This window comes from Oryctolagus cuniculus, chromosome 2 (genome assembly GCF_964237555.1).
Source record: "Oryctolagus cuniculus chromosome 2, mOryCun1.1, whole genome shotgun sequence".
Lineage (NCBI taxonomy): Eukaryota > Metazoa > Chordata > Mammalia > Lagomorpha > Leporidae > Oryctolagus > Oryctolagus cuniculus.
The window spans coordinates 21,496,482-21,784,839 of NC_091433.1; the positions used below are offsets into that span (position 1 = coordinate 21,496,482).

Consider the following 288,358-nt stretch of genomic DNA (forward strand, 5'->3'; position numbering starts at 1 on the left):
GATCTCTCTCTCTCTCCTTCTCTCTAAAGAACATGAGGTTTTCATTCAGAATAGGGCACTAGTCTTTGTTTTTTATCAAGTTTTGAAGATGATTCTAATTTCCACCACAATTTAAGAAGCTTTAAATACTTACTGAGGCCTGCTAGGAGCCACAGACAACTCTTAGCCCTTAATACTCAGTGTCTCCTTTAATTCATGTAATAATCGTGTAAGGTAGGAAGTATTATTATCCTCATTATTAAGATGAGGAAGCTGGGATGCACAGAGCCTTAGAAAGTGCCTAATATCACACAGCTAGTAAGTGGTTGGGCTTGGTCTCCACCTGTGTTTATCTGAGCACAGCTTCTAAGCTAGTGACCAGTATACTTCTCTGCTTGAGAGATCTCCCCTCTTTACAGAGCCCAAAAATGAATCTCATTTTAGTTTAAATCAAATTCCTTCAAGTATTTTTTTTAACTTAACTTCCCAGCCACTCTGACCACATCATTTAGTTACTAAAGAAAAAAATTAGACTCATATCTGTCTTCCCAGGGAAGCAGGAGTCTCTTGGGTAAATGCTAACATACTTCAAAGCCTAATAAAACTTATTTAAATCAAGGAATAGCCTGAAGAAATAATTGCTTTCAGATACAAAACTAATAATTCCCTGAATTGCATTATTAGCTTTGAAGTGAGAAATAGCAAAACTGACCCTTAGGTCTATGCATTTATTATAGAAAACCTTATACATTTTCAAGAAGAATAGATCAAAATAGTCGTATTCTGCTGCAGAATCCCACATTATTTTTTCCTACTAATCATACTTCTCACATTTTTAAGATTGCATCTGTAGGATTTAATAAAATCATATTATTCTTCTAATATCCAGAAATTAATAATGTAGAGGAAGATATTAGATGTCCAGAGGAACTTCTTCCAGAGATGTGCAGAAATGTGCAATGAAACAAAGGAAATGGTCTCCCCTTTCATTCTTTGTAAGCTTTTTAGTCCACAGCCATCCCCAAGTTTAAATATCATTATCAGAGGGAGGAATTTTGAAAACTTATGGAGTTGCCATTTTTAATATTAGTTGGCTTGTTGAAGAAAAGTAGAACCTGAACTTTTTCAATATTTTAAACATCTTCAATTAAGACATAGTTGGTTGTTGCCATTTTTCTTTTCTTCTTTAGCTACAGTGCTGCAGAGATTCAATCAATATTATCTGTGTGACCCTTGAAACACCTCACAAAGTACGGGTTATTTTGTGTAACTTTCATAGACCAGAAAACTAATATGGAAGTTGGATTACTGACAAAAGTCACAATAAAGTTCAGAAAAGAGCTGAAATTTGAATCCACTTTGTTTTTGTGAGGCACAACATATTTTAATACATGCATACAATGTGTATAATTCGATCAGCGTGGATAGCAAGTCTCTCTGGTGAAATGCTTATTATTGCCCTGTATTGGGAACACTCAAGGTCCTATCTATAGGATACCCTGAAATATACAATGTAAAGCTGTCAATCAGCCGTCGCCATGGCTCAATAGGCTAATCCTCCGCCTGCGGCACTGGCACCCTGGGGTTCTAGTCCTGGTCGGTCGAGGTGCCGGATTCTGTCCCAGTTGCCCCTCTTCCAGGCCAGCTCTCTGCTGTGGCCAGGGAGTGCAGTGGAGGATGGCCCAAGTGCTTGGGCCCTGCACCCCACGGGAGACCAGGAGAAGCACCTGGCTCCTGGCTTCGGATCAGCACGGTGCGCTGGCGCAGCGTCCATTGGAGGGTGAACCAATGGTAAAGGAAGACCTTTCTCCCTGTCTCTCTCTCTCTCACTGTCCACTCTGCCTGTCCAAAAACAGAAAACCGTCAATCATTGTTACCCTGCTGTGCTACATAATATTAGAAGTTACTTCTACCCTGCAGCTGTACCCCTGCGCATGCTCTTTTTCTTCTCCCATCCCAGACCGTGACATGTGTGAGGCACAATTCACTTTTATTTTTCCCACAGGGGAAACGGGAACAAAGTGGATTCAAATTTCAGCTCTTTTCTGAACTTTATTGTGACTTTTGTCAGTAATCCAACTTCGATATTAGTTTTCTAGTCTATGAAAGATACAGAAAATAACCCGTACTTTGTGAGGTGTTTCAAGGGTCACACAAGATAATATTGGTTGAATCTCTGCAGCACTGTAGCTAAAGAAGAAAAGAAAAATGGCAACAACCAGGCACACACACTAAACAATCAGCCTGCAAGAGTGGAACATCCTGGGACAATCCTGCTCCTACCCTGTGTGACTCCAAGCAAAGCTCTTGGTAAGAACATGTTTCACTTTTGTCAGAATAAAATGAAGCCTTTGGTTTGCCAAATTTGTGCTCATTCTGGTGGTTCATGTTTCAGGAGTAGAAAGATAATTCCTCAAATTTATTTAAAAAATTTACACTTTTACTCATATCCTGAAAAATCATAAAATGTACTTTTTAAACAACCACATTCGCTTTACTTGTATTGCCAAGTTGTCCTGGGAGATGAGTCAGTGGAAATGGAAATGTCTACGTATCTGATGTCATTTGTCACTGATGTCCTTTGAGGGTGTTTTTAGTAGTCCTTGACACTGAGTAACATCACCAAAAATGTTCTAGAATACCAGGAGTAAATCACAGCTACTCCTCCCTCCCTACTGGAGCTGAGGTTTCATTTTTCTACATTCCTTTTCTGCTATTTGACATCTGCTTCCTCTTAATTCCATGAATTAAACTTTGTTTTTGTTCTGTCAGTTTGGAGAGAAACTCCCACCTCACTTGAGATCCATCACAATGGACCACTGGACCAAGAAGCTCACGGAGTAAGGACTGGAAGGGTCCAGGACCCAGCCCAAGAGGTCAGTTTCTGACAATGAAGTTCAATTCAGCAGAAAAAGCATGTACAAATGGCAATGCAACAGGTGAAGGACCTCCAAGGACCTCATAAAGCAGAAATGAAAGAGTTGTGGAGAGAATGCGCATGTCAGGGAGGTGGAGTGGCGGGTTCTAAGTCCAGTGAGACTCTGTAAGGAAGGTGTGGCTAACCCAAGGCCAGCTAAGGGACTAGGAGGCGAGCAAATAGACCTGCTGTGATGGTTAATATGTGTCAGCTTGACTAGGCTCTGGTGCACAGTTAGTTAGCCAAACACCAATCCAGGTGTTGCTATGAAAATATTTTATAGATGTGATGACATTTACAATCAGTAGACTTTAAGTAAAGCAAATCACCTTCCGTCACGTGGGTGGGCTCCACCCAATCAGTTGAGGGCTATAACAGCAAGAACAATATTCCTAGAGAAGATGGGATTCTGCCTTTGGAAGGCAGCATGGAAATTCTGCTTGAGTTTCCAGTCTACTTCTCTGTCTTATGGATTTCAGACTAAAGACTGCAACGTCAACTCTTTCCTGACTGTGTTAGTTTCTCTCCTCTCCCCTTCCTCTTCTATCCTTCTCCTCCTTCCTGTTTCTCTCTCTCTCTCTCTCTCTCTCTCTCTCTCTCTCTCTCCTTCCCTCTTGTCCCACCCCTAGGTCTACAGTTTCTTGTTCTGCTCTCTTGGCATTCCTCTTATCCAGTGCCAGTTTGGAAGGCACTTCCTGGCTGGAAATTTCTGCTTGAAACTGCATGAATGCAACCAAGCTGTGCCTCTTGGAGAAAATGGGAAATGGCTGTTTATGCCTCCATCCAGCACTTCTTCAGTGCCTACTACTTCCGGGCATTCCAGTATTACGTACTAGACATAGGCTGGATTTCCCCAGAAGCAGATGCTGAAATAAGAGTTTGAGCATATGAAGAATGTATTGGAGGTTATTCCAGGAAACAGTTGTAGGAGGGTGAATAAGAGACAGAAAAGGGGTGGAAGATAAAACAGGGCATGTTAATGAGTAGTGTGTGGTGTTTGGCCACTGAGTTCAATGTTGCTGGGACTTCCGTATGCCACAGGAGATATAGTTGTGTGTCAGAGAGTGTACTGAAAACCAAAGATCGTGACATTACATCAATTTTGGATGTTTCACATTTAAAATGTTTTATTATAATAAACAAGTATATTTTAGAATCATACATAGTCTCATGAATTTTTAGACAAAGCATGAGAACTCAAAAACAATTTTGAGCCAAAAACCATTGTTTTAATGCAATTATTTGTCCCCCTATCTCACTTCCTTTTTCTCCAACATTCAATTCAATGTTTGAGAGACTTTTCCTTCCTAGACACATACTTTGTTCCAGGTCCCTTTTCCCCTTCCAATGCCCAGACCTGTTCCAGAATTAAGTACTGGTAACAGACACATAGCTCTTACCCCGGGACTCTGTCCTGTTGATGGCATCTACAGGGGATCTACTGGTTTTCAATAGAATTCCATGCTCTGTCTACACACTGGGTCTGCTCCCAGATTACTTGGCCTCTGATTCTTCCAGGTCTGTAATTTGATCCCTATTCCCCATAAATTGTTAACTCACATAATGGGTAGGGATAGACCCAAAAGCAGTCTTAATTTGATCTCTAGTGCTGCTATTGTAGCAGTCCCTGTCTCATAAATATTCTTGTCCTGTACATGTTTCTGCACCTTTGACAAACTGGAAGGAAAGAAAAGATGGCAAATAGTATACAAGTTTTCCAGGAGGCAGTGGAAGAAGCTCATAGAAAATAAGAAGGAGTCATAAAAAGGAAATTTCCTAGAGTGGAAATGTGTGTGTTGGGGGTAGGGGGAGAAGAGTGAGGGGAAGAGATAGGGAGAGAATGTATTTGTGTGTGTATGTTGGATACAGTTTGGAAAAGGTGGGAAAGCAGAGCTATATAAGAATACTTCAAAAAGCTCATGAAAGTGAAAAGATAAGTTTATTTTGGTGCAAAAATTTTGATCCTTTTTTTTCAGAACATACATCTTCACAGACTTTTTGAAGACTCCACATATGTATGGGCTTCAAAAATTTTTTGCACCAAGAAAAGCTTATTATTTAAATCCATTTCCATGACCTTCTTGAAATACCCATATGTTATGATCAGAGAATTAAGGAGACATTAAGGCCAATAGATCCTGCTCTTCTGTCTTACCTGAGGCCTACAAGAAGGATCTGGAAGGTAGGATGTCGCTTTTTACCAGTAAACATCTTTCCCCTAAATCAGTACACATTATATTAAAGAATGGATTGTTTCCAGTGTTCATTTCTCTTGGTGCAACCAGAGAGAATAACCTAGAATTCCAATAGCCTGGCCTCCAGATACAGTAAAAACCAATTTATAAACAAGCTGCTCCTTCCTCGAGTCACCAATTTTTGTCTTTCTTTTTTTACAATAATATCTGCAAATGTTCTGTGCTTGTCGTATAATCTTAAACTCACAAAAGTTATTTTGTAATGGGCCAACATTATTTGTTTTTAGCTTTTAAAATGTCACCATGATATTGAGAAAATGTTGCATAGATAAGTAATATAATTTATATTCTGAGCCTGAACTGCACACAATCAAGTCTGTGTGAATGCTAAGTAACCTGGGTATTGCCCAAGTAGTTTAATTTATTTGTGGTTTGATTGGCCCAAATACGCATCAGAGATGCTCATTCACATGTGTCCCTCTCGCGGCATCACTCTTACACAGAGGTCGTTTGAACAATATAACATAATCAAGCAGCCATTCTTCTCCTCCTGTGCTTTTCTGCCAGGAGTGAGGGTGAAATTTCAGTTCATTTCTTTCCAGCTAGGGTGGTCATGTGATACAGCTTCAGGCACTAAGATGTATGGCCAAGTCTTTTTGGGAGCTTCTTGCAAAGATATTACTTCCTCAGGAAAGATAGATGCACAATCATTGAAAATGCCTTTGTTTTGCCCCCCTCCTCTCTGGCTTTCAAGGCAGCAGTAGGAGGTCACTGGGTTCGCAACTGAAGCAGCCATTTTGAGACTGTGGCAATAAGCTGGAGGAGGGGAGCCAACACGCTGAGGACAGCAAGATGGAGCGGAAGGATAGAGCTTGTACTCTTGATGATGTTGTTTGTAATTTTATATGTATCATATGAGTTAAACCATCATTAGCTGGTGTATCAGTTTATTTTCCATTACTATAATCAAGCACCTGAGGCAGGCTAACTTTACAAAGAAAATAGTTTTATTTAGCTCACAGTTCCTGAGGGTCAAGGTCATTGGTCTAATATCGGTTTAGCTATGGGGATGACCTAATGGCAGATGGTCTGTGTGAGAATGTGTGTGAGAAGCAAACAGCCTATTGCAAGACAGGAAGCCAGAGAACATTTCAGAGGTTGGTTCCTAGAAACACCCACTCTCAGGAGAACAAATGTAGGGTCCCATGAGAACCGCTTCAATCCCTTCCAAGGGTAGAGTCCCCAATGACCTAAGGACTTCCGACTTGGCATCACCCAACATCTCCACATTAGGGACCAAGTTTCCAACACATGTGCCCCTGAGAAACACATCTGACCCATAGCACTGGGGTTTCCTCCTGTAAGTTCTGTGTTGTGCACGGAGGCAACACAGTCCCTGGGATTACTCGTGGATCCCTCATTCACATCCAATTGCCTGGAGTTAGAGGCATGAAAGATGGGAGCTAGCATGGTCTGATAGTCAACGTAGCTCAGAAATGAGATGTGATCCCTTTTACGAGGAGAAACAGCAAAATAGGAAGAGGTTTTTGCCAAGAGGGCTTTCGAGAATCTTGGAGTTTGGCACATCTGGGATTGTGTTGCTTTGGTAATACCAAGAAACAAAACTCTGGATGATAGCTTTAGGGCATCCAGTATCACTGCCTCAGGCAGAGTAGAAGATTATGAACAGCCTTTTTCCTGGGCACACACATACCACCTCCTGAGGATTCCTAGAGCTAGAGGAAGAGACTTGGAAGCGGGGCCGAGTTCCTATGCCAGCTTGTGGGGTGTAGCTAACCAGTGACCAGTCATTGACATCAGTAGGAGCTCATTTGTTCTCAAAGACAGTGCCACCTGTGACATTTGTGATACATGTAACACACATAAAACTTTTTCTTTATCCTGTATACATTCCTGTCAACATATAGTTCGACTTATTCTGCAGACACAGCATACCAAAAATCAGTGGTGTTAAGACGATAGCAGAGAATAGTTTTCATTGTAGGTGGCAGGGGTTGTGAAAGTCACACTCAAGTGCATAAAGCAGAACTATGTTCTCGTGTCCTCTTGGAGTGGGCCTCAGTTTCATGCTAGGCAGATAGAGTGTTTTTGCTATGGTCCTCATTTCTGTCATAGGTGCTACTAGTCACTGGTTTTCTAATGCATCCCTAACCCTAACCCTCTCCAATGAAGGCCAATCCAACATTATATGTGTGATAGATGGAAGTAGAGCAGGTCTGAGGAAGGCTGTGTTGGCCCCGGAGCCCATATACACGCTGGCCTAAAAGTATGTCTGTTCTAAATTTGAGAACATTTTGGAGAGACTCCCTTTGCATTTACTTTGATCTCCATCCACATAATTGCAACCATTCAGATGAGGCTAGACTGCTCTCACCATGCATCTGTTAGCAGAGTTTATGGTTTATACTGAAATGTCAGAGATGGAGGGCTTTCCCAATCTCTGCCCACTCTGGGTACCATATGGATTTCCAAGACAAAATTCCTCTCCCCCGACCCCATGGGATTGAGATGAGATTCTGCACGTTCATTCTTTTTCTTTATTTTATTTTAATTTTTTTTTTATTTTTTGACAGGCAGAGTGGACAGTGAGAGAGAGAGACAGAGAGAAAGGTCTTCCTTTGCCGTTGGTTCACCCTCCAATGGCCGCCGCGGCCAGCGCACCGCACTGATCCGATGGCAGGAGCCAGGTACTTCTCCTGGTCTCCCATGGAGTGCAGGGCCCAAGTACTTGGGCCATCCTCCACTGCACTCCCTGGCCACAGCAGAGAGCTGGCCTGGAAGAGGGGCAACTGGGACAGAATCCAGCGCCCTGACCGGAACTAGAACCCGGTGTGCTGGCACTGCAAGGCGGAGGATTAGCCTAGTGAGCCGCGGCGCTGGCCTTCTTTTTTTTTTTTTTTTTTGATAGGCGGAGTAGACAGTGAGAGAGAGAGAGACAGAGAGAAAGGTCTTCCTTTTCCGTTGGTTCACCCCCACAGTGTCCGCTGTGCCAGTGCACCACGCTGATCCGAAGCCAGGAGCCAGGTGCTTCTCCTGGTCTCCCATGCGGGTGCAGGGTCCAAGCACTTGGGCCATCCTCCACTGCACTCCTGGGCCACAGCAGAGAGCTGGACTGGAAGAGGAGCAGCCGGGACAGAATCCAGCGCCCCAACTGGGACTAGAACCCAGAGTGCTGGTGCCGCAAGTGGAGGATTAGCCTAGTGAGCTGCGGTGCCAGCCCCATTCTGTTTCTTATCAGACAATGACTTCAAAGTAATCAAATTTGCAGATACTCAGGTGGGAGACTGAAGAAGATAGCCTAGTGTCCAGCTTGTTGTGTACTGGTCTCATCATCCCTTTAGGACCGGGAAGTCACTGAGAGAAAGGCAAAGGTCTTACTCATCTTATTCAACCTGAATTGAGTTCCTTGCCACTCCTAGCCTGGAGCACATGTTTTGAAAAGTCTTGCTAAAAAGAAATGGGAAAAGAGAGCAGAGGGCATTCTAGAATTTAATTATACTTCAACAGTCCTGTTCTATGTAAGAAACAACTTTTAATATTCATCTGTGCAAATAATTGTGCTGAGCAGTTCCACACAAGAAGGAGCTTCAAAAAGTTCGTGGGGGGCAGAGTTTAGTTTAGTGATTAAGATGCCAGTTACGATTTCTGTGGCCAACAGTGGAGTACCTAGGTCTGATTCTAAGCTCTGGCTCCCAATTCCAACTTCCATCCAGTGCAGAATAGTTCTGCAGTAATTTTCGGCTTTCATGGAATGCTAGTTTCGTTTTGCTTAAAATATACATATATACACATTTGCAATTAATTCTTGATCATTCTTATGAGATTATTCTAACATGTGTATTATTGGTTATGCCTCTTTTCTAGCTGACACTGGCCTCTGGAGACATCATTTAATTAGTTAAATCGGTTACTACTAGTTCTCCTAAAAACTTTTTACATATTTCCTTGAAGGCAAGAATTCAATTTTATTAAGTATTTCTGATCACACAGTTCCTAGTATGTGATTGCCCAAAACGTTGAAAGTTGAATGAATCAATGTTTGGAAGAGGAGGAATCTAGTGGGTACAAGCCTCAAAGACTAGGGCAATGTCTTTCTCATCCTTGAATTTTCTGTGCACCCCAGGAAACCTATCAACAATGTTTCTTGGTTAAATTGTGGCTGTCTATTCCTGGCAGAAGAGGCCTCAGAATAGAAATGCGAGAAGATGAAATACAAGGAGCACTGAGTGTAGTCTTGGGTACCTTCAGGATTGTTACCTCAGCTAATCACCACAGCATCCTGTGAGCTAGGTATCATTTAACGGAGGTGGGAACTGAGTGCTGAAGTCTAAGCACCTCGCCCAAGTTCACACAGCCCCTGTCAGACTTTGACCCTTCTTGGGAGTAATTTGCCATAGCACTTTGCGCACAGACTTGTTTCTGCAGACATTGAGAAGCGCATGAGGCACGATCCTTCCCACGGTAAAACGCAAAAACACCGTCTCTGGGTTTTCCCGGTGCAACAGAGGCGCCATAGCTTTGGAGGAGATTCTGTTCTCGCCTTTCAACCGCGGGTTAAGCAGGAACAATGGAATGAAAAACGACCTCCCCGCCCCGGTCTTTTTGCCCCGGCGGAACGCAAGTGCTGGGGCCTTGGAGTGCCGAGGGGACCGGAGAAGGACGCACACACGGCCGGCAGTTGCCTGGTAACGCCCGCCGGAGGAGTCCCGGCGTAGTAAGGTCCCGGAGAAGTGTCACTGGGCTCCCAGCGGGCCCGGCAGCCGGTTCTCTCCGCGCCCCCGCGGCTCGGCGGGCTAGGGCCGGGGACATGTTGCAGGAGGAGTCGGACCTGTCTCTCATCATTGCCCAGATAGTCCAGAAGCTTAAGGGCTCCAATTTGTACGCTCAGCTGGAACGGCAGGCCTGGGTGAGTGCGGCGGGCGGCGAGGGATGGAGACGGGCGGGGCCGCGGGGATGTCCCGCGTCTTTCTTCACCGCCCTGACCCCAGCCCGGGCTCGCCCGAGCTCTCTGCAGCTTCACTCTGAGGCACAAAAAACGCCCCCTGACTGGCCTCGGGCGCGGGGTGATGGATTTTTAAGGAAGGGTGGGGCCGCCACGCCTTTTTTTTTTTCAGGCCAGAGAAGCGCTGAGGTTGCTCATTCGTGCTTCTAATTTGCAGGCATTTACAGGGTCTGGTTTTTTAAGCTGCCGAACTCCATGAAGGTAGCTTGGAGCACGCCTTCCCTCACTTTTTGCTCTTGGGGTGGATTTGGGCCCCCAGGGGCGTTTGGCTTTCGCATCAGTGCATCGCCTTCTTTCCTTTACCCTCCCTGCAATGACTCCCTTTCTGCCCTTCTACCACCTAGCATTCACTGAGTACTTTCTGGTGTGTTCTCAGTACTTGCCAGCGTTTGCCGAATACTTCTAAAGGGCCAGGCACGACCGATGATTGGGAGATCACTGCCTTCTTTGTGAATGTCATAGAAATAGAATCCTACAATATATTAACATTTTGTGCCTGCTTTCTGTCACTGATCATAATGCCTTTGACATTCTTCTGTGCTGTGGGTATTTCAGTAATTCTGTTCCTTTTTATTGCTGAATAGTATTTCATTGTTGGGATGCACCACCATTTGTTTATGCATTCCTTGGTTAATGGACACTCGAGTTGTTTACAGATTATCAGTAAAGCTGATACAGTCTGGTATCGGCTTTTGCTTGTTTGCATGTTTTTCTTTTTCTTGGACCAAGGAGTAATTGCTGTGTTGTGTGGTAAGTGTATGTTTAATTATATAAGAAACTGCCAAACTTTTCCAACGTGGCTCTACCATTTTGTATTCCTGCCAGCAATTTATGAGAGTTCCAGTAATTATTCTGCATCCTTAATAGGACTTGTGTTGTCATTATTTAATTTATTAATTTTATTAACTAATTTTACCCCTAATAAGAGCATAATAGTATCTCATTGTAGCTTTAATTGCAAATTTTGCTGACTAATGATAGTAAGCATTTTCTGTTGTGCTTGGTGAAGTAGTCTATTCAAATCTTTTGACCATTTAAAAAATTGTGCTGTTTACCTTATAGTTAAGATGTAAGAGTTCTTTGTATATGACACAAGCCCTTTGTTGGATACGTGTCTTACAAACATTTTCTTCTAGCTTGTTTTTTTCATTTTCCTGAGTCTTTCAAAGAATATGTTTTTGTTATTTGTGGAATCAAATTTTATTGACGGAAAGGATTTAGAGATATTCTAGCTTAGCTTTATTTCAATTGGGAGGGAGTTGAGGCCTTGAGGGGTGAACAGACTTGTCCAAAGACCTAGTGAATAGCAAGCCAAGGAGGAAAGCCCTGATCTCTTGACAGAGACCAGACTTTGCACACTACATTGTGTCCCAAATTTAATTTTGGTAACATATAGTTCTGTCAGTTTACTATGATTTATACTTTTTTCTTACTCTACCTAAAAATCTGTCTTATTCAAAGTCTCAAAAATGTTAATGTTTGTTCTAGAAGTTTTATACTTTTAGTTTTGTGATCCACTTTGAGTTAGCTTTTGTATATGGTACAGGTAATCCATGTGGATGGTCCAGTGTTTTCAGTATCTATTTAGTGAAAAAAACCTGTCCTCTCTGTACCAATTTCTTTGGCATCTTTGTTGAAAATCATATATATATGAAAATCATATATATATATATATACACACACACAGTGATTGTGTGTGCATGGGTACACACACAATTTCTGGCACTGTATTACATATGATAGTGTCTTGGTTTTTGTAATTTTATAATAAGCCTTGAAATTTCATAGTTAGTTCAGCAAATTTGTTCCTCTTTTTCAAAATTGTTTTGTAAGCTAGATCCTTTAGTTTACCATATAAATTTTAGCCTCAACTTGTAAATTACTATAAAACTTACTGGAATTTGGATTGAGATTATGTAAACATAATTAAAATATATAGATCAATTTTGGTAGAATTGACATAATAACAATATTGAATTTTCTGGTCCAAGAACATAGTTTACATCTTTGCTTATTTATGTCTGTTATTTTCTCTTGTGAGTGTTTTATAGTTTCAGTGTACAGATATTGCACAGTTTCTATTAAAATTTTTCTTTATTTCCTGTCTTTTAATGCTTTTGTCATAGGAAATAAACAAGTTTTATTCAAGGAAGAATATGACTGACCTACAGTTGGGAGACAAAAGCCCAACTACTTTTTTTTTTTTTTTTAAGATTTATGTATTTACCTGAAAGTCAGGGTTACAGAGTTACAGAGAGAGAGAGGAGAGAGGGAGAGAGAGAGAGAGCGTGATCTTCCATCTACTGGTTCACTTCTCAGATGGACACAATGGCCAGTGCTGGACAAGGCTGAAGCCAGGAGCCAGTAGCTTCATCTGGATCTCATGTGGGTAGCAAGGGCTCAACTACTTGGGCCATTCTCTGCTGCTTTTTCCAGACCTTTAGCAGGGAGCTGGATTGGGAAGTAGAGCAGCCAGGACTTGAACCAGTGCCCGTGTGGAATGTCAGTGTCACATGCAATGACTTTACCCACTATACCACAATGCAACCCCTCCCAGCTACTTTTAATGAGCCTTGGGAAGTGTTTCAAAGCGGTCAGATTTTAGTCATGGCCATACTTAACATTTATTTATTTAAAAGATTTATTTATTTATTTGAAAGGCAGAGTCACAGAGAGGCACAGGCAGAGACAGAGAGAAAGAGGTCTTCCATCACTGATTCACTCCCCAGATGGCCACAATGGCTGGAGCTACGCTGATCCGAAGGCAGGAACAGGAGCTTCTTCTGGGTCTCCCATATGGGTGCAGGGACCCAAGGGCTTGGGCCATCTTCTACCGCTTTCCCAGACCATAGCAGAGAGCTGGATCAGAATTGGAGCAGCCGGGACTAGAACCAGTGCCCATATGGGATGTCAGCACTGCAGGTGTAGGCTCTACCTGCTGCCCCACAGTGCCAGCCCCCATACTTAAATTTATTAATACAAAGTGAACATGCAGTGACTTTGACTGGAAGACAGGGTTTGGGTAAACAAGGGTGAATTTCTCATAAGTTGGAGATTATTTTATTTTTTAATAGTTATATATTTTATTTAAGTTATACAAGTTTTATATATTTCCTTTATACCATTTTAGGAACATAGAGGCATTCCCCCCCACGCCCCACCCATGCTCCAACCCTTCCTGCCCCTCCCCCTCAGATTACCACTCTTTTTTTTACAATGCTCTTTTTTTAGTACACATAATGATTGTATTGTTAACACTACCCTACGTGAAAAATTTCAATAAATAGTATGAAAACAAAACAAAACAAATCACTGTTCCTCAATGAGAGAGACAAGGACTGTAAAACATCATTGATTCTCAAAATGTCTATTTCACTTGAATACATTATATTTCAGGTACTCTATTTGTTACCTGGGACCGGGGAAAACATATGGTATCTGTCTTTTTGAGATTGCCTTATTTCACTAACTATAATAGTTTCCGGTTGCAACCATCTTGTTGCAAAAGGCAGGATTTCATTTTTTTGTTTGTTTTACAGCTGAGTAGTACTCCATGGTGTATATATATCATAATTTCTTTATCCAGTCATCAGTTGATGGACATCTGGGTTGATTTCCATATCTAGATATTCTGAATTGTGCTGCTGTGAACATGGGGTACAGCTAACTCTTTCATATACTGACTTTTTTTTGCTTGGATCAATTCCTAGGAGTGGGATGGCTGGGTCATATGGTAGGTGTATATTCAGATTTCTGATATATCACCATACTGTCTTCCACAGTAGTTGCACTGGTTTACATTCCCACCAACAGTGTACCAGGGTACCTTTTCCCCACATCCTTGTCTGCATTTGTCATTTGTTGATTTCTGTAAGTGGGCCATTCTGACTGGACTGAGGTGAAACTTCACCATGGTTTTGATTTGCATTTCCCTGATGGCTAGTGATCCTGAGCATTTTCTCAAGTGTCTGTTGAATATTTGAAATTACTCTCTTGAAAAATGCCTGTTCAAGTCCTTTACCCATTTCTTAATTGGATTGTTTGTTTTGTTGTTGTTGAGTTTCTTGATGTCTTTATCAGTTAACCTTTATCAGTTGCATAGTTTGCAGATATTTTCTTCCATTCTGTCAGTTGCCTCTTCACTTTGCTGAGTGTTTCTTTTCTTTTAAGAAAGCTTTTATTTAATGAATACAAATTTCATAGGTATAGCTTTAGGAATATATCAGTTCTTCCCCCCATACTCACCCTCCCACCTTTGCTCCTGTCCCACCTACTCCATCTCCGATTTCATCCTTCATTAAAATTCGTTTTTAATTAACTTTATATACAGATGACCAACTCTAAGTAAAAATTTCCACAATTTGCACCCACACAGACACACAAAGTGTAAAGTACTGTTTGAAAACAAGCTTTTAATTCTCATAGTACAACTCATTAAGGACAGAGGTCCTAAACGGGGAGTAAGTGCACAGTGACTCCTCTTGTTGATTTAACAATTGACATTGTTATTCATGACATCAGTGATCACCTGAGGCTCTTGCCATGAGCTGCCAAGGCTATGGAAGCCTTTTGAATCCACAAACTACATCAGTATTTAGACAGGGCCATAAGCATAAGTGGAAGTTCTCTCTTCAGAGAAAAGTACATCCTTCTTTGATGGCCCCTTCTTTCCACTGGGGTCTTACTCACAGAGATCTTTCATGTAGATCATTTTTTGCCACAATGTATTGGCTTTCCATGGCTGTTTTTTTTTTTGGACAGAGTGGACAGTGAAAGAGAGACAGAGAGAGAAAGGTCTTTCTTTTTCCATTGGTTCGCCCCCCAATGGCCCCTGCGACCGGTGCACTGTGGTAAGGCACTGTGCTGATCTGAAGCCAGGAGCCAGGTGCTTCCTCCTGGTCTCCAATGCAGATGCAGGGCCCAAGCACTTGGGCCATCCTCCACTGCACTCCCGGGCCACAGAAGAGAGCTGGAATGGAAGAGGAGCAACCGGGACAGAATCTGGCACCCCGACTGGGACTAGAACCTGGTGTGCCGGCACCACAGGCAGAGGATTAGCTGAACACCTTAAGGGCTGATTCTGAGGTCAGAGTGCTGTTCAGGGCATTTGTCATTCTATGAGTCTGCTGTGTAGACTGCTTCTCATGTTGGAACATATTCTCCTTTTTAATCCTATCATTGTTATTACCAGACACTTGGTCATATTTATGTGATCTCTTTGACACTTAATCCTATCTATATGATCAATTACACACTTAATATGATCGCTTTAACACATAAGATGGCTTTATTACCACCTAGCTGAATGGGATTTGGAATTCTATGGCAAATTTTTAGCTTTACCCTTAGGCATAAATCCATGGGAATATGTGCCAAACCGTACAACTCCTCCCTCTTTATTCCCACTCTTATTTTTTACTGGGACCCATTTTCTTTTTCTTTTCTTTCTTTTTTTTTTTTGACAGGCAGAGTTAGACAGTGAGAGAGAGAGAGAGAGAGAGAGAGAGAGAAAGGTCTTCCTTCCGTTGGTTCACCTCCCAAATGGCTGCTACGGGTGGCGTGCTGCACTGATCCAAAGCCAGGAGCCAGGTGCTTCCTCCTGGTCTCCCATGCAGATGCAGGGCCCTAGCACTTGGGTCATCCTCCACTGCCTTCCCGGGCCACAGCAGAGAGCTGGACTTTTAAGAGGAGCAACCGGGACAGAACCGATGTCCCGAATGGGATTAGAACCCAGAGTGCCGGAGCCACAGGTGGAAGATTAGCCTAGTGAGCCATGGCGCTGGCCAAGGGATCCATTTTCAATTGGATTTATACACCTATGAATAATTCTATGTCTGAGTAAAGAGTTCAACCAATGGTATTCGTGACTCAATTTTGGTAGATTGTATGTATGTATGTGTCTAGGAATCTGTCCATTTCCTCTAGATTTCCCATTTCGTTGGCACACAGCTGTTTGTAGTAAGTAATTCCTGATGATTCTTTTTATTTCTGTGGTATCTGACGTTCCATTACCTTTTTCATCTCTGATTTTATTGATTTGAGTCTTTCCCCCCTTTTTTTTTGGTTAGTTGAGCAAATGGTGTATCTATATTTTTATCTTTTCAGAAAACTAGCTCTTTAATACAGTGATCTTCTGTATTTTTTTTGGTTTAATTTCACTTATTTCTTACCTAATTTTAATTATTTTTTTCCTCCCATTAGTTTTGGGTTTGGTTTGTTATTGTTTTTCTTTTTCTTTTTTTTTTTTTAAAGATCTATTTATTTCCTTGAAAGAGTTACACAGAGAGAGAAGGAGAGGCAGAGAGAAAGAGAGGTCTTCCATCTGCTGGTTCACTTCCCAATTGGTTGCAACAGCTGAAGCTGCGCCAATCTGGAGCCAGGAGACAGGAGTTTCTTCTGGGTCTCCCACAGAGGTACAGGGGCCCAAGGACTTGAGCCATCTTCTGCTACTTTCCCACGCCATAATAGAGAGCTGGACTGGAAGTAGAGCAGCCGGGACTCGAACTGGTGCCCATAGGGGATGCCAGCAGTGAAGGCGGTGGCTTTATACTCTGTGCCACAGTGCTGGCTCCTGTAATTGTTTTTCTAAGTCCTTGAGGAACATTGATAGCTCACTTATTTGGTACCTTTACAATTTATTCATGTATGCACTGATTGCTATAAACTTCCCTGTTAATACTGCTTTTGCTGTATCCCATGTTTTGATATGATGTATTGTCATCTTCATTTGTTTTTAGAAATTTTTCGATTTCTTGTTTGATTTCTTCTATGACTCACTGTTCGTTCAGGAGCATGTTGTTCAGTCTCTATGTGTTTTCATATGATTTAGAGATTCTTGTTATAGATTTCCAGTTTTATTCTGTTGTGGTCTGAGAAGATGCAGGATATTATCTTGGTATTTTTTAATTTTCTGAGACTTGCTTTAAGGCCTATCATATGGTCTATACTAGAGAAAGGTTTATGCACGAATGAGAAGAATGTGTATTCTGCCGCCATGGGATGAAAGGTTCTGTAGGTGTCTATTAGGTGCGCTTGGTCTATAGTGTTGGTTAACTCTGTTGTTTCCTTGCTGATTTTCTGTCTGGTTGATGTGTCCATTTCTAAAAGTGAGGTATTGAAGTTCCCTGTTACTATTGTATGGGAGTCTATATTTCCCTTTAGATCTGTTAACATTCCTTTTAAATAGCCAGGCTCCCTGAAATTGGGTGTATACACATTTGTTACAGTCACATCCTCTTGAATTGACCCCTCAATCCTTACATAGTGCCCTTCTTTATCTCTTTTAACAGTTTTTACATTAAAGTCTATTTTGTATGATATTAGGGTGGCAACACTGGCTCTTTTTATGGTTTCTGTTATTATGGAATATCTTTTTCCATCCTTTCACTTTCAGTCTGCTTGTATCTTTGTTGGTGAGGTGTGTTTATTGTAGGCAGCAAATAGATGGGTCTTGTTTTTTAATCCATTAAGCCAGTCTGTGTCTTTTAACTGGAGAGTTGAGGCCATTTACATTCAAGCTGACTGTTGATAAGTAATGACTTGGCCCTGCCATTTTCCCATAAATATTCCTATTGTTTACTTTAGATTTGTTTTGTACTTTTACTGGAGGATTCTCTGCCTTCTCATTCTGTTTTAATGATGGCTACTCTGTGTAGCACATCCTTAAGCATCTTTTGTAAGGCTGGAGGAGTGGTGACAAATTCTTTCAATTTCTGTTTGTTATGGAAGATTTTTATTTCACCTTCATTCATAAATGAGAGTTTTGCAGGGTATAAAATTCTGGGATGACAGTTTTTTCTTTTAAGACTTGGTCTATATCTCCCCATTCTCTCCTATACCGTAGGGTTTCTGATGAGAGTTATGCTGTGAGTCTAATTGGAGATCCTCTGAAAATAATCTGGTGTTTCTCTTGTGCACATTTTAGAATCCTTTCTTTATGTTTTACTGTGGAGAGTTTGACTGCAGTGTGTTGTGGTGAAGATCTTTCCTGGTCATGTCTATTAAGAGTTCTGTTTGCTTCCTCTATTTGGATGTTCCATTCTTTCTCCATGTTGGGGAAGTTTTTGGTGATTATTTCACTAAATAGGCCTTTTAATCCATTCTCTCTTTCCACACCTTCAGGAACTCCTATGACCCATATGTTGGGCTGTTTGATAGTATTCCATAAATCTTCTTTTTTTTTTTTTTTTTTTTTTTTTTTTTTTTTTTTTTTTTGTGACTGTAGGACTTCCAAAGATTTATCTTCTGGCTTGGATATTCTTTCTTTTGGCTTGCCAATTCTGTTGTTAAGGCTTTCCACCATAGTGTTTTTTTTTTTTTTTTTTTTTTAAAGATTTTATTTGGCGGGCGCTGTGGCTCAATAGGCTAATCCTCTGCCTGTGGCGCCAGCACAGCGGGTTCTAGTCCCGGTCGGGGCGCCAGATTCTGTCCCGGTTGCCCCTCTTCCAGGCCAGCTCTCTGCTGTGGCCGGGGAGTGCAGTGGAGGATGGCCCAAGTGCTTGGGCCGTGCACCCACATGGGAGACCAGGAGAAGCACCTGGCTCCTGCCTTCGGATCAGCACAGTGCGCTGGCTGCAGCACGCCAGCTGCAACGGCCATTGGAGGGTGAACCAACGGTAAAGGAAGACCTTTCTCTCTGTCTCTCTCACTGTCCACTCTGCCTGTAAAAAAAAAAAAAAAAAGATTTTATTTATTTGAGAATTTGAGAGATAGAGTTCCAGACAGTGAGAGGGGAGGAGAGAGAAAGGTCTTCCTTCTGTTGGTTCACTCTCCAAATGGCCACAACGGCCGGAGCTATGCCAATCCAAAGCCAGGAGCCAGGAGCTTCTTCCAGGTCTCCCATGCAGGGGCAGGGGCCCAAGGACTTGGGCCATCTTCTACTGCTTTCTCAGGCCATAGCAGTGAGCTGGATTGGAAGAGGAGCAGCGGGACTCAAACTGGCGCCCATATGGGATGTCGGTGCCGCAGGCGGAGGATTAACCTACTGCGCCATGGCACCGGCCCCTCCACCGTAGTATTTATTTGATCTATTGAGTCTTTCATGTCTAATATTTCATTTTAATTTCCTTTAAAATCTCATTTTCATGGGAAAAATTTTCATTCATGTCACATATGGTTCTCTTTAGTTCATGGATTTGCTTTTGATTGTCTTTGTGTAATCCTATGATTAGTTTTTTGAATTCCGTTTCCAGCTTTTCATCAATCTCCTCATCTTCACATTCTACTATTGAAATGTTGTTTTGTTCATTTTGGGGGGCGGGTCATAGTGTCTTCTTTATTCCTGTCTTGAATTTCTGCATTTATATTTAGGCATTCATGAGTTAATTTTTTCCCCCTCTGATGGTTTTTTATCATCGAGCTGTGCCATGTGGCTGAGTGGAATTCTGTGCTTTTAGAGAATACTGAGATGTGTGGTGGGGTGTGCCCAGGGAGCTCTGGTTAGTGCTCCAGGGTGGAATGAGTATCCAGGGTAACACCCAAGTTGGGGGTGGTAGCTCCAGTCTTGTTAACAGAGAGAGCTGTGGTCATGTCTTTTGGTGTGATCACTCCCTCACCTCCTCTCCTTAGCTGAGCAATGCCCTGGTGTTAGTCTCCAGTGAGTTCAACACTCATCTGCGTGAGTGGTCTGTGCAGTCCTCCCTGTGTGCACGGTTCCAGCTGCAATGAGCTGCCCTGTCGACCAAGGAGTTCCAAGAGTGCGGCTCTGCACCCAGAGCTTGCTCAGAGCCCCAGCTACAACCACCCCCTCTCACACAGTCACAGTGTTTTCACGGTCTCAGCACGTAGGGCCTCCATAGTCAAGGAGAGCAAGAGTCCACTCTGCCCCGTTACTCGGTTCTGTTCACAGAGATTCTGAGTGTTTCCCAGAGCCCCTGCCCGTGTGTTTCACTCAGGCAGATGGAGTCTGATTCCCTCAGCCAGACTTAAAGTCTGAGGGAAATTCGGATTTTTCCCTCTGGTAAAATCCCTGAATCACAAGCATGTACAGTACCTGCCGGCTGCAGCCCTACTGCTTTCACAGTTGTGCGGGGTGGGTACAAGAGTCCCTCTGGGCAGCACTTCCCTTCCATGGGATGGCTCCCCCCACCTGCCTGTTGCCGGGTGAGTGCAACAGAACTTGGATTGTTGCCCTGGTGACAATGGGGGAACAGACCCCATCAGTTGACTCCAACTACTGTGGTTGCCCCTAGCGGCAGTCTCCTCTAGCTGTGTGTGTGTGTTCCCCCTCTTCCTGGTGAGCAGGGCCTGGCTCCCCTGAGCTGGACTCAGAGCGCAGGCCACTAGACTCTGCCTCCTCTCCCTGTTGTGTCAACAGCAGGCTGGTGCAGTCTGACCACAGCTTGCTATCCAGAGCGGGTTGCTGGGTCTTTTCCTCTGCTTGTGCTCGGTGCTCCATGTTTGTTGCTGTGTGTCTTTGCCTTCCACTCAGGTCCAGACCATTTCCACTGCTCTCACAAGCCCTCCCACTGCAATTTTCCCTGACAGTGTAACTTCTCCACCGTTTTTGCTGCAAAGTTCATAAAGCCTAGAGCAGACCTTCCTGTTGCTATTCCACCATCTTGCCTGGAGATTATTTTCTTTGAAACATAATTAGCTACACTATCTGCAGAGGTAGGGTAGGGTCTCTGAATGAGACTACTGAAAAGAAGGCCAATGATTGGCTTTGGATTGGCGCAGCTCTGGCCGTTGCGGCCAGTTGGGGAGTGAACCAGCGGATGGAAAACCTCACTCGCTCTTTCTCTGCCTCTCCTCTCTCTGTGTAACTCCGACTTTCAAATAAATAAGTAAATCTTACAAAAAATGAGTTAGGAAATTTTCCCTTCTGTCCTATTTTCTGTAAGAATTTTGGTAGAATTAATATTATTTCCTCAAATATTTTGTGTAATTCCCAATAAAGTCAAAAGGTCTAGAGGGGGTGTAGGAACATTTTTAATTAAAAAAATCCAATTTTTAAAATATATGCATTCAGGTTATCTATTCTTGTGCAAGATTTGTAGTTGTTATGTTTCAAAAAGTTTTTTATAGAAATAGAGTAGAATGATGGTTAGCAGAGTCTGGGAAGGATGGAGAAACAGGAAGATGAAGAAAGGGTTGGTGAGTGGCTACAGAAACACAATTAGATGTAGGAAATATCCTCACTCATTCACGCAAGAGATGGACTCAGACTCAGGATGTGCAGTGAAAGTGAGGCTTGATTATTGATCTTGCAAGATCGGGTGTTGGATGAGCAGGCACACTCAGAGCAGTTACAGCAAGCAGCTTATGTCCTAGCACGCGGCTTCTTCCCCGGGGATTGCTCAGTGGCTGAGTACGATAGGGTGTATAGTCTTCCTGGGTGTCGCCTGTGTTACAGAGTTACCTTCTTCCTTCCTTCTCTGTACTTTAATTTCCTCTTGTGAGTTGGCACTTTAATTTGCTCTTGTGACTTGGCTATGCATAGCATTCTGTTTGTCTCCTGAGTTTTACTACATCTGTAAGTCAGCTAACAGTAATTTTCCATTCCACAGAATGGAAATTTCTCTTTTTATTTTTTTTTACACTTTTTGAACTCATTTTTAAAAAAGAATTATTTATGCATTTGAAAGTCAGAGTTACAAAGAGAGAGAAGGAGAGGCAGAGAGAGAGGTCCTCCATCTGCTGGTTCTGGTTCACGCCTCAGTTGGCTGCAGTGGCCGGAGCTGCGCCGATCCGAAGGCAGGAGCCAGGAGCTTCTTCCAGGTTTCCTACGTGGGTACAGGGGCCCAAGGACTTGGGTCATCCTCCACTGCTTTTCCAGGCTACAGCAGAGAGCTGGATGGGAAGTGGAGCAGCTGGGACTTGAACTGGCACCCATATGAGATGCTGGCACTGCAGGCGGTGGCCCCACCCACTACACCACAGCACTGGCCCGATCTCATTTTCTTTTTAAAGTTTTTACTAATATAAAGATAACAGATTTCATATGTTTCATAGATGGAATTCTAAGATAATTATACTTGCTTTCCTTCCTCCCTCCCCCTACTCCCCTCCTTTTTTCCTTTAATTTTTGCGATTACTTTTTTTGTATTTCATATATGCAGTTCTTTTTTAGATTTATTTTATTTATTTCAAAGAGTTACACAGAGAGGTAGAGACACAGAGAGAGGTCGTCCATCTGCTGGTTCACTCTCCAGATGGCCACAATGGCTGGAGCTGTGCTGATCTGATTTGATTGTTTATAGCCCTTGTCTATACCCTTAAGGAACAGTGGTTTTTCTACTTACTACTTGTTGAATTATTTATTTAGTAGAGGGTTAAGCCAGGAGCTTCTTCCTGGTCTCCCATGTGGGTACAGGGGCCCAAGGACCTGGGCCATCTCCTACTGCCTTCTCAGGCCACAGCAGACAGCTTGATCGGAAGAGGAGCAGCTGGGACTAGAACCGGTGCCCATATGGGATGCCGGCGCTCTTCAGGCCAGGGCTTTAACCCGCTGCACCACAGTGCCGGCCCCCATATAGGCAGTTTTAAGAGCATTATATTTCCTACCATACCCTTCCTTCCTCCCTTCCTCCCTCCTTTTCTTATTTTTAATTTTTACAATGATGTACTTTCAATTTTCTTTAAAATCACAAGATTAATCCTCTACTAAATAAAGAATTCAACAAGTAGAAAGTAGAAATACCACTGTTCCTTAAAGGTATAGACAAGGGCTATAAACAATCAAATCTCAAATTCATGGTATACATACACATGATGGAATACTGCTCACTGTGAAAAAGAATAAAATCCTGTCTTTTTTTTTTTTGACAGGCAGAGTAGACAGTGAGAGAGAGAGAGAGAGAAAGGTGTTCCTTTTGCCGTTGGTTCACCCTCCAATGGCCGCCACGGCCAGCGCGCTGCGGCCGGCACACCGCGCTGATCTGAAGCCGGGAGCCAGGTGCTTCTCCTGGTCTCCCATGGGGTGCAGGGCCCAAGCACTTGGGCCATCCTCCACTGCACTCCCGGGCCACAGCAGAGAGCTGGCCTGGAAGAGGGGCAACCGGGACAGAATCCGGCGCCCCGACTGGGACTAGAACCCAGTGTGCTGGCGCCGCAGGCGGAGGATTAGCCTATTGTGCTGGCTAAAATCCTGTCTTTTGTAACCAAATCAGTGCAACTTGGGAGACCATTGTGCTTAGTGAAATAAGACAAATATCATGTTTCTCCTGAATTGTGATCCCATTTTCACTCTTATATTTGTTTTCAAATCGTTACGCTCCTCTCTTTTGGTTCAGGATTCAGGTTAGAATTATGAGAGAGGTCAGGATCCACACTAACATGCCACTCCATTTTCCAGAGTATCCTTCTAGCCAATATGGAAAGGGATCATCAATTCCAACATTCTAAAATTGTATCTAGTTCAAATCTGTTTTCCCTGACCATTTGACTAGTAGTATCCGGCTGACCAGCCTTCCTCTAGAGGGCATCCTGAGTATATCAGATACCCATATTCAGGTGTCTCTTTTCAGCTTCCTCCTCTGTCAGCCCATCCGTCTACACCAGCCAATTCCGTGGCCTCTGTCAGGATTTGTCCCAGAGTTTCTTTTGCCACTCCTTTAACCTGAGTGTAGTGAGTCCACCCTTTCCATGGTGTTAGTAAGGCTGTCTCAGTGGTCGGGGGCGCTTGGTGTGGGCCCTTTCTGGTGCACTTGGAGCTTGTCTTCCTTAATCAGCTCCAAGTCGCAGAGTTCAACAGGATGAACTGACAACTTGAGTGGCTGAGTCTGGGCAAACAGTCCTTTTAGCCTTAGGGATGATAAAGTAGAGGATAAGTTCAGTGCATAGTTCCTTAGAAACTTACCTGTGGTATCCATGGCAGGAAAGTCTGTAGTCCTACGTAAGTAAGGAAGCCCATGTAACAGTCCACAGGGGGACATTCCCACCTTCCTTCTCAGAGCTGTTCTAATCCTAAAGAGCGTTCTTGGAAGATATTTGGTTCAAGGTGGTCCAGCTTCCATGATTAGTTTAGCAATCTGCTTTTTAAGAGTTTCTACAAACTGTAGTTCACTTTTGGAGACTTATTAGCCTTTCCCAAAAGTTAAGCAAGTTTATTGTGGTCTCTGATACTTCATCCCCCTTCTTTCCTGAGATTAGGTCATCTACATATTGTAATAAATGAGTCTCCGTGGAAGGTTAGAACTCTTCCAAGCCTTTTTCTAACACTAGGCCACATAAATTTGGGGCTTCTGTAAAGCCTTGTGGTAACACAGTCTAGCAATATTGTTTCCTTTCATTTTCAGGATTTTCTCACCCAAAGCAAGCAGATTTCTGCTTCCCTATACTAAGGGACAAGCCCCAAATATATATTTTAATTCTGACATCCTGGCCCATGTTGTGGTGTAGTGGGTAAGTCACTACCTGCAGTACTGAAATCCCATATGTGTGCTGGTTCATGTCCTGGCTGCTCCACTTTCAATCCAGCTCCCTGTTAATGGCCTGAGAAAAGCAGCAGAAGATGGCCCAAGTGCTTGGGCCCCTGCCACCCAATGGAAGACCTAGAAAAATCTCCTGGCCTCTGGCTTTGGCCTGGCCCAGCCCTGCCAATGTGGCCATCTGGGGAGTGAACCAGTGGATGGAGTCAATCAATCAGTCTCTCTCTTTCTCTTTCTCTCCCTCCGTGTGTGTGTATGTGTGTGTGTGTGTGTGTGTATACGTGTGTGTATGTGTCTCCCTCTCTGTAACTCTTTCAAATAAATAAATATTTAAATAAATAAACAAATCCTTCACACTAAATCCTTTGTGTTCACATGGGTGTTACGAAGGAGTATGTAAGGATTTGGCACTATGGGGTGGCAGTCTTGGACAATTTGATTTATAGCTCTAAAGTCCTGTACTAATCTATAGGACCCATCAGAAGAAACCCATAACCCCCCTAATCTTCATCAAAAGTCATGAGGGAGATTACCCTGACTTCTTTCTTCCATTCTGGACATTCTCTCTTGATATGCCCTATCTTCCCACACCTGGAACATCCACTTACAGTTTTAGGAGCTCCCTTCTGTAGTTCCTTCCTAGCTGTTCATGGAAATTTGGGATTTCCTCAACTTTTGCAAGGGGGATTCTTACGCAATCTCTTTTTTTTTTTTTTAACTTTCATTTAATGAATATAAATTTCCAAAGTACGGCTTATGGATTACAATGGCTTCCCCCCCATAACGTCCCTCCCACCTGCAACCCTCCCCTTTCCCACTCCCTCTCCCCTTCCATTCACATGAGGATTCATTTTCGATTCTCTTTATATACAGAAGATCAGTTTAGCATACATTAAGTAAAGATTTCAACAGTTTGCTCCCGCACAGAAACATAAAGTGAAAAATAATAGATGTTTTTTTAAATGATGATGAAATTAGATCAGACCTATTGTCATGTTTAATCCCAGTGAGAGTCAAGTTGGGAATTGATAATTTCTTCTTCTTTTTTTTTACCAAGACTTTTGCTTTTTGCTTTTGTTTTTTCTTTTCTTTTCTTGAGAAAACTTTCTGTGCTTCCCTTAATAGTTCCTCAGTTGATTCTCATTCTGCTCATAAATCGTTTGTAATTTCTTTATGATATCAGGCCAGCTGTTAATTACAAAATTAACTTTTACGAGTCCTTGTCCCACTGGGTCCTCTGGATCCAGTCCAGAGTATTTCCTCATTTGATCTTTACGTTTCTGTAGAAAAGCAGAGTTTCCTCTTTTTCCTGTTGAATGTCAAATGCCTTAGAGACATTTTGTGACCTGGGAGCGGACTCCTTTGTTCCTTTATTAGCTCTCTGAGATCTTGCATTTGTGCTTAATCTCTGGGTTCGTTATTATTCCACTCAGGATCAGCATTCAGAAACTTTTGTTAAATCCATAAGACCCTTTGCAAATGAGGATGCTCTTTTTCCCAAATGACCATGGCTGCCCTCCTAATCGCTCCCGCTGCTTCCCTGTAAACAGTTTCTTCGTCATAGACATCCAGTTGTTTTGCTAGTCCCATAGGATCCTCTCAGAATGGTTTTATTTCTCTTGAAATTTCTGACCTCAGTACTGGTGAGGGGTGCATTCACAAATCCGATTTCCTCTGGTCCTGCAGGAACTTCCTGAAGGGGGAACATACTAGATACTTGTTGTTTGGGGGGTTAGGGAATTTTCTAAGTCCTTTTTACATTGTTCCCTGGGTCCCACTTCCCCTGATTCTTCTGCCACTCCTTGATTTTCCTCCCTGCTGAGGGACATGGGTGGGGGCAGACATGACAAGGGGTCCCAAGGCTTTACCCTCCTCCTCCCTTTTGAGCGGGGACGTAGGGATCAACTCCTAAATCCAGCAGTGAGCATGTTTCTTGTTGTAAGAATGAGCTTTCGTTGTTCACAAAGAAAATTAGACCTGGCACATCTGATCTTCCTCTGAGCCAAATTTGGGCCAAAAGACTGAGGACTCATGAATTGGGTCTTTAGGCCAAATGGAACAGCAATACTCAATCATTTTTTGCTCTTCTTGGTTCCCCCCAGGACCCCAACATTCTCCTCAGTGGATTATCTGGGGGAATGTCAGAGGGAGCCTCTTCAGCTCCCCCCCCACCTTTCCCTGGGCTGAGAATTTGTATTTTCCGTTTTTGCCTGGTCGCTGTGAGCTCACCTGCAACGGAGATTTGTTGCACACAACCCCAAGCCCTCCTGTGAGCTCAGTTCCCTTAGTGGAGGTTTCTTCCATACCCTGGGAACACTTTGTCTCTGGACATCTCCCTTGCAGGGGAATGAGACTGTACTGGGACTCCGCAACTCCCTACTCACTTCTTATCTCAGTCACACAACTTGACTTCTAAAAATACCTGACTACCAAGGCAGTACATAGTCCGGTTTTTACTACCTTGGCTCATGCATGAAGTTGCCTGGTTGCCTCATGAGGTGCCTGCTTTTTCTTTCCTGTGTTGCCTCCACGGTCTTCTGAACAATAGTGTAGGGCTTTTCTCTGGCTTCTTTGGGGAGATGGGCATCAGGACAGAGGAGACCGTCTGAAATCAGGTGGTACATGTTTCCCCCCTCTGTGGGAATCCCACTCCTTGCAGGCACAGAGATCCTGGATGAGCCTCCAGGTTTGTGGGAGATGTCCTCACCTGTCCACTCAAGAGATGGACTCAGACTCAGGAAGTGCAGTGAAAGGAAGCCTGGATTATCAGTCTTGCAAGATCTGGTGTCTGATGAGCAGGCACACCTGGAGCAGTTACAGTAAACAGTTTCTATCCAAGCACACAGGTCCCTCCTCCAGTTCCTCCTTGGCCAAGTACTCTGGAGTGTACAGTCTTCCCAGATGTCACCTTAGTACAAAGTAACCTTCCTCCTTCCTTCTCTGTTCTTTAATTTCCTCTTGTAAGTTGACTACTCTATAGTGTGTTTGTCTAATGAGTTTTGCTACATCTGCAAGTTAGCTAACAGTTATTTTCCATTCTGTGTTGAAAATGGACCACCAGAGATTTTCTTACAGATAGGAGGATCAAATTCTAGTGTTGCACAGCACAGTAAAGTGACTATAGCTAACAATAATTTATTGAGTATTTCAAAGTGGCTGGAAGAGAGGATTTGGATGTTTCCAACACAAAGCAATGGTAAATGTTTGAGGTGATATGCTAATTATCCAGATTTGATTGTTGGACATTATATACAATGTGTCAAAATATCACTGTACCCCATAAATATGTATAGTTAAATACATAAAACAAGCTACATTAATCTACATTATCAAATTTATTAGCATAAAGTTGTTTATGTAATTCCCTTATTTTCTTTTCAGTGTCTATAGGCTTTGTAGTGATAGTTCCTCTTTTATTCCCAATATTCTACTAAGTGTTTTATCTTTTTTTGTTGATTAGTCTGGCTTGAGAGCTACCAATTTTACTACTCATTTCAAAGAAATAGTTCTTGTTTTCATCACTTTCCTGTTATTAATCTCTGTTTTTTCTCATTTTTTCTGCTTCCTTTGAATTTAATTTTCATTTTTCTAATAATTTCTGTGGAAATTTAGATTACTGACTTGAACCTTTATTCTCCTTTAATATAATGCTATAGCTTTTCATATTTGTACTGTTCTAGCTGATACTCATGAATTATGATATACAGGGGTACTTCAGAAATTCATGGTAAATAGAATTAAAAACAAATTTATTTTGGTGCAAAAATTTGAAATCCTGCATAATTTTTCATAATATACATTTCTTTGAACTTTTTGAAGACCTCTTGTATCTTATTGTTGTTTTCACTCAAAAAAATTTTTCCATGACTTGTTTAGAAATGTGTTATTTAGTTTTCAAATTTTGGAAATTATTCTGATTAATTTCTAGTTTAATTATATTGAGGTCAAGAACCTGATATACATTATTTTAGTTCTTTTAAAGTTTTTGAGTTCCTTTTATGACCCAGAATATTCTGTCTTATTGAATGTTCCATGTGCACTTGAAAAGCAAGCTCACTCTCCTCTGCTGTTCTGTAAGTGACAGTTAGGTCAAGGAGGCTGATGATTTTGTTTAACATTCTTTGTCATTACTGAGTGTGAGTGCAGTCAACATTGTCAAGGGCCGGGCGAGGTGTGGGTCTTGTTATTGGGCTCATTACCTTGAGGCTTCAAATTCCTCCAGTGGTGGTTTGCTCTGATTTTGGGCTTATCATAGGGCAAGTTTTTCTCAGCAGTTCTGTTCTAAGCCTTTGGCAGTCTCTGCTTACTTGCGCCTCTGAGGGAAATCTCTTCATGCCTTCGTCCCTTTTGTAGCAGTAGTATGTTGTTTGTTAGTTGGTCTTGGGTTCATGATAGATGCATGAGTTCTGTATTCTTCCACCTCAGGTCATGAGCATTTTCTTGAGGGTTCCTCCCCCTTCTCCATTTGGTATCCGAATTCTGTCTGCATCTCTGCCAGATAGTGGTAAGAGAGACACACTTGCCCTTCCCCTAGTGTTAGCTTACCCTCTGCTAGGTATTGGTGCAGAGTCCTGGGCCCCAGATGATCTTCTTATCTTTTTTGTCAGTCAGCTTTTGCATCTACCTCACCCCCAGAAACAATGGATTACTTCCTTATGTTCAGAATGGGAGGTTTTCTGAATCCTCCCACAGTGGTTAAGACCTTTACCTCGCGTGGGAAGACTTTGGACATGATATCATGCTGTTATATTTTCCTGCAGTGGTAGCCGATCCCTTCTTGCACACCTGTGTCACGAAAGGGCTGTCTCAGCAGTTTCCTGTCCTCCCCCATTCTTTTGTGTGGGCACCTGATGGAGACCTACGGGAATGACTGCACAGACGAATGTGAACTCCCCTTGTGTTTTGTGCTTGCCGCTATTCCAGGTGAACTTGCTGGCCTACGCCTAGTCTCTAACAGTCAACATTTTAGTTGTTTTTCTTCTTATTCCTTTCTATGGTAGCCTTATTTTCCTCATCTGCTGTGCCAAAGGGGAAGAATTTTGGAGTCCCATCTGCCCTTGGAGATACCTGTTACTCTTTGGAACTTAATTTAGTTTTCTGATGAGTTCAAAAGTTAGTTTTGTAGAATGTTCTGTTTGTTGTTTTCCTCATTGTTAGGTGGAAGTGATATTTTCTTGTAGTGACTTTCTACAGTGGAGTTATCAGAGCTCCAGTACTACATGTTTATAGATTACAGCTATGTTGTGAGGAAGGCCGGTATGTAATTTTCCTTTCTTACAGTATCTGTGTCAGGTTTATATCAAAGTTATGCTGGCCTCCTGAAGCAAGTAGGGAAGTGTTATTTCACTTTCCATTTGCTGCAAAGGTGTTATAAGGTTTGTTAGTTTAACTATTTGGAGGAATTCTTCAATGAAAATGTTGTCTAGGGTTTTCTATTTAGAAATTTTGTTTAAATTAATAGATTTCACTTCTGCCATTTCCAACCACAAACTAACTGGCTCATCTCTAGGAGTGGAAGGACCAAAATATAAGAAATATATTTGAATAAGAATGAATAGCATTAAAGAATTCACACAAGAAGAAATCTGAGCCTGTTTGCATTTATAGTTTATGATATATTGAGTACAAATAGAAAGAGATGCAATTAGTAATGTTAACAGTCACATTACATCCTCTTGCCTTACTGCTCAAATATTATGAAAGAATACATATTTCAGCAGTGATTCTCAGTGTTAAAAAACTTGTATAAATCAGTATTAATGAATATCCATTATACATTATGTTTAAATAAAGGTAAAGCCTTCCATTGTGAAAAAAATTAATAGGTTTCATGTTTTTAGAACAGTTTTCAATTTACAGAATAATGAAGCAGAAAATATCCTTGGACCCTTGCATATAGTATCTACTGTTATTGACATCTTGCATTTGTTACATATGAAATGATAATGATACATTATTTTTCACTGGTGTCCATAGTTCACATTAGAGTTTACTCTTGGTGTTGTAGTTCTATGAGTTTGAACAAATATATAATGTCATGTATTTCAGTATTATGCAGGGTAGTTTCACTGTCCTAAAGATCCTGTATGGCCTATCTAGTCATCATCCTCATCATCCTCATCTCCATCCCTTATACCTTTAACTCCTTAGACTCTGTTATCCACTAATTTTTTTTATTTGACAGGTAGAGTTATATATATAGAGAGAGAGACAGACAGAAAGGTCTTCCTTCCATTGGTTCACTCCCCAAATGGCCACTATGGCTGGTGCTGTGCCGATCCGCAGCTAGGAGCCAGGTGCTTCCTCCTGGTCTCCCATGAGGGTGCAGGGGCCCAAGTACTTGGGCCATCCTCCACTGCCCTCCCAGGCCACAGTAGAAAGCTGGACTGGAAGAGGAGCAGCCAGGACTAGAACCCGGTGCCCATATGGGATGCCAGTGCTGCAGGCAGAGGATTAACCAAGTGAACCACGCCGCTGGCCCATCCACTAATTTTTTCAACTGTGTTTATGGTTTTGCCTTTAAGGAGTTAGCACACTAATGCAAATGAGGTGCATTTGTTACATAGGAAATAATATTGCAACATTATTATTCACTGGAATCCATAGTTTACATTACAGTTTGCTTTCTGTTATACAGTTCTATGAGTTTTAACAAATATGCAAATCATTTGGTATGCAGTATTTTCACTTTATCTCTCATGGCTTTATCTCTCATCTTTTCATGGCTTGATAAGCTAATTTTTTTCACTGAATGGTGTTTTATTGTGTGGGTTTACTGCAATTTGTTGATCTATTCACGTCATGAAAGGCATCCTGGTTGCTTCCAAGTTTTGGCAGTTATGATATGATGATATCAAAGAGCTTGATTATTAGATTATATGGTAAGACTATGCTTAACTATAAGAAACTGACAACCTGTGTTTCAATTGGCTGTACGATTTTGCACTCTTGCCATTAATGAGTGAGAGTTCCTGTTTCCTTCTCAGCATCCTCTCCAGCACGTAGCGTTCTAATTAGTCTGGGTTTTAGCCCTCCTAATGTTTGTTATGATTTCTCATTTTTTAATTTGCAGTTCTCTAATGATATAGGATACTGCCTTTTCATGTTTATTTGCATCTGTAGCTCCTCCTTGCCGATTTTAAAATTGGCTTGTTTTCTTTTGGTGAATTTTAAGTATTTGTTGTAAATTTTGGGTGCAAGTCTTTTATCAGATATATATTTTTATAATATTTTCTCCTAATCTGTTGCTATTGTTTTCATTCTCTTAAGTATGCTTTTTAGAGAAGTTTTAAATTTTATTGAATTCCAACTTAACAATTTTTTCTTTTATGGATTGTACATTTGCTATTTTTTAAAGATTTATTTTATTTATGTGAAAGGTCGAGATGCAGAGAGGCATAGGCAGGGAGAGAGAGAGCCAGGTCTTCCATCCACTGGTTCACTCCCCAAATGGCCACAGCAGCTGGAGCTGTCCTGATCCACAGCCAGGAGCCAGGAGCTTCTTCCAGGTCTCCCACGAGAGTGCAGGGACCCAAGGACTTGGGCCATTTTCTACTGCTTTCCCAGGCCACAGCAGAGAGCTGGATGAGAAGTAGAGCAGCCAGGACTCAAACTGGCACCCATATGGGATGCTGGCACTGCAGGAGGTGGCTTTACTTGCTATGGCATAGCTCTGGCCCCTGTACATTAGCTTTTATATCTAAAAATTAATCACCAGACCCAAGGTCACGTAGAATCTCTCCAATGTTTTCTTCCGGAAGCCTTAAGTATTTCATATTTAAAACTATGATTTATTTGGAGATTTTTTTTGGTGAAAGATTTAAAGTCTATGTCTAGATTTCTTTCTTTTTTTCTCCCCCTACCTTTCTCTTTGCATATGAATGTCTAGTTATTCCAGTGTCATTTATTGAAAGAGGATCTCTATTGGCTTTACTCCTTTGTCAAAGATAAATACACTACTTGTGTTGACCTATTTCTGGATGTCTGTTGTTTTCCTTTGGTCTATTTGTTCTTTCACCAATACCAAGCCATCTAGATAGTATTACAGATAAGTAAATTCAAGTCCCTCATCTTTATTTAAAACCTGGGGGCCATGTATATTTTAGAATTCGTATTTTTTTCAGATTTTAGAAAGGTAATTCCCACCAATTCTATACATTATTTAAATCTGTGTCAGGGCTTGGCTGCACTTTGCAATTATGTGTATTAACATTTCTGCAGCAAAATGTGTGTTTTTTCACAATAATAAATGAGAACTATAAATGGTCTCATGCCAATTTAGGTAGATCAGGTTTTGCTATCAAGTTTAAGTTCAAGTCAAGGCAGATTTTTGTCACCAAGTCACGTAAGAAAAATTATGATTTTTGAAGTTTCAAGTTTGAAAATTTCAAATAAAGAATTATGGAGCTGTGTTTATAACATCAGAAGGTTCACTGTTTTGAAGAAATAGAAAGTTGGGCAAAGGAATAGAGAAAATAATAAAGCAAGGTGAGGGTATGATTATATGAGAAGCTCAAAAACATTCATTTGGCCAGATCTAAGACAAATAAAAATCTATAATAGTATAGATTCATGCTTTAAAATAATATAATTACAGATCTTTATAAAATAGTTCTACTCTGGACTTGAAAAACATATTTGAAACAAGCTTTGTCTTAGTTATTTTTATTAGCACAGACATTTAATAGAAATCAGATAACTCTTAAAAGAAAAGTTTACATGAGCTTTGATAAAATACTTTTTCCCCCAGGAACCATTTATTTAAGGAATACAAACTTCATACATTTCATAATTACAACTTTAATAACATGGTGATTCTTCCCACTGCACACCCTCCCATCTACACTCCCACTCATCTTCCGCCTCCTTCTCCTATTTCTTATTTTTTTTACTAAAATCTGTTTTCAATTAACTTTATAAATGTCTGATTATATATTATTTATTATATAATACTCTGTGTTAAGTAACGACTTCAACAAATAGAATGAAAGAAAAAAAAAAACCGTTCCCCAACAGTCAAGACCAGGGCTGTTCAAAGTCATTGTTCTCAAAGGGTCAATTTCACTTCTATTGATTGCCTTTTAAGTGCTCTATTAGTTATCACAGGTCAGGGAGAAAATATGGCATTTGTCCTTTTGGGACTGGCTTATTTCACTAAATATGATGTTTTCCAGTTTCATCCATTTTGTTTCAAATGACTGGATTTTTTTTTAACTGCTATGTAGTATACCATAGTGTACATATCCCATAATTTCTTTTTCCAGCCTAAAGTTGATGGGCATTTGGGTTGATCCCATATCTTACCTATTGTGAATCAAGCTGCAATAATCAGGGGGGTACAGATAACTCTTTCATATGCTGATTTCATTTCCCTTGGATAAATTACCAGGAGTGGGATAGCTGGGTCTTATGGTAGGTCTATATTCAGATTTATGAGGTGTCTCCATACTGTCTTCCATACTGGCTTTACCAGTTTACATTCCCACCAACAGTGTTAGTTCCCTCTACCAAAGTAAGGAGTCTCCACTTGGCTGGTTGCTGGGCATAGAAATGAGCTGATGCAACTGGTGCCACAGAAATGAGCTGGTGCAACTGGTACCAAAATGGCACTCACTCTATAGGCTTTTTACAGGATGCCATTGTAAAGTAATTGCAGAGAGAGAAACAGGTCCCTCCTTTTGTTTTTCTCCTCTAGTTTGGTAGCTACACTATCCCTCATGGGGCTCCAAGCTGGGTTCCCTCTAGGATCTTCCTGCAGCTTTTTTTTTTTTTTGCCAGTGGCTTGGGCTGCTGTGATTTGGTCTCACCTCACTTTCCAATGCTGGTGGGTAGGCTCTCAGCCGCTGAAGTCCTGAGTTTTGGGCATCCACGCCTTCCATGTAGGTCCACCTTGTCCCTCTAATATGTGTAGAGTTTCCTCTACTGTTTTCTCCCTAACTCCTCCCTGAGACTGCACTCTCTCCACTTTTTAAAAACTATCTTTTCCTGGACTCGAGTGGTAAGCTAGAGCTCCCTCCCTACTCTGCCATCTTGGTACGCCCCCCTTCCCATAAGTTTTGATATATTGTATTGTCATCTTCATTTGTTTCCAGAAATTTTTTGATTTCTCTTTTGATTTGGTCAGTGACCCACTGTTCATTCAGCAGCATGTTTTTCAGTCTCCATGTGTTTGCGTATGCTCTAGGGATTCCTGGGTTGTTGATTTCCAGCTTCATTCCATAGTGGTCAGAGAAGATGCATGGTATGATTTTGATTTTTTTTTGAATTTTCTGAGACTTGCTTTATGGTCTAGCATGTGGGCAATCGTAGAGAAAGTTCCATGCACTGCTGAGAAGAATGTGTATTCTGCAACTGTAGGGTAGAAAGTTCTATAGATATCTGTTAGTTCTATTTGGTCTATAGTGTTGATTAACTCTTGTTTCCTTGCTGATTTTTTGTCTGGTTGATCTGTCCATTGCTAAAAGTGGAGTATTGAAGTCCTCCATTACTATTGTATGGCAGTCTATGTCTCCCTTTAGATCCATTAACATTTCTTTTAAATAGCCAAGTGAACTGTTATTAGGTGCATATCCATTTACAATAGCACACATTCCTGTTGATTGATCCCTTAATCTTTGTCTCTCTGAACAGTTTTTGTGTTATTAATGTATTTTATCTGATATTAGGATAAACCAGCTCTTTTTTGCTTTCCTTTAGCATGGAATATCTTTTTCCATCCTTTCACTTTCAGTCTGCATGCTTCTTTGTTGGTGAGATGTGTTTCTTATAGGCAGCAAATAAATGGGTTTTGTTTTTTAATCCATTTAGCCAGTCTGTATCTTTTAACTGGAGACTTGAGGCCATTTGCATTCAGTGTTACTATTAATAAGTAATGACTTTGCTCTCCCATTTTCCCATAAATATTCCTATTGTTTAATTTGGATTTCTTTATACTTTTATTGGGAGATTTTCCATATTCACTTTCTTATATAATGATGACTGTCTTTCTGGTTTCTGTGTGTAGCACATCCTTAAGCATCATTGATAAGGTTAGACAGGTGGTGACAAATTCTTTCAATTTCCATTTGTTATGGAAGGTCTTTATTTCACCTTCATTCATTAATGAGAGCTTTGCAGGGTACAGTATTCTGGTTTGACAGTTTTTTTCTCTTAAACTTGGAATATTTTTGTCATTCTCTCCTAGCCTCTAGGGTTTCTGGTGAGAAGTCAGCTATGACTCTAATTGGAGATCCTCTGAAAGTAATCTGGCATTTTTCTCATATACATCTTAGAATTTTTTCTTTATGCTTTACTGTATAGAGTTTGACTACAATATGTCATGGTGAAGCTCTTTTCTGGTCATGTCTATTGGGAGTTCTTTGTGCTTCTTAGGCTTGGATGTCCCTTTCTCCAAATTGGGAAAGTTTTCTGTAGTTATTTAACTGAATAGGACAATAGGACTTTTAATCCATTCTCTCTTTCCACATCTTCAGGAAATCCTAAGAACCTTATGTTAGATTTGTGTCCTAAGACCCTTGTGTTAGGTCATTTGATAGTATCCCATAAATCTTCAATACTGTTTTTAAGTTTTCTAATTTGTTCTTTTTGGTTTTTTTGGTCTGATTGAAAGATTTCCAAAGATTTGTCTTCTAGCTCAGATATTCCTCCTTTTGTCTCACCAAGTCTGTTGACAATGTTTTCTACTGTATTTTTTATTTGATGTATTGAATTCTTCATTTCTAATGATTTATTTTGAAATCTCTTCAGAATGCAAATTTCTTGGTAAAATTTTTCATTAATGTCATGTATAGATTTCTTTAACTCTTGAATTTGCTTCTTGGTAATCCTGTTATCATTCTTTTGAATTCCATTTCTGGCATTTTAACAATCTCTTCATCTTCACATTCTAATATTGAGGTGTTGTTTTGTTCTTTGGGAGAGTCATATTGTGTCCCTTATTCTTGTTTCTTGAATTTCTGCTTTTATTTTTAGGCATTTTTTGTGGTACTTGGTTTTTACCTCTGATGGCTTTTATCTTTGAACTATGCATCTGTGGCTTAGTGGAGTGTCTGCTCTTTTAGGGAATACCCAGAGGTGTGTTCTGGGACTGGCCAGGGAACTCTGGTCCATACTCCAAGATGGAGCAAGAATCCAGGTTGATACCCAAGTTGGGTGTGGTCAATCTTCTCTTGTAAACAGAAAGGAGAATATGCTCACCTCTGTTGGTGTAATTACACCCTTACCTTCTCTCTTCCAAGCTGGTCAGTGTCCAGATGTTATACCCCAGTGGGTGCAATACTCATACAGACTGCCACACAAAGATGATCCACACAAAGATCTGTGCAGTACTCAGTGTGAGCTTGGATTCTGCTACAGCAACCCCCCCGCCCACAGGCAGTCAGGGAGCTCTGAGTGTGTGGGGCTGTACACCGTGATTACCCAGAGATGCAGCTACACTCTGAGCCCTCTCATGTAGTCAGAGTTCCTACAGTCTCAGCACACAGGGCTCCCACAGTCACAGGGTATAGAGGAAGCACTCTGCCCCACTAGCTTGTTCAATCCACTGAGAGGCTGAGACGTTCCAGAGACAGCTGCCTGTGGGTTTTATGCCTAGGTGATTTGAGCCCCCAGAGCCTGTGATATGTTAAAAAGCTGGTCGCACTTCACAGTCCCATGCCTCTATCAATCCTCCTAGGCAGACTCAATGTCAGTGAGGAATGTAGATTTTTCCCTCTGGTGAAATATCTGAATCAGACGCATGCACAAGAGTACTCATGCAGCCCCTCCTCATTTCACAATTGTGCATTTTTTATAAAAATATTTTATTTTGTTATTTGTTTCAGAGGTAGTTACAGACAGAGAGAGGGAGACAGAGAGGGAGACACTGAGAGAAAAATTTTCCATCTGCTGGTTCACTCCCCAAATGTCCACAATGTCCAGAGTTGGGCCAATCCAAAGCCAGGAGCCAGGAGCTTCTTTTTGGTCTCCCACATGGGTACAGGGTCCAAGCACTTGGGCCATCTTCCACTGCTTTCCCAGGCCATTTGCAGATTTTATGGGAGCGGCCAGGACATGCACACCTGTGGGATGCTTGTAATACAGGTGGAGTCTTAGCCTACTGTGCCACAGTGCCAGTCCCCACAGTGGTGCCTTTCCTCACTGGTTGTGGGGCATGCACAAGGGCTTCTGCAGCTGGTACTGATGTCAGAATGGCTCCTTCTCCCTGCCCATTGCTGGGTGCATGCACCTGAGCTGCTACTGCTGCTACTGCTGTCAAGATGACGTACTATTCCCACTAGTTGCTCAGTGTGTGCCATAATTGCTACGGTTGTTACTTATGTCAAAAATGGGCCAGCTCTCTGCTGTGGCCCGGGAGTGCAGTGGAGGATGGCCCAAGTCCTTGGGCCCTGCACCCCATGGGAGACCAGGATAAGTACCTGGCTCCTGCCATCGGATCAGCGCAGTGCGCCGGCTGCAGCACGCCAGCCGCAGCGGCCATTGGAGGGTGAACCAATGGCAAAGGAAGACCTTTCTCTCTGTCTCTCTCTCTCTCACTGTCCACTCTGCCTGTCAAAAAAAAAAAAATGGTGCCTTCCCTCTCACAGCTGGTTGCCAAGAACCATTGTGGGGGGATGGAGAGAGAGAAATGTGCTGCTATTTTTTGCTAGGTTAGAGGGTACCCTGTCCCCCTCAGGGCTCCAAGCCAGACTGTAAGGTAGTGTAGTCCACCAGGCTCTCCCTCTGGCTGTGTCACCAGTGGCATGGGCCACTAGAGGCTGTTCTCACCCCACTCTCCAAAGCTGGTGCTCTCTCTGGCTCCCAAATACTGAAGTCATGTGTTGTGTCCATACTCATCACTGCATATCTGCACCTACCACATGGATCCACGGCATTCTTCCTTCCATAGAATCTCCATTACAGTTTTCTAAGTCCCCTCTGAGAATGTACTTTCTTCACTTTTTTCCTTTTTACTGTTTTCCCTATCCTGCAGCTGTATGCCCTTTCCATTTTCTGCCATCTTGGAATCAGAATGTGGGACTTTAATATTTTATCACCACTGTGCCATTTATGAAACATGTAACTTCAGGAAAGGCACATAACCTATCTGGGTACCAGATTTCAAGGCTTACTATAGGGCAGATATAATCATAACAGCCTGGTAATGGCACAAAAATAGACATGTAATCCAGTGGAACAGAATAGAAACTCCAGAACTCCATGTATCTGTAATCAGTGTGTCTTTGACAAATGAGCTAAAATCAATGCCTGGAGAAAGGACAGTCTCTTCAACAAATGGTGCTGGTAAAATTGAGTTTCCGTATGTAGAAATGTGACACATGATCCCTACCTTACAGCTTTTACAAAAGCCAACTCAAAAGGGATCAAGGATCTAAATCTACAACCTGAAACCGTCAAAATACTAGAAGAGAACATTGGGGAAACTTTGTAAGACATTGGTATAGTCAAAGACTTATTGGAAAAGATTCCAGAAGCATAGGCAATCAAAAATCCAAAAAAGACAGATGGGTTTACATCAAGCTAAGAAGCTTCGACGCTGTAAAAGAAACACTCAGAAAAGTGAAAAGGCAACCTACAGAATTGGAAAAAATATAGCAAACTATTCAATTGATAAAGGATTAATATCCAGAAACCTTAAAGAGCTCAAGATACTCAACAATAAAACAAACAGTTCAGTTAAGAAATGGGCAAAAGATTTGAACAAGAATTTTTAAATAGAGGAAATTCAAGTGACCAACAGACACTTGAAAAAATGCTCAGGATCACTAGCCTTCAGGGAAATGCAAATCAAAACCACAATGAGGTTTCACAACACTTCAGTTAGAATGGCTCTCATATAGAAATCAACAAATAATAAATGCTCGCAAGGATGTGGGGAAAAGGTACCTTCATCCACTGTTGGTGGGAATATAAACTGGTTCAGCTATTGTGGAAGACAGTGTGGAGATACCTCAGAAATCTGAAAATAGATCTACCATTTGACCCAGCCATCCCACCTCTGTGAATTTATCCAAATGAAATGAAATCAGCATATGAAAGTGTGATCTGTTCACCTATGTTTGTTGTAGCTCAATTCACAATAGCTAAGATATGAATCAGCCTAGATTCTACCAATTGATGACTGTATAAAAAATTGTGGTATATATAGAGTATGGAATACTACTCAGCCATAAAAAAGAATGAAATCTTGTCTTATGCAATAAAATAGATGCAACTGGAAATTGTTATACTTAGTGAAATAAGCCAGTCTCAAAAAGACAAATACCATATGTCCCTTATCTGTGGTAACTAACAGAGTACCAAAGAATGTAATGTTTATGAATGAAATTTACATTGTGAGGTTAGATGATTGTTTACTTCCTTGTCTTGACTGTTGAGGAATAGTGTTTTTTTTTCTTATTATTATTTGTTGAATTATTTACTTAGTGTAGGGTTACTCTTATGAGTATAAAATAGACTGAGAGTAGATCATTGTAAAAATTAAAGGAAGGAATTGTAAATTGAGGAGGAGGGAGTGTTGGAGCACTGGCAGGCAGGAAGGTAGGGTGGGACATATAATTAAGTTTCTAAATCTTTTTTTATAAATCTTTATATATGAAATACATGAAAACTGTTCACCTTAAAAATTAAAAAATTGGGGCTGGCGCCATGGCTCACTAGGTTAATCCTCAGCCTGCAGTGCCAGCATCCCATATGGGTGCCAGGTTTTAGTCCCAGTTGCTCCTCTTCCAGTCCAGCTCTCTACTGTGGCCTGGGAGGGAAGTGGAGGATGGCCCAAGTGCTTGGGCCCCTGCACCCGCATGGGAGACCAGGAGGAAGCACCTGGATCCTGACTCTGGATAGGCACAGCGCCAGCTGTAGCGGCCATTTGAGGAGTGAACCAACGGAAGGAAGACCTTTCTCTCTGTCTCTATCTCTCACTGTCTGTAACGCTACATGTCAAATAAAAAAATTAAAAAATAAAAAAGAGCTACAGATGAATCTCAAAAAAGAGGAAGCTGGAATCAGAAGAGCTGGGACTTGACCCCAGGCGCTGAAATGTGGGATTCTGGTGTCCCAGCTGGAGTCATAGCTGCTGGACCAAACATCCAACCCCTGAGGTATTCTGAAGAAGGTGAAGGCATGGGTGTATTTTTTAGCATTAATCTGACATTGGTGAACAGGATAGATAGGAACAGTAGAGAATGCTTTGGCTTTATCTTTCATTTTTCCCCCTTCATATATCAATGGAATCCTTTGCTATTTCACAAAATGATGATGCATAGACTGTTTCTAAGCCCTTGTTCAATCTGTGCACTTAGCCTATATTGCTTTGCTCTCCTTTTTTGGTTTCTTCAATTAGAATTAATTATTCCTTTTTCTATGAATGGTACCTACAAAAATTTCATGGAAAATGCATATTATGACATGTGTAATACACATGGTGTCTCTGCCTAAATGTGCACAGTAATAAGTGCTCAATGACTATCAGAGTGGCACCTTCCATCCTTGCCATCAGGTTAGCAATCCTTTTATTTTTATGCTCCAAACTAAACTAAACTTTTAGTTCTATTTTCCACAAACATTTTGAAGTACCCTTATATAGTGGCTTTTAAAAAATTATCTGTCTTCTTTACTGGACTAGAAGTCCCAGAGAACGAAGACTATTCTTGTTCTTCTTGTGTTTCTTATGGGATTTTGCAGGTTGTAGGACACTCTAAGAAATCTCGAAATCTAAGGTTAAGCTGTTGCCTGTGATGTCAGCATCCCTTATGAACTCGAGTTCAAGTCCCAGCTGTTCCACTTCCCATCCAGCTCCCTACTAATGCACCAAAGAAGGCAGTGGAAGATGGCCCAAGTGGCCCTGGTCACACATATGGCAGACATGGGTGGAATTCCAGGCTCCTGGCTTTAGCTTGGTCCAGCCCCAGCAAATGCATCCATTTGGGGAATGAACCAGTAGATGAAGCTCTCTTTGTGTCTCTCCCTCTCTCTGTAACTCTGATTTTCAAACCAATCACTCAATCAATCTGTTTTAAAGAAATCTGTACTGCTAAGAGAATGAACAAATGCTTTAATTAGAGGTAATTTTTGTGGAGAAGCTGCTGTACAAGATCTTGGAGTATAGAGGTGAAGAGCAATTTTCCTCAAGTTCATAATCTATGTAGTGCAGTGATTCTGAAAGTATAGTGTTTGAGCCTTTGCTGGTCTCTAAGATCATCTCAGTCAAAACTGTTTTGTAGTAGTACTAGGAATTTTATTTAACCTTATTTGTTGTACATTTATACTGATGGTATAAAAGTAATGGAGATACATTTAGCTGCTAGTGTCTTGGTACAAATCTCTACTAGTAGTCATTGTATTCTTCACCACCATGTATTCAAGTGAAAATGTAAAAGCTGTTTTACTTCTGTGTCTTTGATGAAGCAATAAATAATTATTCGGCCGGCGCCGCGGCTCACTAGGCTAATCCTCCGCCTAGCGGCGCCGGCACACCGGGTTCTAGTCCTGGTCGGGGTGCCGGATTCTGTCCCGGTTGCCCCTCTTCCAGGCCAGCTCTCTGCTGTGGCCAGGGAGTGCAGTGGAGGATGGCCCAAGTACTTGGGCCCTGCACCCCATGGGAGACCAGGAAAAGCACCTGGCTCCTGGCTCCTGCCATCGGATCAGCGCGGTGCGCCTGCCGCAGCGCGCCAGCCGCGGCGGCCATTGGAGGGTGAACCAACGGCAAAGGAAGACCTTTCTCTCTGTCTCTTTCTCTCACTGTCTACTCTGCCTGTCAAAAAAATAAATAAATAAATAATTATTGATCTTGTTAAATCTCATCCCTTGAGCACACATTTTTATAATCTGTTTGACAAATGGAAAGTATACATAAGGCACTTCTGCTGCATAGTGAAGTAAAATGAGTATCTAGAAGAAATGTACTTAGGCCATTATTTGAATTAAAGCTGAGCTGCCTTTTTTTGTTTAATGAAATAGTTGAAAGAGTGACTGATGAAACTTTTATTATTCTCAGTTGGATATTTGGCAGGCATTTTATCAAAAATGAGTGGAGTAATCCTGTCATTTCAAGGAAAGCCATTATGTTTTGTCAATGATAAAAATTAAAACTTTTAATAAAAAATAGAATTTGGAAAACTTGTATCTGTGAACTTGATGTCTTCCTGATACTTAAGTTCTTTTCTAATGATACTGGTATTGATGTTAACAAATACTACTTTTTGATATTTTTAATAAAATGTTTCAACTATATAACTTAGTTAACTAATATATTGGAAAATAAGTAATTGTAAAAGATAAAGTGTTATAAAACCATGTTTAGGTAAAAGATCAATTCAAAAGGTAGGAAGATGGCCGCATTTTTATGTTATAGAATAAAAACAATTTATTATGTTCAGATTCCACATTGCAACTAATCCTTAGGAAGCTATGACTTGTCCAATTTTGGTATGCTATCAAAGGATAATACTCCCAAATATCTGAAAAGGGTATTAAAATAGTTTCCAGTTGCATATATGTGTGAAGCTGGATTTTTCTTATATAAATCAATCAAAACAACATGGTGCCACAGATTGAATACATGGCAGATTTATGAATACCATGGCAGATTTAAGAATCCAGCTATCTTTCATTAAGACTGTCATCAGATAGATTTGTAAAAATGACACCTCTTTTCCCACTAATTTTTATAAATATTTTATTATTTTAAATAGAAATATTTAGGCTAATATATAATGGGTTTATTGTTACTTTAAAATATGTCAAACAATATTTTATTGTGGCAACATATGCATAATTCAAATATAATGATTTTAACCATTAACTGTATAATTCTGAATTAGCGTTAAGTACACTTACATGTCCTGCACCAATCACCATCATAATCTCTAGAATTTTTCATTATCCTAAACTGAAACTCTGTACCCATTAAACAATAGCATAACATGCTTCCCTTGCTCCCATTCCCTGGAAATCACCATTATGCGTCCTCTCTTTATGAATTTGACTACTCTGGGTACCTAATATAAGTGACATCATGCATTTTATACCTTTTGTTACTGGTATATTTTACTAAAGATGATACCTTAAGCATTCATCCATGTTGTAGCATGTGGCAAGTTTTCCTGCCTTTTTAAAGGCTGAATAATATTTCTTTGTATGTATGTGTGCCAGTAACTTTTGTTTATTCATTCATCCATCTATAGATATTTTGGATTGTTTCCACCTTTTGGATATTGTGAATAATGTAACTGTTAACATTGTTGTACAAGTATCTCTGTGAGTCCTTACTTTCAAGACCTTGCATATGTACCCAAAAGTGGATTTACTGAATCATATGTTAATTTTATGTATAATTTTGGAGGGACAACCATACTAAATAGTTTTAATTGTTTTAACTTTCAGTGCTTCAAATATAAGTAGATATAATACATACCAAAAAAAGCACTTTGGATTAGGAACCCAAGATAGCAATATAGCAACAGGACGATCCTAGTCACCCTGGGCAAAATAGATAATTAAAAAGGAGAGAGGATACATGCAGAGAAAGAGCAGTGGGAAATTTGCTACAGGAAGCCCAGGAGTCCAACACAGACTGGGCAGGTCCATGCTGAAGGAGCAAATAAGAAAGGGAAGTGGTGGAGGTATGGTGGAGATGCGGAATGGGGAGGCTGTCGCCAGCCCCCAGTGGACCTGGTTAGACAGGAAATCACAGGTCCACAGAGTGACAGATAGCAGCCGGAAGGGGAGCTTGGCGAACTGTGTTTGAAGTTCCATGTGGGGAAGAAAGAGAAGGCATAGAGGAATAAACAGAGGTAGAGGAACCCGCCTGCCCATCTACGTCCCCCACCCCAGCTGGACCTGCAGCCGGCCAGGAGATTTACATTTTTGAATGTAAGCAGGGCGATATTGCCTTTGCCTGACGGGCACACGCCCATCAATTGTGGGGACCACCTCAGCACACCTCCCACCCAGGAATGAGGCCACATTTCAGAGTAATTTCTTCCCCACCATGCAAATTGTACAACAAGGGAAAGTCCTGAATATCGAAAACTCGAGTTTGTTCCATGAAGCAGTGAGAAGCAAGCCAGGCCCTAGTAGGCGGGGCTCAGTGCACCAGAGCTCGTACCTGCAATCACATGATTGAGAAGAGAGCTGGGCCCTAGTAGGCGGGGCTCAGTGCACCAGAGCTCCTACCTACAACCGCTTGATTGAGAAGAGAGCCGGGCCCCAGTAGGCGGGGCTCAGTGCACCAGAGCTCCTACCTGCAACCACCATGATTGGGAAGAGAGCCAGGCCCCATGAGGTGGGGCTCAGTGCACCAGAGCTTGTACCTGCAACCACATGATTGAAAAATGAGCTGCGCTCCATGAGGCGGGCTGCCTGCTTCCACTTGCAACACACAGACACGTAGCAGCTCATATCAGAGGGAAACCTCACCACAAGCACAGATGCACAAATTAAAGAGAAGAGCAACCTGACAAAGAAAGAAGAAATACACAAATGCCAACGAACCAAGGAAAAACCCTAAATAAGAATAAGACACTACGAGCCCCTCAAAGGGACACTACAACGCTTCAATAATAGAAGTTAAAGATGAAGAGACCAAGGGTATGCCAGAAACAGAATTCAGAAAGTTAATCATCAGATTATTTAGAAGCATTCAGAAGCAAATTCATGATCTAAATGAGAAGCACTCCCTAGAAATTGAGAAAATAAAGAGAAGTCAGAATGAAATACTAGAAATGAAGAATTCAATAGGTTAGATAAAAAATGCAGTGCAAAGTCTTATCAACAGACTAGGTGAGACAGAAGAAAGAATGTCAGAACTAGAAGACAAATTTCTAGAAATATTATAGTCAGACCAAATGAAAGAAGAAATTAGAAAACTGAAAACAACGGTTGGAGATCTATAGGATTTTATTAAACGACCCAACAGACAGATCCTAGGAGTTCTGAAAGATGTGGAAAGAGAAAAGATTACAAGGCCTTCTTAATGAAGTAGTAACAGAAAACTTTCCCAATCTGGAGAAAGAGGCATCCACAACAAAAAGATACAAAAGATACTCAAGGATGTGCTACACACAGAAACACAGAAGCAGGAACGTCACTGTCAAAGAAGATGAACACAGAAAATGACCCAGCAAAAGTACAAAGGAAATACAAAATACAAAAACAGGACTATTTACAGAAACATGGCAGGGTAAAGTTGGTACTTAACAATAGTTACCCTGAATGTAAATGGTCTCAAGTCCCCCGTTTAAAGACACAGACTGGCTGAATGGATTAAAAAAGAAAATCTATTTGCTGCCTATAAGAAACACATCTTACCAACAAAGATGCACACAGACTGAAAGCAAAAGGATGGAAAAAGAAAATCCATGCTAACAGAAACCAAAAAAGAGCTGGTGTGGCCATCCTAATTTTAGACAACATAGACTTTACAAAAGCTATTAAGAGAGACAAAGAAGGACATTATATAATGATTAAAGTATCAATTCAACAGGAAAATGTGACTATTATAATAAATGTACATGCAACTAAGTACAGGGCATCTGACTATTTAAAAGAAATGTTAATGGATTTAGGGGAAGATACAGACACAAATACAATAGTAATGGGGGACTTCAATACTCCACTTTCAGCAATGGACAGTTCAACCAGACAAATAATCAACAAGGAAACAGAGTTAATTAATACCATACACCAAATAGACCTAACAGATACCTACAGAGCCTTCCACCCTAAAGCCACAGAATACACATTTTTCTCACCAGTGCATGGAACTTTCTTTAGGATTGACCACATGCTATGCCATAAAGCAAGTCTCATAAAATTAAAAAAAAAAAAGCAAAATCATACCAAACACTTCTTGGACCACAATACAATGAACAAAATCAGCAACTCAGGAATCTCCAGATAATATGCAAACACATGGAGACTGAACAACATACTCCTGAATGAACAGTGAGTCATAGAAGAAATCAAAAGAAATAAAAAAATTTCTGGAGACAAATGAAGAAGACAGTACAATGTCTTATAGGATACCACAAAAGCAGTGTTAACAGGAAAGTTTATAGCAATTGGAACCTACATCAACAAATAGGAAAGATACCAAATGCATGAGCTATCAATGCACCTCAAGGATCTAGAAAAATAACAGCAAAACAAAAATTAGTAGGAGAAAAGAAATAAATTAACAAAACAAACAAAAATATAAAAAAATCAGCAAAACAAAGAGCTGGTTTTTTGAAAAATAAACAAAATTGACACACTATTGGCCCAACTAACCAAAAAAAGGAGAGAGAAGACCCAAATCAATAAAATTAGAGATGAAAAAGGAAATGTAACAACAATCACCACAGAAATAAAAGGAGTCATCAGAAATTACTACAAAGAGCTGTATGAAAACAGACTGGGAAACCTAGAAGAATGGATAGATTCCTGGACACATACAACCTGCCTAAATTGAGCCATGAAGACACAGAAAACCTAAACAGATCCATAATCAAACAGAAATTGAATCAGTAATAAAGACCCTCCAAAAAAAGAAAAGCCCAGGACCAGATGGTTTCACTGCTGAATTCTACCAGACATTTAAATAAAACTAATTCCAATTCTTCTCAAGTTACTTAAAAAAGTTGAAAAGGAGGTATCCTCCCAAATTCTTTCAATGAAGCCAGCACCACCTTAATTCCTAAACCTGGAAAAGATGCAACAGAGAAAGAAAACTATAGACTGATTTCCCTGATGAACATAGACACAAAAATCATCAATAAAATGCTGGCCAGTCAAATCCAACAACACATCAGAAATATCATTCACCTGGACCAAGTGAGATTTCTCCCAGATATGCAAGGATGGTTCAGTATTCGCAAATCAATCAATGTGATTCATACATTATCAAACTGATCTGTGATAACTAACAGAGTACCCAAAAGGAAACCTGTAGAAGTGAAATTGACACTATAAGAAGCAATGACTTGAACAGCCCTTGTTTTGTCTGTCTAGGAACAGTTTCTTTATATTTCCTTCTTAATACCATTGGTTGAACTCTTTACTTAACATAAAATTAATCGTATGTGTATAAAGTTGAAAATTTTATCAATTGAAAAAAGATCCCAATAAAAAATAAGAATGGTAATAAGAGAGTAAGGAGCTGTAAAGATCTGCATACATTCCTACAGATGTACTTCTAAGGGTAAAGCTAAAAACTTGCCATGGAATTCCAAATCCCATTCAGCTGGTAATAATGCCATCTTAAGTGTTAAAGTAATCATGTTAAATGTTTAATTGATCATATAGACAGGATTTAATGTTACAGATATCATATAAATAAGATCAAGTGTCTGGTAATAACTATATATAGAATTAAAAAGGAGAGAATGTTATCCAACATGGGAAGCAGTCTACACAGTAGACTCATAGAATGACAAATACCCTTAACAGCACTCTGACCTCAGAATCGGCCCTTAAGACATTCTGGTCTGGCTGAAAACCCCATGAGAGCATTTCAGGCATGGAAAGCCAAGATACTGTGGCAAAAAAAATGCCCTACATGAAGGATCTCTGTGAGTGAGACCCCAGTGGAAAGAAGGGGCCATCAAAGAAGGATGTACTTTTCTCTGAAGGGATGAGAGAACTTCCACTTGGCTTATGGACTTTTCTAAATACTGATGAAAATCATGGATGCAAAAGTCTTCCATAGCCTTGGCAGCTCATGTCAAGAGCCTTGGGTGATCACTGACATCATACATAAGTGTGTTAATTGTTAAATTAAAACAGGGGTCACCGTGCATTTACTTCCCATGCAGGACCTCTATCTTTAATGAGTTGTGTTATGAGAATTAACTGTAAAACTTATTCTCAGTTTTTTATATTTTGGGTGTGTTTGGGGGGTAGAAATTGTTTGAAATCTTTACTTAGTATGGAGTTGATCATCTGCATATAAAGTTAGTTAAATATGAATCTTAATGGAGAATGGGACTGGAAATGGGAGAGGGAGGATGAGGGGGGATGGGAGTGGGGTGGCAGGATGGGTATGGGGGGAAGAACCTCTCTATTCCTAAAGTTGTACTTATGATTTTTGTACTCATTAAATAAAAGGTTTCTTTGGGGGAAAAAAGCACTTTCAGGGCCTCAAAATTTTTTAAGTGGGTGAATATCATGAGACTGAAAAGTTTGAGTCAGTTGTCTAGTGGAATAAGTGAAATAGGTCCATTAGGAAGCTATAACAGTAGAGGACAAATGGCCATGGTGGTAAAAACACTCTATTACATAAAGGGAATTCGAAGAACCTGATAATGAATGTGGCCTTGAGTAGAGGAGCTTCAGGAATGACACAATAGCTTGCCTTCAAATATTTGAAAGTCTCTGGCAGAAAGTGATTAACCTATTTTCTTTTTTTGGAGGGGTGGATAAAATTTCCATTATTTTTTCTTTTTTAAAAAGTATATTTAAGGTGGGGCCAGCGGTGTGGCATAGGGGGAGAAGCCACCATCTGCAGTGCTGGCATCCCATATGGGCACCAGTTCTAGTCCTGGTTGCTCCACCTTCCATCCAGCTCTCTGTGATGGCCTGGGACAGCAGTGGAAGGTGGCCCAAGGCCTTGGGTCCCTGCACTCATGTGGGAGACCCAGAAGAAGCTTCTGGCTCCTGGGTTTGGATTGGTGCAGCTCTGGCCGTTGTGGCCATCTGGGGGAGTGAACCAGTGATGGAAGACCTCTCTCGCTCTCTCTCTGCCTCTGCCTCTCTGTAACTCTGCCTTGAAATAAACACATACACACAGACATAGATATATGTATATATATACATATATACACACACACACACATATATTTGGTGTATATATGTCATGTATTTAATATATACAGATTTAGGAAGACAGTGATACTTTCCGCTCTACCCTCACTCCTACCCATGTTTCCACCCTTCTTCCTCCTACCTCACCTATTTCCATTATTATTTTTTACAAAAGTTTATTTTTAGTTAACTTTATAATCATAAGATTAATTCTAAAACTAAGTAAAGATTTCAACAAATAGTATGAAGGATAAAAAAACACTGTTCCTCAACAGTCAAGACAAGGGCTGTTCAAAATGATTGCATCTTAATGTCGAATTCACTCCCGTAGATTACTTTTTAGGTACTGTATTAGGTACCACAGATCAGAGAAAACATATGGTATTTGTTTTTTGGGGACTGGCTTATTTCACTAAGTATAATAGTTTACAGTTGCATCATTTTTTGCAAATGACAGGATTTCATTTTTTTATGCTGTGTGGTATTCCACAGTGTATATTGCCATAATTTTTTAAATCCATTTATCAGTTGGTGGACATCTAGGTTGGTTCCATATCTTAGCTATTGTGAATTTCTTCTCTTGAAAAATGCCTGTTCAAGTCCTTTGCCCATTTCTTAACTGGATTTTTTTGTTGTTGTTTCTTGAGCTCTTTAAGGATTCTGGATATTAATCCTTTACCAGTTGAATAGTTTGCAAATATTTTATCCAATTCTATTGGTTGCCTCTTTGCTGAGTGTTCCTTTTGCAGTGCAGAAGCTTCTCAGCTTGATGTAATCCCATTTGTCAATTTCGGTTTTGATTACCTATGCTTCTGGAATCTTTTCCAAGAAGTGTTTGACTATGTCAATGTCTTGCCGAGTTTTCCCAATGTTCTCCTGTAATATTTTGATAGAATCAAGTCATATATTTAGGTCCTTGATCGATTTTGAATGGATTTTTGTGTAAGGTGTAAGGGAAGGGTCTTGTTTCATACTTCTTCATGTGGAGACCTAATTTTTCCCAGCACCATTTGTTGAAGAGATCGTCCTTGCTCCAGGAATTGATTTTTTTAAACTTTTATTAAATGAATATAAATTTCCAAAGTACAGCTTATGGATTACAATGGCTTTTTCCTCCCCATAACTTCCCTCCCATCCACAACCCTTCCCTCTCCCGCTCCCTCTCCCTTTCCATTCACATCAAGATTCATTTTTAATTCTCTTATATATAGAAGATCAATTTAGCATATATTAAGTAAAGATTTAACAGTTTGCACCCACACAGAAACACAAAGTATAAAATACTGTTTGAGTACTACTTATAGCATTAATTCACAATGTACAACACATTAAGGACAGAGATCCTACATGAGGAGTAAGTGCACAGTGACTCCTGTTTTTGACTTAACAAATTGACACTCTTGTTTATGGCGTCAGTAATCTCCCTAGGCTCTTGTCATGAGTTGCCAAGGCTATGGAAGCCTTTTGAGTTTGCCGACTCTGATCTTACTTAGACAAGGTCATAGTGAGAGTGGAAGTTCTCTCCTCCCTTCAGAGAAAGGTACCTCTTTCTTTGATGGCCTGTTCTTTCTACTGGGATCTCACTCACAGAGATCTTTCATTTAGGTCCTCGTTTTTTTTTTTCAAGAGTATCTTGGCTTTCCATGCCTAAAATACTCTCATGGGCTCTTCAGCCAAACCAGAATGCCTTAAGGGCTGATTCTGAGGCCAGAGTGCTGTTTAGGGCATCTGTCATTCTATGAGTCTGCTGTGTATCCCACTTCCCATGCAGGAATTGATTTTAATTCCTTTGTCAAAGATCAGTTGTGGGGCTGGCATTGTGGCAAGGCAAGTCAAAGCCCCAGCCTGCAGCACCTGTGTCCCATATGGGCACTGGTTCAAATCCCGGCTACTTCACTTCTGATCCAGCTCCCTGCTAATGCACCTAGGAAAGCAGTGGAAAACAGCGGAAAGCAGCAGAAGATGGCCCCAGCCCTTAGGCTCCTGCAACCATGTGGGAGACTCAGAAGAAGCTCCTGGCTCCTGCCTTCGGATTGGCCCAGCTCTGTCCATTGCAGCCATTTGGGGAATGAACCAGTGGATGGAAGACCTCTCTCTCTCTCTCTCTCTCTCTCTCTCTCTCTCTGTCTCTACCTCTCTTTGTAACTCTATCTTTCAAATAAATAAAAAAAATCTTAATAAAAAAAGACCAGTGGTTGGTAGTTTCATGGATTGATTTCTTGAGTTTCTTTTCTGTTCCATTGGACTACACGTCTGTTTTTGTGCCAAGACCAGGCTGTTTTGATTGTAACTGTTCTGTTGTACATCTTGAAATCTGGTATTGTGATGCCTCTGGTTTTGTTTTTGTTGTATAAAATTGGTTTAGCTATTCAGGATCTCTTGTGTTTCCATATGAATTTAGCATCATGTTTTTCTAGATCTGGCCATTTCAGCCTTGTGGAATGAAGTAGTGGATCGAAGACCACTATCTCTGCCTCTGCCTTTGCCTCACCCTTTATGTAACTCTTTCAAATAAATAAATAAATGTTTAAAAAAAGGAAAACTGGGTTAGAGTTCCTAAGTTAGAGTTTCTAAACCACTTGGGGAGTGGAATCAGACTTTAAATGTTTACTTGACAATTGAAAAACTATAGTCCCTCCTGACTCTGCTATTCTGTGATTCTCTGGGCATAGATTGATGAAGAGAAGCCCAGGACTCACACCGTGGAACTGTGGTTGGTGGAGAGGATGGGGCCTCATTGGAGGGAATTGAAGCATCCTTGGAACCCTTCGTGTAGGGTTTCCCATGCCCTGTTTTGTACTTCGTGAAGTGTGTAGCCTCAACTTATCTCCCAGCTTCTTTGGTTCAGCTGCTAACACAACCATTTTGCTTTTCCAGTTTTCTTTATTTACCAAGATTATAAATTTAAGATGGCAAGTGCCCAGTGCTTTGGATTAACAGTGTTATATTTGGAATAGAAAGACACTACGGGGTGTGTGTGTGTGTGTGTGTGTGTGTGTGTGTGTGTGTTGGTGGGGAAATGTGTTTTTAGGAGTGCAGAAGTGTAGAAGTTGTCTATTAAAAATCAAGATACAAAGCTGGCGCCGTGGCTCAAAAGGCTAATCCTCCGCCTTGCGGCACCAGCACACTGGGTTCTAGTCCCGGTTGGGGCACCGGATTCTGTCCCGGTTGCCCCTCTTCCAGGCCAGCTCTCTGCTGTGGCCCAGGAGTGCAGTGGAGGATGGCCCAAGTCCTTGGGCCCTGCACCCCATGGGAGACCAGGAGAAGCACCTGGCTCCTGCCTTCGGATCAGCGCGGTGTGCCTGCCGCAGTGCGCCAGCCGCGGCGGCCATTGGAGGGTGAACCAATGGCAAAAGGAAGACCTTTCTCTCTGTCTGTCTCTCTCCCACTGTCCACTCTGCCTGTAAAAAAAAAAATAAAAGAAAAATCAAGATACATAAATTAGTGAAGGAAGTATGTAGGGATGTAACTGTGTACTGTATATTCCTTTGCTTGGTTATATAGTTAGGTTATTCTTCAACAGCTCTTAGATTGCACTAGAGGCATTTTGTTTAAAAGAGAGCTTAATATTCATATTAGATATTTTACAAACCTCTACATCTAGCCCTCCACAGCCCCCACCCTCAGCAATCTTATATAGATATTTATTCCCTTGCCATCTGGGTACATCATGTGTTTTATAACCCAACTTTAATTATATTGAACGTTACAGCCACAGTCTAAACATAACTTTGAAACTTTACTGTTTGAGCCTCACGATAACTTAGTTTGGGTATCATTTTCTCTATTAAATAAAAAAACACAAGCTGTAGAGATGTTAAAAGTGTTAGCAAAGCTAGTAAATAAGGCTGAGATGATTCCAGATCCCTTGATGCTAAATCCTACTTTTATTTATTCCCATGTAGTTTTCCAACTGATGTGATATAGCAAGGATTCTAAAAGTTCTGTTTACCTAGAAATATTTCATTGAAAAATTGTATTCAGAAACAATCCTCTCTCAAATATATTAAGTATCAAATGCTTTCCACATAATCTACTACTTTGGTTCCGAATTATATTGTTTCTGGGTAGATCCAACAAAAAAATCTTTTTTATCTTTATGTGTTTGGGATAGTTTACAAATGTGTAATAGGTGAGGAGAAATTACATGGTCTTTAAAAATTTTTGGAGTTTGTATATAAGAGTGGGAATAAGAGAGGGAGATGTACAATTTGGGACATGCTCAATCAGACTTGCCCCAAATGGTGGAGTTAGAATCATGCCAGGGGATCCCAGTACAATCCCATCAAGGTGGCATGTACCCAAGCCATCTCACTAGTCCAAGTGATCAATTTCAGTTCACAATTGATCACACTGATAGGTCTAAGAGTCAAAGGGATCACACAAACAAGTCTAGTGTCTGCTAATACTAGCTGATAGAATCAAAAAGGGAGAGAACAATCCATCATGGGAAGCGGGATACACAGTAAACTCATAGAACAGCAGATGTCCTAAATAGCACTCTGGCCTCAGAATCAGCCCTTAAGGCATGCGGATCTGGCTGAAGAGCCCATGAGAGTATTTTAGGCATGGAAAGCCAAGACACTCTGGAAAAAAAAAAAGACCTAAATTAAAGGTCTCTGCGAGTGAGATCCCAGTGGAAAGAATGGGGCCATCAAAGGAGGAGGTACCTTTCTCTGAAGGGAGGAGAGAACTTCCACTTTGACTATGACCCTGTTGGAATAAGATCGAAGTCGGCAAACTCAAAAGGCATCCATAGCTTTGGTAACTCATGACTAGAGCCTAGGGAGATTACTGACACCATAAACAAGAGCGTGAAATTGTTAAGTCAACAACAGGAGTCACTGTGTACTTACTTCTCATGTGGGATCTGTCCTTAGTGTGTTGTCCAATGTGAAGTAATGCTGTAACTAGTACTGAAACAGTATTTTACACTTTGTGTTTCTGTGTGGGTGCAAACTGATGAAATCTTTACTTAATATATACTGAATTGATCTTCTGTATATAAAGAGAATTAAAAATGAATCTTGATGTGAATGGAATGGGAGAGGGAGCAGGAGATGGGAAGGGTGTGAGTGGGAGGGAAATTATGGGGGGGGAAAGCCATTGTAATCCATTAACTGTACTTTGAAAATTTATATTTACTAAATAAAAAATTAAAAAAAAAATTTTGGAGTTTGTGCATGTTTGATCAGTGAGTATACTACTGCAGCGGGTATGCCATGCTTCCTGTTGGCCAGGCAAAGCACAGTGCACCTGCTTAACATGGCCACATCATGGTACATTGCTGAGATGGATGACAAGTGAGCCAGTGACACGTCATTTGATAATCACATCATGTTATGCACCGTTTTAGCAATTATAAATATCAGAGGCTCTTTGTCTAATATTTTTTGTACTTGTGGTAAACAATTTTTGGGCTTATCTCCAAAATAGAATTTCTAACTACTTCTCTTTTGGTTTTCTGCTTTGGTTTAATTTGGGAGTGTGCTGAGATTTCCAGGAAGGCTATTAAAAATGCAAACACTTATCCATGGAAATCAGGATTTTTCTCTGTGCTGAGCGAACAAAGAAAAATACATAAATAAATTAGTTACTGAGGCTCTATCAGAATAAAATTGTATCTTTTTAATATTGGCCATAACACTAGTCCATGAGAAAAGGTCCTCACTGAATAGCAATATCACTCTCAGTGTGTTTTGTATGGTAGAATTCCTAACTAGATTCAGTTTTCATTGCAAGAAGGTTGTATTAACTCATGTTTGACAATCACTGTGATTTACCATGTTGTCCTCTTGTCACTGTATTGTGTTTTAATTCTAAAATTTCTGAAGATTTTTATAATTAGGGTATCAGTGAAGTTTGTTTGGCTTTGATATAAAAAGCATTTCTAGGAGGTTTTAATAAAAGAAATTTTAAAATATTGAAAATTTTAGAAAAATTAGTAATTTTCTCTTGCAGTTCAGCGTGTTTCTTGTCCTTTGTGTGTCATGTACGTTGACAGCTGGATGAAGAGGTTTCCTGAGACTCAGGTGTCATCCCTGTTGCACTGTTACAGGCAGCAGAGTGTTCTTTGGTTGAGAAGCACAGAATGTTTGGCTCCTTTGTGATGTTAATAGCTGTTTCTGTTCAGTGCCTACAATTAGTCATTCATTGGGGGCTGCAAAATTGTGATATTATAATTTACTGTTTTGGTACCCATTAGTAATATAGTTTCTTTAGGAAAGACAAAATAAGTGTCCATCCCTTTATTTACCAGTTTTCCAGGTAATGAGTTAGATTCCTGTCATCCTTACTTTTTATTACTTTCTGTGCATTTTCTCCTCCATGTGACTGGTCTGGAAAGGAGCTCTGCTGGGTCAGTATCAAGACTTAGCAGATGCTCGAGTGCTGTAGTCTCCGCATATCACATCTTCCTTCCCATACTCAGTTAAGCAAAACCCCTGCCCATTCTCCCCCTTAGTTAGACTTTGGCTCCTCATGTGGTATTTTTTTTTAAAGATTTATTTATTTATTTTAAAGAGTTACACTGAGGGCCGGCGCCGTGGCTCAATAGGCTAATCCTCCACCTTGCGGCGCCGGCACACCGGGTTCTAGTCCCGGTTGGGGCGCCGGATTCTGTCCCGGTTGCCCCTCTTCCAGGCCAGCTCTCTGCTATGGCCAGGGAGTGCAGTGGAGGATGGCCCAGGTGCTTGGGCCCTGCACCCCATGGGAGACCAGGAAAAGCACCTGGCTCCTGGCTCCTGCCAGGATCAGCGCGGTGCGCCGGCTGCAGCGGCGGCCATTGGAGGGTGAACCAGCGGCAAAAGGAAGACCTTTCTCTCTCTGTCTCTCTCTCTCACTGTCCACTCTGCCTGTCAAAAAAAAAAAAAAAAAAAGAGTTACACTGAGAGAAAAGGAGAGGCAGAGAGAGAGAGGTCTTCCATCTGCTGGTTCACTCCCCAATTGGCTGCAGTGGCCAGAGCTGCGCCGATCCGAAGCCAGGAGCCAGGAGCTTCTTCCAAGTCTTCCACCTGGTGTAGGGGCCCAAGGACATGGGCCATCTTCTACTGCTTTCCCAGGCCATAGCAGAAAGCTAGATTGGAAGTGGAGCAACCAGGTCTCGAACTGGTGCCCATATGGGATGCCAGCACCACAGGTGGCGGCTTTGCCCTCTATGCCACAGTGCTGGCCCTCCTCCTTATGTGTTACAATGCGTATTTGCTGACTATTGGACATTCTCTTGTTTTCACATACATCAGATACTGTATTGCTTCCTCCTGCTTCTACTTGTGCTAGTGCTAATACCATACAGTTCTGTAGCTGTTGGTTGGTCACCAGTTGTTTATATTTTGGATTTGTGGGGGATATCTTACCACTGAGTTATCTTGTAAATATTTTCCATGAGATTTTGGTTTTGCTCTCTAGTTGTTCAGTCTTTTTTAACGTGCAAATCAGAGATTAAAAGAAAAGGACTCTTGGCTGGCGCCGCGGCTCACTAGGCTAATCCTCTGCCTTGCGGCGCCGGCACACTGGGTTCTAGTCCCGGTCGGGGCGCCAGATTCTGTCCCGGTTGCCCCTCTTCCAGGCCAGCTCTCTGCTGTGGCCAGGGAAGTGCAGTGGAGGATGGCCCAGGTGCTTGGGCCCTGCACCCCATGGGAGACCAGGAGAAGCACCTGGCTCCTGCCATCGGATCAGTGCGGTGCGCTGGCCGCAGCGTGCCGGCCACGGCAGCCATTGGAGGGTGAACCAACGGCAAAAAGGAAGACCTTTCTCTCTGTCTCTCTCTCTCACTGTCCACTCTGCCTGTCAAAAAATAAAATAAAAAAAAAGATGTTAAGTATTCATAAACTACTAGCTTTTGTATTTTGAGTACCCTTCAGTGTACTATCAGAGATCCTCTATCTTAAGAGTAGATGAGAAATTCTTCTCTTTTATGTACTATTCCAGATAATTCTAATAAGGTTCTCTGTCCTGGAAGAGAATTTTTTTTAAATAATATATGCATTTGGACACTCCTTTTTAAAAATTTTGTGTTAAATATCAACCCAAATTATTTGCTTTTGACCTCTGTCTTTTCCTTTGTTCTTTTCTTTCTTTTTTTTTTTATTAGGCTAGTCTTCAGAGACCTGAGATTAAGCTTGAATCACTAAAAGAGGATATTAAGGAATTCTTTAAAATAACAGGTTTGTAATTTTTTCTAATCCTTTTGGCTAAAATAAGGAAATCTTTTATTTATTCTTAATCCTTTAAAGCAAAATAATATTTTATCCCAACCTTTCAGTTTCTTATTCAGAATTGTAAAAACTGTAGCAGAATATGTTTCTGTTTGAGGAGAATTGGAACTGTCAGACATCTCAATGAAATGGGGAAAAATTCAGGAACAATATAGCAGTGATTGATCTGCATTAGTTAGTTTTAAATACTGTTTACCTTCCTGCTCAAAATACAACTTGAAGTATTGAGTATCTCCTGATTTATGTAAGTTTTCTTTTTAATTTTTCTTTTGGCTCTTTTTCTTCCACAATTATTTTTCTACCTCTTTTCTGTGCTTTCAAAGAAAACAAAAAGAAAATCCTAATTTTTTTGTAGAACAAGAAGAGTGGTTCCCTATTCCAACTTCTGCACATGGGAACCGAGGCGTTAAGTGGTTTGCCCAGGTAAATTCAAGTAGTTAACCGCTGAGCTAACTAGTCTGACTGATGGTAACTCAATAGTCTGCTTCTGTTGTCAGGACCCTGACTAGTTCTTTGTAACTAATTTCTTGTGATCTGTCCTTGTCAGATAACTGTTTCTTGCCCTTCCCTTGGCATGTTCCTCATAGCATGAATGGTGCAGCATCCAAAGATTTTTATATTCGTTGATCACTTTAATAGCGGAAGAGGGAAATGTTCCTTCCAATTTGAGAAGATGGCACAATAGTTTTGCTTTAAAAATAATATCAATTGATGTTTTTGCTATTCAGTGTTAGCCAAGGGATATGGTATGGGTGTAGGAAATAATTCGATAATAACACTTTACACAGTGATTGGTGAATGACAAGTTTCTTTCACCAATGAAGATGATGCCAAAGTGTTAGTAATATACATTTTGATGTATGTTTGTTAGAAAAACTAATGGTCATATTTCTTTTAAATAGGTTGGGAGAAGAAACTTCAGAATGCGGTTTATAGTGAACTGAGTGTGTGAGTTTTCCCCACATATTTTGAGATACTGTTTTGTTTAGCTATACTTACTTTGTAAAGGATATAATCAATATTGCTATGTTGTCATGGTATGGGAGCCCAAAGAGGCTTGCACATAATATTCCTTCATTCCAAAGATGCCATTTGAAAGTCTGATTGGGAGAGACATGGGTTTCTTCTGCTCATCGGAATAACTTAGGCCGGCCAGTTGGTTGGTAAATCAGAAAGCAATCCGCTTGCCTGGCAGAATTAAATAGCCGTCAAAATTGGTTCATGGTCACAACCACCTGACATGCTCCCCGGTGTTCTACAACGCTGTCAGTTAATGACGCTAGCCCCGCTGTACTCCGCTCACCTTTGCCGTCCCCATCAGATTCTGAAAAAGACGTTTATTCCCCTAGGGAGGGCTGGTATGGGTTGGGTGGCAGCAGGGAACTGGGGAAATCCTATCCCATAGGCCAGCCATCAGCAAGGAATGCTCTTTCTTGCAGGGGAAGGGCAGTCTTTAGGAATCTCCCCCACATAATTATAGTCAGTCTGATACAATTAAAAATTGCTACAGTCCTGGCTATATTAATAATAGATGGGTTTTTTCTCATCAAAAAATTTATATCAACTATTCACTCATCCAGTACAATTAGGGAATAAGATATTTGTCTTAAGTCAATATTTCAGATAACAGAAGCTTATTAACATTATCTTTATTTTCTATATTTATAAGAGGACCATTTGAAACCTTTATTTTTTTTTGCAAAATAGATACTATTATTAAAACATCAGTGGTTTTGTTTAATCTAGAATCTAGGTATATCAACTATTTTTTAAATTTGCCATTACAAAAAATATAGATCCAGAATATTGGTATTTGTAGTTTATTCAACATTCTCAAATTCTATTATTCTTTGATTATTTACTTAGTACCTACCTATACCAGTACTGTGCTAAGTACTGGGGAGATGTAAACAGAAATTTTGCCCTTATGGAGTTCATAGACTGAGTTCTTTGGTTTTTGTTTTGTTTTGTTTTTACTCCTTTCTCTGTCCCTATCATTCTCTAGAATTCTAACTCCCCCCATTTAACTTACCCCTTCAAATCTGCTGATTATTGGGAAATGAGATAACTCTGCTTACCATATATTATGATACAATTTAGGTATGCATTTTAAAAATTAGTATCTTTTTATTGATTATCCCTATCTTCCCGGTGGGTTTTTGAATTCTTAAATAACATCAGATATAAGTGCTATTTATTAATTGAAGTTGACTGTAATGATATCTTTGATAGTGCTAGGTATCAAGGGAAGAGATGTTTATCATGAGGAGTAAGGTTTAAAATTATAATATGTAGTAGAGATACCTCTTGTATAATTCCCAATTTTGGATTTGCAAACTGAACACATGTAACTTAGATTACTATTTTTGTGATCTAATGCATTTCTGAATATTGTTCTGTGACTGACTCTTGACCACATGCGCTGTGTTTCATTATTATATCTTCAGTATATCATAGATCTTTAAATACAATTTTGGGGGGAATAATTTGTTGGGATTATTAAAGTTCACTAATACCACCTTTCTTCCTCACTAGGGTTCTCAACAAATTGAGAAATGAGATAAAGCAGAAAGGCAAACTGCAGATCAAAATGACATTACACTACTGATAAAGACTAAGTAGGACATAGATTAGTGATTGAGAGGCATGTGTTATGGCACAGTGGTTAATTAAGCTGTTGCTGGAAACGTCCACATCCTTATCTGAGTGCCATGCTGGTTTCAGTCCCAGTTCCTCCACTTTCTACTGAGCTTCCCGATAATGTACCTGGGAAGGCATTATATGATGGCCCACGGGCTTGGGTTCCTCCTGCCCGTGTGTGAGAGTTCCTTGCTCCTAGCTTCAACCTGGTGCAACTCCGGCTGTTGATGGCATTTAGAGAATGAACAAAGGTGGAAGAGGTCTGTCTGTCTGTCTCTCTCTCTCTTTAATTCTCTCTCTATGACTCTACCTTTCAAATAAATAAATAACCCTTTAAAAAAAAATAAGAGCAAAATGAGCCCCTTAACTGAACTCTTGAATTACTTTTGGATCTGTGTAAACATAGATCCAATAGTATTGGATCTGGGTAAACATATTGAATTTATTCTTCCCAAATTTAAAAGTTGAACAAACATTAAACCCTTCTGTGGTAAGGTAAGAAAAGCCCTGGAGAGAAGCAAAAACTGTTCTAGTAAATGCAGCTCTTACTACGTGGAAGGACACACTGGAAATGGGAAAGGAGTGTTCCTCCTAAGGTAAATTGAAAAGGTAAAAGTTGACTTAGCATATTCTGTTGCTTTTTTCATTGGAAGCAACCGTTAGATAGATGACTGAAGAAAGCACAAAATAGGCCTCTTCATTAGGTAATATTAAATAATTGGAGCTAAACACTTCCCCTCCCATATACGTTCCTTATTGAAGTGTGGAACACATGAGCTCACCAGAGCAAACTTGAAAATAGTTACTTCGTTTTATTTTAGTTAGCATTTCAAAGAATCCAGATTCTTGTTTAACAAATATAATAGGAAAAAAACCAACCTGTATTCTGTTATTTACATTAGGTTTATAACTGTAACCCAGGTTAGCCCTTCCCACTTTAGGTCATACACTTTAATTATTTTTTTCCATTGATTTTTAAATGGTTACAGATTTATATTGTATTAATAGCTAATCAATTACTTTAGTGATAATTTACATCGTTTAAATATTTATTTTGTGCCAGGTACTGTGCTAATCACTTTTTTATGCATTGACTTATTTAATATAATTTTGTAACAACCCCATGAGTAGAATTTTTATTGTCTCTACCCTAATGACCCAATGCAGTCTGTTCACTTCCCAAAGGACCCACTTCCAAACCTCGTAACTGGACTAAGTTTCTACCCTCTTAGTAACATTAACCTATGACTTTTGGGGTTTAAAGTCCCACATGAGTTCAAGGGCCAAATCATATTCAGACAGTAGCCCCCAAGGCATGTTAAACACTGGAGGTACAATCACCAGTGAGTAAGGGAGACATCATTCCTGGCTAATAGTCAAAGTTGTAGGTAGGTCAAAAATAGTCAGGAAGCAAAAGAAACTGCTTAGGAACCTGATAGATGAATTCCAACAAGGGAAAGTGGTTTCCAGAAATAGGTAACTGTGAGTGAGTGGAAAATATAAGAAGTATTTACAGTGCCTTGGGGGACAAGCAGAAGCCAGAGTCAAGGGTACTGTGAGGTTTCTGGGCATTATTCCTACCTGTCAGCTCTTACCTGTTTATATTACTAATGTACACCCTAGGAAGGCAGAAATTTTGGCTGTTTTGTTCACTCTGAATTTTAGCTGTTTTGTTCACTCTTTAATATGGAATATTTCATAGGTACTCATTAAATATTTCTGAATAAGTATCTAACTTGACTTTGGTCTTTTTTTTTTAAAAGATCTATTTATCTATTTGAAAGGCAGAGTTACACACAGAGAGAAGGAGAGGCAGAGAGAGAGAGAGAGAGAGAGAGACAGAGAGAGAGAGAGATCTTTCATCCGCTGGTTCATTCCCCAATTGGCCACAATGGCCGGAGCTGTGCTGATCTAAAGCCAGGAGCCAGGAGTTTCTTCCGGGTCTCCCATGAGGGTGCAGGGGCCCAATGACTTGGGCCATCTTCTACTACTTTCCCAGGCCATAGCAGAGAGCTGGATCGGAAGTGGAGCCACCAGGTCTCGAACCACTGCCCATATGGGATGCCGGCACTGCAGATGGCTGCTTTACCTGCTACACCACAGCACCAGCCCTGATTTTGGCCTTAATATGAATAGTTTTTGAATTGCTGCCTCCTTTTTTTTGATGGATTTCTTTGATCATTAGATAACTCTTAAGATCATCAGTAAATAGTCTCAAATTTTAACCCTAAATTTCTACTTTACTAAACCTAGACATAATTGCCATTAAATTGGAAGGATTTTAGAACAATAATTATAAACCACATGTTCCTTTACAAATGAGGTACATATTGTACAATGTGAGATAATTTTTAAACTATCTTGCCTATAGGATAAATCCTAAGTATCTAGAGATTGTCATTTTCTTTTCATTTGTGAGTGGGGAAAGATTTTAGTGGAAAAATAGTTTACCAGAATTATTATTAATTAGTCAACTGCCTGATAGGTTATGTAGGATAGGTTGCCTTATTCCACTCCAGAAGTGTTTCGGTATGAATAGGTGAGCCTTATGCACTGAAGCTCTGGGACAGATGCAGGTGGTTTGGAATGCTGTGTTATATGCCTAGATGCCGCTCTTCCCCTTTGGACCAGGAATTTCTTCCATGATTTTCGATTATATGGTTGCTTTGCTGTGGGTACAAATGTTATGATTAATTTCAACTGGAGTTATATTTTTAGTGAAAGAGGTTGGAATTTCTAAGTAGTTATTGAAACATCATGTTTTCTACTGCCTTTTCTGTGATTTCATACCACTTTGTTCCAACTATTCTGAACTTTCCTGATCCTTAAGCATTCCAGATGTTCCCATCTCAGATTTCTGTGCTTGTCTGGAATATTCCCCCAGATCTTTGCATGGTTGTCTTACTCTTATCTTAGTTCAAATATCAGATCCTATAGAGTGCTTTACTGCCCTCCAAATTACGTCAGTCTCATTAGACTGTGTTTCTCATGGCACTTACTGTTGGCTGGTGTTATCCTATTTCTTTGCTTGTTTTCGTAAGTCTTGACTGTGTTTTTTCACTAAGTTCATGAAAACAAGTAGACGTAGTACATAGAATGGCTTATATATTTGTTGACTATTTTCTTAGAAAAATAAGTTTTTAATATAAAATGTACTATTACTTGGAAAACAGAAAGAATTATAATAAATTAAAATTTTGATATTTTGTTAAATTTATGAATTTATGTTCTACATATTAAAATGTGACTGTTACCAAAATTAGTATTTATAATTTCAATTAGGTAAAAAATATATAATCATGTAGACAAGCAAATTAAGAAAAATGAAATGAGTTTCTATATTGGTAAGTTAATGGACTTTTTAACTTTGAAAAATATTTTATTGTTGTAATACTTATACACTAAAATTAACTGTCATAAAAATTTTTATGTGATCATTTACAGAGATAAATTTAACTTGCTTCAGTTTATCATGCAAGTTATCATGCAATTAATTTGCTTTTAACTTGTGATTAATATTTTAGACTAGAACTTAATACTGATGGGATATGAATTGTATTAGGCCCTTGTACCGTATATAAACACATAAAACTGTTAACAGATATTCTATTTCATTTATAATATGAACTGTAGAGTTAAGTAGTTCCTAACCAAGAGGGTGAATTATCCAGAGTAGTATATAATATTGAGCTACCTCTTTTTGCTCCTAGGTTTCCTTTACCTAGTCACCCTGCTGCACCTCCTGAACATCTTAAAGAACCTTTGGTATACATGAGGAAAGCACAGGTTGGCTATTATTTATTTTCACTTTATTTTCTGTGCCAAGTAATGTAATGCAAAGCAAAAGATTCTTATTGTTGTCAGGAGTATATATTATTCATTATATGAGAGTTTGGGTAAGAACCATTGTAATAATGTTAACTGCTATACTAATATTAATAGTATTTGCATAGTCTTACCTTTTATTTTCAATAACTGTGGACCATACCTATTTAACTATAGAAAGCCTGGAAAAAGTTGAGTAGAAGGGGAAAAATCATCTATTCTACTGGCCTGAAATTTAAATATGATGGAAATATTATGTGACAATCTTCTTCATAACCTTGTTAAAGAAATGAATGTGAATGAATTGACACCTTCTTCCTTTGAATTTTCCACTCAAGTCAGTTACAGAAACAGTATTTAAAATATATTTGTTTTCACAGTAGGATGCCACATATTGATTGTATTCCATTACAGAATTCACATGAACCTGCTTTCAAAATGGTCTTTTTTCCATTCAGTCTTTTGTTTATAGCTTTTGTCTATATTCCCACTAAACTAGGGTCTTTTTGCTTTTTACTTGTTAGGCTTCTTATTTGATGAAGCATTAAGCCTTTTTTATTGTAATGTGAATTTAAAAAATATTATCTCAAAAACTAGCAAAAGGGAAAAACAGGCAGACAGGGATGGCGGAAAGGAAGGAATATCATTATATTCTTAGAATTGTATCTATGAACTATGTTGAGTCTGTTAGAAACTAATTAAAAATTTTTAAAACCTGGTCTGGCAACAACTAAGAATCACTTTAAAAGAATAAAGTAAAATAATGTAAACAGAAAAAATGTAAAGCTGTTAAAACAGAAATCAGTAAGTTCTGTCACATGTCCCTAACTTTTTCAACTGTCCTTCTCTGTCCAGCCTGTCCAGCCCTCATGCCCCAACTCATGTTTGGTGCAGTGCTGTTCACGAGTTGCCCTCTCCATGCAGGGCAGGGCTCTCTGACTGCCACTGCTGGGGTCTTTAATGGCATCACAGCCCTGATCAGCTATCATTGTCCGGCTCAGAACTAATGGACCCCATAGCATCCTGTGAAGCCATCACTCAGCTTCTGAGTCTACTGCACTTGAGTTACCACATTCCACAGCCGTGAATGTTAAATAGATTTTTATTGTTTAACATTTATTTTAAATATTTAAAGGCCCTAAAAATTAGATGATGAAAGGAGACCATATAAAGAAAAATGTGAAGAGAGTTGAGGAAACATGTATTTCTATCTCTGAGTGTCATCTTTTAAAGCTAGAAACCAGACATTTATAAAGCATTTTACAAGTTGAGTATCCCTTATTGGAAATGCTTGAGACCAGAAGTGTTTCAGATTTGAGAATTTTCTGGATTTTAGAATAGTTGCATAAATTTAGCTCTAATCCCCAAATCAAATAAAAAATCCTTCCAAGTCCTCAACTTTCTGACTATCACGTCAGCACATCTTCAAGTTTTGAACACTTTGGATTTTAGAATCTTGGTTTAGGGATGCTTAACCTGCAGTTAAATGATACATATGTGAAAGAATTGTGTGGCCTTTTGTTTTACATATTTATAGTCAAGAAAATAAAACTAAAAAGGTTGAGTCTAAATATTTTTGGTGAAGTTTGAAAATTTCCAAAAAGTTTAGTGAAATTATCAGTTTTAGAATCACAGATATAAGAAATAAAATCTACTATCCCCGGTCGGGGCGCCGGATTCTATCCCAGTTGCCCCTCTTCCAGGCCGGCTCTCTGCTGTGGCCAGGGAGTGCAGTGGAGGATGGCCCAGGTGCTTGGGCCCTGCACCCCATGGGAGAGCAGGAGAAGTACCTGGCTCCTGCCTTCGGATCAGCGCGGTGTGCAGGCCACAGTGTGTGGGCCGCGGCGGCCATTGGAGGGTGAACCAACGGCAAAAAGGAAGATCTTTCTCTCTGTCTCTCTCTCTCACTGTCCACTCTGCCTGACAAAAAAGAAAAAAGAAGAAATAAAATAAAAAAAATAAAAAAAATCTATCATTTCTAAAAAGAAGAGATGGAGAGGTAAATAGTATTTCCTTTCTGAAAGCATACAGCTAGCTGTTGAGAATCTGTGTGAAAGATCAGTATTTTTGTTATATATGAGTGCAATATGCTATTCTTCTGGTTGGGAATTTACCCACTAGATCAGGGATTAGCAAAGGAGTATCCCTGTACTAAATCCAGCTTTCCATGTGTTTTTTTTTTAAATATTTTCTTTTTTTTTTTTTTTAATATTTTCTTTTCTTTTTTTTTCTTTTTTTTTTTTTTTCTATTTTTTGACAGGCAGAGTGGACAGTGAGAGAGAGAGAGACAGAGAGAAAGGTCTTCCTTTGCCGTTGGTTCACCCTCCAATGGCCGCCGCGGCCGGCGCACCGCGCTGATCCGATGGCAGGAGCCAGGAGCCAGGTGCTTTTCCTGGTCTCCCATGGGGTGCAGGGTCCAAGCACCTGGGCCATCCTCCACTGCACTCCCTGGCCACAGCAGAGAGCTGGCCTGGAAGAGGGGCAACCAGGACAGAATCCGGCGCCCCAACCGGGACTAGAACCCTGTGTGCCGGCGCCGCTAGGCGGAGGATTAGCCTAGTGAGCCGCGGCGCCGGTCGCTTTCCATGTGTTTTTATGGGGATGGAGAGCTAGGATTAAAGTAATTTTGTAAAAAAAAAAAATTAACTAGTTGAAACATCAAGATAAGAATAGTATAATATCTTGCATACATAAAACTTATAAGAATTAATAAAATTGTTTTATTGTAAACATAAAAATGTTATGTTCATTTATTTAATACTGTCTAAATGACTACTTCTGCACTATAATCACAGAGGTAGGTAATTGAAATGTAAACTTTCTGGCCTGCAAATCCTAAAATATTTATTATCTGCCCTTTTACACGAGGTTTGCCAACTCCTGCACTCAATTATTCATTCTTTAAGAGCAGGGACTGTGCTTTTATCCTCAGCGTCTAGCACAGTACTTGGCCAGCAGAACACTCAATCTGCTGAGCTGATTGATTTTTAACCACAGTCGTCCCAGTTGCCTTCTCTCCCAGATGGTGTCTGCCTGTCGTCTTACTCTGAGTCTGCTCTCCTTGAGACAGCCAGTTCTTCAGCTCTCTCTCCTCTTTGCATGAAAGCGGTCTAGTCCGTATCTCACTACTGCCATTCCATCACATCCTCTCTTGCACTTCAAAATCTCTTGCCATCAGACTTCTGTCATGCTGCCCTCAGCCTAAGGCCACCTCTGCTGTCTAATTTCTCTTCTGACTGTTGACTACTTCAGGGGAAAACCACGTGACTTCTGTGCTGACCATTAGTCTAGTCTGAATTCCTTGATGTAGCTTTCAATGGAGTCTTTCTGCTGCCAGCTAGTACTTTTGTTAGGCTTTATTCATTATCTGCTTTCCACTTAGGTTGTTTTGAAACGTATCCATGATGTGTAGGCTCCATTTCTGCCAAAGTCTCACTCAGTTTTAACATTTGCCACTTTATTAAAGATGTTTGTTGGGTGTGGGTGTAGAGCTTGGAAAGCGTATTCACATAAAGAAAGTAATGTATTTACATATGTATTGAAGAAGAAGCTATGAATAATGACAAAAGTCAAAGCTGACAATTATCAAATGATGACTAGCATTATTATGCCACTGTTTGAAGCAGTTTACATGTGTCAGCTTCCTTCTTTATAATCATCACATGAAGGGGCTGTTATTATTTTAATTCTGTGTTTGACAGGTTGTAACTATCCTTTATGAGTAATATACTATATAATTCTTCGCTTTTCTTCTCATTACGTCTGAATTTTGGAACTTTGGTATTATTTTATTTCAGTTTCAATGAGCCAGAAGTGGCATTTTAGCTTATCATTGAAAAATACAGTATATTAGTTCTGTGGATAATCAAATATATGACTGACTATTAAAATTACTTGTAATCTTCAGCTTGCAAGAAATAGAGGTGGTAGAAAAAAAAATCAGTCAATATTGTCAAAAATCAGTTATGATATATTCTCAAAGGTAATTGGCTTAGACACTTCAAAAAAGTCATTTTCTTAAGAAGGACACAGAGACTGTAGACTAAATTACATCGAAAGAGACATACCTATTAAATGTAATGCCTGAATTTCAAGTAGATCTTGGCTTTTTAAAAAATAACTATGAAAGACATTTTTGGAATCCTGAAAAGCTTCAAACTTGATCTAAGTATTCAATGATATTATGAAGTATCATTACTTTTCTAAGGTGTGATAATGTCGTGATATGTGGGAGAAGATCCTTATTCTAATGATATGCATGCTGAAGTTTCAGGGGTGAAGTGTCATGTTTGAAATAATTACAATAGAATATATAACATTTTATTGTGTACTAGATCATTATGGCAATTGATAAGTATCAAACATTTAAGAATTACTTTAATTTAATGTACTTTTTTGTTGTAAACTGTTTTTCCTAATGTTTTTACCATATCACTTGTTGGCTCATTTTTTATGTCGATCCTCATTCCCATCCTCAACTAGAAGCTCTGTTCTTTGAGGACTGAGACTTTGTCACTCACTGCTTTATTCCCAGCGTCTGGCACAAATGAGGCAGGAATCTATTTGCTGAGTGAACTAATGAATCAGGATAGCCAATTGCTGCCATTTCTGTATAACTCATAATTGTAACTTTTATGTTTTTTATTAATAGCTAGAAACAATAATAGTTTCTTCTTTATGTTTCAGGGAAGTTGGGAAAAAAGAATTTTGAAGAGTTTAAATAGTATGTGCACTGAACTGAGTATCCCATTGGCACGAAAGGTACTTTTAAGATTTTTCTGTTTAAGTATTTTATTGGTAATCAAGAACTAGAAAGAAAAAAACAAAAGAACTAGAAAGAATGATGAAGAAATTCTACAGTTGGTAGGCATATTTTTTTTACTAGTTTATCAACTTTTTAAAAAACCAATTTATAAAAGGTCTGTTTGAGGGATTATTCTCTATAGACTTCTGCTGTGTATGCTATAATAATTATTATAAAAAACATCTTTGAGAATAAATAGAACTATAGAATGCATAGTACAGATTATTTAGATATTTGGCTGTAAAGATTATTAATACCCTTAAAGATTTTAATTACCTTTCCTTGTTGGCTAATTCAGCATACTAGCCATATTCCTTGAATCAGAAACATAGATAATTTAAGTGTAATTCTCCCCACCAAATAAAGTTCTCCATGTTCTGTGAAATTATTTTTCTTATGTTATGCTAGCTTATTTAATTTTTTAAATAAGCTGTTGATTTTTGATTTTTAGCTGCATTACTAAGCTTCAAAAAGTGAAACCACTTTTAAAATTACCTTTTGTAGAGGCCAGTTGCAGAACAGAAAGAACTTCTCAATAAATGGAATGAAATGGGAACCGATGAACCAGGTATATGAAGAGTCTTTTTTTCAAAATTTAGTATTAGCAAAAGAATTGCCATTTTAATTGTGGATCCAGAATAATATAATTAACACTTTTGGAAGGATAGCAACTTTCTGTCACCGTTAATTCCCTAAACTCTGTTTTGTTTACTTAAACTTCTACTTTATAGTGTAAACTTTGGTCTGTGTTTTCCAATATTTTGAGACTATTTAAATCATTTTACCCATTTTAAAGGAACATATTAAAACATTTTTATAAAAGTAAATTTATTGTGTAGACTTCTGAGACAATTAAGGTAAATGTTTTATATAATGTTACATTGAGATGTTAAAATAGGCTGAATACTGAAAAATGTGTTTTGTGGCCTTAAAGAACTTATTTTGGTGCATTTTAATATATCTAGTCAATTTTATAAATATATAATGAAGAGCAGCTTTATTTCATTTACTGTGATAAATAGATGCCTGTAATTGCATAGAAAGATTTATACATAACTCTTCTTCTCTGTTCTCTCTGCTTAAAAAATAAGATTGGGAGACAGGCAAGCAGCAAGTGCCATCGTAAAGGAAGCAGTGTGTTGTTGGAGGATAAAAGGGGGAGGTTTAATGCAACCAGATGAATATGCTGAGCATGTGTTCTTTGCATTCTAAGTACCTGGAGAATTTTCAGATAGCACCTTTGCATTACATTTACATTGTTTTACAAATTCAGTTGTAAATAATTTGTTGTAATTTATGAATTTCTGGAGTTTCTTCTAGAGTATTTCATCTAGGCCATCACTGAAAAGAGGGCTTCTTTATTTTTATGTTCCCAAAATGTAACATAACATCTGTCAAATAATCAGTACTCAGCAAATACTCAGTATCTGTACTGCAACATATGGAAGAATCATTAACATGTAGCTTTAATAAGACTTCATATAATGTGTAACTGAAATAATCTTTGCATCTATCTTATTCTAGATTTAAGCCTTTTCAGACCTGTTTATGCACCTAAGGATTTTCTTGAGGTAGGTTCCATTAGATAAATATACATATGTTAATGAAGGAATAACATTACATAAATATACATATGTTGATGAAGGAATAACATGAGGGAAGTGGGAGGTAAGATTACCTCATGGCAGCAACTGGGCCCAGCGTTGTGGTGTAGCGGGTAAAGCCACTGCCTGTGACGCCAGCATCCCATATGGGTGCTGGCTTGTGTCCCAGCTGCTTCACTTCCGATCCAGATCCCTGCTAACAGCATGGGAAAAGCAGTGGAAGATGGTTCAAGTGCTTAGGCCCCTGCTACCCACATGGGAGACCTGGAAGAAACTCCTGGCTGTCTCCTGTGGAAACTTTAAAAAAGTTGATGTGAATATAGAATAGTGATTACTAGAGATTGCGAAAGGTTAGAGATAGAGGGAAGGTGGATGATGGGTACTGAAAGGCAGTTTTATAGAAAAAATGGATTCTGGTGTTCAGTAGAACAGTGAGGGGATGTAGTTCATGGTAACCTATTACATATTTTATGAATAATTAGAACCAAGGACCCTGAAGTCTCTCCAAATATAGAGTAATGATAAGGGGATAGAAACATCAATTACCCTGATTTGATCTGTACATATTGCATATAAGTGTTGAAATAGATACTGTACCCCACAAACATTTACAATTATTATGTGTTAAACATTTAAAAAATGTTTACATAGATGGAAATGTTAACTAACCTGATTTGACCATACACATTGTATACATACGTTGAATTATCAGACTGTACCTCACAAATATGTATAATTTAAATCTGAATAAAGTAAAAAATAAAAGCCAAAGTCATGACAGTGGCCCTGAGCACCTTAACTGATCTGATACCCGTTATTTCTCGGAGTGCACCTGCTGCTGCTTTTCCTCCTAATTTGTTTGCTCATGACACTTTAGCCGCTTACGTTCCTCTGGCTTCCTCTCATCTGCAGGCCTTGCTTCTTGTTTTCTTGGCTTCAGTATTTTTTCCCTAATTGCCTGCCTGCATGTTCCCTTACTCCCCAGGTCTTTGCTGAATTGTCACCTTCTCAGCCAGGTCTTCCCTGGCGCTCCTTCTTGGAATCCATTATACTTCTTTCCAGCTTTGCTTTCCTCTGTAGCACTTGTCATTATAGAAGATACTAGTTCTTTATCTTGTTAGAAAAATTAGTAATTTTCTCTTGCATTTCTTTAGATTGTGCTGTTTCTAAATAACTACTAAGTATGAGATAGTAAAAGAAAGTTTATTTCCTTTTGACTTGGTGCTTTTGAATATTGAACAGTATTTTTGCAGCTCTTCAGATCTTTCCTAGGGCTAACACACTGGAAACCAGTCTCTTCAGTTAAAAATAATTTTATCACAGGGGCAGGGGCTTTTCCTTCTGTTTTGTTCGTTGCTGCAGTAATTACACAGGGACAGGTGATTGATAACACCCAGGCAAGGCTGTCTTTCAGGAAGAACAAATGCACAGAGAGCCTCAGTCTCAGCCGAGCTCCCAAGGCTCAGTTAGCTGTTCTTCATTCTTAGGTTAGGAACCATCAAGATATATGTGAGATTATGTAGATTAAGGAGACAAGGCACATGTTTTTAAGAGGGATCTTTTATACTCTGACTGGTTAAATTAGCTGCAGACATTATTAGTGAAAGGTGTTAAGGGAAATGACTCCAGGAGAATTTTGAACATTGAATAGTGAATTATAAATGACTAATTAGTACATTTCATCTAACTTAGCTAAAGATTAGCACCAGACTTCTAGGTATTCATGGAAGAGATAAGTATGAGTTACCATCAACCACTTGCAAATTAATCCTATCCCTAACTGTTGTGTCACCAACAGGTAGAACAATGCTTAGAACATAGTTACTCAATAAATACTTATTGAATGAATGAATGAATGAATGTTGTACATTTAATTTTATCTTGTTATTTTGAACCTGTTGTCTGATACCAGTTTGACCAAAGTAAAACTTTGTTAGAAATTACTTAAGGGCCTGGAGCTGTGGTGTAGCGGGTAAAGCCACCGCCTGCAGTGCTGTCATCTCCTATGGGTGCCAGTTCAAGACTCGGCTGCTTCATTTCTGATCCTGCTCTCTGCTATGACCTGGGAAAGCGGTGGAAGATGACCCAAGTGCTCGGGCCCCTGCACTTGTGTGAGAGACTCAGAAGAAGCTCCTGGCTCCTGGCTCCTGGCTTTGGATTGGCCCAGCTGTGGCCATCTCAGCCGTTTGGGAGTGAGCCAGTAGATGGAAGACCTCTCTCTGCTTCTGCCTGTGCCTTTCTGTACCTCTACCTTTCCAAAATATAAGTCAATTAAATAAAAAGAAAAGAAAAGAAACATTCAGCCTTTTTGAAGTACAGTTTATTTTTAACTTCAAAGAAATATTAGTTTGGTAAAAAACTGCCTTTATTATGTTGATTTTCTTTCTCTCAGCTTCTCTCAAAGCCTTTCCTTTTCTAGCAATTATGGGTTGAAATTTAATGTAATTTTTTAAGAGATTTATTTATTTATTTGAAAGGCCAGGTTAGAGAGAGAGAGAGAGAGAGAGAGAGAGAAAGAAGGAAAGACAGAGCGAAAGAGGTCTTCTCTCTGCTGGTTCTCTCCCCAAACTGCCACAACAGCTGAGACTGGGCCAGGAGCCAGGAGCTTCTTCCGGGTCTCCCACATGGGTGCAGGGATCCAAGCTCTTGGGCCATCTGCTGCTGCTTTCCCAGGCACACTTACAGGGAACTGAAGTGGAAGTGAAGCACCTGGAACTTGAACTAGCACCCATATGGGATGCTGGCACTGCAGACAGTGGCTTAACCTGCTGTGCCACAGAACTGGCTCCTCATACAGTTTTTCTATGCTTATTTTTAACTGTATTTTCTCTTTAATAGTCATAACGTTGTGTTCCCTTGAGGATTTGTTGCTAAATTGACCCTTTTATTAGTCATGCTGAGATCTTCTTTGTCAAGAACATTTTCGTAGTTATAATTTCTACATTGTGATATTTTCTCTTTTCTGTTACTCATGTATCCACAGTTTCTTCTCCTTTTTTTTCCTGTTCTGATTTCCAGTACAGTATGATCTTCTATTTATGTTATTAAGGTTAAGCTGTGCTGTTCTATATTAGTGTATATGTAATATTGTTGATTCTTTGTTAGGATAGATATTTTAGTTTTTAAACCAAAAACATTAATTTTTTTAGCTTCAATATTGTATTTGCAATTCTGAGAATTTGGCAATAGAACTGTTTGTTTTATCAGCTATTAGTTAACTGTTCATTAATGCCTTACTCAAATATGATAGTGCTCCTGTTATTATCATCTCCACCGACTTCTTGATGGTTTCTTTTCTTGAAGAGTTTGAATATTTTTTAAAGTTGTTATTATTGTTCTTTACAGATTATGCTTGTTACTATTAGAAAAATAAGAAAGCATACGTAAGAATAAAATTTAAAGATTACTAATAGTACCATCATATAGCAGTAATGGTATTGTTTTTATACTTTTGATTTTATTTATTTATTTTATTTTATTTTTTTAAGGGAAAAGGTTTACGGGGAAAACCCGACAGACTGGAAGGAAGGGGCGAAGAAGGAAAAGAGGGAGAGGGAGAGCGTAAGAGAGAGATCCAGAGAGAAAAAGGGAGAGAGCAAGAGAGAGCAAAGGAGAGAGAGATCAATGACATATTATGATATATTTTTCATTTCATTGCCTGTATTAATTGAGATATCCTACACTGTATTTTATTGTATGAATTAAGCATTATTTAAATAATCCTCTCTGATGAGAAATTTAAATTGCTTGATATTTTTCCATTTAAGCAGTATACCATAAACATTATTTCTTCACTATGAGGGAACCTCAAAAATTTCATGGAGGCACCAGTGTTGTGGCACAGCAGGTTGAGCTGATGCCTACAGCACTAGCATCCCAAATGAGCACCGATTCAAGTCCTGGCTACTGCACTTCTGACCCAGCTCCCTGCTAATGCATCTGGGAAAGCAGCTGAAAGGTCCCAAATGCTTGGGTCCCTGCACCCACATGGGAGACCCAGATAAAGCTCCTTGCTTCTGGCTTTTGCCTGGCCTAACCCTGGCCATTGTGGTCATTTGGGGAGTGAACCAGCAGATGGAAGATATCTCTTTCTGCCTTTCCCTGTCTCTGTAACTCTGTCTTTCAAATAAATAAAATAAATCTTAATTTAAAAAGTTAATGGAAGGGGCTGGTGCTGTGGCGAAGTGGGCCAAGCCTCTGTCTGCAGCATCTGCATCCCATATGGGTGCCGGTTCTAGTCCCAGCTGCTCCACTTCCAATCCAGCTCTCTGCTATGACCTGGGAAAGCAGTAGATGATGGCCCAAGCGCTTGGGCCCCTGCAGCCACATGGGAGACCCAGAAGAAGCTCCTAGCTCCTGGCTGCAGATGGGTCTAGCTCCGGAATTTGTGGCCATTTTGGGAGTGAACCAGCGGATGGAACATGTCTCTCTGTCTTTCCTTCTCTCTGTCTGCAACTCTCTCTCTCCAATAAATAAATAAAATCTTAAAAACAAAAAATGTTAATGGAAAAACAATTAAAACTCTCTGAAATCCATGCATAGGTTTTCATAATACACATTTCCATGAGCTTCTGGAAGACCTTGCATATGCATGGATTTCAAAATTTTTTTGCAGAACCAAAATAAACTTACCTGTCAATTCCACTTTCCGTGAATGTTTGAGTACCTTTCTGTCTTTGCAAATATTTTATTATTTTCTCAAAGTCATGTTCTGTATTCATACTTGTGGAAGTGAGATTCCTAGATAAAAGGATATATAAATATCTAAGATAGTTTTAATCTATTTATATTTGCGAACTATGTAAATTGTCTTTTTTTTAGCTTTGCTTCTAAAATTTCTTTATTTTGTCCTTGCAGATTTGGTTTAGAGGTTATATCCTGTAGTGCTACTCCAACATTCTTATAAAAGTCTGGCTAATTTCTCTTTTTATTTATTTTAATTATTCTGAATTTTAAAAAAATTATTTGAGAGATGCAGACAGAAATAGAGATCTCCATTTAGTATTGGGTCTCCTGTGTGGGTACTGGAGAGCCGACCACTTGAGCCATCACTGGTGCTTCCTAGCATGTGCGTTAGCAAGAAGCTGGAACCAGGAGCAGAGCCAGGAATCAAATATAGGCAGTCTGCTAGGGGAGGCAGATGTCTCCAGAAATGGCTTTTTAACTACTCAGACGAATACCCACCCCAAATTTCTAATTTTTAAAATTGTTAGAGTTGATTTTTAAATATTTCCTGATATAAAGTCTTTGTTTTTTCTGTCATCTTCCCTGGGAAAATGTTATAATTATTTTTATTTTTTATAACTTTAAAAAGATTTATTTATTTATCTGAAAGGCAGAGTTATGAAAGAGAAAGGGAGGGATGGATGAAATGGATGGGTGGGTGGACGACACACACACACACACATACACACACAGAGAAAAAGAGAGAGAGAGAGAGATCTTCCATCTGCTGGTTCACTCTTAAAATGGCTGCAACAGCCAGAGCTGGACCAGGTGGACACCAGGAGGCTAGAACTCCATTCAGGTCTCTCACATGGGTTGCAGGGGCTCAAGTACTTGGACCAGCTTCTACTACTTTCCAAGACACATTCGCAGAGAGCTGGATCAGAAGTGGAGTAGCCAGGACTTGAACCTGTGCCCATATGGGTTGCTGGCACTGTAAGTGGCAGCTTAATACACTGTGCCACAATGCTGGCCTCAAAAATTTTTTGTTGTTTTTATTTTTAACTGAGTGCTTAACTTTAAAGTCTAGTTTTTACATGGTAGTTTATTAATTGGACTATTAAAACCATCCTAATTAAAAGCAGGTTTATGGTATTTTAACTTTCAATATAATTTAATACTATCTTAGAATGTGATTAAAATATATGCATAACTTCAGATAGTTTTGAATTTTGTGGTGGTATTTGAGAGCATCACTATGAATTTCATAAACATAAGCATCCTCTAAAGAAACTAACTAATTTTGTTGGATTTATTTTTAAAGGTATTAATTAATCTTCGCAACCCAAATTATGAAAATGGCGATCCTCTTAGTTTCAGGACTCATTTGGGTTTAATCCAAGTTCCTCTGAAAGTGAAAGACATCCCTGAATTGGTAAGCATAAACTTTAAAAATAACATATTTTAGAAGACAACCATTAGAAAAGTGTTTTATTGCAGCGTGTATCTAAACCACTAGTGTAAACTGATTGAAACAAATTGTGAGTTTTTTAAAATTGTTTGTAAGAAAGTACATTTTACTTATTTCATCCAACTTTTGTGGAATTCATAACATGGTGAGACACTGGGAGAGACAGGGAAGGTCAAGAAGAGCTAGAGACTTTCCGCTCTGGAGCCCGTCCCTGACATTTGGTGAGGAAGCGAGTTTTAAAATGAAGAGTGTGGAGATTTCCTGATGGTGGAGTTAAGGTATTATCAAGCCTTTTGTTTATCACCCCAAAACAAAGGCTGTTGATTTTTGCATATTGATTTTTTTTTGACAGGCAGAGTGGACAGTGAGAGAGAGACAGAGAGAAAGGTCTTCTGTGGGGAGCAATCCGGACTGGACTAAGTTACTGAAATTAAGACTTATTCTATGCATCTGCTCTCCCACAATATGGCGCTGGGAGAGAAGTAAACAGCTTCCGCACAGCTGCCTCCAGTTCAACCAATTAACTGTAGGACTTGCTCCTGATTGGAGAGCAGCGTACTCGGCGTGTGGGCAGCCGAGTTGGGATTGGCGGAGGAGGACTATAAAGGAGGAGAGAGACGGCATGCACCGGGAACATCTATGGGGAACATCTAAGGGAACCCGTGCAGCCCCCGAGAGAGCCGGCCGGCGGTGTGCCGCTCCCCTGCGGAAGTGGGGAATGTGGCCAGGGGGAACTGCCCTTCCACGGAGGTGGAAGGGATAGTAGCCAACCCGGGAAGAACCAGCAGTAAACCCGGGGAGGGCCGAGCAGACGAAAGAACAGCGCAGGGTCCTGTGTCGTTCCTCCACGAAGAGGGGGAGCGACATAATGGTGCCGTGACTCGGATATGAAGCCTAGGCAGGGCTTGGTGTCGTTCCTCCACGAAGAGGGGGAGCGACATAATGGTGCCGTGACTCGGATAGGAAACCTAGCTCGGATAGCAAACTTAGGAGGGAAGAAATGACTCGGATAGGAAACCTAGGATGGATAGCAAACTTAGGAGGGAAGAAACGGGAAGAACTGGGAAAATACCGGAGAGAGAGACTAGCAAACAGCCTAGGGAAAAGCCGGACGAAAAGGGTGCCGGAAGAAGCTATTGAAAGCCTAGGCATAGACTCGGATACGGACTACAGGGGAAGCTGGGAGAAATCTCTAAGGTCGAAAGCGAAAGTGAAAGCTAGAACAAACAGACTCGGACGCGGACTGTGGGGAGAGGCCAGGAGAAATGAGGGAGGAATATCGTTGGAGGAAAGTTTGGGGAAACATACCGGGTAGAGAAAAGTGTTAGGGAAATTGAAGCCGCGGGGGGCAGGCCAAGGCGGACACGAAAGCCACTTTGGGATTCTCAAGTTAGCCCGGGAATAGGGGGCGAAAAGTTGAAACCAGAAGCTGAAACGTGAGCCTGGTTGGGATCCGTCTGATTAGCCCGGGGAGCAAAGGACGGGAAGCCAAACCGTGGGGCAGAGACGTATGCTGGGTTGAATTCGCCAGGCTAGCCCGGGGAACTTAGATTGAATGCTAGTGGCGGACACGTAAGCTACGCTGTGTTACTCGCGGAAGCCGCCGCGTGCAGAGAGAGCACGGGGCATGAATAGATAGGGAACGGGGCTGGCGCGAGGCCGTGGTGCAGACGCGAAGGGCGTGGAGACCGCAGAGCGTGCGAAGCCAAGCCACGCAAAGCCGAGCCGCGCAGATGAGAGAGATGCGGGCTGAAGCGGCTCAGAGCCGGAAAGCTGCCGAGAAGCAGCCTCGGGGCGGGCGCAGCCGGGAAGCTGCAGGGATAAGAGAAATAGAAGTTTAGAAATAAAATGAGAGAAATAAGAATGCTGGGAGATAGAAGTAAAATGGGAGAAATAGGAATGCCCGGAGATAGAGAAATAAGAAATAGAAAGGCCTCCCTACAACACTGCAATGTGAGAGCTTGGATTCGGTCTGCCCGATTAGTGAGGCGATGAGCACCTGGGCGGCTAGCAGCTTATGCGCTGCAGGTCACCGAAGACAGGCACGAATTAACATCAGTAAGGCCTCCCCACAAAAAGGCAATGAGAAGGCTTGGATTCGGTCTGCCTAATTAAGGCGGTAAGCGCCAGCAGGCGGCTCGACCAGAGTGTGAGCCGCAGGTCACCGAACACAGGCACGCATCAGCGCCTAAAAACCTCCTCACAACATGGCGAAGAGAGGACCCGGATTCGGTTTGCCTGATTGTAAGAACCTGTGGCAACTCTAGCAAGTAGAGCAGAGTGTGTGCTGCGGGACACCGAAGACAGGCGCATATCAACGCCAAAAATAAAAAGAAAGGGGGATCTGTGGGGAGCAATCCGGACTGGACTAAGTTACTGAAATTAAGACTTATTCTATGCATCTGCTCTCCCACAATATGGCGCTGGGAGAGAAGTAAACAGCTTCCGCACAGCTGCCTCCAGTTCAACCAATTAACTGTAGGACTTGCTCCTGATTGGAGAGCAGCGTACTCGGCGTGTGGGCAGCCGAGTTGGGATTGGCGGAGGAGGACTATAAAGGAGGAGAGAGACGGCATGCACCGGGAACATCTATGGGGAACATCTAAGGGAACCCGTGCAGCCCCCGAGAGAGCCGGCCGGCGGTGTGCCGCTCCCCTGCGGAAGTGGGGAATGTGGCCAGGGGGAACTGCCCTTCCACGGAGGTGGAAGGGATAGTAGCCAACCCGGGAAGAACCAGCAGTAAACCCGGGGAGGGCCGAGCAGACGAAAGAACAGCGCAGGGTCCTGTGTCGTTCCTCCACGAAGAGGGGGAGCGACAGTCTTCCTTTGCAGTTAGTTCACCCTCCAATGGCCGCGGCGGCCCGTGCGCTGCGGCCAGCACATGGTGCTGATCTGAAGCCAGGAGCCAGGTGCTTCCTCCTGGTCTCCCATGTGGGTGCAGGGCCCAAGGACTTGGGCCATCCTCCACTGCACTCCTGGGCCACAGCAGAGAGCTGGACTGGAAGAGGAGCAACTGGGACAGAATCCGGTGCCCCGACCGGTACTAGAACCTGGTGTGCCGGCGCCGTAGGCAGAGGATTAGCCTAGTGAGCCGCGGCGCCAGCCTCAGAGAGTTTTGCACCAAAATAAACTTATCTTTTAATTGTTTTTCCAGTAACTTTTTTTGTTTTTAAGATTTTATTTATTTATTGGAGAGATAGAGTTACAGACAGAGATGGAGAGACCAAGAGAGACATGTTCCACCTGCTGGTTCATTCCCAAAATGGCCACAAATTCCGGAGCTAGGTGCATCTGCAGCCAGGAGCTTCTTCTGGGTCTCCCATGTGGCTACAGGGGCCCAAGTGCTTGGGCCATCATCTACTGCTTTCCCAGGTCATAGCAGAGAGCTGGATTGGAAGTGGAGCAGCTGGGACTAGAACCGTCACCATTTTGCACTAGGTTAATCCTCCGCCTGCAGTGCTGGCATCCCATATGGACGCTGGTTCTAGTCCCGGTTGCACCTCTTCCAGTTCAGCTCTTTGCTGTGGCCTGGAAGGGCAGTGGAGGATGGCCCAAGTCCTTGGGCCCTGCACCCGCATGGGAGACCAGGAGGAGGTTCCTGGCTCCTGGCTTCGGACTGGTGCAGCTCCGGCCGTTGCGGCCATTTGGGGAGTGAACCAACGGAAGGAAGACCTTTCTCTCCCTCTCAATGTCTGTAACTCTAGCTGTCAAGTAAATAAAAAAATCTTTAAAAAAAATGTTAGAAGTCCTAATAGTAGAGGTTAGGGTTTATCAAGAAAGTGCTCTGGCTTTTCAGAAGAGGAAATGGCAGATTTCTCTTTCTGGAAGTGGTGGGAAATCTACTCAGAGATACTTCCATTTGAACTGGTTCTCAAAGGAGTTTACTAGGGAAAGAATCAGGAAAAGGTAATTTAGGAAAAGGCCCACTGTGTGCCTGAGTGGGACTAGTCTTGTGTTGTCTGTAGGGACCTTAAGCTGATGAGAAAGCATTCTTAGTTATTGGAGAACCTAAAGCCTATTATTAATTTCTAAGCAAGTGTGACTCTATGCCCTAGCAGACCGTTAGTCCTTCTCTTCTGCCTCCCCTGTATTCAGGTGGCCTAGTGCTGTGATTCTAACTTGGATGGTTTATCTGTGACCCTGCCATGTCTAAGTACTCAACTTGGTAAGGGCTCAGTGAGTCCTGTAACCCTATAATGGAATAGCACTTAGACCTAGTCACAGTGTTAGGAAGATTCATCCACTTTAAGTGGAAGTTCCTTAAAACTGTGATTTATTAACTGTCAAATGAAATTCCATCTATGTCCTGTTTGCTAATTCAGTCATGTGGTTCAAAAAATACTGAACCCCTCTGCTATGTCAGGCCTCTGGATGAATACAGGGTGTGCAAATATGGATGAGTCTTTGACTTCACACTGCAAGCTAGTGGGAAGATGAACAGTAAAAAGGTAGTTTCACTGTGATGTGGTTAGGTGCTTCAATAGAAGTTGGTATGAGATAATACTTATGTATGTGCATAGAGAGTTGCTTACATCAGCCTGGAATATCAAGGAAGGCTTGAGAAGACATGAAACCTGAGACGAGTTTTGAAGATCAGAGATTTGAGCCCACATCTGCTCATGTTGAGTAAGAAATATTTTGGATACAAAGCCTACTATTGAAGTGTTTATCGGGCCTGCATCCTTTAGTATGAAGACTAAGCTTGTTTTAAAAATGAAATACAAATTAACAAGCTAGTGATGTCAATGAAGTAACAGTGTCTTAAAATGCATGGAAGACAGTGATTGAAAATAGAAGAATAACAAATTTTCAGCTTACTAGTCATTAAAATGTGGGAACATAGGTTGCAGTACTTTTTAAAGCTATAGACAAAATCAAGTTTAGTTAAGAATGGAAATAAAATGGCCGTTATTTAGAATCAATACAAAATGAAATGTATGTATGTGCATGTTAGGCTGAGTAACTGTTTTGTGATAAACATTAATACATCACAGACTTAAATAACAAGATAATTAGGAAGGATTAAAACTAATTCTATTTTTTAAATGGAGAAGGAAGTATGGTTTTAGCAATTAGAATAGTAGCAAAACATTGAGGCATATATTAATAGAAATATTTAATTACTTAGGGAATAAAAATAATGTGTATAGTATTTTTAAAAATACCGAACATTACTTTCCTTAGACATTCCTAGATAAGTAGAGGAAGTAGGGAGAATGAATCCAGTTTATTCTTATTTTAACTGAGCAGTTGCTAGTCTAGTTTTACATAAAAATAAATTTGTTTTGCGTATTTGTTTAGTTAATTAAACCTTAAGACAAGTACAATACCAAAGAAAGCACAGATATATGATTGTTTTACTAATTTTAGACAATTATTTTTGAAGATTATAATTGTGACAAGTGCTACTTATACTGTGTGTGTGTGTGTGTGTGTGTGTGTGTTTTAGGAAAGGTTTCAATGCTTCTAGTTCTCTACTCAAAAGCACAATTATCATTCTTTATTAATTAACTTGTTGACTAATAAAAATCAACAACTATTTTTGGGAAGCTTTCTAAAAAATATGAGCCATACTCATATTGGGCAAAACTACATTCATTTTTATATTGCAATTTTTATTTAAGCTGATGTGTAGGTGAATATGATCTTATACTAATGTGCAGTAAAGTCTGAGATGTATGTTAATGTTACATATGTTATTTTTCAGAAAGAATACTTTGTAGAACTTGGCTTAAATACAGGACAACTGGGTATAGATGATTCTACACAAGTGCCTCCTGGTTAGTATTCTTCTGTTTTTATAGCACATAATTAATTAATCTTACAGAATAAGATATCTTATATAGTTCTGTTCATGGCTAGTGATAGCCTTATATAAGAAAAGGAACAGAAATACTAAGACAACCCTGAATTATATGTGTATTTTTCCCTTTTGAAATAATCTTTAAGAATTGTTTATGGAGTTGGCATTGTGACAGTGATTTAAGCTGCTGCCTGTGACACCAGCATCCCCTGTGGGCTCTGGTTCATGTCCCAGCTGTACCATTTACGTTTGATTCAGCACACTCCAATATGCCTGGGAAGGCAGTAGAAGATGGCCCAAGTGTTTGGGCCCCTATACTCATGTGAGACATGGAGGAAGCTTCTGACTCCTGGCTTCAGCACAGCCCCAGACCATTGTGGCCATTTGGGGAGCGAACCAACAGATGGAAGATTTCTTCCTATCTCTTTCATCCCTCTCTCTTTGTAACTCTGTCTTTCAAGTAAATAATTTTTTTAAAATTGTTTGAAATTATTCTAAACCTTATAGTAGCTATACTTTAAAACACTAGATTTATTTCTTAAACTAGAGTGTTGATTTTCCTTCTTTGATTTACACATAATGCAATAAATATTCAGTGGGAGCCTACTGAGGGCCAGATACTGGTGAGTAAATTCGTGGATGTAAGGCATAGTCCTGCTCTTAGTGGTAGGCGACATAGATTCAGTGTGGCAGATGCTGTGACTAGATGCAAAGGGGTAGCTGCATCAGAGCAAAGAGCACCTCCACCGTCTGGAGCAGCCTGACATTCTGTTAGTCATCAGTTATTTTTGCTGTCTCTGCTTGTCAATGTAGGTTTTCTAAAAGCTGGGTTAAATTCATGTTCATTTAATAAGATTGTTTTCAGTGGTGTAGTATTTGTGTTTTTGCCTGACTTGAGAATTGCTAGGCAACAAAATTACTTGGAAAGAAGAATTGGATATTATATCTTTGCCCAGGGTTCACTGGGATTTTTATTTTCTTAGCCTTTGTCTATGACTTTGGTTAAGTTGGGAATTAATGCTAAATGTTTGAAAATGCTGCTACTGCTTGTGTTTTGATAGAGACAAGTTTTATATTTAGGATTAAGTCCAACTGTGACTTAAAGGAACTGTGTTCTTACTCATCTTAAAAACCCCTATTACTATGTCTTATCATTGCTTCCATTCAATTATTGTTATATTTGCAGTACATTCTTCTCATACTAATTAATCAAGTAGAAAATTAATCAAGGAGAAAAGTCTTTACTATTATATTGCAGAATTCTTATTAACAAATAATACTAATAAAAACACTAGATATATCACTTGTTCCTACAAACTCCTGAATATGTATTTATTTTATTTTTTAAAAAACCTTATTTATTTGCAAGACACACACACACACACACACACACACACACAGAGAGAGAGAGAGAGAGAGAGAGAGAGGGAGGGAGGGAGAGGGAGAGAGACAGAGATTGCTCCCATCTGCTGGTTCACTCCCCAAATACCGACAATGGCTAGGGCTCCAACAGGGCAAGCCAGGAACTGAAATGCAATCCAGGTCTCTCACATAGGTACAGGGGTCCAACTGTTTGAGCCATCATTGCTGTATCCCAGGGTCTGTGAGTCAGGGCTCGGAGCCAGGAATTGAACTCTGGTACTCTGAAATGTGGGTGTTGTGCCTACCAGGTTAAATGTCTGCTCCTGCATTTATTTTAAATTTATGCACACATACACAGACACACAGAGACAAACTCATATACTTCATGTGGAAACCATTTATAGTATCAGCAAGATCAGCATGCTTTCATGAGACTCTGTCATTGTGGAAGGGAGTTAGTGAAAAGTTTGATATGAAAGTGAATCTTACTAGATGTAAATTTTGCTAAACAGACATTTTCAATAGTTTGTTATTTCTGAATAAAAAGGTATTCAGTTGGCACCGAATTTCCTGAAGTGTATTCTGGGGGAGTATTCGTAATTTGTCCTGTGAAAGAGGATCTTGTTGTCACATAAAGTTTGGGAAGGCCTGTGATGTATACTTTCGTTAGATGAATAATGTGTGTCACTATCTTAAAAGACTATGAAAATTCCTGGGTAAACTATTTTAGCTTGGCATCTCCCAAATTTGTTTTACCACAGAACTTTCTTTTCTCCAAGCAAGATCTGTTAATACTGATGCAGCTGTTAATAGGATGGTCCTCAGAGCACTCTGAGAAACATGGAATAGAATATAGACTGGAGACTCTGGTTCTGCCTTCTTTGGGCTTCTTATTCTTGGCTAGAAAATATCATTTAGAAAGTACAATTATTATATTAACATGATAGTTAAACTATGTAAAAAAGTATTCTTGAATATTGCTTATTTCATGCTGCTTTGTGAAATAAAACACTATCATCATCCAGCAGTATCATTCATTTTAATAAGAGAACAAAAATTTGCTGTCAAGGTTTGATCCTTGGTTACTAAGCCTGACAATCATAGATAAGTAAGGTGAAAATTGTTACTTTATATGTAGCCTCTGAAATAAATATGTTTTTGTCAGACTTTTTTTTCCTTGTAATCTGTTTAAATTTTACTAATAGAAAATGGCTTTATGGGGGCTGGCGCTGTGGCATAGCAGGTAAAGCTGCTGCCTGCAGTACCGGCATCCCATATGGGCACAGCTTCGAGTCCTGCCTCCTCTGCGTCCAATTCAGTTCTCTGTTATGGCTTGGGAAAGCAGTAGAAGATGGCCCAAGTCCTTGGGCCCCTGCACCCAAGTGGGAGACCTGGAAGAAGCTCCTGGCTCCTGGCTTCAGACTGGTGCAGCTCTGGCCATTGTGGTCATCTGGGGAGTGAACCAGTGGATGGAAGACCTCTCTCTATCTCTCTCTGCCTCTGCCTCTCTGTATCTCTGCCTTTCAAAAAAATGATTGTTTGTTAGCAGGAATCCCAGACAATTTTCTTGGTCACTGAATACTGATCAGTTGATTACTTTTGGGGACATCAGAAATAGAATACAATAAGCTAAAAAAGGGTACTTTGGTTCAGGTATTCTATTTAATTAAAAAGCTATGGATTATTTTTTCCATCTAAAAATTATCTAATACTGAAAATGTACCAAACATACAGTAATCTTTCTTTAAGAAAATTCTTCTGCTTTTTGCTTATTGTTGTAATTTTATGTATCAAGCCATATTTTTTAAAATATTTCAGGTAATGGAAAACTGGCTGCTTCTATTATTCATTGTTGGGAGTAATGGTGTAGTTGGTTCTGCATTTAGATGTCCTTGGAGTACTCAAATTCTGTCACTCTTTACCCTAGCAACCTCCATCCTCCCAAGAGTGCTATGGGCACAAGAAATATTAACAAATGGAAAACAGAAGTATAGTACCATTTTGTATTTGGCTGGAATAAGGTTGGGTGTTACAGAACAGACTTTCTAGAAAACGGTGTTAAATTATCTTAGCCAAAGGGACAAGCTTTGTGCTACAGTGTGTTAATCTGCCACCTGAAATGCTGGCATCCCATGTTGGAGCTCTGGTTTGAGTCTTGGCTGCTCCATTTCCAATCCAGTTCCCTGCTAATGTGCCTAGGAGGGCAGAAAAGAGGTCCAAGTACTTGAGTCCCTTCACTTGGAGACTTGGATGGAGTTCCTGGTTCCTGGCCTCTGCTTTGCCCAACCCTGGCCATTGTGGTTGTTTGGAAAGTGAAACAGTGGATAGAAGATCTCTTTTTCCCTCTCTCTTTGTCTCTGTTTTTCTCTAACATTTTGCATTTCAAATAATGAAAATAAACCTTAAAAATAAAACTTAGCCCAAGATCAGTCTCCTTGTCCTTCTGTGTCCTTATCTCACTCTCTGAGGCCATTAAGCCACCCTTGATAAGAACTTCAAAGTACCTGGGCATGAGCAGCCTCGTCAGGAGAGCATCAGGTTCCAAGTTGGCTACCAAGTTGCCGGAGACCTAGGCTGTGTTTATGGAGAGAGCCATATGCAAGTTCATGTCCTTTAACACACAGTTAATTCATTGGAAGGAGTTATCTACTGCTGTGTAATCTGATAAATGCAATCAACAGTTCCTCCTTTCCCAGGAGTTTGGGAGGAGGAGGAAAGAAAGTTGAGCTACTGATTTTCTATGGAATGAACCAAAGATCTAAAGTCACAACTCCCTCCATTGCCATGACTTCGTATTTCTTTGTTTTACTCTAATTTTAATACAACTTTTATAAAGTATAAAATGCATGCTGGAAAGTACTTACATCATTACAGATCAGTGAAGGTTTCCAAAGTGAGTGCGCTTGTATAACCTCCAATCAGATGAAGAAACAGACTATTACAGCCTCCCAGCAGCCCTCTTGGCTGCTCTACCAGCCCCACGGCTAACGACTAGTGACACTTCTAACACAGGCTAGTTTTGCCTGTTTTGTACTTCATCATCACGGAACTCTACAGGATACGCTTCTCTGTGTGTCTGGCTTCTTTCACTTTATGTTGTTGGTTTTTTTTTTTTTTTTTTTTTTTTTTTTTTTTTTTTTTTTTACAGGCAGAGTTAGACAGTGAGAGAGAGATAGAGAGTTATAGACAGTGAGAGAGAGCCAGACAGAAAGGTCTTCCTTCCGATGGTTTACTCCCCTAATGGCCGCCACGGCTGGCGCTGCGCGCTGATCCAAAGTCAGGAGCCGGGTGCTTCCTCTCTGTCTCCCATGTGGGTGCAGGGACCCAAGCACTTGGGCCATCCTCCACTGCCCTCCCAGGCCACATCAGAGAGCTGGACTTGAAGAGGAGCAATCGGGACTAGTACCCGGCACCCCAACCAGGACTAGAATCCAGGGTGCCGGTGCCGCAGGCAGAGGATCAGCCAAGTGAGCCATGGCGCCGGCCCACTTTATGTTGTTTTTAAGATCACTTGTGTTGTGTGGAATTATAAATCACTTATTCTCATTGCTGTATCGTAATTCTTTTTATGAATACAGCACTAGTCATCTGGTCTGTTGTTGATGGTCTCTTGAGTTATTTCCACGATTTGGTTATTGTCAACAGTGCTTCTGTGAATATTTTTGTACATGTCTCTTGGTGTACATACTATATGCATTATAGTATGTACCTGGGAGTAAATTGCTGGTTTTTGTAGGATGTTCAGTGTTAGCTTGATATTGCCAGTTTTCCAAAGTGGTTGAACCAATTTATGCTCCCAGCAACTTTATGAGAAATTCGTTTGTTTGGTATCTTTTCACTTAGAATTGTCAATCTTTTTCATTTTGGCATTGTGATGATCGTGTATTTCATAATGGTTTTAATAACATTTCTGGGATGACTAATGTGGTTGAGCCATTTTCCTTTGTTTATTGTCCCTTTAAGTTATCTTTTTTGTCAGGTTCTTGGCCTATTTTTGTCTGACATTGTCTTCCTTTTTCTACCAAAAGTTCTTTATATATTCTGGATAAAAGTTCTTTGCTAGTTATATGTATTACAAATATTTTTCTTACACTCTGTGACTTACCTTTTTACTCTTAATGGTGTTTTTGATAAACAAGTCTTTGTTATTTTAATATTGTTTAGTATATGAGTCTTTTTCCATTGTGATTGGTACTTTTATAAAAAAGCAGCCCATCCCATATAATCTTTTAAAATGGGATTTGTATAGTGGAATTTTACCTTTAACGTAAGGCTTTTAAGATAGACTTTAATCGTAGATTGGAGTGAAAGTAGAACTCTGTAAATGAACCACCAACAAGTTTTCTTTTTATTTGAAAAAAACTGAAGATGAGTGGAAACATTTTTTGTGAGAAGATATTCTAACAAAGGAAAAGTTAAAGTATCAAATTTTTCCTTCTGATTATATAACTTAGAAAAAACTTTCCAGCATATGAGGTAAATGTAGTTTTCTGCAGAGCCACACAGCTTTAAAAATAATTGAAAGTATCAGTATACGGCACACATTCGCCATAGAGGTGACAATGCTGCTCGGGATGCTCACAATGAAGTGTCCGGGTTTAAGTCCTGGCTTTGTGTCTGATTGTAGCTTCTTGCTAATGGAAACCTGGGAGGCAGCAAGTAATGATGGCTCCAGTACTTGTGTTCCTGCCACACACAAGGAAGCCTTGACAGGGTTCCAGGCTCCTGGATTTGACTTGGTCTACCTCTGGTTATTGCATGCATTTGAGGAGTGAACTAGCAAGTGGCTGATCTCTTTCTGTCTCTATCTCTCTGTCTTGCAAATAAATTTTTAAAAAATTTTTAAATTAAAAATCAGGACAGAAAAAATGTAGCTGTTCTTCTAAGTGTAATTAAGCATATTTATATTTTATATTTAATAATTTTGTTTTCTTTTCATGTTTTTAGAACTTTTTGAAAATGAGCACGTGCGTATTGGTCAAAAAGGTAAGCTTTTAAGTATACTTATATTAATTTCTGAAAAATGAGATCACCTTCAGTAAATATCTGCATCAGATATCGCCAATTGAAATTTAATCTCTGAAAAGCTAAAAACCAAAAGAGGCACAATATTTATCTATGCAGATAATTTAATAGAAGGCTTTATAGAGCAGGAAAATGCATCGTTTTGGCTTTATAATAAATGTCAAATGAAGTACACAACTAGTTCACTAAAATTGAAATGCAGACACACATTCGTCGGGGATGTTAGATAAACTCATTCAGCAGAGTTTTCTTTTGAATTCAGAAGGTAAGTTCTGTCTTTGATGCACTCACACATCTCTCATTAGAATTAATGGGACTATGCTCCTGCATTAGCAGAGCATGTAACCAACAGTTCCTGCTGATCGTTCCCCGCAGGAAGACTTACTAACCCACGTGGCTCTCAGTATTCTAAGGAATAATATTTTCCTGTATTTTAAAGATCCTTTTCCTTATTTATATAAATCTTTTGTCTTTGAAATATGAAGTGCAGGTAAATCTTTGTGTCAGAATGAACCCTATATGGCAATTATATTGTCTTGTACAAAACTTTCTAGGTCTGTTTTTCAAAATCATATTTATTTAAAAGGTTTCATTGGTATGACTTGACAACTTCATTAAATGCAATTGCAAATTAAAGAATTTGTTTCATCAATTTTTTATTTCATGTGATTCTTTTGTTTCTCTTGGCCATATCATTTTCATTTAGTATAAGACTATTTTCCCTTTCAAGATTTTAAGAATAAATGTAAGAAAAAATACTCTTAGACAAACATCAGCGATTAACTAGTATTTTTTTTTTTTGTATTTTGCCTTTTGGGACATTATTTTCAGAAACAATAGCTAGCATTTTTATTTAAAAAGATAAAAATGAAATTTAGAAGTTTATATGTTAATTTTGTGAAATTTGCTGCTCAACAGTACTTTTTGCCTTCTTAAAATATTATCAGATCTTCTTTGGTTTTGCCTCTTGAAAAAAAATTCTCTTTTCTATTGATTTTGGTAGATAACTAACAAGTCATCTATTAGAATGGATTATCTTATCTGGTATATGTCATGTACCATAATAGAACATTCATGACTTAGTAGAATATGTGTAAGAAATTTATGGTTTCAGTAGATATAACTTGAGTTAATCATGGAATCCATATTTTATACATATATATGTGTGTATATATATATATATATACACATACACACGCTTTAGTAATTCAGATCCATGTTAATTAAAGCAACATCTCAAAATCTCAAGGTGCCTATATTTAAAACTTTTATCAGGCTGAGTAGAAGGTGGAGAAGTTTAATTAAGGCTTTCAGCTTACAGGGCTGTAAATGGGGCCGTATAAAATCCAGAGTGAGAAAAGGTCAGGCGATGCTGCGATCACATCAGATGTCAATGTTAGTTTCCCGGAAGACTTAGAGTGAGAGACTTCAGTGAGATTGCGTATAGCTTCCCTCATGAGATCTTCATGTATTTTGACAGTCCTAGCAGAGCAAGACAGTGCCGCTGCTCAACAGTACATCAGACAAGGAAGTCCCACGGCACTGAGAGCGGAACTGTGGGCTCTCATTTTGAATATTTCCGGTCAACCCGAGGTAAGCAGGAAAAAGAATAGGCCAAATCTGAGATACTGATATTTGATTTTTAGCCAATTGTTGAAAACAGAAACTTTTCACTCTTACTCTATTATTTATCTGTCTTTTTTATTTCCAAAATCATGGTAGTTTTTGGTCTCTGAGGTAAGAGTTAACATGTAATTGAATCAGCATGCTTAAATACAAATTTTTTTTCTTAATAAATAATATGGGATTATGCATACAAGCAAAAAATGAGATTTTGAGAAGTGGAGTCTGACAGTTTAGATCAGTGAAGATATGTGGTAGGATTGGGTTGGAATAGCAAGAAATAAAGGACAACGCAGTGTAAGTAAAAGAATTCTTTGTCACTATGATTACCTAGGAAATATGCAGTCGTTATGGTTCTAAAAATTGACAGATTATGTGGGCATATGAATATGAGAGAAATCATCAATAGCAGATGGGTTAAAGATTCAGTAAAGAAAAAGTATTTAAGACACTGATAATTCCTGAAATATTCTCAATGAGGATTTTTTAAAAAATTTATTTAAGCCCATCAATCAAGGAAGTCAACCATTTAAAGATTTTAATGAAGAAAATACCAATAATTATCTAACCTTTTGACTAAAAACAGAGATTTTGAATCATATAGACCTGGTTTCAACTTCTACCTCCACCAGCTTTCTAGAAATACATCATTTGAACTAGTTCCTTAAACTTCTTCAAACTTCAATTAACCCATATTTAAATATAGGCAATAATATTTATATTAAAGAATTGTTGTGAGGATTCAATGAAATAATATCTGTGAGTCCTTAACAAAATGCCTGGCACATGAATGTTCACCCTCAATGGTAGTACTAATAACAATTACATATTGCATTTAATTATGTTATAAACTAATTATAATGAATTATGAGGTTCTTAAGGAAATAAAGCATTATTAATATCTATTATAAAAAGTATGTGTCTGATTTTTACAGATTATATATATGTTTATTTGTGCGTGTGTTTTATTTTTTTAAATGATTTATTTACTTATTTGAAAGAGTTACACAGAGAGAGAAGGAGAGGCAGAGAGACAGAGAGGTCTTCCATCCACTGGTTCACTCCCTAGATGGCCACAATGGACAGAGCTGTGCTGATCTGAAGCCAGGAGCCAGGAGCTTCTTCTGGTTCCCCAACACAGGTGAAGGTGCCCAAGGACTTGGGCCATCTTCTACTGCTTTCACTGGCCATAGCAGAGAGCTGGATCAGAAGTGGGGCAGCCAGGACCTGAACTGGCACCCATATGGGATGCCAGCACTGAGGCAGCAGCTTTACCTGCTACGCCACAGAGCTGGCCTGTGTGTGTATTTTAAATTTCCCTCTGCGAATAGCATTGTCAAAAATCACTTGCTTCCATTTCACAAGAATAAAACCAATTTTTAGTAGTAACTACAGTGATAAGAATAAGAAGGGTCTTATTTGTTTATTTCATTGTTTTTGAGAAGCAGAGAGCCAGATAGAAAGAGACAGGTCTTGCAGCCACTGGCTAACTCCTAAAATGCCTATAGCATCCAGGGTTGGACCAGCCCGAAGCCCTGAGGCTAGAACTCAGTCTAGGTCTCCCCCACAGTTGGCAGGGACTCGAGTATTTGAGGTACCACTTGCTGCTTCCAGTATACATACTAGCAGGAAGCTGTAATCAGAAGCCAAGCCAGACCTTGAACCCTGATACTGTGATGTGGGATGCAGGCGTACCAAGCAGCATCTTAACTGCGGTGCCAAGCACTACTCTGAAAACTTGTGATTTATTTTAGAGCAGTTTTACACCAAATGATGTGGCTGACCTTTGTAGTGACACTCTAGAAGTAACAGTTTACAAAATAGGCTTATGTTTATGTTGGGCATTTATATGTGAGTTTATCAAGTCCTATGGAAGTTTTAACTCTTCTCCTGATCTAACACTGGCTCCTGGCTTCAGATCAGCACAGCTCTGTCCATTGTGGCCATCTAGGGAGTGAACCAGTGGATGGAAGACCTCTCTGTCTCTCTGCCTCTCCTTCTCTCTCTGTGTAACTCTTTCAAATAAGTAAATAAATCATTTAAAAAAATAAAACACACGCACAAATAAACATATATATAATCTGTAAAAATCAGACACATACTTTTTATAATAGATATTAATAATGCTTTATTTCCTTAAGAACCTCATAATTCATTATAATTAGTTTATAACATAATTAAATGCAATATGTAATTGTTATTAGTACTACCATTGAGGGTGAACATTCATGTGCCAGGCATTTTGTTAAGGACTCACAGATATTATTTCATTGAATCCTCACAACAATTCTTTAATATAAATATTATTGCCTATATTTAAATATGGGTTAATTGAAGTTTGAAGAAGTTTAAGGAACTAGTTCAAATGATGTATTTCTAGAAAGCTGGTGGAGCTGGAAGTTGAAACCAGGTTTCAACTTCAATAGCCAACTTCATTTTTCAGGAGGTAGGTTAACAAATCCTGTCTCGTTGCAGAGGAATTACCACCATTTCAAATACAAAATTAGAATGCTTCTAGAAATATCACCCTGAAAATTCTACATAATAACGACTTAAAAATCTCAGATAATATTTGTTTATTAAAATGCTTATAGGTGATTTTTACACTTGGATTTTGGAACTATTAGCCATCTGACTTTGCTAAATGCAAAATAACAGTTCTATTCAATATCTATAATACAAATTAATATTTTCAGAAAAATATTTTCAGAAAAGTTATTAATTTTTGTGCATTGATTTTATATCCTGTGACATTACCAAACTCTCCTAGGAGTTCCAGTAGTTTCTTAGTGGAGTCTTTTGGATCCTCTATATATTGAATCATGTCATCTGCAAATAGGGATAGTTTGTCTTCTTCCTTCCCAATTTGTCTCTTTGATTTGTTTTCTTGCCTAGTGGCTCTGGTTAGAACTTCCAGGACTGTATTGAATAGCAGTGGTGACAGTGGGCATCCTTGTCTGGTTCCAGATCTCAGCGGGAATGCCTGATTCAGTTTCCATCTTGGTTATGGGTCTGTTTAGGTTTTTATGTCTTCATGGCTTAATTTAGGTAGGTTGTGTGTGTTCAGGGATCTGTCCATTTCTAAGTTACCCAATTTGTTAGCATACTGCTCTTTGTAGTAATTTCTGATTTTTTTTGTTTCTGTGGATCTGTTTTTACATTTCCTTTCACATCTCTAATTTTATTAATTTGAGTGTTCTCTCTCATTTTTTTGGTTAGTTGGGACACGGTGTGTCCATTTTCTTTTTTCTAAGAACCAGCTCTTCATTTTGCTGATCTTTTGTAATTTTTTGTTTCAATTTTGTTTATTTCTTCTCTAATTTTAATTATTTAGTTTCTCCTACTATTTTTTGGTTTGGTTTGCTGTTGTTTTTCTAGACCCTTGATGCATTGATAGCTCATTTTTTTTTTGGTGCCTTTATAATTTCTTGATGTAGGCACCAACTGCTATAAACTTTCCTCTTAACTTTGCTTTTATTGTATCCCATAAATTTTGATTGGTTGTATTTTCGTCTTCATTTATTTCCAGAAGTTTTTTTTATTTCTTCAATGACCCACTATTCAGGAGCATGTTGTTCAGTGTCCATGTGTTTGCATATGTTCTAGAGATTCCTGAGTAGCTGATTTCCTGCTTCATTCATTTGTGGTCCGAGAAGATGCATGGTATAATTTCGTTTTTTTAATTTGCGGAGACTTGCTTTATGCCCTAGCATGGGGCCAATCTGAGAAAAAAAATCCATGCACTAGTAAAAAGAATGTGTATTCTGTGATTGTAGGATGGAAAATTGTATGGATATCTGTATAGTCAATAGTGTTGATTAACTCTTCTGTTTCCTTGCTGATTTTCTCTCTGTTTGTTCTGTCCATTGCTGAGAGTGGAGTACTGAAGTACCTATTACTATTGTATTTGAGTCTATGTCTCCCTTTAGGTCCCTTAACATTTCTTTTAAATAGTCAGGTGTCCTACTATTATGTTGCATATATGTTTATAATAGTTGCATCTTCCTGTTGGATTGATCCCTTAATCATTATATAGTGGCCTTCTTTTAAAAGTTTTTGATGGCCAGCGCCACGGCTCACTAGGCTAATCCTCTGCCTTGCGGCGCCGGCACACTGGGTTCTAGTCCCGGTCGGGGCGCCAGATTCTGTCCCGGTTGCCCCTCTTCCAGGCCAGCTCTCTGCTGTGGCCAGGGAGTGCAGTGGAGGATGGCCCAAGTACTTGGGCCCTGCACCCCATGGGAGACCAGGATAAGTACCTGGCTCCTGCCATCGGATCAGCGCAGTGCGCTGGCCGCAGCGTGGCGACCATTGGAGGGTGAACCAACGGCAAAGGAAGACCTTTCTCTCTGTCTCTCTCTCTCACTGTCCACTCTGCCTGTCAAAAAAAAAAAGTTTTTGAGTTAAAGTCTATTTTGTGTGATATTAGGATGGCTACACCAACTCTTTTTTTAGTTTCTGTTAGCATTGAATATCTTTTTCATCCTTCCACTTTCAGTCTGCATGCATCTTTGTTGGTGAGATGGGTTTCTTGTAGGCAGCAAATAGATGGGATTTTTTTAAAAAACATTCAGCCAATCTGTGTCTTTTAACTGGAGAGTTAAGGCCATTTACATTCAAAGTGGCTATTGATAAGTAATGAATTGGCCTTGCCATTATTCCATAAATATCCTATTTTTTACTTAGGATTTCCTTTGTACTTTTACTGGGAGATTTTCAGCCTTTACCTTCTTTCGTACTGATGAACTTGTTTCTGTGTTTCTGTGTGCAGCACATCCTTAACCATCTTTTGCAAGGCTGGACAGTGGTGACAAATTCTTTCCATTTCTATTTGTTATGGAAGGTCTTTATTTCACCTTCATTCATAAATGAGAGCTTTGCAGGGTACAGTATTCTCGTTTGACAGTCTTTTTCTCTTAAGATTTCGAATATATCTCACCATTCTCTCCTAGCCTGTAGAGTTTCTTTCTTTTTTTTTTTTTTTTTTTTTTTTTTGGCAGGCAGAGGGTACAGTGAGAGAGAGAGACATAGAGAAAGGTCTTCCTTTTCCGTTGATTCACCCCCCAATGGCCTCTGATCTGAAGCCAGGAGCCAGGTGCTTCTCCTGGTCTCCCATGCGGGAGGACTTGGGCTGTCCTCCACTGTACTCCCAAGCCACAGCAGAGAGCTGGACTGGAATAGGAGCAACTGGGACAGAATCTGGCGCCCCGACTGGGACTGGAACCTGTTGTGCTGGTGCCTCAGGCAGAGGATTAGCCTATTGAGCCATGGCGCCAGGCATGTGTAGAGTTTCTTATGAGAAGTCAGCTGTGATTCTTGTAGGAGATCCTCTGAAATTAAACTGGTGTTTCTCTCCTGCACATTTCAGAATCTTTTCTTTATGCTTCACTGTGAAGAGTTTGATTACAATGAGTCATGGTGCAGATTTTTGCTGGTCATGTCTATTTGTAGTTCTTTGTGCTTCCTGTGCTGGATATCCTTTTCTTCCTCCAAATTAGGGAAGTTTTCTGTTATTATTTCACTAAAAAGGCCTTCTAATCCTTTCTCTCTTTCCACACTTTCAGGAACTCCTAGAATCCATATGTTGGGTGTTTGATAGTATCCTGTAGATTACCAACAGTGTTAGTTTTCTGATTTCTTCTTGTTTTTGGTCTGATTGCAAAATTTCCTGCAATTTATCTCTAAGTCGAATATTCTTTCTTCTGCTTCACTGATTCTGTTTTTTAAGTCTTTCCACTGCATTTTTATTTGTTTTATTGAATTCTTCATTTCCAAGATTTCATTTTGCTTTCTCTCTAAGATCTCAATTTCATGGGAGAAATTTTCTTTCATGTCCTGTGTGGATTTCTTTAGTTCATGCATTTTCTTCTGAATACTTCTAAGTAATCCTACAGTCAATTTTTTGAATTCCATTTCTAGCATTTCTTCAGTCTCTTCAGCTTCAGAATCTAGTATTGAAGTGTTGTATTCTTTTGGCGGCATCATGTTGTATTCCTTATTCTTGTTTCTTAAATTGGTGTTTTCATTATTTGGTATTTGTGAAGATACTCGTTGGTTTCTTCTTTGTTTTTCATTGTGGCAGCTTTTCTTTTTGGACTGTGCCTCTGTGGATTAGTGGAGTATCTACTTGTTCATTGAATACCTAGACGTGTGTGGTTGGTGTGGCCAGGGAGCTCTGTTCAGTGCTCCAGGATGAAGGGAGTATCTAAGGTGACACGCAGGCTGGGTGTTGTAAATCTCTCTCTCTTTCTCTCTCTCTCTCCTTTTTGGGGGTAAGTTTGTTCTGTTCTCTTGGCATAGACTCAGCTTACCTCCTCTCCTCAAAGGACACCAGTGTCTGGATATAATATTGGTCCATGCTACCATAAGGACCATGCAAAGGATCTGCAGTCCTCGGTGTAAACACAGATTCCCCAGCAGTGTCCCTCACCAGGGAACCAGGGAATCCTGAGCATACGGAGCCTCCTACAGTGACTGCCCAAAGTCCCAGCCACACCCTGAGCCCTCCCACGCAGCCTCAGTGTTTTCACAGTTACAACACAGAAGCCTCTCACATTCAAGTGCACCCAGCCCCACATCATTCTTCCTGCCAGCCTTGGGAGTCTGCTTGGCTGGTTGCTGGGCATGGACACCAGCTGGCATAGCTGTTATGTATGTCCAAAATGGTGCCCACTCTCTATTGGCTTGTTACAGAATGCCGTTGCAGGGTGACTGGGGAGAGAAAAACGTTTCCCGCCTTTTTCTCTCTCCTCTAGTTTGGCAGGTACACTATCCCCACGGGGCTCCAAGATGTATTCCCTCCAGGCTCTTCCTGCAGCTTTATTGCCAGTGTCTTTGGCAGCTGCAGTCTGGCCTCACCTCACTCTCCAAAGCTGTTGCAGAGGCTTTCGGCTGCTGGGGTCCTGAGTTGTGTGCGTCCGTACCCTCCACATAGTTCCACTGTGTCCCTCTAATTTGCTTGGAGTTTCCTCTGCCATTTTCTTCCTAACTCTTCCCTGAGACTGCGTTCTCTCTCCTCTGTTTTTAAACTATCTTCTGCTAGGCTAGAGCAGTAAGCTCCCTTCCTACTCTGCCATCTTAATCCAATCTATCACCTTGGCTTTTATTTAAATGAAAGACATATCTACCTGTTGTACCTCTAGGCAGTGTTTAACTTTGTTGACAATTCCTTTTTAAAATGCCCTTTGGCTTTTGTGGCAGCACTCTTTATGGTCTTGTTCATTTTTGGTGGTCTGGTTTGTCTTTGCAGTTAGGGTTTATACATTCCTACACAGATTTTACTGAATCCCACAGCTTCAGTTTCCAGTTGGCTCAAGTCTATAAATATGCTTCTCAGATCTCTTTTACTGGAGCTTCAGACAAACAGCCTAGGGAACCTAAGCACTTGTATATCTCACAAGCACCCCAAATGAAGATGTTTCAAACTCTTCCACAATTCCTTTTTCATAGCACTGCCATACATGCTACAGTATATGCATATTGTCAATGACCAATTATTTTTGTATCCCCAACAGATACAGACTATAATTTCGATGAAGGTAGGGAAGCAGTATAGCTTAATACTTAATAGCCATGGCTTTGAGCTTTAGGAAGACCTAGGTTCAAGTTCTCACTCTGCTGTTTCTTCTCTATGGCAAATTACTTCTCTGCTCAAAATTACTTTAACCCTTAGACTCCTCCACACACACACATGTGTTTGTGTTGGCTACATGTGTATACTAACCACAGAATTACAGAGATGCAGTTGTAATTCAGTTGTCTTTAACTTTTGAGGAAAAGTCTAATGATGTATTATCAGATCTTAATCAAACCTATTCTGTGGTCATTAAATATTTCTTAGAGAAAGTCACCCAGTCCAGTGAGATGAATAACCAGGGCCAGCATAGAGAATTATGACTTAATAAAGCAACTCCTTCAGTGTATTGCATGTGACCCTGATGCCTGGAGCAGCGTTCATGTTTGCCAGCATCCTACTCTAGTGCCTGAACTGACTTAAGATTCACAGAATCATGTAGATTACTGCCTGCATAGTTATAGTTGGCCTTTTTGGGGTACCAGGCAGCTCATTCCCCAAAATTGTATGCCCAACTATCACCATTAAATTTCAGATTTTCTGTTTCATCCTTCTTCCTATTTCACAGGGGCAAAAATGGAATTTATGAATGTCTCTCAATTTTCTCTCTTCCCCTAGAAATTAATCTTTATTGGACCCTTTCAACTTTTTCTAAGGCTCTATTTGTGCCTCCTTTTGTCATTTAGGAAATTTTTCTTCTGAATCTTCAACCTCTTCCTTTCTACCCTCTCATTTCCCTACATTTTCAAGTCTTTTGTATCTTAGAAATAAGAGCAAATCTTCATCCCATGTCTTCCCTAGCTATCTCCATATCCTTCTCCTTCCTTTCACAGCCGCACCTTCTGAAACCAGTCTATGCTAGGATTAATTTCATTATGACCTAATTAATTATATTTAATAAGATCCATTGCTTAATCTCATTCCATAGTCTACTGTTTATTGAATGGTATACACCCCCACTACACGACTCCAGCTTCCCTAGCTGAAGTTACCAAGGAACAGTGGGTGTATTTTAGTCCTTATATCTAACTGTGTTTGGTACTTTTGACTAATGTAAAATTAACCAAAATTGTTGATTCTTATTTTTGTTCACATTGTTTTCTTAGTTCTTCTTTCTCTCTTTTTCCTTTCCTTTGGTCTCTGTTAGGATTCCTCTGCTGGACCTTACCAGTACACAGAATTCCATTTTGATCTTATCATTCTACTCATTTTTTAGAACTGTCTCATCTACAAGTCATCAATTCCCTAATGACTTCAACTCTTTTCAGTGCAAACTTTTGATGAAAGTCTAAAATTTTTATTTCTAGTTGCTTACAGAACCCCATCACATGTTCAAAATCAGATTCAATGTATCTAAAAGAAAAGACACAGTCATTATTTCAGTGTGTTTGTGGTCCTTCATGAGATATTGCACTGGTGGTATTCTCTCCCTGAAATGCTTTCTCTGTCTTTTGCCAGCTCATCTCTCAAGATGCAGCTTAGTTTATCACCTTTTCTAAAAAGCCTTTCTAACATTAGCACCATATCCTGTCTCCTCCCAATTCCATCACTGCTACAGTTAGATGCTGTACTACCTTCTTTTTTGTCCCATCACAACAAAGATGTAGACACAAAGAGACAGACACTTCTTATTTTGTTTGGCTTACTTGTCTGCTTCCTTTTATAGAATTGAGTACTTGAGGGCAAGGATTTTTCTCATGCTGAGAAACAATGTTTTGATCAGCCCTTGTCCTGACTATCGAGGAACAACTTACTACTTTATTTCTTTTAGTATTTTTTTGTTCTATTTAATACCAGTGGTTGAACTCTTTAATTAACACACAACTATTCTTAGTCGTTTTAAATTTAACTGAAAAGTGATCCCTGTTAAATATAAGAGTGAGAATAAGAGAGGGAAGAGATATACAGTTCAGCACATGCTTACTCAGACTTACCCCTAACGGTAGAGCTAGAAAGGTGCCAGGGGATTTCAATTCAATCTCATCAAGGTGGCATGTACCAATGCCATCTTACTAGTTAAAGTGATCAGTTTAAGTTCATAATTGATCAAAAAGATAGGATTAAGTGTCAAAGCGAGTACATAAATAGACCAGTGTCTGCAAATAATAATTGATAGATTAAAAAGGAGAGAATGATCCTACATGGAAAGCAGGATACACAGCAGACTCATAGAATGGCAAATGCCCTAAACAGCACTCTGGCCTCAGAATCAGCCCTTAAGGCATTCGGATCTGGCTGAAGAGCCCATGAGAGTATTTCAGACATGGAAAGCCAAGACACTGTGACCACAAAAAAAAAAAAAAAATGACCTAAATGAAAGATCTCTGTGAGTGAGATCCCAGCGGAAAGAATGGGCCATCAAAGAAGGCAGTACCTTTCTCTGAAGGGAGGAGAGAACTTCCACTTTGAATATGGCCTTATATAGATAAAATCGGAGTTGGTGAACTCAAGAGGTTTCCATAGCCTTGGCAGCTCATGACAAGAGCCTAGGGTGATTACTGACATCATAAATAAGAGTGTCAGTTGTTAAATCAACAACGGGAGTCACTGTGCACCTGCTCCCTACGTAAGACCTCTGTCCTTAATGTGTTATACTATATAAATTAACGGTAAAACTACTACCCAAACAGTATTCTATACTTTGTGTGTCTGTGTGGGTGCAGTCTGTTGAAATCTTTACTTAGTATATACTAAGTTGATCTTCTGTATATACAGAGAATTGAAAATGAATTGTGATGAAGAATGCGATGGGAGAGGGAGTGGGAGATATGATGGTTGCGGGTGGGAGGGAGGTTATGGGGGGAAAAGCTGCTATAATTCAAAAGTTGTACTTTGGAAATTTATATTTATTAAATAAAAGTAAAAAAATTAAAAAAATACTATTAGTTTTCTAGTATTAGTCATGAAGGGCATGTTATTAATATATAATAAAAACATTGCAAGTGCAATTACAAGTAAGTTACTGTGTAGAATAGCAATTAAAATGAAATTATCTGTGAGCATTTATAATTTGTAGGTAGTAGTATAGCTATGAATATGTATTTGTAGTATATATTACTAAAATATTCCTTTAATGGATTTGAACTCAGTTTTTTACATCAGTACAAATGTAAAAACAAAGCCTGTAGAAAAACCAAGATAAATACATATTAATAAATTCAAACCCCTAAAAGTATTCTAAAGCAGTATTTTTTTTAGATATCTGCAGGTCCTACATTATTTCTCTTTGCTTTTTATAGGAGATGTAAAACTCCATGAATAAATGTGAAATTGTCTAATAAAAATATATCAGTAATAATCCTTAATTCAGGAGTTGTACTCATCCAACAAGGAAGGTTGTCTTCTTTGCCAAGCATGTAGCCAAGAGCACCACAGAAGCAAGAGGGACACTTGCCTCGCCCACTTGGATCAGCTGGATCAACACTGACAGTACATGAGTGAAGGGTGTCACAGCTACACACACACCATCACACACACCAGCATACTAAAGGGAAAATATGTCAGTCGTGTCAAATGATGTTTATAATATTCAGCAGCCATCTCTAATCAAATCTTTAAATTAATTGGAACTACTAAAATATACTATTTTCCAAATCTAACAATAAGTACAATGTGAACAGAAATGCTGAAGCTCTTGTAATTAGAATGTGGGGTACAGCAGTGATGCTATCACTACTATTGTTTAGCATAATTTTGAGGTTCCAGCTAATACTATAAAATACGTTGTATTATGGTTTGGGAAAGAAGAAACACAGTCATCTTATTTGGATGATTTTGATTATAAAGGACATAGAAAAATAATATCTAATCCTTATATACCACTTACCCTAAGCCAGCCACTGTTCTGAACATGCTGCATGTATTAATTCTTCATTTCTTTCATCAGTCTTACAAAGAAGGTACTATTATTATCTTCATTTTACTGAAGTCCAGAAAGCTTGTTAAGTTGTGCAGCTAATATCTGCATCATATTCTTGGGTAGGAAGCCTTGATATCATAAAACTTATCAGTTTTCCCCAAATATTTAATAGAATCCCTTTTATTTTTAACTGGATGAAATTATCTTAATGTTTATATGTATATTAAATATCTAAAATAGCTAAGCCAGTTATGAAAAAAAGGAATTGTGTGTTCATATGTAGATCCAAGTCTAGCATTTTATTTCAATTGGGAATGCATGGTTTATTTAATACATGATGCTGATAATTGAACATTCTTCTGAAAGAAAACAGGCAAAGTTTTGATAACCAGATGCAAGAATAAATTCCAGATGAATTGTAAATATTTAAATGAAAAAAATTCAATAATTTGAGAAAAAAATTAGAGAAATATTTTTATAAACATGTGTTAGAGAGCCATTGTCTAAACCAATAGTCATGAAGGATTTTTATTTTATTTATTTATTTTCCTACAGCATGTTCTTTTATAAATTTAATGCATGTATAAGAAGACCTAACTCAGAAAATGGCAGAATAGGGAGGGAGCTTATTGACCTAGTCTAAGAGAAGATATAATAATAGATATATAATAAAAGTGAAGATAGTGTAGTCTCAGGGAAGAGTTAAGGAAAAAACAGCAGAGGAAACTTTTCCTAAGTTAGAGGGACATGGTGGACCTATGTGGAGGGTGTGGGTGCCCACGGCTCAGGATGCCAACAGCTGAGATCCTATGCACCAGCACTAGAAAGTGAGGTGAGACGAGACTGCAGAGGCTGAGACACTGGCAAAAAAGTGGCAGGAAGAGCCTAGAGGGAACGAGGCTTGTAGCCCCATAGAGGAAAAGTGCACCAGCCTAACTAGAGGAGAGAAAAAATAAAAGAGACAGTACAGACATGTTTCTCTGTCTTTGATCACCTCAAAAAGGTATACAAACTGATAGAGCAGGCACCATTTTGGACATGCGTAGCAGCTGCACCAGCTCCTGTCTGCCCCCAGCAATCAGCTGAGTGGAGACTCCTGACTCTGGTGGGGAGAAATAACAGGAGACTGGGAACTTGTGACTGTGTGAAGCTTCTGAACCCGGACTGTGAAAACAAAACAAAACAAAACAAAACAAAACAAAACTGAGGGTGTGTGGGAGAACTCATGATGTGGCTGAGACTTTGAGTAGTCTTGTTGTGAGACCCCACAAGCTTGGGTGGTCCTGGCTACCTGGAGAGACAGTGCTGGGGAATCGGAACTTACAGTAAGGACTGCACAGATTTTTTGTGTGGTCCTTGGGACAGAGCAGACGAATATTATACCCACTGGGACTAGCTCTCAAGAACTAATCACCATTGAGGAGAAAAGCTCAGCTGAGCAGAATTACTTCCCTTCTGATTAAAAAAAGGAGAGAGAAGATTTACCACAACAAACCTTAGGCACACCCTTGACCCTGAAGAACTGAACAGAGCTCTCTGGCCACACCCACCACAAGCCTCTAGAGATTCACTGAAAGTAGGCAGTCCACTTATCTACAGAGTCATAGTACAACAATAAAAGCTGACAAAGCAGAAAAAAAAAGAAGAAACCATGGGTATCTCCACAAATGCTGAACAACAAATGCAAAAATCCAAGAAACAAGAATAAGGAAGACAACATGATGTCCTCTAAGAACATGACACTTCAATATAACATTATGAAGACAATGAGATAGAAAAAATGCAAGAAATGAAACTCAAAAATTGATGATAAGAATATTTAGAAGTAATCAAAAACAAATGCATGAACTACTGAAATCCATGCAGGACATGATAGAAAATCTCTCTCGTGAAAATGAAATCTTAAGGAGGAATCAAAATGAATTGAAGAATTCAATAGAACATGAAATGGAGATTTTGAAATCAGAATGAAATGGAGAATTCAATAGAACAAATAAAAAATGTAGTTGAGAGCCTTAAAAACAGAATCAGTGAGGCAAAAGAGAGAATATCGAACTTAGAAGAAAGAGCAGAGGAAAGTATACAGTCAAACCAACGACAAGAAGAAGAAACTAGAAATCTAAAAAATATTATTGGGAATCTATAGAATATTATTAAAAATCCAACATTTGGGTTCTGGGAGTTCCTGAAGGCATGAAGAGAGAGAAAGGATTAGAAGGCCTTTTTTTTAATGAGATACTAGCATAAAACTTCCTGAGTTTGGAGAAAGAAAGAGACCTCCAAGTACAGGAAGCACACAGAACCCCCAATAGACTTGACCAGAAAATATCCTCGCCACGGCATATTGTAATCAAATTCACCACAGTGAAACATAAAGAAAAGATTCTAAAATGTGCAAGAGAGAAATTCCAGATTACTCTCAGAGGATCTCCAGTTAGACTCACAGCAGACTTCTCATCAGAAACCCTACAGGCTAGGAGAGAATGGCGAGATATAGCATGAACACTGAGAGAAAAAAAACTGTCATCCCAGAATATTATATCCTGCAAAGCTCTCATTTGTGAATGAAGGTGAAATAAAGACCTTTCATAGCAAACAGAAATTGAAAGAATTTGTCACCACTCGTCCAACCCTGCAAAAGATGCTTAAAGATGTGTTACATGGCCCGGTGCCATGGCTCACTTGGTTAATCTTCCGCCTGCGGTGCCGGCATGCCATATGGGTGGCAGGTTCTAGTCCTGGTTGCTCCTCTTCCAGTCCAGCTCTCTGCTGTGGCCCGGGAAGGCAGTGGAGGATGGCCCAAGTGCTTGGGCCCCTGCACCTGCATGGGAGACCAGGAGGAAGCACCTGGCTCCTGGCTTCAGATCAGCGCAGCGCTCTGGCCATAACGGCCATTTGATGGGTGAACCAACGGAAAATGAAGACCTTTCTCTTCTGTCTTTCTCACTGTCTAATTCTGCCTGTCAAATAAAAAAAAAAAAAAAAGGATGTGTAACACACAGAAACATAGAAACATGGTCATCAATATGAAAGAAGGTAAAGGAGAAAATCTCTCAGTAAAAGGTCACAGGAAGTTCAAAGTATATTTTAGAAATATCTTTGGAAAAATGGCAGAGCAAAGTCACTACTTGTCAACAGTCACATTGAATGTAAATGGCCCCAACACTCCAGTTAAATGACACAGACTGGCTGAATGGATTAAAAAAACAAAACCCATCTATTTGCTGCTTACAAGAAACACATCTTTCCAACAAAGGTGCATGCAGACTGAAAGTGAAAGGATGGAAAAAGATATTCCATGCCAACAGAAAACAAAAAAAAGAGCTAGAGTAGCCCTCTTAATATCAGACATAATAGACTTTAACACAAAAACTGTTAAAAGAGACAAAGAGGGGCACTATATAATGATTAAGGGATCAATTCAGCAGGAACATATAACTATAATAAATGAATATGCACCTAATTACAGGGCACTGGGCTATTTAAAAGATATGTTAAGGAATTTAAAGGGAGACTTAGACTCCAATACAGTAGTATTGGAGGACTTCAATACTCCACTTTCAGCAATGGGTAGATGAACCAGACAGAAAATCAACAAAGAAACAGCAGATTTAATAGACACTATAGACCAAATGGATGTAACAGATATCTACAGAACTTTTCATCCTACACTTGAATACACATTCTTCTCAACAGTACATGGAACTTTCTCTAGGATTGACCTTACACTAGGCCATAAAGCAAGTCTCAGCAAATTGAAAAGAATCGAAATCATACCATGCATCGTCTCAGACCACAATGGAATGAAGCTGGAAATCAGCAACTCAGGAATCCCTAGAGCATATGCAAACACATGGAGACTGAACAACATGCTCCTGAATGAACAGTGGGTCATAGAAGAAATCAAAAGAGAAATCAAAAACTTTCTGGAAGCAAATGAAGATAGCAACACAACATATCAAAACTTAAGGGATACGGTAAAAACAGTGTTAAGAGTAAAGTTTATAGCAATAGGTGCCTACATCAAGAAATTAGAAAAGGCACCAAATAAATGAGCTATCAGTACATCTCAAGGATCTAGAAAAACTGCAGCAAACCAGACCCAAAGCTAGTAGGAGAAGAGAAATAATTAAAATCAGAGAAGAAATCAACAGAATTGAATCAAAAAAAAACATTACAAAAGAACACCAAAACAAAGAGCTGGTTTTTAGAAAAAATGAAGTTGACAGACCATTGACCCAACTAACCAAAAAAAGGAGAGAGAAGACCTAAATCAATAAAATTAGAGATGAAAATGGGGATGTAACAACAGACACCACAGAAATAAAAAGAGGCCAGCGCAGTGGCTCACTAGGCTAATCCTCCGCCATACGGCACCAGCACACCGGGTTCTAGTCCCAGTCGGGGCGCCGGATTCTGTCCCGGTTGCCCCTCTTCCAGGCCAGCTCTCTGCTGTGGCCCAGGAGTGCAGTGGAGGATGGCCCAAGTGCTTGGGCCCTGCACCCCATGGGAGACCAGGATAAGTACCTGGCTCCTGCCTTCGGATCAGCACGGTGCGCTGGCCACAGTGCGCCAGCCGCGGTGGCCATTGGAGGGTGAACCAACGGCAAAGGAAGACCTTTCTCTCTGTCTCTCTCTCACTGTCCACTCTGCCTGTCAAAAAATAAAAAAATAAAAAATAAAAATAAAAAAAAGAAATAAAAAGAGTCATCAGAAATTACTACAAAGAGTTGTATTGCAGCAAACAGAGAAACCTATCAGAAATGGATAGATTCCTGGACACATACAACCTACCTAAATTGAACTATGAAGACATAGAATACCTAAACAGACCCTTAACCAAGTCAGAAATTGAATCAGTAATATAGGGCCTCCCAACAAAGAAAAGCCCAGGACCGGATGGATTCACTGCTGAATTCTACCAGACATTTAAAGAAGAACTAACTCCAATTCTTCTCAAACTATTCAAAACAATTGAAAAAGAGGGAATCCTCCCAAATTCTTTCTATGAAGCCAGCATCACCTTAATTCCTAAACCTGGAAAAGATGCAGCAGAGAAAGAGAATTACAGACCAATTTCCCTGATGAACATAGATGCAAAAATCCTCAATAAAATTCTGGCCAATAGAACTCCACAACACATCAGAAAGATCATCCACCCAGACCAAGTGGGATTTATCCCTGGTATGCAGGGATGCTGCAGCGTTCGCAAATCAATCAATGTGATATACCACATTAACAAACTGCAGAAGAAAAACCATATGATTATCTCAATAGATGCAGAGAAAGCATTTGATAAAATACAACACCCTTTCATAATGAAAACTCTAAGCAAATTGGGTATAGAAGGAACATTTCATAAAGAACTTTTAAAGATTTATTAATGTACAACATGAACAAAAATCAACTAACATCATGTTTTAAGACAATGTATTTGCAATATGAGTGACAATCCTTGTAATCAAGGAATCCAACAAATTATTCAGAGAAATAATCTAGTAGAAAGATAGACAAATGTCATGGAAGGCAAATGGCAGAAGTGGAAATCATATGATCAGGAGTCATAGGAAAGGATCTTCAAACTTATTATTAGTTGGGTGAGTGCAGATTAACACAGTGAAATACCATTTCCTATATTTTAGAAAGTTAGAGGTGAGGATCTAGGCAAAATGTTTTCTGTTGTTGGTGGCAGTTTGAATCAATTTTTTTTTTGAAAATAGGCAATCTGTAGTTTAGCCTATAAGCCTACCTTTGCTAATTTGTCCCATCCATATAAAATCATAATACAAAAAGATATTTATTGAGTATTATTTATAGCAACAAACAGCTTGATTATCAATCTTTAGCAGAATTATTAAATAAACTGTGGTATATATTTGATACAGCTTACAAAGTATTAAAGTATATATAGCTGTTACAAAGAGTTAGACAAGGAGGCATAAGATGGTATGCTTATATCATCAGATTAGAGAGACTGAATAATGAGTGTAGTATGATATCATTTCATGTCAAAAAATAATCATCAAAACTTTTAACTATGATTATGTATACATTGTAAAAGCGTGGCGAAAGATATAGAAAGTACAAATTATAAATATCACAGAACAGTACAAATGATATTAGTTACTTAAGGAAGGTGGAATGGAAGAAGAAAATAATTTTGGATGAATTTATTTGTTTTAATGGTAATTAAAACTTTTGTAATAATTTTAATGGTAATTAAAACTTTATTTTTTTTAAAAAAGGTAAACCTTTATCAATTAGCAAGAATTTGGCATTTCAATTCCGTGAATTATCTGTGTTTAAGAACTATGTACTCCAGCTAAAAGAGACGGATTCAGTAGATACATTGGAAGTTAAATAAAAGAATAAAATACTTTTGTTTGGATTAAAAAACACCAAGAATGAGAACAAAGTAAAGCTTTTTATTGAAATTAAAATGGTTAAAAATAATAAATATCCAGATTATCTTTAGGCAGTGAGCACTTTGGCTCAAATCAGAGAACTGTGTATTAAACATATTGTTAGCTTAAGAAACCAGAAAACACAGGGTCAGATATCATCTGACCAACATATACTTGCAATAAATATTCCTTCCTGTCCCATGATTCATAATTGTTTGAGGTAATGTCTTTGAGAAAAGTCATGCAGATGTGTGTGTACTACGGAGTCATGAAGCTTTGGATCTGACTGAAACCAGGGCTCAAGTGCCTGAGAGCTGAATGCAGCGATCTGGGAATATAGGGGTTGGCTACATTCATAAGATAATATTTCCATTTCTCCTGAGCACAGCTGCTGCCCTGTTGACCTAATGCCCTGACCAACTGTCAACCTGATGCTTAACTTGGTGACAGTCTCAGGCCCTTCTTTCTCTTTCCCCTCATCTTTCCGCCCCATTTCTTCCACCTTCCTTGACCTTTCCTTTCCATTTTCCCTCTCTTCCTTGCATTTTTTATTCTTTCATATTAAATTAAACATCTTAATCTCATCATCATATAGACTTAACCAAATTCTATAGTATTATGGGATCATATTCTATTATAAAAATGCTGATTTCTTGTGAATGTCATATGATTGCTCTTAACATTACCAGGAGTGATTTATCATGCTTAAATTTCTGCAGTATAGAGCAGTCTTTCTGAGTTTTTGAATAGGATCTGGGGTCAGATTCTCTGGAGTCAAATCTTACTAGCTTTGTGGCCTTGGACATCAAGTTACTCTTCTCTCTGGACCTGAAGTTCTCAAATGTAAATAGGACATTAGGAACAATAATTATTTAACTTTGTTAGTATGGGTTTAAATGAGTTAACTCATATGGTGTGTAAAACTGTGCCTTATACTTAGTAACTAAAAAATATTGTTTTTGCTATTATGGTTAAATTATAGCTCATCCATTTACAAAATAGTCATTGAATACTCTCCAGCATTATCCTAAGCAATGGAAATTAGGTATACTGAATATCTCCTATTGTCAGGCATAGGAGAATACAGTTGTAAAAAAATAAAACAGAAGTTCTACCTTATTAGTAATTATAATATTGTTAATGACTATTACTTGTTAAAGTTTGAGGCTGAATTTATAAGTGTGGTTGACTTTTAATTTTTTTATTTTTAAATTTAGGATATATTGTACTATGAACAGCTAAAAACCAATGTGATACAATATGACCTTTTGGTGGACCGTTTAACTTACAAAGTAAGTAAAAGTATGCATAATTTTTTCTATCTCATTAATATCACTAAAATTGAGACTCTTCGATATGTAGGGCTTATACTAAATACTTAATACAATTAAACAAATTGATGAAAATAAAACATTTTAAGTGATGATTACACATGTAAAGTTGAGGCTGGCTTTCAAAACTTGCAGTTTGCCTTCAGTGTATCTTCTTTCCCTCTGTTGCTGTCCTCATAATTCTTCCCTGGCCCTTCCATATTTTGATTAAGAGAATGCACATTTCTATGCAAATCCAAGTTTTCCACAAAAAGTCAAATAAAAAAAAACTGAAAAAAAAATTAGACTATAAAATCGTAATTATCTCTTGACTCTTTAGGGCTTACTTGTTTATTCTCTTTATATTTAAGTCATTTTAAATTTCTACATTTATGGCCAAGTACATCCCAAGCTTTATGAAGGGAAACATTGAGTTTTTGCTCCAGGGGTCTGATAATTGAGAGTTGAGTTGTAGGTGTATTAAGCATGACTAATTTTATAATAATAATTAGGCTAACCAAAAGACTTGGATTTTACATGTAGAATTTGAAAGATAGCAAAAGACATATTATTACAGGTACACAAATAGGGGAGAGATTTCATATTTGGGACTTAAAACATTGGATAGAGTATGGTCAAGGATAATAGTAACAACTTCTAACATTTAGCTGCTGCTTACTGTTTGCTGTATGGTCTTCCAAACCCTTTATACAGATTATCATTTAATCTTGAAACTACCTGAAGTGTCATAGATACCAGCATGTAGGCTATAAATGATAAAATGCAGTTCTTTTCTTGGAGGGTGGGAAGGACACCCATTCTGCAAGATTATGCATTAGAAATAACAGAGCTAGGAGTAGGAGTTTGGCCTCGCAGGTAGGACACAGAATACTTACATTTGAATCCCAGCTCCACTCCCGGTTTCCGCTTCCAGCTAATGTACATCCTGAGAAGCATCAGATGGATTGCTCAGTTGGTTGAGTCCCTGCTCTCCATATGGGACACCTAGATTGAGTTCCCTGCTCCCAGCTGCTGTCGTAGCCCTGGCTGTTGCAGGCATTTTGCAAAGCAGTAAAACAATAGATTGGAGCTTCCGTTGTCTTCTGTCACTCTCTCTGCCTTTCAAATAAATTATAAATAAATAACAAAACTTCTGGGAAAAATAGGGTTGAGCAAAACACTTGCAACCAGAGTGCTTACGGAAAGACTAGTAATAATGGTTGGCAGCTTGTGAGAAACTTGGACCACTCAGGCTGGCTCCTCCCATGGCAGTGATTGAAAATGTACCAAAAGAGTGAAAGAGAAATGCAAACAGAAGCCATGCTCTGGCCCGCTGGCGCCGTGGGTAAGGTGGGCACAAGAAGCGCCGCACTGAGGAATGTGCCAGGCTAAGGATGTGCCTCGGGAGAGAGGGAGCCCCAGTGCAAGGGTGCGTTTGTCACATGGTGCAGTGCAGTCACGAAGGCTCACGCTTGTGCAGCAGGTGAGCCGAGAGCTGCTTTCCCGGTCACAGGTTATAATTCTGATCTTGCTGCTCTGGCTCCTTTTGTCTAAAGAAAGATTGCATCTGAACCAACATAATTTCCGTGTTATCCTGACATCCTTCCCCTACTTACCAGCCTCATAGCAACAAGTGGTATTAGAAAATAAGAAATTACTATTATTTTCTTAAAGGTAAAGAAAGATTTAAAATGTGTTTAGATTCACATATTAAATGGTGACACCACATTTTCGACTAGGTAATTTGATTTTCCAATTCTACTCTTAGCCATTACACTATTCAGTAATCTGAAACCAGGAGGCTGTGGAAGATGAGAAGTCTTGAATCTCACAGAGGTTTTACACTAGATTTGGTTTGAAAGTACTGCTATTAACCTTGAGGTCAAATGGTTGGATTATTTTAACAACAGCATCAGGGATCTTGAGGCCTGCAAGACATTTAACCTTTTTATATTCAAGTAAGAGGAGACTCACAGTGGGAAAAATCCCAGAAAATCATGAGTTCTCCTTTTTGGCAACATGCATTTGAGTTCAAGTCAGTAACAAAAATCTGTTGTGAGAAAGAAGGAAACAGTTTATGTCTAAAGAAGTGAATGTAAGTTTTGGGAGCATCAGTCCTGACCATCCACAACATCGGTGTTTTCAGGAAGATATCTGCATTGGGCTGATTTTGACTTGTGTCAGTTGGGCTCTGCTGATCTTGTTGGTTTAACTCAGACATTACTAAAATCAGCCCTTAGTGGATTGAGCATTTAAAACAGTTATTTAGTGGGCTGGCAATGTGGTGCAGAGGGTTCAGCTGCCCCTTGTGATTCCAGCATCCCATATCAGAGTTTAAGTTCAAGTCCTGCTATTCCACTTCTGATCCACCTTTCTGTTAATGTGCATGGGGAGACAGCAGCAGATGGCTCTAGTACTTGGGCCCCTGACACCCATATGAGAGATCAGGATGGAGTTCCTGGCTTCTGGCTTTGGTCTGGCCCAGACTTGGTTGTTAGAAACATTTCAGCAGATGGAAGATCTCTCTCTCTCTTTCTCTCTCTCTCTCACTCTCTCTCTATATATCTATTACTCTGCCTTTCAAACAAATAAAATATTTTAAAATAAATAAAATTAAAAATTATTTAAAGATTTGTTATTCCTATGGCAAAGACTTGTTTAATGTAAATCTTAATTATTTTATTTTATTTGAGAGAGAGATTATTATCTCCCATCCCCTGATTCTCTTTCCAAATGCTCACAATAGCCAGAGGACTAAGCTGAAGCCAGGAACCAGATATTCAACCCAGGCTCCCAGGAATCCAAGTGTTTGAACCGTCACCAGGGTGAGCATTAGCAGGAAGGTGGAATCTGGGACTCAAAGCCAGGAACTCTGATATAGGATATCAGATGCTGGTGGCCCAAGATCTTTATGTTTAAGATTTATGTATTTATTTTGAAAGTCAGAGTTAGAGAGAGGGAGAGAGACAGAGAACTTCCATCTGCTAGTTTACTCCCCAGATGGCCTCAACAGCCAGTGCGGTGCCAGGCTAAAGCCAAGAGCTTCATCCGTGTCTCCCATGTGGGTGGCAGCAGTTCAAATACTTGTACCGTTTTCTTCTGCTTTCCTCAGGCACATTAGCAGCAAACTGGATTGGAAGTGGAGCAGCTGGAACTTGACCAGCACCTGTATGGGATAGCAGGCAGCTCTTTTTCTGCTAGCCACAACGCCAACCCCCTGCTCCCAAGTACATCTTTACTGCTTCACCAAACACTCACCCCCAACTTGTTTTAAACTTAATTGAAAGCAGAGTAGAATTACTTTAGTACCTAAAGGAATGAATGGAACAAGGTGATACTAAATACAGAACATTATGAAATGATACTAACTGAACTGGGTTTTTTTTCCACACCTTGCCTGTGTCCATACCTTCTACAGTTTTGCACCATTTACTATTTATGGCAGTCTCAAACTTTGTTATCACACTACTGATAAGAAAAAAAATAATTTCTCTTTAATAAGAAATGTTAAATACCAAAGAATAAGATTTTATTGGATAAGGATTAGCTTTGGAGATTCACTTACTGTCAGCCTAAGTTAACAACAGAGAGACAGTCTCTGAAGGTAAAGAAATTAATTGGGAATGAATGGGGCGTTTGAGAATGTGGACTGTGCATGCTATAGAAAACCATGGGCATTTCAGGGAGGAAAGGAAAAGCAAGGGCTTTTAAGGTAAAATGAGGAGGGTCGTTTGGAAATTATGGTCCATGACTAAAAGGGTCAACAACACAGGAAGCATAAAACCCCCAGTTGGACAGGCAGTTGCTGGGCAGATGTCTTCACTGAAGTTTGTTTTCGTTGGGGGCAGGTGGTGTGAGATTTTGGTGGCCTTCTTACAAGGCTGCGATTCTGGCAGTCTCTTGGGAAATGTTTTGTTATCAGACATAGGTACATGAACTATCCTCCTTCCGAACTTTACAACTTTGTGTATTTAATTAGTTGGATTTGATACAAGTGACTCCATTACTATTCTAACAACTTTCACAATACCACTGTAATATTTGTAAAATGCTTTTGGCCCCAAGAATCAGTCTTTACCTCCCTTAAGCAGTATCACCTATAGGGAGTGCACCTCATCTCTGTCCTTGCCCATGTTGTGGTCTCACTTAGGAGACTGGCTCCTTTCTCTCCCTTTCGTCGGTGGCTTTGATTTTTTTCCAGACTTGGCACATGGTCATTACAGTCATTACTTCCAGAGTCATCCGTAACTCATTCTCCATAGCTGCTGCACACACTCCTCCCACAAAACTGTTCTGACATCCTGGGGGAAATGCAGTGGTTCTGGTTTGGTTTTCTGGACTTCAGCTCATTTGTTTGTACTGGGAAGAGGTACCAGTAGAGTGACACATTGCATAATGGCAGGAATAATTTCTTTCATTTATATTTTTCATTGTTCATTCATTCATCAAACATGTGTTGCATCCTTATCAGGTGCCAGATACTGTGCTTGTGACAAGTGGACAAAAAATAGTTAAGACATTGGGTCTCAAAGAGTCTGAAGTCCCATAGAAAGAGCAGAAACATTTTAAGTCATCTCAGATGAGGAAGGGAGAATAGACCTCTATTTAAAGGAAGGAATTAATACTATATCCAGGCAATGGACTATCCTTTAAAGATGAGTTTGTGAAGCATAACATCAATGTAATTAGTCTCCTGGTGATGAGCAGTGTCTCACAAATGGATAATCACAAAGGCATGGAAGAAGATATTTTTAAAGTTTTATTTATTTATTTATTTTCATTTATTTGAAAGAGGGAAAGAGACTGACTGAGCTTCCATCCACTGATTCACTCCTCAAATGCTCATAACAGCCAGAGCAGGCTGAAGCCAGGAGACCAGAAATCAATCCAGACCTCCCATGTTGGTGTTAGTGACCCATGTACTTGAACCATCACCTGCTGCCTCCCGAGGTCTACATTAGCAGAGGGCTTGATCAGAAGTAGAGCCAGGACTGAAACCCATGCGTTCCAAAATGGAATGCAGGCATCCTAAGCTGCATCTTAGACACTGCATAAAACACACACACACACACACACACACACACACACGTCCAGGGAAGGTATTTTGAAGGAATGGCAAGGATGTAGACTTAAACAATGAGACTGAGGCAGTAATTTGGGGCCAGATTGTTATGGTTGCTTCAGGATATTGTAATTGCATCTGCTCATCTTTTCCAGCTTTAAAATATCTAAATATTATATTAAAAAGAGGTAGGGGCCAACACTATGGTACAGCAGGTTAAGCTGCGGCCTACAGTGCCAGCATCCCATGTAGTACCAGTTCAAGTCCCAGCTGCTCCCTTTCCTATCCAGCTCCCTGTGAATCCACCTGGGAGGGCAGCAGAAAATGGCCCAAGTCGTTGTACCCCTGCAACCTCATGGAAGACCCAGAAGAGGCTCCCCGCTCCTGGCTTTGGCTTGATACAGCCCTGGCTATTGTGGCCATCTGGGGAGTGAGCCAGCAGACAGAAAAGCTCTCCCTCTCTGGCTCTCCTTTTCTCTCTCTATAACTCTACCTTTCAAATAAACAAATCTTTTTCAAAAATGGATTAAAAGGAGATAAAATTGAAATAAATAATTAAGACTTATTAATGGAATTTAAAACTTCTAAGGAACTTGAGCTCAAATAATGTGTCACATGTATTAGTTAAGTAAATATATGATGGTATCAAAATCTAGTTGAGAAGTTTATAATCATACAGCAAGTAATACATTTATTGCAATAGTGTTTCTAAATATTGTATGTATACTTTAATACTATAGACAGATTTATCTGGGTTCTCTTCAGCACTCTTCACTTTTAATTACAGGATGTGAAGTTGACAGCAAGCAATGATGATTATTATTTTGTATTTGAAGATTATTTATATCAGGTAAGTTTAAAAATTAAAATATAGAGTGTTTTTGTTTTAGGTTCTCTTAATCACACTTTGAAAGATATCTCTATTGTTAACTAAATCCATCTGAAGGCTAAGCCATCTGTATCAGATTAATGTTCTAAGTTTTGTTCTGACTGTACAATTAAGTTGGAGAACAAGAGTCCCCCAAAGAGTTTTGGGGCTGTTCCTTTTAGATATATATGGTACAACCAGGTATTGGCAGGTAAGTTTTTCATTATAGCTATTAGCACAGATTCTTAAATTAAATGTCGAATTCATATTTAAGCCATCTCAAGATGTTTAGAGAAATCATTATTATGAAACTTTCTATTAAAGATATTGAACAAGTAATCAGATGTTTTGGAATCTTTTTGAAGTGTCAGGGTTGCTCTTTCATAACTTAATAGATTGATATTGTGGATTCTTGGATCCCTACATATATCTTTTTCAGAACTACTTAAATAAAATCAATTATTATAAATAGAAAGTATGTAATTTATATAGGCTTTGCCTAGATGAAAGATGTATTTTTAAAGATTACACATATATACTTGTATTGGTAATTTGCTTTTGGTAAATATCAATATAACCATCATGGAGGAAATATCTAGGTTCTACAGAACATTTTTTGCATGATTAAATACAAATCAGTCCCAACTGTTTGGATGAGCAAATTTTTGTCAGGTAATGTTATTGTTGGTGTATGTATATAATTTAAAGAAAACGTAAAGTTAAATAGTAATCTCTCATAAAGCTTTAATTTATCATGCATTCCAAGAGCTAAAGTATAAAGTTAAAATTTGAAATAAAGCTAAACACAAATTTAAGAGATTTCTATTATTTCAAATATATAATTAAAATTTGTATTGAAAAATAAAGATTAAAAATTATATTTTTAATATAATGTTAGTTGTTAATAATGGTTAAAAGATATAAAAATCTTCTAAAAGTCTATTGTAGTTAATGTCTAGCAATGTGTGCCATTTGTAGGATTCTAAATTTTTTATCAATAATTGCAGTAATGCTCATTTATATAGTAATACTAGTTTACTGCTAGCCATTGTACTTCTGAAATATGGAATGGAAATTACCACTTCCAGAATGGTGGCATGAGTGGCTGCATTGAGCTTTCCCCAGCAGAAGACAAAAACTATTGAAAACTATTTTTTAAAAAAATAAGATACATTTAGATCTCTGGAAACTGTCCTAAGTTTATACAACAAGTCAGCAAGTGAAGAAACATTTATTCAAAAAAAGCTACTAAATCTCAGTCAAAACAATTGTGACGCTTGAGTCATGACCCGCTTTTTTACCTCCTCCCAGTCCACACGCAACTTCAGCTGAGTATGGCCAAGAAAATAGTACTGTCTTATTCCAAGAGAAGTGGACCAGTGTCCCTACCAACTAACTAAACAAATAAGCTAATGATAACAACCACAAGCCCCAAATGCCTGTAAAAGGGCCTTAATATTGAACTTCACATACACGCTTACAAGTAGCCATTATAAATATATTCAAAGAACTGAAGAGGAAGCTATTCTTTAAAAAATAAAAATATAACCATATATTGTCAAATAGGGAAGATTAATAAAGAAATTATAAAAGCTTATATATAAGATACAAATGCCAGAGTTGAAAACTATAATAACTGAAATGAAAAATTCCCTGGGGGGGCCCAATAGTATAGTTAAAAAAGCAGAAAAGAATCAGTGCAGATATTTTATGGAAATTTTTCCATCCAAAAAGTAAAAAGGAAAGAATGAAGATAAATGAAAAGGGAGTCTCAGAGAAATTTAAAAAACCATCATGCTCACGAATATATTAATCAGTATGAGTACCAAAAGGAGAGGAGAGAAAAGAGAAGTATTTGAAGAAATAATAACTGAAAACTTCCCAAATGAAAAACATTAGTCTACAAACTTGGGAAACAGCAAACTCCACACTCAGATCCATAATCAAACTGTCAGAAGCAAAAGGCACTGAGAGAGTCTCCGAAGTGCTGAAATAAATAGTGAATGATTTTTTCCTTTGTTTAACTCACGTGTGAGTAGGTTTGACTCCAGATGTCTTTGTGATCCTCAGCAGCTAACCAAACTTTCACAAGCTTTCATATTATTAGAATGATGGTTTAGATTAGACTGACCTCGTATTTATGAGAACTAAAAAAAAAAAAAATCCTATTGAGTGATTTTATGCAAGACAAAGCAATTGAAGTTTTCCATAAAATCATTGATTACAGATTGCTTTGTTCTCTTTAAACTCGGGTTTTAAAATTCTTTTACCTCAAGAGTTATTAGTAGTGGGGTCCTATCTGTTGAGATTTTTATTATTTGTATGCAGGAAAATTCTATTGGTTTTCTCTTAAAGGCACAAAAGTTTTATTGGTATTAATTTTTGTGTTTTTTTGTTACATTTCTTTATTGCAACTGAAAAATAAATTTGCCTTCTTACTCATCTCTCTTCCCTAATGCTGAATTTTCCACCATTAATCCATTCTGCACAGTGAGGTCACAGTGGTCTTATAAAACACTATTCCAGTCACTTGTGTGATTAAATCCAAAAAGACCAGAGTGCTTCACAGAGGCTGCACAACTGTGCATATCTTGGTGTACCTCTCTAACCTCACTGTTCAGTTCTCTGGCACTCTTGTACAACCAACCACCCTGATCTTTCTTCACTCCTCAAGTGTGCTATACTGTTTTCCACCTCAGGGCTGTAAGGCCTACTGTTTTCTTTTCGATGGGAAATTGTTAATATTCCCCTCTTCATCTAGGAAATGCCTGTTTTCCTTCTGCGCTCAGCTAATAGCGTGTGCTCTACTCAGGTGTGTCTTCTGGGCCAGCCCTCTGCTCTTCAACACACACACACGCACACAGCAAGGTCATGGCTGTATCATATGATCTTGAAAGAACCATCTAGTGCTTTTCATGTATTTTATTTATAATACTTTAAAGAGCTCACTGGATCAGTATTTTTACTTTTTTAAAGACCACATTGTTGGAATATAAGTCACATGCCCTGCAGCCTGTACATTTAGAGTGTACAATTCAGTGGTTTATAATATATTCAGAGTTGTGTGGGTATTACCACAATTTTAGAATATTTTTATATCTGTATCCACTAGCATCTCTCATCCCCACAGTCCTGGACAGCCACTACTCTACTTCTTGTATTCTGAACATTTCAAATAAATGGAATCAGAGTACGTGGCCTTTTGTGACTGCTTCTTTCAGCTGGCATAATGTTTGCTCGGTTTATTGATGTTTGTAGCATATATCAGCAGTTCATTCTGTTTCATATGAAAAAATTTTAATTCTGTAGATAAGCCATATTTTATTCACCTGTCCAGCAGTTGATAGACATTTGGAACTTTCTGATATGATGAATAATGATCCCGTGAACATTTCATTTACAAAGTTTTTGTACATTTTCATTTCTCAAATACATCGAAGTAGAATTGCTGGATCTATCACAACTTTGTATTTGACAAGTTTTGAAGAATTGCCAAACTGTTTCCAAAGTGCTTCCTCGTTGTTTATTTCCACCAGCAATGTGTGGCTCCGATATCTACATCCTTGCCAACACTTCCTGTTATCTGTCTTTTATACAGCATCCTAATGGATGTGAAGTGGTATCTCATTGGGGTTCTGATTTGTATTTCTTTAGAGATGTTGAGCATTTGTCATATGTTTTTGACAACTTGTATATCTTCTTTAAAGAAATATCTGTTAAGATACTTTTCTTATTTTAAAATTAGATTATGCAGTTCTTTTTATAAAGTTGTGATAGTTTAATATATAGTCTATATAAAAGTCCTGTACTTGATATTGAATTGCCAATATTTTATTCCATTCAGTAGGTTGTTTTTACAATGCATTGGATATTATCTTTTGAATCGCATACAATCTTCATTAGTTTGAATGAAGTTCAATATGTTTCTTCTATTTAAAAATTTTTTGACTGTAATTGTATATATTTATGACACACAATATGATCATTCAATACATGTATACAATGTGTAATGATGAGACGTGTTCAAACTGGGATAACTAGCATTTTCATCTTCTTACAATGTCTTTGGGTTTAGAGCCATTGAACTCCTCTTTTCCAGTTCCTGAAGAATATGAATGCATTGCTAGCTATAGTCACCCTGTTACACTGTAGAATGTTGGGACTTATTCCTCCTGCATAACCATTATTCCTCCTTCTAGCCCTCTCCTCCCCACCATTCCTATCCTCTAATAATCACTATTCTACTTTTTTTCCTTGAGATAAACTTTTTGGGCTTCCACATTTGGTGGGAACAAATAGTATTTGCCTTTCTGTGTCTGGCTTATTTCACTTAACATAATGTTTTCTAGTTCTATTTTTCTACAATTGACAGGATTCCAGTTTTTTATAACTGAATAATATTCCATTGTGTATATTACGAGTGTACTTCAAAAAGATTGTGGAAAGAAGAATTAAAAATAAATATTTTTTTGTGCAAAAGTATTTTTCACAGCATGAATTTTCCTTGGGGTCTTTGAAGACCCCTATTACCACATTTTCTGTATCCATTCATCTACTAATGAGCACCTTGATGGATTCCATATCTTGGCTATTGTGTATAGTGTTGCAATACACGTAACGGTACATATTTCCCTTTAGTGTGCTGATTTCCTTTCCTTTGGATATATACCCAGAAGTAGGCTAGTTGGATCACGTGGTAGATCCATTTCCAGATTTCTGAGGGGCCACCAAACTCTTCTGCATAATGGCTATACTAATGTACTTTCCCTCCAACAGTGTGTGCCGAGTTCCCTTTAATCTGTAAACTCACCAGCATTTCTTATATTTTGCCTTTTTGATTAACAGCCTTATAATAATCAAATAGTCTATTTGACTCTATTGTAACTGTCTCTTCTATGTGAATTCGATTGTGTTTTGGTCTTCATTATCATTTCCAGTACCTAGCACACTATAGATACTGAATACACATTTTTCTTAATGTCATATAATTTTTTATTGTTTATTTTAAAAATTATTTAGAAGGACACTTTCTTTTTTCATTTGAAAGCTTAATGTTGGTAATTACTGGCTCACTGAAGCTTTACCATAATTTTAGAGGGCTCTAGATTTCCTTTACTTAAGAGTTTAGTTGTGGAGTGGTGAATCCTCTTTTATAAACTAACTAATAAGCCAAACAGATTAATATCATAAAGTTATTATATAAAATTTGAAAACATAATAAGCTAAATATCTACTACTTTGGTCCTGCCTACATTATTTTGGTCCTAAACATGAAATATTTATGACACCAGGCATGAACACATAAAATTATAATATCAACCAAAGACCAATGATGACATGATTTGTAGACTGTACTTACTCTGAGTCACTGTGTGGGTGAAGAGACTATAAATTTGACACATTTATCCCATTTGGAACCTAGAGACTAGAGGATCACCAGTTTTAACTACAACCACAAAGCCTCTTGGGTGGTGTTTAAAAAAGGCTTTCCAGGTAATGGAGCCACCTCACTTGGTGTACAGAGTCAGTGAGGGGATCCATTTTTGAATGAAAGCAGTATTAATTTCTCCAAAGAGTGCAACAAATAACCCTTCAGGGTAGATTTGTGTTTGCTTGTTCCATGTATAAATGGCGTATACTTCTAAGACAACTTGTAAGTAGCTGAGACAAACAATCATTTATAAACATGGATGCACTTTCTTTCTTTTTTTTAAATTTTTTTATTTGACAGATAGAGTTAAACAGTGAGAGAGAGAGAGAGAGAGAGAGAGAGAGAGAGAGAGAAAGGTCTTCCTTCCATTGGTTCACCTCCCAAATCGCTTCTAAGGCTGGAGCTATGCCGATCTGAAGCCAGGAGCCATGTGCTTCCTCCTGGTCTCCCATGGGCTGTAGGGGCCCAAGCACTTGGGCCATCCTCCACTGCCCTCCCGGGCCACAGCAGAGAGCTCTGGAAGAGGAGCAACTGGGACTAGGACCCAGCACCCATATGGGATGCCAGCACCACAGGCAGAGGATTAACCAAGTGAGCAGGGTGCCGGCCTGATGGATGCACTTTCTAAGAAAAGCCAGAACATTCATTCATAAATATTTATTGAACCTTGTACTAAGTGCAAATGATGCTAACATTTTATAGGCTTATAGTCTAGTTGAAAGACAGGCCATGAGCATTTAGAATCTTTTTGAAATTGTTTTAAAGTGTTTATGTGAAACATTCAATCTTTTAAATTACTGTACAAATGTGCTTTTCCTGTCTCCTGACTTCAGCCTGGCCCAGCCCCAGTCAATGTGGCCATTTGGGGAATGAACCAGTGGATGGAAGAGCGCTCTCTCTCTCTCTCTCTAGCTCTCGCTCTCTGTCTCTTCCTCTTTCTCTGTAACTCTGCCTTTCAAATTATATAAATATTTTTAAAATATGAATATGCTTTTAACCTTTATCAATTTTATTAATACTTTAGTCTGAATTATGTTATTTTTTAGATTTAACATAATTTTCCATCATAAGTCTCATGACCTATGCTGCTTTTACTATTTTGGAACTGAAACAAAATAAACTTCTATTTTAAAAATGTTTTGGTAAGAACATTATCAGTGTTTTCACGTACATTGCAGTGTTAGATATGGGCATTATGTGGTACAACAGATCTCAAAAACTATCACTTCATATAACTGAAATGTTAGACCCCCCTCTGCCTCATGCTTGTCAGCCTCCTTTCTACTGTCTGCTACTATGTTCAACTATGGTAGATGTCACATATAACTAGAATCACGCAGTGTTTGTCTTTTGTGCTGGCTCATTTCACTTTACACACTGTCCTCCACATTCATTCATGTTATCACATTTGGCAGGACTTTGTTCTTACAGGTTGCATAATAGTCTCTGATATGAATATACTACATTTTCTTTAGCCATTTATTTATCTAAATGGACTTTAATGTAGGTTTTTATCCCCCTGATGTGCATAGAAGGACAATTACAACACCTAAGCATCTCTCTTTGGGAATTGTGCAAAATTAAGTTTTCTTCTTATAGAAAATTATGAGGTAAAATGCTTTCCTTGGTAATACTTTTTAATTATTTTATGTGGATATGAATTATTAGAAGTTCTTTAAAAATAATAAAATAATTATAATTTTATTCATTAAAAGCAATATTCTGTTATCAGAAATTGAGTCCTGGCTTAAATTCTGTACATGTGTATATGTGTGTGTGTAAGACAGAAGGCCTCTTCTTATCTTTCATACAAGCTTTCTTTTGGCAGTGCTGCCTAGCAACACAATGGTTCTGTGGAAAATTGTTAATGATAATGGAACAAATTTAGTGTTTCTGTCTTTGCTTTGGGTCATGACCTGTTGATTAGATTTTGTAACTAGACTGCTTGGCTAATCTGGCATATACTTTTTTTTTTATCTGGTGTGTACTTAACAGTAGTACTGAGATATTGGAATATGCCATAGTTACAGCTGTTTTAATGCCAATGAATAGATTAGGGTGAAATACAATTAGGTATCTTTTATTCATGTATACATTTAGTCAAATTTTTAGAGTCTCTTCTGACATATGCACTGTGTTAGGTGACAGCAAAGAAAGATACTTACTAAGCTCGTATCTTAGTGGGAAAAGGAAGAAAGACAAATATATAGTTATAATTGGATTTGATAAATGCATTAATAGAGGTTCAAGCAAAGTTCTATGCAAATAAGTTAAAACTCTGAGAGTGGAACAATGTTCATAGTGCCTCCAGGATAGACATATTATAGAAAATGTCTGGCTTTTGGAGGCAAGGAATTAAGAAGATTAAGAAAGATAAAAGTAGGCGTGAACCATGTGTGTGCTGTGTTTGGTGAGGTGAGATGAGCTTCTTGTGTTAATGCACACCTCCAGAAGTTGAGGTTAGAGTTTAATGAGTACATGACAGAGTGAGGTCCACATGAATAGAGTACAAATGTGGACTACGTATCACTAGTGTGATCTACCACTATAATCACTTTCTCTTTTTTTTTTTTTTTTTTTTTTTTGACAGGCAGAGTGGACAGTGAGAGAGAGAGACAGAGAGAAAGGTCTTCCTTTTGCCGTTGGTTCACCCTCCAATGGCCGCCGCGGCCAGCGCGCTGCGGCCGGCGCACCGCGCTGATCCGATGGCAGGAGCCAGGAGCCAGGTGCTTTTCCTGGTCTCCCATGGGGTGCAGGGCCCAAGCACTTGGGCCATCCTCCACTGCACTCCCTGGCCACAGCAGAGAGCTGGCCTGGAAGAGGGGCAACCGGGACAGAATCCGGCGCCCCGACCGGGACTAGAACCCAGTGTGCCGGCGCCGCTAGGCGGAGGATTAGCCTAGTGAGCCGCGGCGCCGGCCTAATCACTTTCTCTTAAGTACAAGTTCAGCTCTCTTGTCCTTCTATTTGCTAATAGAAATTATGTGACCAAACTGTAATCCTGAGTAAGTATAGCTCTTTGCCAATTCTGTGGCTGCAGTGTACACTTGAATGTGAATGGTACAGCAACCATGCTCGTTTACTTTAAATTCATGATCATTAACTGCAACTCTTTATTTCTGCTTAGCAATTCTATTGCATCTCCTTAAGTACATCTATTAGCTGCACTATCCTCTTCGCACCTTCTCTATAGAGAATTCCATCCCTTCTTTCTCTAACCTCGCTGCCTGGTTTTTGGGGGGATGTGGGGGAGGCTGAGGGAAGACAACCCTCACAGGCTTCTATGCCTTACAAACCAACTTGCGTCTGCACCCATACCCTCAGCTTTCCCTTCGGTTCTCATGGTCAAACTGCTTTACTGAAGATGAGCCCAATCTCAGCTTCTGGGCAGTACAAAGTCATCTCCCCTTGCTACTCAAAAGCACTGCAGTTGTCAGTTTCCCAATCTCTATTGGATTCTTCTTTTCAGTATACAGATTTGCTGTTATTCCTCTCATGCTAAAGACAAAGCAAAATAAAATAAAAACAATCTCTTTTTGAGGTCATAGCCATTCCTGCTACTGCCTCATTCCTCTGTTTCCTATTCAGCAAGAGTCCTTTAAGAAAATCTCGAGATGTTGTTTCTAGTTCCTAACTCCTCATTCTTTCTTGAACCTACCTTACTCTATTTTTTTCCCAGCTACTCCCTGAGATGTCACAGTGACTTCACATTGCTGAATGCAGGGATCAGTTCTCCCCTCTCACCTTTACTTTACCTGTTTGACATTCAGCTGGTCGTGCTCTCCTCAATCTTCTTCCTGGATTTCCTTCTATCTGACTAGCCAGCATCCTCGTTCCTTCTGCTGGTTTCTCCTTATCTGCCTGCCCTACCCTGTAGGATCTCCGGTGGTCCTTGTACCTCTTCCTCTTCATTATTTTTTCTTCTATCCTTACTTTTCATGATCTTATCTAGTCTTCTAGCTTTAAGTAGTATCTATTCACTGACATCCAATGTTTAATCTCTTTTGAGATCTATCCCTTGAACTTCAGGCTTACCTATCTGCTTCCAGGAAGCTATTCTTCTGCCAAGATTCACTTCCTAACCATCTGCAGGTCCCTAATTTAATAGAAAGCCACTTCCAATACACACACATGTGCAGGCATTATGCATTATCCCTTGTCTGCCTGTTTTTCTCCATAGCAGTTAACATTATATGACTTGTAATGTTATATATATATATAACAAAAACATAGGAACAATGAAGATGGGCATTTTTCATGTCCGTGGTTACATTCTTTATTTCTAGTATAGTGTCTACCACATGTTAGATGCTCTATAAATATTAGAAAAGAGAGGGAGAGGGAGAGACAGAAGAAGGGCAAGCTATCAAAATAGAATTAAGAGGATTTTGGTTGAGAGAGAGGGAAGAATCAAGGATGATGATCTTTTTTAGCTTTTAGTTGTTAGTAATGATTGTGTTATTGGAAATTAATATTAGAAATTAAGGAAGGATGTATAAATTGGAAGTCAGAAGACAAGAAGACAAATATTTTAAGTGAGATCCCTGTGCCTAAGCAAGATATTGAAGGTCCTAATTTTTATTTCTTCTCTTAGTATTCTCTTTTTTTATTTTACATCTTTTATTTATCATAACATGGTGAAAGAAGAGTATATTGTCATTTACATGGTATGAGTTAGTGAAGCAATATTTATAACAATACTAAATGATATAACATCCACACAATTCTTATATTCTATATTAACTTCCACAAATAAAACATGGTATCTGTCTTTCTGAGTTTGGCTTGTTTCACATAGCATAATGATCTCCTGTTGCATCCATTTTCTTGCAAGTGTCAGGATTTTTTCCTTTTTTATTCCATTGTCTAGGTACCTCATTTTTTAAAAACCAGTTATCAGTTGATAACATCTAAGTTGAAAACGTATCTTTACAATTGTGAATTGAGCCACTATAAACATGGGGGTGCAATTATCTTTTTTTTTTTTTGACAGGCAGAGTTAGACAGTGAGAGAGAGAGAGAGAGAAAGGTCTTCCTTTTTCCATTGGTTCGCCCTCAAATCTGAAGCCAGGAGCCAGGTGCTTCCTCCTGGTCTCCCATGTGGGTGCAGGGCCCAAGGACCTGGGCCATCCTCCACTGCCTTCCCGGGCCACAGCAGAGAGCTGGCCTGGAAGAGGAGCAACCAGGACAGAACCAGCGCCCCAACCGGGACTAGAACCCAGTGTGCCGGCACCACAGGTGGAGGATTAGCCTAGTGAGCCGTGGCGCCGGCCATCAATTATCCTTTTAATATTCTGTGTCAGGATCTCCCCCTTCGGGAACTGGCCGGGTTACCACGAAGGAAGAGTCGAGGAGACTGAAGAAGGTCAAGCTAAACACACTTTATTGATACTCTAGGTGACTAGGAGAGATCGCTCAAGCCTACTCCTTTTTTTTTTTTTTTTTTTTTTTATCTTTTATTTAATGAATATAAATTTCCAAAGTACGACTCATGGGTTACAATGGCTTCCCCCCCCATACCGTCCCTCCCACCAACAACCCTCCCCTTTCCCACTCCCTCTCCCCTTCCATTCACATCAAGATTCATTTTCGATTATCTTAATATACAGAAGATCAGCTTAGTATACCTTAAGTAAGTATTTCAACAGTTTGCTCCCACACAGAAACATAAAGTGAAAAATAATAGATGATTTTTTTTAAATGATGATGAAATCAGATCAGACCTATTGTCATGTTTAATCCCAGTGAGAGTCAAGTTGGGAATTGAAAATTTCTTTCTTTTTTTTTTTTTTTTTTTTTTTTTTTTTTACAGAAGATCAGTTTAGTGTACATTAAGTAAAGATTTCAGTCGTTTGCACCCCCATAGAAACACAAAGTGAAATATACTGTTTGAGTACTCGTTATAGCATTAAGCCTCAGTGTACAGCACGTTAAGGACCGAGATCCTACATGAGGAGTAAGTGCACAGTGACTCCTGTTGTTGACTTTACCAATTGACACTCCTGTTTATGGCATCAGTAATCTCCCTATGCACCAGTTATGAGTTTCCAAGGCTATGGAAGCCCCTTGAGTTCTCCGACTCTTATCTTGTTTAGACACGGTCATAGTCAAAGTGGAGGTTCTCTCCTCCCTTCAGAGAAAGGCACCTCCCTCTTTGAAGACCTGTTCTTTCCACTGGGATCTCACTCACAGAGATCTTTTTGCCAGAGTGTCTTGGCTTTCCATGCCTGAAATACTCTCATGGGCTTTTCAGCCAGATCCGAGTGCCTTTAGGTCAAGCCTACTCCTGCGGGCACTAGGCACTATGGACCAGGAGCTTCTCCCCGCGGGCACTAGGCACTACGGACTGGGGAGAGAGGCTGAGCAACCTCCGGTTTACAGCCTCTGAGGGTCCCCTTATATACAGTTTCTAGAGGCTAGCCCCGCCCACATTCTGACCCCCCCCAGGGTCCTGTCGTCATGACAACGACAGTTTGTGGTTAGGCCATCAGTTTTCAAATCTTACCAGCTAGGGTGGTTACCACTCTACTTTTCTTTCAAGCTTTGGGCTACTGCGCAGTTACTTTCTTTCAAAGGGTGCTACAATTACTTTCTCCATGAATGGTTCCCCAACAATTCTGATTTCATTTCTTTGGAAATATTCTTAGGAGTGGGATAGCTGGATCATATGGTACACCTAGTTTTAGATTTCTGAAGAATCACTGTACAGTTTTCCACTGTGGTTGTACCAATTTGAATTCCCACGAAGAAGGGGCCATCAAAGGAGGAGGTACCTTTCTCTGAAGGGAGGAAAGAACTTCCATTTTGATTATGGCCTTGTCTAAATAAGGTCATAGTTTGTGCACTCAAGAGGCTTCCATAGCCTTGCCAGCTCATGACAAGAGCCTAGGGTGATTGCTGATGTCATAAGTAAGAGTGTCAGTTGTTAAATCATGTAGGATCTCTGTCCTTAATGTGTTGTATTATGAGAATTAAAGGTAAAACTAGCCTTCAAACAGTACTTTATACTTTGTATGTCTGTGTAGGTGTAAACTGTTGAAATCTTTACTTCGTATGGAGTTGATCTTCTGTATATAAAGATAATTAATAATGAATCTTAATGAAGAATGAGACAGGAGAGGGAGTAGGAGGTGGGTTGGTCTAGGGGCTGGGTGGAGGTTTGAGGAAAAGAACCGCTATAATCCAAATGTTGTACTTTCAAAATTTATATTTATTAAATAAAAGCTTTCTATTAAAAAAAGTTACTATAGTCATTAAATAAACAGCCGAGGAGTCTGCAAAAAAAATTTTTTGCACTCCCACCAACAATGTATTAGGGTACCTTCTCCACAACCTCACTAACATTTGTTAATTTTTGATTTTTGGATAATAGCCATTGTAACTGAAGTGAGGTGATACCTCATTGTGGTTTTTATTTGCATTTCCCTGGTGGCTAGTGATTCTGAGCGTTTTTTCATGTCTTTTGGCCATTTATATTTTACACTTTGAAAAATGTCCATCAATGTCATTTATTCATTTCTTAACTGCATTGTTTGTTTTGTTGTTGATGAGTTCTTGAACTTCTTATATATTGTGGATATTAGTCCTTTATTGGGTGCATAGTTTGAAAATATTTTCTGATTCTGTTAGTTGCCTCTTTGCTTTGTTTCCTTTGCTGTATAGTAGCTTCTTAGCTTGATGTAATCCCGTTTTTTGCTTTTATTGTTTATGCTTCTGGGGTGTTGGGCCAATATCTTAGGGTGTTTTCCTCTAGTCATTTCATGATTTCAGGTCTTAGGTTTAGATCCTTGATCCACTGTAAGTTGATTTTTGTATAGGATGTAAGGTAGGGGTCTTGTTTTAAACTTCTGTGTGGAAACTCAATTTTCCCAATACCATTTGTTGAAGAGATTATCCTTTCTCTAGGGAATGATTTTAGCTCATTTGGTCAATCTTTGGGGTCTCTAATCTGTTCCATTGGTCTATGTGTCTATTTTTGTGCCAATACCAGGTTATTTTGATTATAATATCCCTATAGTATGTTTTGAAATCTGTCATTGTGATGCCTCCACCTTTGTTTTTATTTAAGATTGCTTCGACTATTTGGGGTCTTTTTTGTTTCCATGAATGTTAGAATTGTTTTTTCTAATTTTGTGAAGAATCTCTTTGGAATTTTGATTTGGATCACATTGAATCTGTAAATTGCTTTGAGTAGTATGGACTATCTGATGGTGGATTCTTCCAATCCATAAACATGTAAAAGGTTTTCCCATTGTTTTTGGTGTCTTCTTCTATTTGTTTCATTAATGTTCTTTTAATTTGCATTGAGGATATATTTCACATCCTTGGTTAAATTTATCCCAGAGTATTTAAAATTTTTTTGTAACTATTGTGAATGGGACTGATCTTACTAGTTCTTTTTCAGCCAGAAGATTGTCAGTGTTTAAGAATGCTATTGAGTGTTGATTTTATATGCTTCAATTTTGCCATATTCTTTTAACAGTTCTAATAGTCTTTAAGTGGAGTCTTGGTTCTGCTATAAAGGATCATGTCATCTGCAAACTTGTTTAATTTGACTTCCTCATTTCTAATTTGTATCCCCTTGATTTCTTTTTCTTGCCTAGTGGCTCTAGTTAAAATTTCCAGAACTATATAGAACATTAGTGGTTGGAGTGAGCAGCCTTGTCTTATTCTGGTTCATAGTAGAAATGCTTCCAACTTCTCTCTGTTCAATATAATGCTGACTATGAGTTTGTCATATATTTTCTTTATTGTATTGAGATATGCTCCTTCTATACCAGTTGTTTTTAGTTATTTAATCATGAAAGGATGTTATATTTTATTAAATGCTTTTTCTTCATGTATTGAGATAATGGTGGTTTTTATCCTTCATTTTATTAATGTGATATATCACATCAGTTGATCCACATATGTTGAATCATCCCTACATCCCTGGGATAAATCACACCTGATCATGTGGGTGATTTTTTTATATGTTGCTGGATTTGATTTGCAAGTATTTTGTTTAGCATTTTTGCATCTAAGTCATCAGGGATATTGGTCTATAGTTCTCCTTTTTGGTGTATTTTCATCTGGTTTAGGAATTAAGGTAACCTTAGTCTCATAGTATGAGTTTAGAAGGGTTTTCTCCCTTTCAATTGTTTTGAATAGTTTAAGAAGAAATAGTATTAGTTCTTCCTTAAAAGTTTGGTACAATTCAACAGTGAAGCCATCTGGTTCAGGGATTTTGTTTGTTGGTAATCTGTTTGTTACTGATTCAATCTCAGTCTTGGTTATTGGTCTATTCAGGTTTGCTGTGTCTTCATGCCTCAATTTTAGAAAATTATATGTGCCTAGAAATCTATCCATTTCTTCCATATTTTCCAATTTCTTGGCATATAGCTATTTGTAATAATTCCTAATGATTCCTTATATATCTGATATCAGTTGTAACATCTCTTTTTCACCTTTGGTTTTATTAGTTTGGGTTCTCTCTCTGCTTAATTGGGCCAATGGTTTATAGATTTTATTTATTTTATTCAAAAAACCAGCTCTCATTTCCATGATCTTTTGTATGCCTTTTTGATTTCTGTTCTGTTTATTCCCTAATTTTATGATTTCTTTCCTTCTAGTTGTTTGGGATTTGGTTTATTCTTATTTTTCTAGGTCCTTGGGAGGCATTATTATATTACTTATTTGATATATTTTCCATTTTTTGATACAGGCACTTATTGCTATAAACTTAGTCTTAACACTGGTTTTGCTATATCCCATAACTTTTGATATGTTGTTTCAACACATTTTCATGTGCTTCAAGGAATTTTTTATTTTCCTTTTGATTTCTTCTATGGCACATTGTTCACTCAGGAGCTAGTTGTTCAGTCTCCATGTGTTTGTATATTTTCTAGAATTTCTTTTTTGTTAGTTTCCAGCTTATTTCCCTTGTGGTCAGAAAAACTAAATGATATGATGTTTTTAAATTTGTTGAGACTTGTTTTATGGCCTAGCATATGGTCTGTACTAGAACATGTTCCATGTACTTATGAAAAGAATGTCTTCTACAGATATTGGATGGAATGTTCTGTAGATGTCTTTTAGGTCCATTTGGTCCGTGGTACAGATTACCTCATTTTCTTTGTTTAGTTTTTTTCTAGCTGATGTGTCCATCGATGAAAGTGATGTATTAAAGTCCTTCAATATTATTGTATTGGAATTTATGTCTCCCTTTAAATCCATTAACATTTGTTTTATCCAACTCAGTGCCCTAGCTTTGGGCACATCTGCATTTACTATAGTCCGATCTTCTTGTTGAATTGATTCCTTAATCATTACATAATTCTTTGTCTCTTTTAATAATTTTTGTGTTAAAATTATTTTTCTGGTAATGAGTATGGCTACTCTTGCTAAATTTTGACTTCTATTTTCATGGAATATCTTTTCCCATCTTTTCACTTCCAGTCTGTATGTATTTTTTTTTTTTTTTGACAGGCGGAGTAGATAAGTGGATAGTGAGAGAGAGAGAGACAGAGAGAAAGGTCTTCCTTTTGCCGTTGGTTCACCCTCCAGTGGCTGCCACAGCTGGCGCGCTGCAGCCGGCGCACTGCGCTGATCCGAAGGCAGGAGCCAGGTACTTATCCTGGTCTCCCATGGGGTGCAGGGCCCAAGCACTTGGGCCATCCTCCACTGCCCTCCCAGGCCATAGCAGAGAGCTGGCCTGGAAGGGGGGCAACCAGGAAAGAATCCGGCGCTCTGACTGGGACTAGAACCCGGTGTGCTGGCGCCGCTAGATGGAGGATTAGCCTATTGAGCCGCGGCGCCGGCCAATGTATGTATGTTTATTGGTGAAGTATGTTCGTTGTAGGCAGCATATAGATTTTTTTTTTATCCATTCATTTAGTCTGTATCTTTTAATTGGGGAATTTAGTCTATTTACATTCAAGGTTATTATTTACAAATAATGACTTGAACTTGCCAGTTTTCTGTAAGTATTCCTATTGTTTATTTTTAATCTCCTTTGTTCTTTTACTAGGATATTTCTGCCTTTGCATTATTTCATGATGCAGATTATCCTTTTCTGTTTCTGTATGTAGTACATCCTAAGTATCATTAGTAAAGCTGGCGAAGTGGTCACAAATTCTTTCAGCTTTTGCTTTCCTTAGAATATCTTTATTTTACCTTCATTTACGAATAAAAGTTTCATTGGGTAAAATTGTGTTGGCAGTTTTTTCTTTTAGAACTTGGACAATATCTCTTCGTTCCCTCCGGCCTGTAGGGTTACTGTTGAGAAATCTGCTTGACGGAAATTCCTTTAAAAGTAACCTGGGGTTTCTCTCTTGAAAATTTTAGAATAGCCTGTCCATTTTTTACTTTTGAATGTTGACTATAATGTTTGTATGTTGTGATGAGGATCTTTTTAGATCATGTCTATTTGAAGTTCTATGTACTTCCTATATTTTGATGTCCATGTCTATTTACCAGATTGGGGGAAGTTTCTGCTGTTGTTTCATTTAATAGTTTTTCTTTTTTAAAAAATGATTTATTTATTTATGTACTTGAAAATCAAAATTAACAGAGAAGGAGGGATGGAGGGAGAGAGGGAGGGAGGGAAAGAGAGAGAGAGAGCAATTGATCTTCCATCTGTTGATTCACTCCCCAAATGACTGCAATGTTCAGGGCTAAGTCAGGCCAAAGCTAGAATCCAGAATCTTCATCAAGATCTCTTATATGGGTGCAGGGGCCCTAGCAGTTGGGCCGTTCTGTGCTGCTTTCCCAGGAGCATTATCAGGGAGCTGAATTGGAAGTAGAACAGCAGGGACTCAAACTGGTAACCATATGGGATGCTGGCACTACAGACAGTGGCTTAACCCCCTGTGACACAGTGCTGGCTCCCTGGATGGGTTTTCTAAGCCATTCTTTTCTTCTGTGACTTCAGGAACTTTTCAGACTCATATCTGATGGCATCCCATGCATGAATCCTGAACACTGTTTTTGTTCTTTCTACTTTTTTTTTGTTCTTTGTTTTTTGATCTGAGCTATTTCAAAAGACCAGTCTTCTAGATCAGATATTTTTTTCAGTTGCCTCATCAAGTTTGTTGTTAAAGCTTTCCAATGTATTTTTTATTTCACTTTGTAATATCCAAATATTACTGTTTGGATCTTTTTCAGTTTCTCTATCTCTTTGCTGAATTTCTTATCTATGTCCTATACTGGTTTCCTAATTTCATTTAACTGTTTTCCTGTATTTTCTTTAAAGATTTATTTATTTATTTGAAAGGCAGTGTTACAGAGGCAAGGAGAGAGAGTGGGGGAGGGGGGGGAGTGGAGCTTCCATCCACTGGTTCACTCCCCAGATGACCACAATGGCCAGAGCTGGGCCGATCTGAAGCCAGGTGCCTGGAGCTTCTTCCGGTCTCCCCGGTGCAGGGTTGCAGGGGCCCAAGGACTTGGGCCATCTTCTACTGCTTTCCCAGACCATAGCAGAGAGCTGAATCAGAAGTGGAGCATCTGCGACTTGAACTGGTGCCCACATGGGTTGCCAGCACTGTAGGCAGCAGCTTTACCCACTATGCCACAGTGCTGGCCTCTAATTTTTTTTAATATTTATATATTTGAAAGAGTTACAGAAAGAGGGGGAGAGACAGAGAGAGAGAGAGAGAGAACGAGCTTCCATCTGCTGATTCACTCTCCAAATGGTTGCAATGACTGTGGCTGGGCCAGGCCAAAGCCAGGAGCCAGGAGCCAGGAGCTTCTTTTGGGTCTCCCACATGGGTGGCAGGAGCCTAAGAACCTGGGCCATCATCTGCTATTTCCCAGGTCATTATCAGGGTGCTGGACTGAAGGTAGAGCAGTTGAGACACAAACAGGTGCCCAAATGAGATGCCAGCATCCTAGGTGGTGGCTTTACCTGCTGAGCCATAATGCTGGCCCCCGTATTTTTGAGTAACCTGACAGTCATTCTTTTGGATTATTTTTCAGGCATTTCATCTATCTTCACTTCTTCACAGTCCAACATTTATGTGTTACTCCGTTCATTTTGGCAAATCACATTGCCTCCTTTTTTCATGTTTCTGCATCAATTTCTGCACATCCAGTGGATTCCTTTTTTCTGTCTCTTCTGGAGGAAAGATTTTTGACATCTTTTTTTAATTGAAGGCTTTATTTCCGAAGATGTTACTCTTGTGCTCAGTTGAATGTTAAGATTTACACTTGAGCTCCTGAGGTGTGTGCTAGTTGGAGCAGGGGAGCTCCAGCCACTGTTTGAGGGTGAATCAAAAAACCAAATTGACACCAAAGATGGGCATGGGGAGCACTTCTGGCTACAGTCAGTGAGAGGCGATGTTGGGGCCAGCTGGTATGTCAATGTCCCCATCTTCATCTGTGCCAGAGTGTACTAGCTGATTCACAGCCCAGAGGGAGCCCATGGTGCCCACCTACCCAGGTACATGCACCTTCCAGAGAGCCAACTCACTCTTTAGTGTGGCCCCTGACCCCACTGTGAGATATGACCCCAGTATACAGGGAGCATCAAGCCTCTGCAGTCAGTCCAGGTGTATACACGGGAATCCAGCCTAAACCCACCAGTTTCCCAGCTCGGGGGTTTATGCCTGAACTCCCACAGCCATAGGGCAGAGGGTTTCTGCTCAGCACCCTGTAAAATGCCCTGTCTCTAGATCCAGTGGCCTCCGGCAGCAGCATGACTTCTTGCTGTTCCCTGAGTCAAAACAGAGTCAGCAACAACTGTGCCACAGCAAACCGAGTCTGGCACTTTGTTGCAAGACAAGGGTGCCGCCGTGGGGGTGAGTGGGTGTCAGGAGGAGGTGATGTGGCATCCCGTTTTGGAGCAAGTCGTTGCTCAGACCCATGCCAGCTTCCCAGACTGGACTTGAAGTCAGTAAGAACTGTGGGATTCCTCCTCAGTTAAAAATGCCAGTGGCAGGGGCTGCAGCACCGTTTTCCTACCTCCTGTTCTCAAGATGGTATTTCCCGGCCAGGAACCAGTGCATGGGTGTAGAGGTTGCTGGTGGTTTGGCAGGGGTAAGGTGTATCTGACTTCTGTCCTCGCTTCCACGCAGAGTGTTCTGCTACTTCTCCACTGAGAATTTCTCGCAGTAAGTCCCCTGGCATGTGTTCTTTCCTTTGTTTTTCTGGTATATTGAGGTATGGCTTCTCGGTGTTCAGCACCTTGGATACCCTGTCCCTCTCAGTATTCTCTAATCTTTACAAATAATATTATCAGCATTCTCTTCCCAATTCATTGAATATTTGTATGCCAAGACTTTTATTGAACTTTATAATTATTTTTTCCATTTTTTATTCTGGTAAAATACACTTAACATAAAAGTTGCTACATTAACCATAGTCAGCTTAGAGGTTTTAAGTATGTTAGTAATGCAGTAGAAACATCACTACAATCCATCTCTATTATTCTTTTCATCTTGTAGAATTGAAACTGTATATCCATTAAACAATAACTCCATTCTCCTGTCTCAGCCCATGATACCATTTTATTTTATCTCCAGGAATCTGACTAACATAGGGACTCATAAAAGTGGAATAATACTGTGTTTGTCTTTTTGTGACTAACTTACTCATTTACCACAATATCCTCAGGGTTCATCCATGTTGTAGTATGTCAGTTTTTTTTCCTTTTTAAGGCAGAATAGTATTCCATAGCATCTGTGAGAATGCTTTGAAAAGCTGTCATGAAAATGGGATAAATATATGTTTATTTTGGCATGAAAGTTTTTTAAATTCATGCAGTTTCCTTTTTTTTTGTTTTAAAATATTTATCTTTGTTATCTTTTTTAAAATTGTATTTATTTATTTTTCCCTCCAAGAAATCTTTTATTTAAGGAATACAGATTTCATGCATTTCATAAGCACAAACTTTAAGAATATAGTGATTCTTCCCACCATACCTGCCCTCCCACCCGCTCTGCCACCCCTCTTCCTCCCTCTCCCATTCCCAGTCACAAACTCCACCAAGATCCATTTTTGATTAACTTTATACACAGAAGAGCAACTCTATAATAAGAAAAGAGTTCAGCAATTTACATGGAACAAAGCAAAAAAAAAAAAAAAAAGCAACTGTTCCTCAACAGTTAAGACATGGTATGTTCAGTCATTGCATCTTTTTTTTTAACTTTTATTTAATGAATATAAATTTCCAAAGTATGGCTTATGGATTATAATGGCTTCCCCCCCATAACGTCCCTCCCACCCGCAACCCTCCCCTTTCCCACTCCCTCTCCCCTTCCATTCACATCAAGATTCATTTTCGATTCTCTTTATATACAGAAGATCAGTTTAGCATACATTAAGTAAAGATTTCAACAGTTTGATCCCACACAGAAGCATAAAGTGAAAAATAATAGATGATTTTTTAAATGATGATGAAATCAGATCAGACCTATTGTCATGTTTAATCCCAGTGAGAGTCAAGTTGGGAATTGATAATTTCTTTTTTTTTTTTTTTACAGAAGATCAGTTTAGTATACATTAAGTAAAGATTTCAACAGTTTGCACCCCCATAGAAACACAAAGTTAAATATACTGTTTGAGTACTCGTTATAGCATTAAGCCTCAGTGTACAGCACATTAAGGACAGAGATCCTACATGAGGAGTAAGTGCACAGTGATGCTTGTTGTTGACTTTACAAATTGACACTCCTGTTTATGGCATCAGTAATCTCCCTATGCTCCAGTCATGAGTTTCCAAGGCTATGGAAGCCCCTTGAGTTCTCTGACTCTTATCTTGTTTAGACAAGGTCATAGTCAAAGTGGAGGTTCTCTCCTCCCTTCAGAGAAAGGTACCTCCTTCTTTGAAGACCTGTTCTTTCCACTGGGATCTCGCTCACAGAGATCTTTCATTTAGGTGTTTGTTTTTTTTTTTTTTTTTTTTTTTTTTTTTTTTTTGCCAGAGTGTCTTGGCTTTCCATGCTTGAAATACTCTCATGGGCTTTTCAGCCAGATCGGAATGCCTTTAGGGCTGATTCTGAGGCCAGAGTGCTGTTTAGGACATCTGCCATTCTACAGTCATTGCATCTTGAGGTTAATTTACTCCCTTTTTTTAAAGACACTGAATTAACTTTAAATAAGCACCCCTAAATGACATATCTTTTGTGAGCACTTAGACATAATTATAATACAACTCTTTGAGGACAGAGGTTCTGCATGGAAGTTAGTGCACAGTGACTCTTGTTAATTTAACAACACTATTATGTATGACATCAGTGATCACCCGAGGCTCTTGACATGAGCTGCCTCGGCTATGGAAGCCTTTTGAATCCATAAACTCCCATCAGTATTTAGACAAGGCCATAGCCATGTGGAAGTTCTCTCCTCCTTTCAGAGAAAGAACCTCCTTCTTTGATGACCATTTCTTTCCACTGGGATCTCACCCACTGAGGTTCTTCATTTAGGACATTTTTTGCCATTGTCTTGGCTTTCCATGCCTGAAATATTCTCATGGGCTTTTCAACCATACCAGAATGCCTTAAGGGCTGATTCTGAGCTCAGAGTGTTATTTAAAGTGATTGTCATTCTGAGTCTGCTGTGTGTCTCTTTAAGTCCTTTGCCCATTTCTCTACTGGGTTGTTTGTTTTGTTAAGTTTCTTGATCTCTTTATATATTCTGGTTATTAATCCTTTATCAGTTGCATAGTTTTCAAATAATTTCTCCCGTTCTGTCAGTTGCCTCTTCACTTTTCTCAGTGTTTTTTGCAGTATAGAAGCTTCTCAATTTGATGTAATCCTATCTATGAATTTCGCTTTGATTGCTTGTGCCTCTGTGTTCTTTTCCAAATAGTCTGTGGGGACGGCATTATGGAGTAGTGGGTGAAGCTTCTGCCTGCAGTGATGGCATCCCATTTGGGAACAGGTTTGAGTCTAGGCTGCTCCACTTCTGATCCACCTCTCTCCTACAGGCTGTGAACACAGTAGAGGTGGCCTAGTTCCCTGAGCCTCTGCACCTGTGTGGGACACTTGGAACAGGCTTCTACCTCCTGGCTTCAGCCTGGCCTAGCCCCAGCCAATGGGGCCATTTGGGGAGTGAATCAGTGGATGGAAGATATCTCTCTTTGTCTATCCTTCTTTCTCTGAATTTATGACTTTCAAAAAAATAAATGAATCTTTATAAAAAAAAAAACTTTTCCTATGCCAGCATCTTACAGGTTTTCACAAATGTTCTCTAAAAATTTGATGGTATCAGATCATAGATTTATGTCTTTAATCCATTTTGAGTGGATTTTTGAGTAAGGTGTAAGGTAGGGGTCTTCCTTCATACCTCTGCATGTGGAAATCCATCTTTCCCAACATTTGTTGAAGAGACTGTCCTTGCTCCAGAGATCGATTTTAGTGCCTTTGTCAAATATAAATTGATTGTAGATGCTTGGGTTGATTTCTGGTGTTTCTATTCTGTTCCATTGGTCTATCCATCTGTTTTTGTACCAGTGTCATGCTGTTTTGATTATAACTGTCCTGTAGTATGTCTTTTTTTAACTTTTATTTAATAAATATAAATTTCCAAAGTATAGCTTTTGGATTACAGTAGCTTTTTCCCCCCATAACCTCTCTCCCACCCACAACCATCCCATCTCCTGCTCCCACTCCCATCCCATTCATTTTCAATTATCTTTATATACAGAAGATCAATTTAGTGTATACTAAGTAAAGATTTTAACAGTTTGCACCCACACAGAAACACAAAATATAAAGTACTGTTTGAGTACTAGATATAGCATTAATTCACATTGTACAACACATTAAGGACAGAGATCCTACAAGGGGACTAAGTGCACAGTGATTCCTGTTGTTGATTTAACAATTGACACTCTTGTTTATAGTGTCAGTAATCACCCTAGGCTCTTGTCATAAGCAGCCAAGGCTATGGAAGCCTTTTGAGTTCGCCAACTCCAATCTTATTTAGACAAGGCCATAGTCAAAGTGAAAGTTCTCTCCTCACTTCAGAGAAAGGTACCTCATTCTTTGATGGCCCGTTCTTTCTGCTGGGATCTCACTCACAGAGGTCTTTGAGATAGGTTTTTTTTTTTTTTTTTTTTTCAAGAGTATCTTGGCTTTCCATGCCTAAAATACTCTCATGGGCTTTTTAGCCGGATCTGAGTGCCTTAAGGGCTGACTTTAAGGCCAGAGTGCTGTTTAGGACATCTGCCATTAAATGAGTCTGCTGTGTATCCCACTTCCCATGTTGGATTGTTCTCTCCTTTTTAATTCTATCAGTTAGTATTAGCAGATACTAGACTTGTTTATGTGATCCTTTGACTCTTAATCCTATCATTATGATCAATTATGTACTGAAACTGATTACTTTGATTAATGAGATTACATTGGTACATGCCACCTTGATGGGATTGAATTGGAATCCTCTGGCACGTTTCTAACTCTACCATTTGGGGCAAGTCCGATTGAGCATGTGCCGAACTGTACATCTCCTCCCTCTCTTATTCCTACTCTTTTATTTAACAAAGATCACTTTTCAGTGAAATTGAAACACCTAAGAATAATTATGTGTTAATTACAGAGTTCAACCAATAGTATTAAGTAGAACAAAAAAAATACTAAAAGGGATAAAGTATTAAGTTGTTCCTCGACAGGCAGGACAAGGGCTGTTTCTCATAGTGTCCATTTCACTTCAACAGGTTTCCTTTTTGGTGCTCGGTTAGTTGTCACCAATCAGGGAGAACACCTATTTGGCCCTTTGGGACTGGCTTAATTCACTCAGCATGATGTTTTCCAGATTCATCCATTTTGTTGCTAATGACCGGACTTCATTTTTTTTTACTGCTGTATAGTATTCTATGGAGTACATATCCCATAATTTTTTTATCCAGTCTACTGTTGGTGGGCATTTAGGTTGGTTCCAGGTCTTAGCTATTGTGAATTGAGCTGCAATAAACATTGAGATGCAGACAGCTCTTTTATTTGCCAACTTAATTTCCTTTGGGTAAATTCCAAGGCTTGGGATGGCTGGGTTGTATGGTAGGGTTATCTTCAGGTGTCTGAGGAATCTCCAGACTGACTTCCATAGTGGCTTTACCAGTTTGCATTCCCACCAGTAGTGGGTTAGTGACCCTTTTTCCCCACATCCTCGCCAGCATCTGTTGTTGGTAGATTTCTGAACGTGAGCCATTCTAACCGGGGTGAGGTGAAACCTCGTTGTGGTTTTGATTTGCATTTCCCTGATTGCTAGTGATCTTGAACATTTTTTCATGTGTCTGTTGGCCATTTGGATTTCCTCTTTTGAAAAGTGTCTATTGAGGTCCTTGGCCCATCTCTTAAGTGGGTTGTTTGTTTTGTTGTTGTGGAGTTTCTTGATCTCTTTGTAGATTCTGGTTATTAATCCTTTATCTGTTGCATAGTTTGCAAATATTTTTTCCCATTCTGTCGGTTGCTTCTTCACTTTTCTGACTGTTTCTGCTGTAGTACAGAAACTTCTCAATTTGATGTAATCCCAGTTGTTAATTTTGGCTTTGACTGCCTGTGCTTCTGGGGTCTTTTCCAAGAAGTCTTTGCCTGTGCCTATATCTTGCAGGGTTTCTTCAATGTTCTCTAATAATTTGAGGGTGTCAGGTCATATGTTTAGATCTTTAATCCATGCTGAGTGCATTTTTGTGTAAGGTGTAAGTTAGGGGTCTTGCTTCATGCTTCTGCAGGTGGAAATCCAGTTTTCCCAGCACCATTTGTTGAATGGACTGTCCTTGCTCCAGGAATTGGTTTTAGATCCTTGATCAAATATAAGTTGGCTGTAGATGTTTGGGTTGATTTCTGGTGTTTCTATTCTGTTCCATTGGTCTATCCAACTGTTTCTGTACGAGTACCATGCTGTTTTGATTACAACTGCCCTGTAGTATGTTCAGAAATCTGGTATTGTGTTGCCTCCGGCTTTGTTTTTGTTGTATAAGATTGCTTTAGCTATTCGAGGACTCCTGTGCCTCCATATGAATTTCAGCATCATGTTTTCTAGATCTGAGAAGGATGCCTTTGGTATTTTGATTGGTGTCACATTGAATCTATAAATTGCTTTTGTGAGAGTGGACATTTTGATGATATTGATTCTTCCGATCCATGAGCATGGAAGATTTTTCCATTTTTTGGTATCCTCTTCTATTTCTTTCTTTAAGGTTTTGTAATTCTCATTGTAGAGATCTTTAACATCGTTGGTTAAGTTTATTCCAAGATATTTGATTGTTTTTGTAGCTATTGTGAATGGGATTGATCTTAGAAGTTCTTTCTCAGCTGTGGCATTGCCTGTATATACAAAGACTGTTGATTTTTGTGCATTGGTTTTATATCCTGCTACTTTGTCAAACTCTTCTATGAGTTCCAATAGTCTCTTAGTAGAGTTCTTTGGATCCCCTAAATAAAGAATCATATCATCTGCAAAGAGGGATAGTTTGAGTTCTTCCTTCCCAATTTGTATGTCTTGCCTAATAGCTCTGGCTAAAACTTCCAGAACTATATTGAATAGCAGGTGAGAGTGGACATCCCTGTCTGGTACCAGATCTCAGTGGAAATGCTTCCAACTTTTCCCCATTCAATAAGATGCTGACTGTTGGTTTTTCATAGATTGCTTTGATTGTATTGAGGAATGTTCTTTCTATACCCAGTTTGCTTAGAGTTTTCATCACGAACGGGTGTTGTATTTTATCAAATGCTTTCTTTCTCTGCATCTATTGAGATATTCATATGGTTTTTCTTCTGCAGTCTGTTAATGTAGTGTATCACATTGATTGGTTTGTGAAAGTTGAAGCATCCCTGCATACTAGGGATAAATCCCAGTTTGTCTGGGTGGATGATCTTTCTGATGTGTTGTTGCATTCTATTGGCCAGAATTTTATTGAGGATTTTTGCATCTATGTTTATCAGGGAAATTGGTCTGGAATTCTCTTTCTCTGCTGCATCTTTTTCAGCTTTAGGAATTAAGGTGCAGTTTATGAAAATTTAAATCAGGGCAGTGTCTTAAAAAGATATTTTTTGAAAATTTTTTCTTTTAAATTCTCCAAATTGGTTTAGATAAAAATACTACTGGTGAAAAATATGCAATAATTGGACATTACATGATTGTCCAATTGATATTTGTCACTCCTTATGTGCTTTTTATTACTTAAGTAACATATTTCCCTGAAACACTGAAAATAATTCTATTTTCTGTAGGTTAAACAAAGATTTATGTCCAAGTGAATCTTTTGCAGCCATATGTTGACATTTTAGGTATAATTCTGCTATAATAATCACAGACTTACACATCCAGTTTCTTATAACTTCTAAAAAAAAGGTAAATCACAACCGTGTGTAACTTCAAATCTAAAAAGTTTAATTTTGACTTTATTTTTAAATAATGGAGATTCATTTTCTAGTTTATTTAATTGAAATTTTCATCTTCAAATAATAGCAACATTTTATAGCAAGTTTGCAGTTGGACTGTCTGTTCCTTACAGGTACAAAATTAAAATCTCAGGCATTAAAACAACTGAGATTAAAATGGGAGTTTGTAGCTCTGCTTGTATCCCAGGGTTGCACACCAGTATATGCTATCTAACACACCCCTCTGGCATTATTACCTTACAGTCACCAATTTTCTCCTTAGAGCAATCTCAGATAGCTTGTCTCTGAGGGCAACAGGGACTGTGGCTTCTTCTTTTATTAATTTTTGTTTTGATTTTTCCCAACTAAACCTTTTATTTAATGAGAACAAATATAAGTACAACTTTAGGAATATATGATTCTTCCCACCATACCTGCCCTCCCACTCCACTCCTACCCCACCTCCTCCTCTCTCTCCCATTTCCAGTCCCTTTTTCCATTAAGATTCATTTTCAATTAATTTTGTACACACAACTCTATACTAAGTAAAGATTTCAACAATTTGCACACACAAGCACACACAAAAAAACTTTTTGAGAACAGTTTTACAGTTAATTCTCATAATACAACTCATTGAGGACAGAAGTCTTACATGGGAAGTAAGTACACAGTGACTCCTGTTGTTAATTTAACAATTAATACTCTTATTTGTGACATCAGTGATCACCCGAGGTTCTTGACATGAGCTGCCTAGGCTACGGAGGCCTTTCAATCCACAAACTCCTTCGATATATTTAGAGAAGGCCATAAGCAAAATGGAAGTTCTCTCCTCTCTTCAGAAAAAAGTATATCCTTCTTTGATGACCACTTCTTTCCACTGGGGTCTTACCCTTAAAGGTCTTTCCTATAAAACACTTTTTGCCATGGTGTATTGACTTTCTATGCTTGAAATGCTCTCATGGGCTTTTCAGCCAGATCAGAATGCATTAAGTGCTGATACTGAGGTCAGAGTTCAACAAATGGTATGGAGGAAGGAAAAAAAAAAAAAAAAAAAACGGTTTCCTCAACAGTCAAGACAAGAGCTGTTCAAGTCATTGCCTCTCAAACTGTCAATTTCACTTCTAACAGATTGCGTTTTAGGTGCTCTATTAGTTACCACAGGTTAGGGAAAACATACAGTATTTGTCCCTTTGGAACTGGCTTATTTCAGTAAGTATGATGTTTTCCAGCTTTATATTTTTTTGTTGCAAATGACTAGATTTCATTTTATTTGTTTTGTGTACTGCTGAGGATTTCACAGTTTTTTAAGTCTGAGTAGTATTCCGTGGTGTATACAAACCATAATTTCTTTATCCACTCATCAGTTGATAGACATCCGGGTTGATTTCCTATCTTAGCTAGTGTGAAATGAGCTGCAGTTAACATGGGGATACAGATAACTCTTTCATATGCTGATTTTTTTTGTTTGGGTAAATTCCCAGGAGTGCAAAAGTGAGAATTCTTAAAATAAAAAAGTTATTAAATCAATAATTTTAAAATGGAATGAGATGATGAATCACAAAGTATGAAAAACTGCAAATAATCAACCTCATTAGAGAACTGCAAATGCAAATTGAAGCCAGGCACCATCTTTAGTGTATAAGATGGTAGTAACTTACTTTGATGAGAGTAAGAGAAAATATGCACTGTCACTACTAGATAGATTGAAGAGGGGGTGGAGATGAGGTGGGGGTGGAGGAATCTGGCCTAGCAGTTAAGACGCCAGGTAAGAGATCTACTTTCCGTACTGGAGTACCTGAGTTCAGTTCCAGCACCAAGTCTCAATTCCAGCTTCCTGTCAGTGCAGATCCTAGGAGGCAGCAGGTGATGGCTCAGACAGTTGGGTTCCTGCCAGCTGTGTAGTGACCTGGACTGTTTCCAGCTCATGGCCTTCCCCCATCCCAGCCCTGGCCATTGCAGGCATTAGAGGAGGGAACTGGCAGATGGGAGCTCTCTCTTTATGCCTGCCTTTCTCTTTTTCTATCCCCATCTCTGTCTCTCTGCCTCTCAATTCTTAAAAATATAAAATAAATTCCCATCCATCTGCTGTGCAGTTTGGCAATGTGTATTACACATTTTAAATTTAAAATGCTCATAGCACTTGACTACACAGATAATCTAGTTTCAGGAACTTAAATCATTACAGGTTTACCTAGAGAGCTTGCTGTAAGGAAGTTTACTATATATTGCTTATAACTGAGGACAAGTGAAAATAATTAAATGTTCAGTAGTAAGGTGGGATAAGTAAACTTTTGTTCATCCATATAGTGGAATATTCTGCAACATTTAAAAAATACACAGGAATCATTTTATGGAGATAAAATAGATTATAAAGCAGTATGCATAATCCTTTTTTGTTTGAAAACTTTCTGTGTGCATTTTAAAATAGCCTTAAGGGATTTACATCAGCATATTAACACCAGTGGGATTATGAGTGTTCTCCCCTTTTCAGTTATCTGTGTTTCTAATTCATTGTAAATATGTATTGCTTGTGTGGCCTTTTAAAATGTAATAAAAACTAATTAGCAGCAGTGGTTGGTATACATTCTGTCATTGAACCTGACTAATATGCAATCTCTGTATCATCTTTTTTTTTTTTTTCAGTACCAATAAGTCTTGATTTATTCATTGTATTTCCCCAGGGAAAGGAGAAGGGATGGGGAGAGTCAGCATATGTGTTACAAAGCAATTAGAAAATGGGAAAGGAGGAACCCAGTACAGCAAAAATCAACCTTCAAATACACACTCCCCAGTGGTGGGGTCACCAAACCCAAGGGGGCTTATTCTCCTGCAGTTCAGGAATTGGGGGGGGGGTCAGCCAAAAAACAGACGCAAGCTTTCCTACCCTCCCTCCCTCCCGCCCATAAATTCAAGATTTCACATAAAGCTTTGGTTTCTAGCAGTAAACATGGAGTTACATTCGTCCGTCTCCTATCAAACAATCTTATGGCCACTTTGGCATAAGTTTCTTGCACCTGCATAAAAGTTCCTGAGTGACTTGGATGTACATTCATAGTCCCCTTCTTGATCTCCAAACCCCTTTTCTACACAGAAGGTGCCCAATAGCTTCTCTTCTTTCGGATAAATTGAGGTCTGACCCATCCAAATGCATCAGTGTCTTAAGTCTTTGGCATGAGTCCCATCAGGAAATGGTCTTGACTCAGGAGGTTGGGAACAAGGGGTGGAGCTTCCTATTTTGTTCAGGATTTTTGCATGAATCCTTTAGATGTGTGGAGACACCCAGGATTCAATGTTTACGTGTGGGTGGGGGAATGGAGAAGAGGGTAGGTTAGGAGTCAAATTTTAAGGACAGAGATCCAGAATAGGATAGGGGAAGGGGAACACCAAAGACAGCTTAAGATCCCCGCTTCAAGAAGAGAGCCTCCTGTGTTTCAGATCCTTCTGCCTGGTGCAGAACCTTCTGTCAAAGATGCTTTGGCTATTTTTCTCTCAATACAAAAAGAAGTTTATAAACAATAAAACCCCAAAAGAACATGGAGAAAGACCAACACATTATATTTACACAAACTAGGCCACCTAGCAATCACCAACTCAGAGACGCAGTGAAGTCCTACAAAGCCCAGCCAATACAATAACTGAAGGGGGCAGCATTTGGGGGAGACAGGAACCCAGGACCAGATACACATCACCCAATGCGTTCTATTGCATTTGTCCCGTTTCAACACAGTGAGGTAGGTTGCGGTGATCTCTCAGCATGTACATGAAACCCCCTTCTCCTTTAGTTACCATGACACAGTCATCACTACAGTCACAGGGCAGGACACTGGCTCCGGACACCACCACCGAGGCCGTCACTTACGGGTCTCCCTGGAAGCCAAGAATTTGGGAAGGTTAAGGATTTTTTAGTCCTTGCTTCATGTTCACCCCTGGACAGCACAGGATGGGTACAGGGTTATTGGTCTTCAACTCATCCTTACCAGCTCCCATTTTTCACACATGCATGTGTGCACACAAACACACATACCCTGTTGTGCATAGTGGGCCTCGCCTAAATCTGGTTGGTGAAGGATGGCTCTGTTAAGTGAAGCAAAAGACCTGTGTCCTAGGATCAGGCAACTTTGACCATGGCTTCCTCTCTGGGCCTTTCAGCTGGCATGGCCTGACTTCTCTGCATTTTCCTGTCCAGACTAATTTTCAATCTTCCGGGAGGAGGAGCTCAATCATGGGACAACCCCATTAACACTTCATCTCCCTGAAACATTTTCAAGGTGGAGGGGGTTTCAAGAGGACACTGTGGCAAAAAAGCCAGCTCCAGTTGGCAAAATGAGGTAGTTCAATAGGCTGTGCACTCCAAATAGTTGCTCTCCATGGTGATAAAAACAACAAAAAGCCTTCCTGCTGTGCAGACCTGGAGCTGCTGCGGACTTATCCCTGAGATTGCTCATGTACCTGAGAACACAGTGCAGGAATGAGGGCCTTTGATTAAAATATACAAAAATACAAACCCAGACTATTTATATTAAAAAAAAAAAAAGTTCAAATGCACAAGATACGTCGTTCGCACATAGTTAGTGCAGTTGGCATCCTGGAGAAAGTGGGACCCAAGGTGCAGTTATCCAAGGGAGCAAATAAATAAATCGCATTGGCCCAGAATGGGGTCAGGAGTGAGCTCAGGAGCAGCGGGTCTGTGACTGTTCCCCAGCCACCCTTTTTGCCGATCATCACAACCCACTGCTTGGGACAGTTCCCAGCACCCTGTCCCAGGATCGAGTTATGAGGAAACAAGATGTGGAAAACCCTGCCTTACTCCCGAGAGTCCCTCCCACAGGACGTAGTGGTTTGGGGGTTGGGTCCAGGAATCTGGTCCCACAACCAGTCTTCTCACCCTGGCTAGGGAAGTATTATTCCATATCCTTCCTTCAAAGGAAAACTTCCCCCATCCAGGTGACTTTGCAAAGCTAGAGATTTGGCATGCGGGGCCTCAGATAAAGCATGCGGGCTACAGGGTGATACCCCCCCCAAACCCCTTAATTGCATTTGGATATAGCATGGTTGGAATTCCCTGCCTCACTCCTTCCTCCCGGCATGAGGGAAAAAGGGGTGATGCTGTGAACCCCAGCCTGGGATACGTGGCAATGCCAGCTCCCCCCAACCCACCCTGTCCCCACTTTCTCCACTCTGCAGTTGATGCCTGCTCCTTGAAACTTCCTGATAGCCAAAAAACCAGCCCCCACCCCCTGTGGCTCAATTCTGGGCCTCGGGGAGCATGGCAGGGCTGTGGATCTCCTCTTCATCGTCCCGGAAGTAGGCTGGCTTTCCCTGGGCGCTGGGGGCCTGCTGGGCCTTCAGGGGGCACGAGGCCACCATATGGCTGATGCTCTGGCAGAAGTGGCACTTCTTGGGTTGGGGTGGCAGCTTGCACTCCTTGGCATGATGGTCTAGACCTCCACAGTTGTAGCACCTGTCTCCTTTAGATCTGCGCTTTTGCATGCTCTTCCCCTTTGGCCGCCTCTCACTGCCAATACAGAACACCCCACCAGGCCCGGTGACACGGATGGATTCCAGGCCCTTGGCGGACTTCTTGAAGGTGAATTCCACTGCTTCACCCTCCTTCAGGCTCCGGAAGCCCTCCATGTGCAGCTTACTCTGGTGCACAAAGACGTCCACCGGGGGGTCGAGCGCGACCCCGGCGCGGGCCGGGCGGTCATGGACAGGAAGCCGAACCCCATGCGCACGTTGAACCACTTACAGATGCCGGCCCCGTGCAGCAGCTGCGGCTCGTCCGCCGCCCGGGCCGCGTCCTTCGGCGCCTCCTCAGGCGCCTTCTCCCGCCGCCTTGGTGCAGCCACCTGCAAACTGCTGGTTGGACACGGAGCCCATGGTCGTCGGCAGAGCCCGCGGCCCCGGGCCCCTAGTCGGGCGGCTGCTGGCCCCAGAGAAGTCCGGAGGCCTGTATCATCTTTTATCCGAAGCTCGACTCCCTTTCTTGAGTCTTAGACACAAAAGGATCCTCTATGCCATTCGCTGTTGCTGCCAGTCCAGTCCTGCTCTGTGCCCATTTGCCTTCTGCAGCCATCCTGAATTCTTTTCTTGGTAGTGTCTTTAGAATCCCAAGTCTTCTAATACCAGGTTGTGGACTTCTGTAGTCTGTTACTTTCTTGGGGATTATACTTCTGACCCAAAACTCGAGCTTGGTGTTAGCAATCTCTTTCCTCCTAATGGACAACTTTGATGCTGACTTTCTGCCCTGCCTGTTTTCATCTCCAGTCGGAGCTACCACACTGTACCTGCTTCAGGTTCAGGGCGACTGCTTGTCGTAGTGCTGCTGCAAATTCTTCTAAGTACCATAGTTGTGTTCCCTCCCACCCTGACATGCCCAGCTGCTTCCTGAATCCCAGCGTGAGTCCAGCTCCAATTTCCTGCACTTCCCATGTTGCTCGATGTCACTGTTGTGACCTAGGGTCTTTGTACAGATTGCTCATCTGCTTCATTTTTCCAGGTTTTTCTATTTTTCAGATAGAAAACACAAGAAAAGAATCAGCTGGTAGTTAGCAGCATGTATTTTCTGCTATTGTTAAAAGTTTAAGGTAGCAAACCACAAGAAATCTATGGAAGAACTTTGGCCATCCTCGCCTGGCATACCCTGTAGCACTTCCCATAGGTATACCAGTAGAGGGCACACTTCCCATTGCAAGGCTCCTTACTGAGCTTAAACAATTCCACCTCAGTGCCTCCCAAGTAGGAGATAGTAATTAACTATCTGGTTTTATAGCAGTGTTTAATTCCTTGTTTTGTGTTTAACCTCTTGTGTTTTTTTTCCAATGTTATACCCAGGTATTACTTTGTTTTTCTCGTGATACATCAGTGTTGGGTCACTTTGCATACAACTGTGCTTCACCACCGAAGTCATACATAAGAGGTAAAGTTTTAATTACAATAAAGAAATATTCTTTTTAAGACTTACAGAATCATGCCAGAGATGTTTGTTTTACACCATTTATTGTTGTTGGCCAAGTTTTTATTCTGAATTACTTAGATCATCTCGGTAGCTGTTCTTTCTCTCACGTTAACATCAGTGGCCAGGAAGCTTGTCACAAACCAGTTCAGTGGTTCCCTGAGGCAGCATTTCAGTTTACCTTCTTTTTATTCCCCATTTTCTTTCTCTTCTGTTGCTCTTTTGTCGTGTTTGTTTTTTTGACTTTTTCTTTTCTTACATGAGTTAATGACATGGATTTGCTTTTTCTACTTTTTTTTTGAACTTTGTTTAAATTTTTTTGTTTATTTATTTATCAGAAAGAGAGACAGAAAGCACTCCCACCCATTAGCTCACTCCCTGAATGCTCAGTGTCCACAACAGCTGGGACAGGGCCAGGTCAATGTCAGGAGCCAGGAACTCAATCCAGGGCTGCCACACAGTGGCAGGGACCCAAGTACTCGAAACATCACCTGTCTTCCAGGGTGCATTTTAGCAGGGACTTAATTTGGGAGCAGAGCTGGGATTAGGATCCAGATATTTCCATACAGGACACAGGCATCCTAAGCAGCTTCTCACTGTCAGGCCAGACACCAGCCCCGTTTCCCTCTTATTAACCTGTGACTCCCCAAGGCTGAAAGCTCATTACCCTTTTATGAAAAGTCATTCTTCTATTTTGATGAAGAAATAAAGTGTTTCTCCAGAGTCTGGCCTGCCCATCTGATTGCTCCGACTCCTGTCCTCGGATAGGGCACATCACCTGTGCTGGAGTCCAATTCTCCCCAGTGTGGGATTTTCTTAGTTCTGTTGCTTCTAAATTGAACTCATAGGAACTTGTTTGTTTAACATAGTCTACTGGAAAATTGGTAGTAGAACTATCACCTCTAAACTCAGGATTGTAAGGCCCTTTATCAGTTAATCATATCTTAACCCAGCTAACTTGGCTTCCCTGATTATTCCACAACACTGTATTCATTCTAGTCTCCATGTATTCTGTATATGCACATGGAAGGCTTCCCACTCCTCTACCCCCACCCAGAATCATAGGTCTTTGAATAACAAGCCCATATCTCACCATGTCCACCATCCTTTCGTTAATTTTTCTCTTTGAATTGTTCAACACTTAAAGCCTGTGCCAGAAAAGTTAGCAAACATACCCTAACGTTTCATGGTTAAGTCTGGATTATAAACCACGTGATTAAAGGATTCTGTTTGCCTCTCGAAACCTGATTCTGTTTTCTATCTATTCATCTATTTTTCATTATTCCTTTCTTTCCTAACTCACAAGATCAGTCCTGTTGTCTCCAACCTAATCTAAATCGCTCACATTTCTTATGCTTCATTTCCTCTTTGCCACCACTCCTAACAAAAATCAGTCATGCATAAAACTTACTAGTGATTCTGACAGTCATGGATTTAGTATTGTTTAAAACATAGAATAGGGGCCGGCGCCATAGCTCACTTAGTTAATCCTCCGCCTGTGGCCCCAGCATCCCATATAGGTGCCGGGTTCTAGTCCCGGTTGCTCCTCTTCCAGTCCAGCTCTCTGCTGTGGCCTGGGAGGGCAGTGGAGGATGGCCCAAGTGTTTGGGCCTCTGCACCCTCATGGGAGACCAGGAAGAAGCACAAGATTAGTATCTGCAAATACTAGCTGATAGAATAAAAAAGTGAGAGAACGATCCAACATGGGAAGCGAGATACACAGCAGACCCATAGAATGGCAGATGTCCTAAACAGCACTCTGGCCTCAGAATCAGCCCTTAAGGCACGCGGATCTGGCTGAAGAGCCCATGAGAGTATTTCAGGCATGGAAAGCCAAAACACTCTGGCAAAAAAAAAAAAAAAAAAAAAAAACAAAAAAAACAAAAACAAAACCTAAATGAAAGATCTCCATGAGTGAGATCCCAGTGAAAAGAACAGGTCATCAAAGAAGGAGGTACCTTTCTCTGAAGGGAGGAGAGAACTTCCACTTTGACTACGACCTTATCTAAATATGATCAGAGTTGGTGAACTCAAAAGGCTTCCATAGCCTTGGCAACTCATGGCAAGAGCCTAGGGTGATTACTGATGCCATAAACAAGAGTGTCAATTTGTTAAGTCAACAACAGGAGTCACTGTGCACTTACTCCTCATGTAGGATCTCTGTCCTTACTGTGCTGGACAGTGTGATTTAATGCTATAACTAGTACTCAAACAGTATTTTTCACTTTGCGTTTCTATGTGGGTGCAAACTGTTGAAATCTTTACTTAATATATGCTAAACTGATCTTCTGTATATAAAGAGAATTGAAAATGAATCTTGATGTGAATGGAAGAGGGGAGGGAGAGGGAAAGAGGAGGGTTGCGGGTGGGAGGGACGTTATGGGGGGGGGAGCCATTGTAATCCATAAGCTGTACTTTGGAAATTTATATTCATTAAATAAAAGTTTAAAAAATATATATATATAATACTTTCCTTCCTTCTTCTCTCCATCTCTGTCTCTGTGTCTCTTTCGTTGAGAGAAAGCTACTTTTAAAACCTCTGTTAACATTTAATTGTGGTGAATACACTTTGCTTTTCTGGGACAATTCGGATTTCACATATAGCCCTACTGTCAGATCATATGAATTGTTTTAGGATTCAGAAAATATGACTACCACACAACTAACAGCATTTAATTTTTAACTTTTCAGCACATTCCATAAAAATATAAACTAATGAGATATTGAAAGCTTAAGGTTTGCTTTAACGAATAGATTAGAATTATTTATAATAAGCAAAATAATTCTGTTTGTAAATACATGCTCCTTTTAAGTGCTTAAGTAGCTTGAAATCATTTTTCTTTTGATTATTTTATACTTAAGTTTATATTGATTTTAATTGATGAAAGTTTGCTAATATCAAAAGATTGGCTAACAAAAATTTCAAATTAACTCCATATCATGAAATAAGATCAGAGTATAGTCACTTTTAAAATTACTGTAATATTAGCACTTTCACAGAATAAAATTATTTTTGTATAATATTTTTAAAAGGTATGTTTATTTGAGAGGGCAAGAGAGTGAGAGAGAGAAACAGTGTTCCCAAACTCTTTTTCACTCCCCAGCCCAGCCTGGGGCTGCCACCCAGAGCCAAAAATTCAATCCAGGTCTCCCAGGTGGGTGACAAGACCCCAACTACTTAAGCCATCCCTGCTGGCTCCCAAGGTCTGCGTTAGTAGGAAGCTGGGACTTAACTGCCTCACGTTCATTCTTAGAGATGTGTTTTACTTAATCACACTGAAACCCTCTATGGTTTTCTCTTATAGGAAAAATAGGACTAGAAGAATATGCCGTCTTTTATCCACCAAATGGTAAGAGTAATGTTATTGCTTCCTCTAGTGGGAAATAGGGAAATTACATTTTTCATAATAGAAATGTCACCTTTTGTCTACCTTTAAAAAGATAATAATTTGTTATGTAAAATAACCTTTCATAGAATGTGTATCTCACATATTTTTTCTACATTTGTGGTAGATTTGTACTAACTACACTTACTCTCTCTCTGGTTCTTTTTGGGACCAATGTTACATTTTGTGAGAAAGCTGAGTAGGTTTAGCTGTCTTAGGCCAGGGTGCTTAGCTTTTCTCTGAAGAACACTGATTAGGCCAATGAGGACTTTTCCTTGGGATTTATTAGAGTAGGGCTCTAATCAGTTGAGTGGGTTGCCTTGTATTGCACTTTGTTTTCCTGAGTTGACGAGCGTGGTATTTATGAAATTAAAAAATTATGAACACACATCACTAAAATAATCTATTTTGATGATATAAAGTGATCAAATATGTAATGACCTCATTAGTTATTTAATATTATTAGACAGTTTTAAGATATGCTTCTTGGAAAAGCAATATGTAGCAATCCTTAGTATGATATTAAGTTGCATCCTGAAGAAGTTCTTTTACTTCAGCAGAGTTAAGAACATGGGCTTTGTAATCCAGCAGACCTGGGTTCAGATCCCAGTTCTGCCAGCTCACCCTATGACCTTGGGTAAGTTACATGACTTCATTGAACTTCAGATAAATCATCAATAGCATGTGGATAATAGATTAAATGAGATTTGGTATATAAAACAGCACAGTAGCCACCTTGCAGTGAGTGCCTAGAAAACGTAGCTGTTACTGAACGTGTGTAACTTCGTTGAGCACCGTGTCGGATACTCATTCCTGGCCTTCAAGGCAGTGTTCTCTCCTGTAGCATCCCAGTTTCTTTCATGGGCTGTCTGCCTCTGTGCTCTTTAAGCAACTCACCCTTGTTCTGCTTCTCCTCTTTTCACAAATTTTCCGAGGGACTTCTGTCTGCCCCCCTAGTTCCATTTGTTAGTTACTTTAAAATTTTCAGCTTCATTTCCAACTTTTCTGTAATTACCTCAAATTTAATATGTCCCAACCTGAACTCATTATTTTATTTTCCTAAACGCATTCCCCAAAAGAAAAAATGGAAAACAAAAGTGAATTAAAATAATAAAACACAAGATACATGCCTGTTCTGCTCTCAGTTAATTGCATTATTGTCTACCTGATAACTTAAGGCCTGAAACTGGTAGTCAGTCACCTTAGGTTCCTCTCAGTCTTATATGCCCTTCGTCTAATAAGTCACCAGGACATTCCAAATATGTCTTCCAAACACATCTTGGGTCTTCTCCCTTCCCCGTGACGGCTGCCTTGCCCTCTTTCAGGCATTACTGTCTCTAGCTTATTAATCGCAATGGTCACCTACCTGTCCCTCGCTCTCCAGCCTTTCCTAGCTTTGCTGTCTTTCCACTGCTCTGTGAGTTTCACATCTAAAATGAAAATCTGAAAATTGATATTTTCTCAGTTTTCTTAATGGCTGTTCATCTCTTAACAGTGACATCCAAGCTTCTTGAATATGCGGACTTGCGAGTCTCCATACGGTTTACTGACTGTTTCTCACCTTTGCCCATCTCAGTTTTCTAATCACAGCAGTTTCAAGTTATTTTTTATTCACACAGAGCTATACAAAGGTATCTAAAAAGTTATGGAAAATGGAATTAAAGTTTATTTTGGTACAAGAAATATCAATGCATAGTTTTTCATGATACATTTTTCATGAATTTTTAAAGACCCACATGTCCTCTCCCCAAAGCACTAAGCTTCCTACTTCGTTAGCTCTCCCGTTCCCACACGTAGAACAGCCATGCAGTCTCTCTCCACGTGCCTGCCATCAAGGCTCAGTTCCAATGTGCTCCTCTTCAAGGAACTGTTGCTGAATCTCCAAGTTAAGTTAACCCTTCCTCCAGGCTCCCACAGTATCCAGTGTGAAAATCGTTAGTAGATCTTGGTCTGTTTTTCTATATTGTTTGTACTTTCTCCTCTCTCTCTAAAAGTTTCCAGCTTCTAGAAGTTCAGTACCATATCATTCATTTTTATTCCTCCAATATCTAGCATGCATTAGGTATGGAGTGAGTATTTGAAATATTAGAGGCTTACTAATTTTAACATTTACATTTAGACATTACTACATTATCACCCTAGAAATTTAATTTTCTCATATCTTTTAATCTAAGATTAAAGAAAAAATATAATACCTCTGAATAGCCAAAAGAGATATCTAGAACTCAGATTCTTTATCCATATTCCTAGGGGTGTTTTATTGACTTAATTTAGAACATAGGCGATCTTACTGAATACACATGTCTAACAACTTGGTTTACTATTCTTATGCTCCCTGAAACTAGAGCAAGGCTGAAATAAATATGAAAAATGATAAACAATAATGGGAAGTGAAAATCAGAGATCTCACAAAGAAAAATATAAAAACTATAAAATAGCATCGAAGTGCATTCCAGCAAATCAGTCTGAGACCATTAGATGTAAAAACCAGTGATCCTAGGCCGGCGCCGTAGCTCAATAGGCTAATCCTCCACCTTGCGGCGCCGGCACACCGGGTTCTAGTCCCGGTCGGGGTGCCGGATTCTGTCCTGGTTGCCCCTCTTCCAGGCCAGCTCTCTGCTATGGCCAGGGAGTGCAGTGGAGGATGGCCCAGGTGCTTGGGCCCTGCACCCCATGGGAGACCAGGAAAAGCACCTGGATCCTGGCTCCTGCCATTGGATCAGCGCGGTGCGCCGGCTGCAGCGGCGGCCATTGGAGGGTGAACCAACGGCAAAGGAAGACCTTTCTCTCTCTGTCTCTCTCTCTCACTGTCCACTCTGCCTGTCAAAAAAAAACAAAAAAACAAAAAAACCAGTGATCCTATAAAAAGGCATTACTAGGTTGTAGAATATTATAATTTAAAGATTTTATAATGAGCTCAAGACATCAAAAATATGTATTGCTGCTATAATCAGTGTAGCAAGTAGTTGGAGAGGCAACACCTAACATTTTCCAAGCAGTGCTATATACCAGGCAGTGTGGTAAGTACATTATGTGTATTAACTTATTTAATCCTTATAGGAACCCTATGAGGCAGTCGTTGATATTCCTATTTATAGATAAAGCAACTGAGACATGGAATATTAACTTACCCAACTGGTGGTAAGTGACAAAGATAGGCTTTGAACTCAGATTGTCTGACTTCAGAACCAATATTCTCCCTAGTTGTACTCTAATTCCTCATAAAATTTTTGCTGTGTTCATTACGGTGTCTTCTGGAAGGAGGAAAAAGTGGCAATATATTGAAAAAGTAAAAGCTGCATATAAGAGTACTTCAGGGGCTGGCACTGTGGCATAGAGAGTAAAGCCACCACCTGCAGTGCCAGCATCCCATATGGGCACTGGTTGTAGTCCCAGCTGCTCCACTTCTGATCCCGCTCTCTGCTATGGCCTGGGAAAGCAGTAGAAGATGGCCCAAGTCTTTGGGCCCCAGCACCCACATGGGAGACCCGGAAGAAGCTCCTGGCTCCTGCCTTTGGATCTGCGCAGCTTCTCTCTCTTTAAGATTTATTTATTGGCTGGCGCCGCAGCTCAATAGGCTAATCCCTCCACCTTGTAGCGCCGGCACACTGGGTTCTAGTCCCGGTCGGGGCGCCGGATTCTGTCCCGGTTACCCCTCTTCCAGGCCAGCTCTCTGCTATGGCCAGGGAGTGCAGTGGAGGATGGCCCAAGTGCTTGGGCCCTGCACCCCATGGGAGACCAAGAGAAGCACCTGGCTCCTGCCTTCAGATCAGCACGGTGCGCCGGCCATTGGTGGGTAAACCAACGGCAAAAGGAAGACCTTTCTCTCTGTCTCTCTCTCTCACTGTCCACTCTGCCTGTCAAAAAAAAAAAAAAAAAGATTTATTTATTTATTTATTTATTTGAAAGTCAGAGTTACACAGAGAAAAAAGGAGAGGCGCAGGGGCAGGGGGTGGGGTTCTATCCGCTGGTTCATTTCCCAGTTGGCCTCAATGGCCGAAGCTGCCATTTTTCTAAATCCATTTTTCTGGGACCTTCTTGAAGTACCTTTGTTTGATAGAGTCTATGAAAATGTATATCCAGAATAAAAAGTTTAAGCCTTAATAAGATAACAGCTGTACATAAATTGAATTCTCAGAGTTCTTTATTTTCTGAAGTTGTTTTAGAACATGCTAGAGCATTTGTAGAACAAGAAGAGACAAAGAGCAGTAGTCTTCTGTTCCTTTTTCCTTTACCCTATGTAATAATAAGCGAGTTTTTTATTAGGTGCCCTGTTTTCCAACCTTTGCCAAAGTTAGTATGATTTTGAAATCTCAAGGACACCTACCAGTCCTACCACCCAAGCTGGCCAGCTTTCTTGGTCCAGGGGCCACACCAAGGCTTGTCTGCATGTCACTGACACTCAGTCCCTGATCAGGCCGGTGCCTAACAGCAGGGCAGAGGTTTTCTCACTACCAGCCCCACATACCTGAGATGGAAGTGACAGGCTGTAGTGACATTAGTCTTCACTGTCTCACTTCATGTGAGGTGTCATCAGTGGGTAAATTCCTGTACCAGATTCATTAAACAGCTGATGAGAAAAATTTCACAAGAATTTTATAAGCATCTCATGTTTTCTCCTTTGTTAAACATGGATAAATTGCCCTTATCCATTTGATAAATATTTGTTGAGCCATGCCCTGACTTGCTGTTCTAAGTGGGTGGTCTGTAGTATATAACACAAAGTATCCATTGCCAAAGAGCTTCGATTTTAGGAAGGGAGATATGAAAGAGAGGAGGAGAGAGACAGAGAGAGGAAGAGGGACAGAGAGAGAGGGAGAATTTCAGAGAATGATGTAGTGAATAAAGAAAGGAACAGAAAGTGTGTATGAAATTGATGAAGACCTCGCTGTTTTAAATAAGGTAATCAGGAATGAGGAAGTAGAATGTGAACAGAAACCAAAATATGCAGTGCAAGCCATGCAACGCTAGAAGAGCATTCCAGAGGGCGTACACAGCATGTTCGGAGGCTGAAGGCTCCAGGATGGCCAGGGGGACTGACTGGTGCAGTGAGCCAAGTGGAGGCTGACAAGGTGAGGACAGGTCGGATGGAAAGGCAGTTGATTTAAAGGCTTCTCTAGGAAGTCTGATGGCTGGACTTTGTCAGAGCCACTTTCTATTAATCTCTCCTTTTCCTGTTAATGGACTATACTTCCCTATTTCTTTTCATGCTCATAATTCTTTTAATTGTTGGAAATGGAATATCTTTAGTATTATAATGTAACTGTGGAAGTCAGTTTTCCAGTATCCCCAGAAATCTTTTTTTTTAAGATTTATTTATTTATTTGAAATTCAGGTTACACAGAGAGAGAAGGAGAGGGAGAGAGAGAGAGAGAGAGAGAGAGCGAGCGAGAGCGAGCGAGCTTCCATCCACTGGTTTACTTCCCAGTTGGCCGCAGTGGCAGGAGCTGCGCCTATCTGAAGCTAGGAGCCAGGAGCTTCTTCCGGGTTTCCCACACGAGTGCAGGGGCCCAAGGACTTGGGCCATCTTCTACTGCTTTCCCAGGCCACAGCAGAGAGCTGGATCGGAAGTTGAACAGCCGGAACTCAAACCAGTGCCCACTTGGGATGCCAGCACTGCAGACAGTGGCTTTACCTGCTACACCACAGCACTGGCCCCTCCCCAGAAGTCTTGTTTGTTGTTTAGTGAGTTTTCTAAACTTTTTTTTTTATAAAGGTATTCTCTGTTTTGTGCCCATTTAGTTCTCTGTTCCATTAGCTTAATGGTCAGCTAGTGATTTTACAGAGATCTCTTTCTTTGAAAAAAAATCTTGAATGAAAAATTTTTTACAAGTCTTAAAACTCTTTTTCAGGTTGGCTTAATGGTAGACACAGATTCAAGGCTTATTTAGGCTACATACAGGTCTACTTTAGCCTTAACTTCCTGCCTAAACAGAGCCTAAAACTCAGTGAGAACTAAAAGGTCTTTTCTAGATTCCTCCATACACATTGGAGCTTTTCAAAGCTCTTATTCCCCCAGGTAGCTCTCTTCCTAGGCTCATCATTCCCAGGCTCTTCAATCTGTTTAGTGCTCGCCCCATCTGTTATTCTTTCTCCCAGATGGCTGTACCTAGCATATTTGCTTTTAAATGCTTTTGACAAATGCAGCTTGCCAGGCTGCTTCAGTCCTTAGAAAGCTCTAAGACAAGGCCAGTGAAACAACTGTAAGCTCTTGGGCCAGGCCTTCAGGTACCTACTAGACAAGTCAAAACAAATAAGTGCAAGATCTGGCACCACCAAGCTTCACTGGGAATGTGAGCCTACAGCCAACTTAGAAAATAGGGGATGGTAGGCTAGGAAACCAAAATTCCCCAACTTTCTCTTACCAAGATTCTTTTCCCTTCAGCCTCCCCCTGGTTGTGAATTACTGGATTTCAAAGTTCAAAAAAAAATAATTCGTAAAGTTTTTTCCAGTTTCACCATTGCCTTATGGGAGGGGCAAAGTTTGGTAATACCTTTTGTCACTTTTCTCAGTAACATCTCTTTTCCAATTCCTGATTAATGCTATACTTTTAAAAGATCATCCTGACTATTGGGTAGAATTAGAGTGTCATTTGAGGTAAGAGCACAAGGACCTTAATAGTTTAGAGGAACTATGAAAGCATATGCAATACCTAGTGCTAGTAAAGTCTGTGCTTAGAAAATGTTATTGAATGACTGAGGAAATGAGTGATGGAATTAACATAGAAGAACATAGAGGAATAAGAATAGAACCAAGAAGAACAGACTTCCAGGGAAAATACACACAGATTGTCCGCAACTTGATTACAAGTGATAAATAGTCATCATATTTGCTAATTCCATTTGGGTCCTGTAAGACCAGATAAAATAATTAATTGCTAGTTATCACTGGGAAGGTAAGTTTCAAGGTCCCAGAGCAGTGATTCTCAACCAGAGGTAATTCCTATACACACACACACACACACACACACACACGTATACCAGAGGATATTGGGAATGTCTGAAGACACTTTTTGTTGTCATAAGTCAGGGAGGGAGTGGACTGCTGCTAAACATCCTACGATACATAAGACAGACCCTTACCACAAGGATTTGGAAAGGCTCTTGGAAGAAATAATAAAAGAATGTCATCTTAAATACGCTTATAAATGTCAAGTTGATAAATAGCTATGTACTTTATCTTCTGTAGCAATTAAATAAATCTAAAATATCTCATAATACCCATATACAGGTCATTTGAAGTATAACCCTCAACATAAATTAAAAACTTCACTAAAATTTTCTTTGAAGTGTGATTTACAGATAAATATTGAAATATGGTAGTGTTCTGACGTTTCAGGGCATTTTAAGTAGTAAAGCAGAGTATCAAAGTCATAGTCTGAAGTTCAGATTCAGAAATACTATGGAAATCCTAATATCTATTCTTACTAACCTGCATACTGCCTGTGGAATGAGAATAAACAGAGGAAATGACCATCTCAACAAATGGATTAGATAAACTCTACTGAGTAATCCTAAACAGAGTGCTGCAGTTGCTTTAAACTGAGGTGAAACTGAAGTGAATCAGATGCAAGAATTAGGGTACACCTACAAATGCTAAGTATTAATGGAGACAGGAAATGAGGGGAGAATATATAGTAAGTGCAAAGAGTGTTAATATTTGGGGTATCTTATGTGTCATATTTGCTATTTATATCCCATCTAGTTCAAGATTTATTTTTGTTGACAGTGTTCACCATTCTGAGATTAGTTAAGGCCCCATTAAAACATTGCTTAGGCTATTTATATTGAATGTAACAGGCAGTCAATATTTTAGACTTCTTCAAATGCTTAAGGAAAGGCTAGGATCTCAAATAATTATTCATAGCAGACTTGTAGAACTTTGAGGGCTCATGAGATGTGTCTCATGCATCCTAATGCCTGTTGGAAGCAGTGCTGGGTGGCAGCCAGGTGAATGAAACTTGACCCTTGAAAGGCTGAAGCGATGAGAGGCAAAGGAAGGGATTTTGCAAAACTGGCCAAGAACATGACTACGTCTAAGATCAAAGAAATGTTCTAGGTGGTATGCACACTAGAGTGTTAATGGATTTTTCACTGCCTCTTGTGCCTCCTGATTCTGTTTGCCAGAATTTGACTTTGTTCTTTCTTGACAAAGTGGATTATGTAGCCTTTTGGGGAAGCCTTAAACCCTGGCTAATCTTAGCTAAACTGAAGTGTCCCCTTATCCAGTACTGATGAAAAAAAAAGATTTTCTTAGGTTTAAGCTGATACTTAAAAGTGATCTTCTCCCCTCTGAAAGCATAAAATGGCTGTGTTATTCAGCGTCAACTGTCTACTAAACATTATGCTGCAGCACTTCAATATGAACTCTGTGTGCTTTAGTGCAACCCAGTGAAGTTGGTCTTGTTTATTTCCATTTTCAGGAATGAAAATAGGGGTTCAGAGAGGGTTGGTAACTTGCCAGAAATACTCAGATCCTGTATGAATTTCAATTCTTGTCTGCCTGACTTTATGGGTCACTTACTCTTTCAATCATGAGTTCTTAGGAACCTCCTATGTTCTATCTTAATTTCTAATGTGTGAGTTGTGTACTTTAATGTTTTTGTCTGTAAGGGCTGATTATACTTAGAAATGCTCCATCGGCCATCTTTAACATATACTGAGCATCTCACCTGTAGAAGCTGCTGTGCTGGCTGCTGGAGATGATGCACAGTATGAAATGTCTTGCTTCAAATAACGTATGATGTAGCTGCTTAAAGAGCGGCTGAGACTTCAGAATTGAGGGAAATGTAGAGTAAGAGTGTGATTAAGACAAGTCATCTGAATACACACATTCCTTCTATCTGTCGGGCAGTTCACTAATTCGTTCATCGTAAGCTTCCTTATTAAAAATGCCTTGTCCTGACTTGGGTATTCCTACACCTAGGAGATGCGTAATAACCCATTGGGGAAGACGGAAATAATGACAGCGAGATTTTCATTTCTGTAACCTACTTGTTGAAATGTTTCTGCAGTGGCTTAGCAGAGGAAGTCAAAAATATTTTTAAACTGAGAAAATTGGTATTTTGTAGAATAGCATCTCATTTGAAATTTAATATTTAGAAAGATGTTAGATATATTTCAGTAAGATTCCAAAATATGCCTTAGATTTATTAACTTATTCTCCATCTTTATTTTCTTTCATGTCAACATGTTTATTGTAGCGAAGTTAGGAAAGACAGATACACTTTTTTATATTTGTTAAAAGTCTATAATCAGTGGGGCCAGCCCTGTGGTGCAGCAGGTTAAGCCACTGCTTTGCAATGCCAGCATCCCATATTGGAGCACCAATTCAGGTCCTAGCTGCTCTGCGTCTGATCCAGCCCCCTGCTGATGTGCCTGGGAAGGCAGCAGAAGATAGCCCAAGATGAGACCCAAATGAGAGACCCTAATGGAGTTCTGGGCTCTTTACTTCAGCCTGGGCCAGCCCCAACTGCAGCCATTTGGGGAGTGAACCAGCAATTGGAAAATTCTTCTCTCTCTCTCTCTCTCTCTCTCTCTCTCTTCTCTCTCTCTCTCTCTCTCTCTTTCCTCTCTCTCTTTCTCCCTCTCTCTTTGTCACTCTGCCTTTCAAATAAATCAATCATTTTAAAAAGTCTATAATAAGTAAAAGAAATAAAATGAAGCAGCACAGGGGATAGGTAGAAAAAGATGGGTGTTCACAAGAAGAAACTTAACCTGGGCTGGTGTTGTGGCACAGTGGGTTAAGCTGTTGCCTGCATGACTGGCATCCCTTATAAGTGCCAGTTTGAGCCCCAGCTGTTCCACTTCCAGTCCAGCTCCCTGTTAATGTTACTGGGATGACAGCAGAAGATGACACAAGTCCTTGGACTGCTGCCACCCACGTGGGAGACCCTGATGGAGTTCCAGGCTCTTGGCTTTGACCTTACCCTACCTTGGGTGTTGTGGCCATTTGCAGAGTGAACCAGGGAATAGAAACTCTCTCTCTCTCTCTCTCTCTTTCTCTCTCTCTTTCTCGCCCTGTGTGTGTGTGTGTGTGTGTGTGTCTAACTCTGCCTTTCAAATAAATCTTTAAAATCGTAACAGAGACTTAACTGAAGATATAAAAAACTGAAAGACTTGACAAAAGATGATCTTTGAGCTGTCCTTCTAAGTGCTCCCTGGAACTGCAGCTGATGACTAGAGTGTCAGTTAAGAATCCATGTGACCTTGAATGTGAATGTAATCTGGTTTTTAATTTTTTCAGATTCTAGAAAGCAAAGGATCTTTAAGTTGCTAAAGAATCTTACTATTGGAAGCTCTTCATGTGTATAGCTTTCTTTAAGTCTCACAAATTTTTCCACATTTACTCTTGCTTACATAATTATAACACCAGATTTTATAGTCAAACAATACTTTACAGCTAATCTTTGTCCCTTTACGTGTCACACAAGTATCTGACCCTCAGGAGGTTCAATGACCTTCCTAAAGTTTCCCAGCTGGTTTTTGTTAACCCCACAATAGAATTCAGGTCTACTAGAAACCAACACTTCTCTTGTTGCTTCTCTATTTATCCATCTATCCACAGTTTATTCATTCAGCAAACATATGTTCATCAACAACTATGTGCAGGGTACCATGAGATACATAGAAAAATGAATAAAATACATTTCCTGTCCTCTGGAACAATCTGCTCAACATCTAATTATAACACAAAATATGTTGAAATCATATTGTTGGAAATACGAACAAAATTCCGTGAGAACATTAAAGAGTGAGCATTTAATTATGATTAAGAGATCAGAAAGTGTTCCCCCGGGGTTGTTGCTGAATGTACTAAGATTTTGATGGGCTAAGTAGGATACAGAAAGGGCATGATGAGTTCTGATTGTGATAAGTAATCTAGCTTAGGGTATACAGTCAGGTGGTATTTCAAAGGAGAGGCAGATAATTCTCAGGCTGTAGGGCATAATCATGAATGTTTAAGGTTAGATCAAAGGTTTTTGAATTCTACTCTGTAGTCATTTAGCCTGTCTTACAAGGCTGGAATGTGAATTCCATAAATACAGGGTCAATGTCATATTCCTTTTAATATTTCTAGAAGATACAGAGTAGGTTTTTTTAAATATTAGTTAACTGGATCAGTAAAGATTGCTGGATACATGAATAATCAGTAGAAAACAGTGAGAGAGAGGTCTTTTTCATGGTCTCACTAATGTTTTCAGAAGATAACTTGAGGCATTTTCAAAGTTGATTGGAGACGGCCAGCGCTGCAGCTCACTAGGCTAATCCTCCACCTGCGGTGCCGGCACACCGGGTTCTAGTCCAGGTCGAGGTGGCGGATTCTGTCCCGGTTGCTCCTCTTCCAGTCCAGCAATTTGCTGTGGCCCGGGAGTGCAGTGGAGGATGGCCCAAGTGCTTGGGCCCTGCACCCGCATGGGAGACCAGGAGAAGCACCTGGCTCCTGGCTTCGGATCAGTGCAGCGCACCAGTTGCAGTGCGCCGGCTGCAGCGACCATTAGGGAGTGAACCAATGGAAAAGGAAGACCTTTCTCTCTGTCTCTATCTCTCTCTGTCCACTCTGCCTGTCCAAAAAAAAAAAAAAAAAGTTGATTGGAGAGCTGAGAGCTTAGAGGAAGGGATACCAATTGGCAGACTCTTACAGAATGGTAGAGAAGAGTTCCTCAAAGCCTGAATTTGGGCTCTGACAATAAGGAAAGAGATAAATGGTAAAAATGTGGTAAATGCAGATTCTGTAGGGCTTCATATATTCATTCTGCAAGCATTTAATGAGTATCGAATATTCTGGGCATTGTGTTTATCTTGGGATGGAGAAAATTAAGAAAAAGTTCCTGTACTCGAAGGATTTATTCTGTTGGGGGAGAGAGAATGATAAAATTCATTATACAACATTAAGACCAGGGAAAGAAAATAACATCTGTTAAGTAATGACACTGTATCAACTATTGTGCCACTCAGATATCTGACAGAATCCTCAGTGCCTCACTGGTATTGTCCCCAGCTCTGTTCCGAACTTTCGTAGGTTCCAAGACAGGAGTGCAAATGGGGGCCTGCTTACTTTATAGTAATATTTAACTTATAAAGGACTTTAATAAACTGATGAAGCCTGCTGCTTTCTTGCTTTCACACATACATCATCGTAACAGTCTGGAAGACCAGGTTCAAATTTGGATTCTCAGACGTCTCAGTCCCTCCCTGTGGTGTCCTCACCCGCTTCCCATTTGTGGCTCTACTGCCCACCTGGGCTCCATGCATGCTTTCCACAAAGAGCTACCCTTTGGCCTCTTCTCTGCCCTGGGATATATGCTCATCAGGATCATGTCTCCAACAAAGAGGCATGCAAGACTGGGGGCTGGCTTAGAGGCCTTTGGGCTGGGAATTTCAGAGTCTTGGGTACCTGGGATGTAGCTTGAAAGGAGAGGCATAGGCTCTGGTGAGGGGATACCGCCAGAGGAAGACCATTGTGCAGTGCCCTCATCCCAAGCCTCCTTGCCTTCATCTAAGAACAGTTCTGGATGAGGTAACAGGTTAAGTAGCTTTGCCAGGGTCTATAGGTAGAAAGTGGTAGAACCCAAATTGCATGGTGTTTCTTAGTGCAGAGAGAAGGAGTGAGGGCACGTGAGCCCATACAAGGATGCTGATTAATGAATTGCTTGTGGATAGGATGTAGGGGATGATTAGAGAGGTCTTTCTAGGAGGAAATCTTGAAGGGGTGGGGCAGGGACAGGGCTGGAGGTGCAGGGGAGTATTACCCACAGCCCCTGTTCCATGCCCAGAAGCTATAGGGTGGCCATCACTTTGGTAGGGTTGGAGTTGTGCATACGGATCTGCTGAGGCTGTGTTGAAGTGTTAAGTACCCATAGCCTGATGGCACTAGAAAGGGACATAATCCTAAACACATATAGGTGTAAGGGCTGATGGGAAACTGGAGGGTAAGGAAGGTTTCCTTCCTAAATGAAATGACTCAGAAGTGGCAACTCGTTTACAAAAATAGAGTTCAGAGGGAGGCTCAGGATCCCGGGCTCTGGAAGTGTGGATTACTGGTCAATGATGAGAATATTGGTAGAGGGAGAAAGAAAACAAGTATGACAGAGTCTCGGAGGGTAGGCATTTTTAAGAAGTCAGGAAGGCAGATAACTAGCCAAAAGCAAAATCAAGCGAAAACAAAATCGTGAGCAGCAGAGGTTTCTGAGAGACCAGGAGCCTGGTCTGCTTAGGGGCTTCAGGGCCACATGCCTCAAGTTTGAGAAGGGACTTTCAGGTGCTGTCAGGCTATTAGGTGATACAGGCAAAGAGAGGAGACCCCTGGATTTAGCAATCAGAACTTAGAGTCACTGCGATGGAAACAGTTTGCAGGCATTTGGGGATATAGAATGAGGAAGTAAACGAAGTGAATATGGTTGTTTTTTGAATGTAAGCTTGGCTTCTGGAAATAGAGGAAGATTAGTGACTTGTGCCATGGAAAATTAGTATCTGAAAATGAAATGGATTTTATTGTGATGTGATTATTATTGTTGTTATTAAAATTATTACTGAATATGAGGATATTCTTGGCTGCGAAATAGGAGAGACTGAAGATAGGATAAGTACCATCCCTTTCCCCTCTTGCTCCTTGAGTAGGAGTAAACAGCAGATCCCATCGCTGTGCAAGGCCAGCTGGCCTCAGGAAACCTTGCCCGTTTATGCCAATCATCACAGGAAGCTCGGGGCTTCCAGGTCACCCCTTCCCAGGTGATTCTCACCTCCATGGCATCCGTGGCTCTTTCATCAGTAAGGGCTCTCTGTCCCCCTCCCCTATATTACTTTTCTTCATGCACTTATCACTACTGACATACATATTCACTATTTTTTAAAAGATTTATTTATATATTTGAAAGGCAGAGTTACAGAGAGGCAGAGGCAGACAGATAGAGGTCTTCCATCCACTGGTTCACTTCCCAGATGGCTGCAACGGCCAGAGCTGGGCCAATCCGAAGCCAGGAGCCAGGAGCTTCTTCTGGGTCTCCCACATGAGTGCAGGGGCCCAAGGACTTGGGCCATCTTCTACTGCTTTCCCAGACCATAGCAGAGAACTGGATCAGAAGTGGAACAGCTGGGACTCAAACCAGCACCCATATGGGATGCTGGCACTGCAAGTGGCGGCTTTACCTGGTATACCACAGTGCCAGCCCCCATAAATATTCACTATTTCAGTGTTACTTTTCTGTACCTCCAGTTCCCGGAGCAAGGTCTGACAAAGAGGTTTACTACATCTCTGTGCAATGATGGCGTATAGAGGGAAGGTGGAAGCTGATGGGATGGGATTCCAGAGCAGGGGTTGGCAACCTTTTCTGTCACCAGCCAGATAGTAACTATTTCAAGCTTTTCTTACCACAGTTTCTGTGCCATTCTATTCTTTGTTGTTCTTGTAAATAATCTTTTAAAAATATAAAAGCCATTGCTAGCTCCCAGGCAGCACATAAACGTTGTCTAGACTTGACCATAGCTTGACAACAGCTGTCAAAGTCAAGGAATGAGGATTCAGAGCACAAATGAAGGTGCTTGCTCTGAAAAATAAAAAGGACCCATTTCCTTGGAGAAAACAGAAAAAATAAGAAGAACAGATACGTGAGAGGATTCGTGTCCTGGCATTGCTAGTCTCCTAGTGAGGGGAAGGTGAGTTCTGCAATTGGACGTTAAAAACTTGAAGAATGGGAAAGTTTTGTAAGAATGGGGTGGTTAATCAGACAAGAGGAGTAAGACAGTTGATAAGCAACAGGGAATCCAGCCAGAGTTGCTTAACATAAATGTGTGCTGTGTGCCTGAAGCCAGGGGAAGATAGGAAAATGTGTATCCTGAACATTTAGCTGGTGAATCTTAGACAAGCAGTAGTGAAGCTGCACAAAATGTGCGTGATTGGCCAAGCATCTTCGCTTAGAATAACAGCTGGATTTTCCTCATACGTGTTTTTGATCAAGTTACTTCTAGAAACAGTAAAGAAATGACTCATTTTTGAATTTTAATGTCAACAATTAGCACTTACTACAGGTCTAAACTATGCATTTATTAATGGCTACACTACAGCCATCATCTCATTTCATCGTATTATGTAGGTTGTGTCATTATCTCTGATTTACACAGGAGGGGACTGAAGGTGGAAAAGTTAAGAAACTTACCCAAAGGCACACAGATCTCTTGAGTGGCAGATTCAGATGGACCCAACCAAGTCTGGTTGCTGTCCAATCTCTGCTCTTCACTTAACACAATAGGTGCCAATTAATGAATTGACACCAATACAGAAACAGTCCCTAGGCAGTTATCTCCTTACCCTGTCTTGTTTAGCATTTTTATAGTGCTTTGGATGAAGGCATGGAGAGTGTACTTATCAAATTTCCCAGTAATGTGGAACCAGGAGGAATATGTCAGATAAGAGAATGAGAATACAGGATTATCTGCAATTGGAATGGTTCACCAAAGAAGGAATGTAATTAAGATAAGAATATACTCCTCTGCTGTCTTGGCTGAAGTGTTTGTGGGGAGGAACAAAATGCTTAGAGGTTTTAGTCACCTCACTTTAAGGATTGTGGGGACCTGCAGCTTATCCAGCGGAAGTAAGACAGGGAAGTGACTTGAGGCCACTTCATCGGGGAAACAATTAAAGATGTTCATAAAGTCTTAGCGCAGTAAACCTCATGGCGAGGGGGGAAGTGAGTGAGCACACATTTCTGAAAGATTTGCATACTCCAAGGAGATAAAAAGAACCTTGTTTTGTGTGACTTCTGTAGTCAGAACTAGGGATAGTAAGGATTACAGGGAGCCAGCTAGTATGGGAAATTACTCCCAGCAAATTAAACCAGCTCAGACTTGTAATGGGTTGCATTGGGAATTAATGCATCCTCTATCACTGGACATATTTTAAACCAAGACTGAACTGTCATTTATTAGACCTGATTCTAGGTGATGTGCCGACACTAAGCTTTTACCTCTGAATATGTCCATTAAATAAAATATTTCTGTATTATTTTTCAAAAAAGTAAACTTTCGGCTTTCTTTTCTGTTGCGTTTGCAACTTGATTTAGTACCGTGGTATATACTACAGGACTTCTGTTTTGAAGTTTAGCTGTACAAATTCTGATTTTTCGTTTCAAATGTGAAGATGTTTAGCACACCAAGTTAGGCTTTGATTATTTCTTTGAGAAGGTTGTGTACCTATGTTAACTCTGGTCAAATATTATACTGAATTGGTATGGTTTTCCTGCCGCCTCCTGTGATGTTTTAGTGAGTTCACTCAACAGTCCTGGTGTTCTCTGTGAAGTGACGTTTTATAGAAGTGCATTTTAACAGACTGGATTCTAATGTACATGATGAAGTTTGGTGAGGAGGAACATATCTGTGGCCTTCTTGAGACTGTTATAATTAGTTCTCAAACTTAGACCTGTGATTTGCCTTATTATGTTGTTATCCTGTTTTTGTTTATGTATATTCAGAGTTTTAATTTTTCAACATTATCAATAAAAAGGTAGCTGGATATATGTTTGGAAGTTTCTAGTTTGCTTTCCTAAAGGTATTAAAAACCCTTTTATTGGTTATGATCACTCAATTTTTCTGACATTCATGAACAAAATTGAAGGAAAAACTAGAAAATCTATTTTCAGTTTTAATCATTTAAAGTTTACTTAATAATCAGGGGGCATATTACTTTTATTTTTTAGGTGTAATCCCTTTTCATGGATTTTCAATGTATGGTAAGTTGGACTTTAATATATTCATTGTTTTTATTATAATTTAGAAAATTAAACATAAAGATCACATTTTATATTACATCACCCACACACATACCAGGTTATTATTAACATTTTAGAGCATTGAGTTTACTATTTATTTATATGTCCAATTTAAAAAAATTAAAAATGAAGTATTATCATAATTATGTAGGTGATTACTGTTTGAGAAATTAGAACATACTGTGAAATTTGTTCTGTGGCTTATCATTTTCCAATCCAATGGAATAGAGATCCACCTTAATAGTAAGCTCTAACTAGGGTGAAATCAAGTTGTTTAACCTTTTTGAACTAATTCTCATTTAAGTCTTTCTTAAAAGCAGTTAGTCAGAAAGGATCTCAGGGAAGGCCATGCTGAGACTGACCTCATCATTTCTCCATGATGGCCACCTGCCCAGCAGCGGTTACCTTCCAGGATCCACTCATGCTCAGGAAAATGCATGTGAGGGCTTCAGACCATGCGTGCCCTTTGGGTCTCACCTTTTAATGAGCAATGCAAGAAGCATAATAAAGATTAGCAAACAGAAGAATGCTGTACACCTTAATGCCACTTAATTTTTAAATTTTCATATGTTATGTATAAATTCATTAAACGTTGTCAGCCTCATTATATCTTCCTACTGCCTTTAAGAATAAACAGAAATACGTCAGTTTTTTACATTTATAACAAGAATCAGCAATAAATTAACCTTTTCTTTGAAAAAGCAAGTCAGTGTTCACATCAGATAGTTATGGTGATTGACATAAAACTCTCAGAGCTAGCATACGAATCAGAAGAATCAAAATACGTAGATGCTTAAGATGTGGCTTCTGATGCCTGTACCCCAAATTGGAGAGCCTGGGTACAAGTCCCATCTTCCTGCTAATGTGCCCCCAGAGGAGCAGGTGATGGCTCAAGTAGCTGAGTCCCTGCCACCCAAGTGGGACACCTGGATTAAGCTCCTGGCTCCCAGCTTTGACCTGGCCCAGCACCAGTTGATGAGGGCATTTGGGGAGTGAATCAGTGAATGGGTGTTTGTGTGTGTGTGTGTCTGTGTCTTTGTCTGTGTCTTCCTTTCTCCCTCATTACCTCCCTCTCTCCCCATTTCCTTCCTCATCTTTCTGCCTTTCGATTAATTAAATAAATAAAAATTTATTTAAAACAATTTTAAATACCCAGGGATTTTTACTTTACGCTACCTTAATGGTCACAGAATTATAGTACACCCCATGTTCTTGAGCAACCAAACTTTTATAACATAATCTATAATGTTATAGGGATTTTCAGCATACTTCTTTTATAAATATATGAGGAATTAAAATAGAAAACTTAAAAAGGTTAAGAATAAAATTTTGCCTCTAATAATAAAAATGTAAGCCCTTTTATTCTTCCATTTTACTATTCTAACTGCAAGAAGTTTTCAAGTCAATAGTTTTTAGAAGGTGTGCTGATTGAGTCATCTGGAGGATACTTGATGTCAGGAAGGTTTAAATCTTCTAGCAAAATACAGTACTGATGCTCACTCTGCCTGTTGGCATTTACGGTCACTTACATGGGTGAAGGTTTCTATACCCAAGGGGAAAACATTTGCTAAGGAAACAGATGGTGCAAAATGTTTGACATAGTGTTTATTGATACTATTTTGGAAAACCATTTTAAGCATCCACAAATACTTCAGCAGCAGCCACTTATTTTAGAACCGGTATGCTAGAATAATTACAAATTATTCCTAAGAAATTCCAGTTAGTATTTTACTTCAGTTTTAGTTGCTGTATTTCTTTAAAATTATAATATTTATCTTTTTTAAATTGTTTCTGAACTTTTCTCTCATTTGAACTTCTACTCTCCCATATAGATAAGTTAATAAAGTTTTGTTGTAAGGTGTATATTATGATTTCATAAATAAATTCCTATGGTAAAGTATCTAAATATTTAGGAAGATAATGAGCTAAGTTTGTATTTATGGAAAAACCCAACAGACACAGATACTTAAGATTAAAAATTAAGGGACTGGCACTGTGGCATAGTAGGCTAAGCCTCTGCCTATGGTGCTGGCATCCCATATGGGTACCAGTTCATATCCTGGTTGCTCCTCTTCTGATCCTGGTCTATGCTTATGGCTTGGGAAAGCAGTGGAGGATCCAAGTACTTGGGCCCCTGCACCCACATGGAGACCTGGAAGAAGCTCCTGGATCCTGGCTTCAGATCGGTGTAGCTCCAGCCATTGTGGCCATTTGAGGAGTGAACCAGCAGATGGAAGACCTCTCTCTCTTTCTCTGCCTCTGCCTCTCTGTTACTCTTCCCCTCAAATAAATAAAAATCTTTCATAAAAAAGATTAAAAATTAAGTCATGTAAAAGATTTTTTACATATGATATTTAATGGACTAAGGCTTTTCCATTTCATACCTGTATAAGAGAATATGTGTGTGTATCACAATGCTTTTTCTTTTTTTTTTATTTATTTATTTTTTTGACAGGCAGAGTGGACAGTGAGAGAGACAGAGAGAAAGGTCTTCCTTTGCCGTTGGTTCACCCTCCAAATGGCCGCTATGGCCGGATTACGTTGCCTATCCGAAGGCAGGAGCCACGTGCTTCTCCTGGTCTCCCATGGGGTGCAGGGCCCAAGCACTTGGGCCATCCTCCACTGCACTCCCGGGCCACAGCAGAGAGCTGGCTTGGAAAAGGGGCAACCGGGACAGAATCCGGCGCCCCGACCGGGACTAGAACCCAGTGTGCTGGCACCGCAAGGCGGAGGATTAGCCTAGTGAGCCGCGGCGCCGGCCAATGCCTTTTCTTAGGTTGTTATTGTAATTAGAACTGAGTTATTCTTTTTAAATACATGTAATATCCTAATTTGGGCTATTTTAATAAGCAGCCAATTATTTTGATAATAAAATGAGTTTTTAAAATTTAGTTTTAAAGTGGGAGGACATGCTTTTCTGTTTTTGAATTTCTTTGTGTATAATTTTTTCTATATATTTACAAGTAGTTTTTATATATATATAATTAGATATTGACTCCCCTGAAAATAATTTGTTTCTTTTGCCCTTCAGAAGAAGTAAAATTTTTCACTTGCAATGCTAGTTTTTGAAAATTTATCCCTTGGTAATACATGCTTTGTCCATTTTCCCAACTAATTGAATTTTCTTGTAAAAATATTTTACCATTTTCCTTTTACTTTGACAAAAAGAAGAGAACTAAACTGGCCCCACTGATTTCCCTGCTTACCTAATGCCTCCTGCACTCTGGGCATGACTGACAGAATATACAGCCCCACAACTTCAGATTTGCCCAGTTTATAGCCTTTGAAATTTCTACCTATGAGGAACGCATTTTTTCTTAACATTTAATGCAGTTTTTGTGTCTGCATTCCAATTACACGTGTGGTTATGCTGCCTAAAGTTCTTGAGCTTGAAGATGCGAAGCGGGACCGTGTTTGTCAGTGTGGCACGTGGTGAAGTCAGCCTCTGAAATGAGCGCCTCTGACATCAGCTGTGGAGAAGCTAGCTGACTCCCCCGTGCTCCAGTGCCAAGACGCTGTACAAAGGAAAACTCAATTTAACGCTCACTAGGGAAAGAAATCATTGCCTGAAGATGGTTTTATTTTAAGTTGGTGAAAGCTATCCTGATTCATATGGAGATAGGCCAATATGGACCAAGAATGGAAAACCACTTCTCAAAATTTTTATTTTCAAGTTGTATTAAGGGAAGACCATGGTTGTAAAAGTCACAAATCATCTTACAGTGTACTTACCTGAATCCCCACGTTAAAAATCTTGAAGCAGCCTGAGTTCTCAAGTGAAACTGAATCGTCTATCACTTTCTTACTACTTCAGTTAAAAAAAAGAGGTGTGATTTTAGGCAGTGTTCTAAAGTTACTTTGAACTTTTAATAGCCTTATATAATTCCATTATGTTATTCCTAGTCTACTGTGAAATTGGAATTACAATAGTTTATAATTTACCCCTTTTTATGATATTTAATGGCTGTTGAACTTTTCACATGTGAATAAACACTCTTTTCCAAAGAGCTTTTCCAAAGCTATCCATAATTCTAAACTTGTCTATGAATGACTATGATTACAACAAAATATTGATTTATTATTTTATATTTCACAATTTTTTAAATTTAGTAATTTTGCAATATTACCAATTGTTTTTCTTTCAGTTGCACCACTTTGTTTTCTATACCATGAGCCTTACAAATTGTATCAGATATTCCGTGAGATGTATGTGCGTTTTTTCTTCAGACTCCATTCGATCTCTTCTCATCCTTCTGTAAGTTCAAAGAAAATTGGATTAAATCCAACTCTTACCTATTCTTTCTTTCCTTAAAAAAAAAAAGTCACCAATTTAATTATAGAGCATAAAGTTTAATTTGTGATGATAGGCAGCATGTCTTTATGGAATTAAATGATCAAGAAGAGATTAATATTTAAATATTCTGGTAATAATTAAGAAAAAGTCTATCAGCTGCACTTAAATTATCATCTATATATGAAGAGAAAAACATAGGTAGTATGTATTATTTTCTTTGATAAAAATTCCTGTCTTCTTTCCTTATTTCCCCTTTATGAAATGAGGTTATTTATATACTGTACTGTACTGTAGAGAATTGACCAAGCTGCTAGAGCAGTTAGTACTGGCTCTTAGCAGGTGTTCGTTAACTAAATAACTATTGTTATTGATATTATTGGTGTTGTTGTTTTCATTATAATCATCACCTTGTTAATGAAACTCAAACATTTATTTATCAATTTTTCAATTTTATGTTGGGCTGATTATCAGTATCGTAGTAGATTTTCTTTGTGTTTATTTAATACCAGGCTCTTTGACCTCAATATGAGACTCTAGAAAAAGCAAGTTGAACATTTTATCTGGTTTATTTTGGCTGCTCTTTTATCATATCTTTTTCCCCCTCCCATAAGCCTGAGTAAAGGTGGTGTTTATTTCAATTAAGCTTTTTCTCCACTTTGAATCTGCTTTGGTTCACTAGTGGGTAATTTGACTGCCTCTCCAGGAGACACATTCACTGCCAAATTTTCCCAAAGAGGAGACCATGTCACTGCTACTAAATTTAATAGCCGTTCCTTATCCCCACAGCGTAAGCATATGTATTCCTATCCTACCTCCCCCAGCTTTCAGTTTTGTTCTTGTAAGTTGCTAGTGAAAGTTGGCAACTAAAAGAACTCCAAGATGTTACAGATAAACAAAGCACTAGCAATTATTTTGAGTTTCTTCTCTTAACAAGAATTTTAATTCTTATCTTACATTAATGTTTAATCTAGAATAATCTGAAATAGTAATAATAATTTTAGTCCTCCTACTTTCTATATCACATTCCTAGCAATTTCAGATTCTTAAATTTAATATTCTATGCCATCTTAGGCATCAGAGTCCCAAGAGAACTGGCTGTTCAGTACACACCATGGTGCTCTCCTGGTGCAGAGCACTAAAGTCTGTCACTGGGCAGCCCTAGATGGCTCCTCTGTCGCCACGCTGGCCCTGAGGTGTCCCTTTGCAGATAATTGATTGGCCGAACCCTCCTCTGCGCTCTCTTTTATACCATGGAATAAAGACTTAAGGCGGTCATCTGCTTTTCTGGCTTGTAGCCACACGGAACTATTTGGAGTCATGACAGCCTTTTTTCTTCAGAAACTCAAAGAGAGGATTAAAATTTCTTTACAAAGATCAACCCTGAGGAATGCTGAGCCGCAAGAAAGACTTTATTCAGAGTTGTCAAATAATAATGCACTTGAAAAACCATCTGCTTAAGTTGGTTGCTTCTTGTACTTTACAAACAATGCCCTTTTAAAGAAGTAGATTTTGATTAAAAAAAAAAAAGTCTTGATACTACCTCCTGATGCACATGTCAAGCAGGCAGTAGTCTTTTCCTGGGGGTGGATTTCAAAGAGAGAGAGAAAAGCAAGAAATATTTTCCCCAGTGGATGGCACTGAAGGGGAGCGGCCAAATGGAGGTGAAGAGTAAGGGGTGTGGCCACAGCACTGGGAAATACCTGGAAACTGGAATGCATCCAGGGAAAAAAAAATTAACTAATTTTGCTGGGCCTAAGTGATAACTCATGGCTTGCAAAGTAGAAGATTCTCTGTAAAAAATCACATATTGGGCTACGTGGGGAGCCTTAGTGTGTCCGTGAGTGTGAGTATACATAAAGAAGGAGAGAGTTTACGTCTAAATACACATTAGAATTCCACTAGTGCATTCCTTATTTTTGGTTCTTACCTATATGAAGAATCTTTATGTTGATGATAGTCTTTTTCTTTTTCTTTTGATTAATTTGTTGGCATAATTAATCTTTAAATACTAAAATATCCATTTCTCTTCTAATTTACTATTATATCCAGGGTATTGTGTCACTCTGTTTGCTGTTTGAAAGTCTTCTTCAAACTTACCTCCCTCAACTCTTTTATCATCTACGAGAAATTGGGGCTCAACCGTGAGTATTTTTCTCTCATTGTTGAAGGATAAAGTTTCACATCAGAAAGCTCTTTTTTTCATCTTTGTAAAGCACTTACAAACATTCATTATTGCTTCAGAGAAATTAAGCTGTTTCACCAATAAAATGATAATTATCAAGTAATAAATTATAAGGGCATCCTATCAAAAATTCTTGGAAGAATTACCAAGATCCTAATAAAGTCTTATTTACTAACATTTTTGTGACTGGTACAGGAATCACCAAAATGCTCTAATTCCTATTCATAATAGAAAGTGTTGTTGAAAACTGAGGCAAATGTTTTTGGAAACAAATATTTCCAGAGAAATGTGATAATAGTGTGTAGGCTAAATCAATCAGAGAACAAGCTATGAAAGCTATATAAGTTAAAGTTTCCTGTCTCTTGTCAAAGGAAACCAAATCAGTTATCCACCAATGACTGTGATTTCTCCTTCTAAAAGTTTGAGTTTTGTTACTGGATCTCAGTATGAGGTATAGGTCAATATGTAGAGCAATTCTGGACTTCAATATTGCTGGTTCAGTCTCTCTTTAAAGAAAAATGTCTGAAACAACAGAAATTTCCAAATGATTTATCAATGTTTTGTTCCTGTCTTTATGAGCAACCATTTTCCTCTATTAAGGAGGGCCTTTTTGAAAAGAGCATTAACTCTTTGAAGCTATTAAAGGAAATAGAATTCTGTAGTATCTGTCTTACCACAATTGCATCTGCAGCAGATGGATGGTGGAGTGGGTGGAAATCTAACCCAGATTCAAATTCCATTTCAGTTTGGCTGTGTAATCTTGGTGAAGTTATGTAATTCATCTAAGTCTCAATTTCTTTATCCTTAAATTAAGGTAATTCAATGTCTTCATCTTAAAAATGAAGAGGATTCATAGCCTCAATGAGTTATCTCAACATGAAATGATTATAGAGATAGAGACAAATGGAAAGAGAGGTACCTCCTTTCTATGAGGTACCACTGAATTTCAGACATCTCTGAAATGCCACTTCAAAATAATCCCTAATTGGCCGACGCCGCGGCTCACTATGCTAATCTTCCCCCTGCGGCGCCTGCACCCCAGGTTCTAGTCCCGGTTGGGGCGCTGGTTCTGTCCAGGTTGCTCCTCTCCCAGTCCAGCTCTCTGCTGTGGCCTGGGAGTGCAGTGGAGATGGCCCAAGTACTTACACCCTGCACCCGCATGGGAAACCAGGAGGTACCTGGCTCCTGGCTTTAGATCGGCACAGTGTGCCGGCCATAGCGGCCATTTTGAGGTGAACCAATGGAAAAGGAAGACCTTTCTCTCTGTTCTCTCTCTCTCTCTCACTGTCTAACTCTGCCTGTCAAAAAAAATAAATCCCTCATTTCATCTATTAATAAGATTTTTCCTTTGAGGCCATTAACAAACAGGATTCTATTCATGATTAAGATTATAAAATAAGAATGTGGCAGAAATAGTTTATATTAAGCAAGATTTTTTTAATAAACTTGTAAATTGACTTCTCTTGTTGTGAAAAGAATATTGGAGTATAACTAGGCTTTTCTTTAAAGGATGAAGAAATTCAGTTCTCTGCTAGAAACTAAAATTCTTAATTTTTTCTATCCTATTTATACATTTTAATCATTTCAAGAAATGTGTATTTCAATGACGTAATAAACATTCAAATTCTTATGCAGGAGGAAGTATAGAAGTTTCAATTTTTGAGGTAAAAAGCAGTCTTTAAAAGGCTTTTATAAATGAAAACTGATACTGTTAGAAGATTTGAAAGGAAGAACAACAAGAGAGAGAGAGAGTCTGAGAGAGAGCTACATCTTCCACCTGCTGATTCGCTCCCCAAATGACTGCAACAGTCAGGGCTGGGCCAGGCCCAAGCCAGGAGCCAGGAACTCCATCCTGTTCTCCTGCATGGATGGCAAAAACTCAATGCTCCCTTTCCATTCACATTAGCAGGGAGTCGTCTGAAGGCAGAGTACCCAGTACTCAAACCAGCGCTCTGATGTGGGATACACGCATTGCAAGTAGTGGCTTGACCCACTGTACCACAATGCCTGCTGTGGAAGGTTTTTAATTTTTAATTTTTTTTAAGATCTAAGATTAGGGGCCTGTGCTGTGGCGTAGTGGGTAAAGCTACCACGTGCAGTGCCAGCATCCCAAATGGGCACTGGTTCAAATCCCAGCTGCTCCAATTTCAACCCAGCTCCCTGCTGATAGCCTGGGAAAGCATTAGAAGATAGCCTAAGGGTGTGGGCCCCTGCACCCACGTAGGGGACCCGGAGGAAGCTCCTGGCTCCTGGCTTTGGATTGGCCCAGCTTTGGCCATTGCGGCCAATTGGGGAGTGAACCAGCAGATGGAAGATCACTCCCTCTCCTTCTCTCTCTGCATCTCTGCCCTTCAGATAAATAAATAAATCTTAAGAAAAAAAGGTAGGAATACTAAACTTTAAAAAAAGATAGACAATTAGCTTATCTACTTCTTGAGTATGTGTCCGTAGTTTGTGCATTTTATCTAGGTTACTGTATTTAGGAACGTAAAGTTAATCACTTAGTAGCCATAGGATCAGCAGTGACATTACCTCTTCTTTTACTCCTGAGATTGGTATTTGTACTGTCACTCTCTCTCTCTTGATTATTCTGCCTTGAGATTTATCAGTTTCATTCATTTTTGGAAAGAAACGCTTTGAGTTCTGTTGCTTTTTCTCTATTGTTTTTCTGTTTCATTTTCACTGGTACTATTTTTAACTTTTTAACTGTGTTTTTGAGAGACACAATAGGGTTTTTTTTTTTTTTTAATTTTTGACAGGCAGAGTGGACAGTGAGAGAGAGAGAGAGAGAAAGGTCTTCCTTTTCCGTTAGTTCACCCCCCAATGGCTGCTGCGGCCGGCGCACCGCACTGATCCGAAGCCAGGAGCCAGGTTCTTCTGGTCTCCCATGCGGGTGCAGGGCCCAAGCACTTGGGCCATCCTCCACTGCCCTCCTGGGCCACAGCAGAGAGCTGGACTGGAAGAGGAGCAACCGGGACAGAATCTGGCACCCCGACTGGGACTAGAACCTGATGTGCCGGTGCCGCAGGCGGAGGATCAGCCTATTGAGCTGCGGCGCTGGCCAACACAATGGGTTTTACAATATGTATCTTTAAGTATTCCCATTCTACTTTCAAATGAACTCCAGGAATGGATGGCTTCACTGGCAGGCCCTACCAGATATCTCAGGAGGAAGTAGTATCCATCCTTGTTTTGATGTGAGTACTGTCAGGGTCTTTGCCTTTAGTTCTGACCAGTTTATGGTGTGAGTAGAGATGCATTTCCTTGGATTATCCTGGTTAGGGTTTGCTGTTTGTGTCTTTTAACAAATGGAGATGTTTTCTCCTTCTTGGGTTCCAGTGGCACATATGTTAAAACTTTGGTATCGTCCTACAGGCCACTGAAGCTTTACTCACTTCTTTTTCAATCTGTTTTTCTATGATTCAGACTGGACAGTTTCTGTTGATCTACACTCAGATTCTGTGGCTCTTTACTTAGTCATTTCCATTTTGCTGTTGGACCCTTCTAGTGAGGTTTTTTTATTTTCTTCTTACATTCAGGGGGTTTTTTGGTATTTTTTTTTTTTTTTTTTTTGACAGGCAGAGTGGACAGTGAGAGAGTGAGAGAGAGAGAGAGACAGAGAGAAAGGTCTTCCTTTGCCGTTGGTTCACCCTCCAGTGGCCGCCGCGGCCGGCACGCTGCGGCCGGCGCACTGCGCTGATCCGATCGCAGGAGCCAGGTGCTTCTTTTGGTCTCCCATGGGGTGCAGTGTCCAAGCACTTGGGCCATCCTCCACTGCACTCCCGGACCACAGCAGAGAGCTGGCCTGGAAGAGGGGCAACCGGGACAGAATCCGGCACCCGACTGGGACTAGAACCTGGTGTGCCTTTGCCACAAGGCAGAGGATTAGCCTAGTGAGCCGCAGCGCCGGCTGGTATTGTATTTTTTTAACACTACAATTTGGTTTTTCTTTATATAAAACTTAGAGAACTATACACTAATAAGGGTGCACATAAATTATAAAAGTCAACAGATTTTATTTTTAAAAGATGAGGGCCGGTGCCGCAGCTCACTAGGCTATTCCTCCGCCTTGTGGTGCCGGCACACCGGGTTCTAGTCCCAGTCGGGGTGCCGGATTCTGTCCCGGTTGCCCCTCTTCCAGGCCAGCTCTCTGCTGTGGCCCGGGAGTGCAGTGGAGGATGGCCCAAGAACTTGGGCCCTGTACCCCATGGGAGACCAGGAGAAGCACCTGGCTTCTGCCATCGGATCAGCGCGGTGCGCTGGCCGCAGCACGCTGGCCGCGGTGGCCACTGTGGGGTGAACCAATGGCAAAGGAAGACCTTTCTCTCTGTCTCTCTCTCTCACTGTCCACTCTGCCTATCAAAAGAAAAAAAAAAAGATGAGGCTATGTTATCTGTATATGAAGAGAGGAATTATGGCACTATTCTAATAAGACACTTTGAAGATTCAAATAAAATGAAACTAGTTGAAGTTAATGATTTAGACTTAAAATCAAGTGCATTTTTAAGCATTAAAATATGTCTTGTACATCTGTAAAGGGATATTCTTAAACCAGCAAAAAACTTAATTCATTAGTACTGTGGAATAAATGTACATTTTTATATTTGAGCAATAATTACCAAGTATTGAAGAATTTCTAAAACTTGGGGATCTTTTCCAGTCTTAAGAGAATTGACACAATCACACTCAGGGACTATCTCTGGGTCCCTTTTTCTCTTTTAAGAGAGTATCGGTGGTATCTACTGACATAAATTCTAATACTTCCAGCACAGAGTCAGTCATATCATATGTAGATTCTAATAGAAAATACAGAAATGTGAGGGACTAGTTGTCAAGATACCAGAGCCCAAAATCTCATTTCCTGATTTTAGAAATAAGCTGTTGTTATATAACATACTTAAGAATAGTAGGATCTCATATATTATAGAATTTTTTTGTTTTTAGCAAAATGGAATTAAATTGAATTTTCTCATTGATCTTTCGGAATTTTGATATCTTCCTTACTAAAACAAGGAAATCATTTTTAAATCAGAAATCTATTTCTAATGTCTTTTACAGCTTTAAAACTGTTTGCCTTTGTCTTTCAGAACTCCTGTTATTTTATTTTATTCATCCAATTTGACTGAAATATAGGAATATAATTTATGAATTGAAAAATACGAAATTATCAAACCATTCTTTCAAGTGATAAAAAAAATTCAAATTATAAGTTATCGTGCTTACCTGGAATTGTTAAGAAGTGTTAGAAGATGAGCTCATTGATAGTTAATTAATGCATGTTCTGAAAAGCCAAATGTAGGGCCTGATGCTGTGGTGTAGTAGGCTAAGCCTCCACCTGCGGCACCAGCATCCCATATGGACACCGGTTCGTGTCTACACTGCTCCTCTTCCGATCCAGCTCTCTGCTATGGCCTGCAAAAGCACTAGAAGATGGCCCAAGTACTTGGGCCTCTGAACCCACATGGAAGACCCATAAGAAGCTCTGGCTCCTGGCTTCAGATCGGCCCAGTTCAGGCCATTGCAGCCATTTGGGGAGTAAATCAGTGGATAGAAGACTTTTCTCTGCCTTTCCCTCTTCCTGTCTATAACTCTACCTCTCAAGGAAATAAATCTTAAAAAAAAAAAAAAAGAAAGAAAGAAAAAATCCCAAATATAGGGGCCAGGCTGTGGTGCAGCAGGTTGAGACACTGCTTGTGATGTTGGTGCCTCATATCAGAGTGCTGGATCGAGTCCAGGGTGCTCCGGTTCTGACCCAGCTCCCTGCTAATGTGCCTGGGAAAGCAGTTAAATATGGCACAGGTACTAAGTACTCAGGCCCTTGCCACACACGTGGGAGACCTGGACAGAGTTGCAAACTCTTAGCTTTAGCCTGACCCAGTCCTGGCCTTTCCAGCCATTTAGGGAATGAGACAGCAGATGGGAAATTCTCTGTGTGTGTGTGTCTCTCTCTATCTCTCTATCTCTGTAAGAGTGGGTTTTGTAAAGGGCTGAACTCAGGAGCAAGCATCTATAATTCTTTTTCTTCGTACTTATAGACCAACTGAAGAAGTCATGGTTTCTCACCGTGCGCTTTTGTAGCTTCGGGGAAAGGACTTGAGTTTCAAATGCCCAAGTGACCTCTGAGATTCTCAAAGGAGTTACCTTAACAACAGGAATAGTTGGGCCCTTCTGATACTGCCTTTTTGGTGAAAAATCCTAGTTGATAAAATTAATCTTCATTTTTCTTTGCTTACAGACTCCGCATATCATTTAAGTGGATGGCTCGCGCTTTCTCTGGATACTTAGCTACAGATCAGCTCCTGCTTTTGTGGGATAGAATCCTGGGATACAACTCTCTGGAAATTCTTGCTGGTAAGGCTTAATTACTTCTCTGTAAAACACATGCCATTTCTGTAGTAAGGACCTTTTCTTTTCTAAAAGTGACCTCATGTAGTTAGTTTGAGTCGACACTTGTCATATTTTTTCATTGTTAAAAGAAACCGGTTGTTCTAATTCATTACATAATAGACATATCTGACTTAAAGGACAAGTACTAAGGTTCTACCATGTTGATATTTTTGCCTAGGCCCCAAACCAGCCTCTCCTGACTCCTTCTTGGCTCCCTGGAAAGCCCATTTTCCCCTTCCCCTCACTTCCCCTTCCCTTGTCTTCCTTCTCCTGTCCCCTCCTCTAGTCCAGCCAGGGCTTGCTGTCTCCCAGCGCAGTGCGAGGCCTGTGCAGCAGAGTAGAGCTCTATTTCCATTCTGCTGCAGACCCTCCTGGCTGTGTTAACGCTCTGTTCTTGGCCTTTCTCAACTACTGCACTTCTGCAGCTGCTGTAGTTGATGCAACTGGAGTGAGTGTATTCAAGTCATGGCCCTACTGCTTGTTCCAGCCTATACTGCCAGTGTGCACCCTGGGAGGCAGCAGGTGAGGGCTCTTGTACTTGGGTCCCGGCCACCCCTGTGTGGGAGACCTGGAATGAGTTTCCAGCTCCTGGCTTCAGCCTGGCCCAGCCCTGGTTTTTGTAGACATTTGTGGAATGAACCAGCAGATTCTTTTAAACATTTCTGACAAGAGTCTGTCTCAGTGCTTCAGTGTTGGGTAATCCCTGATTTCCCATGAAGCCAGTGCCATTTCTTGTTAATACAGTTTAAATGTATCGAGCTTTTTCTGCTCCCACAACTTGCCTCTCCCCAGATCTTCTATTTCAGGTTAAGTAGCTGTGTTTTCTGCTACTATTTCTCAAGTGACAGGAGTTTAGACCATCTACCAAATAACTCTCCTCTGGGTAATCCAGAAATTTTAAAGACTAGTGTATGTAGCTTTGGATAGCATTTTAAGAGGACATTAGAGCATATCAAAGAACTGGGTTCAATAAAAAAATGGCTCTTTCAATGTCAACTGAAAGGTCAAGATGTTTTATACCTTGAAAGAAATGTTGAATTAGAATACCTTTAAGGCCTCTCTCATTCTGTGCCTTATCACCTCTAATCAAGTTGAAGGAAAAGAGAAATAGTGCATGTTGAAGACTGTGTTTGCTATAAGGACAGAACTCTGCTATGTGGTGAATATGTTCATGAGAGAGTTACTGATAGACGGGTAGAAATGAAATACACGCTGCTGTGCTTAACTGCTCCATGAATGCTTTGTAAAAGGTGACAGGGAGGTATTCTAGAGCATAGAAATGGAGCTAAATTAAAGGGAGCTCCCCTACCATGAAATTCAGATAAAAGCTGCAGGGTAATTTCATGAAGCTGTATACAGATTAGTTTTGATTATTTCATATGTTTTCAGTAATGAATATTTTGGCACCACTTTTTTTTTATCAAATGAATTATTGTCAAAATATTTTAATAAAAATTACTGGCTTTAATTATTAATTAACTAGAGCCTTCTGAAGAATAGTTTAAAGCAAAAGGTGTCTTAATGTTCATGATAGAGCTGCTTCAATTTAAAATAATTAATATGGTTTAGAAGACCAAAAGTAAGTATCAGAGTTTCTGTATTTCATCTGAAGCATGTTTCAGTGGAAAACATCCCAAAATATAGAGCTTTCTCCTTGGCAAACAAACCTATTCTGTGGAAGGGTTGGGCAAACCAAACACGAAGCCGACAGAAAGGAACTGCTGTGATGTGACACCAAGATAAATAAAGGTGGTGAGCACACAGGCATTGTGGGTGTTCTGGAAGCTGAGGTCAGTTAGTGCACTGCTCTTTCCCCCTGTGTCTGCCTTTGGGAAAACAGCTTCCTGCTCTGTAAAACTCTTTCCTGTTACAATGGAAAGGTGGCCATCCTGCTTTGGCAGCTCTTTCAATTATACACAAAAAAAGGAAATAGCGATCATGTTCCTTAGGTCCTAAATGTCTCCACTGGACACAATAATTCCAGATATCAGGAAGGTATAAAGAATTGCTGGTCCACAGAAATCATTTCCTTGATATTCTTTTAATCAAGAAGTGCAGTGACTTTAAAATATTTGAATTTCTTCTTGTCGATTAAATTCTTTTCCCCAGACTTCTTATGTCCCTTGTTACACACTGCATGATTCCAGATTACTTGACTTTATAGATTGTTTTACTACTACCAACTGTCTTTTTTTTTCTTCTAGAATTTTCTTCTTTACTACTAGTGCTTTTTTACCAGGCCATCCAAACTCTCTGGTCCCCTAGAAAAATGCCTGTGCTTCCCAGGTGCTGAGTGCATACTCCCTCCTTCTAGAGAAATTAAGAGGTTCACCTCCTGACTCCTACTCTTTAGGTACCATCACCTACCCATCATTCTTCAGCTCATCTCTGGGAAACCATTCTGAGGGACAGCACAGCTGACGTTTCTTAGGAAGGCACACAGAGGTTTATGTCAGGGATGAGTCATTGATGCTTAACTTCACCCTTAACGGTGTCATCACATAGTGGTTAAATGCCTGGGCACCAGAGCCAGGGTTGAGGCTTGGTCCTCTGTGCTACCTGCGTGATTCTGATCCTGCCACCTGACTCACTGTGCCAGTTTCTACTTTAGTAAGATTGTGCTAATAATAGTACTTAGCTCTGAGAATAACATTAGTAGTATCATTCTTCTTAACAATGACAATGTATTTTTTAAAAGTGAATACTTGCATATATGCAATATACCTGGGAACCATTCTTCCAAGTAATTTTAAATAATTTGTAAGCATTAGTTTCCTAGACATCAGTGACTTGTTGGGTAGAGAATGCATCCCCACCAGTGGTGGGGGTGGGAAGAAGGGAATGATGGCAAGTCAAGAGCTATCTCCAGTCAGAGCCATCTCCTTCTCAAGAACACCGGTGTCTTGCCCAGATCCTGCTGCTGTTTGACTCATTCCCTCACATGGAAGTGTTTATGCTAGTCTATTTATGGAAGTGTTGCATATTAGCTTTATTCTTTTTTCATACAAATACATTTAATGGAAATCATAATCCAAATGTGAATGTGTATTATTGCTGCTGAATGTGTGTTATTGACCTTCAAGATATCCTATAATGGCTTTTTCCTCTCCAAAGTTTCAACTTTTTCTTGTTTCCAACATCAATGTAACCATTGAGATTGTTCCCTCAACAGCCCCACTCACCGGTATATCCATTTGTGGCGCCCTGTCTTAGAGTGACTGTGAAGGACAACAATATAAATAGAACAGAATAGCATAAAAATATATTTTAAAAAGAGAGCTTTATTGCCATGTTTCTCGCAGGACTTCTTGGTATGTTTGAAACACTTCTGTTTCAAAGTGTAGTCTCCCATCTACCTTTCAGAAGCCTCTGCATTACTTTAGTGAGAAATACTTGGATCAAAATCAACCCTTTTTTACAAGACAGTCATTAGATCTTCATGCCACTGAAAACCTGTCAAAATTTTCATTGTAGGTATGAGAGAACCATTTCTAAAAATGGTTTTAATAAGGCTACTGTATTTCCCTTTTTTCCAAAACCTTGAGATTCAGTTTGTCTAGCCATCAAGCACAGTTCTCTTGAGTAGCAGTTTCCACTCATGCCAAGACCGTAACTCAGAACATGGGAGGTGGAGGCGTGTGGAGTACTCGCTCTGAGCTCTCGTAGTGGCTTGCGGGCACGGCAGCAGCTGTGCCGGGCTGGCGAGTCAGCCACAGTTGAAATGGTGTTCATTCTTTTCCAGTGCTGGCAGCTGCTGTGTTTGCTTTCCGAGCAGTGAACCTGATGGAGGTGACATCACTGGCTGCAGCTGAAGTAAGGATAAGATTCCCTGAGATGGGATGGAAATAGTTCCTGAGAGGCCGCCAGGCTCAGTCATTTCAGTGTCGGATGCATAGGACACACATTACTCTCAGATGAGTGTCTTAGCTTGGGTAGACCCTGGAAGTTTCCAGCTAAGTAATGGTTAGTGTTCCAATTCCCTAGTCACTTGAACACAAGCTTTTTATGAAAGGTCATAAATAAGATTAAGGAATCCAATGTACAATTATAAGAAACCATACTCCTCATAGTCTGAATAGAAACTTCTGAGGCTTATGTGCATTTTCTGATCGGCCACATGCATGTATTATATGCATAGAACAAAGAAAGACTAGTTTAGAGTTAAAGAGGCTCATAGGCTTCTTTGATTATCTTAAATTGTAAGCTAATTATTTAGGGCTAATTTCTTTTCAGTGATATAATATATACCTGAAATACGGTTCAGTTACATAGTGCTTACCATATTACTCTACTTGCTTTTGTTATCTGTCATAGAAATGTAAATTTTATTCTTAAAATAGCTGCCTAGAGTCTTTGTTTAAAGGGAAGAGGATGTTTATGCCTCTTGCAACTGAATAAACATTAGTTCCATCTCAAAATGATTTCCTGAAGTCAGTTACTTATAACACTAGAATAGCAGGGCTAGGATTCATAATGTACGCTTATTTATAGAAGCAGTTGAAATGTTAGACCTCTTATAAACCCATGCTACCTTGTATATTTGAAGAAGGCTCAAGGCTGAAGTCCAGGTTATTTTCTACTGCACCTTTGAGCATGTTGCACATGTACTACCACTGAAATATCAGCAAAGAGCAGGGAAGCCGTAGCTTGAGTGCAGAGACTTCAGACAGATCTGAAGACTTCAGAGTGTGTGCTGCCTGCAAACATGCATGTTAGTGGGGTTTCTGAGATTCCACTTTGCTATTGATAATTTCTTTTGTTTTTTTGTTTCAGGCAGTTCTTGCTGACATTTCTACTTTAAAAGTTATGCCTCTTCTTCAGATTTTTCTGTTTGCTACTGTCACCTGATCTTCATCAAGGTCACTGACAACATCTCTGATTTTTTCATTAGAAACTAATCATGAACTATGCAAACTCTGCATAAACCAAAATTAAATTTTGCATATAAGCCAATAAAGATCATGTTCCCGCCTCACTTAAACCTAAGTAGTTTTTCACTTTTTTGAAACAATAACTCTGCACACCAAATATTGCATTGCATGCACTTATTTTCAAGAGAGAAGCAATAGATGTGACTCCTGCTAAATTGGGCATACTATATATATATAATCCTGACTTGACTTGTAACAGGCATGTAACAGCATATGCAATAAGAACGAGAGATACTGTAATAAACTTCAAGAGGTAATGGAGCTTCTTGGACAATCCTTTCATGTTAGTTTATAAATTTATTTCTAGAAATGTAATGTTTTGTCTTATAAATTACTCTTCACTCAGAACCAGAGGTGTGGGGAAAGGGTATGAGAAGACTTGGGAAACATACTTCTAAGTAGGAATAAACCAAGTTTTTGGTGTTTTCTGCAACTCTTCACTCCTCAGGGATTTTCAGGTCCCTCTCCATTTTATTTTTCCCTTAAACATCCCTACTGGGAAGGTCAAATACAATCACCTCCACCTCACAATATTTTATCTTCACTCTTCTGAAAGTCAGAAGTTAATGTGCCGATCGCTTCACACGTCTCAACCTTCCTCTTGCTTGGAAGATTCGACACCACTGAGGCTGTTGCCAGATTCGGTCATGTTGGAAGTTTACAACAGAACACCCAAGGGAAGGAAGGGCAGGAAGAATCAAAACCACACCCACTGTGCTGAAGCTTGGTTTAACTAGATTTGCTTCTAGGGCACAGCAGCTGAGAGGGACTTGAAGCAAGTAGTAGGGTTTATTCTAGAACTGAAAACATGGTGAAAGGCATCAATCTTATTTTGTCTTTATTATAAATGAAGCGTCTTTATTTTATATTACTTCCTGAAGACCTACCGTCTCTACTATATGCAGTAGTAGTATGTGGAGGGTAAAAGGTCCAAAAACCATTGTCTTCTGATTTTAGATTTAAATTCAAAATGTTGATCACCTTAATAAAACTCTAAATCAATAGATTGATCCGCTTGGTTGCCTAACATATTATTAAGTCTTACCCAAATTTATTTCGTGCATCTTATTTTGACAGTATGTATTAGAAAATGTATGAGATTTATCATGAGACTGCATGGTGGAGTTTGGCATCCTGTTTTATTAACGGATCCTTTCATTCATCAGCACTTGTGGACTTCCTGAGAACTAAATAATTACTTATCCTGTGATTGGTTCTAAGTAAGCCCCGTTTGGTTGCTTTTTAAGGTGATGCGGTTATAACCATGTGCTTTGCCATTCTGTGTGTGCAGATGCGCATTCATCAAGAGGACAGGAGTATGCCTCTGACTGTTGTCTCCCTCCTTCCCCTCTCTGAGAAAACAGGAAAAATGGAAGAAGGAGTGAGTTCTCAGTGATGAGGTCAGGCGTGTACAGATACGCCCAGCTTCGGTTTCTTCCTTTAGAACATTCATGAGCTGTTTCAACAGAGGCAATGTAGTGGTCTAGGAGTTTACACTGGGGAATTTCAGCCCTGGTGATAAGCCCCAGGATCATTTTCTACCTTGTATCTGTAACTTGGGGATGAAGGGGAAATATACAGTAGGAAATTATTCTATCTGCTGCGCTTACTTAACAGGGTGTGTAAGACCAAATGAGAAAATATATTTAAAGTGATTTTTCCAGCTGCAAAGCACAAAGCAAATGTAAGATATTGTTGGTAATTACACACATACACACATGTTTATATATATATAAATAAAACACATATGTGTTTGTATATATATAGTTTTATATATATATATTTACATACGACATTTTTTTTAACTTTTATTTAATGAATATAAATTTCCAAAGTACGATTTATGGATTACAATGGCTTCCCCCACATACTGTCCCTCCCACCCACTACCCTCCCCTTTCCCACTCCCTCTCCCCTTCCATTCACATCAAGATTCATTTTCGATTATCTTAATATACAGAAGATCAGCTTAGTATACATTAAGTAAGGATTTCAACAGTTTGCTCTCACACAGAAACATAAAGTGAAAAATAATAGATGATTTTTTTTAAATGATGATGAAATCAGATCAGACCTATTGTCATGTTTAATCCCAGTGAGAGTCAAGTTGGGAGTTGATAATTTCTTTCTTTTTTTTTTTTTTACAGAGGATCAGTTTAGTATACATTAAGTAAAGATTTCAACAGTTTGCACCCCCATAGAAACACAAAGTGAAATATATTGTTTGAGTACTCGTTATAGCATTAAATCTCAATACACAGCACATTAAGGACAGAGATCCTACATGAGGAGTAAGTGCACAGTGACTCCTGTTGTTGACTTTACCAATTGACACTCCTGTCTATGGCATCAGTAATCTCCCTATGCTCCAGTCATGAGTTTCCAAGGCTATGGAAGCCCTCTGAGTTCTCCGACTCTTATCTTGTTTGACAAGGTCATAGTCAAAGTGGAGGTTCTCTCCTCCCTTCAGAGAAAGGTACCTCCTTCTTTGAAGACCTGTTCTTTCCACTGGGATCTCACTCGCAGAGATCTTTTGCCAGAGTGTCTTGGCTTTCCATGCCTGAAATACTCTCATGGGCTTTTCAGCCAGATCCTAATGCCTTTAGGGCTGATTCTGAGGCCAGAGTGCTATTTAGGACATCTGCCATTCTATGAGTCTGCTGAGTATCTCACTTCCCATGTTGGATCACTCTCCCCTTTATTTATTCTATCGGTTAGTGTTAGCAGGTACTAGACTTGTTTATGTGCTCCCTTTGACTCAGTCCTTTCATTATGATCAATTGTGAACTGAAATTGATCACTTGGACTAGTGAAATGGCATTGGTACATGCCACCTTGATGGGATTGAATTGGAATCCCCTGGTATGTTTTTAACTCTACCATTTGGTACATACGACATTTTAAAGTCAAAGAGTAGAAGATAATGGATAAAAATGCCCAGCTCCATTATCATTTGCATTAATCTCATTTGCATTAGTATTTGCATTAATATCATTTACTTAATCTCTCAAGACTGTGTCTACAAATGAACGGACCATGGTGCAGCACAGCCTGTCATTTGCAACAGGTGTCACCAAGCAGTAGTTCTAAGTCTGAATCCCAAAGTAGATCAGGTGGGCTCCCACACATTTGTGGCTCCCACAAACCCCTCTTTGTCATGTGCTGCTCTTTGCTTCCTGTTAAAGTACTGGAGGGCAGGTGCCAGGCTGCCTTGCCCACTCCGTCTCTAACCACATCTCCTCACACTACTTCTCTGGGCTTCCTTTCTCTTGCATCCTCCAGCACCATTTTCTACCAACCACTGACACCCCTGAATTCACATCTGCTCTGCCAGTGATCACAAGAATCTGAGTGACCTGTAATACACACCTAATTAGTCTCCCAACAGCCGTTCACACTGCTGGCCAAATAGCATATGTCTATCGTATTTGGCTTTTCTGATTTTCAGCCCAGTAATGTAATATGTTATGCCCTGTATTATAGAACAGTTTCTGGAATAATCTTTTTAATTAGGATGTTTTAGTAATGCAGTGTTCTGGTTAACTGACATTCCCAGCTCGTCCTAACTGCATAGCTCCCCTCACACTCAGCGTGTGCACTCTCCTTTTCTGCAGGCTTGATCACCCTCAGCCCTCCACTTCCAAACTGAGCTCTATCTCCCCCGATACATACCTCATTCTTGTCTCGAGGCCTATCTAACCTGTTCCTATAGTTCTCTCCAGATTTGACTGTGTCACTTCTAGGCTTTAAACATCCAACAACCGTGCATTGCTTAAAGTCCGCGCTCTGTAACACAGTGGGGAAAATGGTCTCGGCTTGTTCTTTGCGTTCCTGTGCCCCTTACTGTGTCAGCCTCACCAGATCACATGCTAATCCCCAACAAGTCATGGTGCTTACTTGTTCTGCCAGAGGATCTCCATTTTTCAAGGCCCCACTCAAAAAATATCTCTTGTGAAGATAGGCTAGAGCCTATAAATTGGAATTCATTATGTCCTTGGCTCTTATAAAACTTTTCATCTACTCATATGGTGCCTGTAATATTGAGTGGTAGTTTTTGAATATGTGTTCTGATTATATCACTTTATTCTCAAGGAAGCTTTCATTGATTCAACCTAGGTATAGAAGATGCAAAAAGACATTTTTCCGTATGTGCTTGTATCCCCTAACTTGTTTAAAAAGTGTTGGGAGTTGACTGGCGCCTCGGCTCAATAGGCTAATCCTTCACCTTGCAGTGCCGGCACAGCGGGTTCTAGTCCCGGTCGGGGCGCCAGATTCTGTCCCGGTTGCCCCTCTTCCAGTCCAGCTCTCTGCTATGGCCCGGGAGTGCAGTGGAGGATGGCCCAAGTGCTTGGGCCCTGCACCCCATGGGAGACCAGGAGAAGCACCTGGCTCCTGCCTTCGGGTCAGCGCGATGCACCAGCCGCAGCGCACCAGCCGCGGCGGCCATTGGAGGGTGGGTGAACCAACGGAAATGGAAGACCTTTCTCTCTGTCTCTCTCTCTCACTGTCCACTCTGCCTGTCAAAAAAAAATGTTGGGAGTTTTTTAAAGATACAATTCCTCATGTGTATTTTATCTCCTTTCACTCACAAGGGCTCTAATTTTATCTGGAAATCTACCCTATCTCCCATGTGCTGCAGGTGAAGCTAACTCCTACCCCCAGGACCTCAGCTCCTGGTCACGCAGTCACCCGTACCATCCCCCGGTATTTCTCTGGCCACAGGGATCGCATCAGGATCTGTGCAAAATCTGAGACCAATGGGGTCCAATAGAACTTGATTATGAGACCATGCTTTAGTTATTCAGGGAGCACAAAAAGGATGTAGGGTCTGAGCTCTCCTATCCCAGGAAGAGAGAGTGAAAAGCTTCCCTTTTGTCCACACTGCTCTGTAGATCACACATCATCAGCCTGTTCTGAGGCCCTTTTGGTACATGAGCCAAAGGATATTCTTTGCAATAGAAAGGCTCCTAACATATGGTAGTCATTTTCCCTTTAGATGATTCACTATAATATAGTTATCATTTGGGACAGGACCCCTCTCTATACACTGCTCAACTAAAGTAGTACTTTTAAAAACTACTTTCGGTCAAGATGCAACCATGATCTTACAAGGATGAATTCAATGTTCCAGACCTAACCTGCTTCAAGTCCATCTTTCACCTTTGGCTCTTTGCCCATGCAGCTTCCTGGCTTAGAGTGCTTTCCCTTCCCCCTTTATCCAGCTCTTATCCCTATCTCAAAACTGAATTCAGGGATTGCCTCATCAGGAAAGACTGCTTCTCTTAGGAATCCTCTTCAAACTGAAGATATAGAAACTATATCATAATCATTTGTGTGCTTTCTTTGCCTTCCACTAGACTGTGACTCCTTGGCTACAAAAAGGACTTCATTTTCAGCTGTATAATGCTAGAACCTAGCATAGTGGCTGCCCCATCACAGGCGTTAAATGTTTTTTGAATGAACAAATGAAGTCCTCTACTCTAACTCAGTTGTTTTGCTGATGAAAGAACTTGTGCAGAGTGATGACGTCCCAGTCTGGGACATGTCACAGGTCATATGGCTGTCTTACACACCAAGCGGATTTGTCGTGTTACCTGTAGAAGTCCACAAGGGAAGAATGTTTTGTGACAAAAAATGTCAATGCTTCACTCAACTTCTTTCATTTAAGTCAACTTTATCAAGATATAATTTGCATTCAACAAAATTATATGTGTATTTTATGTAAGATTAAATGCATTTTAAGTGCACAGTTCTGTAAGGTTTGATACACCTGTTAGAACACCCACAATCAATGCACAACACTTTCACCCACAACAGTCCTCTTGGTGTCCCTTCCCATGCACTCTCCCATTCACACACTCAATCTGAGCAACCACTGATCTGTGTCTGTCCCTAAAGTTAGATTTATCTTTTCTAGAATATCATGTAAGTGGGATCATACATATGTTCTCTTTGTGTCTGGATGCTTTTGCTTAGCATAATGTTTTGAGAATCATCTGTGTTGTGTGATAAGTAGTTCATTCCCTTTTATTGCTGAATAGAATTTCATTGTATGAATATTGCACAATGTGTCCATCATTGTTAACATACTTCTATGTTGTTTTCAGTTTTGGTGTGTTATGGATACAGATACTATAAATATTTGTATACAAGCCTTCATGTGGACATATATCATAATTTCTCTGGGGTAAATACCTAAAAACAGCATTTCTGAGCCATATGCAAGGGTGTGTTTAACTTTCTAGGAAACTTCCAAATTGTTCTATGAAGTGGACCTACCATTTTATATTCCTGCTAGCAGTACATGAGAGTTTCAGTCATTCCAAATTCTTCCTGATATTTATCATGTTAGTCATTCTGATAGATAATTTTAATTTGTATTTCCCTAATTATTGACAGTGTTGAGCATCATTTTGTGCTCATTTTCCATTTCTACAGACAGTATCCTTTTGCAAAGTATCTTAAAACCTTGTGCCCATTTTTATCAATTTATCTTATTTTAAGAATTCATTATTTGGGATACACAATATGGTTTGCAAAATTTTCTCCTAACCTATGGTTTCTCTCTAATTTTCTTTCTTTTTTTACCCTTCAAAAAGCCATTGTTTTAGTTTTGTTGAAATCTAACTTATCCCTTTATTTCTTTCACGGGTTTGTGTTTGTGTATGTGTGTGTTCTAGCAATGAAATCTTGGGGTAAGTAAAGGTCACTAAGAATGCTTTTCCTATATTCTAGAAATTTTGCAAATCTAACTCAGACATTTAGGTCTATTGTCGATTTTTTCAAGTTAATTTGTGTGAATTGTGCAAGTTAAGGATTGATGTTCACGCTTTTGTGTGTGACTACATACTATTTACTGAAAAGACTATCCTTTCTCTTTGATATCACCATCATTGTATAAAATCAATTCATTATATATATATATATGTGTGTGTGTGTATATATATATATATACATACATATATATATATATATATAGGCTGGTTTCTGGACTCTGGACTTTGTTCTGTGGATTTATGTCTTTCCTTATTTCAATAGCATACTGTCTTGATTTTGATAGCTTTATAGGAAGTCTTGAAATCTAACTTAGTTCACCTCTGTTCTAATTGTTTTAGCAATTCTAACCCTTTTGCACTTCTAAATAACTTTTAGAATCAGCTTCTCCATTTGTACCAAAATACGAAAGAAAAAAGACCATTTGGAATTTTTACTGAGATAGCATTTGACCTAAGGATCAGTTTGGAGACAATATTGTAGCAGTGTTTAGTCCCCCAACCCATGAACACGGTATCCACTTATTTGGGTGTTCTCTCATTTTACTCAGCATTGTTTTATAGTCTTTAGTATACAGTTCTTACACATATTTTGTTAAACTTATCCCTAATTATTTTACACTTTTGATGCTCTTGAAAATGTTATTTTTTAGGTTTAGTTTCTAATTGTTTGTTAATATCTAGAAATACAATTGATTTTTTATACTAACCTGTATCTTGAGACCTTGCTGAACTCACTATTTCTACCATGTTTTTTCTGTAGCTTCCCTAGGATTTGCTACGTATATACTATGTTATCTATAAATAAATAAACTTTTGCTTCTTTCAAATCTGTGTGCCTTTTATTTCTCTTTCTTTCCTTATTTGTAACTGGAAACTGCAATAGACTCTGCAAGTGTTGCAGCTCACCTAATGTTGAGTGAAATGTACTGCTTTCTTGAATTAGTATAAGATGTGTGCCAAGGCCGGCGCTGTGGCGGGGTGGGTTAAGCTGCTGCCTGCAGCGCTGGCATCCCATGTGGGCACCCGTTCTAGTCCAAGCTGCTCCACTTCGGATCCAGCTCCCTGCTAATGTGCCTGGAAAAGTAGTGGAAGATTGCCTGGGTGCTTGGGCCCTTGCACCCACATGGGAGACCTGGAAGAGACTCTGGGCTCCTGGCTTCAGATTGGCCCTGCTACAGCCATCACAGCCATTTGGGGAGTGAACCAGTGGATGGAAGATCTCTCTCTATCTCTTTCTCTCACTCTCGCTTGCTCACTCGCTCGCTCTCTGCCCCTGCCTGTCTCTCTCTGTAACTCTACCTTTCAAGTAAAATAAATAACTTTAACAAAAAAGGATATATGCCAATATAATAGTTTGGCCAATTTAGGTGTAAAACAATGGGGAGAAGTGAGACAGATTTAAAAGGAGGTTAGGCGAGACATTGACATTCAGTGAAGATAGACAAGGTAAGTTTTATTCTGCTGATCATCCAAACCACTTCTTTAATTTGTGCTTTTAACTTAAGCAGTTAGCTTCAGGTATTATCAGTGCCTTATCATGTTAATTACAAAATTATTTTCTTATTCAACTCTTCTTTTTTTTTTAATGTTATTTATTTGAGAGGTAGGGAAAGACAGAGACAGACAGATGGACCCTCCTTTACTGATTTACTCGCCAGCTGCTCACCAAGGCTGGAGCTGGGCCAGCCAGAAGCTAGGAGCTGAGAATACCATCCAAGTCTCCCATGTGGATGGCAGGGACCCGACTACGTGTGCCATCACCTGCTGCCTCCCAGGGCTGTGCACCAGCAAGAATATGGAGTTGGGAGTGGAGCCGGAACTTGAACACAAATACTTCAATATGGATGTGAGCATCTTAACTGGCAGCCCAAACAGCTGCCCCTACTTCAACTATTCTTTATCCTTACAACATTTTCTTAGGTATGTGGTAAGTATATATGTATTGAACAACATTAAATGCTTACTCTGAACAAGATACTGTGCTAGGCATTCAATCCATATGTGTATCTGTGTGATTGCTTTTCCAGTAGCAAATATAGTAAGAGTACTTTTTGTGAAAGTCGAATTCTAGCACTTTCACTTTTTTTCTCAAAGTAATGGTGCCATTCTTCCCGTGCCAGGAAACAATAATGGTCTCTCAAAGACACTTGCATTCTAATTCCTGAAACCTGCAACTGTGTTACCTTACATGGTAGAAGGGATTTCCTGACGCTGGTAAGGATTTGGAGGCGGGAAGATGCTCCTGCATTGTCAGGTGGGCCCAATGTGAGAAGTATTCCGATAGGTGAAAGAGCTGGAAGCAGGGTGTGAGTCAGACAAAGGTCTGCAGGTGCTGTGCTGCTGGTTTTGAAAACGGTGGGAGGAGCCACGAGCCGAGGGATGCAGCCGCTTCTAGCTTCTAGAAGCTGGAGAAGGCCAGGATCGGGTTTCCCACCAGAGTCTCCAGGAGGAACTCAGCCTGCTGACCCCGGGTTTTAGAACTGCAATAGAGTGAGTCTGCTGTTGTAAGCCATGAGTTTGTGGTGATCTGTTGCAGTGATAAGAGGAAACTAATCCACTTCCTCTCAGATGAATAAGGTTTACCACCTTAACTATAACATGACAAATGCAAATTTACATTGCTTTAATTTCCTTTCTTATGTAATAGGCGATGAGGCCCATCCAGTTTCTCCTATATACTTTTTATAATGATCGAATGGGATAAGAGGTGTGAAAGTATTTTGGAGACTACCTACCTTCCACTGCCCCAGTGCTGACAGGAGTAAGATCCCAGAAAGTGGGGCAAGTGTGATGGGGGAAGAGAGGTATTAAAGAAATCAATCATTTTTCCTTCCATGAAGAGTGACCTTTCTGGTCTAATGCTCCTGGCCTGTAGCTGGCCCTCACCCCCTCCTCTCCAGAGAGGAGAAAATTACATTATTGATGAGGTTGAGACAGGGGAGTGACACAGAGAGCCAATTTCCGTCTGTCATGTTTTCCTTGGAATCTGGCTGCCTGCAGCGAACATATGTTCTGTACTCCTCCTCGACTCCTCAAGCTCCGTGGTCCGGCGCAGGGACTGCGGGAAGCCGCAGCCACAGTTGCTCAGTGCTGCCTGCGAGAAACTGCGTTAAGGTTGAGTCGCAGTTTTAAAAAGCCAGTCCTTGTTGTAAACTGAGTCACACTTCCGGGATTAATTTATCAGGATGAAAAATGATACACAAGCATCACCCTCATTTGCTTTCATGGGACTAGGTTTCATTTGTCTCAAGTACTTCATAAGTCAGGCAGGAAAGGGTGCTATTTATTAGGCTCCAGATATCTCTCAGCAGGCCAAAGAAAGTGGAACATACAAGCAAGAAATGAAAATGATGGGTCATGGAATGTAAGTTAGAGAAGTGAAACACAGTCGGGGTTGGTGATGGATGTGGACAAAGGTGGGTGGCGGATTGAAGGTCAGAACAAAAACATAAAAGCCCCTGTGAAGGAAGAGCGCTTTGATGGCCAGCAAATTGGAAGGTGAATCTTGTAGTCAGAATGAAGTAGTTGTATTTGAAATTTTGGAGATGATGTCATTTCCATTGATGCCATGATGTAAGGAATGATGCGTTTCCGGAGTAGAAGAAAACATCATTGAAAATATGAGGAGGTCAGAAACCCAAAAGTCCATGCTGTTAGACGACTCATCATCAATGTTTGTATTAAAGTCACCAAGAAAGAAGACAGGAGTAGGGATAAAGAAGAAACTGAGCCACCAGCTAGCTTGTCTGAGAACGAGGAGGAAAGACCTAGAGACTACCAGCAGGTGACAGCAGCGCGGAGGGGGAAGAGTGGTATCAGCAGATGGTCTGAGCCCACGTGGAGCAGAAGGAGTTCACAAGAAGCAAGGCGAATAACACTCTCAAGTTGGCACTGAGGAGGAAGGCTGGTGCTGAGGCACTTTGGGTAAGAGAGAAAAACAGTATTTGTTTGAAAGGGCTTCCGAGAAACCGTATCTCCAGGCTATAACCTGCTATTATATAAGTGAGGTGACGAGGACCTCCAGAGAAGAAGATGAAGGCTATGGTTTGTTGATCTCACAGTGGGAATTGGGATTCACAAGAGGTAGAGGGGAATAGTTTACTCGGAAAGAGAGTTTGAAGGCTGTAGGGTGGTCAGATTAAGGGAATGAGGTTCAGGCAGTTGATGCCTAGGGAACTAGGAACTCTGATGGAGAATGAGGTCCATAGGATACATAGCTGGGACTGAAGCTGTGACAGCTGTGAGCTCTACTGCTGTGGTCCAGATGGTCTCTGCCTGAGGCGGGGCAGCTTCCCACCTCCAGAAGCTTGCTATGGTCTAATAGCCTGAGGAGCAGGAGTTGTGTGGTTTCCGCTCTGCACTGCACTAGTTTAACGATGAGGCTGTTTTCCCCATCCAGTGAATTTGGTTCTCCTCCCTCCCTCTTTTGACTTCTGCCCATTCATTATTTCTACATGTGATAGGGGGAGAGATTGTTTTGATTATTCATCAAAAGGATACCTTCATTTATAAATAGAACCACTGTCAAATTTCCTTGAAATAGAAATCAGCAAATTACCTCTAATATACAAATTAATTTTCACCCACAGAGTGCATAGTATTCCACCAAAGATTTGGGCGAGGTACTAACCCATGAAGAAAGAGAAAGTGTGGGAGTGCAGTGAGGAGGAGGAGAGGAAGGGAGGCAGAGAGAAAGTCCTGCTATTTTTTGTGTTCATGAGCTCCCTCCCCTAGTGTAAGAAAAAAGTGGATGAATACGTATCTCTTAAGTGAGAGCCTAAAGAAATGGAAAGAACAGAATACACACGTGGAAAGAAAGATTTAGACCTGAGGACAGCTAATAGGACTCCACGCTCCACTCTGTCAAAGGTCTGGATGATGCCGGGTTGGTGGCCAAGTACAGAAAGGATGTTGGGGGCAATGTATGAGGGCACAGAAGGTCACACAGCACATCAGCCCTAGGACAGAAATCACTGGCCTCTGTGGGAACATAGGAGCAACACCTTTCTGAAGACTGCCCGTACTTCTCTAACCAATACAAATAGTCAACCCCTATAGGGACACCTCCTAGCATTCTGCTTAGTTCTCTCTGCACTCCTAAGGAGCCACCAGACACTTGTTCCACGTGAGTGAGATAGTGGAAAGGGACAAGAAGAGCTCCTACACCTGTGTTTTGTAGTCATGCATGTTAGCAACCTTCGGACTGCTGACTTAAGAGCAGTCGCTATTGTCGCAATTGTCGCAAACAAACATTTTCACATGGCGTAGCTTTTGTTTATACATTACCAGATATGGACTTAAACTACCTGACCTTTGTAAGCTGTAATTTCCTCATCTATGAAGTGCAAACCGTGCAAATAGGGCTGATTACTCCAAAGATTAAATGATATAATGCATACAAAGCATATACACTGGACACTAAACTTCAACAAGAAAAAAAGGAACCGTTCTTCTTATCTTTGATGGGTACACTATTAATAGGTGCATGGTAACACAAAACATAGCAAACTCCCAACAGTGGGACTCATCCAGAGTGCACTGCCATTTTAGGGTTCCATGATCGATGAATTTGGGAAATGTGCCATGCTGTATCCTCCTACAGCCTGGTAACCCATTGGAGACTGAGAATTCCTGCAATAAAACAACCTGATTAACCCAGTTTCTCAACATCACATATACACAAACTATTAACATCTGTTTTATTTAGTTCTCCAAAAAACACAGTTTGGGGAGATTTCTATTTCTTTCCAAGGTGAATATTATGAAAATGGTTGCATCTGCCCCGAAAAGCTGTTTGTTGAAGCCCTTCCTTATCCCCACTGTGTTGCTATTAGAAGGTGAGACCATGAGCGCCAGGTTCTAGTCCCAGTTGCTCCTCTTCCAGCCCAGCTCTCTGCTGTAGCCCAGGAAGGCAGCGGAGGATGGCCCAAGTGCTTGGGCCCTGCACCCGCATGGGAGACCAGGAGGAAGCACCTGGCTCCTGGCTTCAGATTGGCATTGCTCCTGCTGTTGCGGCCATTTGGGGAGTGAACCAATGGAAGGAAGACTTTTCTCTCTGTCTCTCTCACTGTCTAACTCTGTCAAATAAAAAAAAAAAAAAAAGAAGAAGGTGAGGCCTTCAGGATGTCATTAGGTTTAAAAGAGATCATGGAGGTGCAGGCCCCATGATGGCATCGGTGTCATTACAAGAATAGGAAGAGACTCAGGCTCTCTCACACATGCACATTGGCTCTTTGTTCACAGAGAGGTTGTTGGAGCCTACAGTGAGATGGTGGCCACCTACACTGAAGAGAAGAGGCCTCAGAATGAATCTCACCTTGCTAGCACCTTGCTCTCGAACTTCTCAGCTTCCAAAACTATAAAATATAAATTTCTGGTTTTTAGGCCACCCAGTCTATGGTAGTTTGTTATGGTAGCCCAAAGAGACCAAGACAATAGAGTAACCAGAATCAGGTTTACCTTTCACCTGAAACAACCCAACAGGGGACCTCGATCACTAAGAAGGGCGGGCCTTACGACTGCCTCAACTTCTTCCTTGTAGAAAGTCTCCGTGATGCAACCTAAGGAAGAAGGAATCCAAGAAGCCAGTGCTGTCCCTGGTTTGAGAATGCAAGGAGGCCAAGGCAGCAAGCATTCATAGGACAGAAAACTAGAGGAAGAGGCAGAGAGAGAGAAACCCAGGATCTGCGAAACACACCCCTCCCCTGTTCTGCCAGAAGCTTTCCTTAGAGCTTGCACATTAGGAAACTGCACAATGCCAAGACAGGACTATGCGACAGGATTCCAGGGGCCAATCCCTTGAGCTCATCCACGCCAGGAATAGTGCCTGTTCCCAGCAGCCAGAATGGAAACATCTTAATTCATGGGGCATTAGGCAAGATACTCAGAAGAGTTTCGCCTGATTTATTGGAGAAAATTAATTCTAAACTAGATACAATTGTGGTCCCACCTAGCAAAGTTTAAAAGCAAGGCTCAAGAGGATTAAATGGTTTCCAAGTAACTTAGCCCCATCCCAGACAAGAACTCCAGACTATAAGAATACAAATAAAGCCAGCAACCAACAAGGTAAAATTCATAATATTTTTTGTTTAAGAAAAAAAATACCAGGCATGCAAAGAGGAAGGCAAACAGAACATATAATATGAAAAAAGTCAATAAATCCATAGTGACTGCAAATAACACAGATAATAGAATGTGCAAGCAAGGATATCCAAATAGTTTTTATACCCATGTCCTATATGTTCAAGAAGTTAGAGAAAAAATTGACCATGTTAAGCAAAGGATCTAAAAAAAGGATTCCAAATAAACCTTTTTTTTTTTTTAAAGAAAAAGTTATAGTATCTGAGATGAATAGTAGCTGGATGCTTTAAGAGCCGATTAGACATTTCAGGAGAAAAGTAAAACGAGAAGATAATGAGTGAGCTGTGTGTGACATTTAAACAACATGATAAACTTGTAATTGAAATCTCCAAAGAAAGGAGGGCAGATAACTGAAAAAATAAAGAAAAAGTTTTCAAATTTGATGAAACATAAAAACCCTCATGCCCAAGAAGATTTAAAAAAAATTCCAAGCACAAGAAACATAAACTACAAAACACAACATAATAAATTATGTGAAAATCAGTGATACACAGAATCGTAAAAGCATCCCAAGAAGTTGTGTTCTGTAGAGAAGAACAAGGTGATGGATGAGGGTATATTTCTTATCAGAAGGATGAAACCTGGAAGACAGTGCAGCAATATCTATAAAGTACAGGGAGAAAAATATTGCCAATCTAGAACTCTTTACCGAGTCAGAGTATCTTTCAAAATGAAGACTGAATTTTCACACATTCAAAAGCTGAAAGCATTCATTACCAGCAGGTACTTTTAAAGAAATGGCAGGGCTGGTGTTGGGCACAGTGGTGCGCCACTGTGTGTCTGTACCACCTGTTCTGTATCCATTCATCCACTGATGGACATTTAGGTTGTTCTCATACCTTGGCAATTGCAAACAAGGCTGCAGTGAAAATGGGAGTCCAAATCTCTCCTCAAGATCCTGGTTTGAATTCTTTTGATAAATACCCACAAGTGGGATTGTTATTTTTTAATTTTTAAGAGCTTCCATACTTTCTTCTTTAGTAGCTGTATTTTATTTATTTTTTTATTTTCTTATTTGAGAGGCAGAGGGTAGAGGGGTATCTCCCATCTTCTCACTCACTCCTTATTACAGCTAAAATACCTAAGAGGAGCTACTCATGGAGGAAGAGGAGTCTTTCAGCTAGTGTGAGAGGTTCACAGTCCAAGATCAGGTGACTGCTTCAGCCTGGCATCTGATGAGGAGTGTGGGTAATAGAAGGAGGATCTTGTGGCAAGCAGGAAGCAGAGTGAGCCCGGGAACATGCTCATCCATGTGGTGTCTCCTTATAAAGCCATGGCAATCCCATCATGGGCTCCACAACTGGGGAGTGAACCAGCGGACGGAAGACTCTCCCTCTCCCTCTCCCTCTCCCTCTCCCTCTCCCTCTCCCTCTCCCTCTCCCTCTCCCTCTCCCTCTCCCTCTCCCTCTCCCTCTCCCTCTCCTCTCTCTGTGTAACTCTGACTTTCAAATAAATAAATCTTTAAAAAAATAATAATGTTGACTCTTTCAATCTATGAACATACTGTATCTCTGTATATTTTTGAATTTCACTCAGCAATGTAGTCACAGCATGAGTATCTGCTTCTGTTGTCAGTTAAGGCAGGTCTTGCACATCCTTTGTCAGTTTTTCTCTAAGTTACATATCTTTTTAAACAAGTTGTTTAAGCATTTTATTTTACCTGTTTATTTGTTGTTTGAAAGCCACACACACACAGACACACACACACACATAGTGAGGGGGTGGGTGGAATTTCCATCTCCTGGTTCACTCCCCAAATGTCCACAATAGTTAGGGTAGAGCCAAATGGAAGCCAGGAGCCTGGAATTCAGTCCAGGTATCCCACGTGGATAGCAGGAGTCCAAATATTTGAACTGTCACCTGCTTCCTTTCAGGGTAAAGCAGAAGAAGCAGAGCCAGGATTTGAACCCAAGGTCTCCTAAATGAGATCCAGCATCCCAAGTAGCAACTCAATCTATGCACCAAATGCCCACATCTGTTTCATATTTTTGATGCTATTGTAATTGCTACTATACAATTTCAATTTCCAGTGGATAGTTTTGTATATGTGTATGTGCATATATATATGTACGTGTGTATATATATACATTTGATTCTTGCATATATATGTCATTCTGAAACTTCAATAAATTCACATTATTTCTAGTGGGATTTTGTAGATTCCCTAATATTTTTGACATAAATAATAATGTCTGTACATACAGTTTTACTTCTTCTTTTTCAATATCAATGCCTTTTATTTTTTTCTCTATTTCCATAGGCTAACATTTCTAATAAAATGTTGCATAGAGGTTGTGAGGGGGGATACCCTCAGCTGATCCTAACCTAAGAAGGAAGACTTTACTCTTCGCATTGAAAAGGGTGCACACAGCAGGTTTTTCATAGCTGTTTTGTCAGTGTAAGAGAGTTTCCTTCTACTCCAAGTGTGCTGAGAGTTTTGATTAGAAATTGATATTGAATTTTGTGAAAATGCCTTTTCGGGTATCTCTTGAGATAAATTACTGAGTTCTTCCCTCATGTTAATGTGAATTGGTTAATTGTATTTGAATAATTTGAACAGCTCTTGTTTGAATGTCTGTCCCCCATGAAACTCATGTTGAACTTGACTTGCTGATGTAACAGTGTTGATGCTGATAGGGGAGGGGATTTCAGAGGTGATTGGCCCCTGAGGGCTCCACCCTCCTGGGTCGGTTTAATGCCTTAGTAAAGGTCTTTCAGGAGTGGGCATCCTGTCTTTGCCCTTTGGCCACAGGGCGACACAGCAGATGTCAGCACCTTGATATGGGACTCCCGGCCTCCAGAACCATGGGCTGATAAACTTGTTGTTTATAAAGCATCCAGTCTCAGGTATTCTATCGTAGAAGTGCAAACCAGATGGGAAAGACTTGGTCCTCTCCCTTTACCTAGTTCTCATGGCAGTGTGTTGGGTCTTTATCAGCCTGGAATGGGGGTCAGCTTTTTAAAACAGCCTTATTAGTGCATGGATTTAAGAAGATAGTTTATGGGTTTCAGTGCACTGCAGTTTTTATGCATATTGAAGTTCAATAGCCCCATCTTTGGTCAGTGACACAGTGACAGCCCTTCAAGGAAGCAGCTGAGTTCTGAGCTCACTCTGACCATCACCGAACACTCGCTGTCTGAGATGACAGGACAGTCCAAGGTCATCTTGGACGTTTTCCACCCCAAACCTAAAAGAATCCAATTCTCAAAGAAGTCCTAGTATCTTTTAGTGGAAAACAATATTTCCAAGGCACAATCTAGTTGTTAGAGCTACACACTGCTGCTAAATTGGCTACTGTTAACTAGGCCTTTTCGGGTATCAGAGGTAATTTCCAATTTCAATACAGTGTTTTTACTTAAGCTCATCTCTGTAAGCAGATATAGTTGTATATCCATATATTGATTTATACATATGAGGGTACTTCAAAAATTTCATGAAAATAGAATTAAAGTGTAAATTTATATTGGTGCAAAAAATTGAAATCTATGTATACCAGGGATCTTCAAAAAGCTCATGGAAAATGCATGAATTTCAAAATTTTTGCACCAAAACAGTGTTCTTTTAATTCCATTTTCTGCAAACATTTTGAAGTACCTTTGTATTCCCTTTTCTCTACATTGATAGTCATTGTTCTTAAGGATAAAAGAAACGATGAAATTAAATGTCTATAATGTTTCATTTTCTTCTTCAACAATTTATATACAATAGTCTCAAGAAAACAAAACTATCTTCCCCAAAACAGTTTTTAAACACCTTTGTCACAGGTTCTCCTCATCCTAGGACTACTGTAGTTATAGTGTATCTACATTATCAGAACGTAGAGAAAACTGTATTAGATCCTCTTTCTTTTAAGCCTTATGTAGTCTTAGTTCTACAATTTACTATATTGAAAACTCACCATCAGTACTTAGGTCAATGTCTTGCTGGTCATTCTGGTTGCTGAAGCTTGGTTTGTAGTAGACTCTTCAAGGATTCATGGAGAACAATAGTCCCTCGCATCTACGTGTTGATAACAGCTTGTATGTATCCTTTTTACTTGAAAGTATGTTTAGTTGGATATAAAATCCTTGGCTCGTATTTCTTTCCCTTAAATGCCTTCAATATGTTACTCTATTCTCTTCTGGCTTAGAATGAGATGATAATATAATCCCTCCCTTATGTGTCACTAGCTGTTTTTTTTTCTTACCTAAATTTACTAAGGATCTTTTCTCTTACTTTAAGCCAAGTAGTGCTCTAAAGTATGTCTTAGTGTCGCTTGTTTTGTGTTCATATTTTGAAGCTTATGGCGTACTCTTCAAGTATGTGATTTCAAATCTTTTTTTTTAATTTTAAGAAAGCTTTCTCAAATTGTAGTTTTTAGACTTTGTCCTGTTTCCTCAGTTGTTTTTTTTTTTTCTTACAGGAAAACTTGGGATGGTTGGTCACTTTAGTAGGCCCTGTTATCCATATTTTTAAGTTGAGAAAACATAATCAGAGTTGTGATTTGGATAATAGGATGATTCCAAAGGCCTAAGTGCTGGGGGCTTGGTCCTCAAAGTCTCACATGAGTCAGTGGATGAAGCGGAGAGACCGGATCCAGTTGTGGCCATCTAGGGGGTAGATCTGGTGGGAGGGCTTTAGGTCATTGGCAGCTGGCCCTTGAAAGTGAATCTCGTGAGAGGGTTGGTTATTTAAGCTGAGTTCAAGGCAGCTTTTCTCTCTGCTTCCTGGCTCTTGCTGGGGTCCTTGCTCCACACACACTCCACCACCAGCATCAGACACCAGACTAACAGGGCCGCGTGACCTTCAACTGTGGACTTCAAAACTGTAAGCCTCCCCCAAAACCGTCCTTTCTAAGCTCCCCTCAAGTATTTTTGTTGTAGTAGCAAAAAGCTGACTTACACAGAAAGGTTATGCGATTTGTTCAAGGCACCACAGCCGGGAGGGGGAGGACTAGGATCCAGGTCTGCTCAGCGTTCAACCCTGAGGTCTTTCTCCAACAACACCCAGGCACGGCATGGAGCAGAATTGCCTGGTTAGATTTTCCCTGCACGTATCTTATTGTCTTTCCTTCAGACAGTCACTCACATTCCTCCAAGTCTCGCTTTTCAAAGGCCAGAACTGTCATCACCAGGAGTGAATTAGAAGTGAAGACTGGCCGGCGCTGCAGCTCACTAGGCTAATCCTCCGCCTTGCGGCGCCGGCACACCGGGTTCTAGTCCCCGTCGGGGCGCCGGATTCTGTCCCGGTTGCCCCTCTTCCAGGCCAGCTCTCTGCTGTGGCCAGGGAGTGCAGTGGAGGATGGCCCAGGTGCTTGGGCCCTGCACCCCATGGAAGACCAGGAGAAACACCTGGCTCCTGCCTTCGGATCAGCGCCGTGTGCCGGCCACAGCGCGCTGGCCTCGGCGGCCATTGGAGGGTGAACCAACGGCAAAGGAAGACCGACCTTTCTCTCTGTCTCTCTCTCTCTCACTGTCCACTCTGCCTGTCAAAAAAAAAAAAAAAAAAAAAAAAACACAAGTGAAGACTATTAGATGTGAAGACTATCAGTCACTCCAGGCCTACGAAATGAGACTCTGAATTTTTTCACTAGCGCCAGGTGACTTCTATACTAATTAACATGTGAGAAGCACTGGCGCTGGAGGGAAATCCGGAGGTGCTTTAAGCAATGTTTCCCAAACCTTACAGCACAGTAGAGTCCCTGGGAATCCTTTTCCAATCCCAACACAGCTGTACCTGTGGCTCGTGCAAACCACAGTGGCTACCGCTGAAGTCCATCCCTGGGTATGGAGCCCAGGCTTCAGCATAGAGTGTTTCAAGGCTTCCCAGCTGATTCCAAATGCAGCCAGGATTGCCTGAGGCAGCACTCTTAGCCCTTGCTGTTCCTGGAAACCATGAGGACGCTTTTCCAATAGCAGATGCCGACTGAGTCAGTCTTGGGGAGGGCCTGGGACTCTGCATTTCTAACAAGTTCCCAGATGGCAGACGCTGCTGGTCGGTGGAGTTTCTAGAGAAACTGAGTTGTGGGGGCCTCCTTCAGCAATGCCAGTCAGTTCAACCAGGAGGGAGAGGGAGCCCAGGCAAGCCTCTTGGAGGCACAGTGCCAGCCTACTAACTCCCAATGATGCCAATCAAGAACTCCAAGAGGAGGGGAATGGATGCTTCAGGCTCCTGTGTGGCTCTATAGCTTACCTTGAACCTGGTGCTGAGCTCAGCAGATGCACCTGACCATGTCGGTCTGTGGTTCCTAGGGCTGAGTGGGCCAGCCAGAACCAGGGTGCACACACAGCCCCAGGTCAGGGCTCTTGCCAGCGCACACTTCTTTTTCTCTGCGTGTGCCTTCACCATCTACCTTTTCCTCCTTCCCTGATGTTTCTTTTAACTTTCTCTTGAGTTTCTGCATCCAGGCTTCCCAGCATTACCTGGGGCACTAGCCTGGTTCCCTGGGGGCTTACTGAGTGTCGGACCAAGTCAAAACTGTAAAATCACAGGCCACAACCATGAGCAACGTAAGCCAGGAGAATGAAGGCCACAGGGATGGGTGCCTGGGAGACGTGGCATGACGGGACTTGATTTGTTTTTCATCCTAGCTCCATTCACGACCTACAAGATTTGCTCTGACAACTGCAGCGTGGCAGGACTTAACATGCCCTGTTTTCTCTCTAGGTTATAATTCATATATTTGCCCCCTTGGCGAGACCCAAGCTACTGTCATCAGCGTGTCGTGTGGGACATGGTGTGATGCTGGTCTGCACTGGGTCGAGTGAGGTCTGAGTGTTGACTCATAGCCCTGGGGATCTGAGTAGAGCTGCTTGATTGTGCAGCAAATGCTGAGTAAGGACTTCCTTCTGGATGTGCCAAGATTCAGGACCTCCTCGATGGCCTGAACTGACCATTTCTGAGATGACCACTTACCCAGAATTCTGCTGGGCCAGAAGTTAACCTCTACAATGGAACAGTCTGATTCAGTTTCTCTACATTTGACATAGCAAGGGTAGAACTGACACAGGGAAGGGGAAACCTGAGACCTCAGGATGTCGCATCTGGGATCATTCCGCGTTTGGTACTAGGGCTTGTCGCTGACCTTTTTCTAAGCTACTGTATCCAGCATGCGGTGAAATGCCTTGTTAAAACTGCTCGCCGCGGCTCAGTAGGCTAATCCTCCGCCTTGCGGCGCCGGCACACAGGGTTCTAGTCCCGGTCAGGGCACTGGATTCTGTCCCGGTTGCCCCTCTTCCAGGCCAGCTCTCTGCTGTGGCCAGGGAGTGCAGTGGAGGATGGCCCAAGTGCTTGGGCCCTGCACCCCATGGGAGACCAGGAGAAGCACCTGGCTCCTGCCATCGGATCAGTGCGGTGCGCCGGCCACAGCGTGCTGGCTGTGGCGGCCATTGGAGGGTGAACCAACGGCAAAAGGAAGACTTTTCTCTCTCTGTCTCTCTCTCTCACTGTCCACTCTGCCTGTAAAAAAAAAAAAAAAAGAGAGAGAGAGAGAGAAAGGAAGGACAGATCATGTGAGCCTTGAGTGGGGCTTTTTTTTTCTTTTCCGGTTTGAAAGGCAGAGTGGCAGAGAAAGAGAAAAAGAGGAAGAGGCAGAGAGATCTTCCATTCACTTGTTCACTCCCCAAATGGCCACAATGGCCCGGCTGGGCCAGGCAGAAGCCAGGACCCCACACCCACAACTCTATCTTGCTCTCCCATGTCAGTGGCGGGGCCATCACCTGCTGTTTTCATTAGCAGGGAGTTAGATTGGAAGTGGAGCAGCTGGAACTGGAACCAGGCTCTGATACGGGATGCCGGTGTTGCAGGCGGCAGCTTAACCTACTGACCACAACACTGGCCTTGCCTGCCCCCACTTTTTTTCTATATTTATATTCTGGGATCAGGTAAATTTAACAAAACTAATCAAAATGATTTGAGCATTTTTTTTGTCTTTTTTTAATATTTTATTTATTTATTTATTTGAGAGGTAGAGTTATAGACAGAGGGAGAGGGAGAGAGAAAGGTCTTCCATCTGCTGGTTCACATCCCAACTTATCCGAAGCCAGGAGCTTCTTTAGGGTCTCCTATGCAGGTACAGGGACCCAAGGACTTGGGCCATATTCTACTGCTTTCCCAGGCCATAACAGAGAGCTGGATTGGAAGAGGAGTAGCCAGGACTAGAACCAGTTCCCATATGGGTTGCCAGTGCCACAGGCAGAGTATTAACCTATTACACCACAGTGCTAGCCCATTTTTTTGTCTCTCGAAGGTAGCATATTTTTTTCCGTATTATATATTTCATTGTGGGTTTTTGGTTTTTTGCTTATAAATATATTTATCTTCTTTTAAAAACTTTGAGAGCCAGAACTCCCATCCACTGGTTCACACCTTAAATGCCTGCTGGGGCTTGGGGCTAGGCCAAAGCCTGGAGCCAGGAACACAATCCATATCTCCCAAGTGAGTGACAGGAACCCAATTATTTAGCCATTAATTGCTGCCTCCCATGGTCTTCATTGGCAGAGATTTGGAAGCAGGAGCCAGAGCTGGGTATTAATCCCAAGTACTCCAATGTAGGAAGCAGGCTAAATGCTTGTGATTGTGTGTGTGTGTGTGTGTGTGTGTGAGAGAGAGAGAGAGAGAGAGAGAGAGAACTTTATAGCAGAAATTTCAGAAAATATGAAAGGAGAAAAACCCAATCCTAATACTCAAAAATAACCACTGACAATGTTTTAGTATATTTCTTTGTATCTTTTTATCCCTATTTATATACATAAATATTAGTATGTATATATATTATTAAAAGTTCAGTGGGATCACACTGTACTGTTGTGATCACCCATAGAGGCAGCACAGACTCCCCTGACTAAATATTAGGTTCACAAATCAAAACAGATGATGGTTCATACACACACACACACACATAAACCAAGAAGATACAGAAAGTCTTGCTATGCATATACTGAGGCTTTCTGGGGCAGAGAAGAGCAGGCCCTGAAGGCAGTCCAAAAATGACTTGAGAGAGCAGAGGAAAAAAGACTAGCTCAGGTTTTAATTGTGGTTTAAGGTGGGAATGGGGTGAGGGTTCCTGCACCATGGATAACCTTGTGCGGTTTGGACCGCCCACTGGAGCCAAAGGAGGGTGCACTTGAGCTTTCTAATCAGCGTGACCGGATGTGAGGCCAAAAGGAAAGGGCAGTGGCTGGCCTTGAGTTTCCCCACACCACACATGAAGCCCGGAGGTCAACTCTTAATTACACGTACACTTTTGCATTTCTGTCTTCAATTTAGCATTGGACATTCTATGCTGAAGGGAAAAAGCTTAAACCAAAATCTTTGTCATCAATGTAAATTTCTTTTGACATTGGCATCTTTGTGGCTAAGCTGGCTTCACTTGTAAGCGATCATTTATTCATATTCTAGAAGGAAAGGATGTATGGATTAAAAACTACATTGTAGCTTTTCCCATAGAGAATAAACAGATGTCCATGGAAGAATAAAACATAGCATATATCCTGAAGGCAATGGGTCAATAAACTCTCCTAGGAAAAGAAATTGAGATTGTTCGGGAAAGACAGTTTTCTTGCATGTGAATGTATTTAAATTTTTTATGATGGCACGTAACTCTCCACTATAGTGCCAAATAGGACTGCGGATGTGTGAGTCATGTATCTAATCTGCTTCTAAATAATGGTCCTGAAGAATGTAGATACTTCTAATCCTGCAGCTGGAGTCCACACCTTGTGACAACAAAAGACAACTCAAGTCAGCTTCAAGCAGAGATCATAACTAACTCAGGGCTATTTTTTCCATCTGTAATAAAGAATGTTCCAGCATCTTTAATGACCGAAGATAATCCTCTGTCGTCATCTTGTGCATTTAGGTTACAAAAATATATACAGTGCTTTGAAGAAAAGTTCTGGGCACTGATGTCAAGTAAAGGTCGGATTATGGAAAACTGGCGTTGTTACAACAAGGGATGAAGCCTGCTTATGTTTTTCTACTGGTGTTTTGAATAAAGAAGTTCACCACATGGTTTCCTAGATTAAAGATTTAATTAAGGTCCTGAGGAGTGATTAGATCTTGATGTTGATCACTGACAATGACTTGCTATGTATTAAAAAAAAACACCTGCTATTGAAATGCATGAAGAAAACGTTTTGTTTCAGATTGAAAGTCTACTAAAAAAAACCTTTTCAAACAAATCAGGAAGATCTGAACAATCTGGAATGCCTAATTCCAAGATTTAAAAAAAAACACTTAAAAAAAAAGCTCCTTGGTAAAAATTTGAGCCAATCCTGTTTTTCCTCCTTTTATGAAAAAAAAAAGGACTTGTCATCTCTGAGGAATAAAATGGGTATGCATTTTGAACTGAAGTGTAAAGATTGGCAATATAATGTCAAAATAATAGCTAGATGGAGGAGATAGAAGACAGGAAGAGTGGGGGGGGGGCAGGTGATGCCTGGAGAAAGAATGCTCTTCACAGCTCCGAATTTAGGAGAAGGGAGGCTGCTCATAGCTCCCCTAGGAGGTGTGGCTCAACCAGCCGTGGTGGAACCCTCCTGGAGCGCACCCTGTGCTGTTAGCCACCTCCAGGAAGCGTCCTTAAGCTCCTGTCCTGTTCAGCAGAGAACCATGCCAGACCGGGGCTCACCCTGCTTCCTCCAGCAGCTCTCTTTGGTAACCTTATTGAGATGATTTTAGCCACCCATTGACTTTGGCTTCGAATGGCCTCTCCAGTTATCCACTCTTAAGAACTATATCTTCCTTCCCAGGTGTAGAAAGCAACCTTAAAGGATGTGTTCACGCCATCTGGGGACGTCAATCCTGTCCCTTCTTTGCTCAGGCTGACAAAGGCTGTGGTGTCAGTATCGGCAAATGTCACTAAGAATCCAGAGAAATCTCCCCCTAGTGGGCTTTGTAGTGAAGACTTGCAGACTAGGTCTTCGCTAGCATCTCTGTAAAAGCAGGATGGAGAAAGCAGTGAGAAATGCAAGATTGTTGTGTAAGCCTCTTATCTTCCGGGCCCACTGCCACCTTGTGACTGGCTGCCCCAGGCACCTGGCGAAAGCCCAGCTTCAGATCCTAGGTCGTGGCTGGCCTCGTGCACCTGGCTTCTCCACGTTGCTGGCAAATGCTGGGCTAGTGAATGATTGAGCTAACCACCCAATCACAACCAAAAACCCAGCAGGAGATTTTCCTGGGGGCATTCCCAAGTTATTCATCACTTGTCTTTTGCTGTGCCCGAGGGCTCACACGCACACCTCCTAAGGCCTCCAACTGCTTGGAGCCACGGTTCTGTGGGTTCTGTGTCGCTGTTTTCACTCCCAGCCCCAGGAAAGGAGCTTTTGAGGTCACTCAGGCTAAGATGAGACCCATGAATCTTCTGCAAACATAAAAGATCTTAACCTTACACCACAGTGTGTTTGGGTGTCCTTATATTTCTTGGACAGCAAGTTCATGTTCTAACACTAAACAAGTTCTGAATTTATGAGAGGAGAAATAGTTCTCTGCTGTGGGGAACATTGGTTAATTATTTTTAGAAAATTAAAAACTGCCTTGACATAAATTCAGGCTAAACCCTACCTGGATTACTGTCTAATATTAAAAGGCCAGGGGCAAGCATTTGATGCAGCAGCTAAGATGCCACTCGGGACACCCACATCCCATATTGGAGTGCCTGGGTTCAAGTTCCAACTATAGCTTCCATTTTCTTTCAAACAGCCTTTTTTCTTTGAAATTAAAGACTTTTTACTAAAAGGTAGACCTGGACAATCTATGCAAGGGACATCAGGGAATAACCTGGCTCTTGAGAGCTGTAAAACCACTTCCCCAGGGCTGCTGCTTTTCTGATCCAGCTGCCTGGGAAGGTAGCAGAAGATGGCCCAAGTGTTTGCATCCCCGCCACCCATGTGGGAGACCCGGATGGAGTTACTGGCTCCTAGTTTTAGCATAGACCACACCTGGCCATGGCAGCCATTTGGAGAGTAAACCAGAGAATGGAAGATCTCTCTGTCTCCCTCCCTCTCTGTAACTCTGCCTTTCACACACACAAAAAAAATCTTTAAAAACAAAACACTCCCCAGGTTTATATTGGCAGAATTAAGTCCAATTAAGACAACACAGAGTCTTTCATAGCTAGCACTGAGACCGCTTAACTGGCACCAAGATGATGATGATGATGGTGACACACAGCTGTGGCTCTCAAGTTCACAGTCCAGTGGAGGCAGCATTCAAGTTCAACAGATAGTCAAAATACAGTGTGGTGAGAATGACAAGTGAAGTGTGACCAGGACTAAGGAGAGAAAACCAGACCTGGGGAAAGCGTGTGGTGGGGACTGTGTGATTCTAACACAGACACGCTTGGGTACACAGGGAATCCAGAAAGTTCATGGAAAATTGAGTTAAGCTGTAAGCTTATGAGGTGGGCATCTGACAGCAGCAGTGAAGATACCACTTAACATACCTGATCCTATGTGGCAGTGCCTGGGTTCGAGTCCTCTTCTTGCCTCCAATCCAGCTTCCCGCTAAAGCACACCTGGAGGCAACAGGTGGTGGCGCAAGTAGTTGGGTCCCCGAGAGCCATGTGGGAGACCTGGCTTGTGTCCCCAGCTCCTGGCTTCAAAACTGGTTATTGTGGGAATTTGAGAAGTGAACCAGCAGATGGAAGATATCTCTGCTCCTCCTCCTCTCCCCTCCCCACTACCACCTTTCAAATAAAATGAAAGTACATACTTTTTTTTAAAATAGCAGCTCCCTTTGCAATGGACTCAAATCTTTTTTAAGATAAGTTTATTTTGGTGCAAAAGAATGTTGAAATCCATGCACAGTCGTTCCATAATATACATTTTCCACGAACTTCTGGAAGACCCTGCATATGACCATAAAGACAACTGTTGTCCATTCATCTGCGTAGCAGGAACAGATTGGAGTTCAGGCACTGGCTGCCTTTGTCATTTCCTTTTCTTTGTGCCACCAGGATCCCCAGGAGCTTTTTCAAAACACCACTTGGGATGTCACTGAAGAGTGTTTGGGGTTTGCATTTCCGTCATCAGAGATCCCATTGTAACAGAAAGGGACAGGCAGGATGGAAAGAGCAAGAGTGATAGTTGCTTAGGAAGCTGAACTGGACATTTCCTGTGATTAGGATCTGCAGGCTGAAGTTCCTTGCTCACTGCAGGACTTTCTTCATGGCAACATGTCCTTGTCAAAGGGTTCGAAAGTTTTAAAATAGGGCCCCTTGGGTTCCAGGAGGTTCCGGCTCCGGACTCTGACAGGAGGCCCTTCGTCTGCTGCCCGTTCTTGAGGGGCCCTCCCCAGCCTGGTCTCGTGAAGACATTGTCCCTTGGCTTTTGGATCCTCGGGACCCTGGCTGCCCATGAAAGCAGCGTGAGCGTCCATCTCTTAGCCAGTAGTCAGCAAGTCCGGTCTCCCCAGGTTAGAGGCCCCTGACCCCTGTGGTGTGAACTTCTAGTCCAAGGTAGTCGTGCCTACAGCAGGAAGGGAGAAGCACCACACCCGGCTGAACACCGAGAGCCCCAGAACTTTGGAGGGGAGACAGCTGTCTCGCTACATGCAGGTGTTACGGGTGGACAGTCAGCTGACTGGGTGGGAGGGCGCAGGCGAGGGCAGCGTAATATGGTGGCTTTGAGGCTCTGTCCTTTACTGGTTCCCTGACCTCAGGAGGTGCAATTAACCCCTTCAAGCCCAATTTCCTCACCTGTAAAATGGACAATAATAGCCTGGCAAGTCTGGCGAGGGGTTGATTGCGATCAGGTTTGTGAAGCACGTGACCGGTGAAGCACTCAGTGGAGAGGAACTGTGTTTATGAATATTAGTCGTGGTCTAGAAACATTTCCATGTGGACGTGGGATTCACGGAGGGGCGGGGGCTGTCTCGCCCGCTGGCTTAAGAAAGCCGGTGAAATCATTTGTCTGGCTCTAGCAAGGCAATGGCGAACAGGACTGGAAGTTCAACACATCTATAGCAGGCTGGTTTTTAAGTTGATAATTTCAAATGGCCCCCAAATGATGTGATAAATGTCCAAGTGGCTCTTGGCAGAAGCAATGGTTCCCCCACTCTGGTAGAGCCAGACCTGAAGAAAGTAGAGCTAAGGCGGATGGAGGAGGGGGTAGCGTAATCGGAGCAGGACATGGTGGGAGGGCTGCCTGGGGCTGGACAGGCGATGGGGCCTGAGCTGGGAGAACTTGAAACGGCTGCGGAGTCTCGGCCCTTCCTGGAGGTCAGGCGGGGCTGCCGGTGGTTCACAGGGAAGTAGGAAGCCTGTGATGGTTCACAGGGAAGCAGGAAGCCTCCCTCTGGGCGCCCTTCCCTCCACAGACTGACCTTGACCGCATCCAGCTTCCTTTGAGCCTGGAAGCTCCCTCCTCCCCCACTCCCACCCCGCAGTATTTATGGCTCCCCTCACCTTTTACAAGCAGCCTGGACTTCCTGTACCCAGGACAGCTGCAGGGCGCTCGCTGGAGGCCAGCTCGCTCTCTCTCCCATCTGCAGGGAGCAGCTGAAAGACGGCTGCCTACAGAACCCCCAGCAGACAGCTGAGACGCAAATGATTTTGAAAGATTAGATGGCACAAAGTGAACCGGGCCCCTCACCCCCAAGGCTCCTTTGTCAAACAGATGCTACCTAAGAGCATGAGTGTGACTCAGGCTTCCCAAGGGCTCTGCAGACTGGGGGGGGGAGGGTCAGCTGACCTGGGGCCCAACCGGGTCACCCGGGGACCTGGGCTGGTGGAGCTGTGCTCCACAGCCAAACAACCAACACAGAGGCTGACCTTGGAACCAAGGGGCTGCCAGGACAGCTTCCTTCCACAGGAGGCAGCAGAGGCCAAGGGAGCAATCCTTTCTTTATTGCTGTTGGAAAGCGAGGGCATTCCCATTCGGAGTGCCTACAGTCGGCCTGTCCCTTGTGGCCAGGCCGTGGACATCCTCAGGAAGTCTACCAACTCCTGCACCATGAGGCATGTGGGTGCACGTAGTGGGGAGAGGACCCCTACCCAGACACTTTGGGTTCTAAGACCACCTGTGTATCTCGTGACATTGTCTCGATTCCTCATTCTCCCCCCACCCCCATGAAGAATGTGAGTCAGTGATTTGCCCCAAGTCACACGGCAGAGAAGAGCGTGGAGGCAGAGTCCTCGGGGCCCTCGGCTGCTGTCCTGGCCCCAGGAGGGAGCCTAAAATAGCCAGTTTTCTGTGACATGTTGCATGTGGCCCCCTAGAAAGACGTCAAATGCGTCAAGAGGGACTTGTACCTCCAACCCCTCCCCTCCTTCCAATGAGCCCCTCCCTGTACAGCCACACCCCCTGTCAAGCCAGCCTCCAGCTAGGAGGACAACTTGTCCTTGGTGACAGGCATTTGCCATCCATCGGAGGGGTGCTGGCGCTGGCTCCCTCCCCCTTGGTAGCAAGCACGTGGAGGAGGACAGGCTCAGCTGGGCTCCTGGTCCCCCGGCCTGCACATGCAGGGCAAGCTGCGGAGTGCGAGTGAGCTGGAAAGTGGGACTGGTCTGGGGGCCCCTGTGGCTCTTTTGCTCATCCTCAGGTGTGGGGATGGATCATTATCACCTAAGCTGAGCTCAGTGCGTTTCAACATAGGGGTGACAGAAGCATGAACTCTGGAGACAGGTGGCCTGGGTTTGCATCCTGGCTCTAGCACTTACTTACCCTTGGGCAATTCGCTCACCTGCTGTGCCCTGGATTTCTTCCCCATGTATAAAATAGAATGCTAGTGTCCTGCCTTTGGTGGCAATTGATATGTGCCAATCAAAACCCATTTCTGGCCATGTAGCCACACCATCCTCCCAGCCTGGCCTCCCTTGCAGTTAGGTTTGCTGTGTCGTTAACTTCTCCAGCCAATGTAATGTGAAGGACAATGATGGGCCACCTCCAGGCCTGGTGCATGGAAACCCCCGGGTCATCCTGAGCTGTCCTCATCCCACCTATGAGGCCCTTGGGACAGTGAAGCCACCGAAGGCAAGGAGCCTGGGCCCCTGAGTCACCATGTGGGTGGCTGCCTGGCCAACCCTTCCACTGATATGACTTCAGTTGAAAGCAAAACTTTTGTTGTGTTAAGATACTGAGAAATTATGATAGGTGGTTGTACTGTAGTAGCCAGCCTGCCTCATAAGGTTGATGTAATAATTAAATGAATTAGCTTATGTGGAAAAATGGAATTAAAAGATATGTTTAGTTTGGTGCAAAAAAATTGAAATCTATGCAGCTTTTTCACAATACTCACTTCTATGAACTTTTTGAAGAACCCTCAATATGGGGACTTCAAAATTTTTTGCACAAAAATAGATTTACCTTTTATTCCAATTTCCACAAGTTTTTTGAAGTCTCTTCATATAATGAACTACATGATTGCCATTATTGTGATGAATAGGTAGGTAAATAAAGATATGCAGAGCGAGAATTTAATTTTAAGCAGCCAGGACTTGAGCCGGTGCCCATAGAGGATGCTGCCATCACAAAGGCAGCTGGTCCCAGAGATTTCTTTTTTTTTTTTTTTAAGATTTATGTATTTGAGAGTCAGAGTTTCACAGGGGGAGGGAGAGGGAGGGAGGCAGAGAGAGAGAGAGAGAGAGAAAGCTATCTTCTATCTACGGGTTCACTCTCCAAATGGCAGAGAGAGAGAGAGAGAGAGAGAGAGCTCCCATCTACTGGTTCACTCCCCAAACGGCCACAACAGCCAGGCTGAAGCCAGGAGCTTCTTCTGGAGCTTCCACATGGGTGCATAGGCCCAACCACCAGGGCCATCCTTTGCTGCTTTCCCAGATGCATTAGCAGGGAGCTGGATCAGAAGCGGAGCAGCCAGGACTTGAACCAGCATGCATATGGGATTCTGGCACTGCAGGTGGAAGCTTAACCTGCTATGCCACAGCGCCAGCCCCAGGGATTTATTTCTTCTCACCAAGATAATATAAATTGATTTTTACTATATAACTGTAGAACATGCATTTTTTAGGCAAAAGATGCCATTATAAAAAAAATACATGAGCCTATGTTTCTTGGAGGGAAAAAAGCAGAAGACCACCACTTTCCTCAAAGAGTCTACTGGGACTAGGACAGACATTTAAAACATTTCTTCTAACCAAATGTGGCATGTATGCAAAAATAATGCTTTCACTTTCCTACTCAAATACTTACTTACTGAAATCACTTGCTTATGAGGGGAGTAGTAAGTACAGGCTGTAACTGAGCCTACATCCTGGTATCTGGGTCCAGATGTTGGTGGCTGTCTTACAGCAGTGTCTTCCTGTCCCAATCATAAAGAATGAAGTCCTAAACCCCAAAGTTATTGTTAGTTCTCTTAATTTACAAATATGGCCTCCTTCTGGCCAACCTGCCCTCATCCTTGCTGCCCACTCCCAAACCCATCATTTATAATCTGTGCAGAAAAATCGCTGCCAGTTCTCCTTTGTCACCCATCCTGCTCCAAACCCCACACAGCTCTTGGCTGCTTCCCAAAGAGTCTCAAGTCTTTCTAGGGAAGAGTGGTATGGGGAGCAACTGGGACTAGACTAAGTTACTGGAATTAAGACTTATTCTATGCATCTGCTCTCCCACAATATGGTGCTGGGAGAGGAGGAAACAGCTTCTACACAGCTGCCTCCAGTTCAACCAATAAACTGTGGGACCTGCTCCTGATTGGAGGAGAGCAGCGTACTCGGCGTGTGGGTAGCAGAGTTGGGATTGGTGGAAGAGGACTATAAAGGAGGAGAGAGACAACATGCACCGAGGAACATCTAAGAGGAACACCTGTGCAGCCCCCGAGAGAGCCGGCCGGTGGTGTGCCGCTCCCCCGCGGAAGTGGGGAAAGTGGCAGGGGGAACCGCCCTTCCACGGAGGTGGAAGGGATGGTAGCCAACCCGGGAAGAACCAGCAGCAAACCCCGGGAGGGCCGAGCAGACGAAAGAACAACGCAGGGTCCTGTGTCGTTCCTCCACGAAGAGGGGGAGCGACAGAGTGGCAATGGTAAAGAAGAATAAATTGGTGCGATTCATTCTTTAATCATTGATTATAGTCATTCAAACTTTTTTTTTTTTTTTTTGAGCACCTGCCATGATCCAGGGCATACAGCTCTGAACAAAACAGGTGAAAAATCCCTCACCGAGCTTGCGTTAGAGTGAAGTGGATACAGAGTACGTGGATAAATGAGGTAGATCATGGTGTATTCAATGGTGATTAAATATAAGGAAAAAATAGTGGTGGCAGGAGTGGGTATAGAAAATGGTACTTTCTTTTTTTTATTTTATTTATTTGAGAGGTAGATTTACAGATAGTGAGAGGCAGAGACAGAGATAAATGTCTTCCATGCACTGGTTCACTCCCCAAATGGCCACAACAGCCGCCAGAGCTGAGCTGATCCACAGCCAGGAGCCAGGAACTTCTTCCGGATCTCCCATGTGGGTGCAGGGGCCCAGGGACTTGGCCATCTCCTCTTGTTTTCCCAGGCCATAACAGAGAGCTGGATCGGAAGCAGAGCAGCCAGGACTAGAGCTGATTCCCGTGTGGGTTGCTGGCACCTCAGATGGAGGATTAACCTATTGTGCCACAGTGCCAGCCCCAGGATTCTACTTTCAATAAGATTATGAGGAAAACACTACTGGAAAATGCCATTTCAAACAGAGATTTATTGATTTATTTGAAAGAGAGAGAGAGAGCAGGAGCGAGAGAGAGAGATCAATCTTCCATCTATTAGTTCACTCCATAAATGGTCGCAATGGCTGGTGCTGGGCTGGTCTAAAACAAGGAGCCAGGAGCTTTTTCCAGGTCCACATAGGAGCAGGAGCCCAAGTACTCGGGCCATCTTGCACTGTTTTCCCAGGAACATGCGCAGGTGAGCAGCCAGGACTTGAGCCGGCGCCCATATGGGATGCTGACATCACAAGCAGTGGCTTTACCCATTACACCATGATGCCAGCCCCTGAAAATGATATTTAAGTGGAGAGCAGAGCAGAGCCTCAGCAGGGCTAGGAGGGACATTCCTGGAAGAGAAAGTCTGGAGCAAGTGCAGGCCTGTGTGGAAGACAGCAGGAAGGGCCGGTGCCGTGGCTCACTAGGCCAATCCTCTGCCTGCAGCACTGGCACCCTGGGTTCTAATCCCGGTTGGGGTGCCAGATTCTGTCCCGGTTGCCTCTCTTCCAGTCCAGCTCTCTGCTGTGGCCCGGGAAGGCAGTGGAGGATGGCCCAAGTGCTTGGGCCCTGCACCTGCATGGGAGACTAGGAGGAAGCACCTGGCCCCTGGCTTCGGATCGGCGCAGCACACCAGCCATAGTGGCCATTTGGCGGGTGAACCAATGGAAGGAAGACCTTTCTCTCTGTCTCTGTCTCTCTCTCACTGTCTAACTCTGCCTGTCAAAAAAAAAAAAAAAAAAAAAAAGACAGCGGGAAGTCCAATAGGGCTGGTGTGGAATGAATAAGGAGGAGCATCCAGGTCAAGGAAAATCTGAAACCTTGCAATGGAGTCTGACTTTTGCTCTCAGTGAGCTGGGAAGCCGCTACTGGGTTCCAAGCCGAGAAACAGCATGACCTGACCAATGTATGGAAACCATCACTCTGGCTGCAAGGTGCAGAATGGCCTGAAGTGGGCTAAGGCAGAAGCTGGGAGATCAGTTAGGAGCTGGAGCCAGGCGGTACCAGTGGAAATTCTAGATATATTTGGAACATAGAGCCAGGATGGGTTTCTGACTGATGGATGGCTCTAAGAGTAAGAGAGGAACCAATAATAACCCTATGGTTTGAGGCCTAAAAACAGAAAGAGCCGCCACTTAATGTGATGGGACAGGAGTCATTTGAGTAAAGCTGCCGAGTTTCCTTTTTGGGTGTGTCAAGTCAGACATGCATGTTAGACAACCAAAAGGGGACATCAAATATGCAGTTGGAATTCAGATGAAGGGTTCAGAGCAGAGAAACAAATTTGGAAGTTGCCAGCACGTAGGTGGTATTTGGAGCTGACTGAAGTCACAGATCAGAACACACGCATACAGCAGAAATCAAAAGGGACCTCCATCCCAAGCGCTCTGGACAACGACAAGAACCAGTAAAGGAAACATAAAAGGAACGGCCACTGTGAAAGACACCCTTGCAGGATCCTGCAAGCCAAGTCGAGAGACGTCTCCAGAAGTGCTTGACAAACCGTGTCGGACTCTACAACCCAGAATGGAGCTGGGAGCAGATCACTGATCACCGGATTTAGCAACATGACAGTTAACAGGGACGTAACAAGAGCAAACCAGGAGCAAGACAGCAGAGGTGGATAAAGACAGTACATTTAGACACAATGCTTTGAATTTTTCTATAAAAGAAGCCAATTAAACAGGCATAGCTGGAAGGGAACACGTGGAGGAGAAAAGGAAAACTTACACCATAATTTTGTGTCACCAGAATGTCTGGGACACATCAGCCAAAGCAGCCAAACATAAGCATAAAATGTGGTTGCCGTCTTTAAGATTCACGTGCATTCTCCCTTTTATTCTAAAGAGTAGCTAGTATAACGTATAAGGAATCTATTTTCCCCAGATCTGTGAATGAAAGTGACCCTCCGGAAGAACAGGCTATCTTTGGCCTATTTCCCTGCAAGTCCTGCAGAGGACCCATGCCCAGATCTGAGATTCTGGGTCCTGTTGAGTCCTGGCTGCTTAGCCTGACCTTCCAGGCTGCTACACCCAGATCACCACTCCTTTCCTGGCACCTGAGAACCCGACACACTCTACTCCAGCCAGGCTGGCCTCCTGACAGCCATCCAGCCTTCCCATACAAATAGGCCCATACTGGGGGCCGGTGCTGCAGCACAGCAGGCTAATCCTCCGACTGTGGTGCTGGCATCCCATATGGACACTGGTTCTAGTCCCGGCTGCTCCTCTTCCGATCCGGCTCTCTGCTATGGCCTGGGAAAGCAGCAGAAGATGGCCCAAGTGCTTGGGCCCCTGCACCTGTGTGGGAGACCAGGGAGAAGCTCCTGGATTGGAAGCCATTTGTGGAGTGAACCAGTGGAAGGAAGACCTTTCTATCTGTCTAGCCATCTCACTGTCTGTAACTCTACCTCTCAAATAAATGAAATCTTAAAAAAAAAAAAAAAAGGCCCATATTAAGGAGATGGTTCTGCAACCAAAAAGCTTATCTGATCTGTGTTTCTCCCCAGTCAAAACATGTAGACTCTAACCGTCTTTTGAGTAAAAGCGGCATTTTTCCCTGTTACCCTTAAAAATGACAACATTTAACAGATACCAGAGGGTCTGGAGACCTTCTTGTTACTTACATGCGGTGCTAGAGGCCTGCGGAGAGGATGACTCCAAGGACGAGGGAGTCAGGAGCAGTGAGGGATACAGTGGGAAGGCCCGAGATGCAGGCCTGGTGTGTGCACTGCCGTGGTACTCCCGTGGAAAGTGGCGCCAGCTGGTCTGTGTGGGTCAGAGTCACCCTAGTTTGTGATGGGAATCCAAACAAGCTCACCCAACAAGGAGGGAACTTGTGTACTCACAGAGCTGGAATATCCAAAGGGCGTTAATCAGCTGTAAATGTGACTGTGAAGAGTATAACTAATGTCATTAACAATACAGCTCTCTCTGTGCGTTCCTCCTTGTTGATTTCTTTTTATTTATTTATTTGACGGGTAGAGTTATAGACAGAGAGAGAGACAGAGAGAAAGGTCTTCCTTCCGTTGGTTCATTCTTCAAATGGCCACTACGGCCGGTGCTGCGCCGATCTGAAGCCAGGAGCCAGGTGATTCTTCCTGGTCTCCCATGGGGTGCAGGCCCAAGCACTTGGGCCATCCTCCACTGCACTCCAGGGCCACAGCAGAGAGCTGGATTGGAAGAGGAGCAACTGGGACTAGAACCTGGCACCCATATGGGATGCCGGTGTCGCAGGCGGAGGATTAACTAAGTGAGCCACGGTGCCGGCCCCTCTCTGTGTTGATTTCATTCTTAGTCTGCTCTCTCTGGCAACAACGACAGCCTCTGGCAGCTCCAGACATCTTACTTTACATCACCTGAGACAGACAGAGGCAGCCTCTTTCCCAAGAGTTGTAGCAAACAGGAAGAGATTTGATTGGCCCACCTTGGGTTGTGCGTCTATTCCTGGACCAATCACTATGATCAGATATACATAGAACTCTGATTACCTAAGCCTGAGTCATAGGCCTGCCCCTTGAGCTTGGAGATGAAATCACATAGACTGGGGATGTAGGCGAAGATGTGTCCAAAGGAAAATTGATGTTCTGTTGCCAAAAAGAAGGAGTTTGCATTTTGTAGAAGCAATGAGAAGTATTGGCATCCATTCCATTGCTACTTCACCTCGACTTACTCCTGCAGGAAAACTCCCAGGCCAGTCAAGAACGACTGTGGCCATTCTGATTCTGCAGATTTTGTTAATCTTCAAAAATTTTAGAAGTGATAAACTAAGCCAAAAGAAACTAGAAAGGTGAAAACAATAATGATAAAGTCTAGATGGTGTCACAGTTGACTTTTAACTTTAAAAGTGAACAATTAAAATGTTACTTAAATAATTCTAGGTTCTAGAACAATATAAAAAGCTCTATAATTCAAATATTAAAAGAAAATTAACCAATTACACATAAATGCAAATTTTTCTTTAAAACTTAGTCAATAGAGTCCAGCAATGAGTAAAAAGAATCACTTCACGATGTTGGAGGTTGTTCTGAAAATCACTTGTAGCTTAATATCAGATTAGCCACAGGATTCATAATTATATTTTTCTAGTTATCTTATTTTGCATGACAAATGACCCCAAAACCTAATGGCTTTAATCAATAACAACATGTTATTTCTCATGATTTCCTGGTCATCAGGGTGCTCTGCTCCAAGTGGTATAAACAAGTCACTCTGTGATTGTCTTTGGAACATCCAAGATGGCCTCTCATCACTCGGTAAGATAACCCAACCTTCATCAGAGTATAGCATCTGGCTTCTGTGGCAAGATTCCCAGAGGACCAAATCTACCACGCAAGTGCTTATCAAGTTCTGGTTGTATTATGCTTGTTAATATCTGATTGGCTGAAGTCACATGCATGTTTCAAGTCCATGTGGGAAGAAACTACACAGAGGTGGGAGTACAGAGTTGAAATAGTTTGTTGGGACACCACGTAAACAATCTACCATACCATTGAAAGATCAAGATCAAGGAACCCTACTGGTCAGTGCCAAAAAACACATATGTAAATGCTATTTTTTTTTTCTGACAGGCAGAGTTAAGACAGTGAGAGAGAGACAGAGACAGAGAGAAAGGTCTTCCTTCTGTAGGTTCACTCCCCAAATGGCTGCCGCGGCCAGCGCTGCACCAATCTGAAGCCCAGAGCCAGGTGCTTCCTCCTTGTCTCCCATGCAGATGCAGGGGCCCAAGTACTCAGGCCATCCTGCACTGCCTTCCCGGGCCACAGCAGAGAGCTGGCCTGGAAGAGGGGCAACCGGGACAGAATCCAGCGCCCCAACTGGGACTAGAACCCGGTGTGCCAGTGCCACAGGCTGAGGATTAGCCTAGTGAGCCATGGTGCTGGCCTATAAAAGCTATTTCTAACATTAAAAAGTAGATTGAATAGGTATAGAAGCTAAGAACAAGCATGCTTTCATTTAATCTTATTTTTAATTGGCAGATAAATTGTACTTATTTATGGGGTCCATGTGATATTTCTGTGCATAACAGACACTGCATACTCTCCAATCAGGGCAAACACCTACAAGCAAACTGTTTGACTCATACGCAGGCACCAGTGCTCAACTTTTGCAGACCCATAATACAATTCCCTGAACTTAAATGGCATAGTGCTAAAACCATTTCCATTAAAACTGGGACTTGTCAGTCATAATCACTTAATATTTTCTTGAGGTTTTAATAAATTCATTAAGTTGAGAATATGAAATAACTAATTGTTGAAAGAGTTTAACTTCTCTCAGCTGATGATGTGGTTATATACCTAGAACACCCCCCTCCCAAATTCTATAGGCTCTCACTAGAATCAATAAAAGAACTGGATTAGTTTTCTCTCTGGCAATAAGTACCTAGAAAAGGGGGTGAGAAAAATGTTTTATTCACAAAAAAGATAAAAATTTTACTAAGAATAAATTTAATAAGGGTATATCAAAGATGTAAACTACTATCTTAACAAATGGAAAAAAACTTCCATCCTGGTTGAGAAGACAAGATAATTTAAAAGTCTATTATCCCAAAATTAAGGTATAAATTTAATGCAGTTACAACGGAATGCCAGCGGGTTTGGGAATGTAAGAATCAGACAAAACTGTCTTAAAATATGTAGAAATAAGTGCTTGAGAATAGATGAGAGAAAATTTTGAATAAGTAAAGATTTAATATAAAGTTAAAATTAAATTTCTCCTAATATTTCTTTATACAAGAAGCAGATGTGAATGTAGAATTGTTTTCTCCAATTTTTTATACAAAGGGGAGCATATATTATATACTGAATTGCTTGCTTAATTATGTCCCTAAGATGTTTTTAGTACAAAAAGAATTACCTTGTCTTATGTTTCCATTGTATGAATAGATGATAATTTAACTAGTCCCCTCTTATTGAATATTGAGAGTGTTCCTAATATGTTGTTACTCTAAGCAATTTACAAAATATATAGCATTTTTCCTTAATAAAAATAAATTCTGTAGAATAATTTCCCAAAAGCAGAACTGCTGGGAATATGCATTTGAAATGCTGCCAAATTCCCCCACGTAGGGGTTATGCCAAGAGGTTATACTCTTACCAGCAAGGAACAAGAATATGTTCTTCCAAAGCCTCATCGACACACAGTGTTACTAGACTTCTGAATTATTGCCAATTCAGGAGGTGAAAAAGGACATCTTGGTGCAGTTTCCATTTGTTCTTATTTTTTCTTCTTAGGAGTGATGTTGAGCATCAAGAGCCATTTGTATTCTGTTTTCAAAAACTTTACAATTTTTGCTCATATTTCTTTTGGATTGAAGGGTAGTCAAATGAATCAGTTACACAAAAGAAAGAATTCTGGGGTCGGCACTGTGGCACAGCGGGTTAAAGCCCTGTCCTGTAGCCCTGGCATCCCATATGGGCTCCAGTTCGAGTCCCAACTGCTCCACTTCTAATCCAGCTCCCCGCTAATGTGCCTGGGAAAGCAGTGGAGGATGGCAAAAGTCCTTAGGCCCCTGCACCCACATGGCAGGCCTGGAGGAGGCTCCTGGCTCCTGGTTTCAGATTGGTTCAGCTCCAGCTGTTGCAGTCATTTGGAGAGTGAACCAGTGGATGGAAGACCTCTCTGTCTGTGTTTCTACCTCTCTGTGACTCTTTCAGAATAAATAAAATAAATCTTTTTTTTTTTTTTTTTGACAGGCAGAGTGGACAGTGAGAGAGAGAGAAACAGAGAGAAAGGTCTTCCTTTTGCCGTTGGTTCACCCTCCAATGGCCGCTGCGGCTGGCGCGCTGCGGCCGGCGCACTGCGCTGATCTGTTGGCAGGAGCCAGGTACTTCTCCTGGTCTCCCATGGGGTGCAAGGTCCAAGGACTTGGGCCATCCTCCACTGCATTCCCTGGCCACAGCAGAGAGCTGGCCTGGAAGAGGGGCACCGGGACAGAATCCGGCGCCCCGACCGGGACTAGAACCCGGTGTGCCGGTGCTGCAAGGCGGAGGATTAGCCTAGTGAGCCGCGGCGCCAGCCTAAATAAATCTTCTTAAAAAGAGAGAGAGAATCCTGAACAGATGTAGCCATACACTTATGGTTACAAGTAGGACAAAAGTGATTTTTCATTTCTAGAGAAAGCAAATTCATAGGAGCAGAAAGACCTGCGGCCACCTAGGCTGCAGAGCAAGACTCAAGAGAACTTTGAGGGTAACAGAGGAGCACTAAACTAGACTGTAGATGGTTGTAAAGCTATCGGCTTGGGCCGGCGCTGTGGCATGGCGGGTTAAAGCCCTGGCCTGAAGTGCCAGCATCCCATATGGGCACCGGTTCTAGTCCTGGCTGCTCCTCTTCCAATCCAGTTCTCTGCTATGGCCTGGGAAGGCAGTAGAAGATGGCCCAAGTCCTTGGGCCCCTGCACCCATTTGAGAGACCCAGAAGAAGCTCCTGGCTCCTGGCTTCGGATCAGTACAGCTCCAGCTGTTGCAGCCAATTGGGGAGTGAACCAACGGATGGAAGATCTCTCTTTCTGTCTCTACCTCTCTCTGTGTAACTCTGTCTTTCAAATAAATAAAATAAATCTTTAAAAAAAAACTATCAGCTTATTAAAATCAGCCAACAAATGGTAGATTTTATTGTGTGTAAATTATACCTCAAAAAAAGCTGTTGTTTTAAATGATTTTTCAGTTCAGTGGGGAAGGATTAGGTATTAAATTAGGATGGTAGGATGACTGAGTATCCAGTCAGATGGATAGGAAAATGGATCTCTCTCTTATCCTACCATCTGCAAAAATGAAAATCTAGGTGAGTTAATGAACTACATGTGGAAATGTAAACAACAATAATACTAGAACACCACACATAAAATCTACACTGGTGAGAGCTTTATTATTATTATATTATTATTAAGATTTACTTATTTTGAAAGGCAGAGTGACAGAGAGGAGGAGACAGACAGGGCTCTTCCATCTGCTGGTTCACTCTCCAAATGGCCCCAAGGACCAAGGCCACATTAAGCCAAAGGCCGGAGCCCAGAACTCCATCCTGGTCTCCCACATGGGAGCAGGGGCCCAAGGACCTGGGCCATCTTCTGCTGTGTCCCCAGGCTCATTAGCAGGGAGCTGGATTGGGAGGTGAGGAGCCCCAGGTGCTTCAACTGGGGATGCTGACACCACAAGCAGCAGTTAACCTACTGTGCCACAATACCAGCCCCTGGTGACAGCTTTTAAGTTGAGACCGGAGACATGGAAGCTGTGAAAGGACAGGCATGTTGAATCCTAGCCCACAGCAGTGGTACTAAGAAGTGAAGCCCTTAGGAGAGGATCAAGTCATGAAACTTGACCAAAGAGACCTAAGGGAGTTCGTTCACCCCTTCTAGCTTGTGAGCGCAGGAAGGTGCCTTCTCCTGGGAACAGGCACCCAGCAGACACTGCATCTAGCACTTCCCAGACTCCAGAGCTGTGAGCAACATTGCAGTTGTTTATATATAACTCAGCCTAAGGGTTTTTGTTACATAGCAGCCTGGACAGACTAAGACACTGTATCATCAGATAAACATTAGCTTGCAAAGCCAGGCGAGAGTGTCAACCCAGAGATCAGACAAGAAGACAAAGCATCCAAACCGACAGAGATAATGAACACCAGGACAGAAAACTGAGCCAAGGATGTGAATTTACAGGAAAGCTGTTTCACGTGGCGTCACGTATATTGGAAAGAAGGTCTATTGCGTGTGCAATCAGGAAAACGTCACGTAAAATCACAATGAGACATCAGTTTCCTTGGAACTAAGGAGAATAAGTGAAAGCAACTAGGAACCCTGTTGCTAAGGGAATGTGGGGACTGTCGTACGTTTCTGGTTGGGAATATGGATCAGCGCAGTCTTTTTGGAAAACAATCTGGCCACATAAGTTATGAGTAAAATACATACATCTTTAACTCAGAAATCACACTCCCAGGAATCTATCTCATAGAAACAAAAGCTTCTGAACTTGGAACATTTTTATGTAGAAGCATATCACTCTGTAAACAGTGGCAAAGAAAAAAAAAACCTGGAAAAATGAGTTTGTTGGCCGGCGCCGTGGCTCAATAGGCTAATCCTCCACCTGTGGCACTGGCACACCAGGTTCTAGTCCCAGTCGGGGCACCGGATTCTGTCCTGGTTGCCCCTCTTCCAGTCCAGCTCTCTGCTATGGCCCGGGAGTGCAGTGGAGGATGGCCCAAGTGCTTGGGCCCTGCACCCGCATGGGAGACCAGGAGAAGCACCTGGCTCCTGGCTTTGGATTAGTGTGCTGCGCCAGCCGGCTGCGGCCGCAGCAGCCATTGGAGAGTGAACCAACGGCAAAGGAAGACCTTTCTCTCTGTTTCTCTCTCTCTCACTGTCCACTCTGCCTGTCAAAAAAAAAAAAAAAATGAGTTTGTCTGTAAGAGAATAGTTGAATAAATTATAGTACAGCAACACTATAGACTTACATATATGTGGCCATCAAGAAGAATATATTGGAACTAAACCAGGTGAGTTAAAAGTGAGTCCATTAGGTGTTAGGGGACAAAGAGAAAAGCAAGATACAGAAAATACACATACCAGAAGCCAAAGGCAAACATATTATGCTCATATGTGTCTCCGAGTAGATGTACACGAATGCTTATGATGATTATACGAACACGGAGACAAAATAATGGGCAGATCATGCCTCAGTCTTCTCAGGCTGCTGTAACAAAACATCACAGCCTGGGAGGTTCAACAACAGACACTTATTTTCTGCACATCTGGAGGTTGACGTCTAAGGGGAAGGTGCCGGCAGGCTGAGTTCTGGTGAGCACACTCTTCCTGGCTTGCCGACAGCTGCCGCCTCCTCACAGGAAGCTGTGGTTTCTGTTCCTCTTCTCATGAAGGCGCTGATCCCATCCGCGAAGGTTCCAGCATGATGATCTGCGTGTCTCCCACGGTCCCCCTCTTGCCATCATCACATCGGGGTTCAGGGCTTCTAAATAGGCGTGTAGGTTTGGGTGGTGGAACAGACATTCAGTCCATGCCAGGTTGGTATTAAGTTCTCTCTAAATGTTTCCTGGAGGCCCCCAGGATGCATTGAGGGGTGCAGCAGAGCGACTAAAAAAAAGGAGGGGAAAAAAGAAGAAGAGTGTGCATCGATGGATCATTTTAGGAGCAGACTGCAGTCCACCTCACAAATCAGTATTTCATGGAAGATTTCTCCTTGTTTTTCAGAAGGAGAAAGGCAAGCTCACAGCAGGGCCCCACAGCAAAGCAATTACTGAACCATAAATACCGGCCCAGCCTCCTGACTTTCCCATGGCTTGAATCATAACCATTCCTAGATAAATATAACTAAATCATCAGTGTAAAATCCACGAGTGCAAACATCTAAGTGACAAAGCCTTGGCTTCCCAGCCTGGGATTTTGGAACTGGCCCTGTGACTGGGGAGCGATCAAGTGTCACTGTGCCGGGACAATGAGGGGCTGCCTCCCCGCCGCTCGGACAGGAACAGAGCAAGCCAGAGTGGCTGGAGCCCCAAGTCAGCCCCACGCTCTGGCTCCCATTTGTCTCCTGCCCGTCTGTGGCACACGGTGCATGTGGAGGGATTAGCAGGGAGTAGGAGTTGGGTGAGCAGATGCCACAAATTAAAGAGGAAATCTGTTCCTGGGTGGCTCTTGGCAAGCTAGTGGGGTTCCTGGCAGAACAGGGAGGAGAGCGGCCGCTGGGGAGAGGCGGCGAGGGAAAGGCATCGCGTTGGTGCTGCGTCTGCCCAGCCGGCTGAACAGGGGTCTTGATGCTGGCCTTGCTGGCGAACTCAGCTAAGTTCTAAGAGGAGAGGGGAGAGGAAATCGCAGTCGGAGACATGGCATTTTCTGGAAGCGAAGTGGAACTCATCAGGCCCTCAGCTCGTCTCTGGGAGCCCAGGAAAGGAACTCCTTTTTTCAAACACCACACAACCGCCTTCTTCGGCTATGAAAAGCTTCGCGACCTGTGATACCTGATGGGATACCTTAGGCGTTCACCCTGGCACCTGTCAATCTACCGGAGTCCCCCTAGAGTCTTTTACCTGGAGGGACCTCAGATGAATGGAAAAGAACCCGGCTGCAGCACACGGTTGCCCAGGCCGCCAGGCTCAGCGAGGCCTGCGGGGTCACAGCAGCCGCAGCCGGGGCCAGTCTACCCAGCGGGGCCCGCATCGCTCCTGCGCGGCCACAGCCGTCAGCTCCGTGCCAGCCGGGGCTTGCGCTGCGTATGAGAAATGCGGCTCTCAGACAAACGGGAAGCGGCAGACACAGTCCAGAAGGCAAGATTTATTTTTATTTAGAAAGGTTGAAGAGGAAAAATTTAAATCCAATTTAAATATTTACTCCCGGAGGAGATGGACGGACAGCTGAAACAGCCTAACCCAGGCTCGGGACAAAGCACAGGAGATGGCTTTTCCGAAGGAAGCCGCTGGCAGTGAAGAAATCCACTAATGAGAAGGAGCTTTGGGCCTGCGGCTGCAGGGGAGTCGTGAGAGCCATTTAGCCTTTGTGATCCCGGACCCAGCTTTTCTTGCCATGGTGGCTGCCCCTTGCTGGGAGACTTTGGGCAGGTTACTTGGCTGGTCTAAGCCTGGGTGTTGGCATGGGAACGCCGAGGGGAAATGGACCCGTCGCAGTCGGATTTTTATGAAGATCTAACATAAAACCGCAAAGTGAAGTTTTGGCATACAGGAAGTGCTCAGTGAAAGTAAGCTGTCACCTTCGCCTCTACACTGCACCTGCTAAAACCCCACCTCCTGGCTCCTGCTGTAGTGAGACCCTGGAGGTCTAACATGGGGCCCAAGAACCTGAATTTTGGACAAGTTCTCCAGAGTTCTCTACTGGGCAACCAGATTTGGGAATGAGGGTCCAACAGCCTCACACAGAGGTGGCTCCAGCTCCTCCCACGGATACCAGCAGGATTCTCCACCTAGATGTCCTCCTTCAGGGTCAATTCCGTGGCTTCAGAGACTAACAGATGTCTGACAGACACATTGAACTTGGTCTTCCCCAGGCCCCCACTCCCGCCCTGCCCCACCTCCCCCATTTGCCTTCCGGCAGCCCCATGCATCCAGTCACTCAGGCCCCAAACCAGTGATTTCTCCTCCTCTTTGACCCTGCACGTCCCGGGGCAACCCCAAACCCGCCCTGCCTCCTCGCTTCCACCCTGACCTGCTGTTGTCCGTTCTCCATTCACATCCGGAGAGGGCTTCACAAAGAAGTCAGACCACGGGGCCCTCCTGCTCACAAAGCATGAGAGTCTTAGATTTATCAGGCCCAAATTCCTCACCATGGCCCTGGAGGCCATTTCTCTCTCTCTCTCTCTCTCTTTTTTTTTTTTTTTTTTTTTTTTTTTGACAGGCAGAGTGGATAGTAAGAGAGAGAGACAGAAAGGTCTTCCTTTTGCTGTTGGTTCACCCTCCAACGGCCGCCACGGCTGGCGCGCTGCGGCCGGCGCACCACGCTGATCCGATGGCAGGAACCAGGTGCTTCTCCTGGTCTCCCATGGGGTGCAGGGCCCAAGGACTTGGGCCATCCTCCACTGCCTTCCCTGGCCACAGCAGAGAGCTGGCCTGGAAGAGGGGCAACCGGGACAGAATCCGGTGCCCCAACCGGGACTAGAACCCGGTGTGCCGGCGCTGCAAGGCGGAGGATTAGCCTATTGAGCCGCGGCGCCGGCCAAGGCCATTTCTCTTTGACCTCCAAATATTGCACATGGCCTTGCGCGAGGCGTATGCCCCAGAAGCCTCCTCTCTCTCTATCGAAAGCGCAGGCTAAGCTTGTGCCTGACTCAGGGCCGTGGGGCTGGCTTTGGAACACTTATCTTCAGCCCTCTGCCCCCAGCCTTCCCTCAGTTGCTGCTTTCTCCTGATCTGTGTCTCTGCTCCGATGCCCTGACTTCTACTGCAATGAAAGTAGCTCTGGGATCTTTGGCAGGTGACTCGCACTCTCTGGAACTCAGTCTCTTCACCTGTAAAATGGAGATAGTAATAGTATCCACCTTGAAAGGCTGAAAGAAGGATTACATGAGTTTAAAAGTACTTTGCTTAAAATAGCACCGAGTGCTTAGTGCTCAGTAAATGTAAGGTATTAGCTGTATTATCTCATGGAATGACAGCGCTTTGCTCACGGGTCTCAGTAGACTGTGAGATTATGGGGATCTTACTCATCTCTGCATGCAAGCCAACTGGCAGGGTGCCTGGCATAAAGAAGTCACCTGCATTGGATTGAATAGTGTCCTCCCCGCCAGATTCAAGTCCGCGCAGATCCTCAGAGTGTGACCTTATTTGGAAACAGAGTCTTTGCAGAGGCAATTAGTTAAGATGAAGTCATACTGGGTGGCTGGTGTCCTTAGAAGAGGGCCACAGAACGAGAAAGGCCACTGGCATCAGAGGCAGAGCCGAAGCCACGTAGCTGGGAGCCTAGGACTGCCAAAGATCACTGGCAGATGTCAGGATCTGGGGAGCAGCAGGCAAGGCTCATCCCCCAGGCTCTTCAGAGAGGGCTGAACCTTGATTGTCACCTTGATTTTGGACTTCTGTCTTCCAGAGGCATGGGAGAGTGTTGAAACTTTGTCATGGCAGGCTCAGGAAATTGAAACAGTAACTGGTGAGTTAGCGCACAAAGCGAAGTCTCCTCCTTCCCACGACATCCTGACTCCTAGGAGCGGGCAAAGGCTCTCCCCTTCTTTCCTCTGTAATATCACCAGGGAACGTGTTGCTGTGTTAGCAGACAGGGTTCTCTTGGAAGATGCAGTGGGGATCCAGAGGTCTCCCACCTTAAACTTAGAGGTAAGAAGACCACCTTAAACCTAAAGGGAAGGAGCCGAGTCGCCCCCTACTCCAGTTAAACTCAGCCCACCCCGACCTCAAACTCCAGAACCACCACCTGCCATCAGGACAACGACCTCTGTCCGAGGAAAGTAGAGGGTCTTTGATGACAGCACTGAAGCCCACCCCACAGTTGAACAGTTCTCAGCGCACACCTTGTGCCAGGTGCTGGGCCCAACGCTGAGCACCACAGCCCTGCTGTGTCCTCTCTAGGGAAGCCTCCCACTTCCTCTCTCGAATCGTGGCTATTTATACAGATTGAACTGCCTCATTTTCCCAAGGGGGTCATTTGGCAAAGACAAAAATGGCTTAGCGAAACCACAGACCAAAATATGTTTGTGACGAGAACCACCACCCCTCAGGGTGCCCCTTGCTTGGCAAGTTCACTCTCTCCCATCCATATGTGACACTATCAATTCACTCAGGACACAAAGGCACTCAGCCCCGGCTCTCACTCGCTCTCTCGCTTGCTCGCTTGCTCTCTCTTGGTCCTGGATTCTTGATCTTCTGAGGTCATTTCCTACAGCCTCTAGTCCAGACCATGCACTGGAGGCGTATTTATTTCCTGGATATATCAGGCTGATTGGAAAATGCAGAATAATAAAAATGATGACAGCTGATCTTACTGAGTGCCTACTCCATGCCAGTCTCCATTAACTTAAGTGTGCACTGCAACCCTAAAGGCCAGGACTATTATTAGCTCTAATTTAGTGATGGGGAAACTGAGGAACAGCGAGCTGAATGACTTGCCCAAGGCTGCACAGTGACTAAGTGGTAAGTCACAGGCTGGAGGCTGATGGCAGGAGGTCAGCGCCAGAGCCCAGGCTCCCAGCCACTGCTAGCAGTGAAGTTGAAGGAAACATCTTGTGAGATGCATCATAATGTGACCGAGGACCCCCAGGGATTCCTTTGAGTGTGTACTTTTCCTTGTTTGTTGTGTTGCTAAAAATAATGAGCATGGGTTTTCTTAGCACTAACCCATTGGGAACCTTTACGGAAACAGAAGAATCTGTGATCTTGAGTCTGTAGGACGTGCATTGCATCCCTGGCTCTGCTCTAACTAGCTGTGTGATCTTGAGCAAGGTACTCCCCCTTGCAGACCTGATTACTCCATCTGCCAAGTGATGTGCACAGGTAGTGGTTGCCTGGCACACACAGTGAGCATTCAGTGATTTTAGTTCAGTCAGCCTCCCTCTGCCCACATAGATTTTACATGCCCCTCCGCAGTTGAGGAGACAGGATACTCCCACCCTGGGTCAAATCTGAGATGACACATTCAGTCGGATCAGTATTAAGAAATTTGAAGCTAGAAGGAATCTCCAGAAATCAAGTTTGATTCCTGACTTTCAGGGCCAACTAAACTACTGTGAAGATGTCACAGTAAATATGAACAATTTGGCCACTGCTGAGCAGTGGGTGCATCTATTTGTTGGAAGACTTGAGAAACAAAATGAACATGGAACGCTGAATTCAAATATAAGATTTGGGCTCCTAACTCAGGAGAGAATGGATGTTAGCCCCTGCTCTGCCCAGCGGACCCAGTTACTTTGAGGCCAAAGGAGACTTGGGTCAGTGAGAAGTCATTGTAAGTGATGAGCTTGCAACTGCAAGGCTTTGTTGGGTAAAGCTGAGTTTTGTTTGAAGTGTTGAACCTGAACAGAGCAGGTTGAAAGGTACTCTTTGGGGTCAAGCATTTGATGCAGTCATTAAGGTGCTTGTCTGGGGTGCCCACAACCCATATCAGAGTTGAGTCCTGGTGCCTCCTCTCCTGTTCCAGCTTCGTGCTGTTGCACACTGTGGGAGGCAACAGGTGACAGCTCAAGTCCTTGGATCCCTGTCACCCACATGAGAGATCCACACTGCGTTATGAACTCCTGGCTTCAGCCTGGTGCAGCTCTGACTGTTGCAGGCATTTGGGGAGTGAACCAGTGGATGGAAGAGCTCCGTCTGTCTTTCAAATAAAAATTAAAACAAATAAATGTAAAAGCTACACTCATGTGAGACAGAGGTGCTGGATCCTCTCTATTCACCTCCCTTCCCTCTCCCAATGCAGTCTCCACTTTCCTCCCTGGCCTGTGCCCTGGGAGACACCTCTCAGATCAACCACATTGCTGGTTGACCTCTGGCTTTTAGTCCCTGTGGCTGGGGGACTGGACACAAGAAAGGACACAGTGTTTCTGCCTTTAGCTTCCTGCCAAGCAAGCTATGATTTGGCAGGGCAACAGATTTCTACCTTAGGCCAAAGTCCTGTTGGGTCACCTCTTTCCCTGGACTCCAGCTCTCTCTCTATCCCATCAAGTGGGTTAATTGGGAGGCAATCCAGGAAGGACAGAAACGGATCTGGAAGGGGAAGACAGCCAATGCAGGGTGTGCTCATGACCAGGACCTCTGGAAAACAGTGTGGAACGTGTCTCAGAGTTGTCCCACCCGAGGGGGAGGAGCTGGATTGCTGGATTACCTCAAGGTCTTGGAGCACTAATTGGTTACCCACTGAGGCCAGCTCCTGCTGCTCCCCCTGTCCTCGTGGCTCCCTTGCCCTGCCACACCACCATCCCTTCATCAAACTCTCATCAGTTAAGCCCTTGACTTGATTAAGTCTTTCCTGCCCTCGGTCCCAACAAGAACGAAGGACCAAAACCCACCATAGACGGACCAAATGTCACAGATGCCCAAGTGCCACCATATCCTGTAATCTCTGCTGTTCTTCCTCATGGCCACTTCTTCTCTGAGCACTTTTCGCTCTCTGCCTGTGATGTCCCTGGCTGAAGGGCCCTGCTTGTCCTTACAGAGGGAAGTCCACAGTGGTAGGAGTCGATGCTTCTGAGAACTGCCCCCAAGCAGTGGCTGGGCAGAGCCTCCACAACCCTCAGGTGGAATGTCCCTGAGCCGTGTTCCATCAGTTTTCCAGATGTCTGGACGGAGCTGAGCTGCTCATAGCAGCAACCTGTTCCCCTGCGCACCTTGTATTGCTGGCCTCCCCTTTCCTGCCCATTCCCCATCCACATCCCCACCCCCTAGCAGTTCTTCTTGGGATTACCTCACAACAAACCCCCTTGCATTGGAATCGGTGACTTCGAATTTGCTTCAATGGGAACACAGCTTAAGATACCAGGGAATCATACCTTGATCTGTGACGTAGCTGAGTGCTTTGTCTATCACTTCCGAGGAACCGTGGTCTGTAAACTGGATGCCCTGGCAGGGTTTCTCAGACCCTTTGCGATCAGATCCAGCTGACCATGCAGCTTGACCTTTCCCAGTGCTTTCTCACCACCCTATCTTGCTTGACTTCTATAGGCAGACCATGCTCAGTTATTTGCAGTTCTTGGAGCACATCCTGATCTGCTGGCCTGGTGCTGTGATGTTTTCCCTGCCTGCAGCATCCTTCACCCACCATTCATTGACCCACCTCTTGGAGGTTCCAGTTGGCCCTGACGCCCTCATGAGGACACACCAAAGCTGGGTAACTAGATTGTCTCCCTTATGAGCTCATGGACCACCCTCTTCTGATGCTTGCCTACTTTCTCCCACTGCATCGTGAGCTCCTGAAGGCAGGAGCTCTATCTCCTTTAGTGTCAATTTACCAAGCCTAGCACTGTACCACACAGAGTATGTTTTTAAATAAATGCTTGGTGAATTAACAACAACAAAAAAAAAGGTAGTAAAAGAATAACATATTTGATTTTGGAAAGAGGGAGTAGAGCGAGGGTAAGTTACTTCCTTGCAAAAAGCTGGGCGTTGACTTGAAGGTCATGGGGCCACTGAGGGTTGAGCAGTAGAGTTGGAGGTGATAAAGAGTAAGGAGACGAAGTGATGTAGAGAGCAGGACTCCTGCATTCAAATGTCCTGTGTTAAGACCCCTCTGAGTCAGGGAAATAAGGAGGGTCTCAGCTCAGCAGGAATGTGGGATCCTTGTGGCACATTGGGAGGAAGCACAAAGCACGTGGAGTGGCACTGCTCCCTCCGAGCAGGTAGACACAGGCTCTAGGCTGTGAGTCCGCTCATTGTTTCGTGGACTGGCCCTCCCCCCACACTGCCATCTTTCCTTCCTTCCTCGGCTTCCTCTGTTATTGGGTGAGGCTTCCTGGTCAGTCGTTCTGAGAACTGCAGCTTGCAGAGCTTTAGAGACCAGGAACGCCTGCCAGCCAAATCGCCGCTAAAGATCCCCATGGAATTCCGAGAAGGATCCCTCCCTCCGCTGACCTGGGCATTCCAGATAGCGCCAGCTGTCCAGTGTGATCGAGACCAGCAGAAGGTCTTACTTTCAGGAGCCCATACCTTTCATAGCATTCAACGCAGCCACGGGAAAATCTTGTGTCACTCTCTTTTTTGTCAACTTGTAACTACCAGGATGCCTGCTATTTAAAGGAATCCTGCTGTGAATCATTTCCAGGATGGGGACTCAGTTTGCAAAGCAAATTGACATCCTCTTTTATCTTTTAATTAATGGCATTAAAAAAAAAACTCCATGAAGTAACTACTATTTCCACTCTTCTAGAATCCAGAAAAATATAAATAACTTAGCAGTAAAAAACTATACAAGGACAACCAGCATTTGTAATAATGACAAAAATGCTTCAAAATCCTAGAACACTGTCTGAAAATTAAACTACTGCCTACAATTCCAAAATCCTAACAACTCTGAGATTCCATTGGGGGGGGGGGTGATTTGAGCACCAAAATTCACATGACAGCAAACACTGACCCAGACAAATGAGAAGTGTATTATCATTGTTTATCTCACTTAGAGTAAATATTCAAGCCCTGTGCTGCAGAAATATGAATGTTTTATTATAGGGCGCTGCCCTCCAGCCTGCTGGGGGCATTGCATGCTCTACAGTTTATGCACACAATGCGAAGTATTCTGGCTTCTGGAACACATCTGGCCCAAAGAGCCTGAGATAAGGGATTCTGAGCTGAGCCTGTGTAAGTTATGTTCAACTTAACGTCAATGTTAAGCAGTTGTTTGGGGTTTCTTGTCTGGGGAAAGCTGAAGAGTGAGCGATTTCCTTTTTAGTACTCCTTCCCCTCCTGGGTCCCTATCGCTACTCCCTGGTCCTGTTCTCTGCCCAGGGATGCAGCCCTTGTGGATGGCCGGTGACAGGCACTGGGTGGAGAACTGAGGAGAGAGGGAGGTTGTGCTGTTTCTGCCCCACTTCCTCCCCACCTCAGTGCCTGTGGCTGGCTCTGCCAGCCTCCTCCCCATGTCAGCTCCCAGGCAGCCCCGGCCTTCACAGCTCTGACACTCAGTGAGCTGAGACCAGGGCAGCCTCCCTTTCTCCCTTCGGCTTACCAGGGTAGGACTTGCTCCCCACTTTTGCAGGCCTCTGCATGCCCTGACCTCCATGCTCATGCTCTGTGTCCTGCCCGCACCTGGGATGAACCCTGCTTCCTGCTGCACATTCCCTAATAGGCCGACAAATCAGAGTCCCTGTCATGTCCTGCAAAATGCACTAATCTGGAATTTGTTGAAAGCAAAGTTCACCAACGAATGCCCTGGGCTGAGCCCAGGGTGGCTACGGATGGCTAGGGCAGGAAAACCCTCTCTCCCGCCTGCCCATCTATTTCAGAATGCATTAGTCCTTTGTTCTGTGAGCTTAGTGTCTCTCATCCTCCTTCTGAGTCTTGGCCGGAAGCTTCTGTCTTTGATGTACACTCCTCAACCTGCTCTTGCAGCCTCTGCCACCCTGTCACCATTCACATCCCCAGCATTCTGCACTGCATTTCGGTTTCTCTCTGCTTTAAGCTCCCACGCTTCCCCAGGGCACATGGCAGCCCAGTCTGAGTGAGATCTAAGATCTCTGTCATTCACTAACATTTTCTTCACTCCAATCCCAACACTGTCTCAAGCAGGTCTCTACTATGGACGACTTTCACCAGTAGAAAATCATTGCTTTGGCTTTAGAAAAAAATCCAGATCAATGTTATAAGGGCAAAATTCACCACAAAGATATTTAACTCTCTCCTCTAATCACGTCGGCTTGGCCTAGACATCTGGTCTCTTCCTGGAGTCGGTCATTCCAGCCCCAGATGGGTGTTCCCTGTGGAAGAGAACAATCAACAAGATTAAATTGCTTTGAGTTCATAATTGGTTCTCCAGAACTTCCTCTTCCTATCACAAAACACAGCTTTCTGAGCAACACGTTCAATTTAATCTGCTCCTACAGGGGTCTGTTGGATGGGGGAGCAGAGCTCTCGTGAACAAGATGGGAAAGAGATGATTTCACAACTAAATGGGACTGATACAGTGAGCCGCCTAATAATCCTTATTTTTGGTCTTTAACAAACCTGGTGGCATATACTGTGTTCATGTGACACATTTGAGAGTTGTTCAAATTCCTTTGCTCCCTGGAATTGCATTGCATCAAATATGTGCTAGAAACAGAGGACACAGCTCAGGACTTGGCTTTGCTTTGATATGCAGAAGATTTGGTCAGCCTACTTGTGAAAACTGTATTTAATTACTATGACACAGTGTCATTTTCTTTCTTCTTGCTAATTTATACTTATACAATTATTTTTAAAAAATGCACAGGGGACAATGTCACAGTGCAACAGGGTAAGCCACCACTTGGGATGTCAGCTCCCATATTGGAGTGCTGGTATTGGATGTCAACTATTCCATTTGTGATCCTGCTTCCTGCTAATGCACCTTGGAAGGCAGTGGTTGATGGCCCAAGTCCTTGGGCCCCTGACACCCATGTAGGAGATCAGGATGGAGTTCCTGGCTCCTGGCTTCAGCCTGGTTCTGCCCTGGCTATTGTGGCATTTGATGAGTGAACCAGTGGGTGGAAGCTCTCTCTCTCTTTGTATCTCCATTTGTCTTTCCCTCTCTCCCTGATACTCTGCCAAATAAATAAATAAATAACTCTCTCTTTCAAGAAATCCACGGAACTAATCACTTTTAAGTAAGAGACAGTGTGACACCTTTTCGTGGGCATGGAAACCAAAGTGAGGAAGCCCTGTGCACTGCTAGCGTCCAGTGTAGGGATGCACCTGACTTTGTGCAGGTCACAGAGTAGATGATTGCTCCCTATGTGTGAGTGAAACAGAAGTGAAGTTCAAGTTTCAGCAGAACTCTCCCCTCAGGCCTTTTGTCAAAGGTCAGCATACTTCATCAAGGGCCAGAGAGCAAATAGTATGTTAGGCTTTGGTGCCATGTGGTCTCCTTGTAATTTCTCAACTGCCATTGTAGTGCAAAAGCAGTCACAGACAATAGGTAAGAAAGCAAATCACTGTGCCTTCCAGCCAGTAAACCTTTATTTGCAAAAACAGATGATAGGCTAGATTTGACCTAGGGGCTTATAACTTGTCAAATCTTGCTTTACTTTTTTAATGGAGCAATCACTGCACTGTAAAGTAGTCATGTGTTTCTTGCTTGTCTCCTGTAAAAATCTTTCTAGGAAAGATTCTCCATTGTTACACATTTTGCAAAAACAATTGTCCAACCATTGAGAAACCCATCATAAAAATCACTGATTCATGTAATAATCTTCAATGGATACTGAAATAAGTAGGAGTGTTGAGTGAGAAACGGGATATTTATGTGATCTCCAAATATCTCACCCACAACATACTTATTCATTGCAGAGGGGGAAATAGTAAGTTTTCAGTGGGGAAACCTGGCAGAAACCCCCTGAATCAAGCAAGCAAAGTTAGCACCTCTGATAGTGAGGTAAATCAGTACCACGGACCTCACATCTGTAGAGCCCCTGCCAAAAAGAAATTTATCCAAACTGAGTCGCGAGAAAACGGGAAACAAATTCAGAGGGACAGTCCACCTACTACGTAGGCTATGATCTTCATAAATGTCAATGTCAATGTCACGAAAGACAAAGACTGGGAGACCCACCCAGATTAAAGAAGAGAAAAGCGTGGCAAATGAATGCGATGCACAATCAGGGATTTCGCTTTTTTTTCCAAATTTCATTATTTGGAAGTTTGTCAAAACTTGAAAAAGTTGTGTGGATTTCATAGTTTTGTTTTTTTTTTTTTTTTTTTTTGTTGTTGTTGTTGTTTTTATTTGAATGGTAGAGTTACAGACAGTGAGAGGCAGAGAGAAAGAGATATCTTCCATCTGCTGGTTCATTCCCCAAATGGCCACAACAGCCAGAGCTGGGCCGATCCAAAGCCAAGAGCCAGGAGCTTCTTCAGGGTCTCCCATGTGGTACAGGGGCCCAAGCACTTGAGATGTCTTCTACTGCTTTCCCAGGCCATAGCAGAGAGCTGATCAGAAGTGGAGCAGCCAGGACTAGAACCAGCGCCCATATGGGATGCCATGGAGGATTAACCAACTGTGCCACAGCACTGGCCCCTAATAGTATTTTGTATGAAAGTTAATTACCAAATGCTGTTGACTATCCAGCTGTTATGTCCTTGTTTTTAGTACATGCACTGTGGAATATTTACAAGTAGATGAGCATGTTGGTTGGAACTGATCAATTGCTTTGGTTTACCTGTGCCTGATGAGTTCCCTAGACATAGGATTTCCAGTGTCAAAATCAGGAATGCCCCTGGCAGCCTGGAAAGAGCTGGCCAACCCTAGCTGACTTTCAAAAGTGTCAGGGTATAAAACAGGGTATGCGTGTGTGTATACACCTGTGTGAGCACAAGATGTAAAAGCAAATGTGTAAATATCAATGCTGGGGGACATGAACAATGACTCAGTACTAGTCTTGCAACTTTTCTGTGTATGAAATTCAACACAACCTACAGAATGCCTTCCAAAGCAGATTCTAACTTGTTTTTGTGTCCTTGTGGTGAGCACAGTGGCCCAGAGCAGGAGCCACACTGATGTGAGCCCCCAGATTGTGGAGTGTGTTGCTCAAATAACAGCCCCTTGAACTTCCTGCCACACCCTGCAGTATTCCAGTTGGAATACCAAAAGCTTTGCTTGACATATCTAATATACCACATTTTATATCCCAAAGTATGAGGCTAGTCAATGATTACTGAACCAAAGACTACATGTTAGGTACTTTCCCCCAGGTACTACTTTCAGTCCTCATGACAGTCACCTTGGTGGAGTCCACTAAGAAGTCAAATAGGGTTAGGTGTTGTGGCACAGACGGCTAAGCCACAGTTAGGGCACCAGAATCCTATCTCAAGTGCCTGAGATCTAGGCCAGCCTCCTTTCTGATCCAGCTTCCTGCTAATCACACCCTGGAAGACAGTGGGTGATGGTTCACAAACTTAGATCCCTACCACCCACATGGGAGACATGGAGAGAGTTCTAGGTTCCTGGCTTTGGCCTGGCCTTTCGCTGGTTTTTGTGGGCATTTATGGAATGAACCAGCAGATGGGAGATCTGTCTATTTCTCCCTCAGTGTCACTCTGCCTTTCAAATAAGCAGAAGATAAATAAATCAACTTAAAAACAGTTAAAGAACTTGACCAGGGCACACAACTACAAAGTGGGCAAGGTGGGATCCAAAACCAGCACCAAACAACTCAAGAGAACACAATGAAAGTTAGTTAAATAATAAATGGTCATCCCTGCTGTAGTATATTAAGCAGCTATTTTGAAGTATGAGATATCATTGCATATAATAACAGAGGAAGTTATCAAAGATATATTGTTAAGTCCAAATAACCAAGCAGCATTCAATTTATGTTGTGTAAATCCTTTTGTGCCTTTGGATATGTGTTTAATTTCTACAAACGTGTGATTGCAAGTATAAAACCGTATACATACACACACATTTTGGGTTAATAGAATGTCAAGGACAAGAGGTCTCAAACTTTACAGGGCATGAAAAGCACCTGATGAACTTATTAAAATCCATGTGATTCATACCCTGCTCCTACTAAAGAATTATCCTGGGACAGGATCCAATGGCTCCTAGAATCTGTAAGGCCACAAATCAAGCTATTTCTGGTGGTTTCATTTTAGAGAACAGAATTTTTTAACTTTTCAATTTTTCTACTTTTTTTTGTTTGATTTATATATTTGAAAGGCAGAGTGACAGGGGCGAGGGAAGTAGGGAGAGACAGGCAGGGATCTTCAATCCTCTAGTTCATTCTCCAAAGGACTACAAAGGGCCAGAGTTGGGCCAGGCTGCAGCTAGGAGCCAGGAACTCCCTTCAGATCTCACATGTCGGTATAGCCCTAGCACTTAGGTTATCATCTGCTGCTTTCCCAGGCACATTAGCAGGGAGCTGGACTGGAAGCAGAGCAGCTGGGACTTGCACCAGCCATCTGATACAGGATGCCAGCGTGGCAAGAGGCTTAATGCTGGCCCTTACTTTTAACTTCTTAAAAAATTTCCTACTGTGTAAATATTTTGGAACCATCCTGTTCCATGTTTACACAAGTAAAGTGCATTTGAACACCTTCCCTGATGCCAACCCTGTTATCACAGCACTGTAGCTGCCTGTTATGATACAGGAAGCAGAGCATCAGCCCTGGGGATGCCAGACATGGTGTGGCCATGCTGTCTGAGTGCATCCTCCCAGATGCCAAGGGCAAGGGCAAGACCAGGCCTTAGTTCGTATGTAGAAGAATCATCTGTGCTTCTGGAAATAATCACTGTGGTGTCCCTAAAGAAATGGATGCCAAGGAGATTGACACTCAGTGAGCAAAGGCAGGCTGTGACCTCCCAAAAAGCCATTGGGAGCAAGGACAAAGGACTTCCGCAGTACCAACTGGTCCCTAAAACAAAAGAAGAGCGGACTGCTCTCACCTTGGGCATTTGTTTCCTCTCTTAGGACAGTGTCCCTGGAAGCTCCCTAGGTGGTACGTGGAAGGTCAAGGCAGCAGGGAGTACCTTCAAGGCCTGCTAGTGTGGCTGGGCTTCCAGGGCCAGATCCAGCCCCGGGGTCATTCTGCTTCTGTTTGCCCTGAACACAGCGGGGAATGGTGGAGAGAGGAGGGAAGCATTTGCACAGAAACAAATTGCAATGTGGTCGGTGTGCATCCAGCGTCTTATTGTTTCTGATCATCAGCGCACATACCCTGGGCCAAGCTGCCGGCGCCAAGGCCTTAGTCATAGTCACAGTCAAAGCTGCGATTTCCCTGTTTCTGTTCTTGTCGCCTTCAGTCTGTGGTCAACACTGCGGTCACAGTAATCTTGTCAGATCATGTCACACGTCTGCCTCCGCTGGCTTCCATCGCACTCAGAATAAAGTCCAGATGGCTGAACGACCTTGCTCCGCCTGGATACCAGAAACCTCTCTGACCTGAACGAACGCTGGTCCCAACCTCCATTGCTCCTCTACAACTGCCCTACCCTGCTGCTGGTCCCCACATGACCCAAATAGCGCATGACTCAGGGCTACCATATTTACCCTTCCGAAGGCTAGAATGCCGTTCCCTACGACATCTACACGAGTTTCTTCCTACCAACTCTAGTTCTTTGCTCAAATAACCCTTCTCAGTGAGGTCTTTCCTGGGTCCCATGTCTAAAATGACAAGTTTCAACCTCCCACCCCCACTCCATCTGTTTTCCTTTAGATCTTAACACGTACTCTATCTAATGTATGTGTTTTATGCATTTGGTGATAGTCTTTACCCCATCAGACTGTAAGTTCTGTCCAGAAATGTGTTTATGCTCACTCCTGTGTTTTCAGTGTCTAGACCATCCCCTGGGATGTAGCAGGCCCAGAGTATCTGTAGGCTGGCCACAAAATGAACAGGGCTCACATAAGCTGCTGGCCTCCATGCCACCAGGGTAAGGGTGCAGGGGTAGGGATGCAGGCGGTGCCAACGTGGTGCATGAAAGAAAGGATCCTTTCAATTAAGCATGCACGTGAATAAAGTTGTGGTTCCAGGCTATGTAAAGCGCCACTGCATCCTTATCACCTTTGCTTTTTTTCTTTTTTTTTTTTTTAAGATTTATTTATTTGAGTGTGTGTTATAATAACACACATTCACACAGAGATATCTTCCTTCTGCTGGTTTATTCCCCCAAAGGGCTGCAATACCTGGAGCTGGGCCAGGCCTAAGCCAGGAGCTAGGAACTCTACTCAGGTCTCCCCCATGGGAGGCTTCAAGGCCGAGTACTTGAACCGTAACCTGCTGCCTTTCAGAATATGTATTAGCAGGAAGCTGGATCTGAAGTGGAGTAGCCAGGACTCAAACTGGCACTCCAAAATGGAATGCGGGCAACCCAAATGGTGGCGCACTGCACTGCACTGCAATGCCAGCCCCTCCTTACCACCCATTCTTCTGAGGGTCACTGCTCACATCTTAGCAAAGATGCCTAGGTGCACCTGCCTTCCACATTCTGGTTGAAGCTGCTTCAGAGGACTGCTTTGGAAATCATTGGCAATGAGTGACTCAGTTAATGCACAGTGGACTCGGAGTCTCAGCGGGCCTCATATGTACTTGAGAATTCTTCAGAAGCCAGATAAAATCTAGCCTTGAAGTTGTTTTCAGATGGAATGGAACTTTTATGAATAATCACTTCGACAATTACTGAAGCTGCTCTAATTCGGTGCTTTATGGGCACTCATTTAAACACGTGTTGATCCTGGTTGGACGGCACTCCTTGCATAGTTTAAGGATGATGACTGTTTCGAGATCCAGTTATGATTATGGGCCCACAGTGCTTGGGCCTAGAAAACCTGATGTATGAAACAGGCCTGACCAGAATCAGAAATTAGCAAAAGTGAAGTCTCCTTTTAATGCCTGTTAACACAGGCCCTGATCAGAGGTGGAATTGCTGGAATGCTCCATGACTGTGGCAGGGAGTCAGGAAATGGTGGCGGAGCTCATGGGGGTTGCCTGGAAACCCCATCTCAGCCTGCTCCTGCAGCACAGGCAGCCGGGTACCCATTCCCGTGCACGGCACAACTTTGGTGGCCAAGCAGCCCACAGGCCTTCCAAGGCCTGAAAGGTGTTTACTGACATTTTGTGATACCTTTGCAGAATTCCACTGACCCACGGAAGACAAGATGGGACTTTTCCTGCAGTCGTGGCCACATGGGCAAACAGATGTCACATCAGCCACCAGGGCCCGCTGGCTGGGCAGAGCGTTTTAAATCCCCTTCAAGGCTGTCCCTCCTCTGCAATAGCCTTCGCCCTGTGGTTCTCCCAGGCCCCTGACCACCACCAGCTTCAGCTGCCATTGCTGAGGGTTCTCGGTGCTCTCTCTGGCAGGGGTACATTTGTTTGTCACAGGCAGAGGCTGGCTCTGAAAGGAGCCATGCAAACTTCCTTCTGGCAATGAAAGGGAGACAGCCCCGCCCTCGCCTGCGCCATCTCCTGCAAGGCTGTCCAAGCGTAGAGCCAGGGGCGGGCCTAAGGGACAGATGTCAGCCAGCGCAGAGAGAGATCATTCTGTTTGTTTTTCTTGCTAGCCCAGCACGACTTTGAACCCACTCTGTAAATACAAGAGACAGGAGCACAAAACTCTTAACACGTCCTGCTTTCCTCCTGACAGTGTGCTGACATTTCAGAGCCCCATATGTTTCATGAAACACAGTTTCATGCAAATACATTTTTTTGGAAAAAACTGTACTCGGGTTATTACATTCTGGGGGTGGGGGCTGCCTGTGGACTGTGGAGGAGCCTTCGCACGATCCAGCCTTGACAACAGCAGACCCATTTGAAAGGTTTAAAATTGAGAAGTGATAGAAGACCTGTAATGCCAGGGATACATTAAGCCTCAGAAGGAAGTAGTGTTGTTTTTTTTTTTTTTTTTTTTTTTTTTTTTTTTAAGATTTATTCATTATTTGAAGGTCAGAGTTACACAGAGAGAGAAGGAGAGGCAGAGAAAGAGAGAGAGGTCTTCCATCCGCTGGTTCACTTCCCAGATGGCCGCAACGACCCAAGCTGCGCTGATGCGAAGCCAGGAGCCAGGAGCTTCTTCTGGGTCTCCCACGCGGGTGTAGGGACCCAAGGACTTGGACCATCTCCTACTGTTTTCCCAGGCCATAGCAGAGAGCTGGATTGAAAGTGGAGCAGCCAGGACTTGAACCAGTACCCATATGGGATGGTGGCACTGCAGGCGGTGGCCTTACCTGCTATGCCACAGTGGCGGCCACGGAAATAGTTTTAATAAACACTTCCCACTCAAAAATGGCCAACTGGACAGAGTTTAGAGCATGCCAGTCGCCCACAGAGTTGTGATGCCCACTTGCTCGTTAGCTCCCAGCACAGATTCCTCCCCTCCCCACCTGGGTCCTCCTTGAAAGGGAACACGCCCCTCTTCCATTCTCATTGGTGGTCTGAGTAGCATTGGTCCTGCCCAGGAACAGATTCTACTTGGCTCAAACCAATCAGCGTCTCTTATTCCTTAGGTCATGTTGACTGCTCAGGGATGGTCTGGTGATCCAATCTGGGCTACCGAGAGAGGCGACAGTCCCAGAACTTGGGAGGAAAACACGAAAGGAGAGTCTCTGTGCACCTGGCAGGGTGGGGGAAGTGCAATGTGGAATTGCTGAGGGGAGAGGGCCCACCACTGCCTGGAGCCCCAAGGCCACTGGAGGTGCTCAGGGCCACATCCTGGTGGGCCCCGTGCCCACAGAGCCAGCCCCATCTCTGGCCCTTTCCGTAGTGAGCTGATTCAACTCTTCGCTTTCTATCACTGGTGACAGAAACAATGCAAGCTACTAGAGCTCTCCCAAGTCAGGACGAGCCAGCATCTGACGAGACCCTGGAATCTGGCGGCCCACGTGTTTTCCTGTCTTTATTGCTATGGCTTGGATTTCCCTAGCGCTCCGCCCCCACTCTCGTCTCTTTTCACATGGAACTCCATGTGCTGCTTCAGAGCCACCCTGGCCTCTCTCTGACTCTGTGCCATCCTCATTGACCCCACTCCCTGCTTCCAGGGCTGGACATGTGACCCAGATAACCAATTAGGACTTTCCATTCACAGGGCCACTTGACTCGATTGGGATGGGTACCGGATCCCAAGATGGCCAGTGAGAATAAGACCCAATAATTTTAACTGAGAAGCAATCAAGTAGGCCTGCTGATGAAGGAAGCTAAGAACATCTTCATGGACATGCTTGCTACTATGTGGGAGAGAACATTCCAGAAAATGCAGCAACAGGGAAGAAAGAAAGAAGTCATTAAGAGACGGTGAGAGAAGAACCAAGCTCTAGCAATATCATAACGAGCCTGGATCTAGCCATGCCTGAAGCAGTAAAACAATAACTTCCTCCTTAGTAAGATAGTTTGAGATGGGTTTTCTGTCACTTGGGTTTAGAATTTTGACAAATATAGATGCAAAATAATTTTTGCACTACTATCAATATTTTTATTTATTATAATCATTTTCCTTAGTATAAAATTAAGGAATTTTTTAAAAGATTTATTTATTTATTTAAAGGCAGAAATAGGGAGAAAGAGAGACAGATATCTTTCATCTGCTGATTCGCTCCCCTAATGGATGCAAAGGCCAGGGCTAGGCCAGGCTGAAGCCAGGAGCCAGGAATTTCTTCTGGATCTCCCGCATGGGTGCAGGGCCCAAGCACTTAGGCCATCATCCACTGCACTCCCAGACATATTAGCAGAGAGCTGGATCAAAAGCGAAGCAGCTAGGACTCCAGCTGGTGCCCTGTCGCTCCCCCTGTTCGTGGAGGAACGACACTAAACCCTGCCTAGGCTTCCTATCCGAGTCACGGCACCATTATGTCCCTCCCCGTCTTCGTGGAGGAACGACACAGGACCCTGCGCTGTTCTTTTGTCTGCTCGGCCTTCCCCGGGTTTGCTGCTGGTTCTTCCCGGGTTGGCTACCGTCCCTTCCACCTCCGTGGAAGGGCGGTTCCCCCTGCCACTTTCCCCACTTCCGCGGGGGAGCGGCACACCGCCAGCCAGCTCTCTCGGGGGCTGCACAGGTGTTCCTTCAGATAGATGTTCCTGGTGCATGGTGTCTCTCTCCTCCTTTATAGTCCTCTTCCACCAATCCCAACTCGGCTGCCCACACGCCGAGTACGCTGCTCTCCTCCAATCAGGAGCAGGTCCTACAGTTTGTTGGTTGAACTGGAGGCAGCTGTGTAGAAGCTGTTTTTCTCCTCTCCCAGCGCCATATTGTGGGAGAGCAGATGCATAGAATCAGTCTTAATTCCAGTAACTTAGTCTAGTCCGAGTTGCTCCCAGTTGCTCCCCACAGTGCCCTTTCAGAATGCTGGTACTGCAGGCAGAGGCTCAACCTTCTGTGTACAGCACTAGCCCCAGAATTAGTGAATCTTCCAGACGGAACATCTGGAAAACCCAGAAAAACACATAATTGTATCCTAGAACTCTGAGATTACGGCTGTTAATCTCTTAGTATATGCTCTCTGAGACTTTTCCACAGGCATAGTTATGGACTTCTGCAACATAATTTCCACATTATACAACTGAATTATGGCTTGGTTACCTAATTCTTTCTTTTTAATAACAGTGGCCACTTTCTTTACTTGTTTTGCATACATTCACAGTCATTTACCAGAATAAATTGGCATGGCCATATGCATAATAAATTTCACATTGTTTTCTCCAATGTTTATTATAAACAAGGTTTAAGCAAATTTATTGAGGTACTCCTTTGTATAGGATAAACTCCTCAAAGTAGAGTTTCTGGGTAAAAGGAATGATGTTTAAGGATTTTGGTTTATAAGGACATTGCCAAATTGTCTGGAACAACATTATTTGGATTTTTTTCCCAGATCTATTACTTAAGGAAAACATCATGCTTTTCATAAATACTTTAGGAATATAGTGATTTTTCCCATGGTATCCACCCTCTCACTCACCACTCTCCTCTTCCCTCTCCTATTCCTATTCTTATTTATTTATTTTTTTTGACAGGCAGAGTGGACAGTGAGAGAGAGAGACAGAGAGAAAGGCCCTCCTTTGCCGTTGGTTCACCCTCCAATGGCCACCGCAACCGGCACGCTGCGGCCGGCACACCACGCTGATCCGAAGGTAGGAGCCAGGTACTTATCCTGGTCTTCCCATGGAGTGCAGGGCCCAAGCACTTGGGCCATCCTCCACTGCACTCCCTGGCCACAGCAGAGAGCTGGCCTGGAAGAGGGGCAACCAGGACAGAATCCGGCGCCCCAACCAGGACTAGAACCCTGTGTGCCAGCGCCGCAAGGCGGAGGATTAGCCTAGTGAGCCGTGGCGCCGGCCCCTATTCTTATTTTTTATTAAGATCTATTTTCTACTATCTTTATACACATGCACCTAACTCTATACTAAGTAAAACGTTTGACAAAATGTATGAAAACAAAAAACAAAAACCCTGTTCCTCAACAGTCAAGACAAGGGCTTTTCAAACTCACTTCATCTGGACAGTTAATTTCATTTGTATGAGTTACCTTTAAGGTGCTCTATAAGTTATCACAGATCAGGGGGAACATACGGTATTTGTCCTTTTGGGACTGGCTTATTTCACTAAGTAAATGTTGTCCAGTTTCATCCATTTTGTTGCAAATCACAGTATTTTTTTTTTGCCACCGTGTAGTATAACATAGTATACATATCCCATAATTTCTTTATCCAGTCTTCAGTGGATGGGCATTTGGGTTGATTCCAGATCTTAGCTATTGTGAATTGAGCTGCAATAAACATGGAGGCACAGATAGCTTTTTTGTTTACTGAATTTATTTCCCTTGGTAAATTCCCAGGAGTGGGATGGCTGGGTCATATGATAGGTCTACATTCAGCTTTCTGCAGTATCTCCATACTGTCTTCCACAGTGGCTATGCCAGTATACATTCCCACTAACAGTGGATTAGGGTACCTTTTTCCCCACATCCTTACCAACATTTGTTGTTTTTTGATTTCTGTATGAAAGCCACTCTAACTGGGTGAGGTAAAAACTCATTGTGGTTTTGATTTGCATTTCCCTAATGGCTAGTGATCCTGGACATGTGACTCAGATAACCAATTAGGACTTTCCATTCACAGGGCCACTTGACTGGATTGGGATGAGTACCTGATCCCAAGATGGCCAGTGAGAATAAGACCCAATAATTTTAACTCATGAGTCTATTGGCCATTTGGATTTCCTCTTTCAAAAAATTCCTGTTTAAGTCCTTTGCCCTTTTCTTAACTGGGTTGTTTGTTTTGTTGTTGTTGAGTTTCTTGATGTCTTTATATATTCTGGCTACTAATCCTTTATAATTGCAAATAATTTCTCCCATTCTGTCAGTTGCCTCTTCACTTTGTTGAGTGTTTCTTTTGTAGTGCAGAAGCTTCTCAATTTGAGGCAATTCCATTTGTCAATTTTGCCTTTGATTGCCTGTGCCTCTGGAGTCCTTTCCAAGAACTCTTTGATGATGCCAATGTCTTAGAGGGTTTTGTGGGGAGCAACTCGGACTAGACTAAGTTACTGGAATTAAGACTTATTCTATGCATCTGCTCTCCCACAATATGGCGCTGAGAAGGGAAACAGCTTCTACTCAGCTGCCTCCAGTTCAACCAATAAACTGTAGGACCTGCTCCTGATTGGAGGAGAGCAGTGTACTCGGCGTGTGGGTAGCAGAGTTGGGATTGGTGGAAGAGGACTATAAAGGAGGAGAGAGACAACATGCACGAGGAACATCTAAGGGGAACATCTAGCTGAAGGAACACCTGTGCAGCCCCCGAGAAAGCCGGCCGGCGGTGTGCCGCTCCCCCGCGGAAGTGGGGAATGTGGCAGGGGGAACCGCCCTTCCACGGAGGTGGAAGGGATGGTAGCCAACCCGGGAAGAACCAGCAGCAAACCCGGGGAGGGCCGAGCAGACAGAAGAACAATGCAGGGTCCTGTGTCGTTCCCCCACGAAGACGGGGAGGGACATAATGGTGCCGTGACTCGGATATGAAGCCTAGGCAGGGTTCAGTGTTGCTCCTCCACGAAGAGGGGGAGCGACAGGTTTCCCAAATGTTCTCTAATAATTTGATGGTATCAGTCAAAGATTTAGGTCTTTAATCCACTCTGAGGGCATTGTTGTGTAAGGTGTAAGGTAGGGGTCTTGCTTCATACTTCTGCATGTAGAGATCCAGTTTTCCCAGCACCTTTTGTTTAATAGACTATCCTTGCTCCAGGGATTGGTTTTAGCACCTTTGTCAAGATAAGTTGTAGATGTGTGGCTTTATTTCTGGAGTTTCTATTCTATACAATTGGTCTATCCATCTGTTTTTGTACAAGTCTGTTGTGATTATAAATGCCCTGTAGTATGTTTTGAAATCTGGTGTTGTGGTGCCTCCAGCTTCTTTTAGTCATATACAATTGCTTTAGCTATTTGGGGATTTTGTTGAGGATTTTTGCCTCTATGTTCATCAGGGAAATTGGTCTGTAGTTCTCTTTCTCTGTTGCATTTTTTTAAGATTTATTTATTTATTTGAAATTCAGAGTTACACAGAGAGAGGAGAGGTAGAGAGAGAGTGAGGAGTCTTCTATCCACTGGTTCACTCCCCAGTTGGTTGCAATGGCTGGAGCTGTGCCGATCAGAAGCCAGGAGCCAGGTGCTTCTTCATGGTCTCCCATGCGGGTGCAGGGGCCCAAAGACTTGGGCCCTCTACTGCTTTCCCAGGCCACGTCAGAGAGCTAGATCAGAAGTTGAGCAGCTGAGACTTGAACTGGCACCCACATGGGATGCCAGCCAGCATTGCAGGCAGTGGCTTTACCCACTACACTACAGCATATTTTACAGGTTTAGGAATTGAAGTGATGCTGGCTTCATATAAGGAGTTTGGAAGGATCCCTCCCTTTCAATCATTTTAAATGGCTTGAGAATTGAAGTTACTTCTTCTTCAAATGTCTGGTAGAATTCAGCAATGAAGCCTTCTAGTCCTGGGCTTTTATTTGCTAGGAGGGTCTTTATTACTGATTCATTTTTTGTCTTGGTTATTGGTCTTTTTAGGTTTTCTATGTCTTCATGGCTCAATTTAGGTAGATTGTATGTGTCTAGGAATCTATTCATTTCTTCTAGGTTTCCTGGTTTGTTGGTATAGAGCTCTTTGTAGCAATTTCTGATGATTGTTTTTATTTCTGTGGTTTCTGCTGTTACATTTCCTTTTTGATTTGGGTCTTCTTTTCTTTTTTTTGTTAGTTTAGCTGATGGTGTGTAATTTTTTTATATTTTCAAAAAACCAACTTTTCATTTTGCTGATCTTTTGTATTGATTTTTTGGTTTTAATTTTATTTATTTATCTTCTAATTTTAATTATTTCTTTTCTCCTACTAGTTTTGGGCTTGGTTTTCTGTTGTTTTTCTAGGTCCTTGAGTTGCATTGATAGCTCATTTATTTGGTGCCTTTATCATTTCTTGATGTTGGCACCAATTGCTATAAACTTTCCTCTTTTTTAAATTAATTAATTAATTTGTTTATTTTGACAGGCAGAGTGGACAGTGAGAGAGAAAGAGAGAAAGGTCTTCCTTTGCCGTTGGTTCACCCTCCAATGGCCGCCACAGCTGGCGCGCTGCGGCCGGCACGCTGCACTGATCCGATGGTAGGAGCCAGGTGCTTCTCCTGGTCTCCCATGCAGGTGCAGGGCCCAAGCACTTGGGCCATCCTCCACTTGGCCCAAGCACTCCCAGGCCACAGCAGAGAGCTGGCCTGGAAGAGGGGCAAGCAGGACAGAATCCGGCGCCCCGACCAGGACTAGAACCTGGTGTGCTGGCGCCGCAAGGCGGAGGATTAGCCTAGTGAGCCACGGCGCCGGCCAAACTTTCCTCTTAACACTGCTTTTGCTGTATCCCATAAGTTTTTTGCTTGTTTATTTGTTTTTTAAAGAGTTATTTATTTATTTGAAAGTCAGAATTACGGAGAGGCAGAGGCAGAGAGAGAGTGAGAGGTCTTCCATCCAATGGTTCACTCCCCAGGTGGCCACAACAGCTGGAACTGCACCCATCTGAAGGAAAGAGCTAGGAACTTCTTCCAGGTCTCCCAGGCAGGTGCAGAGGCCTAAAGACTTGGGCCATCTTCCATTGCTTTCCCAGACCACAGCAGAGAGCTGGATCAGAAGTAGAGCTGCCAGAACTTGTACCTGCCCCCATAGGAATGCTGGCACTGCAGGCAGTGGCTTCACCTGCTATGCCACGGTGTTAGCCCCCCATAAATTTTGATATATTGTATTGGTATGAACATGGATCCTGCAGCAATGACCCTCACAAGGAAATCAGGGAACCCCTAGCATGTAGAGCGGCCCACAGTGACTGTCCAATGTCCCAGCCACATCCTGAAGCCTCCCATGAAGCCACAGTGTTTTCACAGTCCCAGCACACAAGGCTCCCACAGTCATGAGTACCCAGCCCCTTTGTCAATTCTCCCTGCCAGACTCAGGCGTCTCCTCTCAGCTGGTTGCCGAGTGCTTGGACACAGGCTAGTGCAGCTGTTGTGTATGTCTAAAATGGTGCCCACCCTATTTCAGCTAGTTACAGGATGCCAGTGCCAGGTAGTTGGTGAGAGAGAAATATGCCTCCATTTATTTTTCCTCTAGGTTAGCAGGTACACTGTCCTCCCAGGACTCCAAGTCAGACACTCGACAGGCTCTCTCTGCAGCCTTATCACCAGTGGCTTGGGCTGCTGCAGTCTGGTCTTACCTCACTCCAAAGCTGATGCTGAGGCTCTGCTGCTGGGGTCCTGGGTTGTGCGCATTCACACCCTTCATGTAGGTCCACAGTGTCCCTCTAATTTGCATAGAGTTTCCTGTGTCATTTACTCTTCCCTAAGATTGTGCTCTCTCCACCTTTTTTTTTTTTTTTTTTAAATCATCTTCCCCTAGACTAGAGCCATAAGTTCCCTCCCTATTCCACCATCTTGACTCTCTCCATTATTTGGATTTATACCCTGGCAGCTTCTCTGCATACACTGGACTCCACTGTCACCTCAATTACTAATTAAACATTCTTTTCATTTGTTGTTAGCTATATTGATGTTTTCTTGATTTGCCCCATCCTATCCAAAGGATTGAGATTCTTCTGCTTTTCTTCCAGGAGGAAATGGGTATATAAAGGCATGCCTCATTTTTCATTTTTGTTATTTCTCCGTTGACATTTTCTGCTGTAACAAATTCCAGGCCCTAGTTACAAACACCCACTGCCCATTGTTTTGAATTTTTGTTACCTGTTTTCCGTACCACTGAGCTGCTATGAGTTAAGCACAATGACCTAAGAGGTGCTATTGTGCAGTTTCTCTAATTAAGAAAGTGGGATATGGAGCCAGCCTTTATGGGTTTAGCCCAGACTTCCCATTTAGCAGTTATGTGAAATCAGACAGATTGTTCTAAAATCTCTGTGTCTCATTTTCCTCTTCTGTAATATGCGGATAGTAGTACCTGCTTCATAAGGTTGTGAGGACATCAGTGGGTTAGGTAATACCCTGGTACTAGGATCTAGGAAACATAAGCCCTCAATAAACAATAACAAGTGGTAACTGAATGTACTAACAAACTTGTATTGAATAGTTACTGTGATACAACTGATGCAAACATCCATTTGATCTTTAACAACTCTGAATCAGCTCTCTCTTTTTTTGTTTGTTTTTTTTTTGGGGGGGGTTGTTTTTAAAGATTTATATATTTATTTATTTGAGAGTCCGAGAAAGAGAGAAAGAGAAAGATCTTCCATCTGCAGGTTCACTCCCCCAGGGCTGAGCCAGACTGTGGTAAGGAGCCAGGAGATTCACCCAGTTGTCCCACACAGGTGGTAGGAGCCCAAACACCTGCACCAGCTTCTGCTGCTTTTCCCAGGCCATTAGCAGGGAGCTGGATTGGAAGTGGAGCTGACGGACATGAGCCAACGTCTGTATGGGATACCAGCGTTGCAGATAGCAACTTTACCCACTATGCCACAACACTGACCAGGGCTCCTTGATTTTTTTTTAATGTCCATTTTACATATGAAGAGAGGAAAGCTCAGAGGGGTTAAAAATTCAAGCAACCTCTCCTTGTTAAAATGTGGAAGAGGCACTCAACCCATCAACCTTGCCTCTGGGCGCAGGTAGAAGACAAAGTGTTTGCATCTCATAAAATTTGAAGACCACATTTCTGTAATAAATGGAGAGTTTGGTTCCCACTGCACATAGAACTTTGTTTGCCCTGAATATCACATAAATCTTCTCTTAGAACATACTTGTCCAGCTCCCTAATACATACTCCATAGTGGCAATCATCATGAAAAACAGGATATTTAAAACAATTCAAAGTTTATCCATATTGGTATGCTTACCAACTGCTTGCAGTAAGTCAACATTTTTAGGGGGGAAAGAATGGCGTTGCTAACACACCCAGTTTTTCACTGTCAGCAGGCCTCTCCTTATTAAGAGAGCTGTGAAGATCCTAACTACCACTGATCTCCCCCCTTCAATTCATCCTTCAAAATTCTCGCTGGGAAAGTCCTCGTCAGAGGTGAGGTCCGCATGTGTTTTGCTAGATTGGGTTTCAGCTGGGCCTTCAACCACCCTAACAACAAAACCCAGTGACGCTTGGCAGGCGGACAGTTTCAGAGTTTATAGCCCTGTTGGGAGGCAGAAAACACAACTGCTGTTATTGCATGAAGCTTAGTGGCCCCGTGCTGGGTAGATGTTTGGAATGGTTCTGGGCGTGGGTGGTGACGTAGATGGAGAGAGTGGAGGAGAGCGAAGTGTTATTAGCAATAAAAGATAAACCCTTCCAGAGAAATACTAGTAGTTAGGGAACAGGAAGGAACCTCCCAGCCATGCAGCTCAACCCCCTGCCGAGATGTGGCCCAGGTTACGTAACATTTTTCCCCCTTAGGAGGTTTACAGCCTCTTTTATGAACTGTTAATGTGCTTATTCAATCACACCACAGGGACAGGTAACTGATTTTTAACTTGCAGCCATGATGGCCGGGCCGTCCCCGTATCTGTCCTGGCGCACTCCCGCAGACCCGGCTTACCCTCCTTTCCACACTAACTGACACATGCTCCCAAAGGTTGGGAACACTTTGTTTTCACGTTCACGCAATTGAAATGCCCACCTTCAGGGCTGGCGTTGTGGTGTAGCTGGTCAAGCCACCACCGGCAACACTAGCATCCTATATGGGCGCTGGTTTGAGTCCCTGCTGCTCCACTTCCGATCCAGCTCCCTGCTAATGGGTTAGGAAGGCAGCAGATGATGGACCAAATCCATCATATGAGTCCAAACCATGAGGCTGGCATCACCTACCCAGCCCTATGTCACTGTCTTTGAGGACTTTGAGATGAACTGAACTGCCCAACAAATCCATCCCTGCAGATTCTTATAAAAAATCACTCTGAAATGGCTCCTCCAAGATCTTTTTGGCAAACGTATTGGTAGTTTGCTAAAGGATGGGATGGAGACTGCCAGATGCTGCAGATCAGAAACCCCCAGGCTGCTTGTGTCTCTGGCTCTCATCAGGACCCCGGACAAGTGCTCTGTACCTCAGTCTTCCTGTTCTTCAAAATGGGCTTAACAGAGGAGCAACAGGCTGTGTGTGTGGACACGAGGGACGCCCATTCTGATCATGGCTCCCAAGTAGACACAATGTATGTCCACTGACGAAATGAGCTGCAGCCTCCTAGGCTCCAGCCTCAACTGCCTTAAATGGTGATACCCGACCTGTGAACTCCAGATCGGCTGCTTTCCTGGCAGCCCTTTCAGAAATGCATTATGGGAGCAGAGATGAAAAGAAAGTACTGAAACAACTGTGGGTGTTTAATATAACCTTAGAAGTGGCAGTTTTGTGCTAAAAGATATCAAATGGAAACTTTTGTATGTTCCAATCATATTTGGAGTAATGTATGCTCAGATGGTAAAATATTTGATGAAATGACATTTTAAAGTTTTCCAGGGGCCAGCACTGTGGTGTAGCGGGCAATGCCATCGCCTGCAGTGCCGGCATCCCATAAGGGTGCCAGTTCTAGTCCCGGCTGCTCCACTTCCGATCCAGCTCTCTGCTATGGCCTGGGAGAGCAGTAGAAGATGGCTCAAGTCCTTGGGCCCCTGCACCCACATGGGAGACCCAGAGGAAGTTCCTGGCTCCTGGCTTCAGATCAGTGCAGCTCCAGCCATTGCGGTCAACTGGGGAGTGAACCATTGGATGGAAGACCTCACTCTGTCCCTCCCTCTCACTGTCTGTAACTCTACCTCTCAAATAAATAAGCAAAATCTTAAAAAAAAAAAAAGAAAAAGACACTGCTCCCTGATTCTATACACACCCATGTGTTTTGTGTGTAGTAAGATGGTTAGGAGTGTGAACTCTGATACCCCACCACCTTCAAATCCTGCTTTTACCACTTACTAGCTATGTGGCCTTGGACAAGTTATTAACCTCTCTGGATAACGGAAGAACCTGGGATAGGCAGATAAATGAACAAATGTAAAGGGCTTAAGACAGAGCTTGCGAAGCCGTAAGTGCTACCTTTATCCTGAGCCCTTAGAGCAGGACGGGGGCACTAAGTACATGGCAACTTTAACCTGGCTGTCTTGGGTGATGGAGGCTGTGGGGCGGCAGAAAGGGAAGAACCAGCAAGGGAAATGACATCTCCATTTAATTTATACTCCTTAGCCATTGTGTCTACAATCTTTACCAACCCAGTTATGTCTCATGAGAGCTGTGGACTTCACCATGGCATCTACTGATGCCCAAAACTCAAGACTGGAAGGGCACATGAAGCTCAAATAACAAGTCATTGGAAGGAGCTCATTTTGAAGACTGCTTCCAAGTGGAGCTTTAAATGAGCTCCTGGAAGCTCCCTGCACCCGGTGCCTTTGTGGGAAAGGCTCGTCACGGTTCAGTTGTTTAAATAATACACAGCCGCCACTAGGCTAATCCTCCGCCTTGCGGCGCCGGCACACCGGGTTCTAGTCCCGGTCGGGGCGCCGGATTCTGTCCTGGTTGCCCCTCTTCCAGGCCAGATCTCTGCTGTGGCCTGGGAGTGCAGTGGAGGATGGCCCAAGTGCTTGGGCCCTGCACCCCATGGGAGACCAGGAGAAGCACCTGGCTCCTGCCATCAGATCAGCGCAGTGCGCCGGCCGCGGTGGCCATTGGAGGGTGAACCAACGGCAAAGGAAGACCTTTCTCTCTGTCTCTCTCTCTCACTGTCCCCTCTGCCTGTCGAAAAAATAAAAAAAAAAGAAAAAAAATAATACACAGCCGCATTCCTCGTGGGTCTCTGCTCCTGCTGGGGGAGTCCGAAGTGCTTTGAGTATTCCAAGGTATCCTGAAGCAATCACAATATCTCACTGAGTTCGAAGGGAATTTGGAAACCGTCTCATCCTAAGCTCTCTGCCTGTTTCCGAAGAAAGGAGCCAAGAGCGGTTAAGTGATTGGCTTGGGGCCACTGAGTTAGCCACTGGCTGAGCTCAAAGCAACACCTGCATTTTGTCTTTAATATAAATTTAAAATTTTTAAATTTGTTTATGTGAAAGGAAGAAAAAGAGAGACAGAGAGCTCCCTCCTGTTGGTTCACTTGCTCAGTTGCCTACAAGAAGGGCAGGACTGCGTCATGCCGAAGCCAAGAGCCTGGAACTCAGTTAGGTTCTCCTCCAGTGCAGGGACCCAAGTGCTTGAAGCATTGCCTGCTAAGCAAGTGATGGAATTCCTGCAGGAAGCAAGAAAGGAGATCAGAATGAGACTCAAAGCCAGGCAACGACGAGGTTGGACGCAGGGGTCCTAAGCAGAGGCTTACCCAGTGTGCTAAACACTCATCCCAACACCCAAGTTCTTTAACTGCTAGTGCAGTGCCCGGTCCACCTAAGGGAGGAGGCACAGGGAAGAAGAGGGAAAAGGGAGGAGGAAAGAAAATGCCACATACTGATGTGGAATTTCCAATCACCCCACCCTCAGCAGAAAAAAGGATACACTGATCACATATACCTATAGGAACTGCGATGATTTATCGGAGAAAGTATCTAGGTTAAGCAATGCATCACTAAGTATTCAAAGTGAAAGTCTATTGGCAGCAGATAAGTTTTTTTGTTTATTTTTACTTCGTCAGGACTGAACCCTGTTGCTGTGTTGGGCCCTGGCAGCACTCAGGGGTGCGTGTGGACAAAGGGCCTGGCTGACTCCCGGGCAGCTGGGGACTTGCGCTCCCGGAATTACTTTAGTAAGCAGCTGTAAGCTGATCCTGGGGTTAGGTGCAGGTTCTTTTGGCCATGGCTTCTGCTCCCCTTCCACACCTGTCAAACAATGCAGGAGCCCAGTTCAATGCATGGGACCCCAGAGATCTGGCTCTTCCTTCTGGGGACTTACAGTGGCCATGTGCTGTGAGATGAGCCGGAAGAGAGCAGCACTGGATCTCACATGTGAATTAGGAGGGAAGATTACATACCTGTTTACTCAGCTTGGCAGGTACTTGCAAATCACCTCCTCTGCTCCATCTTTGAATAAACAGTGCTTATAAACAACGGCTGACACCCTTGTTTAACCAGGACTCCTGAGCACTGTGGCTCAGAGTTCCAGCATTGACATGCAAGAGGTTTCTGGATCCGTTCTTGGACTTGCCTGGGTTATCTTTTTCTTATCTTAAGGGTATACGACATCCTACCTCTGCAGGTCACAGTTGCTGCACAACTCACTCCACCATACACTAATGAGATAAGAAATACACCTCCTTGTAATCAGATGCAGGTCGGCCCTTGCAAAACTCTCAGAGTTGTGCATTGTTTGCATATTTGGGGGCTTCTGATCACCTCTGACCTTTGCAATTGTTTTCTATTCCCGAGGAACCCCTAACCAGACACTGCAGCTTCCACAGCCCAGAGACTCTGAAAGATTATTGTGTGAACCTAACATCATGCAGGCAGGGCCCCAACTCTGGTATCTTCAGCCCCCAGACTCTTAAAGTCCTCAAGTTTTAGAAAACAAAGCACCTGCCTAGGGGGTGTGTGATCTCACAGCTCCTCCCTGACACTTTCTCCACTTTCTCCTCAAATTGGTCTGTGTCTTGGCTTCTGCCTGCAGAGATGCATTCTTCAGGAAAGGAGTGACTAACCTGGACCCAACAGGTCAGCTTCAGGCCTCTACAAACTCTTGAAATGATACACAAAGTCTGAGTCGACCCGGGTAGGCCCAACTTTAAACCCAAATGGACGATCGTTAGGTCTTAGCAGGTACCCCAAACGTCAGATCCCTGGGGTCCCATGCATTGAACTGGGCTCCTGCATTGTTTGACAGGTGTGGAAGGGGAGCAGAAGCCATGGCCAAAAGAACCTGCACCTAACCCCAGGATCAGCTTACAGCTGCTTACTAAAGTAATTCCGGGAGCGCAAGTCCCCAGCTGCCCAGGAGTCAGCCAGGCCCTTTGTCCACACGCACCCCTGAGTGCTGCCAGGGCCCAACACAGTCCACAAAAAAAAAAAAAAAAAAAAATTAGTGCTTCATACAGTATATACAGTAAGTTATTTTAAGGTATTTATCATTTAGAATGCACAAGGACACATAGACACAAATGTCATATATTGCAAAAAGGGCCAACTAGAAACTTTTCCTCTAAGGAAACAAAAGAAACTCATTCATTAATTTCATTAATCTTGGCCTATTTTTATTCAAATACAATATCTCCATTCTTGTGAGTTTTTATCCCATGGCAGGTGCTGTCATTCCAATTCCACCTTCAAAAGTGAGGAGGCCTGAGCACAAGACTGATGGAGACTCAGAAACTGATTCTGGGACATATAATTTGTTGGGCCACAGGTCACTAAACTTGTTCTGAGAAGGGTTAGATGGTAAATATTTTCAGCTTTGCAGACCACATGGTCTCTGTTGCAACCATCCAACCCTGGAGTTGCAGTCAAAAAGCAGCACGGATAACATCTACAGGAATGAGTTGTGGTAGGTTTTCAATAAAATTTTTATTTACAAAAACAGGTGTTGGAAGCCAGCGCCGCGGCTCAATAGGCTAATCCTCCGCCTTGCGGCGCCGGCACACCGGGTTCTAGTCCCGGTCGGGGCACCGGAATCTGTCCCGGTTGCCCCTCTTCCAGGCCAGCTCCTGCTGTGGCCAGGGAGTGCAGTGGAGGATGGCCCAGGTGCTTGGGCCCTGCACCCCATGGGAGACCAGGAGAAGCACCTGGCTCCTGGCTCCTGGCTCCTGCCATCGGATCAGCGCGGTGCGGCGGCCACAGCGCGCCAGCCGCTGCGGCCATTGGAGGGTGAACCAACGGCAAAGGAAGACCTTTCTCTCTGTCTCTCTCTCTCACTGTCCACTCTGCCTGTCCAAAAAAAAAAAAAAAAAAAAAAAAAAAAAAAAACAAACAAAAAAACACAGCAGGTTTACAAATCATCCAGTTTTATGATGTATTCCCATTTCAAGCTACTTTGTAAAGTCAAAATTGTCCAGGGGGTAGGAGGGTATTTGGCCTAGGAGCTAAGACACTCATACCTCCCATTCCTGGATTTGCTCCCATTTCCAGCTTTCTCTTAATACAGTCCTTTGGAGGCAGCCGACGATGGCTCAAGTGGTTGAGTCCCTGTCACCTAGTGGGAGACCCAGAATGAGTTCCCAGTTTCTGGCTTCAGCCCAGCACAGCCTCGGCTGTGTGGGTATTTGGGGCAAGAACCTGTGAATGGAAACTCTGTGTGTGTTTGTCAAATTAATAAATAGATTTTTTTAAATGCCTGATCATATCATTTGTTGCTGGTAGTTGTGTTGAAAGGAAAGTAATTTCAGCCACTATTTCTACGTAGCAGGCAAGCTATGGGTGACAGTAAATACCCAAGACTTAAACCTGAGGACTTCGCATATACCAAATGTTTCTAAGACATAAGATGAAAAACTGGGTTCTTTAGACCATGATTTATCTTTCCCCGCAACACAAAGAAATCAGATTTTTCCCCCAGCAAATGACTACAGTAAAATAATCCTTTTGCCCTAAGGCCTCACTCTGGGTGGGAAGTCCCTCCCTGGCCTCCACAGGTAGACTTCTGCTTTTTCTGGAAACTTGATCTTTTGAAATCACAGGCTCTGGCATTGCAAACACAAGCAGGCCACACCTGCCAGGCTCAGGCTGCCGCTTGTCCAACTGGGGAGAAAAGAAATCTTGATGCTCCAGAAGTCCCATGGCAGAGTGGGAAAAGGCTCCGGTCTCTTCTAACTTTTCCACACGTGAAACGATTCAACGTTGGATCTTCTTGTTTAGCGTGTAGGTTTGCACGCTGTCTGGTTGGACCTTCCACATCCGCACAGGAACAGACAGGAAGATTCTAACAAGTGACTTGGAAGGAGAAGAGGAAACGCTGGGCTCGACACCAAAGATGCCAAAGGCTCACAAAAATCAATCAAAACTAAAATCACTCTTCTGAACTAAAGCACACACCCTTGACATTCCTGAGTAACTTCAAGGAAACACAATTAAATGTCAGTTCACGCTGCCCTCTGTCCTTAAGCTGCTCTGAGGTCATAACTGTGACACACAGAGACCGGACCGCAGGGAGAGACTTGCTATCACGGGTACCACACAGATGCAGAGTAATTAGACTTCACGAGTGCAGAGTGGAACACACGTGCAGCCATGCACACGAGCCAGCAGGGAGGAAGGCTCCTCGTCTGTTGTCGAGTCTGGTTTACCGGGATATAACTTACAGGTAGTGAAGCTGCCTGTTGTAGTGTGAAATTCTAAGGGTTTAGACAAATACAGAGTATTCCCATCAAGACAAAAAATTCTCTTATGCCTCTTTGTAGTCAACCTCTCTGGCCACTCCCAGCCCTTGGCAACCAATGTCCTTATAGTCTTGACTTTTCTAGAATGTCAGATAAATGGCATCAAACAGTCAGGACGGCAAAGAGGAGCTTTTTGGACGTGAACTGTCTCTAAAGCATCTTAAAGCAGACGGGGTAGCTGGTAAGGAAGCTTGTGCTACTAAGAACTGTCAAGGGTAATGGACCTTGTCCTGCCCCTGAGGAAGCAGGTTCTGCCCCCTTGCTGTTTCGTTTAAACTCCCATGCTAGCGAGTTCCAACACTTGCTACTCTTAGTGCTCATCAAACTGCATGTAATGGCTTATTTAATTAGGTCTCCCCAACTAGACCTTAAGCCCCATGAAGCTCCCAGAAAATGGAAGCCAAGTCTATCTCACTCCTAGTTATATTTTTAGCACCTAGCACAGTGCCGACACAGAGTGGTTCTTAAAAAAATAAATGTATTGGCCGGCGCCACGGCTCAATAGGCTAATCCTCCACCTGCGGTGCTGGCACACCAGGTTCTAGTCCCGGTCGGGGTGCCGGATTCTGTCCCGGTTGCCCCTCTTCCAGGCCAGCTCTCTGCTGTGGCCCGTGAAGGCAGTGGAGGATGGCCCAAGTGCTTGGGCCCTGCACCCCATGGGAGACCAGGAGAAGCACCTGGCTCCTGGTTTCGGATCGGTGCAGTGCGCTGGCCGCAGTGGCCATTGAGGGGTGAATCAATGGAAAAAAGGAAGACCTTTCTCTCTGTCTCTCTCTCTCTCACTGTCTAACTCTGCCTGTCAAAAAAAAAAATGTATTCCAAATTGAGTCAAAGAAACGCAGCACACAGAATTTAGGCGGAAGAGACATTTCCTTTAACTAGGAGTACTAGAGGGAGGAGAAGTAAGGCATCCAGAAAGACATCTACAAATACGTCTTCTGAGGTGGGCCCTTGGCTAGTTCTCACCATTGTCTTGAACTCCACCAGCCCTTCCATGTTCTGCCCTGCAGAGGCAGGTGCTATGGTTTAGCTGTTCTTTCAGTTTGTCCCCCAAAGTATCACAGGCAGGAGATTTGGTCCCCAGTGTGGCAGTGTTCCAGCGGTGTCCCAGGGAGCAGACTCGTTCTCGTGAGAGTGGGTTGTTACCAGGCAGCCTTGGCAGTCTTGGGTCTCTGTCTTCCTGTCTTGTCATGTGACCTCTTCAACACGTGATCCCAGCAGCAGCCCAGCAAGAGGCAGTGTCTTTCAGCAGTTCCAGCCAATGCAGGCAACGCCCCTTGGGTTCACCCAGAAGTGACAAGCAGCATAGCAAAAGGTGTGAATTTAGGGGCTTCAGCCCGCAGATGCTGATGGGGCTTCTTCTCCAGCTCATTTGGCCCGTCTCCCTCTCCTTTTGCTCTTCCAACTCTCCCAGCAGTTCCTCATATCATTATCCCCATGATTAAAACACCTAGGACGTTCTATTCTCCTCCTTGGATCCAGACCAGTACTGCCTCAAAAGTAGATCGTGGGAGACTGATGTGAGCAAATCCCACAGGGCAGAGGACTTGGGGGGGGGGGTTTCAAAGAGTAAAAATATCACAATTAGCTGGGACAGAGTGATCAAATAGGAGAGTGACATGTAAAAAAATCCACAGAGGCAGAAAAGGTCTCTGTTATGGAGGAACTCACATACTAGGTGGGAAGGCTTGTTCTGATTTTGGAAAAAAAAAAAATGGAGATTCATGGAGGCCTTGAGTCAAATGCTACAATTGGAGCCCAGCATGAAGAGACTGCTCTGCTTCGTGATGTGTGCAGTGTGTTGAAAAGAAGGGAGGGATGTGCCGGCGCCGTGGCTCAATAGGCTAATCCTCCACCTTGCGGCGCCGGCACACCGGGTTCTAGTCCCGGTTGGGGCACCGGATTCTGTCCCGGTTGCCCCTCTTCCAGGCCAGCTCTCTGCTATGGCCAGGGAGTGCAGTGGAGGATGGCCCAGGTGCTTGGGCCCTGCACCCCATGGGAGACCAGGAGAAGCACCTGGCTCCTGGCTCCTGCCAGGATCAGCGCGGTGCGCCGGCTGCAGCGGCGGCCATTGGAGGGTGAACCAACGGCAAAAGGAAGACCTTTCTCTCTGTCTCTCTCTCTCACTGTCCACTCTGCCTGTCAAAAAAAAAAAAAAAAAAAAAAAAAAGAAGGGAGGGATGTGAAAGACTCTCCGAAACACAGTATTTAGGTAGTGGACAGTTGGCCCTGTGGCTAAGACCCTACTCGGGACACTTGTATCCCAAATCAGATGGCCTGCATTCAAGGTCTAGACTACTTCTGATACTGGCTCCCGGCTCATGTGCACCCTGGGAGACAGCAGGTAATGGTTCCAGTATTTGGGTCACTGCCACCCATGTGGGAGACCTGGATTGAGTTTCTGGCTCCCACCTCTGGCCTGGCCTTGTTTGGGTTGTTGCAGTCATTGGAGTAGTGAACCAGTGGATGGAATACCTCTCTTTCTCTCTCTCACCCCCCCCCCCCCATTTCTCCCTGTCTGTAACTCTTCCTTTCAAATAAATAAATAATCCTTAAAAAAAGAGAAGAAAATGATTTGGAAGCTATGGACAGCAGAAAAGAATTGATATGTATGGAGCACTTGGGATTTTCACATGTGTGATCTCATTTGATTTAAATTCCAGTTTCCTAGCTCTTTCCATTACCGACTACTCATTGGTGTTGTCTGTAACTTGGTGAAGAGGTTGAGCCTACATAACATGATTTGTAGTCACCTGCATAGAAGAGAGACCAAACACATGATACTGGATGAGCTCATTAAGATCAAGAACAGAGAAGTCAGACCTACAAGGGTGCGTGTAGGGGGGGGCAGGAGAGAGGAATGCCATGTTGCAGGCAAGAGAAAATCTGGATAGAAAGGAGGTGGAGAAGTCGCTGGAAGATAGGCAGCAGGAGGGCCAAGGCTGTTCTGTGCCATACAAGCCAGAGGAGAAAAAGATTTCATGAAAATGGGACTTGCTGACACTGTCACAAGCTATAAAGTGTTAAAGAAAATAAATATTGAAGAAAAATCCCTGGGTTTGCAGATACCGGTTTTAATGGTTTAGTGGGTCCAGAATCTATATTTCTCATGGCTAAAGAGTGATTGAACAATGAGGAAGGAAGCTAGAGAACACGGCCCATGCTTCCATATTCTTGCCCTCTTTCCTTGTCCATTTCTTCTGCCCACGACAAAGAGCTTCCCTCTGTACATTCAGCACAGCCACCAGCACAACTCCCACGGCCACCTGCAACCAAGTCTAGGAGGGCCTGGTTGTTGGCTTGTGTGTAAAAGTTGCCTCCCTGCCTTGCAAGCTTGGACATTGCTAGCGTTGGATGTGATTTATCCCTGGAAGGTTCACATTGGGTAGCTTTGGTCTGCGGTGTGACACTGGTGTAAGGCAGTGGAATCTTTAAGACGTGAAGCCTAGTGGGTGGTGATTAGATCACCGGGGTGCTGCCCTCAGCGGGGATTAGCAGGACCCTAGCTAGTTCCCAAGAGAATGAACTGTTATAAAAAGCAGGACTAACTCCTCCCTACTCCTTGGCTGCCTGTCTCATCACGTGATTGTTCTCACAGGTGCCCCCACCATGCTGATAACTTCTGCAGAGGCAAAATTGACAAGATTGCCCAATCTTGGGTTTTTAGCCTTCAAAACTGTGAGTTAATAAACCTCTTGATTTTTTTGTGTCCCCCTGAGTTTATTAGGATATTAAGAATACATTTTTTGGCAGGAAGTGGCGGGGGGAGGTTCTCTGAGCTCTTAAAGCTTCTTTTTTTAATTCATTGGGGCCGATGTTGTGGCATAATGTCACCTGCAATACCAGCATTGCATCCCATATAGGGCCGGTTCGAGTCCCAGCTGCTCCACTTCTGATCCAGCTCCCTGCTAATGCACCTAGGGAAGCAGCAGAAGATGGCCCAAGTGGGAGACCTGGAAGAAGCCCCTGGCTCCTGGCTTTGACCGGGCCCAGCCCTGACTGTAGCAGTCATTTAGGGAGTGAACCAGCAAATGGAAGCTATCTGTGTGTGTGTGTGTGTGTGTGTGTAACTCTGCCTTTCAAATATAAATCTTTAAAAATCATTTTATTAGCGTATGGTATACATGTAAGACATGCAATTAAGTAAAGAGTTTAGTGAGGTTTTTTGTCATCATCACACTCATAACCAACACCACCCCAATTAAGAACAAAGCATTACTAGTACCCCCAAGAGACCTCACAATCCCCCCAAACTCTTTATAGGGTATCTAACCTCAGATATTTTGTTATAGCAATGGAAGCTGACTAATACAGAAAATCGGTACTGAGGAGAAAGGCCATTGCTATAACTATACCTAAAATGGGGAAGAAGCTTTGGAACTGGGTGACAGACAGAGGTCAGAAGAGTTTGGAAGAATCAAGTAGAAAAAGCCTAGAATGCTGTGAGCGGAGGATGAAGGATTCTGCTGAGGGCTCAGAAGCCAAGGAGACCAGGAAGCTGCACCCAGAGGGCAAAAAGGATCCTCTTTAGAACCGGAGCAAAGGCCATCCCTGCTATGAAGTAGCAAGACTTGAACTGTGTCCATGACCTAGAGCTTTGTGAAAGGTCAGATGTGAGAGCATTGACCTGGGCTATTTGGTCGATAGAATTTCTGAACAGCAGAGTATCCAGGCTGTGATGTGTTTTTTGCTGGCTGCTTTCAATGAGAGTCACAGTGATACTCAGGAGCGAAAGGAAACCAAGCAGAAAGATTTAGAAAATTTGAAGTCTGACCAGGGAAAGGGCATGCACCCTGGGAGGCAGCAGATGATTGCTCAAGTAGTTGGGTCCCTGCCACTCATGTAGGAGACCCAGATGGCATTCCAGGCTCCTGGCTTCAGCCTGGTCCAGCCCTAGCTGTTGTGGGCACTTGGGGAGTGAATCATTAAATAAAAGATCTCTCTCTCTCTCTTTTATAAAACATAAATTTTTTAAAAAAAATGAAAAAGGAAAAAAGTATATAACAGTGCAGCTGGGTGGCTATGTAGTACAGAGATTAGCACAGACACTAATTGTCAGGACAGTGAGAAATAGACCTCCAGGCATCTGAGAAAGCTTAGAGGCCACACCTGCCATCACAAGCCCCACGACCACGAAGGGCAGAATGCTTTCAGGCAAAAGCAGACTGGGCTATTCCGTAAGAGCTTGCTGCCAAGGGACACCTTAAGATTCTGTTCCCTGCTTTCCAGCTGCAAAACTCTCCACTGTTCCTATAGCCATGATCCAAGCAGGCCCAGGCACCACTGCACTGTAATAGAAGTTCTTGGCATTTTTGGTGACACTGATTTTGTAGCTTCAGCTGAGATGTGTAGCCAGGCAGAAATTTGCTGCAGGGTGGAGTTGCCATTCGAGAGCCCCCGGTGGGGCAATGCCTAGTGGTGCTATGGGAGTGGAGTCACAGCTGGGACCACATAAAGTTACAGCAACCAGCAGCACATAATACCCACCTGGGAAAATGGCAGACATCAGTATGTAACCCAAGAAAGTAGGCACAGGGACTGGGACCAGCAAATTCATAGGGGTGGGGCTGCCTGAAGCCTTGGGGTGCCACCCCCCACTACAATGTGCACAGGATGTCAGACTTAGAGCTTTAAGATTGTGGCATAGTGGGTAAAAGCCTCTGCCTGTGTCATCAGCATCCCATATGAGTGCCAGCTTGTGTGCCTGCTGCTCCACTTCTGATCCAGCTCCTGTTAATGGCCTGGGAAAAGCAACTGAAAATGGCCCAAGTGTTTGTAGCCTGCCACCCATGTGGGAGACCCGGATGAATCTCCTGGCTCCTAGCTTCTGCCTGGCCCAGCCCTGGCCATTGTAGCTATCTGGGGAGTGAACCAGTGGATGAAAAATTCTCTCTGTCTCTCCCTTTCTCTCTGTAATTCTGACTTTCAAATAAATAAATAAATCTTAAAAAGAAAAGAAAATTGAATGTCTGCCTTGTTGGGTTTCAGTCTTGTTGAGGGCATGTGACCCCTTTCTTTTGGCATATATCTAGGACTGTTTAATCCTGCACCTGCCCTGCCATTGCATCTTGCAAATAACTTGCTTTGTGGCTTTGTAGGCTCCTACCTGGAAGGAGGTTGCCTTGAGTAATAGAGGAAGCTCTGGATGTGAACTCATGAGTTGTGACGTTGGGACCATTGGCACGAAGCACATAAATCTTGGGAGCTGGGAGAGGAATGCTATGGTTTAGTACAGTTTGTCCCCCCAAATTCGTATGTTGGAAGCTTGGTCCCCGGTGTGACGATAGTGTAGAGCTGGCTGAACCTTTAAGAGGTTAGGCTTAGTGGGCAATAATAAGGTCTTACAGGCTATTATAAAAGCAAGAGCAGCCCCTTCCTCACTCTGATTTCCTTTATTGCTATGTTTCGGCTCACAGGTTCTCCTCCCGTTGGGATGACATCTGCCATGTTGCCTTATCAGAGGCCAAATAGATGGGACCAGGTACCTGATCTTGTCTTTCAGCCTCCAAAAATGAGCTAAGTGAATCATTTTTCTTTATGAAGTTCTGAGTGGCTATGGCTTAGATATTAGCTTACATGTTAAATCTCTCCTAAAGACTCATGTATTGATGACCTGGTCCCCAGGGTAGCACTTTTGGGGAAGTTGTAAAACCTTTAGGGGCTGGAGCCTAGTGGAAGGTCCTTAGATCATTGCCAGTGCACCCTTGGAGGGTATTTCTTGCACACTGGTTGTTGCAAAAGCCTGAGTTTGGGTCCAATCTCTCTATTCCTGGCTTGAGATGTGACCACTTGCTCCAACATGTGCTCCTGTCATTGCCTCTGCCACCCTTACCAGAGGCCAAATGAATGGGGCTTAGACTTGAACCTCCAAAAGTGTGGGCCAAATAAACCTTTTCTCTTTGTAAGGTTAGTTGCCTCAGGCTTTGATTGTAGTTATGAAAACTCACTAATACTCGTTAATACACTTGTCTCAAGTGGTTTGTTATAGCGATGGAAGATGAATGAATACAGACTTCCTGTAGACATGGTCTGTGTGACCAGTATTAGTGGAGGCGGAAGTTATTCATCATCAAAGATTGGTACTTAATGTTGTAGATACTAGATACCAGTTCAGGACCTGAACCAACGCCCACATGGGACGCTGGCATCGCAGGCAGCAGCCTCACCCACTACACAACACTGGCCCCAGTTTTCTTATTCTTTTTTAACCAGGGCAGCTTGTCTCATGTACTTGACTACAACTCAAAGTCACAAAGCATAACAACACACACCATTATGTGTTGAGAGTTGCCATGTTACATGACCCCGGTGAATTCACAGACAACATTCTATAAACAGTTGGCGAAAGTAGGCCAATGGGGGCAATGAGTAGACTTCCTGAGCTTGGACAGACTAGCAGAAGCCAGAGTTAAAATCTGAGGACTACAAAGATACCAAAACTCAACCTAAATCATCTCTCAGAATCTGTTAACAAGTCAAAGGGCATTTCCAGTGGCACCAGGCACTCACTATGGTGAAGCTCCACTTTGGGACTAGGGTGCTATCGGCCAAGTTAGTCCCTTCATCAAATGCAGAGCCTGCTAAATCCAAACCTAAATATGTTCATCATAAAATATCAGCCTTCCCAATGACAATCTGTGTGAACAAACAAGCCTGTAAAACATCCCAACAACAGTGCAGTAGGTGGAAACAGATGTCATCATTTATTTTAAGATTCGTTTAGTCAACAATTGAAAAGAAGAATGTTGCTTATTCTATACTACATCTTACTAGTTAAGTAGTTCACCTGTTACTTAAGATATATATATTTATACACACATACATATATATAAAGATATATAAATATATATGGCTGACAAATACATTTCTGGATTTTTAGAGTCACTCCTAAATTGTTTAATTCTACTTTGTTTCTACAATATAAACAAAGTGGGATTTTTTTCCCAAAAAACTCACCATTAAAAAAAAAACTATGCTGTCATAGGATAAAAATCTTGAAGTAGCTTTTAAAATAAAAAAAACCTGTGAATTAGCCTCAAACAGCCTAATTATAGTTTTTCTAACTACCACTACCAGCAACTGCACAGCCGGCCCTCTGTACTGATGGGTTCTGCATTCACACATTCAATCAACAGCAAGTTGGAAATATTAAGGAGAAAAAACTGTGTCTGTACTGAACACACAGACCAGTTTTTCTTGCCATTATCCCCTAAACAATATAGTATAACAACTATTTTCATAGCATTTACATTTTATTAGGTATTATTAGTAATCCAGAAATGACTTAAAGTATATGAGAGAGTGCGGATGGGGTGTATTTAAATTCTATGCCATTTTATTTACTTATTTTTATTTGACTTAAATTATATGAGAGGGTGTGCATGAGGTATATTTAAATTCCATGCCATTTTATTTGCTTATTTATATTTGAGAGACAGAAGGCAAGAGAGTGAGAAAGCGCTCTCATCCACTGATTAACTTCCCAAATGCCCCCAGTGGCTTTAGGGGCCAGGCTGAAGCCCAGAGCTGGGAACTCAGTCAGTGTCTCCCACATTGGTGGCAGAGACCCAATGGGACGCCGGCTTAAGCTATTCATTGCCTGCCGTCTCCAAAGGTGCACATTAACAGGATTTCAGGAGCAGAGTGGGGAGTGGAACCCAGACATTCCAATATGGGATGTGGGTGTCCCGGGTGACTTAACCACTGTGCCAAAAGCCCACTCCATACTTTTTTATTTTATATAAGGGAAGCATTTGTAGCTTTTGAGGGGGATCCTAGGACCAGTCCCCGAGAGGTTCCCAAGAGATGACTGTACTCATGATTGATATCTTTGAGAATGACATGTTACCAGGCAGCAGGAAGATGCTAGTTAATTTCCACTCCTGGTCCTGAATTGATTTTTTTCTCTAAAGTATAAAATTTCAGACAGAGATCTTCCTTCATTTCATGTTGCTTTACTTCTTTATTTAGTTATAGAGGGTGTGTGGGCAGGAGCATGAGGGAGGAAGAGGACTAGCTGGGATGGGGGTTCAATCTACTTTTCCATCACCCTCCTTTATGACAAAAAAAAATACTTGGAAAATTAGTCTCTACCCTTGCTGTCTCAACTTCATCACCTCCCATTCACTTCTCAACCCACCGCCATCTGGCTTCCAGGCCAAACCCCATTCAGACTGTTCTCATCAAGATTAGCAATATTTTCCCACTTGCCAAATACAATGACCTATTTTTAGGTCCCCTCCTACTTGACCTTTCTGTGGCACTGCACATGCAACGCAGACCTGTGGTTCCAAACTCACGTGCCCAAAGGCCAGGTCGGCTCACATCTACCTGGGTGAAGCCTGGTCCCCAGTTGCTACACATGCAGGCGCTGGTGAGTCATAGGAAGCTGTGGCTCCGGAGGGCCTGTGTCCCTGCTAAGGGACAGCTGCTGCTCATCTCTGCTTGGTTTTGGCCGTGGAGGGATGTGGACACAGCACTGTTGAATGTTCTGAATTTTTGGTAAGGAAGAGTTTATTGTTGGTTCTTAGTGAGCATGTCTCCAATTTCTAAATAGTGGCTCAATTTTTAAAAATGTTCACGGGAAAAGGAAAGGTGCCTGTAGGCCTCCAAGGAGAGACCTTTGGTGTAGCTAATTGTTGCTTTTTCTCAGCTTCTGGGCCTGATTCCCTCTGCATGCTGCCTATTCATTTCTGCTCTTCATTGCTATTTCCTCACCACCTACCCTCCCATATTAGAGATTCCCAGCGATTCTTTGGTTCTCTTTTATGTCCTTATGCTCTTGGGCAGTGTCATAGAGCAAGGCTGGCTTCATGGGTTGGTGACCAGTGCAGCTGTACAAGGCTCCATGCTCAGAAGGGCTCCACACTTGGAGATTTAAAGCTGTCTGGATGCTGTCTTGAAATTATGATAGGATCTCCGAATTTGTGTTTTGTGAGTGAAGTCTGATTGGATGCTGCAGTGTGTGCTGGGGCATTGACGGTTCAGCTGGAGTGCAATCCCTCTGCAAACTGCCTCCTTGCGAGGAGTTCCACACACCTATCCTGGGTTCTTCCTGCCCTCCCAATGCTTGCTGCTGCCCTGTGTCCTGGCAGGGATGTGAGTGCACCCACAGAAGGTTTAGAGTCCTTACATTAGCACTCAGATCACCCCTCTGGGCACGGCCAGGCAGCAGCAGCAGCAATTCCCACCCCAGACAGGTGGCACCACAACTCATTAGTAGGCAAATCATTAGCAGTAACCTCTTGTCACCCAGATCCCAGTACCTAGTACATCCTGGTACAAAGCTTGCGATACTCTTGGATCATCCATCCGCCATGGGTTGGGAAAGAGAAGAACCTGACTCAACACCGCCCCTACCCCACCCCACCCCAGTCCACTTCCCCATGTACCACTTTGCTGAGCTGTGGTGCATGGCTCTGGAAGATGACAGGAAGGGGACTATGGCAGGTGTCAGGCCCAAGTGCATCCTGACCTTCTGAGTCCCAGGCAAGAGCCTTGTTTGCTTCAAGAGTCTATACTTGCCCTGTAAATATTGTCAGATCCTTCAGGCCACTCTGTGCCTGGGAGAATCCCATCTCCCTTCTTCTAATTTCCCTCGGTCTACCCTGTGTTCATTTCTTCTGGCCAGCCGGAGGTACCATTTGGGGTCAAGCCATATGGTGTGGATTGTGTGCTTTTGGTGTTGGCACTGAGGAGTTAAATGTTCTGATACATTTAGAACTGACATCGCACAGTGAAAAAATGAGCCGTGAAGGTCATGGCAGTAATCTAAATTTTTCTTTACCAGATGCCCCATGTACTTGAGCCCCTGCTACATACGTGGGGCACCTGCTGCATTCAGCCTGGCTCAGTCCCTGCTGGTGTGGCCTTTGGGGAGCGAACCAATAGATGAAAAGATACCCTCTCTCTCTTTCTTTCATATTTCTTCCTCCCTCTAACTCTGCCTTTCAAATAAATAAGTGAATCTTTAAAAAATAAATTTTCCTTCATTTAGAATGTTAGCAAAATTAAAAAAAAAACACCATGGCCCAAAGAGAGAGACTGGGGAATAAAGCAAATGCTTTATGTTTTGCTGCCTTTGGAGCTATTCATGGCACTTTCTCCCTATTCTCTGAATAAGGGACTTTGCATTTTTCATTCCTCATCAGGCCCCACAAATTGTGTGTCTGGGTACACCAGACCTTTGTTTACTGATGGATGCCCCTACACCTCCAGGATAAGAGACAAAAGCCAGCTCATCCTCCCCAGACTCTAGTTTCTGAGGGCACTAGGGACACTCCTGGAGAGTGTGCAGGCCATACTCATAGACCCTGTTCTTATCCAAGCTCATCCCCCAGCATCTGCTTCTCCCCTAGCATTTCCTTTTTCTCTTAATTAAATTTCATATATGTGCACTGTCTTGTTTATTTGTTTTAAAGATTTACTTCTTTATTTGAAAGGCAGAGTGACAGGGAGGGAAGGAGAGAGAGAGAGAGAGAGAGAGAGAGAGAGAGAGAGAGAGAGAGATCTTCCATCTGCTAGTTTACTCCCCAGGTGGCCACAGCAACCAGGGTTGGGCCAGACCAAAGCCAGAAGCCAGGAATTCCATTCACGTCTCCCACATGGTGGCAGGAATTCAAATATTGGGCCATCATCTGCTGCCTTCCCAGGTGCGTTAGCTGGAAGCTGGCACTCCGATATGGGATGCTAGTGTTGCAAGCAGGGCTTAACCCAGGGGGCCAAAACACCAGCCCCGTTTACAACCCGTATTGTAAAAGAGCATTTTGGAATATATTTGAATGAAATCTTAGAAGCATATTTAATTCTCTCCATTCTCTCAGTTACCGGAATCCAATTAGTCCCTAAGGTCTGTCAGTGCTGCCAAACACTTTGCACTCTCCTGTATTCCTAAACGGATACCTGGCCTGCCTTTGACTTGCTTGTTGTCTAGTCACGAAGCCGGACATCTCGACGAGGAATTATAATGCAGCAGTAGCAGCTGTCAGGTCCCAGAGGAGAGACTCATGCTGCCTGGGCAATGCAGAAAAGCCTTCGGGAGGTGCTAATGTAGGATCTGGGTTTTGAAGAATGGACCAGTCTTGCAGGCAGCGTGATGTTTTTCTAGGGACATCTGGTTTACTAGAGGTTCACTCTCAGCACAGACTTGTTCTAGCGAAGAAAAGGGGAAAGGAGAAGAAACAGGGAAACATGGTATAACAGAAGTTGAAGAATTGGGAATCCTTTCCTATAACATAATTGGGAAAACGTTGACATGACACTTTTTAAAGTTTCATGTTTGTTTCGTTAGGGTCCACTCAGGGAGCAGAATAACAGTGCCATGTCCAAGTGAATCCATGTCTCCCCAAACTTTTCTGTCATGTGATACATTTGCTTAAGCCTCCCCACATTCACTTAACGTTTCTCCCAGTGTCTTACAAACAAGGCACCCTCTGTGTAGGTATCAGAGGCTAGGATTAAGCACCTCAAGGAGTCATGAGAGGACGGATGGCGCCAAAGCCCCCTAGTGGAAAACACCCTCAGGAAATGTCAAATTGATGCCAGCAGCTATTAATAGCAATCCTGCAGGACATTTTTTCAACCTAAATATGAAACCCTTAAGGTTGCTAACCCCGATTTTATTTTAAATCTGGTTAGCACTACAAACTGTTGAAATCTTTACTTGGTATATACTAAGTTGATTTTCTGTATATAAAGATAATTGAAAATGAATCTTGATGAAGAATGGGATGGGAGAGGGAGTGGGAGATGGGATGGTTGTGGGTGGGAGAGAGGTTATGGGGGGAATAGCTGCTATAATCCAAAAGTTGTACTTTGGAAATTTATATTTATTAAATAAAAGTTGAAAAAAAATTTGGCTAGCACTAGAGCAGGAAATTTATATTTATTAAATAAAAGTTGAAAAAAAAATTTGGCTAGCACTAGAGCAGGAGTTCTCAGATGCATGCCATCTGAGTCACGTCAGGACAGGTACAATCTTCTACTACCTTAAGAGCATAGCAGCATATTGTAGACAGGTTAGTACTTAGCTTTAAGCTAAGACACGAGGTTATGTGCTAGTCTGCTTTGCATTGTTATAGCAAAATTCCTGAGCCTGGATACTTTATAAAGAAAAGAGACTTAACTGGACCTTGATCCTGGTGGCTGGAAAGCATGCAGAAGGGCCCACACAGTGAGAGAGGAAGCCAGGGGACAAGCTAAGGAAGCCCAACTCCTGGTGCTACAACCCATTCTTGCAGGAAAGAATCAAGTCCCAGAGACCTGACCCATTCCACTGGGACAACATTAATCCATTCATGAGCATGGAGCCCAGTGCCCTAATTACTTCCCAACAGGCCCTAACTCTTAAAGATTTCACCGCCTCAACACCACCACCCTGGGGCCCAAGCTTCTGGGAAACCATCAGCAGCCTGCCACCCTCCTGTATGGAGCAGTAAGCAAGAATACAGCCTGGGCTGGGGGCTTAGTAAGGAACAGAAGTACCCGCCAGTGATTCCTAACTTCAGTCTTCACAGCTCGAGTCTCCGAACTTTCACCAAATCATCTGGGGCATCTATTTAAAATGCTAGAAATCAAGGCCGGCGCCGTGGCTCAATAGGCTAATCCTCCACCTTGCGGCGCCGGCACACCGGGTTCTAGTCCCGGTCAGGGCGCCGGATTCTGTCCCGGTTGCCCCTCTTCCAGGCCAGCTCTCTGCTATGGCCAGGGAGTGCAGTGGAGGATGGCCCAGGTGCTTGGGCCCTGCACCCCATGGGAGACCAGGAAAAGCACCTGGATCCTGGCTCCTGCCATCGGATCAGCGCGGTGCGCCGGCTGCAGCGGCGGCCATTGGAGGGTGAACCAACGGCAAAGGAAGACCTTTCTCTCTGTCTCTCTCTCTCACTGTCCACTCTGCCTGTAAAAAAAATAAATAAATAAATAAATAAATAAATAAAATGCTAGAAATCAGCTCCAATCCTAGATGCACTAGAACTGGGTGAAGGGTTGGGGAAACTGTATTTTATCTTATTTTATTAAAGATGTATTTATTTATTTAAAATGCAGAGTTATTGGGAGAGAAGGAGAGACATACAGAGGATGAGAGAGATCATCCATCTACTGGTTCTCTCCCCAAATGGCCACAACAGCCAGGACTGGATGGGGCCGAAGCCAGGAGCCCAGAGCTTCATCTGAGTCTTCCGTGTGGGTGCGGGAGCCCAAGGACTCGGGAAATCTTCCACTGCTTTCCCAGGTGCATTAGCAGGAGCTAGATTGAGTTCTAAGTGGAGCAGCCGGGACTTGAACTGGAGCCCATATGGGATGCTGGTGTCAACAGGCAGCAGCTTCACCAGCTGCACCACCAGCCCCTGAGAGTGCATTTTAAATAAGCCCTCTGGCCCTCCTCAGTGATCTGTTCTCACTCCAAATCTTAGAGAAACCAATTTCCGACATAAACACAAGATTTTTAGATTGCCAGCTGAAATAGCGTTTCATTTCTCTTTACCAATATTGGGGAAAATGAATAGTTCTAGTTATGTGAAGTTTCTAGAAGAATTTAATTTCAGCTTATTCTTGTAAGCCCTAAAATGTGTAAGTATTTTAAACATATTAATGAAAATCATTCTAAACTGTGTTACATAATGCACCATATTCTCAAACAGAATAGATTGTAACACCTGGACATTTTTATTGGTGACTCAAGATCATTATTACAAATATCCATTATTATAAGAATAGATAGAAAAAAGTTATTCCAGATGATTAAACTGTCTGAGCCTCACTAAGCTCCAGTCAGCTGTATTTTTATGGTGTTCCAGTTGCTTTTTTGTGTTTTGTTTAAATCATTTTTCCTGCTTTTCCCCTTGCCGCCAGGTAATTTTATGGATAGGACCACTAGTTTTACTCCTTTCCGCTTTGCTGTGGAATGAGCTCTGGGAAAGCAGGAGGAACTCCTTATGAGAGAAGTTCCTGTGCAGGTGGGAGGATCAGTGAGGACGCTTTCAGGTGTAATAAGCCGCAGCTCACATTAGCTTAAACAATAAGTGAATTCATTATTTCACATAACAGGAACCTTGTTTTATGCAGCTAAATCAAATTATGTATACAAGTTTTATCCTGTTTTTTTTTCACTTACTGTATCAACCCATTTTCCTGTGTCATTAAAATCCTTTGTAAATATTCTCGTACATCACATTTCACCGTATTAATTAATTCAACAAGTATTTGTTGAGTGTCTTCTCTGTGCCAAGTGCAGGAAGGCGGTAGAGATAAAACGCAGAGCAAGACCAGACAAGGCCCCCGGTGTCCCAGGGCTGCCAGTTCAGTGGCACTGTGCCATCTTTGATTTGACCATTAGTTTGTTTCCAACAGTTGTTTTGCAATGACCAATAACATTCTGATAAACATCTTTGCTTAAAGTTCGGCTCATTTCCACAGGAGTAATTTCTAAAAGTAGAAATACTGAGTCATTTTAATACATTTTTTGAGATTTTATTTATTATGATAAATTATACCTAATATAAAAAGACTTTTCACTGTTTTTATGTCCTCTATTCAGTTGGCATTAGACCCATTCACAGTGTTGTGCAACCATCACCTTTTATCCATCTCCAGAACTTTTCCATCATCCCAAACCAAAATGCTACTCATTAACAATTACTTCCCATTCCTCCCCTCCCCCAGACCCTGGCAACAACTGTTCTACTTTCTTTGTCTGCAAATTGGACTCTTCTCAATCCCTCATAGACATAGAATCATCCACTGTTTGTCCTCGTGTGTCTGGCTTATTTCCCTCAGCATAATGTCCTCAGAGCTCTTTCCTGTGGAGGCATGTATCAGAACATCATTCGATTTTAAGGATGAATACTATTCCACTCTATGTATATACCATATTGGGTTTATCCATTCATCTGCTGATGGACGTTTGGATGGTTTCCACCCTTTGGCTACTGTGAATATATTATTGTATATTTTAATTGCTTTCTAAAATGCAATGTTCCCATTTAGGTCTATTGATTGTATGTAAGTAATCCTCTTTCACAGTTCAGTTGCCATAATTATGTGTTTTTAACTGTTAATTAATTGTAGAAAAAAATCTTATTGTTGTTATAATTGGAACTTCTTCATTTATTAACCAAGTAGATAATTTTTCATGTTTGTATTTCCATTTTTGTGAAATACCTGTTCATTTTTTCACTTTTATGTATTAGAATCTCAAGATTATTCTTATTATAACAGTATTTTAATACATAATTTTCCTCTTTATCAAACATGTAATATAGTACAGTACAATATTTTACTTTATAGTAGAGTATTTTATTGTGTAGGTTTTTTAAAGATTTATTTATTTTTTATTTGAAAGGCAGAGTTACGGAGAGGCAGAGAGAGAGACAGAGACAAAGAGAGATCTTCTATCTGCTGGTTCACTCTCCAGATGGCGGCAACAGCCAGAGCTGCGCCAATCCGAAGCCAGGAGGCCGGAGCTTCTTTCAGGACTCCCACCTGGGTGCCAGGGCCCAAGGACTTCGGCCATCTTCTACTGCTTCTCCAGGCCAGAGAGCTGGCTCAGAATGGGAGATTCCAGGACTTGAACTGGTGCCCATATAGCATGCCAGCACTGCAGGCGGCGGCTTTACCCACTATGCCACAGCGCCAGCCCCAGTATTTTCTTTTTGGTTGAACTTCTTTTGATATAGAGAATTTTTTTTATTTTAATGGAGTGAAATTTATCAGTTACTACAATTGTAAATTATATAGTTTATAGTTTATTTTAAGGCTACTCTTTCTCATCAAGAGAATATTTCTGGGACCAGCACTGTGGTGCAGTAGGTTAATCCTCTGCCTGTGGCCCCGGCATCCCATATGGGCACTAGTCCTAGTCTTGGCTGCTCCTCTTCCGATCCAGTGCTCTGCTATGTCCTGCAAAAACAACGGAAGATGGCCCAGGTGCTTGGGCCCCTGTACCCACATGGGAGACCCACAAGAAGCTCCTGGATTTTGGTTTCAGATCAGCTTAGCTCTGGCCATTGCAGCCAATTTGGGGAGTGAACCAATGGATGGAAGACCTTTTTCTCTCCTTCTTAATGTCTGTAACTCTACCTCTCAAATAAGTAAATAAAATCTTTAAAAAATATTTCTTTGCTGATGTTTTTCATTCAATAATTTGCCCATCTGAGCTAGATACGTGGTGTAAGATGATCTACATTTATTAATTTTTTTCCCAAACAACTAAGAAATACCTATTAACCCTTTTTAGTGCTAGTCTTACCCTTTCGGCTATATTTGATATTGCTGACCACTCCTTTTGAAAGTGTAACATCCTGGGGCCAGCACTGTGGTGCAGAGGGTTAAAACCCCCGGCATCCCATATGGGCACCGGTTCTAGTCCTGGCTGCTCCACTTCCGATCCAGCTCTCTGCTGTGGCCTGTGAAAGAAGTAGAAGATGGCCCAAGTCCTTGGGTCCCTGCAACCACATGGGAAACCTGGAAGAAGCTCCTGGCTCCTGGCTTTTGATTGGTCCAGCTACAGCCATTGAGGCCATCTGGGGAGTGAACCAGCAGATGGAAGACCCCTCTCTCTGTCTCTCTCTCTCTCTGTAACTCCGTCTTTTGAATAAATAAAGTAAATAAAAAAAAAAGTGCAACATCCTTTGTGATCCAATGGGGAGTGGTTCCAGTGCCTCCTGGGGATACCAAAGTCTAGGGATCCTCAACTGAATCATACAAAATAGCCTGGTGCTTACCTACAAGCTAACTGCGTCCTGTGCACTTTATGGCATCCCTAGATTGCTTATAGCACCTAATACAATGTAGATGCTGTGTAAACAGCTGTTCAGAGAAAAATATCTTTCCATGTTCAGTACAGACACCACCCCTCTCTCCTGAGTACTGTGGATTGTTGGTTAAATTCATGCAGGCAGAGCACCCAGAGTGGAGGGCCAGCTATGCGTCCGTCGTGGCTGCCCACTCTCCACTGGCTCTGCTACACTCTTTTTTTTTTTTTTTTTTTTTTTTTTTTTTTTTTTTTGACAGGCAGAGTGGACAGTGAGAGAGAGAGACAGAGAGAAAGGTCTTCCTTTTCCGTTGGTTCACCCCACAGTGGCCGCTGTGGCTGGCGCGCTGCGGCCTGTGCACCGCACTGATCCAAAGCCAGGAGCCAGGTGCCTCCTTCTGGTCTCCCATGGGGTGCAGGGCCCAATCACTTGGGCCATCCTCCACTGCAATCCTGGGCCACAGCAGAGAGCTGGCCTGGAAGAGGGGCAACCAGGACAGAATCTGGTGCCCCGACCGGGACTAAAACCCGGTGTGCCGACGGAGGATTAGCCGACGGAGGCGGAGGATTAGCCTAGTGAGTCACGGCGCCGGCCTTCTACACTCTTGTGACAGACTTTCAGGCTCCCTTCACAGTGCTGCTTTCTCTACAGCTTCTAAGACTGATTTCCATCCTTCATTCTTCTCTTTCTATATGCTCAATCACTAATCTTCCTCTTGATCACAATTCCAGAATTTTGAATGAACCTTGTTTTTGTTTGTTTGTTTGTTTTTGATCTTCAACAGAAATTCCTACTTGTATTCCAGATCTGTTTTTAGTCACTAATTAACTCAACATCCATCAAATAGGAGTTGAATGCTTACTTTGCAAGCACTCTTCTAGCTTGGGGTATAAAATGCCTACCCTTGTAGAACTTACTTTTTTTTATAGATTTATTTTATTTATTTGAAAGACAGAGTTACAGAGAGAGGTAGAGACAGAGAGAGAGAGAGGTCTTCCATCCACTGGTTCACTCCCCAGATGGCCACAACAGCCGGAGCTGAGCCTATCCGAAGCCAGGAGCCAAGAGCTTCTTCCGGGTCTCCCACGTGGGTTCAGGGGCCCAAGGACCTAGGCCCTCTTCTACTGCTTTCCCAGGCCACAGCAGAGAGCTGGATCAGAAAAGGAGCAGCTGGGACTAGAACCGGCGCCCATATGGGATGCCGGTGCTTCAGGCCATGGCTTTTAACCCTCTACACCACAGCGCTGGCCCCCCGTGTAGAACTTACATTCTGATGGTGAGACTGACAATATTGTAAGTAGCACTCCACATTTCAGGCAGTGATAAGGGCTATGAAGGAAATGAATGTAGTCAAGGAAGTTCAAAAGTGTCTGTGGGTGGATGTGAGGGTTACGGTTTTCAGTTGTGTTATCAGAGAGAGCCTTACTGAGAGGAGGACATGTGTGCAAAAAGCTGAAGGAGACAGATGAAGGAGTAAGCATTGTTGGAAGAACAATGCAAGAAACAAGGAAAGCAAATGCAAAGGCCCTGAGGCCAGATTGTGCTTGGGTTGTTCCAGGAGCAGACTGAATGAAGAGGAAAGCAATAGAATTTAAGTAAGAGGTACCTGGGGCCAGATCACGCTGGGCCCTGCTGACCATTTCATCATCTTTACTCCAAGCTGTTTGAGGGTTGTCAGACTAAACATCACAAGTTCAATGGCCTCCCCTCTTTCATTGTCCACCTTTGTGACAGAACAGACAATTACTGAGAGAAAAAGTAAACTGTTACATAGTTAAGTTTTCCTATGGTTAAAATTTCCCAGCGAACTTTACCTGGAGCTCCTGGCAGACAAAGAATGTTGGCAGCATTCCTTCTTTCTTTTACTTTATAATAGAAGTCCCCAGCTTTTCCTGAGGTCCTTTCCCACCCACTTCTGCCCCTGTGAGTAGATGGTAAAGTGAGTTTCTTCCATCTGTCTAGCCATATTGCTTATTAGATAAATAGATTTCAAATTTAGATCTTGCAATTATAATATGGTGTGTGAAGTGGGTTAATACTAAAATACACACACATGGACACACACACACACACTACACCTGGTGAATTTTGAGAACTCACAATGCCAAGTTCTTTTATTCAATTATCTAACATGTAAATGTTGGACAAAATATGGCTGTTTTCCAAATACTACAAATTTATGGATGATACTACTTCAGATTTTTTTTTTTTTTTTTTTGACAGGCAGAGTGGACAGTGAGAGAGAGAGAGAGACAGAGAGAAAGGTCTTCCTTTGCTGTTGGTTCACCCTCCAATGGCTGGTGCGGCCAGCGCGCTGCATTCCCAGGCCACAGCAGAGAGCTGGCCTGGAAGAGGGGCAACCGGGACAGAATCCGGCGCCCCGACCGGGACTAGAACCCGGTGTGCTGGTGCTGCTAGGCGGAGGATTAGCCTGTTGAGCTGCGGCGCCGGCACTACTTCAGATTTGAATGTCTTGTTTTCCTCTTTGTCTAGTTAACCTTTCATTAAGTTGGTAATAGCTTCTTGCCCTTCAAAGCCACCTCAAATCTTACCTTTTCTCAGAAGTTTTTCCTAGCACCTGAGTTGGGCTGTGATTGTGTAACATTTCTATTTTTACCCCATGATCACATTTTTTACCGTAAATACTTGTTAATCTGTCTCCTTCACTAGATGGAAAGTTTCTTGGGAGCAGGCAAGCTGTCTCTGTAACCTCTGATGCCCAGAAAGTGACACAGTGACTGGTATGAGCAAACAGCCGATCAATGCGTGGTGAAAAAATTAGTGCCCTCTGCAAATGGCTGAGCTTTAATCACCCACACAGAGAAATGAAGGGTTTTGTTGTTGTTGTTTGGAGGACCTTTAAATCCACAGTATATCAACATTAAATCGTAAATAGTGTTTTAGGTTTGAAGGTGACTTTTTTTAGATATGAGGGTTATTTTCAAACCTACAACATCTAAGTGCCTTAAGGGTGAGAAATAGGAGCTGGCACTGTGACATAGTGGTTAAAGCTGCCACCAGCAGTGCCTGCATCCTATATGGGTACCTGTTCAAGTCCCGGCTGCTCCTCTTCTGATCCAGCTCTCTTGCTATGGCCTGGGGAAGCAGTAGAAGATGGCCCAAGTCCTTGGGCCCCTACACCTATGTGGGAGACTTAGAAGAAGCTCCTGGCTTTGAATTGGCATAGCTTCGGCCTTTGTGGCCAACTGGGGAGTGAACCAGCAGATGGAAGACTTCTCTCTCTCTCTCTTCCTCTCCTTCGCTCTCTGTGTAACTCTGATTTTTCAAATAAATAAATAAAGAAATATTCTTTTTTAAAAAAAGGGTGAGAAATAGTTTCATTGTTTTAGCACTAACTCATGTTAGTGGAAAGGTTTTTCAGAATTGTATCTAGATTACTGTTGTTTGCCACTTTATTCTCAGTTGCTCTACAATTTTTCTACTCTATCCAGGTATCCTATCAGATCCTGTGCTTTTCTCACTTAAGCCTCAAGAAAATTTTGAAATTTATTCTACATAGGCATTGTGGTGGGTGAAATTGTGTTTTTCCCCTGTTCCGTCCCCCTCCCTCCCCAACTCATTTGCTGAAATATTAACCCCTAGAATGTGGCCTTATTTGGAGAGGATAGGTTAGTCACAGAAGTAATTAAGTTAAAATAATTGATAACCCAATAACCCAATATGACTGGTATCCTTATGAGAGGGAGATGTTTGAAGACAGACATGTGTAGAGTGAAGGTGATGTGAACAGACGTAGGAGAGGATGTTCATCCACAGTCAAGCAGAGAGGCCTGGAGCACTTCCCTGCCCTTAGTTTAGTGAGAACCAGCCCTGTTGACACCTAAATTTGAGACTTCAGCATTCAGAACCATGAGATGAGAACTTCTGTTGTCCAAGGCTCCCGATATGTGGTGCTCTGGTGGTGGCCAGTGGAGGGTATTGGCTTGGCTGGGTGAAGCATATGTAGATAGTTGGGAAGGCATGACTCCTGAGTCCATGAGGAGGTTTCTGGAAGAGATCAGCATTTGAGTCTGCCAACCATGTAAAGATGATCGTCCTCACCAGTGTGTGTGGGCTTCATCTAGTCTGTTGAGGGCCTGAACAGAGCAAAACGGCTGAAGAAAGGTGGGCTTGCTCTAGCCCTCCTGGAGCTGGGGCATCTTTTCCTGCCTTGGACATCATCAGTCCAGGTTGTCCTGCCTTCAGCCCCTGGGACTAGCCCTAGCAGCCACTTGAGTTCTTAGGTCTTTGGTCTCAGATTGAGAGTGACACCACTGGCTTCTCTAGTCCTGAGACCTTTGGAGTTGGATGCTAGCACAGGACCAACTTCCCTGGGTCTCCTGCTTTGTCCCGGGACTCCTCAGCTTCCATAATCATGCAAGCAATTCCCCTAATAAGTACCCTCTCTTCCATCTAGCTGTCCTGTTGTGGTCTGTTCTGCTCTATTCTGTCTAGTCTATCTTAGCCCATCCTAGTCTCATTTATCTTCTTGGGTGCTGTCGCTCTGGAGAACCCGATCCAAATAGCAGGGAACACATCCATAGCAGGCTAATACAGGAGTGTCATTTACACTCTCAATGGCAAACGTGGTGGACTGACTCCAGGTTTGACTGCTTCCAAAGGCTTTTCCTTTTCAAAGACTTTCTCAGCATCTCCAGCTTTTGGTGAGGAGTGTAAGAAGTCCAAACCCATGCTACTGAAGAAACTTTCTCTGCATTGTTTTGTCACTAATGTAACTAAACCCTCTTTGTTATTATGTAAATGTTTATTTGGTATTCTGACAATGAAGTCTATAAATATGTTCCTTGCTGAGTGGAATACTATTTCTTTTATATGCCCCCATTATTGTGTGGAGAACAACAAAGAGAGAATATGTTTGGAAAGAATGTGGATAAGCTCATGGCTATAAACACACTCTATGTGCCCCTGACTCCTGAATTTAAATCTCCAGCCTGTGCTGTTCCTCTGAATTCCAGGCTTCTGTACCCCAGTGATCACTTGGATGCCCCTTGCATGTCTCCAATGAAAAATTATCCTAAACTGAGTTTCTAAAGATCTGCCACCACCCCCACCTGCCCCCAGTCTGCTCTTCTCACTGAAGGCAAACATCTCAGTGTGCTCCTTGACTTTCCTGTCTCCAACCCTGTATGTGGTTGGCTGAAAAATCTTGTCAATTATACCTTCAAAATTTGTCAGGAATTCCAGCACTTGTTACCATCACTTCAGCCACCTGTTCTGGCCTCAACTGTTGTGTTCATTGTCTGGGTTGAGAAGAAGCTGGAGCGATTTACAAAGCCGTGTGAGATCACATCACTCTACTCAGAACCTTCCAGTGGTCTCCAAACTCATTCCAAGAAGGAGGACAAAGTTCTTGCTATAACCTGTAAGCCTCTGAGTGTTCTACACCTATTAGTTCTCATACATCATCTACTAATCTCTCCCTTGGATGTTGTGGCCATACTTCCATGCTTTTCCTGAACAACCCATGCATGCTTCTCCCAAAACCTCTCAGTTTGCTGCGCTCTTTCTCTCCAAATATCTGTACAATTATTTCATTTTGTTTAAGTCTCTACTTGGATAATCATCTCCCTCTCACTCCTCCTGGCTTTAGCCCTGATATTATCTGACACAGAGTGCACTTTACTTATTTATCTTAGGTATGTTCAGCTTCTCCAATTAGAACGTGAATTCTATGAGAGCAGATGTTTTCTTATTGCAACATAGTAAAGTGCCCAATAAATTTTGGATGAATAGTAACTACTTTGTCCTGGTTAGAAAGACGGCTTCACAATACCATCTTCTCTCTAGATTTGTAACGATACTTTGAGAACGTGCTCGGAATAGCCACATTTCAAGGCTTTCTCCATATCAGAAGGCTTGTCCCCAAACTTTCTCATTGTAGACAGATTCTGGAACACTTTTTGTGTAAATACTGAAGTATTTAGATGGGGCAAATGTTTGGTATATTGGTGAAGATGCTGATTGGGAAACCTAGGTCCTTTATATCACACTTTATATCAGTGTGCCTGGGTTTAAGTCCTGGCTCCCCTCCTAATTCCAGCCTCCTGCTGATGCATAACCTTGGAGGCAATAGGTGATGGCTCAAGTCCTTAGGTTCTTGCCACCCATGTGGGAGACCCAGATTCAGTTCCTGGCTTCTGGATTCTGGCTTTGGCCAGGCCCAGCCCCAGGCATTGCAGACATTTGGAGGAGTGAGCCAGTAGACAGATGCTTTCTCTCTGTCTCTGCTTCATCAATCAATCAATCATCAAATCAATCCTCTTAGGCAAATACCTAATTTTATCCAGTTTCTGGTAACTACATTATATGAAGCATGAGAGCACTCATAAATTCTGCTGGTATTCATTTTTGAAGCAAGAACATCTTTTTTTTCTTAAGTTTTTTTTTTTTTTTAAAGAGAGAGAGAGAGAGAGAAAGGTCTTCCAACAACTGGTTCACTCCCCAGTTGGCCACAACAACTGGAGCTGTGCCGATCCGAAGCCAGCAGCCAGGAGCCAGGAGCCAGGAGCCAGGAGCTTCTTCCGGGTTTCCCATGTGGGTACAGGGGCCAAGGACTTGGGCCATCCTCTACTGCTTCTCCAGGCCATAGCAGAGAGCTGGATAGGAAGTGGAGCAGCTGGGACTCGAACTGGCACCCATGTGGGATGCCAGCACTGCAGGTAGCGGCTTTACCCACTACGCCACAGCGTTGGCCCCAAGAACATCTTTTAAAAATATTTTCTATG

The 288,358-nt window shown here is 41.8% G+C and overlaps 1 protein-coding gene and 1 pseudogene across 4 annotated transcripts; one reads left to right on the forward strand and one right to left on the reverse strand.

Annotated features, from left to right (window-relative positions):
- Window positions 1-9,780: 9,780 nt before the first annotated feature.
- Window positions 9,781-187,260, forward strand: TBC1D19 (TBC1 domain family member 19). Of its 4 annotated transcripts, XM_051842268.2 has the most exons (21): window positions 9,781-10,018; window positions 57,353-57,425; window positions 58,379-58,424; window positions 63,827-63,902; window positions 68,628-68,702; window positions 69,250-69,313; window positions 70,270-70,316; window positions 76,339-76,449; window positions 82,193-82,265; window positions 88,598-88,636; window positions 90,156-90,268; window positions 109,349-109,423; window positions 115,291-115,353; window positions 148,936-149,020; window positions 152,362-152,406; window positions 169,134-169,166; window positions 173,351-173,460; window positions 175,549-175,640; window positions 181,917-182,032; window positions 185,811-185,881; window positions 186,842-187,260. In XM_051842268.2, the coding sequence occupies exons 1-21, from the start codon at window positions 9,920-9,922 to the stop codon at window positions 186,914-186,916; spliced, it is 1,581 nt and encodes a 526-aa protein (XP_051698228.1). In that variant the 5' UTR covers window positions 9,781-9,919; the 3' UTR covers window positions 186,917-187,260. The 4 variants fall into 4 exon arrangements, with proteins under 4 accessions (XP_051698228.1, XP_051698265.1, XP_051698255.1 ...); XM_051842295.2 differs by lacking the exon at window positions 57,353-57,425 and having other exon boundaries at window positions 9,813-10,018; XM_070068116.1 differs by lacking the exons at window positions 9,781-10,018; window positions 57,353-57,425 and adding an exon at window positions 57,833-57,899.
- On the reverse strand, window positions 147,095-148,053 carry LOC100350722 (protein lin-28 homolog A pseudogene; annotated as a pseudogene).
- Window positions 187,261-288,358: the final 101,098 nt, after the last annotated feature.

Excerpts from the sequence above, each read along its gene's own strand:
- TBC1D19 (XM_051842268.2), top strand. The coding sequence starts at position 9,920 with ATGTTGCAGGAGGAGTCGGACCTGTCTCTCATCATTGCCCAGATAGTC. Across the intron at positions 58,425-63,826 it reads GTTTATAGTGAACTGAGTGT|GTTTCCTTTACCTAGTCACC; the intron begins GTGAGTTTTCCC and ends TTTTGCTCCTAG. Across the intron at positions 185,882-186,841 it reads CATCACTGGCTGCAGCTGAA|GCAGTTCTTGCTGACATTTC; the intron begins GTAAGGATAAGA and ends TTTTTGTTTCAG.